The following is a 278964-nucleotide window of genomic DNA, read 5'->3' as shown; positions in this document are numbered from 1 at the left end:
GTATCGCTTGGGGAGATAATACCAAACAAACATAACAAATATTATTGCTTTAGAACAAATAGTAACGGCATGGTTTGTCAAGTGCAATGGAGCTCTGGTAGAGCTATGGATAGGGATATGTGCGGTTGAAATCTGCTTTCCCAAAATTGGGCGCGAATATTTATGCGTATTGCTGAAAAAAAATCACTCTCTCTGCGTAACTATATACAGGGTGATCACTTTTAAGTTTTGTAGGACTTTTAAACATAACCTGTCGCAGATAGCATAATTCCTTCATAACATTACTCCTTGAGCTGTATTATTCTGAAAGGCGGACATTATTTGCACGAGAAATCGAAACACATATTCAACTAAGTTATAAAAATCCACTAATTGTCTTTTCAAGTATTTAGTTTATGGCACATGTCGCAATTTAGGAACTGAAGCTGGGGAGTTTGCAAGGCGTATCCACTTGGAATGAATTTCCAGAATGGCGCCAGTTTGGAGATATGCGTCATCAAATTTGCCGTGAAAATCCACAGTTGTTCCACTTCGTTTTTAACAAACAGCTCTTTGAAGCATTCATGCACAAAAGTAGCTGGAACCTCCATGTAATTGCTCTCACTCATTGGGAAATAATAGCTGAAACTGGCGTCCTCTTGGAAATTAATTTCAAGTGAATAGGTCTTGCAAGCTCCTCGGCTACAATTCGAAAGCTTAAATATGTGCCGTAATGTAATACATTAAAAAGTAATAAGTACTTTTTGTTAATTAGTTGAATATGTGTTTTGATTGCTCTTGCTAGTAATGTCCGCATCTTGGAATAACCAGGCTCAAGAACAAGAGTCATAATATCTGCCACAGGTGATTTTTAAATTTCCGTAAAACTTAAAAATGATCACCCAGTATATGCGCTTCAAGCACTGTTTCCTGAAGAACCAATGACCAATGACGAAGGAAAACACACAGAAACACACTCCACAGCAGCTATGCCTTGGTTTGATTTTCGTCGAGGTTGCTTTGGGTCTTCGCGTTGTATTGCGACCTGAGAACGAAGCGCGAACTGTAGTCTGAGAACATGCATTTGTGTTGTAAAGTCTTAAGAAGAACTCTTCAGATATCTTGCCCTTCAGTATCCTGCTTTTTCAAGAATGTGCTACCGAGGTTTGTTCTTTTCAAACGTTAGGCTGGCACACGTCAATTCTGTAAGATGCCACATGTTCTGCCGATGATGATGATGAATAAACATTTATTGGACCCAAAATATATTGGTTGTGCCCACAGGCACCAGACGGGGTGGTTCCCTAGTTACGGGACCCATATGTTCCCAGAAGCTCCTGGCCCCTGTCCGTCAGTGCGAGCTGAATCGGTAGGGCGGGGCTGGATAACAAGGTCTCCCATCGCTCAAGGGGTTGTTCTGCCGAATAAATGCAATACTTCAGGACACTGACTTAACTAACAAGCTCTAACTGGTTTCAACAAGGCCATCACCATTATGTGCACTGTAAATACCGTGATCATATATTGCTTTTATTTTATTTTTTTTCCTTTTGCCGTCCTCCTTTCCTTATGGCATTTCTGTCTCCGATCCCCTTCCCTCTGTAGAGTACAATGTAGGCACATAGATTTGCTCCACAGAATTCTCGGTAGTTCACTGAACAGCTTTCTCTCTCTATCTGACTGGTCATGTCTCGGTCTTGCGATACAAATGAGGCCTATCCGAGCGTATTGTCGTGTCGTCCTTCGTCTTTCGCATGTTTCAGACATTACTGCCGTAATCTCAGACACCGATTTCTGTTAATGGCCGGTAGGCACAGCCAAGAGTGTCCACGCGCCTGACCATGCGCCTGGCCATTGTTGCGCATCTAATGGCGATGTAAACGCAGGAATGAACAGGATATCAGTCATAGATGACAGCAATTAAGTAAGAGAAACGTACGCTGCAACAGAGTCTCAAGGATTCCGAATGAACCACCTTATTTAGGTTTCATAAGCATACAATGGGCATGTTGTTTGGAAAGTAACATTACCTTTATTGCAGGCTGAGAAAATTTAGAGAGAAAATATCAAGAGTGCGATAGCAGACCTCACCCGCTGTATTCCCGTCGTAAACATTTTAATATCGGCCACTAACAAAAAAAATAAAGTGCTTTCATTTATATATAATAACATGCATGCATCACATGTTTTATGCCGCGGGGCAAAGAATCAACATCAATATAAATAAATAAGTGCATTTATCTGGAATGCAAAAAAAAAATCGCAACTGAAAAAGGAGTTGGAAAAGTTATAAGTCATAATGAGCGTCAGAAGACTCGACGCTAGGTAACACAATTACAAACATCCGTTTGCTGCTTTAACAAGGTAGCTGATCATTCTACTCGTTCCCGTTACGTTTCAAGGGCCGTGCTTCAGGTTAAACGCAATATCTCTTATTGATCGCACAAGGCTTCTCGCAAAAAGACCTTTTGCACAAATCTCGTAGGTGGCACTGCAGCATTTTGCTCGTTGGAAGAAGTATCATTAAAACATAATAAATGCGAAATTCCTTTTTCAACTTCTTGATTAAAATTATTACGTTATTTTTGCAGTCAAACGATCCCACCTCCCAAAGCACGAACCTTGCAACCACTGGCTTCTTGTCCATTCCTTCATAGGAGAAGAAACCAAAATTATTTGAGGGAAAAGCAGGCAAGCAAAAATAAGATGGTGGTCTTCATTGTGGGAGAATGCTACTGCTACTGGAAATTACTCCATAGCAGAAGGAATCGCTAAAAACAGCAGCTTTCTTTTTTTAACAGACCAGCACTTGTTTCTGATTGTGGCGAAACAGTATCGTGTAAAAAAAAAGAAAACCTATGTGAAATTTTTAATATGTAGACCGGCGGTACGTAAGTTGAAGCGATTAGCTCACGGTGACTTCGATGTGCTATAACTGTGATTAAACCAGAAAAAATTTGTAAAAGACGTCGACAGCCAAGTATCACTGGAATGTTTATGTGGAGTCAAGCAAAAGCCTCATTTTTTTCTTTAGTAAAATTTTGAACAAAAGCTGAGGTGTGGTTAATGCATGGTTAAAAGATCACGTTCTTGTCATAGAGATTACGCCGCGGCAGTTTAAATGCTTGCTTTCGTAACCAAAATCTGCCCGCGATGCTCGACTTGAAGAGATCATTTCACTGCACTTTACAAAAGGCATTATGAAGGTTCAAATAATTGACACCTGCACATAGAAAAAGATTGCTATTGCGAAGCTACTGCGAATCATTATGGCTGAACTGATAATTTGTTTCTTTTTGCGGAGGCAGATACTCAAACCTTTATATGTTTAGCGTATAGTTAAGAAGCAGAAATATAATGAGCAAATTAATCCATATTTCTTTGATCTTTCATTTCCTTAAAAACAGGAGACTAGGATCTAACAGGAAACTATACTGTAATATATTAAATGCGAAGCAATTCTTGAAGAACATTTGCTACTTAGACAGTATCTATCTATCTATCTAGTCGCCTACGTCTTTGTGCTCTCATGGTCGTTTCGTTAACTTGGTGTGTACCAAAATTGGCATACTATGACAAGAGTACATGACGAACATAAAATATGTCATGACATGAATATCATGACATGTGTGTCATATAGGTCATGAAACAGCCGCGTACGTCTGGGTGCTCCCATGGTAGTTTCGTTAACTGCGTAGGTACCAAAATTAACATATTATGACAGGAGTGTATGACGAACATAAGGGATAGGTTATGAAATAAATGTCATGACATGCGTGTCATGTAGGTCATGGCAATGACCCAGCGAAAAACATTACCACTAAAAAACCACTGAAATGGGTTCGGACGTGGGTACTAAGTGAAGGAAACACTAAAGGATGCTGGTAGAAGTCATACGCATGAGCATGACTCAGCAAAAATGACAATGGATCAGCGAAAAAGGTTAACACTCAAAAACCACTGGAATGGGTTCGGACGAGGGCACTAAGTGAAGGAAACACTTAAGGATGACGGTAGAAATCAGTCATGAGCATGACTCAGCAAAAATGACAATGACTCAGAGAAAAAAGATTAACACTCAAAAGCCAGTGAAATGGGCTCTGGCATGGGTACTAAGTGAATGAAACAGTAAAGGATGATGGTAGAAGTCATAGCCATGAGCATGGCTCAACAAAAATGACAATGAATAATCGAAAACAGTATACCACTCAAGAACCACTGAAATGAGTTCGGACGTTCGTACTAAGTGAAGAAAACACTAAAGGACGGTGGTAGAAGTCATAGTCATGAGCATGACTAAAGCTTTCACCTTAAGGCCTCTTAGGTGTAGATAAGGGACTCCGTAGGACTTAGGATGTGCACTGCTTCGCATAACATCGATTTCCACAGGGCGTGGGATCTGCCGGCTTTTTTTTTTCATACGAATTCGGATCATAACGATCAAAATTTGTTATTGTGATTTTTATTAAGAGAATATCCCATCAATGTAGAAGTATATTCTACAAAGGAGATCACTGCATCGAACACTTCGCGAAGCAAGAAGCACAAAATGCAGGTTATTCCTTTCAGTAAAGAAAGAAAATTTGGAAGAGAAAAGAGTGAATGGAGACACTGCTTCCGAGAGCAGGTAGTCACTGAGAAAAATATGCAATGAAACTCGATGTGCACCAATTTGAAATACGGACAACAGTTGAAGTTTGTAGCGTCGCTGACGTTATCCTCGATTAGAAACAGTCGGAGATCAATATGGTCGGAGCCTTAGCTAATATACACTTCTGCTAGAGAATGTAAGCGCAACAAGGTCATTCTCGTCAGTGAATACGATTTCCAGTATCTTCACTTCAGTAAGTACAATCCATAGCCAAGCTCTTGGTTCATATTTTCAAAGCGAAGCTCTGTCTGCTCTTCGACTCACTTTCGGAGTACTGCCTTCCTGCTGTTGGTTGTTGGCCTCTAACTGCTATCTTGCCAAGAATACAACTTGGGTCATTGAGCATGTGCCACTGGATAGAGGCCGCTGAGCCGAACAGTCAACCTGGGACTGCTGGGTATATGCCCTGGATATGTGCCTAGGCAATTTAGTACAATGTGGTATGCACCTCGAAGTGACAACTTGTGGCAACAGGCAATGTGCAGCCTGGTACGTGCCACTGAGCATGCGCCATTCGGTATGTGAACATGCTTGGCCAATCCACCAGTATGGGTATGTCCTACTGGATATGCGCCCAAATATACAAGAAGAACAAGATGCAAGAAATGAAGTCGGCAACAGGAAATTGAAGAAATTGGGTGCAGGGAAGCGAAGTGTGCCACACAAGCAGACGCTAATATGAAAAAATTTTTAAGGGAATGCAATGGGACCAGAGTCTGCACTGAGCGAGGAGGGCTAAGCTACATAGAAGTGAAGAAGGCCACGGAAGGAAGTGAATAGATTTAAGTTGACATCAAGCTCAGCTTCGCTAAATCACCGATTCCTACATATGAGTGGAATCCACATACTTTTTGTCATTCGCCAGGGTTGCCCCAAGGCTCAATTCTGGAATGAAATTAGATGTAAGCATGGAATGCCCCTTTAATGAGGATGTTTGAACACCCTTTTAATGAGGATGCTGCAGCAACGAAATGTACTTTCCCTGAACTATCCCTCATAATCGTGACATTAGTAAGATCAACCCCCGACCCCCAACTTCACATTCCGAAGTGCCTTTTATTGTGTAAGAGAGAATATTTGGTGCACTAAATAGCTCCGTCACGATTGCGTGGATCGGACCAGTTGCGCCAATCCAGCTGAGTCCTGGGTTGTGCCGCAGCGTTTCTGGCTGCCACTCTGTCACACAAATAAACTTATTACCACTTGATGGATATAGTTGTTATTCATAGTTCTTGTGTTGGATGCTTGTCACAAAGCTGTGCATTCTATAAATGCAATTTCTAATTGCAACTTACTACTGTATATTACTATCATGTTGCCAAAAATACCGGATTTAGAGATACATCAGTTATTACTTTCAGCTGTACAGGAACATTAACTTGCGCAACAGAAAAAAAGGCTATCTGGTGCAATGACTATAACATGTCTAACACAGGTTTCAGTTTCCAAAAAGCTGTTTTTAGCGAAAATTGTGTCTCAGATGAAGTAAAAAATTTAAACGCCGTTAAGCGAACAATGTGAATCTGTGTTGGTTCTTTGTTTGGTGTTTTCGTTTCTTGCACAAAAGAAAGACGATCTTTTCTATTTTCTAGCCCAATAGACAATTTGTGAAGGCTAACAGCTTCACAAAAAACTACTGAAAACAGTGCAATTAAGTTGGTCGGTTTAAGAGTTTGTGAAAGCCAGGAGCATCGTATTTTATAGGGTGGAAGACGTGTGTCTTCTTCCTCTATTCTCCTCAAACGTCAGAGATCACAGCCATTGCTCAACAAATTATCCCCAGGCTTGGTCACAGCTGACTACCCGACATCGTTAGACTAGAGAAACATAGTAGCGATATCTTGTCATCGTCGGGCATCATTACCCAGGTGCTCCTATAAGCAGCGACACAGTCCCAAACCATGAGGAAACTACACTTACTTTTTTGGCGAAGCACTCACGTCTTTCTGAAGACAAGTATCACCACTGTCATCTTTACTCTACACACAATCGTGAAAGGAATTTACCCAGCCAATTTGTGATTTTATGACCATGGTCCCGGTCCGATGGCGAGTCCTATAGCTTGTTTCTGTATGTTCCTTCTCTTTGAATGAAGCCAGGTTTCACATTCTTGAGTGGGCTGATTTTTCATAATGATGCTAACGTCCTTATTTAAAGGCTTGGACGCTCGCATAAGGCACTAGGCGCATTTCCAGACGTCTCAGAGCAGCGGCAGGTATTACGGTGGCGTACGGCCTGTCCGAGACAGAGAATACAGTCCGCTCCATAGTCACCCAGCTGAACTTCCTCAATAGGCGCGATGCCAAAATATTAGGCACGTTTTACCTCCTCGTGACTTTGGTTATTGCGGGAGGAAATCAAGGTGAGTATTGTCTGCGGGGAAATTCACCCTTACGTTTATATCATGGCAGTCAATCAGGAGTATAGAAAGTTCATCACCGCAACAGCGTCTTAGAATGGCGCTTTGATTCAATTACGGTACAGAGGAATCTACTCGCGAGTATGTTTTTTGATTAATGAGGGCGTTATGCATCTATATATATATATATATATATAAATCAGTGAAGTAAAGAATAACAGGAGCCGGCACAGAAGTAGTTCAAAAAATAGAAGCACGTAGGAAAAACATAACAGGACTTTACTGACGTTCCGGCCGGCGTCCGGCCTCATCAAGAGTGGTGATGAAGGCCGGACACCGGCCGAAACGTCAGTAAAGTCCTATATAGTACTCAGTAGTACTATATATATATATATATATATGTATATATATATATATATATTTATATATATATATATGTTTGGCGCATCCAACGTTGTTCACTTCTTATATGATGATTAAAGTCAGGCATATATATATAGGAGGGTGTTTCAGCACCCCCCATATATATATACATATATATATATAAACACCCTCCATATATATATATATATATGGGTGTTTCAGCCAACACTTTAAAAATTTATTTAAGGTTGCCTGTGGCAGATAGCCCAATTCTAGTTAATGAGCCAATCTACTCGGATAAGCGGACATTACTTGCGCGAAAATTGAAATCCATAATCGACTAATCAACAAAAATTCACTAATTGAGTTTTTAACTAATTACTTGATGGCCCATATTGCAATTTACAAATTGTAATCGTGGAGTTCGCAAGGCGGATCCACTTGGGATTAATTCTCATTTAATTCTCATTTAAGTTAATTTTGTGCTTCAATGCATAAAGCGACGTTTTTTAAAGAAACTAACTGGAACGCCAATGCATTTCTCCGCAAAGTTCGGGAATTAATATCTCGAAACTGGTGTCATCCCGAGAACTCGTTCCAAGTGGATCCCCCTTGCGAACTCCATGGCTACAATTTGTAAAGTGCAATATGGGCCATCAGGTAATTAGTTGAAAACTTAATTAGTGCATTTTTGTTAATTATTCGATTATGCATTTCAATTTCTTGTACAAGTATTGTCCGCCTCTTCGAGTAGACCAGTTCATGAACTATAATTGTGCTATCTGCCACAGGAAACCTTTAAGAATTTTTGAAAGTGTTCGCTTAAACACCCTGTATATATATATATATATATATATATATATGCAAAAACAGAGAGTGAGACAAATTGCGAGAGATTGTGCATGGATGTGCAACTTCTGTACGCAAATTTGGGTAAAGTAAGAAGGTGTTGCCACATATGAACTGTACAATGGCCACATGAGATTATAGAACACTCGGTCTGACAAAATACGAGCTGGATATCGTACCCTAAGAGCTTAAAGCTGTTTATGCATACCGCCTTAAGGGGCCCTGCAACAATTTTCTAACTAACTATATATCGGCCTCATTATTAAAGAATATCGTCTCTCGAATCTTGTGACACGCAAAAATGTTTCGAATTCTTCAGCTATTAGTGGAGTTGTCGCACCGATACCCCACTTTCTCTCTGTTCTCGTCACCGCTAGCGCGCTGCCAGCTACCCAGCGGAGAAACCAAGGGGGCAAATCCCAACCGAAAAGCTGAGTGTCGCGGCGGTGAAAGTGCTCGTCGCGCCACCTCGTGGTGACCGCTGTAAACAACGCTACGCGGCACGCCGTTGCCATCTCAGAAGCCACGCGCTGCTTGCGCACATACGGGGAGTGCGAAGACGAAATGATTTTTCTGTCTTTTAAATATATTTTTACATATACTTTGCATTTATTTAACTCACGATTAGCAATTGGGTAACACTGAAAATGTTTACGCGATCCCGAAATCGGCCAGTAGCGTTGGTGCGACATCTGCTTTAGATGAAACTGCATGTCGGCATTGCAAAAGCGATTGTTCGCTGCGTTTGACACCAAATTCTAAATTCCCTGCGGCATGCAGTGCAGTAATATTCGGCTCATATGCTCAGAGCAGCCTCTACTATAGATCAGCTACGTTTTATTACTATGTTCAAACCATGTTTCACGTCCCTTTAATGGTTCAAGTCTTCCCTGACGTGTCTTCCCTGACGTGTTCCCTGACGTGTTCAAGTCTTCCCTGATATGCTGCACAGGGTGAATGGTGCGCTTTGCGAATGGCTCTTAGCCGTAAAACCTTGTGAAATATATACGCTCCTCAATTGAATGTTTTATTGTCACTATATATATATATTGTCAAGTCATTAGAACAAAACATCGTTTGTAGGCTTCTCATGAATTGACTGATAAAATAGAGAGAATGACCAGCCTCGCGCCGCGAAATGTTTACAGAAAATCTGGTTGCAATGATGCAATCCAACAGAAGTCCGCGTAGCTTGAAGGGAAGATCCTGTAGGTCAGGACATTGTCTTATTGGCAAAACATGCAAGTGGCACAAGTTTGAAGAGAACTTTTTCTTTACTAACTTGTAGGACGTGGCATGGGCCGGGCAAAGCCTGTGCCACGGCCAAGACGCTAGTAAAGAAACATTACTTGCCAATGTCTGCCACCTCCATATCGTTATCTCTCTCTCTCTATCAATATATATATTATTTATTTATTTACAAATGCCTCACAGGACTACGGAGACGCATAGAGTGAGGGGGCGTGTGTTACAATAAATACAATCGGTTAAAAGATATCGATGCTACACGGAACACGAGAAATTTGCTAAAAGAAATATATATATATATATATATATATATATATATATTATTTGTGTGGGCGGGAAATATACTGTGACCAGTTGACAGTCGGAAGTTCAATGTTTCTGTCTTTTTCTGTCCTTTGCGGAGCAGATGATTTCCTCAAATCCCTGGAGACGATCGTTCGTGAACGTACTAACAACGAGGACCTTGTTCTGGAAATGAACGAGAGGGCCATAATATTTCGGAACTGCGAGCCGGCGCCCCCAAGCAGCGGCCCTACTCTAGCTGTCACGGTGAATGACTATGCTACTCACATCACTTTCACAAAATGCCAATTTCACACAAAAAAATTGCTTTTTCCGGCAGTTAACCGCGACGTTCGGTGCAGCGCGAACACACTTTTTAACAAGTATTTTGAGCGGATCTCACAAGATAGCGCTAGTAGTCCAATTTCTTCTAGACCAGACATCATGCGCTGTTGCAAGACTCAAATTTCACAAATTCATTGCGTTTACAAAAGGAAATAATTGGAAAGCTTCGAAAATAAAACGATGGACTTTCTCTCTGGGTAACGCGGTCTCTATGCGGTAATTTCAGCCTCACTAATAAATTCACCAGTATAGGCTAAAGAAGTATATCTTTCTTAAGCGAGTTGGAAGAAGTTGTCCGAAAAATAAACAAAAGAAAAAAAAACTAAATTAGTGAATATCGGTATAGATGGACCTTTTTGAAGCTTATAACTCGGGTAATTTAGGATCGGTTTACTCTACCTTTAATCATCCGGTTGCTCCTTTTATCACAACTAAGTGAAGTCTTTATGTCCTCTTTCAGACAATGCCAACAATCGTGGCCTTTGGCGCCGAATGCGCATCGCAGATATACGAAAGTTCCGACCCTGTAAAGAGAGATACCGGCGTAAGTTTCAAAATTTACTGCCCATCGAAATAAATAAACTCTGGTGTGTTACGAGCCAGAACGGCAATCTCATCACGATGCACGCCGTATAGTTAGAAATGCCGAATCAATTAAGGCTAGTTGTGGTTTTTTTATCGCGAAACTAACTATAGGTAAACGAGCATTTTCACATTGCACCTACATCATATTGTCCCAAAAAGCCAGAGAGGGATTGAACCCGCGTCCTGCAGCTCAGCAATAGAATGCAATAGCCGCTAAGCTACCGCAGCTGGTAGAAACAGGCCATCAAGAGTGTCCATTCTTTATGTGAGCAATTCTGTTACTTTGAATACCATTGCTGACTGCCACAGCCAGCCTATCTGAAGGAAGTTTCAAAATGGTTGCCAAGGGAACGTAAGCGCAGTCGAGGACGACAGAGAATTAGGCGGTGTGACGAAATTAGCAAATTTGCAGGGATAAGATGGAGTCAGCTGGCGTAATAGACGAGTAATCGGATATTACTGGCAGAGGCCTTCGTCCTGACACTTGACGTAAATAGGCTTATAATGACAATAAATATAGTGGGAAGGGTTGCCGGGAAGAAGGAGCCGAAGGGATTAACAGTGGCTGATGAAGAGAATCGTCAGCCTGGAGCCAACATCACAACATGTGTACATGTTTTGGCCCCCACAACTGAAACGTTCACCTAGCTAAGGCGAGAACCACTTTAAAAAATTACACTCCGGATGAGGATGTTCTTGCTCCTTCGGTGTTCATGAAAGGACAGATAGATTTAGCTAGGAGATCAAGTGTGGAGGTTCAAGTATGTGGTTCGTACTGCTGTACTAAACTAATAAGTTTGCTAGGGCGTTAAGAGCGATGAATTTTACGCTAAAAAGTGCTGGCTATGTTTATTTTTATTAATAATCTTGTAAGCGTTACAAACACCACACGAAAAAAGAGAAAGGGGAGATGGATATAAAAAAAGACAAAAGCTCAGTAGGATCATTACAGATAAAAGTCCCGTGGTTGACCAGAATTCAAACACAGCTTTGTGAGCCTCATATTAAGTTGAAGCACGACCGACCTTTCAGGAAAAATAAAAGTTATGAATAAGCGCATTTCTAGCAATATTAGGTTATAGAAACTTGATCAGTAGCCCACGCCGACAGCTCTGGAATGCTGAACATTCTAACAGCAAGTGCTTAAGCTTTTCCCTGTAGTGCCCACAGGCGAGGCACGTAAGGGCTCGGTGCAAATATTTATCGATGAACGCGACGTGTGGCATTAACACCCCCGATGCGTAACTCAATTGAGCAGTGGAGACCTACTGCAGCGATTTAAAGCACCGCCAGAGATTAGTGTAAGGCACAATCTCTTGGCGACACCTTCATCCGAGTGTAAGCGCTGGAGATGGTGGCATATAAGCAGTCTAGCATCGTCTAAATTCCATAAATTGTCTTCAGTGAAGTCAACGTTGCGGGCTGACGCCACAAAAGCATCAGTTGCCTCATTTCCTGAGGTACTAATGTGTGTTGGTATGCCTTGAAATGTCACACTGTTCTTCCACCTAATATGTTTTAATGGGCCATCTGAAATACTTCGCGGTCGTCAAACTGATTACCATGGGGGAAAAAACAAATTGTGCACGACGTTACGTCACACTTAGGCACGAGGTGGGAAAAAAATGAAAAGAAATGAAGTTAAACAGCGTCCAAACCAAATTGATAGCAAAATAGTAATTTTACGCGCAGATGCTTTCAGTTCTTTGAAGCCAATTTGTACGAAGAAAAAGGAGAAAACTCCGCACGAAAGAAAATGCGCCCACCTTTAAATATCAGGAAAAGGCCATGGTCTACGAATAGTCCTAAAGAGAGCGCTGGACTCCCATTGTTCTGCACATGGGGAAAAGTTCTCGTCTCAGCTAGTCGCAAAGTCGACAAGTTAATGGCACATGTTACATCTCAAACTGCATCACCGCAAGCACATGATGAGGATCACAAAGCAGAAGGGGCGTTAGCACTCCCCATTCTGCCTCTGACAAGCTAAGTCATTATTTCGAGCTCAGTTACATTTCACATGTCAACTTTGACGTTAATTTACATCGCCAATCCGGTTGTACTACGAGCAATGAGCAGTTCTGCTTAGACCTGCGACGAGCGAATTATTTCTACACTCTTATGATGCCCTGCCATGGCTATGTGGTAGGTCGTTCTGCTGGTAATCATGAGGTAATTCTGCTGCTAATCATACGGACCGCGGTGTCAGTATCGCCATGTGCGTTGAATGCAAGGATTCTCGTGTACCATGTATTAGCCAGTCGCGGAGGAAACCAAGATTGACAAATTTAATGATATAACCCACTGCTGCGGCGTATATCAAAGGGCCCTGCGTTCTCCCCTAATACTACACGTATAGACTAATAGAATAACAGTGCAGTCGATCAACCGTTCAAACTCTCGGTGTGAACGAATGATCAGTTTTGAAGTCAAGCAAGGTGTGTTAGCCCTGCAAAGTGTTCACGCTTCATGCATGTTCAGAGCGACAACAAAAATTTAATCGAAGGTGTATTCCTTTCTACTGCAAGACATTTTCGGCGGCTATCGCATGTGGAGTCTGCAGGAAAATAGAATTCTCAACAGCATTGCGCTGTGACTGAATAACCTTATTCGCTGTCCGACGTAGAGACGATGTCATGCATCGGCATTAGGAAATAACGCATTCATTCAAAAGCGCACCCTACCGCATTGATATGTTCCCTGAAGTATACTATAGCTCCATGCCTTCAACATAACTTGTAGCTTACAGGGGGGGAACATATTTCCTGGCGGGCTGCCGTTTTCTTCTTCATTACACCAACTCTCCATAACTGTATTATTCGATGACACGTCGATGATGCGTGTCAGGACTGCGCTGCTGTATTCAGTAATGTTTCAACTTACTAATCATGGTCCTTTTTTTCTATTATTCAGCTGACGCAGTGCTTGGCACAAGGAGCCCTACAGGCCCGGGTATGATACCCAACCCTCCACCCCATCCCTAAAAAAGAAAGGGTTTGGTAGTGTGTATTCTTCAGTTCTTACAAGGGTGGCTTACAAGAGCGGTTTAAGATGTCTTCACATTCCGTTTACAAAAATTGAGTCATTGTTACTCTGTTTTACTTCGGGAGCAACCATCAATTCCTGTGCAGATACCTGTGAAATTACAAATTATCTTTGTAGGTAGCCAATGGAACAATCTGAGTTAAATTCCCGGCGCTAAAGCGGTAATTCGGTGTTTATAGTTGCAGATAGAGGGTATATTTTATAAAGAAAGAGGGGAAAAATTATCCATATTGAATGATTCTTAAATAAGTTGGTTTCTGGATGTGCTTGTTGATAATTTGTAATTTATAATCACTAGTGGCCACTCTGTATTTGATCTTTTAATCCTTCACAGTGTTAGTATAGTGCATTTTGAACACATCAGCCATTAGGCATTCGCGTTTTCGCTAAATATGACATCCCTGCTTTTCACTGCTTTTGATGTCTTTTGCTATGACAATGCAGGAGAAATTGCCCGAGGATCAGTTGGACAGATTTGACGCCATGAGGGTGAGTACACTGGAACGTTTTACGCCACGCTAAGAAACAACTTTCAGTGCCAGAAATGTTTTACTATATATTTAATTTTGTGAGGGTTTCGTTTACTAAACTGGAGGTCGTCGTTTCGCGATGGTCACGCAATCCGTACAAGTGTATTTAGAATAATTTTTTTTGTAATTATGGACAGACGTCTAACATAGACAAAGGACATGAAGGTACCAAAGTCAAATGTGTATCGCGGTTCAAATGATAAAAAAATGTGCCTGCTCTTGAATTATGAAGTGGAAGGGGCATGCAAAAATTACGTTGTGTCTGCCTGAAAGATTGAGTACATCGCATCAGTTTGTTCGAAAAATATCTTAATCATCAATTCCATTATTTTCGTCGCTCTCAACATCCATCTAAGCGCCTTTTATTTAACATCACGAAAGTGTGGCCAAATTTACAGAATTACAACATTCATTACCAAAATAAATTATGTTATGAGACGTGAACTCATAAGCTATTATGACAATCCATGGCCACCTTTCACTTTTCATATTGAACGTACAGTTTTTATTGCGGCATATAAACTGCAGAACGGTAGCTCGACTTTCTCGGGACACCAGCAGGAGTGCGCAGTATGACCGTACAATATACCGCAATGGTAATTATAATGGTAACACTTACTTAGGCAATGGTAAAGAAAACTTCCCTCTGCGAATCTCATGAAGATATTGTAATCAACTGCCAGTTATCACCTGATAACCTAGAAATCCGCTCAGAGTGCAATGACCAGTTCTCGCATTATAGCTAAATAAACCCAATTTCCCCTCCATGAAGGCACAGAGACTTCGCTATTAACTGTAAAATATCAACAGTCTATCTTCAAAAGGTCTTCGTAGAATGAGATTACGCTGTTGTGTCCCCATGCAAGTTATGTCCTAAGCTTCATGTTTGTGTTAATTCAGGCATGCTACCACGAGAAGATGGCTGCAAGAAAAGGCTGAGGAAACACAGGAACAGAAGCTGGTGCTGCCATTTAATGTGCCCCATCAGTTCAATTTCAATTTTCTTTTTTTAGTTTTGCAATAAAGCTTGCTTCTTTCGCTAATTTCTCGGTTTATTCCTGTTCAAAATTTTCTTGCCCACTCTGGATTCAGAATTTATTGGGAACGCAAGTATGTTGCCTTGAAGAGTTGCAGGTCGAGTTGGGTATGAGACAAACGCAACAGACACAGTATGGTATCAACACCCTAATGATTTTTTGAAATGAACAAGTATACAGACATTTCTGGGGCTTAATCTACAAAATCGGATGTATTTAAAATACATTGTTGCTCTTAACATCCCAGAACAATACATGGGCTATTATAGCCAAAGAACGCAGTGACGGGCTCTGGATAAATGTAGACTACGAGGGATTATTTGCGTGTATATATACCGGGTGTTCAAACTGAAGCTTTACGGAATTTAAAAAAATCGCCTGTGGCAGGTAGCATAATTCTTATCGTTGAGCTGGGTTATTCGAAGAGGCAGACGTTAGTAGCACGAAAAATCGAAACAAATATTCAAGTAATTACCAAAAATTGACTATAGAACTTCTTAGGTAATTGCTTTACGACACATATTGCAATTTACAAATTGTAGCCGGTGAGTTTGCAAGACGCATCCACTTGAAATGAATTTCCAGGATGACACCAGTTTCGAGATATTTTTTCCCAAAGTGTGGGACGAAATACAAGGGCGTTCCAGTTACTTCTGTGCTTCATTGTATAAAACGGCATTTTGGTAAAAAAGTAAGTGGAACAACAGTGCATTCTTTACGGCGAGTTTGATGGCGCATATCTTCAAACTGGTGTCATTTTGGAAAATAATTCCGAGTAGATACACCTAACAAGCTCACCGGCTACAATTCGTAAATTGTAATATGTGTCGTAAAGTAATTACCTAAGAAGTTATTTAGTGATTTTTGTTAATTAGTTGATTGTGTGTTTCGATTTCTCGTGCTGCTAATGCGCGCCTCATCGAATAACCCAGCTAAATGATAATAATTATGCTACCTGCCACAGGTGATTTCTAAATGCATATATACTATATATATATATATATATATATATATATATATATATATATATATATATATATATATATATATATTGCTACGAGGCACTGCAGTAGCGAACGATGATCACAGGACTGACGTAGACGACGATCGCCGATAGTCACGCGCACGGGCTTCATCTCGTATGCCTTTCTTCGGCGCGTTGTATATATCTTCTAAATATATTGTCGAGTGTCTGTTCTCCCCGTAGCATTTTGGTGGAGAGTGCGGGGTTTTCAACTACCAAGATGGATTTACGCAGCGCATTGGCTGCATCTACAGTGCCAGCTCAAGGTGGGGACGAGAATGCTTCGGGCAGGTCGCCAACCGTCCCGTCGTCTTCACACAGCCGCGTGACCCGGGTACCTTTTCCGGCGCTGACAGCACCGACATCGAAGATTGGCTTCAACTGTACGAACGGGTGAGCACTAGTAACAACAGAGACCCTACTATGATGCTAGCGCACATCATCTTTTACCTGACGGACACGGCTCAAGTGTGGTTTCTTACCAACGAAGAGGAAACTACGACCTAGGAGGTATGTAAGCTAAAGCCCATCAATCTGTTCAGCAAGCCCATCGGACCACCGTCGTGTTGCTTCAGAAAGAACTTGCGTGCCGAGCTCGGGCTTGCAGCAAGTCCTATGTGACGTACATTCAGGACGTGCTCGTGCGTTGTCACAAAGTCGATGACCAGATACCAGAAGCGGAAAAGGTTGCGCATATCCTCAAAGGTATCGCTGATGACGAGTTTACACCCCTGGTTTTTTAAGAACTCCTCCACAGTGCAAGACGTCATCAATGAATGCCGACGCTTTGAAGAAGCAAAAAGTCGCCGCATTACTCCGAACTTCACCCGTCTTCCGAAGACGGCTGCGACGTCTAGCGGCGAGGACCTTCGTCCCCCACCCGTTCCACCCGTTCCTGCTGCATCCGAGAATATTTTGGGCACCATCCGCCGCGAGATTGAAGCTGCCTCCCCAATTCCCCTTCAGGTGGTAGTTCCCGAGTGCCGGCACACAATGAAGACGACAGCGCTCCGCCATCATGGCCAGCACGATCAAACTGTTCCCCTTCGCCACACACACACACACACACACACACACACACACACACACACACACACACACACACACACACACACACACACACACACACACACACACACACACACACACACACACACACACACACACACACACACACACACCACACACACACACACACACACACACACACACACACACACACACACACACACACACACACACACACACATATATATATATATATATATATATATATGCACGTGTGTGTGTTTTACGGGAGCTGCTTAAGCAGCAGAAAAATCCTGCAGTGCGTCACGCATTTTATTTACCTTTCTTCTATTTTTGAATGTTTCCCAAGTTGAATTCAGACACACGTTCTTCTTTTTGCAGAATCGCGTCATTCTACAGTTGTCTGCGGCATTGTCTTCAATAAAAATTCGTTCACAAAGCAGTCCGACGTTTGAAATGGATAAACGTGCACGTGTTTTTGGCCCCCGTGCCTTAGAATCTGATGGTACATTTGGTGTGTTTCTCTTCTTCGAAAATTACGCTTTATCTTTCTTTTTTAGGTAGCGCTAATAAAGAAGTCAACTTCTCTTTACTTTAGGTGTATGTGTCTGTGCCTGCTCTACGTTATATTACATAAGAAACAACTGCATTTAGGACAATGCTTGCAGCCATTTTAGGGACAACACTAAAACATTTACGTTTCAGCTAATTACTTATTTCCACTGTCATCTTAAAATAAAGTGTTCAGATAGAGGTTTGAAACAATCCTTCGAGACGAATGACATCTAGATGGAGCTAATAGAGGTTCATGCAATCGGAAGTTCATCAGATTTGCTAGGGACATCACTAAACGGACATCATTCTTTCGTACTATTCTAATACACCGGCTTCATGAGACAAGCAAACACGTGGTCATAAATAAGGTGCGATCCTGTCGTCATTGATTGCGAGGAAGTCAAATGAAGATTAGTCATACGGCATTAATTTGCGCAGGAACGCTGCTTCAGTTTTCCTCTTACCAACCAACCAATAACTAGGCTGGTTTGTCTGAAGAAACACAGAACATTTATATTACAGTGGAGTATGCGGCAGCAATTCATGTAGGAACTGATGCAGTCATGAGTCGCATTAAGGTATTGATGGTTAGAGGGTTCAGGACATTAAAAAGAACGATCGCACTGCACATCATTAGATATTGCAATCGCCGAATCAACCTGAAAGACCGTGTTGAATGCTGGTGGCTGGACATAGATCTTTCTGTTGCCTGCGAAGTCCGCAGTGAGACTGCACACGAAGCAAGATACAGCGTCGTAAGATGCTTATGCTATCTAAATGTAGCCTACGATTTTCTTGTTTCTGCGCCACTTTGACGGGACAAAAGCCTTCGGTGGAGAAATTAATAGGTTCAAAGGTAAGCACGGCAATTGCTCACAAAAATTAGGCAAACGCCACTTCGAATGACAGTGACGATGACAATTACCTCCAAATTTCGCACGAAATCCCCTGTAGCAAATAGGAGAAAATGCGGGTTATATTCTGAGAACAATATATATGTATATATAAGAAACTTATGGGCGTGTTTGAATTCTGCTTGTGAGTCGTAGCTGCTACTTCCTCTTTGCAAATTGCAACGTAGTTTTAAGACATCGTGCCGTGCTGAACTGAAGTACAGCAACGGAGTCGTATAGCCACTAGGATCGCATGCCTATGGTGTACTTAAGGTACATTTTAATCAACATTGTTGCCCCGTCATGAACAACATAGGGGTTGTTCTTGTTGGGGCATCAATCCTTATACAAATGTGGCTTGCAAACGTTCCAGACTTAATATTCAATAGGCTTTGCTTCCAAGGCACGCGCGAAGCAAGGTTTTCGTGAGGTGGTTATTTAAACGCTATACAACTAAATTGTGTCCGCGTACAATAGCTTTTCATTTTAGTTCTACGAAACGTGTAATCTCATGCAGCGTTTACGTTTATAAACCACACATGCCTTGCTTTGACGAAGCCAGCATACCCTTAGCAGATTTATCGCGATGTCCGTGCACGTTTTGGAAAATTAGCTAGACGTCAGCGAGCATCCAACGCTTGGTAAAAGTAAGTCGTCGGGCATGTTGGTACATGTTCAGGAATGCAAAAATGACTAGCGCGGGGTAGGGCGAAAACAAGGAAGTCAACAGGTCGAGTGCTGACGTAACTGTTTTAATCCGCTTGTACACACACATATGCAACCTTCACGACGTTAAGGCACTGAGTGCTTTTTACACCCCCCCCCCCCCCCTTTGTTTTTCTTTTAACGATATTGGAATACTCAGAAAATGCAGGCGCAGGATTGCTCGTGAATAGCTTGATGCTTATCGCATTCGACCAAGTGGCGCAGAATGCATTAGTGACACATCTGTTAATCTAAGAACAAAGTAAATATGATATGATTACGCGACACATTGAACTGCACGTGTTCTGAGGCTCCACCATAGTTCGGCGCTTACCTGAATGGCAAGGTTCTATATATCAGTAAGTCTTCCAGTATAAGAACTTGTTGCAAATGAGCACTCTTCCTGCCGCCTTCCTTGTTTCCGTCCCATTTTGTTCTCAGCTTTTCGCATTCATAAACCTCAGGACCGTCGTTTCGTGAGCGCTAAAGACAGGTATACCAGCTCAAAACGGCAGTTTCTTATCACTATCACCGAAGCTAAGTAGCAATGTGCTTGTTCCAGCAGAGTGCTTTGTCAGTACTTGCGCGAGACACTGAGTCTTAATGACGAGTCTACTGTAGTGAAACAGCTAAGGTATCAATCATGGACGGGGCAGCTAGAGCGGCCACGGAAGGTTTCAACCAACCGCAACCAATACTTACACTAGTCACTATTCTTTCCACAGTAGCTAGGTGCTAGACGACGTGCTCCATGGCGTAAATACTTGACATTGCTGTATTTATACGAGTGTCAACGCTTACTATGGCCATATTACCCGAATATGATGGCCTAACGACGAAAAGCAGACCTTGTGTTGGGATTCCGCGACACGGCGTACAACCATAACGTGATACCATTAATTTTGTCTAGGGAAACAGTTCTTGATCGAGAGGGCAAAGTACAGCTGAATGTTTAAATACGGATCGGTGAACTATCCTTGAAAAGCATGGCTAGGTAGGAGGGTGAAGTTTCATAAATATGGTCAAACCATCGAAAAACGTACTAAAAAAAACAGACCAACGGATGGTGTTGCGCTTGCCACGCAAAATGGCTGTAAGAAAGCCGCATACATAAACACATACATATATGCTCAATGTCTTTGTTCTCCATTGATTACGATAGCGTCCAGCACTTTCCAAATATTTTAGTCCATCCGCGAGTGCGCACATGTGTGTGTGTGTGTGTGTGTGTGTGTGTGTGTGTGTGTGTGTGTGTGTGTGTGTGTGTGTGTGTGTGTGTGAATGCACGTGTGTGTTTTCGTGTTACAATTAGTCGCAACTGTGGCTGGCCGGTAAGCCGGCTTGTATTTGTAACGCTATTCGTTCAATGGAATGAAGCAAATGCCTATATATATATATATATATATATATATATATATATATATATATATATATATAGACATGGCGGATCGTCTGTCTCGCTTCTTGCTTTGCAAAGGGCACGATGTTTCTTCCTCACGGTAAGTAAGCAGAACACTGGTGCCGTTGCACGCATAGTTTCTGATCAATTTACGAGAGCAAAACATCATGGTAATATTGGCCTGTGCTCTGTATCACCTATCCCGCCACATTCAGCGCCAAATTCAGCCTCAAGCTGTTATGTAGCTTTCAGCAATGCTAGCACGGGAATATGACGCTTGCACAAGAACACGTGACTTCGTTGAGGAAAATGCAAATCTCGCCGCTCTATACGCCGTCACGCTTCGCCACAGGGACGGTCGGGGCCGTGAGAAATGACGCGCAAGACCGTGACGGCGCTTTGGTGCTTTCGCGTGCTGTCCTTGTACACGCTGGACATGTGCACGAAACGTCAAGCCGCGGTGGCGCGACCCGCAAAGAACAAACGTGACTGGGCACAGCTTGGGCAATCTAAACATAATCCAGGACTGGTGCTTTGGCTCGAGACTAACCACAGCGCGGGCTTCGTCTTCCCGTGGCAATTTGTCACTACGACGCTTGGCTTTGAGAAATCTTGTTTGAGGGTGTGGTTCTTTTTTTTTGCTACATAAACAGCAGCGATGTTAATGGCAGAGCAGCTATTATTTTTGGCAGCCACTCTGCACTGAAGTGCACTGAGAAAGGAGACCGGGCAATAAAATATTTGAGCGTGTCTTACTCGACTAACTATGATATACGATACACCAGGAGCAGCCGGCGTTTATAAGAGAGACACATAGAGAATAATAGCTTTCACTATCACTATGATTTACTCCTGTTGTGAGTTCGTTACGATGCGTAGCGTTTTTTTTTTTCAATTTACGATCTAAATTCACTTTGTTAGGCCCGGTGCTCGATTTGTCAGTTTTCTTTTGTAGAATCGAATGTGTAATCTTTTTTAAGCAACGTCTAAATAATAAACTGCTGAAGCTCTGACTATTCTGACTTTCTCACACTTACCAAGTGTGAGAAAGCATTACTCTACGCCTTAAGGGCCACGTTTTCATTTTGTAGTGTTCTGTAAATATTCAGCCACTCGGCTACGCTTGCCAAGGCAAATTCATATTTAAACTGCTATATTTTCCATCTGCACATCTTTCTACCTAATAAAAATACGCAAAACATCACGCAGCTCCTTACCAAACTAAACATCTGACTTGATTTTTAAATTTCTTTTTCTTATCTGCTAACCTATCAAGAAAGAAAATCGCAGTCAATCTTTAGGGGGTATTTTTACGTCATTATACCTTGGATAATATTGCACACATTGTGAAATAGTGAATACCCACAAGACGAAAATGCAACTTGCTTTGGATCTCTTCTTCTTGTCTTCTACTCTATAAGGTTTCAACGCGAATGCCTGTAAGTACGGTAAGCTTCTTTCACTTTGAAAATTCCCGAATGTCCATATTCGCAAACTGAATACAGTATATTAAAGATAAAACTTCATTATATTATTCAACAGAACAAAGTCATGGGTAATAACAACGTTTAGGTTCTTGATAAAATCGACTTCTACGTCGAAGATTTTCTTTATACTAACCTTGGCGCTTTTTGGCCATCCCTGGCCCTTGCGCCAATAAAATCCACATATCATCACCATCACCATCATCATCATCATCAAGAGTTTCTAATAAGCAGCAATACGGCTCGTTTCTTCGCGTCCTGAATGTTAATTTGAGACTGTCCTATTACGGTTTTTTTGAACTGTTATTACTTTACTTGTTCGCAGTTTAGAAAGCGTAAGCTCATATTTGACACCCACTTCTAGATTCAGAAGCACGTGATCCGATAAAAATTTTTGTTATGTCCTCATCATACACTTTGCTCCTCTTTCCATTGGGTTTTCTGAAATCCAGCTTTGGAGTTTAGCACATTGTATTCCTAAAAATTCGAAAAGTTTGCTGTGACATACAAATCCTTGGTGAGACAAGGATAACTTGTGTTTGTAAACTTTGCGCTTCTTACCGGCTTCGTATCATATCGCTTCTCACTTCTCGCTTCTCACGAAGTGGTTAAGTGGCTATAAAGCGGACTTTGAGAACGCGCAACCGTAATGAGCTTCTGCAGAGAGCACTTGGAAGACGCAGCACCACCCTAGAGTGATTCGTTATGTTGGCAAAAGACGACCAGGCATTGATAGGAAGGTAAGGAAGTTCTTAATTAGCGGCACCACATCTCTGTGGTAATCAACGCGGGTTTGCTTGACGAGTTCGCAAAATACTATTGCCACTTGGTACTCGAAGTTTAACGAACCCATTTCGTTTCGTTAGCGAATAATATGCTGCGCAGTCGGATGGCTTGAAGCACTAGCAAGGAACAAGCCAGAGTGCTAATGTTAGCGGGGAAACATTATCTTTGAAATCTTTATTTTAGAAATTCCTAATTTCATTCATACATCAAGGATAGAAACAAGTTCAGGGTTTTGCGTGCTAATCACCACGATCTAATGGCTAGGCACGTGGTGCTGAAGAGCTCCCGATTAATATGGCCTTCTGGGCTTCTTTACCGTGCACCTATGTCTAAGTGCATGAACCTGTTTGCATTTCAAAATGGGGCCGCCGGGGCCTGGTTCGAACCCCCGACCTCGAGCTCAGCAGCTCAGCGCCATAACTACTGAGCAGGAAACCTAGAGCAACTTGCTCACTTTTAATTCTTGTTACGTGGAACCCTCTCATAAAAAATAAATGCTATTTCAGTTATCTATTTAGTATAGCCAAAATTTGTAATTGTCTATTTAACTATCCGCAACTGTAAACCTGCGCATAAGTATAAAGGGGCTACAATAAACTATGCGGTAACTTCGCCTTTATTAAACCATAATTTTCAGGTATAAATCTAAATGTAGCATACCGGTATATGACACGTTGGGCATTAAACGGGTACGCACATCTTACTCCTTAAAAGAAAAGTTTAGCGTTTAGGATGACGATGTGCCTCCAGTGTTTAAATTCACGAAATCCAAAGTAAATTAAACCAAGAAGGGAGCAAACTAAACGCTGGCATTTTAACTATACAGTGCCAAATTTCATTCGAACAGCACCACAAACATTTCGGGCTTTTCGAAGCCCAAAAATAAAGTCAATGGACCAAATCGTTCACGAGGGCCATGTCGTTGTCTGAAATCAACGTATCGTGGAGCACTTCACTTATTAAGACTGACAGTGGTATAAACTCCAACCGCATGCCATGTAACTCGAATTCTGGTATTGCATCACAACCAGGAGTAGCATGAATGTTACTGAACCTTAGAGCTAAACCATCTCCAGGACCATACAAAATACCGAACGCCTTTCTTCGCAGGCGTACTGAAGCTTTTGCCCCTTTTCTTGTTGTTAACTGTCGTTCCTCGTTATCTTCCACTGTTGTTCATACAAAAGGCTACACGACTCTGGTGATAAGTTATCCTCTGATATCGTTAACTTCATCCTGTTGCAAGGTAAACCAACATACTATAACTACTGAAATAACCAAATTTCTAAGTGATAAGAATGTACGTTCTCCTGACCAGCATGGTTCCCGCAAAGGTTTCTCTACTGTACCGCAATTAACGACAATTACTCACAACTTTGCTACTACTTTTGACAAGTAAAGCCAAATAAACGTATTATTTTTAGACTTTAAAAAGTGTTAGAACCTTGTTCCTCAAAGTAAACTTAGCAGAAAAAGTACAGTCCATTAACCTTCCAGCCTCTATTATAACATTGGGTGACGGCGTATCTTTCTCATCGCAAGCAGTTCTTTTCATTTGGTAATTATACTTATAACGAACTTTCAGTAACCTCTGGAGTGCTTAGAGCAGGGCGCTAGGACTTTATTATTTTTAATATATATATTAACGACGTCGTTAACGAAATTTCTCACCCTGTTCAAGTAAAACTATTTGCTGACGATTGTCGGTTGTTTAAAGAGACCACTTGCCACGACGATCAATCATTGCTTAACTCTGACCTTCTAAACATTCATTTCAGGGGAAGTCGGTGGAGCATAAAATTGAATGGTTAAAAAATTTGCATCTCCATGAGAAAAAAAAATCTATAAAATATGTTTGTCTATAACCGCGTCTCTGAACCGCTCACCAAAGTCAGCCCATATAAATGCTTTTTTTTTAGCGTTCGCATTTCATTACTGTTGCGCTCTATAGTGTGCTTAAAGTGCAGATGCATATTTAGTGCAATCTAGATTAATCATGTCATTTGGGGTACGAATGGATTCTACCCTTCTCTGGTTGTGCCAAAAAGTATTGAAGTGTGGGGTGCTTTGTGATGAGTCAGCTTATTTCCTCAAAACTCATGTCCTTTTCCGCAGGAAAAGCACTGCTCAGCGCTGGGAGCCGAGTCTCAAATGTGTTGTTCCTTAAACACATCTTTCTTCAATGCACGCAGATGTTGAGTTAACCAAAAGCTATGCAGCTTCAGTTTTTTGCACTGCCAAACGTAAAGGGCTAGAAACAATATCTTCCGGAATTTATTGATTATTCATCGATTATAAATGAGCTATTGATTGGCTATCGATGACTGACTAAGCTTAAGTAGTCCCAACCATGCTTGCTAGACTTAGCCAGGCTCAGCTTCGCTAGTTCACAGGGGCATGTGCCATTGTGATTCGATCCTTTATGCACAACCATCAGGATCGGCCCACAATTTGTGTTCGGATGTTACGACTCGGCTTAAACAGCTCAGCTTTTAAAAGTTACACACAAGCCAGGATGAAGGGTTTTCTGAATACCTGCTAATGCCGCATCAGGTTCGACGAACCAATTGGTTCATTAAAGAGTGAAGCCCACTAGATAGTTTTCTACTGGTCAGTGATTCATTATATAGAGAGTAACTTCCACAAACGACACTGAGACTATGACGACGTGGTAGTGGAGGTCCCCGGAGTATTTCGAAATTCTTTATCGCGCACCAACACCTACGCACAAGAACTTTTGTTTCTTCATCTTTTTTAAGCATTTTGCCTTCATTCAAATGCGCTCGCCTCGCTTAGGAATCAAACGCGTGACCACCAGAATGCCATAGCCACTGCATCACCATGGCGGATTACAATGGCCAGTATTGAATATTCTTTCATGTTGACAGGTAGAACACAACGGAGTGTTGTGCGAGAAAGCAGAAAAATATGGCAAAATATCTGCTGATAGGAAGGATTCCTTTTGTTATGCCACATGAAAAAAATCGAGCTGCGCTCCAAGCCTTTGCGAAGAGGTCGAACGGCTAAGCGAGCCGTGAGGACAGAAAATCAGGACAAAATTCGTTTACCCCTTCCCGGTGTTTGAAAGTGCTTCAGCGAAATTCATCGCAACCGTAAGGTCCAAAAGAATGTCCAAATTCGCTGTAGCTGCCGAATCCTTGCTCGCTCCGTGGCATCCACTACAACGCAGTTTTCAGCTGCGAAGAAAACGCATCGCGATGGCAGCGCCTTGCGGCGTCGCAACTCGTAGCTGCAACATTGAAAGCTTTCATTCCAGCGAGCAGGTGGCACCACAGGTGGCGAAAGCGGCACCGACTAATCTGTCTGCTCACCTCACCCGTTGCCTCCGAGATTAAGCCGGCTAAATCACCTAGGTCAAGAACACGCTCGACGCGAGTGCGACCAAAAGTAACATTCTATCACCTAGCGTACAAGCAGGCAGCGCGCGAATGGGCGCACCTCTAGGTCGTGGATGACATGTTCTGAGCATTGCTCTTAATGAAATCCCCGACGCTAGTCACGGAGGCCATGCTTTTACTAACTTCCGCGCTCGTGCCTGTACTCCCTTTCAGGAGGCAACACTGCGGTGATTTAAGTATCACTCCGCAGTGCGGTGATATTACCGTATATCCGCGCTTTTTCGGAGCGCATTTGTCCACCGGCGACGCTTTATTTGAAAATCGTATATCGTATGTGTTACAAATACAACTTCCGGACACAAGGATACGTCGAATTAGGTAGAATTTCTGCCTCTTTTCATTTTCAATATGCGTCGTAGTTTAGTTTGACCGCTGCTTGCAGTAGCTTGTCTCATCGCTCGTTTAGGGGCAAATAAGGATCAGATCTGCGATGCCTTTCGTACAAGAAACACGTGATATTTAAAAAATATATAGTATGAGACCTAATGTTACATCGAATTACTTGACTGGTACCTGTGTCTTTCATAGGTGATGCACAACTTTTTTTTCTATATATGTAACGAGTCATAAGTCCTTGTAATGTTGCCTGCTGGGGAGGAAGCGTAACTTAGTGTCACTACTTGACCAGCCCGCCCACATTGTTAATTATGGGCACTACGTGAATATATCCATGAACATTGTCCTTCTTGCTCCTTACGACGTTGATATATATTGAACACCTTGAAGCAAATTTCCCGTCAGACGTTTTTGTACGGCAACAATTATTCTCCTTTACATGTGTCTTTTACGATTGGATAGTTGCCCGAGCATTATAAACAAAAATTATTGCTTAGAATAAAACATACATACATATACGCATGACGAGTGCGATTACTAAACAACGCCTAGAAATACTGACAGGCGTGCTCGACATCATCCTCATGGATTATTTCTCTTGACATTGCATAACATATTTATATATTTGGGAATACAAAGCGCTGAAGTGATTAAAGAAGCGTCTTGATGTTATCAGGTCAAACAAACGAATAACAAAGAGCACTAAGGAAAAGTGCACACTTCTGTACCATTGAAACGATGGTCTTCGTAGAAAATGTACGTGCCACTTATCATCGCCTAGGGATGATAAGTGGATGATAAGGATTCCCTAAAGGATCGCAGCGTGATATTCTACTTTTGCGCGCGCGCGCGCGCGCGCGCGCGTGCGTGTGTGTGTTGTGTGTGTGTGTGCGTGTGCGTGTGCGTGTGCGTGTGCGTGTGTGTGTGTGTGTGCGCGCGTGCGTGCGTGCGCGCGCGCAGAATGCATAGAAATATGACATTGAAAATGCGTGACTTGAGTTACTGTGAACAACACAGCCCGAATCAACAGTGCGTGCTTTCTATACACGCGACTATGCCCTGGAGGATCATTGAAGCAGCGGATCAGTATGCCTCAAATGCACACCATGAGAGAGTAGTGAATAAAAATGAGTAAGACATGAAGAAAATTTAAAGACAATTTGCAAATAATTTCGTAAGGAAACCGAATGCCATATCTTAACAAAACTGCAGATTGCATCTGCGTAGGAGAGCATTCAAATGTCACGTGGTCTACTAAGCTTTCGTAGGTGCGCGATTCGACCCCAACCACCGGACACCCACCGGTACAGAAAATGGGTAGAATCAATTGCCTCCGCCAGGCATCCGTTTATTTAGAGTGGTATCGCACAAAGGGCTACACTTGTTGTGCAAGAAGTAAAACAACCATTCACGGAACGCTGAAAGAATACGTGCTGGTCCGCCGCCCACAGATGTTCTCGATCCCATGCCGGTAGGTCTGCTCGGAGTTCAGGGTAGGCCGACGCACATGCTTTTACCTTCGTCAAATATTACGCTGCATGGTATGTGGACATTTTAATTATCTGTTTAAATTCCACGTTTCTCATTATTCGTCATTGGCTCGAACATCGCCTTTGCTGCCGTCATCGCTGCCCCTCGCAGGGGCTCATCATAATAAAACGAGAGTCAGAAAAAAGTACAGTAACTATAGGGTGTGCGAATATTCGAAACTTTCGAAAAAGCAATCGAACACAACGCGATAATATCAGGTCTCCAAATGGTCTGTTTTGGTATAGTTTTCGAATAGTTTTCGAATAATTCAAATCGCCAAGGTTGTGACTAATTCCATCCCGGCAGCCAAAGTAGAATTCCGCTACAAACTATCTCGAGATAACTGTCGGCGTTAATGCAATTTTGAGAACGCCCGAAATTCAACGCGTATACATGTGCTTAGGCCGGGCTCATCTGTCACGCATCCTTTTTAACTGTTATACATATTAGCGCTGCTTGAATACCAGACCTGGGTAAGTGTCAAGATAAATTTAGGCAGTCTTTTTTTGGGAACCTGACCAACGCTGATGATACTTTTCCTTTGGTCTCATCTCGTGCATCATTGAGTTGTGACGCCTGCAACGCAGCTGGCATCCTCTTCATCAAGCAAGCTTTCCGAGACGCTCTCGGAGCAATGCTACACCCTTGCTGTCACTTTCAATGCTTCGCCTTCGGGTGAAACTGGCATTTTTGTTTTCTGAAGACGATCCCACTAAAATTAAAATTTGGCTCTGATTTGCCCCCCCCCCCCCCCAAAAAAAAAAAAAGAACAACCACCATGGTTCATAACAACTACTGAGGACTGGCCAAGAATCGGCTGCAGTGCTGGGCAGTACCGAAGATACATGTATCTCAGATACAATCTCAGACACTCTTTGGGTATCTTGTATCTGTATCATGATATACGTCTGGCAAGACGTGTATCAGTATCTCTATCTCCGATACATGAAAAATTGTATCGTGTATCCTAAGATACAAGATACTAATATCGCAACATCACCGGGCGAAACTGTAAACGTTGGCTGACTCAGTACGCTTCTCAGGCTGATACTGCTGCCACTAAGCCACCTGAATATAACTAAACGCAGCGACATTCTTTCACCTATCCGCCAGAGTAACACAGTTAGTGTTGGCCAGAGACCACCAGCGAGGGAAGGCCATACGGTCTGCGAGTCGCTATTGGTGCAGCAGAGTCACGTGGTGGCGCTCACGCCGTCTCGACAAAAACAAGCGCCGACCTTTTGTTTTGTTATTTTTTTTACGGACAAGGTAAAACTCTAGAACGGTATTTTCGCCATAAAGCAGAGGCTTCTTACTGACGTTCTTGTAATTAGATGGCGACCGCCTAGCTGCTTGGCAAGCAGAACAGCGATTCCCATAAATTACAAAAGCGACAAGCAAAAACCGCTGACCGCGCACCGTATAAAGGGATTTCATATTAAGCAGCTTAAACAACTCGAATAAATTGTTTCGCAATTAAATTATTATATTTCCAGCAGAAAAGACAAAAATTTTGAGATACTAACAGAAATTTCGTTCAAATGAACCAATGTTGGTCGGATTAAGACATTTCCAAGCAAACATTTTTGGGCATACGCGTTTGCTGCTACATTACATAGATCTGCAATAAGAAATTTGCGAATGTATCGAAGTATCTTAAGATACAAATGAAAAATATCGTAACGGACCGAGTAATTGCGGTAACATCTTGTATCTGTATTTCCAATACTTGTTGTCCGAGTATCTTGCATCCTATCATGATACAATTGCAAATTATATTTCTCCAGCCCTGGTCGGTTGGACCCTTTAAAGTGGGAACCAAAACACATGATGATGATGATGATGATGATGATGATGATGATGATGATGTACCTATGTCATGGCTCGTACCCACTAAGGTGGATAGGCCAAGAATCAGGCGGCAGGAGGCAGTTCAAGAAATTCCTTATTTGAAGACGAGAAACGCCAATACATCTACTCTACTAATTGAAGGAATCATTGTCTTTCTCAGTTTTACGATTCGTGTCCGTAGTGGATCTTTTGCGAGGTGATGCAAGTTCCACCACTTCAAAGACAAAGGAAAAGAAGCGGTGAATTCGTACGGCGCTCGTGCGGCCTGTCCTACTGCTGTCAAGGCTCACCGACAATATACCCGCATAATGGTAAGACGTGCTTGTTATCGAGCTCACATGATATCAAATGACGATCGCGGGATACGGAGGTCAAACGAAGCCCTCGCTTATTGAGCTATCCTGATCGAGAAATTAGGTGATAGGTTTGGCCTTGGACGTCTTGGTCTGTATACTCCACCTTTTTGTATTGCACTGACAAGTATATGTCACACTAGCCAACTAGACAAATTAAACCACTGAAAGCTTCTTGCATTGTCTGCGATTGACCGTCCTGCGAGTGACTCCGACTCAATAGTAACTTCACTGAAGTATTAGTGGAGCACAATACGGGAGTCCTTCCTCCTCGCTTCCATGGAATACAACCCCGGTTTCGCTACCGATTGGCTAGCAGGAGTCCTAACGTCCGCCCACTAGGCAAATTTGGTGAGACAGAATATAGCATGCTGCTACAGATGAAAGCAATGACCAATGAAATTCTGGCATGTCACCCGGCATGTACAAACGGTACCACTAACAAGCCTTCCTCCGGTGAGTCTTATCTATCTACCATCAATGTACCGCAAGAAATTTAATAATGACGGGGAAGCGTTCAGGCATCCTAAGAGGAACTGTAGAAAATGAGTAGCATTGTCTGAACCATGGTCTCATCGAAGGGCGGGGGTTCACTTTTTTGAAAGCTGCCGGGCTTACACATAGCAAGGCAGTTCAGGGACGAGCCTCATCCTTTACCACAAATTGGTCTCCCTGTTTTAGTGTAGAATTTGTACCTACGTCTTAGTAATAGTCGTGTCAGCTTCAAAAGCTAAAGCCCACTGCATCGGCGACCTAAACGTTCCGTTGGCCACCCTTCTTTTTCGCCGTAGCTCAAGAAGAAGGCAAGCTGCTTGGCCGCGGATATCAAGCGTCATGGCCGCAAAGCACAGGCCGAGATGATGCCGCTCACCGAAAATTCAACTTGCGGCTCAACGTGGAGCGAACAAGGAACGGAGGAGACGATCTCTTCGACCTACGCAGTCTTGTCTGGAACGAAGAGACCCAGCCGGCGGGAAACGGAGCTCGAGCCACAGAGACATCGATGGAGTCGACGTTCTCCGTCAGCGTCGTCGGCAGCGCCGGTGCTGGATGACTGTCCCCAGTCGGTTCCGAGCGTACGCGGAGCCTCGCCAAAGCCAAGGCGACAGCAGTGGTAAGGGTCTTACACTCGTATTCTAGAACGTTTCTATACAATCAACGCTCCACCTCCACTCAAGAAGGTAGGTATCATTCATGCAAGCGCTCGCGTGCAGGCTCTCCACAAGGAAATGAAGGGCAGTGCCACCTCTCGAAAGAAGTGGTCACTGCTCTTCACTGACACTCCACGATTTTCGAGAAGTGTAGTGTTTTAATCAGTTTTAGTCAGTGCTTTAATTGCTCAGATCGTTGGAGTACGAGAGATATACTCCTTGTGTTTCGGGCAGCTGAAAGTATGGCGGTTCAGCATGTACGATGTTGCACATTAATTGCTTTGAAGAATATATAGCGTTTTCAGTGATACACGATGCAGTATTCGTGCTTCTACGCAGAACCCTATTGCCTTCATGCGTTTACAAAGATAAAGGTGCTTAAAGGTTAAAAATAACGCATAGCAAATCAGGCTTTGAGAACATGTGAAATCACAAGCAGGAATACCAGAGAAAAAGCCGGCAGATACCACGCCCTGTGGGAATCGATGTTATGCGAAGCAATGTGAGGGGAGCCTACCAAGTGAACGAAACGACCATGAGAGTACCAAGACGTAGACGGCTCTTTCATGACCTACATGACACGCATGTCACGACATTCATGTCATGAGTCCTGAGGAGTCCCTTTAGCTGCACCTAAGAGACCTTAAGGCGCAAGCCTTAGTCATGCTCATGACTATGACTTGGACCATCAACCTTTAGCCTTTTCTTTCACTTGGTACCACATCCGAACCCATTCCATTAGTTTTTGAGTGTTATTTCGCTGAGTCATTGTCATTTTTGCAAAGTCATGCTCATGACCATGACTTCTACCACCATACTTTAGTGTTACCTTCACTTAGCAGTCACGTCCGAACCTATTTCGGTGGTTTTTGAGTGTTAATCTTTTTTCGCCGAGTTATTGTCATTTTTGCTCAGTCATGGCCATGACTAAGGTTTCTACGAACATCATTTAGTGCTTCCTTCACCAAGTGCCCACGGCCGAACCGATTCCAGGGATTTTTGAGTGTGAATCTTTTTCGCTGGGTCATTGTCATGATCTAGATGACACGCATGTCATGACATTTATGTCATGACCTATCACTTATGTTCGTCATACACTCCTCTCATACTATGCCAATTTTGGTACCTACCAAGTTAACGAACGACCATGAGAGCACCAAGACGTAGGCGGCTGCTTCATGACCACATGACACGCATGTCATGACATATCATTTATGTTCGTCATATACTCTTGTCATAGTATGCCTATTTTGGTACATACCAAGGTAACAATCTGACCATGAGAGCACAAAGGCGTAGGCGGCTAGATAGATAGATAGATAGATAGATAGATAGATAGATAGATAGATAGATAGATAGATAGATAGATAGATAGATAGATAGATAGATAGATAGATAGATAGATAGATAGACACTGTCAAAGTAGCAAATGTGCGCCAAGAACTGCGTCGCATTTAATATATTTACAACGCAACATTCCCACCGTAGGTCAACAATTTCGGCGCAAGGATTCTCACGAATAAAGTTTGTAGGAAGCACTATGTCAAGTGCGTGAATGTGTCACGTCTCACGACGCAACGCACGTTGAAGCGCTCTATAGTTACTGACGCATAGATTACAGGTTGGGAGAAAATATGCTGGACCGTGGGAGCACGTGTATAATGATGATGATTTATTAGGGGGCAGCGACAATATAGTCACCTAGCCTATGCAAAAGCAAGCGACATCTATCGGCAGGCGCCATAGCTCTCATAGTAGGCAGCGATCAAATCATCCAGCGGCCATCATTCAAACTTCGGATCGTTGCCTCAGATATTGCCGCGAAGTATGCTCCTCAAGCATCGGTGCGCTTCTCGAAAAACATTGAGAAACGAGATACAGATGCTTTGACTTATCGCGTTCCGGATCATTGCAGTCAGTGCCTCCTCTATTTTTTCGATGCAGAAATTTTGGCACACCATCTCTGGAACGCGTACCCTGTGAGAAGAGACAGCTTCTGTTTATAATTCGTGAGTTGCTTAAAAAACATGCCACTGGTGCTGCAGAGGTGAGCCTTGCGGTAATTGCTTGCAGAGGTTCGATAAATCCCAACACCACATGGGAGCGCCTACCACGGCACATCGCTGGCTGGCATTTTGCCAACTGCTAGCTCTTGCGCATGATCCACAATGTCCTTCTGGATCTGTATGCCGCTTTGGCGTAGTTGCTGGGTACGTCGCAACGTCGCAGTTGTAGACTGCGGTCGAAAGGGAGCGGTTAACTTTTGTCGCATATTTAGTCAGTGTGGTGTGTGGCCGTTTTGTCGATAGAGAGGCATCAGAGCCAAAGAACGCTGCTACAGCGTACTAGAATATTTACATATTCTGAACAACTCTAACGCGGCCACGCCGAGCAGCGTTGATGCAGTAGACACTGGCGGATACAATATATAGAAAGAAAATTCTTCGAGAAGAGCGCTTCATGCACAGTCAGTTGTCCCATACGGTACAGGGTAATGGCCGATAATGGTCTTTCACGAATGTAATAGTGGCTATACATTTAGTTTCGACTTTAGCTCATTATTCGTCGGGTATATCTACAATGTATAGCCTGCCTCATACTTAACCTGAACGTATCTTAAGCACGGTACTGTTCCTCATGCGGACGTTGTCGAAGGTTTCTGGATGCGGTGTGGTTTCTAGCTATGGTGTTTTTCAAGGTTGCAGAGAATGTTAGCTTAATGCGTCTTAGTTGAAATGCGTTCGATGTTTGCGCCGTTACAGCTTTGGTTTGTTAAAATTGTGCTGCGACGTACCTATCATGATGATTCGGATTCAGTCTGGCGGTGAAGTAAGGTCTTCCAAGAATGATGAAAGAAAAAAAAAGCTGGCAAATTTTCGTGACCAATTGATTTCCGTAACACTAGTTAGAAACGCCTCCCTCCCTTCTCATCAATACGCATAGGTACAACCGCATGATCTTCCAGAATCGAAAACCGTATGATCACTTCCCATGGTGTACTGGAATAACAAGTGAGCACAAACATCGAAATATTTTGCCGTTCTTTTTTTAAACTTCTACAAAGCACTTTTGCATATTGCTGTGTCCCTTAATAGGAAGCGATCGTATCGAACTTGCGGCCATGTGCTTCATGAGGGAACATGAGACAGCCACCGAGTCATGGCGGGGGTCTCTCTTTGGTCGCATACGTCGCAGGTCCGCCATGTGGTTCGTCCAGTTGTCGGTCGTGGTTGTGGGGCTGGCGGTGGCCGCTGCCATCGCCCTAGTGTTCACGCTGCGTGACAGCCGACGAACAGGATCAGAACGGCGGTCGACGCCTGGAGGACGACGGCAGTGACGTAGCTGGCGATGAAAAAATCACCTTCGAGCCTGGCGGCATCCAGCTCCACAACGCCGACGTCAAGGACCAAGGCCCTCGGGCCACTCGCGAAACCGATGACGCCAGCATAGAGGCCCGAGTCAGGCTGGCTTCCGGTTCTTCTTCCGCTGGAAATGTTGGAGGGCGTGGACCCTCGATGTCCGAACGTGGGCAAACTGCCTCCAGTTCACCAACTGCAGCCGGAGTTATATGGCTAGACGATGGAACCTTCGGGCAGGTACGGCCGCAGGGACTTCCTCTACCTCCACGGGATCAAGCTTCTGAGCTGGACGGCGGACGTCAACGGCATTCTGTGTCACCTGACCACAACAGAGCATCTGGAGTGGTGAAGAGCACAGACGACACTTCGTCGTCTCTTCTTGGTAAAAACGCAAACAAGTGGGCCTTCGCGAAGAACGGCAGAGACCTGAAGCGATTGAACCGAAAGGCTGTCGCAAGAAAACAAGGTGTCATGGGGCTCTTGAACAATTGAGACAACGTGGCGGTAGGCTGCAGCAAACAGCAGCCTGACTGTCCATTATTCCTCGCTCTTCCTCGAGAAATTTTTTGGCCACGGACACAACATTTTTCTTCGTAAACCTCAACTGTGGTCTTTTCTAATAAGAGTACACTCCAACAAGCTAAGATTGTGCTTACGCCGGCGCATTTTTTTTCCCTATAAGGGGGACTGGCACAAAATTTTGGAGTCGAGATGACTTGTGAAGTACATTTTCACGCATACACACACATCATCTACGAAATATCAACGGCGAATGTAGCCTAAAAGATGCTTAAAATCAAAGTACGTGCGCACCTAAAACCGCACATTGCAGCACCTGGCGACATTGGCATCAACAACGTGGCTTTGTAAACGTCCGAGAGTATAACAGCAACAGTGCTATACTCACAAGCTTTTGCTGGCTACCACGCTCCTTGTGTGTGCTCTAGCTCGTCCCACGACCTAGCCGTTCATTTCCACACTGTCTTCCTAGGTTGTTAGTTGTAGCGATATGCTCTCCGTGTCGCAGCAACAGTTTTTTTCGTGCCCATTGAGATTTCACGCACTTGTCTGCGTTGAGTGTGCTGCAAGCGCCACTCACAAAACGCGAGTACAGCACAATGTCGGGTTTATACCGAGTCGTTGAATCTGGCCAATACATTCAGAGCTCGTTATCGTGATGCATAGGTTTCCCCTCGATGGCCTATGCGGCAGAAGTGTACCGAGTTCGGGCGCACCAATGGCGCAAGGAGTGGGCCCTGCTGAAGAGCAGCCGCCATTTATAGCTTTGAAAAAAAAATTGTTTATCTCTGCTTTGCCTTGCTGATAATTTGCAGAAAGATCGCATTTTATTGTCCGTGTAGTTCATATAACGCAAGGCGCTCTCACTTGCCTGTTAAAATAACGAAAAAAAAAACCGCAGGAACTCCTCTGGGAGTTGTCTAAATAGGCGTAAACATTGTACCACTTGCTCATCTCCACACAGCCCGATGCCAATATCGATGTTATCAAACTTGATCTGACGAGTGCAAACGACAGGGCTGCGGTGGTGGCACGAACTGGTGCCGACGGCAGCGCAAGGTGAATTGATGACACAATCAAATTACTACAGGTGGCGGCACCAGGTGCGCTGATGACGTTCCGATCATTATAAGCCGTTATCGCTCTTCAGCGCATTATCCATCCGCGTCGAATCATAATGAACCGTGATCAACCGCACCCCGGCTGCGGCTGCGTCGTTCGCGGCTGCGAGGACTGTAACTTGAAAGTGATCTCCGACGGCGCCAGAGAGCGCCGACTGCTGACAGCCTCGTGTGCTCTGTGTTCTCGCTGCTCAGTTCGCGTTAAAGAGATACGTGCGTGTCTCAATCTTGAAAGTGATCTGCGATGGTGGCCCATTGCGGCGAGTGCTGACTGCTTCGTGTGCTTTGTGTTAAAGCCCCTCCATCAGCTCACGCTTTCGGTGGTAGTGCTATGGAGGGGCTTTACTCTGTGTCCTCGCCGCGTAGCTCGCGTACGTTGAAGCGACAGGCAGTACGACGGTGAATTCGCTCGCTACTGCGGGCGCTATCTTTAAAACGATCGTCTTATGGGACGGTCGGACGGACGGTCTATGCTTACCGTTGGGTAAGCATAGAAATCCTTACGCATTTAAAAATGGAATTTGGTTGATCTAAGGGGAGGCCAGTTGTTGCCAAGACGGTGCTTATACCAGCATGGCCCTGTGTCGCCGCCTATTGGCAGCTGCTGAAAGCAAAGCTGACGTTTGAACAGGGTTGCCAAGAGGGAAAGGTGGTTCGTTTGAAGATGCCTATAGGCCTTTTCACAAACCGACGTTTGAGCAGCGCCATTGGCCGACACGGGCGACGTCTAGCGTCAGAACATGTTATGCCGCCATTTTGGACTGTGCGCCTTGCGAGAGCAGGCCTGCCGCACTTCGGTTATGTGATCTTCGCCGCGCATTATTTCGATTGCTTTCTTCCGTTTCTCTCGTCTTGTGCCGCTTGACTTGTTACATGCTTCACGTGCTCGCGTGAGCGCTCAGCGTGGTGTGCCATGGCAACAACAAGCCCAGCCAGTGGATGTTGTGTTTCGTCGTCGGTAGCGGCGGCAGCCGCTACCGACGACAACACCAACGCTACCGACGACAACGACAACGCTACCGTCGAGACCTGGCCTGCTAATCAGCGGTATATTTCATTGTTATTGATGGACACACGTGACCATGTCATCGATTGAATCTGATCACCATTAAGTTTCGCGGTCGAGCGCTGCCTCATTTAGCGAAAGCAGGCGCGTACGTAGCTGTCGAGCAATGCTTAGAACCAGGCGCCGGCGGCCCGACGACGCATGTCAGTGGTTGGTAGATATGCGGTGGTTACTCCATACGCTTCCGACGCAACTGAACAGCTCAATCAAGCAAAATTTATTGGATCTGGTGCGGTGCAGGGTGCTTATAACCAAATGTCAAAGCATAAGTGTATCGATCGAGCCATGCGGTACCTCCAGCGAACCGACGCGCGACAGTGACCACAGATGCCAGCGCAACCGATACAGCCCAGGTGCTAGATTTGTATTTTTAATATTCAGTATTTCTTTATTTATACATACTGTTAATCCCAATAGGGAATATAACAGGACTTGTTATAAAGATATACTTGTTTACCTATTTTTTACGTTTGTTTACCTGGAATGGCTTTTCTTTCGAATGCCTGAATTTGGAACAAGCTTCGCTCACGGTGAACCTTAACGTAGATCGTGCGCGAAGTTTGTATTGAAGATATCGTGTACGGCGAGACTTGTTCGTGTTCGCTATCTCTGAAGCGAAATAAGTCAATAATATTGCAGCGTTAGGGCCATCTCTGCTCTTTCTCTTGTTCCCCTTACACCGTCTTACTGTGCTATGTTCATAATAAAGTAATGTGGAGTCTTAACAATTGCCGAATAAATACATATGTATATGACTGTAAACCACTAATGACCGTGAATGAAAAGCGCTTAGTGGTCAGCGAAGCGTTCACTGCACGCACGTAAGTATTTCACTTGATCGACTGTGCGAATAATTTATTTTTTCGTTACTGTTATTCTTCCAAGCATGATGCTATTGTCCGTGTACCCATGCGAATACCGTCTTTTACGTTCTTACTTGCGCGGGCTCATTTAGCGCGTTTCTACGCCACGCACAGTTAGCGCATTACGGTTCCCGAACTCTAGCACTGGCGCTATAGGCCGATCTGATGAGGTTGACACGTTAGTTTTTGCATTCTCTTGCTGACCAAGCACACAGACAACGCTCAAAGATAGAGTGAGCTCGATGCAGCACCACACTGTTGAAGTTAATTACCTTTATGGGCAAGGCCACGCAGGGTGCGTGTGAACGCAGAGACAATGTTTTGGTGGACACAGGGTCTGCATACATCTTTCATAGGACACAATTTTTCCACATCGTTGCGAAGTGTATTTACCGACTAGTTCTCTCGCAGAGTGTTCCAATTTGTCTTACACTGGTGTCACACAGCCACTTTTGATAGCGATCGAGACCGATCTGGATAGGAATGTTCGACCGCGATTGGCTCCCTTTCGCAGATTGAGCAAAGAAGCCAATCGTGACCAAGAAATTCGATCCAGATCGGGCTCGATCACGATTAAAAGTGCGCCGTGTGACCCCGTATTAGGCACTGGAATGAAGTCGTGTTTGAAAGAATAACAAATGTAGCCTCTGCCACTACATAAGAGAAAATATTGCATCGAAGAGCTCACAATTCTCGCAACCTATTGGGAAATATGCCGAAAAGGGTTTACCAAAATGCATTATTTTACTGATGTGTACATTGGTTCACATTAGAATGAAATTTCAAGTCCTCAGGTGATGCAGGAAACCGGTGAAGCGTGAACATACCACATCGGAAGTGGTCTCGCGGAGTGCTGTGTTGTGGACACACTTAGTCCACAAAATCGTTATTTTCCGCTGGTTGTTTGTGCACCCACAAACTGCACAGTGCTGACCTGTAGCCTTTTGATGAGTATATATGCCATTATTTACGAGCGTAAGTCATTCATGACAGAAATAAACGGAAACATCGAAGGAAAGCTACCAACCGCAATGCAAGCGCAAGGCAAGCTCACAGTCCAGACCGAACAGGCAACATTGACACATACTCTCCACGCCAGACCGTCGGAAGTGCCCTCGTGAAAACGTCTATACGCCTAAATGTGATCGGCCACATGTAGTATGGCGGTGGCTCTCGTCTGCATAAAATTGTCGCTGTTGGACGACGAAATAAAAACCACGACGAGGACATCGCGCGGTACGTGCGTACATAGATGAAGAAAATCAACTAGCAACAACGAATCTTGCACGCCGGCGTTTGCATCACAGTTTGTGCGATCACGTGACCCATCTGTGTTTGCAAACCTCCTATCTCTTCTTGTAGCTCTCTGAAAACGAAACATTGGCTATTCGCTACAAAGAAGGCTCTCAATAAGTAATCATCGCGTGCTGAAATAAACTAGGTTTCGTGCCGTAATAACTGGGTCATTGGCTACTTAATACCACAGAAAAGACGAGATCCAAACTATTGGTGTCAATGCGCCTTCAATAACACTGAATTACTTAAATCGTGTCCTCAAAAACATTGTTCGTGTTTACATTTTTACTGAAACTTTCACGGAATAGAAACCGTGATATCATGGTGGGATCAATGAAATAGTACGCCAAACTTGCATAAAATGAAAAAAAAAAAACGAAAACGGTGCACATTGCGCCCTTCTAAATAGTTCAATTCGGAGGAATTGCGTATCCACACACGTGTGTGCATGACGGAGCTGTTATCTGACAGCAGTATTTTGTGATATATGTAATATTCTGCTAGCGCACGTCCTTTTCTGGAACGAATAAAAAAAATAAGAGGTGTGCTTGCGTGTAGTGTAAAGTATACTCGTTTCTTTTTTTTTTTCTTTTTTTTATTGTGAGTCGTCTGAAAATCACGCCGAGAGGGTAGGCATTCAAGTGATGCGACGATAGAGAATCCTCTTAGTTGAGTTGTAGAATACAATTATCGGTTGAATTGGAGTTATTGCTGTGCAAAATTTGCCTATTTGCTTTCATAATCCAACGTTTCAGACTTTCTATATCTCTGTTTGCTTCTCTGTGCTAGCCGCGACTAGCAGTTTAGTGTCATTGCCACTGATCCAGCACGGTGGGTCGTTTTGCACATAATAAAATTGCGTTTGACAGTGTAGCGTAATATTGTGAAATAGATAAGATCTTACTATACCAGGATATTAACTCGTGATTCTTTTTGGACACGCTGCGCCGTCTTGCGGCAATGCCGATAAGCCCGCGCGTGGCCTCTGAGATCAGAAGCGTGGTGCGCCAGTGCCTGCGAACGCTCAGAAGCGTTGCCTCACTTGCCGCACACTCAGTGGCACACACTCGGTGACGCAAGTTGGCGCGAGGTTCGTTGGAGACCGGCACGTATACCCAGTGCATTCGTGGCGCCGCCTGGTAATGCGTCGGGTTGCTGCCCGTGAGGAATCCTTGTTAGGTGGGTTTGATTCCGTTCAGCATCGGAGAAACTTACGGAATGTTTTTTTTTTGTCATTGTAGAGGGCCACATTCCCCGTGGCACATACCTAGGTACTCAAGTTGGCGTCGAAGGCGTTCATTGAAGAGCGGCACGCACCTTCTGACGTCAGAGATTTTGAAACTTAATATCTCGCCACTGGTGCAGTGGTGATAATTCATTCCAAGTGGATACGCTTTGCGAACTCACCGGCTACAATTTGTAAATTGAAATGTTTGCCGCAAAGTGATTAACCAAAAAGTTAAAAAGTGTATTTATGTTAATTATTCAACTACGCATTTTGATTTCTCATACAAGTAATGACCGCCTCATCGAGTAATTTATCTGAAGCGTTCAAACTATGCTATCTCCCACAAGTAATTTTTAAAAAAATTGGTGCAGCTAAAAAAATAGAAAAATCGCCCTGCACAACAATATGAAATACACTACTGCAGTACCTTATGCTATACATAGGTCCCCATTCTTACACGCCACTTCTTTTTCCTTTTCAACGTTCGACGAATATACCATAGCGGAAATATTATTAAAAAAAAAAACGAGACGTTCAAAACAAACGAACCAACAAGCCTTGACCACGTTTGGTTTGAGGATCGCATAGATCAGCACTCTAGAGTGTGTCTTAAGAGCAACCGGTCGTTGAGACACCGCAGTGCGGTCTATCTCTGCCCAATCTAGCGAAGCCAATGCGAAAGTACATGTTAGGTACTTTTCTCACTGCTGCAGTTGCAAAAACCAGCCTGTCTGTCATTTCGTTGCGGGAAGCAAGGGATTTTGTGAAAGCTATACGCCAAACTAAGAGGCCTAGCAGCTGAGTGTATAGATTATGCCCAGAAAGATATTTTGAACAAAATTCCTCTTTTAAACCCGACTGATGTTAAATTCAAAAATAGTATGAATGTATCCCAGCGGAGTTCGTCGTAGCCATATGAGGCTTAAAAAATATTGCGATTGGCTAGTAATAGCAAAATCTGGCTGGCTTCATATCGGCCACTACAATGCATTATACGGCGGCGAAGCAAGGAGATCGCGATAGCAGTGCCCCGTGGCGTCGCTACTAATAGTTGCAATCATAGCCTCCAAGACTGCGCGCCCCAATATCTTGGAGGCTATGCTGCCACATTCAAACCTTCTCTTTCGGAGAGCAGGTGGCGCCACAAGACCAGGAGTATGTCCTGTTGACTCGCCCGGCGCGACTCGCTACTCATAGTTGCAATTAGAGTATACTAGACAATGGTCGAGTGGGCCGAACGGCGCTCTCCCGCTGAGGCTCCGAGTGTGGAAAAAAAATGTGGTTGATCCCTCTTATATAGGAATCGGTATAGAACACGAAAGTGAAACGTGTCTTCACAGAAGTAGTGTAATGTTTATTGCACATTGATATATAATGTCTATTGGTGTTTTGTGGCTAAAGCGCCCTTAGGCGTTGATGCACCCACGCTGACGCCTGGTGGCACGTCTCCTCCATCATGACTACCAACGTCGATGACCATGAGCAACCGTCGTGCATATGGAAGCTGCACTACGCTGCACACGCTAGCACAACGCGAAAGACGAAGCACGTAACTGACACACTAATACAACGCGCAAGACAAAGCACGTAACTGAATCGTCACCGAGTCAAATCAGCGCGTACAGCGCGTCGTAATTGCAGCCTCCGCGATCAACTTCAGAAACATTTTCAGAGCTAATTGCGGAGGCCACGCTCCGCTGTGCTGAGTACGGTGAACGCCACCTACTTGGTAGTGCTTCTTGATGCCAGCGTCCCTTCGAATGCTGGCATCGAGGCGTCGTAGTGCTGAGACCACCGAAGCGTTCACTGTCGGTGCGCGTTAGTGTCATAATGCAGTACTTCTCTTTTCTGCTCGTAGGCGGCGGCACCGCCCCGAGCAAGAGCGCGGGTACACGGAGGAGTGTTAGATATATAAGGCGCGTCTGTGTAGCTCTCTGCAAATGCGTTTGTGGCGCAATGGGTTAAACGCTCGGCGATCTATCGTCGCGGATCGAGAGGTCGTGGGTTCGATTTCCAAATTTTGCATGTTTGTGGAACTTTTTCTTCTGGTTTCTTTCTTTGTATTATGTTCTATGACGTATTTCCGTGACGGAAATACGTCAGTGAAGTCTTGGTGGACCCCGGCATAAAACACTTTTGTGTTAAAATAGTGCGAGGGCGCTGCGAGCGAACTGGATTGAGGCGGAGACGCGCTCCGCGGCATATTCAACGTACTTTCGCTGCGGGCGCCGAGGCCGTTTGCGCTAGTACGCTCTTAAAACAGTGCTTTATTTCAACTGCAAATTTATGTTTACACTATTTTGGCAAACATATATATTTGAGGCATGGATTATACAACGCGACGTCTTCAATTTTGCTGTTGTCAAGCGCGTCGTCTGCTAGTGAGCACGCGTTCGCTACGCGGACGCTGGCGGACGCCCAGTTTTTCTCGCAGAACCTCTGTGCGGTACATTTTGTTTTATGTTTTAGTTAGGGAGCCTCCATGCAACGCCGTTTTTTAGTTGCTTTGGTGCGCCCATTACTCTTGACGGACGGTACCAAATGTAGGTTTAGCCAGGTGAACTGCTGTTTTTACCACTGTCTTCTAAATGCAACTGGTATATCTACAACATGAAGCTACGTAAGAAAATTTTATTATTTATATCGTGTCATTGTACGCGCTCTTGTTGGCGGATATTTATCAGGGACAACGATCGAATAAAAGAATATTAGAGTGAAATAAACCAGGTTTACTAACTGCGTGGCGTGAAGAATGACCAGTATTTCTAGGTAATTAAATCAAAGGGTACATAGACATATATATTGACGATATATATGTAAGGGAAGAAATAAATATTCTAAATGCACTAATTGAGAAAGTGAGAACTCCCGACCGGAATAAGCGCACGTGCTGTCAATAACACACAGAATTATTACTAAATACTCCACAGAGAACTCTCATTCGCAGAAATAATTTGCATAGCAGGCAAAACCATATATATATATATATATATATATATATAGGGAAGTGTGATTGATATACTGTACCACGCCGAATAGTCGTTTCCGTTCGAGTGTAACGCATAACACTACTATTGAGTCTCAAAGGTGAGTGACCGATGCAAGTGAGGACTGTTATTCCGAATGATTGTGCTGCCGGAGAGTCGTGGCTGTTGCGCAGAGGCGCAGCTCCTGAGAGAATTAACGCACGGGTGTTAATAAGTCCTACTTAACAAGTTCCTAGCTGTCATTCAATATATTAAACACCTCGTTTGGGGGCAGCCTGTTAATCTGCTAACTTGATTCAGACAAGGAAAACTTTGTTTGACAGTCTCACCATGTTTGCAACCCATTAAATCTGTGTGCCCCATATGGTGAGAGTGAACTAACTTTATTCTAGGTCCGGTGAGGACGCGAACTCGTAGCGCACCCGGCTAGTCCCACGTCGGGACCAGCAGGGGCCCACCGGCCCGGTCGCGGGCATGCCGGAGAGCCAGTATTTGCTTGTCTAGTGCGGGGCTACGCACACTTATCTGCACATATCTCTACGTGTATGTGAGACATGAACGTTCCTTTAATTCTTTCATTGTGGTCGTTATTAGTGCACCGGAACTGAGAGCAGCCGTTTATAATATACAAGCTGCTGAGTTGAGCGGTCATACATTTGGGAACGGCATTACATTTACGTATGAAATATAGGATAAGCGTAACATGCTTTTCTCGGAAATCAGACTCGAGAATAATTTATTTTGTTTACACCCGTAGAAAAAGCCGAACAACGCAGCCGTCAGCTTTTTTTATTCTTATTTAAAGCAGTTTTCTTTTTTTGTTTTACGTGGCAAAACCACGATATGATTATGAGGCATCCGGTTTAGTTTTCACTACCTGGGGTTCTTAAGGTGCACCTAAATAGAAGTACACGATTCTTTTTCCATTTCATTCCCATTGAATTTTGTGACCTGGATTGAACCCGCGAGCAACGCCGTATCCACTATATAGCCACTAATAAGGCTACCGCGCAGACTTTTTTTTTCTTTTTTTTTCGCTTTTGAAGTATCGACTGGAAAAAATTTCCACGTACGGCTTACGGCCAAAGATTAGCATACAGAATGACAAACTAAAACCGTTTTCGGCGCTCGAAGTCCGACCGGAATGAATTACTCCGTACCAATTACTCCGCATTCTGTTACGCGAGGAAGGCGGAAACTTGAATGGAATGTTCCGCTACAGTTTACTCTTTTTTATGTATAACAATGCTTCCCGTAAATCTGAGTGCAAGGAGGCGGGTGGGGCAGATACACTTGTTTAAAGCGCCAAGCAGGAAGGGTACACATATTTCTTCGTCTGCTTTTCGCAAGACCTACTGATGAAAAACTACATGCGCAACAATACACACGAGGGATACATGCTGCTTGAAGAACGAGAAAAATATTTGTTCTCCCAAGCGAACCGTACAATAACATAGTAGAATGAAAGCTGACACTGCGGCCGCAATGCACGCGCAATCACTGAGTGGCATTAAAAAATAAAATAAAATAAAGAAGAGAAATGAATTTATTTTTAAGACATAAATACATGTCATATGCAATTACGAACCTCGTTTGAGTGGTCTGAACAGAATTATCAGCGCGCGAAGTAGTACGAATGACCCTGCCGAGCTGTATCGCCAGCAGTTTCCAACGGCGCGACCTTGATGCGGCCCGATCCACTTCGATCGCAGCGCCGCCACAGTATTTTTCCACATCGGGCGCCTCACTGCAAAGCATGTGCCGCCCCAGCCGCTCGTCCCACTCGACCGTATTCTAGTACACTCTAGTTGCAATCGTAGTCTCCAAGACTGCGCGCCCCGGAATCTCGCAGGCCATCCTGAAATGTTTAAACCTTCCCTTCCGACGAGCAGGTGGCGCTACAAGACCAGGAGTTTGTCCCGTTGACTCGGCTGGCGCGACTCGCGTTCACATTGATTTCTCTGAAAGCAATGTTTCGAACCTTCGCCTTCGAGATCACACCGGTGCAACTTTGCTGTGACTGCGCAGGTGCTAAAGGCGCCCCTTTCCAGTTACAATACAGGTGCGCCGATTTGAGTACCTACTGCACCAACCAGTGCAACTGGTGCAAAGCCAGAGGTGCATCCCTGCGGGCGCGCCAGTGCGTTCTCGGAGACCGCGGTAGAACATTACTTTTCAGAGTGGGTAGTGGAAGAACGTGAACCCCTCAATTATGGTGGTAATTTTCTAAGCACCGCTATTAGTGAATTTAATGTGACTGCATGCCATAAAGGTCATGCTTAGGACCAATATTGCTATTATACTGATGCCTAACTGTGCAGCTTATGCTTGCATGTGCTGCTGTGCTACCAATGGCTGTTGAGCCTGCGCTGTCAGCAGAATGATTATGGGAAGCACCAGGATAATTTTATCAGCCTAAAGATCATACTTCAAACTTCTGACGAGCTTGCGTATTCGTATATTAACCTTACTGGACACGAGTGTTTGTAAGAAATTGGTTGTAGGGAAATAATTGCTCTAACTGATGTGCCAGCACCCCCCCCCCCCCCTTTTTTCTTTTCTTTTTACGGTTCGCCGGCTTCCTGAAAATAAAAAAAAGTTTGTTAAATATAGACGTGGTGAGTGAAACTGCAGAACATTTTTTGGAAATATTTTCAGGCATGCTCAATATTATAGTTAATGATTCTTTCTCCAGAAACTAGGCAACACAATGTAATATTTCAGAATAGGTGATCCGAGGAAAGTTATAATACTGCGCAACGTAATTGAAGCGCGAAAAAACAATACACAAAACTGCGTTATTTCCGCTCTCCCTCATCGGTTCAGTGGTATTCTTCTAAAATCTGCACTCAACAAATCATTTCCACTGTCTGAGAAATGGTAGCGCGATGCTTGCCTTTCATTTTCTTAAGTACTGGACTCCATGAGTGGCAAAACTCGCCATTCGTAAGTGAATTACTGGGACTCTATATATACATTTTGAGAGCGTCTTTCTTATAGACTCAACAGCGACCATATCATTGGCAAAGGAACACTCCACCATAGAATACTTGTCGATTGCTAACGGCATGCTGATTAATTTAGTGAGCATACGTGAGTAGCTTTACCGCAATTCACGTACAAATTAATCTGGCGAGGGTGTTTTTTTTTGTGTGGAAGGTACCAGGTTCTTACAAACAAGCCCTGAATGATCACACAATGAGGCAAAATAACAAGAAATAACCGCATCAAAGCAATCGACTGTTCTTGTGTGCTACGCGCACTTGAATAAGGATCTACACGACCGTTAAAAGAGCTGTTCCATGTTCATCGCAAAAATGCCACTGAAACGCAAAAGCTGAACGAGACCTTTACGAATAGAAATTTAGCAGAGGCATCCAGGAACACCAGATTTGTAAAGGAAGCATAGAAGCTAAGTTGCTGAACATAACTGCCGGAGAAGACGGAATATGAGTTCTACAAGCTGTTTTTGTTGCTGGGGCTGGTTTTGAGGCGACAAGTCATGGCTCGTACTATCAAAACTGTTTGGTCGCATTGGAAATAAGGGAGAGGACACACAGCAAAAAATTATGACAGAATCGATCGGTACCCCTACGAGCGTAACCTTCCGCGCACTTCAATTAACATGTTCAGAGCTACTACCATACATAGCTGTCAGTTGCACATCCGTTAAAATTAACTCAGCTGAATCCTCATATAGTGAGAACAAATTTGTAAATAATTATTAAAGTAAGAAAATAAATTTTACGGGTTTACCTGCCATAACGACGACGTGATTAGGAGGCACGACATTGTGGCGAACTCCGGATTAATTTTGACTTTCTGCGATTCCTTAACGTGCACCCAATGCACTGTACACGGGACTTCTCGCATTTCACCCTCAACGAAATGCGACCGCCCTGGTCGCGATATGACCCTGCATGATCGGGCTTAGCATCGCTAAGTCCGATCGCCAAAACGACTATGCCACCGCGGCCGGTGATCAATAGCGTAGGTCTGCTTGTTCTCATACCTGTTCGTTTGTTGCTCAAACAACGCAACAACCTTACTGCGTGCTCGTCCCCCCCCCCCCCCCCCTTTTTTTTTAGACCACTTGCCTTGATGTTCCTCTAACGATTTAAATTTCCGTAGTAGGTGATGTCCAAACATTGCAATGATGTGTGTTGCAGAATGTACGCATGCCGATAATGAAAAACAAGAAAAACTGTATTTGCTAACACAATGACAAGCAGCGAGCATACTACAGGTAACAGAAAAAGAGAGCTCGTCACACAAAAATGTCACACAAATAAGACGGTGAAGTCCAGTACAATGTAATGATGTCCCGCGATCAAGAAGAAAACGCGGTGTTATTGGCCCATAGATATCGTTGAACGGTATGATAAAGTACGAAAGAAAATAACAAAATATGAAACGAAAGTGGACAGAGGACTCATGCCGGTGACACGCCCCTGGTTTATTTATATGTACCAGAGGTAACCTCTTCCTGAAGGCAAAATAATTGTTTCCCAGTTTGGAACTCCTGAATTGAGGAAAAGATAGGTAGGACAGGCGCATCTTCATCGTCATCAACCTATTTTTATGTCCACTGCAGGACGAAGGCCTCTCCCTGAGGCCTCCAGTTACCCCTATCTTGCGCTAGCTGACTCCAATTTCTACCTGCACATTTCCTAATTTCGTCATCCCACCTATTCTTGTGCCGTCGTCGACTGCGCTTCCCTTCTCTTGGCACCCATTCTGTAACTCAAATAGTTCATCGGTTATCTATCATACGCTATAAATGGCCTGCTCAGCTGTGTTTTTTTCTCTTAATGTCGGTTATCCCCATTAGTTATCTTTCCCACACAGCTCTCTTCCTGTCTCTTAACGTTAGGCCTAACATGTTTCGTTCTATTGCACTTTGTGCTGTCCTTAACTTGCTCTCGAGCTTCTTCGTTAAGTTCCAAGTTTCTGCACCACACGTTATCACTGGTAGAATTCAATGAATGTACACTTTTCTTTTCATCGACAGTGGTAATCTCCCTTTCAGGATTTGACAATGCCGGCCGTATGCACTCCAACCTAATTTTATTCTTGTGTAAATTTCTTTCTCATGATCACGGTCCCCTGAGTAATTTACCTAGATAAACGTACTCCTTTACAGACTCCAGAGGCCGACTGGCGATTCTGAATTCTTGTTCCCTTGCCAGACTATTGAACATTAACTTTGTTTTCTGCATATTAATCTCAAGCCCATTCATATACTTTCTCGTTTAAGGTCTTCAATCATTTGTTTTAGTTCGTCCCCACTTTTCTGAACAGGACAATGCCATCGGCAAACCGAATGTTGCTGAGATATTCGCCGTTGATCCTTACTCCTAAGCCTTCCCAGTCTAATAGCTTGAATACATCTTACTAATCTAGAAATCGGAAGTTCGTGTTCGACACTGACAAAGGCTTCTGTATTTGTTGATGGTGACACCTTTTAAACATGGCACATACCCACCCCGCCAGTAACAGTCATCTATTTTTCGGTTATACGAGCCGTGCCCGTAGTCAACCTTGCGTTTCAATTAGGCACAAGCCATGGGTCAATGATGACTGCAATCCACACGTTTATTGTAGCGAGAGCTACATTGGCCGTATTCTCGCCGTTTCGCTGTGGCCGGTGACCGCACCGCGAGCTGAGCCGTTGCCGAGCAACAGCCGCAGCTGGCAGCGCCGCTCACCGCGCCATCTGGCATGACGTCAGAGGAGCCGGTGAAACCGCGTTGCAACAACAGAGGAGGCGCCGGCGTTGCATCGTATATATAGAAGGGGCGGCTCGGTGGGATTCGTCGACAGATATGGAAAGTGATGATGATGATGAACCTCTGCCATGGCTCGCTCCCATTAAGGGGGATAGGCCAAGAATCGGGCGGCAGTGGGTATGCTAAAGAAAATTCGTATTTGAAAACAAGAAACACAAAGTAAATGACAAAAGTGAGTTGGATAGACTGAAAGAAGCCAGGCTTCGTCGTCGGAACGAAACCAAGAGTCGTAAGTACGAAGCGGCCAGGCGAGTGGATTCAGATGCGGATAGCACCCGAAACGTGTTCAAGTCACTGGACGACAACCCCTTGTCCTTCCACCTCACCGACCATCGGGCCGTCTTTGTGGCAATTGAGAAACAAGATGAATACTTTCAAAATAAATGCGTTACACTGTAAAAATGTCTAGTCTTCAATGTAATCATAACCTAACGAGAGGTGACAACCATACCTAAACACTCAGACGTACGAAGCTAAACGATAAAGATGTAACCGTATACAGATAACCAAGCTAAACAATAAGATTAACCGTACCTCTCGCTACGCACACCCAGGCATAACTGAGTTAAGCCACAGCCAATTTTTGAAGCGTTAGAAAGGCTTCACTGCTAGGGTGCCGGCGGTACGTGGGACACTTCAGTTTATTTTGTTGTTTCCTAAATTTATGAATAAGCCCTCTCAAAATTTCTGTTGGCATTGAGTTGACTATTGCTTCGTGTTAAACGTTTCCCTTCACCCCCCTTTGGTATTTTGTTAGACGCACATTTGAAACAACATATCTAATGTGGCCAATCCCCCCTGTGGGTACGAGCCATGTTTTGAGGCAACAACAACCTCGCACGAGGTAGCGCATGCACCACAAGCAAAAGGCAAAAGAAGAGGCGGGTTCATAGGATGCTCGAGCAACCAGTGGTCCTCCTGCGAAGCCTTGCTAGGAAGTAAGCTGCAAAATGGTAAGCGATCCTTGCAGTGGGTTGGAACGATATCTCGTGACAAACGGATGACACGTAACCGGAATGAAGGGCTGCTGTCGCAGTTATCTTGATCGATAAATGAGAATGAGGTCTGCTCAGGGGTGCTATACTGTCCATCCCGATTAAATCTCAGCAGAGCAGCGAAAAACTTATTTTTCACGTCCGCCTGCCAGACAAGCGAACCAGAAGGGCTCCTTCATTATGCGCTTCCGATTCGCCCGATTAGTAATGGAAGCTTCACAGTAGGATTAGTAGCACTCTATCGGCGACCACTGCCTTCTCCGGAGCACACAGCCGGCCCTCGTTATAATTGGCTAGGACAAGCTCTAGCATTTGCGGTTCTGCGTGGAGTTGGCGACCCGCAGCATACGGAGCACAATTCTTGTTTTTAACTCTCGCAGTAGTGTCTATAGAGGTGGCGCACTTATCTCGACCCGGGTACTCCCTGTGGGTGCGGTCCGCGCAAAGATTCTAGGATTGATTGCAGGATGAGTGGCGACTAACTGATGATGAGTGAAATTAATGATAAAATGAATTCTCTGAGCACATTCGTAGTGCTTCTTCCCACCCGTTCGCGCAGCCGCGGTAAAAATGGCTGCCATCTACAAGCGCTATAAATGGGTATGTAGCATATTACTCGCGAAGAAAGCAACGCGCAGATAAAAAAGAGAACACTGCGGCAGGCACGAAACAGTCTTCGGAAAAGGAGTATAGTCCTGACCGGAAGGCATGGCTGTGCATAATGTGCACAGGAGATCATGTCACCAGCGCTTATCATGTCAAGGAGAGTTGAAAGCTAACGTTTTTTGTGTGCTACGAGCTGGTTTAGTTGCGACAGATATCCTATAGCGCAAATTTGTCGTGACGTTTCTTTCTACAACATTTTGCAACGTTTTGACTGTGGTGCTACCAGTTTATGAAGCACAAACGTCCACAGGGCAACTTATTACACTTAAGGTCTGAAGCTCTCGTTGACCACACAGTATTACGGAGATAGCATAAAGGGCACCGTGATAAAAAATGACTGTGATTTAACTCAGTTATGCCTGGGTGTGCATAGCGAGAGGTATGGTTAATCTTATTGTTTAGTTTGGTTATCTCTACGGTTACAATTTTATCGTTTAGCTTCGTACGTCTTAGTGTTTAGGTTTGGGTGTTACCTCTCGTTAAGTTATGGTTACAATAAAGACCAGACATTTTTAAAGTGTAACGCATTTATTTTGAAAGTCTTCATCTTGTTGTTTCTCAATTGCCGCAAAGACGTCCCGATGGTCGGTGAGGTGGGAGTATAAGGCGTTGTCGTCCAGTGACTTGAACACGTTTCAGGTGCTATCCTCATCTGAATCCACTCGCCTGGCCGCTTCGTAGTTACGACGCTTCTCGAGGGGTCCGGCTCGTTCTTCCTCCGTCTCCATGGCTCGCTGCCTCCCCTTGGTTTCGTTCCGACGACGAAGCCTTGCTTCCTTCAGTCTCTCCGACTCGCTTTACGTATCTGCCGACGAATCCCACCAAGCCGCCCCTTCTATATATACGATGCAACGCCGGCTCCTCCTCTGTTGTTGCAACGCGGTTTCACCGGCTCCTCCTCTGACGTCATGCCAGATGCAAGCGGCGAACGCTTGCAACAACTGCGGCGGCGGCACGTCGCCGCGCCATTGTAACTCGAGCAGACGACGCCAGATGGCGCGGCGAGCGGCGCGGCCTACGGCGGTTCTTAGGCAATTGCTCAGCTCGCTGTGCGGCCACCGGCCACACTTAAACGGCGAGAATGCGGCCAATGTAGCTCTCGTTACAAAATCCGGTGTCGGTGTCAGCCTCAGCGCAGATGCCGGCATTGGCGTCCCGTGAGCAAAAATTACCGTATATATTTGGGTATACGTATATGCCACGCCTTCTTTTATGACATGCACTACATGTGGGTTAAGTTTCCACACCATTGTATCATCAAAGTTGCTCATATCTTGTCTTACATTCTTAAAAAAGTTATTCCTCAGAATTTGGAAAAGTACAGGCCCTAAACAAATGTCACGAAACAAAACACCAACAGCGCATGCCTTCGATGTTGAATCTTCTCAGACTGAAATATTAAAAGTACTCAACAACAAGAAGAACTTGAAAAAGATGTAATATTTTTGGCGCTGCTGTGCAAACCTCCGCGGATTGGCCCACGCAAGGGGCCGAGTTTCTACCAGAAAGCTCGCTTTCGTGCATAGCGTTCGCCGCCAGCGTTTCCCGGTAAACATTATGGCTTTATAAGCTGCAGTTGCCGGCAAGCGTGAGAAGCAGTAGTAAGTGGTTCGTGTGGAAAGGGAAAGGTTGACGCTATCTTCTGCAGCCATTGAGGGAGCACAAAGCAGTCAGGGATCTTTGAATGCTATCGCGTTCCGCTCTTAAAGGCGAAGCTTAAGCGTCCTCAAATGTTTGTACACCGCAGCTCAAGAAGAAGACCAGCTACTTGGTCTCGGATTCCTTCCGCCACGACCGCAATGCGGAGCCCGAGATGGTGGCACTCACCGACAGTTCGGTCTGCGGCTCCACCTGGAGCGAGCAAGGCATAGATCAGACGAGCTCTTCGACCGAGGCAGTGCTTCCCGGCGCGAAGAAGGACAACTTGAGGGAAACGAAGCTGGAGCAGCAGCGACAACAACGCGGTCGGCGTTCGCGGTCACCGTCACCTGTATCGGAGGAGGCGGAGGACCATCAGCACTCGGTCCTGAGCATAAACAGCCCGGCGCCAAAGGCAAGGCGACAGCAGTGGTGAGAACGTATCAATTTCGTTACCTTATTGATAGCGCGATTTTCGAGCATCTCGAGAAAGTCTGAAACACATTAGAAGGAGGACCGGAGGACACATTAGGAGGAGAACAGTGGTCTGTCATTGCTCCTTAATATATGAAAAATTCCTCGTGCAGGATAACGGGCACGGAAACAAAAAAAAAAAAGCTACCTTATAGACGCGTGCAAGGGCCGCACTTTTTTTTTTCACAGATACGACGAGGCTGCGACTATTACACGGGACCGAAGCTGTTCGTCTAATATTTTCCTGACTGCGAGTATGAAGCCCACCATAATCGTGCACGCCTGCCCACCACTACAGAAGCGAATGTTTTCCTTTTCATAGTAACTTTGTTATCCTTTCCATAATCACTAACCAAGAAAAAAATTGTCCCGGCATAGCCATCGACTTGTGCACGCCCCGAATGCCCGGATATACCATTACACCAGAGGGCAATGCGCAGCTTTCGTCATCTAGTAGCGGCACGCGGAAGTACACAGTGTGCGAAAATTCGCCGATGCACACGCGCAGCATCGGGGCATCGAATGCGATTGCTTCTCCGTTGGAAATTTTATTTCACCAAATTTTGTACCGCCATGTTAGGGCTGCGACCCTTACACGAGTACATACGTACAGTATTCACGTTTAGGGACCATGACAGCAGAGTGCGCGCGAGCAAGGCACAACACCCAGCAAGAACTGTCGCGCCACGCTGTCGAGCAAACCGGAACTCGGATGTAGGAAAAAGCGAAGAATCGCACCGCACATAATTGTACAGCACCGTGCACCCAACAAAAGCTACCGAACTGCGAAGTTCAACAAGCTACCCAAGCTTGCCACGCACATTGCCTTCTGTATGTCCTGTCATTCCAACATGACATCACCTCAGATATATCATATCATGGCTTCTCTTCCACTCATTTAATTGTACATCAATATATCACGTCGTGCTTTTGCATCGTACGTTCGAGGGCTGTTACTTGGCCCATTCAAAGAAGCTTCCATTTAGAAGAAATGGCATATTTCAAGTAAATCTGATTCGGCAAAAAGAAATGCATGGGGTAGGTATATGAGCCCCCTAACTCTTAAGTAGGTTTAGCAACAACCACGTCAGCTTTAGGAGGTTACATTGTTGGAAGTACGTCCCACGCTGTTCTGAAACCCCAAGCGATGACTCACATTTCACGTAGATTCGACTTCTGTCGAGCTCCAGCACCATGTTCTGCCTGGCCGTTTTCCTCAAGAGGAAGCTACTATTTCGAAATTACTTCGATTTCAATGTGGGAGCGAAAGAAATCATATCCCTACGCATTAACTATAGACCGGCTTTGACTGTCTGTTGCACCTAAACGCAGCAATAGAATAAGGGTTATCCAATGCAGCGAGCACATGCGATCTCAAGAGAGGTTGCTGCTGCGTGCGAAGCTTTAGATGATCGGGGAAGTGATGGCGCTGGGCGCTGTCGTCGCGCTTACCCGCCGCCTGGGTATGACGGTCACGTGGCGCGTTCGTAGTCGAACTGCTGCGAGTCTCTAGTGGAGATGCTGCGTCGTTTAGTCTTGCCGGCACACCACAGATTCGCTTATAGCGACTCGCACAGTGCTTGACATCTGCATGATTTTAAGAATTGTAGGAGCAGTGTCTGCTCTTCGAGGAGGAGTCCAGCGAGGAAGGTGACCCCGTGCGCAGGGTTGTCATGCCGCCTTCGTCAACGTGTAGCCGTCGTGTTTTCGCGTGCCACAGTCGTCGCGCCCTTAACTAAATTATGGGATTTACGTGCAATACACGATCTCATATATGAAGTATTGGGGGACCTTCGATTAATTTGTGCCACCTGTATTTATTTAACGTGCCCCAGAACCTAACTTTACGACTGATGTTTGCATGTCGCTCTCATCTAAATACGATGAGTGCTAGAAAATGACTGCTAAATTATGTCCTTGTGGTTGTTACATACAACATATTTGGTGTGGGTATGCTCTCATGCTTATGCAAACGTTGTGGATTGTGGAACGTTGTGGATGCAAACGTTGTGAAAATTGTAATGACCGAGCTTGGTGAAGAAAACTTTCTCCGAAGGTGAGATAAACACACCTGGCCCAGCGTTTAGTGGATAGAAGGCACAGATGATTGTTCCAAGCGGTGTACAGCTAAACGAGGAGTGTCAACGCCATCGGGTGCTCATTTCTTCTGCACTGTTCCGCCTTGTGTAGCAACGTATGAAACATTTGTAAACAACAATGCACTGCATACAAGTTTGTGCACAGTGTTCAGAAATTCAAGGCAAGACACAATAGAGCTAGGGTGTGAAATGTACATTAGCGATTCATAACAAGAGAACGGTTCACAGGCAAATGTAGGCTTGACGTGATTTTTTCATACTCCGGTCGATAGAAATCCAACGCACAAAAGCGGTTCACCGGCTTCCGCGACATTCCTTGTTTTGCCAGTATTCATCCCTGATAATGGCGATGACCATGGTAGTTATTCCTGTATTTAAACATGGGCAATGAGAGACGCCGTTGAGGTAGACCGGGCAAAGTTCGACCACCTAGGGATCTTTTCTTTTTCTTTTACGTGCAACATAAGTACAGCACATGCCTGTTTATGCATTGACCACAGATCGGTATGTGGTTTCCTCTGCCAGGTTGCGAACGCGCGCTTATTTCTTCAACCGCAGCCGCCACAGCCACTGAGTTACCGGTGCGGTATTCTTAGAACGGTAAACACCGAAATATAGATTCATTAAAACAAGCAGCAATTTTTATCGGCGAGCGCCAGGCAGGTGTTACATACCGTACTGCAAGAAGAGATTCGTGAAGTACGCGATTGTAACCTAAACAAAAGAAGACACACTAGACAGTGGTAGCGCAAAGTGCCATCTCCGTTTTGATTTGTCACCAAAATGACTCGCATTAGTCGTATATTCTGAGGAATCAAAGTTCATATTCTCACGTTCCCTCGAAGCATGGCTGGTGCTTGCATGATTTGCTGACTGACCAATTGATCTCAACATCCCTAGGAATACACAAGCCATGAGAGACGGGCTAGTGCAGTGTTTCAATTCTTTTGGCCACCTCGCGTTCTCTAAAGTGTGCGTGCCCATATTTAAACCAACGTTCTCGCAGTCCCCCCTCTAGAAATAAGGCTGCTCGAACCATGTCTCGCACCCAGGTTCTCGTGCTAAGCGGATAAATCATAGCCACACAGTCACCGCAGTAGGAGTTGGGTGCCTGCCTACGTCGCAGGTCCGCCATGTCGTTCGTCCAGATGTCGGTCGTGGTCGTGGCGCTCGCTGTGGCTGCTTCCATCGCCCTGGTGTTCACATTGCGAGACGCCGAAGTCCAGAATCAGGAAGGTGGTCGGCGCTTGGAGGACGACGGCAGCGACACCGTTGCCGATGGCAAAAACAGGTTTGAGCCCCCGTAACCGAAATACACAGCGTCCACGGACAGGGCCAAGGTGCTCGGGACGCTGGCAGAAATGACGTGCGCGTTGATGAACCAGTACAGCTAGGTACCGGTTCCCCTTCCACCGGACGCATTGGAAGCCGCGGGTCCTCGGTGTCCGGATTCGGTCACGCTGCCTCGAATTCACTCGCTTCTGCCGGGGTTATATGGTTAGACGATGGAACCTTCGGGCAAGTACGTCCGGAGGGCCTTGCGAGGCCTCCACCAGATCGCGCTTCTGAGGTGGATGGAGGACGTCGACACCCTTCTCTGTCGGCTGGCGAGAAGAGAGCATCTGTGGTGGCGAAAAACACAGACGACTCTTCATCGTCTTCTCCGGGTGAAGATGAAGACATGACTTACGCAAACATCGGCAGAAGTCTGAATCGATTGAACCGAAAGGATATATCAAAGAAACAAGGAATTCTGGGACTCTTGAACAATTGAAACGACCTGCCGGTAGAATTGTGCTGACAGTAACGCCGCTATGGTTCTACGCGCTTGCTCGCGAATGTTTTGGCCATGGATACAACTTATTAATTTGTAAACGTGGACTGTTGTATTTTCCGACAGGAATAAACCTCTTTTCTTTTTAGCAGGTTAATCCTGATGCTTATGTCGATCACAAACTTTTTTTCTTGGTAGCACTGAATACTGTGGTCTGTGACTGTGACTGTTTGCATATGAACTAAAGTTTTGGCAGAAAGCACACCACGATGACGTAGTGGGAAATGCTATGTACACCACAGCGAACGTTCAAGAACGAAGGGAGAGGCCATGCAATACGCCCTTGTGCAACTTCCCATTCTGAAAAATTACTCAACAGAGTTTTTACGCAGACGTCAGTGATTTCCTTGGCTTTGTTATCTGCTGGATTCTTATGGTTGATATTAAGAACAATCAGGCCCCTCGGTTGCCACTCTTGTTTATTTATTATTGAGTGATTCCTAGCTACCAAACTTTTGGTTATAACCTGGTTAGAGACATTATGCTTGTCCGAGCGACACTTCGTATATTTTAGCGCGCATTCTCTTCACTGTTTCGAAAATTAACCCTGATGCGCTCTCGTAAAATGTTCATCCCGAAAATAATGTCGGATGCAAGATGCGTCACTCTATGAGAGGGTTTGAATTATATTTGTGCTGACAGCGTTTGTCTAGACTGTTGTGCCATCACAGACGACGAGCACACCTGAAGCATGCACTCCTAAAAAAATCATAAGTCATTGTAGTTACTACCTAGTTGTTCCAGCATTCAGTATTTTGCATAACTGCGGTTGATAAGTGTAGAGTTAGTAACATTTCTGACCAAACAAGGCAGTCAGTCTCATTAATGGGCCTGAGCTATCAATTCCAAGTGCAGTTAACACCACCATATACAAACCTTCTAGTCTATAACGCATTTATCTAACTAGCTCCAGTATATGTCAGAATGGGTCCGATATATACGTTTTAGTATAGAAACTTAGGCTCCGGTTGGGCTAACTGCATTATCAGTGCTATAAATTACTGTCAGCTAATTACTCTGATCGATCAGAATAATTAGCTGACAGTAATTTGTGGCATTGACTACGTTCTTTATTCAGAGAGGTTACTTACCCTGCCTGTAATACCCGTACGTTTGTACGAACCGCAGTTACACAAATATAGTGAACGTTGGACCAAGCTTCGCTTACCCTCATTATCTCGACAGGGGAAAGGCTGGTGCTTGTTTCTCTTTGGGTCCTACGTGTGACAAAGGTAGTTCAAGGGCGCGTTACAGGTCCCCGAGCACACAAGGGTATGTGCCATTGAGCTTGAACCCTTTCTGCACTATCACCAGGATCGGCCCACTTTTCAGCGTAACACCACCGCCACCACCACTACTACCGCCGCCGACACATGTGAGGCAATACAAGCTGCGTTTGAAAAAGAGGTGATGCGGCAAGAACGAAATAACCGATGAAATTAACAATAAAGTCCCGATTGAATTTGCAAACGAAATCCTCTATGGCGATGCGTTTCCCTGTATGTATGCATCCATGAAAGACAGCCGCACAGTATAGTTCAATAGCAGGCCGAGCTGTCGTAGTTACACTACGCTAGACACAGGATCATTTTCCTCAGGAAGGAGGAATGCCGGCCGTCCAGTGCGTAGCGATGAGTTATTTCTTATTCGTTGCAACAGTGCCTCAAAGCCAGATCGCCAGGCCAGATCGGTGGATGTAAGAAATTTACAGTTGGGACTCGACATCGCAGTCTTGTCACCATTGCGTCACAAAGGTCTACGCTTTCGTCCTGCCTATATCGTATTGCATCAGCTCGGTGTCCCAAGCACCCACCAGTTGCCGCCAAAAGCGCCAGTAGCCATGCGGACCCATTATCGCGTTTGAACATCTAAGCACTGTACATCGGGTACTTACCGGGGTACTCGAGCGAAATGAGTTTTTCTCGTTTGTAACATATTAATCGTTCATAAAATCATCTCTAAAAGCGATTATATATCTGAGCTGTTTTGGAATCTGAGAAGGATACAGCACGCGTAGAGGGACCTCCTCCGCATTGAAAAGACGTCTGCGTTCCTTCATGGCCCAGTCCAGGTTTGTTTCAGAAACCAACCGCATTTTTTTGTCACCAATGCCACGTATTCTATAGCACACGTGTGCAGATTTTATTTCTCCGGGGCCCAAGTAACTTGTTTCTGCGCATCAAAAAAACCTGTAGGCATAACTGTGTTGCTATCTTTCCGTTTATTTATTTATTTATTTATTTATTTATTTATTTATTTATTTATTTATTTATTTATTTATTTATTTATTTATTTATTTATTTATTATTTATTTATTTATTTTGTATTCCGAAACTCGGCGGAGGCTCGAAGACATCCTTCTTCGTTTCAAAATTCTCTCGTGTTGAATATTTCAGGCGAGAGCGCAATGTCTTGTGTATCTTCCGCCAAAAGTGGAAGAAATGGTACGCAGTATAGCTGAGGTGCATCTACTTTTCAGGAGATGCCTATAACCAACTAGGGTTCCGAAACCGCTGTGAGTAGAAAAACAACCGCCCCTCAAGAATAAGAACAAGTAGTACAACGGCAATAATATAAGAGAGGAACCACAACGCAAAGAATGAACGAAGAAGGATGCAGTAAATGCCGAGAGAAAACAGGGAAACGACACTTTCTTTTCTTTTTTTTTTTTTTTGTTATTCTATTTCACCAGTCTTCGAGTGGGAGGCGCATTTCAAATGCAGGCGTCGCTACTTTCGAGAGCATCAGGTCCTTCATTCGAGAACGCCTCCTTTGTGTTTTCCCGGCCTCCGGTGAATGATGCGCGAACGCAGCTACGCGGCGTGAACAAAAGTAGGACGTTGAAGAATCTGTCGAGCAAAGTACCACCGTACTAGGCTATCCGTATCACAGCGTAGAGCGCGCGGCGAAACAAACAAGAAAAAGCGACATAGTTTGAAATTCTAGGTACCAGTACTAATGCTTGACGTTTTTTTTTTTCTAGTATCCCATCCAAAGAAATTACATTTCTCAATACGTCGTAGACGCGAAAGAGGCGTTTTGATCATTTTCTGGCGTATCGCTGGGAGGAATTGTTGATACTTCTCCGTGAAGTTCACGTTGGAAGATATTGTTGTATGAATGACGAAAGCACGCTAAAGAAATGTGTATTTGCTGGGAATGTGTCCCAGCACTGATAGGATGTGTTATTTATTTCCTCTGGTGCGAAGATCTCTAACACAACTATACGAGGATTCGTCATTCGTTTGAGCCTGATGTTTTTTTGCAAGCACCGGAGGTCATGCCTCGTTCTGATATCCGAGAGTCTTACAACCAGCGGGAAATTATTCTTCTGACAATCATGTAGAGGAATGTCATACTGTAGAGCATGATTGAACCTAAGGCTGGCATACAACATTTGCGAGCGTCACAATGTCACTAAGAATATTTTGCGCTGCTCCCAAGTTATTATCAATGTGCCAACGAGCTCAATTTTCAACCCTTCTACGATTCTCGAGTCCCTAACATTTGTAATCGTATGTTTTATAAGGTCTGTTTGCGCCTAGGCTATGAGATATACGCAATATTTTACTGTCTGTCTGAGCTGACAGCCTACGACGCAATTCTACAAAAAAAAAAAAAAATCCTCGTCAAGCACCGCAAGTCTAAATGCACGATGGAAATAAGCAGGGCAACGTTTGCGCAGACCGTAGGCAAGGGGGACAAAAACAAGCGCTGAACTCAAAACTAAATTTTATTGCAGACGTACCGCCATATATATGGCACAATTATCCCAGTACAAAAATGAAAAAAAAAAGAATGGAAACTCATGCTCAACAACAGAAGACTTTCCTTTTGCACGTGCAACACTGTTTCGCGTGCACATACAATCAACGCTTTTACAACTTGTCAAGATACTGTATTTCTTTTTCTGTTAATGCGATTGATGGGTGGCTGGTGAATCTGTCGTGTGTGTTCTGAATGTGGTAAGCTTCAATGATCAAGTGGTTACACTATCCTTATGTCTAGCAATGCCTTTTTTTTTTTTTGTCCTGTCTTTTTTTTTAATTTCGAGAGGTTTCCCTAAGGCATAATGCAAAGCAAGTCAAAAGTACACGAATAGACTTAATTCATGTAAAAAATATAGAAATGAACAATGAAATGGCCAATGAATCCAAAGTTCAAGGTAGGGTGGGAGGCCAGGCCGAAGGCCTGATATCCAGAAGTGGCGGAGACGGCTTAGGTGATGTCCTGGGCGCGTCCATTGTAAGTGAGTCACTGTAACATTCTGAATTGTGGCGTTAAAAAAAAGGCACGGCGTATCGTAGGTACCGTGGTACTGTTGTGTCCAGAAAGGCGTCACAGACGGGGTGGGCGCGACCCCGACACGCAGTCTCCGTAACGTAACCTCCTCTCGGTGAGTTAACCAAACCGCGATGACGTCAGTCTTGCAGAAGTCCGGCATACTCCCGCATGCACGGCCGTGCAGCTTTAGGTGAGTCGGTTCGTTATTATTTCTTCTAATTTAATGTTCCTTTAATCTGAAGTATATATACCTTTCTGATTGGCCTGTGTTGCACCATCCACACAATAAGGACAGCTTACGAGTATATACAGTGTCTGTTTTACTTTCTACTAAGTGTGACCTGTGCTTGACATTGCAGGCTCCTTTGATATGATTCGGCCTGGTCAACCTTGCCTCGAACACGTGGGCAGATGCTAGATAACTAGTGTGGTGCAAAAAAAAAAAAACAAAACGTCGTGTGGCCAAGCGATCACTAGTATTATTTTAGGACAAGCTTGATGATGTCTTTTAACATGAAGTATTAGCTGAACCATAACTTTTTTCTTTAACTCCCTCAGCAATTTGGCCATTATGGACGCCTTTCTTACTGTTTAGTTTTGAAAAAGTTCCACAAACATGCAAAATCTGGAAATCGAACTCACGCCCTCTCGGTCCGCGACGATAGATCGCCGAGCGTTTAACCCATTGCGCCACAAACGCATATGCAGAGAGCTACACAGACGCGCCTTATATATCTAACACTCCTCCGTGTACCCGCGCTCTTGCTCGGGGCGGTGCCGCCGCCTACGAGCAGAAAAGAGAAGTACTGCATTATGACACTAACGCGCACCGACAGTGAACGCTTCGGTGGTCTCAGCACTACGACGCCTCGATGCCAGCATTCGAAGGGACGCTGGCATCAAGAAGCACTACCAACGCCAGGTGGCGTTCACCGTACTCAGCACAGCGGAGCGTGGCCTCCGCAATTAGCTCTGAAAATGTTTCTGAAGTTGATCGCGGAGGCTGCAATTACGACGCGCTGTACGCGCTGATTTGACTCGGTGACGATTCAGTTACGTGCTTTGTCTTGCGCGTTGTATTAGTGTGTCAGTTACGTGCTTCGTCTTTCGCGTTGTGCTAGCGTAGTTATTACCGTTAGCACGAATTAAGTCGTAGGCTGGGTTTGAGCGGTCAAGTAAATTTTATGCGTAAGTGTCAAATGACCCATTGAGCGAAATGCAGCTCCAGTAACGTGAAACCTGGAGAAGTGCGAAGCATGCAGTGATGCACCGCTAATGGGCTCACACGGCCTTAAGCAGTGACTCATAACCCCGTAAACGCGGCCTTCCCATTACGACGACAGAAGAGAAGTGAAATTCTACGCTGGAATGATAAGCGGTGACGCAGCCAGCTGTTGAAGACGACGACGAACGCGGGAGCGCTCGGCACGAGCCGCTTGCTTACCGTGACGATGACGACAGGAGACGCTGAAAGCCCGGGCGCGTAAGGTGCTTCGCAGCTAACAACACCCACGTCATATCGGCCGCTGACATTCTTTAAACTGTACGACAGACGATTCAAATACGGTACGACGGACAGCCGCTGCGGCTTCCGGCGTTCTGTACTGGATCCTTTACCCCATTCCATAATCTGTTTTAAGACTTTCTCAGATGCTCTCGTCATAACATGCTCTGGGTATCCCACTGACCTTAACGTTCCCACTTGAGAAAACACAGTATCAATCAAAGTGTGACCACATGACCTTTCGACAGCAGAACGTAAACACGGTATGGCTATTCCATGATTTATCACCTGTGAGTGCGCCGATCCCTAACCTAACAAAGGTTTCCCAGACCTAGGGCTATACTTCCAACAAAGTTGACTAGATGGCCCCTTAAATTTAAATCCGATAACTGCTGTTCCTTATCTCTAGGTACTTGCGTGCTTGCTTTCTAGCGCTATACCATGGTGCATGTTCCCTATAGGGGATTGGCCAAGAAGCCGGCGGTTAAACAGTCTAGGTACTTCAACAGTGAAACGCAGACCCTTCCCTTCTTCATGGAAAGTCTTTGGCACACCTACTACGTGTTTGTATCTACGTTTTCAATAAGAACGACATTTGAATAATCATTTTCTTGAGAGTTCAGTGCTTGTGTGTCTTCCTTCCATGCCTACGGTCCGAGTGAGATACCTTTATTTGGAATCCGGCGAGTGGGAGGCCCGGGCCTGGGGCCGCCTACGGTGTGCGTAAAAAAATTTAATTATGGGGTTGGACGTGCCAAACCACTATCTATATGTCGCCTTGAAAAATACAAGTCCACTTGTCAAAACGTTGGCTCCTGCTTTCACCTTGTTCTCGTGTTGCTCATCGTCTTGAAGTTCCATCTCCCGCATTCCGCGTGTTTTCCCTGGATATCTGATTATGAGGCACGCCATAGTGGTGGACTCCGTAATAACTTGGACCACCTGGAGGTCTTGAACGTGCACCTAAATCTTAGTACACGGGTGTGTTCGGCATTTTGCCCCCGTTTAAACGAATTTCTGTGGAATACATCACATGGATTTTTGTTTAGTTCTTTCTTGATGAACGCAATGCATTCATGTATGATGAACCCTAACTGAGCCACATTTGGATTTCTAGGCGGTGTAGTACAGTATCGCGAATGTATTTCGCTAACAATTATATGGACACCTCAAGCGGATGTCTGCCGTCGCCGTGAAGTTCCGTATAAAGTCCAAGGGTGATAAAATCGTCTCCGCGCGCCGTATACTGTATGTGCGAGTGAAAGCGTGTTACGGACGCGCGCTTTCGGAGGGCAAACGCGACTTCTTCCGTCGAGCGAAAGGCCGTGGAGGGATGGGAGGGAAGGACCGAGGGAGGCAGGGGGGGGGGGGGAGGGGCGACGCTGTGCTGCGGCACCAAATGCGTATCTTGCGACCAGGCGCAAGGGTAACTGGAGACTCAATCCCGCACGCTATAGAAGGAAAGGAGGAAGGCAGCGTGGAAGGGAGGAGGTGCGGCTTCTACTCTGCCAGCAACAGCGTACTTGTACTTTCGCGCGGCTGCGAGTGGTCACGCGCACCGTATCTTCAAAGCGATCAGCACACGGCTTCTCCCTTTGTATGCGCTGTGCTTTCGGTGCTCAGATTGTGTTGAAGCGACAAACCGCACGAACCTTCGCTCGCTGCAGCAGCTGCGCTTGCTCACGCCAGCGTTTTGACAGCGGCTGTCTGCAGTCATCGAGCGTGATCTACTCATGTTTGTATGTGCGCGCTGACACCATGCTTGTTCAGTTAGTAAGCGAATGAGTCCAAGTTTATACAGCCGATAAAAGTACTATCCTTACTCCGTATAGCTCTCTACTAATTTGCTATCGCAATTGATGGCTCGCCTTTCGGGCAAAACTGCGACTTATTTCTTCGCAAACTTTTCAAGTGCAAACTGAATTTAAATTTCAGACAATGCATTGCACGCATTGCAAAAAGATGCAAAAACACAAAAGATGCAGAAAGACAAAAAAGATGCAAAAAGACAAAAAAAAAGAAAAACAAAATGAAAACGCGATGACCATTTCGATATGACTTTTTAGTAGAAATACTGTAGCTGGACGCACGTCTTCGAAAACATTTTATGTGTTTTTTTTTCCACATATATGTAGTTCGTGAAAAATGTGGGTAAATCTCCGTTTGTATAAGATATTGCTTAGAAATAAGCTATCTTTTGGTGAACGATTCTTCCACGTTATCTTCCAAAATGTGATTTCCGGTGGCTAAGTGTGCGAGGGTCGTGGCGAAAAAAAAATAGAATATCTACACCGCTCGAAAAGAACCCAACTTTCTTGCATAATATTTATTCGCGTGAGAAACCGTTCTACACTATACAAATTCACTATACTCGCATCTCGTTACAACAAAATGTTATATACGGAAATAATGCATATATTGAAGTAATGGCAATTCTCAATGAAAACGTTACAGAGAATAATGCATACGTAACCACGCTGTAACGAAACAAAATTAACCTGCCAAGAAATATAACAAACTATATTCGTGATCCAGACGAAAAAAAGTGCACCGAGTGTATCGTTTTACGCAGAATTTTACAGGCGCTCGGTAATGAATATAACGAAGTAATTTCGCCTTCCTTGAACTTCGTCATATCGAGTTTCACGTATATATGAAACCAGGAGCCTATATATAGGATCCTGGTTTCAGTGTCCAAAGCAGCAACGTATAGGAATGGATAAAAAATCGATGCTGGGCAATTACTATCTCTTCAGCGTTCGCTTAGCACCTAATGTAAGTATAAACTCAACATTACACCGAGAAATAGAAAGGAGGAAACATAGCCAAACAACTAAAACAAAAATTGGTAGTACATTTCATATTCAACGTCACTGTCATGATAGATACGTATCATGTCTTTACCTATATGTATCTGCAGGAAATGTACACATGCAGCGAAAAAAGATTAGCACAAGCGACCGATATCAGGAACAGGGAAATTGTGGTACGCGTCGCTCTTGCTCCCGTGCACACTGGTCTCTCTAATGTGTCAGATGATTCATGTGCCAAAAAGAGGGCACTCTCGTTTTAGACGTGCTAGGGTACAAAAGCATCGCGTGCCGCAATTTATCTGCGTGGGTGATCGGTCACTCGTGCTAATCTATTTTTGCTTTGTTTTGGCGCAAGAGTTTTCCCCTAGCTATGCTAATTGTAGGAATTGGAGCATAGCGAGACGCGTCCTTCGTATGAAGCAGATAAACGACGCTTTGCTATAGAGCGTGGTCTGCGAGATTGTACCGGTGCAAGTTGCAAATGTGTGCCGTTGCGACCTCGGAGGACACGCTTACTGTAACAGAAAAGATTCAAAGAGAAGAAAAATGCAGCTAAGCTTGGAAGAAAGCCAGCCATATTGATAAATTTTGATAATTCGCAGGTATAAGATGGAATATGTTGACGCAATAAAGGTGAAACGTAGTGCGACTTGAGTTCATTGAAGTACTTTTAGGTAGAGCATGCAAAAACATAGTGAAATCATGGTAATGCTGATCATGAAGTAGCCCTATGAGTAAAACCATATTCAAATGTACTTTTATCAGGACAAGTTGCCGACTGGATATCGCTGCTAGAAGAACAAATAGGATTTTTTTTTTCATTATATTCTGTTGAGCTCCCCAGAATCGAGTCATGCTTTTGGAAAAATAAACACGTACAATGCGACTAATAATTATGTGATAGAAAGTTTCCTTTAACTATCACACACCCTCTCTTACTGTCAATGCTAAGCGGTTTCGTTCCCTTGACTAAGAGAATCTTTTCAACCGAAAAGCAAGCTTGCAGTTAAAACATACACGCTTTCACTTTCTTTCCCTCCTCTCCCATAAATTGAGCAGGTAAGTTGTGTTCAACCATACATGCTGCACAACCTGGCATTATTATGCTTGGAACAAAACCTATACCGTTCGGGCGCGTAGTTTTCGCAAGGAATGCTCCGCATCGCGCCCTGGCACGAGCATAAGCCCCTCACTTACAAAGAAGAGAAAATTACAAAACGAATAGAAGAAGCTAGAGAAATATATACCACGGCGCTTGGCAATTTCCACGAAAGCGCGGTCACAGCTTACACGAGGCGTTCCGGAGAGAATAAACATCGGATGGGAACGGCCGCGTGGCGCCTTGAAATATTGAGAACGCCGAAAAATATTGGACGGCAACAGCGCCTCAGTGTATATGCGGCTGCATACGCCGGTCGTTTCAGCTTGCCATTTTAGAAGGCCTTTCATCCGCAAAGCGGTTCTTTTCTGGAGTGCGAAGATTGATGTGCGCTGCTTCCGTTGTGTCATTGTAGGCAGGTGTTATTTCTTTATCTATTCGGAATGAAGGCGAAGAAACACGGCGAGTACATGCTTGTGCTGTTTTTAGGCCAATCTTTTTTCTTTTTTGTTCAATCGTGGTATGCGAGATAGATCATTAGGAACACATAGAGTTCATATATTCCGATTACGCGATGATTTTCTCCTGAGTTCTTCTCTATGGTAATTTTGATGAGTAGCCATTGTAAAAAAAGAAAAGGCGACGTGATACTCCGGCGCTTCATATTTTTTTTTTTTTTGCAGTTGTGTGAAGCGGCATTCCTGAGGTACGTGTGGTCCGATACACTTCAGACCTCCTCGTGTCGACTGCGATAGTAGTTTTCATTCCCACAGTACCGGAACTTAACTTATACGACACAGAAACTACCAACCGGGGGGGTTGGGAGCCAGGGGAGGGTAGGTGAGAGGGGAGGTAGGTGGCAAGCAACGTACAAGGTAAATATATAGCTGGTAGCGAAGCTTCCATAGAAGCCCGTGCGTTCAAAACAAGGCGGTTCATCGGCGGCCCATGGGGCTGAGCGCCATCTGTCCAACGAGGAAACACCAATGCACGGAACATTGTTTCATTGTTGGCTGAAGAGAGGCTTTCGGTGCGCAGTACTCGTCGCATCGTTGGACGCCTAGCTCGTCGGCCAGAGCAGCCGCATTTAAGGGAGTTAAGTGAAAAAGTATATCGCGACCGTAACTCACTAGTTCGGACTGAACACGTTACGCATGACAAAAACACAACTTGCAAGGGCAACGGCACCAGAACTCAGACAAACGGTGACAAGCAAAAACAATGCAGCATGTGAAGGGGGAGATAGCAGCCGGTGAACTTGACGAGCGTGCCTGTCTTCACACTGCAGGAGCCGAATTTCATTGCAACTGATAGCGGTGTGAATACCGTTTTTTGTTAGCATGCGCAAAAAAAATGTGTTCGTTCTTAATTATCAAGCTAAAAAACTATTTTCATTTCTCGCCGCATCATGTAAAATTTATAATACATTTTGTTTTCGTTGAATAAATTGAAGTTGTGTTTCGTTTTTCCATAACACAGCAGTTTTTCTTTCTCAATGGTTGTTCCCTCCTCACCGAGTCGCGCTTCAATCGGTGCTCCCATAACCGCCCTTGCTGGTGTCGGTGACAATTGGTTCTGGACCTCTTTTCGCCTGAAGCTTCGCGACCCATTTGAATTGAACTTGCAACGTAGCCCGCATACTTTTGACAAACACTGTACTTTTTTATCAATGGGATACTTGCTCAGCTCTGCGTCAATGTTTTCCGGTTTTTTACAGGTACCAATAGGCTACTAATGCGTTTCAGATGAATGAACAACGAAGTTTACTCACCTTACTGTCGTTGCAAGGCGCATAAAAATTGGTTGTAAAGGCTTTGTTCGCATTCTGACAAATACATAAGATGCCCATTGGTTGTCTTATTTACATTAGTGAAAGTGATCATCATAGTGCATCATTATATTCATGCTGCGGTAGAACTTTAGTTTCTACTCTACGTTGCGATATAAATGAGTTACGTAGAAAACGTTATTTCGAATGATGATTAAACTACTAGTACATTCGAACTCAAATTTAACCCAGAAGGGGTGTTTCAGTGGGTATTCCGTTCAATATTACGTTTGGGCACATACCTCGCGTGTTTCATTGGATAGAAATGAAAATCAACGTCGCCTTAGGGAACAAGTGCGCGCGATAAGGTTTTCACCTCCCAGGATATTAGAACAAGTTGTTACATTTCTTACAACGTCTAGCACCCGCGGAGTTTTAAAAAGTGAACTAATCAAAACGCATAATAGTAAGAAAACTAGGTATATAATGTTCAACTGCGGAAAACGTCCGCGTCCGAAAACGACAGCATAAAATATTTTCAGACTCGGTACGCAAAACAGCGCTGATATTTTGGAATGAACGGCTAGAGGTTCGCAACAGCTACAACCGAGGCGCGAAGTCGTTTGAAATTACTTCGGAAAGATGCTTCTAATTTACCCCTCACCATCCCCCTGTCTACTCGATTTTCTTACCTCCCATTTCGATAGCTTCATTTTTTTTATTTTAAAGTCCGTTTCTTCAACTTTGCTTGACTCTGATGCTGCTCCCAGTGAAAACTTCGACAGCGCTCGGTGCTCCAGCGCCCTTTTCACGCCTCAGAAAATTTAATAAAAGAACGGGAATTGCGGGGCAGACGCTTTCCAGAAAAATAATAGAGGGAGGTATAGGTGTTCTTCAGTGATGGGGGATGAGACGGAGAAAAACGCGTGTGCAAGACGATAGTGGTAAGAAAACGCGTCGTAAGCATGTGGAAAAAAAATCCGGGGAGGAAAGCGGCGACAGTTTCGTAGCACCAGGAGGCTCGGCTCGGAGGTGCAGGAATGAATTTACGCGCAGGTGGAAAAATGCTCGTCGTCGCGTAAACGCGAACTGGCGACCTGGAAGACGAAATGCACTTTCATTTTGCAATATGGCGTGCTCTCGCAGAACAGTACGCCTGATGCGGTGCTTTTTCTTTTTTTTTGTGCCTCCGCTTCGGAGCACCCTCTGCCCATGCTGGCAAAAATGCTGTTTGCCAAACGTAGGGAACAAAGGTTGAGTGCGTTTGATAGAAAACTGAACTTCGAGAAGTGGAACCTGCCGGCGCTTTATTGAGTAGAGTGCGCAAAGCTCTTTGCCTTATACTCGCGAGGAAATGAGTTCTGGTCGGAGTGTCTGCTGTACCGCATGAGATTGGCAATGCAGTACCATTGCAGAATGGCGAGCGGTGTGCTCCTGCGCGAGATAAAGCAGTCCCATATTTGGAAGGGTTGAGTGTACGGGTGCAGAGAGAGAGAGAGAGAGAGAAGGGCGGGGAAGGGTACAGGGAAAGCCTACCGCTGTAAATAAAGACAAACCGGTACGTGAAGAATTTTGTCATAACTGCTGCCGAAGCGGAGGTTATCATATCTGCTGTCATTACATTGTCATAACTGCTGCCTTGAAAGATAGGACGCAAAGCACGAAAATGGAACAGTAGTCGCTATTTGACGTTGGAGGAATGCTATTGCAAGTTGCTGGCTCCCTTTGGCATTTCCGTGACGCGCTGCTCTCGCAGGCAGTGTCGACCAAGTGATGTGAAGCTCAATCATCAGTGAATACCTTTACAGAAAAGACTGATAAAATTGGCCAAACCTATACCTTGTATTTCACGTTCAATTGCAATGCAGGGGCTTTATTTTAAACGCGTAAGCATTTCAATGCCAACACAACGAAGAAACCCATCCGTCCGTCCATCCGTCCGTCCTTTAGTTCGTCCGTCACGTAAGAAGATCACTTTCAAGATAGGGCCACATCAGCGAGCGAATTAACCTTCGTACTGCTTCTTGCTTCAATGCGCACTAAGTAGTGGGAACACACAACACACGAAGCTATAAGCACTCGATGCCCTCTGTCCCAATCGCAGATCGCTTTCAAAATAGGGCTTGTGCGTCTCGTTTCAACGCGAACTAAGCGGTGAGAACACAGCGCACAGGAAGCTATCAGCACTCGGCGCACTCTGCCCCCATTCAAGATAGGGCCCGCGCGGCGGGGCCATACGCTGTACGGTTGATCACAGTTCATAATCGTTCGATGTGGACGGATGACGAGGCGCTAAAGAGTGATAACAGCTTATGATGATCGGAACACCATCAGCGCCCCTGGCGCCGCCACCTGCAGTAGTTTGCTTGCCTCATCAATTCACCGTGCGCCGCCATCCGCAGCAGTTCGTGTCGCCGCCGCGCTGTCGTTCATGCTGGTCGGGTCAAGTTTCACAACATTGATAATGACACCGGGCTGCGTGGAGATGAATAAGTGGCACAATGCTTACGCATAGTTAGACAACTCCCGGAGTAGTTTCTGCATGAATTTTTAAACGTCATTCACTACAACATACCGCTTATAAACGGGACATAACATCTAGTTAGAATGGCTCTGCAGCGTTTACTTTCAACGTATTGGAGCCAATCCTGCGCTGCGCCTACGTCGTTTTGCTCGCGTACGATAGCTATGCGTTCGATAGAAGTGACGGCTCGCATTTGCTTTAAGTATTCATCTTTAAGCATAGCTTAAGCGATTAGAACTCTTTGGCGCCCTTTTCAGATTTTTGGTTAACATGCCTGTGTCCTAAACAAAAATGCAAAGAAAAGGCAATAGAAGATATATCTTGGTGGCACAAGAACCTCAGCTACGAAAATTAATGTCAAACGAATTTGTTCCCCTTAAGCTCACCTTTCTTAATTTGGGTACCCTGACTCATTCTGAATGTCATTATTCATGGTAAAACTACTGCGCACACAAAGAACGAAGGACGAAGGTAGTTTACAAGCAAGCCGTGCAGTTTTAGCATGAATAATTACCAACCTGCTCAATTTTCAGTTCTACTGCTGTCATTTTCTTGGGAGGAAGCAAGCAACTACCATCGCAAAGTGTCCCAATTTGAAATACTTTTGCATGTGTAAGTAGCAACAAATGTAGCGCAAATATTTTTGACGAGCATTATGGACGTAGTAAAACCAGCTTATGCGCCACATCAGCTCTGTTACCACCAAAGTTGTTTAAAAAAACTGTGGTGGAGATGGAAGACCAGCGACGCTGTACTATGGTGAGAAGCTAGCCGATTTCTCGGCCAGCCAGAACTCAACACAGGTAAAAATTTAACGCTTTTAATTATATTCACACATTCGGTACTGGAAAACGACTGACCTCCACGCAGAGCGAAAGTGACAATCTACAGAAGCAATTTTCATTCACAACGGGTAATTGTAAATACTGAGTGAAAATAGATTCCAGAAGATTGAAACCAATGCGAAAATTATTGCCCAACATGGCTGCGTCTTTCTTTCTTTTCTTCTTTTTAAATGCGAAGCATTTCTTGGCAAACATTTGCTACATTGACAGTATCTTTCTATCCATCTAGCCGCCTACGACTTTGTACTCTCATGGTCGTTTTGTTAACTTGGTATATACCAAAATTGGCATACCATGACAAGAATATATGACGAAGATAAATGATATGTCATGACATGAATGTCGTGCCATGCGTGTCGAGTGGGTCATGAAACAGCCGCCTACGTCGTGGTGCTCTCATGGTCGTTTCGTTAACTTTCGTTAACGTTAAAATTGGTATAGTATGACAGGAGTGTATGACGAACATAAGTGATAGGCCATGACTTGCGTGTTATGTAGGTCATGACAATGACCAAGCAAAAAAGATTAACACTCAAATACCACTGAAATTGTTTCGGACGTGGGTACTAAGTGAAGGAAACACTACAGGATGCTGGTAGAAGTCATGGTCATGAGCATGACTCAGCAAAAATGACAATGACTCAGCGAAAAAAGATTAATGCTAAAAAACCACTGGAATTGGTTCGGACATGGGCACTAAGTGAAGGAAACACTAAAGGATAATGGTAGAGCTCATAGTTATGAGCATGCTTAGCAAAAATGACTGACTCTGGGAAAAAAGAATTAACACTCAAAAACCCCTGGAATGGGTTCGGATGGGGTACTAGGTAGAGGAAAAGGCTAAGGTTGTTGGTCGAAGTCATAGTCATGAACTTGACTGAGCAAAAATGACAATGACTCAGCGAAAAACGATTGACACTCAAAAACCACTGGAATGGGTTCAAATGGGGTACTAGGTAGAGGAAAAGGCTAAGGTTGTTGGTCGAAGTCATAGTCATGACCTTGACGGAGCAAAAATGAGAATGACTCAGCGAAAAACGATTGACATTCAAAAACCACTGAAATGGGTTCGGATGTCGGTACATAGTGAAGAAAACACTAAAGGATGGCGGTAGAAGTCATAGTCATGAGCATGACTCCGCAAAAATGACAATGATTAAGCGGAAAAACATTAACACTGAAAAACACTGAAATGGGTTCGGACGTGGATACTAAGTGAAGGAAACACTAAAGGATGCATGGTGGTAGAAGCCATAGTCAGGAGTATGACTAAGGCTATTGCCCTAAGGTCTCTTAGGTGTAGCTAAAGAGACTCCTGAGGACTCATGACATGAATGTCATGACATGCGTCTCATGTAGGTCATGAAAAAGCCGCCTACGTATTGGTGATCTCAAGGTCGTTTGGTTAACTTGGTAGGCTCCCCGCACACTGCTTCGCATAACATCGATTCCCACAGGGCGTGGGATCTTCCGGCTTTTTTAACCTTGGCTTTGCAGGTCGACAAAAAGTGAACAAAAAGTATAGCCCAAAAACACGCACTCAAGCCCTTCATTACAAGTATTTCACCGCCAACAGGTGGGCTGCCGTCATGACGAATGAGTCGAGCGACACTGCTCTTATATCTCAGTCCACTCAGGCTTGCACAGAGCTGGTTTACTCATGCAAAATAAATACCTGCTCGGAAAATGGAGTGAAATACTTGTGCTTACCCGTGGTCATTAGGAAACCATAAAAACTTCGCAGAACTGGAATTCCAGGAGTTCGAACACCACAGAGCCGCGCAGCCATCTTCGTCTAATGTTTTGTCGACCTGGGGCTTTTGGAACGCGTACAAGATCGCGCCCCTGTTTCCTGCGTCTTTCGTTCATTGCACGCCTCATGAAGCTTCTCTGTCTGATCTTTCCCATCTTCACACTTGGTACGACTAAAGCCCCTATATTTATAAAAGTAGCGCCATTCTTAGATCTTGCCGCCACCGCGCTCACCCCGGCGCTTCCTCCTCGCCCTCTCTTAGCCGCCTCCTGTCGCCCCAGCTTCCTCCGCTCCCCCATTGGCCAATCCGTGTCACGTGGAAGTTCGCGTCGCGCTTTTGTATATTTTTTTCTTTCCAGCACGCTCCGACTGCCATTCTCGGGCCTGTGCGACGAAAGTGCTGTACGCACAAACGGATCAAACGTGTTAGGGACAAGAACTTCGTTGTGATGGCATGCTGCTGCGCCTTAAGTTGCCGCAACCGACAAGGCGAGGGCAAAAGGCTTTTTTTGTTTACCATCCGGCGTGCGCAAACGCTTGCTGCACACTTGATATTTGCGCCGTCTCGCATCGTCGCGTTGCTACTTCCAAAACGGCATTATTAAGACCAGTTACTGACTGACGAAGCAAAATCGCGCCTCAAAAACGTCTCCGCAGGGCGCGATCGAAGTTTTCCTCGGATTTCCTCTGGTAGCGCGTTAGCTGTCGTCTGCCACGGCAGGCCCGACGCAGGCGGCGCCACTGTCGATATCGCGCCTCGATCGCGCTGGTCGCGCCGAGCGCGATAGTGGAACGGCGGAGGAGGGAAGTGGATGGCGCTACTTTTATAAATACAGGGGCTTTAGGTACGACAACCGATACAGACGACCAAGCGCGATCTGACTTGTGATATCGCTGAACGAGTGGCAAGGGTGAGCGGAGGCAAGCTCGATGGACGCACGATGGCGACCACTTCCCGCGCTTCGCTCAGTCTAAAATTCACAAAAAGAGAAGTAAGAAGAATAACTTAGGATGTGCGGCAACCGCTAGAAGCGCGCATGTTCCTTGAAACCTAAACTAGCTTTACTTTCCGGGGCCTGGTGTTACCTTGAAAATTGTTGTGTCTGACGGAACGACAGCGCAAGGGTGGAGCGAAAACAATACGGCTTTATTTAGCCACCAACTTAACAGCGGCGGGCGAAGTGCCCGGTTCTATGTTACAGTAATATACAGGAATGAAAGCGCGCGCCAGCTTGAATGCCGGCGCTTTTGAGCACAACCAAAGAGTGATAACGCTTGCGCCGCTACCATGGCACATGCCTAGCTGTGACGCCTTGTCGCCTAGGCACGCGACATATCAGAAATATTCCCGCTCACACTTCACGAAGGCGTCGCGATAGAGACAGGCACGGCAGGAGCTTATAACTCGTTATTCCGGATTACATCAGAGCAAACTACAAGAACGATAGGGGAACAACCCAAGAAGCACGGCATGCTATAATATCTTGTGTCCTGATGAAACAATCTCGCGCGGTCATCTACACTCTAAAAACAGTTGCACCCTTTGGGGCGTATTTTTGCCACAGAACAATAATGGCACGTACACACTAGCGGCAAAACGCGCGCGGCCCGCCGCCGGCGGCAAGACGCGCGCCGCGAAAGCAGCCGCGAAACGAGTTTTTCTTGCCGCGGCATGGATAGCTCCTGGACCGATTTTTTGCGGTTTGCCGCGTGCCGCGGATGAAGGAGACCAATGAGAGCGGCCCGCTTCCGTGACGTGCGCGCGGGAAACTGGTTCCATGCGGACCCGCCCGACCGCTTGTTTCTAGTTTCGCACTATCATCTGCACGCGTCAGCTCCCGGATAGTTCGAGAAGGGGAGAGGAGTCTAGTCTGTCACGTGATTGCCGCAGCGGCGCGCCGCCGGTTGGTGTGGCCGCCCTGCCGCTGCTGCGTTTTGCCGCCGGCGGAGCGCCGCGCGCGTTTTGCCTCTAGTGTGTACGTGGCATAAGACGTCATCTGACTTGCGTGGCTTTCCTTTCTTTAACGCTGTGCGCCCGGCACTTATCGGTCACGAACGACAAGAGCGTTATCAGCGTGACACAGCGTTCTCGACAGGAAAGTAGCAAGTACGGAGTTTTCAAGATAGTAAACGCAAGCAAGACAGATGACGATTATTGTTGTGTGGCAAAAATGCACCCCAAAGGGTGCAACTGTTCTTAGAGTGTATATATAGCACGGCCGAGTGACCTCGCCTGCGCTACCGTATTCGGCCGCTTAATCGGGTCAGCTTCATTGTTAGAGCAGCCGTCGTTACCTGGCATATCACCAATGGCTAAGCGTGACTGCTGCCGCTTACACGGCTTCGGGCGAGTAAAGGTACGTTCAGACTACATACGTAATGTGCAGATATTTCGCAAAAAACTGAAGCGCAAACGCAAAAAGCGCAACTAAATTGTTCAGACTGCAATCGTATGAAGCGTTAAGAGCGCAACAGTCGTCCCGCACGCGAGCGTAATTGTTGGAAGGCCCGCTACTTTTACGTTTCCAACAGATACGACAGTTACGGCGTGGCCAGCAAGCGCCACAGTTTCGGTTTAAATTTCCGGTGACGCGACTATCAGCATCCTAAGTTAGAGCAACGGCCCAACGGACATGGCTGCGTGTGTGCGTAGTAGCTTGTGTGCGTAGTTCGAGTAGTGTGCGTAGTTGTGTGCGTAGTCTGTTTACAGGCACCATGTTGAAATCCACTGAGACGCAACTGGCCAGCTCACGTTTTGATTGGCCGGTCTTAAGATGCGTAACGTATGCGACTGAAAATGGGAACAACTGGCATTGTTAACGATCTTAAAGCTTCTAACGCGCGATACGGTCTTTATGACAGATGCGCGCTTTGCTAACGTTACGGCCGCAGTCTGAACATACCTTAAAACTCGGCTCATTCTGACGCTGCTGCAGCTCGCGAGTATGAAAAGCAGATAACTATTGCAATGTGTGCGCTGTTTACTCATAACCAGTACTTCGTAGCCAAGAATTCTGACCCGAATTCTCACCCTACTAATGATATCGCAACACCTAGAAACAAAAATTCCGTTTTTCTCGTACCAACTGACTCTGCTGAGGTGTGTTCCGTTTATTTGAACCTTAAAAATTCACGTAGCTGTGACGTAGACGACCTGCAGATACGGCCTATTAAATATGTTATTTATGAAATCGCCCCTATTTTGGTGTACATTTACAACTTGTGTATTTCTTGTGGTACTTTTCCTGACAGAATGAAAACTGCCAGAGTAACCCCCATTTTTAAAAAAGGTGACAAACAAAATGTAAAAAACTATCGCCCAATACTGATCCTCCCAATTTTCTCAAAGGGCTTGGAGAAAATTATCCAAAATCGGTTGTCATCATTTTGTAGCAGATACCTACTTATAAGTGAATCTCAGTATGGATTTCAGAAGCACAAATCCACAGAACTGGCACTGTTAGATCAGAAAGAGTACATATTAAGAAACTTCGAAAACAGGTTAATAACAATCGGTTTATTTGTTGATTACACGCAAGCCTTTGACCACATCAATCATAATATTCTCCTCAGTAAGCTAGAATGGTATGGAGTAAGGGGCACGCCACTCGCATTATTATCCTCCTATCTCAATAACAGGCATCAATTTGTCTCAATAAATGAATTCAAATCGCAACCCAAACAAATAATTTCAGGTGTACCACAAGGAAGTATTCTGGGGCCGTTACTTTTCAACATTTATGTCAATGATCTAATATCTATTTACAAACAAGCAAAATTTGTAATGTATGCCGATGACACAAGTATTTTTATATCGTCTCATAACTACACAGAATTACTGAGAATGACAAATGAACTTCTTGATAGGCTTTCCACTTGGTCAAACAAGAATTATCTACAGGTTAATTGCAATAAGACCAAAGCAGTAATTTTTTGAACTCCAGGTAAAGAAATCCCACAGCATGACAATTTAACGTTTGAGTCTACGAATATTGAGGTTGTGAACACCATTAAAATTCTTGGTGTAACCTTCTCCAACACCTTACAATGGGACGACCACATAGACTCCGTCCTCAAGAAGCTCAGTATAGCACAGTTGGTATGCTAAGTCGCAATAGACACACTTTCCCCACTTCTGTTAAAATACTGCTATATAATGCTTTGTTTGCCTCGCATATCAATTACGGTCATTTAGTATGGGGTACTACCACACAAACAAATCTTAACAATATACTTGTCATGCAGAAAAGGGCGCTACGTATTATTGCCAATGTATCTTACACTGACCACACCGCACCACTCTTCGATAGGTACCACATAAGAAACATTCATGACCTGTACACTTATAGACTCCTATGGGAGTATTACTTCAGTATAAAGAAACATAACGTTACCCTTGTGAAAATTGCCAACCTGCACCACAATGTACCTGCCTACACCACCCGCCGCACTGAAATATGGAATGTTGCAAGACATAGGACAAATTATAGCAAACAGATGCTTGAAAATAATTTACCGAGGTTATTAAATTCTTTCAAAGAAATAGACATTGATATTGGAAAAATGAACCCTCCAGAATTTAAGGCTTTCCTACGCTCCTATACTTAGGTATTACAATATGAAATGTAACACATTCTTCCCTGAATAATTTTTCAATTAATCTTCGATATCACTTATCTCTTAAAACTGACTTAAAAACCTTACATTGCCTTGTTTACGAGTTTCTTTTGATCATATTGTGCCTTGTAACCACTGCTCTGCCAAGTGTATAGGATGCAGGGCCGATCAAGCCTCAAGAAGGCTTTTTACCTGTCATCCTCAACATTGCATTTGCCTTGTAATGTTGGAATAAATATTTTGATTTGATTTGAACTATAAATATACTGTGTGACTGGTGTAGTAAAGTTACATTACTTAACTGCTATAATTAGTGTGAACTGCGGACGAGTGGTCGGCACGACCATGAAACGGTCTAGCTCACAGGTAAAGTTCAGGGCTTTGAATGGCATATTGAATTTTTAAAAATTGTGGGGTTTTACGTGCCAAAACCACCATCTGATTAGGAGGCACGCTGTAATGGGAGAATCCGGATTAATTTGGACCACCTGGGGTTCTTCAACGTGCACCTAAATCTAAGTACACGGGTGTTTTCTGCATTTTGCCCCCATTGAAATGTGGCCGCCGTGGTCGAGATTCGATCCCGTGAACTCGTGCTTATCAGCCCAACACCATAACAACTAAACAACCATGGCGGGTCGTATTGAATTTTCTACACTTATGTACACCTTACGGCCACAACTGTACGCGTAGGCGCGTTGCAACTTGTGACGGCGGGATTACTAGCACATGGGACTTGGCGCTTTCGAGTGCTCTAGAGCGCTCTCGCGGTGCGGTGTGCATTCGTCTTCTCGAAATAGAGCGTTCGGAACACGTTCGACTGGTTCATTCGAGAGCACTGCGCTTTAGCTCAGAGCGCTCGGAGGCACTCCCGCCGTCAACCGTATCGCTGCAAAGTGAGTTGGAGTGTGGTACGAACCAGTCAAACGTACCCCGTAACACAGCCTGCTCGTCGATGTACGAAGAGTACTATGGTGGTAGACGCTGACATGTCCACTGCTAGTCACCCTAACACTCACGAAGTAGTAAGTATCCCCGAATGTTATCGTCTGAGTATTTAGCCCGGGAAAGGATACATTTTCGCTACACGTACTTTAACAACTGTTGTTGTAATGTCGTGTAGTCGTAGTCTCTGGAGGTGCCTATGAAAAGAAATGAAAGGAGGGGCAAACCACGTTCTTTTTTTGGGAGGGGGGGGGGGGGGAGAGCAGTGCTATCGGTGCCTGATCACAGCTAGAGTGCTTTAGCATAAAAGTGCTCTAGCACCTTTGCATTCAATTGCTTAGAATGCTTTAACACATTTTCTGCTACAGCACAAAATGTGCTAAAGCATTCATTTTATGCTAGAGCACAAAATGTACGACGAACAGCGAATACAAGATCGATGTTGAAAGCTATAAAGCAGTCGCTCTGGATCTCATGTGCCTCTGCTTTCCACAGCGAACATGTGCTGGTGTCAATACTTCCAGAAAATTAACGAATACAGGAGTTACCGTGATGACGGAGGCTCGAAGTCATCAACTGCATTTGATCAAAGGAATATCACTCTAAAATAACGCTTCCACAAGTTCCCTTGTCAAAACCTTGGCTTCAATGGCATTTCTTCGTTTTACCACTCTTGATCAACGCGGAAAGAGTGTGGAAAAATAGCGCATCTCGACCGTGGTTTGTATAGCCCAACCTCATCGGTGCCGCCGTGATAGCGTATCCTTCCAAAAAATTCCAGTGACGATCTAAGTGATAGCGTTCTTATTGTCAACTGGTTTCTTACAATTTTGGAAAAGTACTTACTATATCAGATTGCACGATCCCATGTTTGCATTAGCATTCCATATACGTAAACAGTTCTCAAGTCTCAGGACGTAATTATCAGGTCGTTAAGATAAAATAAATTTCCCCCTAAATACACGAACGAACGTACAACAGCACATGATTATTCCACCCATTCCACTTTACCCACCACTGCAGCGCCATGATGGGGCATTTAAAACGTGAAGAAGTTATTATTCCTCGTCGGTAACGATAGGGCCAGTGCCTCTCACGCAAGTTATTATTTGTTTTGAAAACCTGTAGCAATAAAATTATTACACCCTAGGCATGTGCTGTCGCCTACGTTTACAGGGTTATATAACAACGGATTATCTTAGCACATTATTCCTGGTTTGACTTTGAAAATGATGAAAGCTGTCGTGTACAGGAGTGCGCACAGTGTGTGAAGAAGGTAATAGCCATTACAACGATAACAATTCAGTGGCAATTTAGCGGTGAACACACAAAAAATGCATCAGCATTACGTAACACCTCTGCGTTCCTGAATTCATGATTTAAACCACGTTCACCACATTGCAAGGTGTTGTTCGGGAGCTCACTCGACACACGTCCTGTCTTTTGGAGGAGCGAAGTGTAACTGACATAGGTACGTACCAGGCCACCGTAAGTTGCTCACTTCCCACACACACACACACATACACTTTTTTTTTCCACTTTGGTAGTACAAGTGCTAACTCATTAATAAACATGAGACGGTGTCACGAAATGTTTTTATTTGCAATTAGTAGTTTGTCTTCCATCGATCATCAGATCATCGCAGTATACAGTAAGCGTCGTGCCTCCCTCCTTCGCATCCCTCAGGTAAATCGGGACGCGCCAACACAGAGGACGGAATTACGTCACCGCCCGTTTAAGGAAAAAAAAAATGGTAGAGAAGGAATGTCGCGTAATGGAGAAAGACACTGAGAATCATAGACGCACGACACATGAGACACACATACATGTCCACACACTCCGAATGGTCAAATCGCGGTCCATCTTGTACAGCTTCAGCTCCGCGCTGTTAACACAAAACAAGGAAACAGGAAACACTAGCCCAAAAGGTCGCTATTGCAAGCAACAACAGGTGCCGTAGTCTCGTGCTAGAAGGAAGCTTGAATTCAACAGGAAAAGAAAGAAAGAAAGAAAGAAAGAAAGAAAGAAAGAAAGAAAGAAAGAAAGAAAGCAGCTGTCATAAGCAGCTAGACTTAACCCGTTGTGGACGAATGGGACAGAAAAAAGTTTTCGCGATGATAATTACGATCATTACTGATCCTGATGGATCACCACGCCCAAACTGCCACATTTGTGAAGAACACCTCTCGGCTTCCTTTGAGATTGCGATCCATAATAAATGAGTACCGGGGAACCAAGCGGCTTTCATTCCGGAAACTAAGTGTCTGTGAAATAAGCATACCCAGGTCAGTCAGATTGTTTAATGCGGAAAGGAAAATGTGTTTTTTATCGTTACTTTTGTTTTTGCAGAACCCTGTTTAACGCTCCAAAATATCAACCGTGGTGGCTCAGTGATTATGGCGTTGTGCTGCTCAACACGAGGTCGCGGGTTTGATTGGCGGTCAAGGCAGCTGCATTTCGTCGTGAGCCAACATGCAAAAAAAAGGGAAAAAAAAAGGAACGCTACTGAGTGATTAAATTAATACGCGCAGCAAACAACCACAGGTGGTCACCGTTTATCCTGAGCCCACTCCTAAGGCGTACCTCCAAACTATCTGTGTAGGTTAAGGTATGAAATCACGCTATTTAACTTAGGTTGTTTTTAACTGGGTGTTTTTACTCGGGCGAGTTGATAATTAATTTTAACTTGATAAAGTGCGTTTCTGACGAGATTTCGTCGAAGAAATATGTAGGACAAAGAGAGCACTGTGTTTGTTTAACACGTTGCTTCGTCTAAGTGCCATCAGTTACGTGCTTTAACAATTGAAAAACACAATTTAACGCCTCGAAAGAGTAGCAGGGTTTATGTACACTATAGAGTCATTCAACCACCATGGCTATTGAAGCGATTGTACTCAATCCTTGTCTGTTTTTCTGTTTTCTTTTTGTGTTTGCGTTTTATTCCGGAATGGCATTACGCCCTTCTTATGCGCACTGACATTTGCACAAAAAAGCTTTTAAAAAGAGTATCAGCGATCACTTCTTGGCTGAGCAACACTAAGACAGCGCGCTGTAACTTTCGAGCGCAGAGGTTGTCTGCTCCTGGACAAGTTTCGCATGAAGAAAAGAAAAAGGAATGCTGAATGACTTCCCGTGAATTGATTTTATCCGACATCTTGAATGTCGAACTTTTTAAACGGCTTAGTGCATGCCTGTATCTGGGAACATAGTTGAGAGAAAGCGCGCTGACAACAGCCTCTTGTGGCGCGAGTTCGTCATAGAAAACGCTCTATGAACTTTTCGGTGTACTACGAGTTATGGCAGTTTTCAGAAGCCTTAGATATGACGTTTCGTAAAAAAATTGCGTGTAATCATCACAGTAAAGTGGTTTGGAGGGGGATTAGCAAAAAAAAAAAGAAACACTTCTCGGTGTTAACATTTCTAACTGTTAACGAATTGACATAAATAATGTAACAACTTTTTTCTTTGTCTGGTTGCCTGTGCAGTGATTTGGCAATGTATTTCTCAAACTGCGGCACGTAGCCTAACGTGCGGCACCTTGGCTAACGGGTATCCGATTCCCGTAAGATATTTTGTGACCTTTCGATAGACCGTGATTAAATGCTTTGTGAAAAAGCAAGTTTCGCTAAGACCAAAGCCATCTGAATACTGTGACAACACAATAGCTGAAATGGTCCGTGCAATCTCCCATGATATGTCCTTTAAAATATTTTGTCGGAAATTAAATTGACAGTTAGTATTAGAAAAAATGAAGAAAAATTATATTTAGGGCTCTTCCACTAGGCATGTGAAGAAGCAACCCACGGCTGGCGTTGGGACATTCCTCTACCGGCTCATAAAAACGCGGGAATGACTGTTGTAGCTAAATATTTTAGCATGTCATTCTCCTGGTGCTTAGTTTACCCCGTACTGTCTCAATAAATGTTATTACAACCTACGTAAGCGCGTTTCACCTTAAACCCTTATTATATCGTATATTTCATTGCTATCAAGATTTTTAGTTCATGGTGTCTCATGGCAAAAAAGGAAACTAAATGAAATATTTATCACTGTCGCATCAAAATTGGCACCGGGAAATCCAAGAAATTTCACTTCTCTGAAAATACTTGATCGGGAATATCAAGTCGCAAGATAAGCGGACAGGGGCGTCGTGTATCCGACTGCCTGAACAGCTTGCACGTAAAATTTAAAGTGCTTGTAGAAAGCAATATACATAGTGTTCGTTAAATCTATCTTTGAGTCTCGATAGCTTCCAGACATGTAACTTGCTTCAGCGCATCATCTTGAACTCGTCGACGCTAAGAAAAAAAATTATTATGCTACAGAACTGATTTGACTATTCCAAACAAGCTGCGACTAATAAGGCATTGCACGTTACTGACTGATTCAGGGTACAGTGCTTGGTTGACAGAATATAAACCGATGATGCGTACGGCGTAGCACCAATTGACGTGATACGTTGCAGTTCGATCTGCTTTTAATTAATAAAAACATCAGTTGACATAGCCTACGAACAATGTAGGCAGTATCTCAAAACGTTATTCTGTGTTTCAGCCTTTTTATGAACTCATTCGTACGTAAATGCATAAAAATGGCCCGACGAGAACACTTTTGAATTTTATTAGCACACACACTCGCACGCACACGTAGAAAAGAGCACGGTTGAAGACGCAAAAATACATTCGCCTGCACGATGATGTCTGCGTTGATATTAAGGAACTTTATAAATATACGTGCGTATGTGTTTTGATAGATTAGATGCAGCTTAGGAATTTGTACAAAGATGGACATAGCATGTAAACATGAATGTAAAAGCAGCACTCTTACCTCGAAGCCATACTCAAGAGGTCCCAAAGAGTGAGGAAGACCCACAAGAATGCCGACTCGCCTGACGCGCCGCCTTGAGGCTTGCTCTTTGGCGACAAACTTCGGGGTGGAATACACAGCAATTTAGAACTGATCAGCATCAGTGTATTACGATGCATGTGCTCTCCCTCAACGCTTGCAACACAATACTCATGAAATATTAACGTACGCGACTGATTGTATAGCCAATCTATTCTCATCGAGCGCGACCAGTCTGAACACCACGGAATCGCACAGCGAACAGCTGTTGTCTGCAATAATCTTCTGCGGTACGCGCATCGGAAGTGCTAGGTCACGTGACGCTCCGTCTGATAAGTGGGTCGGCAATTCCTTGTCATGGGAATCGAACTTGAAGCGAGGAAACGGGCTAGCCACTACTCTTATCTAAAGATAATGGTCAGGCACGTTTCAATGACATCTTCGGTAAATGTCTGCAAAATGCTCAAGCAGGGAAGGCGGAGGACAGATTAAGGAGCGTTTCAAGATTTTATAAAGCAGCGAAGAAGCTTTGTTATAAGGCAAAGTAAGCTCAGATATACGTAAAGGAGCCTAATTAGCATACTATAGGCCGCTTCATCTTCCCGATAATTGTGCTTCAATGTTGTCTTCGACAAATTCGAGCCTCTGCCAGGACCCTTGATGACAATATGAAAGTGGGGATGAACATTTTCAAATAAATATATCTTAATAGCAATAGTATTACATTTAAATCACCCTTCGGAGATGACATATATGATTTTTTGTATCATGCGAAATACATCACTTTTTGCGTTGCTTAGGTGTTTCGACGATCATACGTTTTGTCCAGACACGCACAAGGGCGCAGTTACAGATTGCTTGGCCGTCATTTTTACTTCCTTTGTTGTCTGCACGGCAGCACTCTATGTTAGCACTACCAGTCGGTGAAGAATAGCACTCGAGAAACGAGCGTTGTTAAGTCCTGACGAACACAGAATGTGAGAGGAATAGAGCATGGAATAAATTTATGGACTCGTTTTGGTGCTGAGCTCTTCATACGACGCGCAAATTGCATTTTAAAGCAGGCGAGACGGCACTCTTGAGCCTTCATTCGTGTCGCATAGTGAAACCAGCAAATGAATATGAATGAGCGGAGATGACGACGGCAAAATAGACCAACCGTACATTTTCACTGCCAGTTCATTTCATACACATTGATTTGTCGCACAAGTAGGACATTTGGAAACCTTTTTTTTTTCTTCAAAAACGATTAACAGGGACTCGTAAGTCAGCAACACACCACGGCACCAAAATGTAAAGAGCGCAAGGCAACGGCGCTTTTTCCTTCTTTTGGCCAAGGTTATGGCTGAATGTTCAAGGGCAAGACGTAACAACAAGAACAAACAACAAGTTGACACCCTCGAGTTTCTGGTCTCTCACTTTCATCGCGTTATGATCACTAATCTTCAGAGAAACAACACCACATTTGAAGGCCAACGATTCTAGTAGAGAACGCTGTTCCAAGTCCTTGTACTGTGCACAGTAGGCACGCCATCCTCCCCTCTTGATCAGGTTTCTGCTCCACCATTTTATTAGGGATTCAGCGGTAACTACACCGGGCACATTTTCGACACACTTGCGGCGCAACGGCACACGATGTCGCCCCGTTTTAGTCACACCACAAGATGACTTGACGTGTAATTCTGCTTACAAGTATTGCACCTTCTTATCGCTGAAAGCCGGTTGCGTCATGACACGAACTTCGGACTCGATAACAGGGCCCTATCGTGTGACGTGAAATGGACGCATTCGCGCCCAGCAACGCGTTGCCGACAATGTGCTGGCACGGGGCTCCAAGTTGTCGCCGCGTACCGACAGTAATTGCGCTCACGAACTGCAACGATGTCAACGGTTAGGCGTCTTCTTGATTCTCGGATGAGACGGAGCGCATCACCGAAAGTTGATGTTCGTGTTGACCAAAGGGCTCATGGCACAAGCCAACAATGAATGACTGGCAAGAAATCGGCTTGTTTTCGGAATGCTAAAACATCACTGACAGTTTATCACCGAGGAACTCAATTGGAAAAGGTGAACACAGTAGTCACTTGCAGCTATTTAGGTCCTCAGGACGCTATCGTAACGCTGCCTCCATTCGCTATTGAGAACGATGTCTCTTCAGTGGTCATCTTCAAGGAACTCCGAATAGACCCACGGTCCGAACCAACAGTTTGGGAAGATTCTGCCGCAACTGTCACCGCCTCCGGAGGGAGGTTCCAGAAAGGGGGCAGTTCGGGAACGTTCGGCGTGCTCGTTGGCACAGGCGATGGCCTCTGGAACGTGCTGAACGACTCCAGCTTGGGCTTGTCCATTGGTGATTGCACGATGCCGTTGATTCGAATGGGAGTGGTCTCGCCACCGGCGTAGGCGAACAAGATGTGGGCTTTTTGCTCGCTCCCCAAGCCCATGGTTGTGGTCATGTTGCGCGACTGATCGTTGAAATGGTTTAGAGGATCGGACGCCTTCACGCTGTTGGTCTTTATGATTTCCTGCTCTTGGCCTGAGTAGAGGTCTGGGACCACAGATGTGACTTGATGTTCAGAGGAGTAAAATTCCTTGTGATTCTCCTTGGAATCAGACTCGTCATTGACCACCTGGAGTGCAGAAACGAGAGTGTGGCAAACGAAGGTTATTTGTAGAGGGAAGAAAGTAAAAAAAAATATCTAAAACTTCTGAGAGCAACGTGCTCTGGTCCCGAAGCTGATGCAAAGATAAATTTAAACGCTTCCAGTTGTCTCAACCAATGCAAGTGGTGCTTTAAAGACTTTCTTGCATGAGCAAATGTCACTAAATTACAAATGTTAAAGCCAGCTTACATTCGAGTTAACAGTTGCTATATAGTACGGGATGCGAAATCAATATCAGGCTCGACGGACCGTATGTGTTTTGACACTTGTTCGCATAAGATGCCGATAGGTAAAATAGGTATTGAGGCAAGCTGGCGGTTCACTAATTAATCTCGAAACTTTCCTCACTTAAATCCGTTACCGTTACTTTAAGTTATATGTCATGTTTAGGTATAAAATGACCCTGCTGATCTTGTATGGCCGCCAATGCAAAAACTTCTTGGACGGAAAAATTGAGGGCACTTCATTGTTACACGAAAGAAAATGCTATTTTTAAGAAACTGAGTAGTGGCGCGGTGCGTATGCCACAATATTGCATCTCATTATGAGAGCAAACGCTTCATGTTAGACTGCTTCTTGAAATCCATAACCAAAACCCATAATCAATAGTTATACCAATAATAGAGAGTTGAACAAGGAATGGTATGTGAGACCTAAAGCACAAAACAGGCACGTTAGAGAACAGTGTATATGAACCTATGGGTGTGCAAGGTTGAGCGGGAAAGCTGGGGCAGGAAGTTAGACCTATTAGTATAGCACTATAAATTTTGCATCTGCGAGTACAATCTGGGTAGGGTCACCGCATAATTGATAACAGGAAAACTTAAGGTAATTTCTTGGGCAGTGATATTGATTATGTGAGTGACACATCTGCTGATGGCTGTATTGCACGCAATCGCAAGCATTAAGCTATCATAAAAGTTTAAGAATTCACCTTGTGCGAGGACTTGATCTTCTTAGGCAGTGTTCCTGCACCCTTGTCGTCCTTCTGTACGTTCGAGTTCTTGAGCAACCTTCGGACACCCGAGAAACGGGGCAGTATCGCGGGGTGGTCCCTGGCGCCTGCTGCTCCACCACCCTTGCTCCAGATGTTACTGTTGAATACCACGGTACTGGTGCTGTCCGTGCTGCTGGACGTAACCCGCACCATGGACGAATGGCTGTTTTGCTTGGGATTCGAGTTGGTGCACCAGGATCCCGCGGGCACCGCTCCACCGCGGTGCTTCTTGAACGTTCCCGTGGTGACGAGCTGCGCCCAGGACGCTCGTGCCTCCGGGTACTGCAGCACTCTCACCACGAAGATGAGGAAACCCTGCATCGAGTTGCACACGCAGAAGACGTACTGGAACACCGTCTTGGCCTCGCCCACGGCGAACACGCCGAATATCCACGTGACGCCCAGCAGGGTCATGACGGTGAAGGCGCCGCGAACTTGCGCCACGGTGATGGACGGGTTGGCAGCACCGGCGGGGCTGGAGCCGGAGCTCGAGTTGTGATTGGCGGCCTTCGCGTTGGCTTCGGCCATGCGCGGCTTGAACAGCACGCGAGTCACCATGATGAAGACGAGCAAGTTGACGAAGAGGATGAAGCAGGAGATGCCCAGGAATGCGATGTAGTAGATGAACGGGTTGATGGATGATATCACGCAGCTACAACAATAAAAAAAGAAACGAAGAAATAGATTGGAATCTTTTCATTGAACTACTTAGGTCTCTAGGTAATGTCACACATGCCATAATAGATAAGTCGTCGTAAAAAGCATGCAATTGTATGCTACATGGTGATTAGCACGAGGTAATCGGATCTTTTTGTTAGTGCACCAAAAACAAAGATATTCTTGCCGCGTCTGCATTGTAAGCAACGATTTCGCAATAAGGCAGTGAAATATGGCGAAATAAATATTCGGGCATTTGGGATAAATTTGTTGAGAAAACAAATATGTAACACTTTTCGATAAGGGATGAAAATGGCAGTATAGTTCATTTTTAAAGATAGCACCTGACTTGTAGCAAAACCAATTGAGCTTCAGCATTGCAAAAACTTCAGTGCCAAAAACTGGCTGATCGGGGTGTTAGGAGCCAGATCTGTGAGCGACGAAGGGTTTTCATGTCATACTTCAAGTTTATTGAATAGAGAGATGCTGAGTGCTTTGAAAAAAAGTTTCATGTATACAGCACGAAGACTCAGGCTGTTCAGACATCGTTACCCGATAGACCTGTCAGTCTATCGGATGTTTTGTTTTATGCAAGAGGTTAAACAACATAAGCGTAATAAGTGCTGGGAATTTAAGGTTGTAAATGCTCCATTTTAAACATAAAGATGATAGTACAAGAGGACTACACAATTCATAACATGGTGGATAAATGATTTGACGTTGAGAAGCTAATCCTTATTTAAATGACTGCCATTTCTTTTCGACAGGTCCACACCTTCGTGTTTTTGCGAGTACAGCCTTATGTCATTATGATCATAATCATCATCATCATTATCGTCATCAGCCTATATTTATGTCCACTGCAGGACAACGGCCTCTCCCTGCGATCTCCAATTACCCCCGTCTTGCGCTAGCTGATTTCTACTTGTATCGAGTTCACTAAAGGGATAAATCGCGCATGCACTTCTTCCAACATCATGCGTTACCAGCAACATTTTCTGAATGCAATGTGGATGGATAAGTGTTGTCACTTGATGTACTGGCATGAGACATTCGTGCTCTCCTGAATGCTGTCATCGGTTGTAAGCACACTTAGGATCGCTCGAATGACTCAAAGTCTTGGCATGTTCGCGCTTGAAAGTCAGTGCAGAACAAACAAACAAAAAGTGTGGATGCGTTGCGTGGCATTAGTAAGACTGAGGGGTGGCTTGTATAATAGCTCTAGTAGACTCCAGTAAAAACCATAGCCTACCAGCCCATTCATATGGAAGTAGCTGTTTGTTGCAAGTTTGAATACCTTTTAAAGAGTTTCCGGAACCCCCGGTGGAGTTAGTTTACTCTGGTGGGCCACAGGCAGAGTGATATTGCTCTCTCAGAAAGTACGAAAACTTTCTTTAATAGAAGTGAATTTAAAACAGATGGCTACTTCTGAAGAGTGGAGCTGCCGACATTTCACTGCATGCTTTTGGAGTGCACCGCTGAAGAATACTTTATTTTTCAAATAAACCATGTATACATAACTGAGGATCAGAATATTCTTGCGTGTACAACTTGCCTGAATGTTGTAATGGTGCATCTGTAGCCTCTCAAAATTTGGCTTTCCCAGCGGCTAATTATTAGCGCTTTCCAAAAATTTCATGTACACGTTTTTACCATTCGCACATTCACCTAGGCAAGTGCCAACTTACTAGTCATCTTGATCCCTATAAGGCTCCAAGTCTATGGCCAGACACGTTCCAACAATAACAGCCGGTATTCCTGGAATGAAAGATGACATTTATAAACAACGGTATATAAAAATATATATGTCTATGTGGACCTAAATATGCGACTATGTTTGCACATTGAGCTGTTATTTACTACACGATCAATGAAGACGGGACTTCTGTGATCGCCTGCAGAAGCGTACACATTTGGGGTCATTGGTTCATGACTTGGTCTTTATTTTGAGCTATTTGCGCTCAAGTCTCTTGATGGCTTCCGCATGAGGTAAGGAAAATATTTCATGCAAACGTATTCGATATATAATGCTTTTGGGAAGACTTTATGGCATAGTTTGCTATCATGAATATTTTGGCATATTTACCCAACTCTCTAAATAGATTGTTTGTATGTATGAACGCTTAACCACAATGACATCGTAAAAGAAATTGAGTAGGATAGCTTATACGGCAAGCGTAGCAAGCCTCATTGCTTTTCAATATAACGGCAAAGCCGAAATACGAGTATATATTAGCCAATCATGTGCCATGTCACTCACTAACTTGTGCCAAAATTTAAAAAAGATATATGCAAATACCGCGTTACTGGACAGAACCAAGGTAACGTGGTTTGCCGCAAAACAAGAATAAGTACCGCGCTTGTAACGGGGCACTTTGTCGTGTTTCGCGGGCTTTCTTTCTGACTTGGAAAAGAGAGAGAGAGCAAGCGAGAGAGGAAAGGCAGGGAGGTTAACCAGAAGTCAGTTTCCGGTTTGCTACCCTACACTGGGGTGGGGGATAAAGGGGTTGGAGAGAGTGCAAAGAGAGAGAGAGAGAGCGAAAAAAAACAGAAAAAAAAACACAGGCATTGGTAACAAAGGAGGCGTTCCAGTCACAGACGTTCACACAGGCCAGTGGACTTCAGGAACCGCAGGAGCGCTTGCACGGCCTTCTGATGCGATGTTGAGTCGCGTCGATGTTGCAGAATTGTTTCTTCCGATAACGGCTGGTCATCCAACTGGTTCAGCACGACGGAGAGCGATTGTCTCTGCACACTGTATTGTGGACACTCACAAAGAACATGACGAATCGTTTCCGCGTCTCCACAATTGTCACATGCTGCACTGTCGGCCATCCCTATGCGGAACGCGTAGGCATTGGTGAACGCGACGCCCAACCATAGCCTGCACAGAAGGGTCGCATCTCTTCGGGGAAGTCTTGTTGGAAGTCTAAGGCTTAAGGTTGGATCCAAGGTGTATAATCGGGCGTGCATAAAATGTGGTTTATTCCAGTCTGATGAAGTGCATTGGCGTGCAAGCAGGCGGAGCATCCTTGCAGCATCTGTCCTAGACAGCGGGATCGATAGGCGGTTGTCTTGTTCATGAGCTAAACGAGCAGCTTGATCGGCACGTTCATTGCCAATAATTCCACAGTGACTTGGCAGCCACTGAAAGATTATTTCGTGTCCTTTTTCAGTCAGGTGATGTATGGCCTCTGTGATTTCGAAAACCAGCTGTTCCTGTGGACCGCGCCGTAAGGCTGACAGTAAACTCTGCAGTGCCGTCTTCGAGTCGCAGAAAACGGACCATTTGTGTGCTGGTTCATCATTAATAAAATGTAGTGCGACTCGAAGCGCTGCCAGTTCTGCTGCCGTTGACGTTGTCAAGTGAGATGTTTTCATCTTGATAGTGGTGGCTTTTTCTGGGATAACGACAGCGGCGGTAGAGCTGTTCTGCAAGACGGAACCGTCGGTGTATATGTGGGTGTAATTCCGGTACTTTTCATATAATAGGAGTAAGGTAAGCTGTTTAAGAGCCGGCGATGACATATCTGCTTTTTTCCGGACGCCAGGTACTGTCAGGATGATCGTTGGCTGAATGAGGCACCAAGGAGGAGTGGAAGGTCTCGCGGCAGGTGTGAAGCAAGATGGTATTGCCTCACGATGTGCGGATATCATTCGGCAGAACGAGGCGTGTGGTCTCTCCGCAGGTAGAGAGGCTAGATGGTGGCAAGGAGTCCGTGCAAGGTGCCTTACGTGTATTCGTATTGCTTCAACTGCGATGTGGGTCTTTATGAGGTGGTCTCTGGCGATTGCAATAGTTGCCGCCGTTGACGCACTTCGAGGAAGACCTAGACAAATCCGCAGCACCTGGGCCTGCACACTTTGTATGGTACGTAGGCTTGTTGTACTTGCGTTAGTCAATGCTGGCAAGCTGTACCGCAAGAAGCCAAGAAAAAGTACTCTATATAATCGAAGCATAGCGCTTGTCGACATTCCCCAGGTCTTTCCAGCGAAGAATTTCAAAAGGTGACAGACGCCTGTCAACCGTTTTTTCATGTACAATACATGGGGGCTCCATGAAACGTCTCTGTCAATAATGACACCCAGGAATTTATATGACCGTACAAATGGTATCATCTGACCATTGATTAACACACTGTAATGCGTCATAGGCTTACGCGTAAATGCCACAAGTGCACATTTGTCAGATGAAATCTCCAGGCCTTGATTTCGGAGATAGTGTGCAGTCTGAGTGGCAGCTTTTTGGAGCCTGGCACGCAGCTGTAGGCGTGTCACTCCGGACGCCCAAACGCATATGTCGTCCGCGTACATTGATAATTTAACTGTGTTTGGAAGGTGATGAAGGAGACCAATCAGCGTAAGGTTAAACAACGTAGGGCTCAGTACGCCACCTTGGGGGACGCCACAGTAGGTGTAATGCAAAGAAGTGCGGCCGTCCTCGGTGCTCACAAAGAAAGATCGCATAGAGAGATAGCTATGAATCCATCGGAACATCCGACCACCGAGGCCTATCTCTTCGAGAGCGGCGAGGATGGATTCATGTGTAACGTTGTCGTACGCACCTCTGACGTCGAGGAACAAAGAAGCGCACAGACGTTTACACCCTTTTTGGTGCTGAACATAGGTAACCAGGTCGACGACATTATCAATCGACGAGCGGCCGCGTCGGAATCCTGCCATGGCATCTGGGTAGACGTTGTGGTATTCCAAGGACCACTCCAAGCGTCCGAGGATCATCCGCTCCATCACTTTTCCCACGCAGCTCGCCAATGCAATCGGGCGATACGAAGAAAGTTCCAACGGAGACTTTCCAGCCTTCAGTAGCGGAACTATGCGACTAGTCTTCCAGCTTGTGGGAAGTGTGCCAGCTCGCCAGGATTCATTATAGATTTCAAGAAGAATACTCCTCGCCCGCTCACCGAGATGACACAGAGCTCTGTAAGAAATTCCGTCAGGTCCGGGTGACGACGTGTGTCTGCACAAAGCTAGCACCGCCTTGAGTTCATGGATTGAAAATGGAAGATCCATGCGGGGGTCACGTGGAGCCGGGAAGCTGATGAAACGTGATAAGTTGTTGGAAGCTGTGTGCTGCCCGGATAATCTGGCACAGAAGTCTTCTGCGACCTCAATATCTGGTCGTTGTTGGAAGAGGGCCAGAGCCTTGAATGGAGACTGTTGTACGGGTGGCGTCCTGAGCCCTCGCACCGTCCTCCATAAGTGCGATAGGGGCTTGCGAGGGTCCAACGATTCACAGAAAGCAGTCCAGCGTTGTGACTCTAGCTTATCTAACCGGCGCTGGATCTTCTTTTGTAGGCGTCTAGCGGTCCGTAGATCGTCCATTGACTTCGTGCGTCGGTATCTACGTTCGGCACGTCGCCGTATAGCTCGAAGTCGCTCTAATTCTACGTCAAATTCAGTGAATTTCGAAGAGCGCATTAGAGTACGTGTACTGTCTTGCACTGTGGTTTTGATTATTTCTTCCAAATTATGTAATAAATTACCTTGACATTGGTCTTCAATAACAGCCTGGAATTTGGGCCAGTCCACTCTTCGGATGGTATCACTTGATTTCGACGACGACAGTCCTCTGATCTTGACATATGTGGGAATATGGTCACTCCCGTGCGTTTCAATGTCCGTAAACCATCCTGTACGCCTGACGAGACTTCGTGATACGAAGGCCAAGTCAAGACAGCTGCTGTATGTGCAGCCGCGTAAAAAAGTAGGACTGCCGTCATTTAAAACCCAGAGCTCGCTGTCGGAGGCGAATGATACCAAGGCTCTGCCTTTCGCGTTGATTTTCGTACTTCCCCAGATTGTATGATGTGCGTTGAAGTCCCCGATGATAATCCATGGATCAGGCGTTGCTGACAGGATATCTCGTAATCTTTTGGAGTCAAATCTACTTGATGGTGATAGGTACGCACCAACAACAGTGACGGTAAGTCTTTTCTTCTTTACTGTTAAGCATACGTATTGGTTATCGTCATGAGGTGGCACAGGTTGAAGAATGTAAGTGAGGTCACGGCGAATAAACACCATAACCCTCCATCCTACGTGAAGGTTGGCCACTTCCGCCACCCGGTTAGACCATTCATTCCAAAACCGCTGCAATGTTATAACTGCCAGAGGATCGGCCATGTGAAGGGCGTTTGCACGAATTCAGCCACATGTCCCCGATGCGCCGAGCCACACTCAGAACAAAACTGTAATGCGACTGTTTTGAAGTGCCCTAACTGTCAAGGCGCTCACAGTGCTTCATCCAAAGGCTGCCCGAAGATTAGGAAGGAATGTTCTGTGCTCAAACAAATGGTACGGGACAGTTCCACCCACAAGGAGGCCGCTGAAGCAGTGCGACGTAGACGCCGCCGCCGCCGACGGTCCTCACGTAGGACTGCGCCAGCTTCGAAAAATGCGTTACCTCTTCAAGTAACAAAGTCACCTGCAGTTCCCAGCGCAGCAAACGCTGACACAGGACGGCAGAAAACTACGAGACGTCTCTCTACAGATGAATGGCCACCGCTTCCAAGTACACGACCTATTGATACGCAGCAGCAAGTGCCACATCCAGTACAGCAAGCTGCTCCATCGGATGAGGTGCGACATACAGATCAGCAAGTGGTATCGCTACTGCGATCCTTAATGAATGCCATTCGCGTGTTGCTGAGCAACATGCACACAACGTCAGCCAAAAGTGCACTGCAAGTACTGGACACACTAAGTCCGGTGCTGGCAGCCCTTGAGTAAATCATGGCTCACCAGCAGCTGTCTTTTCGAGAGGAGGTCCGAAAAGCAGCAATCTTCCAGTGGAATGCCCGGGGACTACGATCGCGCATCGCCGATTTCCGACGGTTCGTGTACGCCAACAGGTTTCCCATCATCATCTTCTGTGAGCCGAATTTATCGAACTCAATCAGGCTATCCGGCTATGAATCATTTATGTCATCAACTAGTGGTGACTTGGAAAAAAAAGTTTATGTAGCACACGTTGAGAAACAGATAGCTGGTCCGAGAATTTCTGAGGAGATTCTAATCCAAACTTTTGCACTGGATAGAATATTTTAGAACTTTGTGCAATAATAGTAATGAATTATGTAATTGAAAGAAATACAAAAAAGTATGAGTTGCTTTAAGCGATGGCAGGCAACATTACCTTGGTTCTGTCCAGCTGCGTGACACTTGCATATTTTTTTAAATTTTGGCGCAACTTTCGTGGGACACATGGCATAAGCTATACCAAAAAACACTAGGGCTAACATATCCGCTGCCGAGTTTTATGCGTGTGGTGAGCATCCGTGCCTAGAACAAAATATACAATACAAACTTTGCTTTTGCTTCATGTTGAAATTTCATGGCGGAAAGAGAAAGTAGGCAGGCATGGAATGAAAGGCACACGACACAGCGCTAGTGATGTGTTGTATCGTTCCCGTTATTGTTTACTCTGCGAGGGGAAATTTCCACATGAAGTGCAAACAAGCTAGGCCACTTTACCCTTTTTGTAAATCATCAATATTGTGCATTGGAAAGTGAAACAAGATATAGGCTATGGCAGAGACAACTGACGCTGATCGCATGGGCTGCAATCTCATAATCCCGCAAGCGTAGATCACGTAGGATATAAACAAGAAATGGGGAACGAGGGACCCGCCTTTTGTTGGTCCCGACAATATGAAACGACAGAAAATGAAGCCAATGAAGGCAAATAGGAAATTAAACGTATATTTAATTTACATGTAGGAATAATTGGGAAAAGTAAATGTAGGTGTGTCCGATCTCGTACCTCCCGCATTACGCGGAATTTAATTCATAGTTAACCACAACTCACCCCCCTGAAGCCTTTCTGTGGCTTTACTGCCTGTAGTCTTCACGTGGGGATACGTAACGTGAGCTGCGTGATGGCTTACCCCAGGCGATGAGGATGCGCTTGAGCATGAAGCACGTCTCGGAAGAAGCGAACACGTGCACCAACATCTGGTACATGTTGGATGCCTCAACACCCATCCACGCGAGGCAGGCGAGCAGGAAGTAGTGAGTGGCCACGGCCGCGCCGAGACACAGTTCGAGCCTGGGGAAGCGCTCGTGTAATGAGCCCAGCAGGAAAGAGACATTCAGGAAGAGCATCGCCGAACACAGGTTGAGCAGGATCTTGCCCGACCGGTCCTTGTTCAAGCATCTGCCGGGAAAGGAAGGTTCGACATTAAGCCAAGTTCTGTATTCACGAATGTATCTGATGCCACGGGTGTTCGTAAATAAGGTATCAGCCAGTTCGTTTAGCGAACTCGGCCGGCCTGTCCCAAAGTAGAATTTACGCGAATTAAAGGCTTTGTGAATGCGGCCCTGGGGGACTGAGTAATTATCAAAAACGGGGCTGTAGAGATAAAGCAGTGACATTTACGGCAACGCGTTAATGATGCCGACAGACGTTACGCGGCTGGACACAATACTGATTCTTCACTTAACAATATTTAGCTCATTATATGTTTTATTGCCTACTTCAGGAATATGTCGCGATTGAGAAAGTGAAGTCAGTGAGTGGCTAACCTTCAAGGAAGTGTAAATTCTCAGGTATTTTTTTCCCTTAATACGGTAAAATACATTGGTGTTCCACATAATTTTGCTTGGTTTTCCATAGCGAATGATTACTAGCTGAATGGCATATAAAGGCTGAATTCATGACACGGGTGCTTTTCAATAGACGTCTCTGAACTAGGGCTAGTCTGAGGATAAGTGCAGAGGTGACATGCATAGAACATTGACTGGATTTCATTGGAATGTTGCAGCCAGCTTAACAGCGAAACGAACAACATCGTCAGTAGCAGCAGAACATGCAAAAGAGCATGCGGTCAAGTGTCCAGCGTTAGGAGCTCACCTGAAAAGAGCGTAGGTCAATATCGTGAAGAACAGACCGACGACAGACATGATGCACCCTACGTAGGATATGAGTGAAAGAATCCGGTAGTGGTGGCGTGCCGTGGCCTTTTCCGGAAGAGGGTCCTAGTGAAGCATGGGATTGCGCAGTATTACACGAGTTCAAAACAGCACATGTCTCACAAAATCTCCCAATACACGTGAAAGTCTAGTGGACCATTCTTTTTCAAGTCAAACTTGAGATATCGCGACACTTATGTATCAGACATGTTAGACCTGGTAATTTTATTTGTTAATGACATAATGACCATAGAAAGCACGCTCACGAAAGGTAAATGAAACACACACACGACGACACGGGTGGAGTGTCGTCGTGTAGGTATGATCGTTAGCTATGACATAGTATATTGTGCAGTATTGGTGCTGCCGTAATTAGGCGTACGAGGACTGCCAAATGCTGTGGTACTCTTTTAGGATTTTTCACACCATGATCAGCGATCGCATCAATTGCAAATTCTGCAGCAGCTTTGTGCTATTGGATAATTTTATTCTGTCCGCATTCGCATCCACTGCTATGAAATACAGGGCTGCTGGAGACGTAGACGGGGGCAGCCGCGTTTGTGACGCCGTCTGTCGCAGAGTTTGACAAAAGGTCACGTACTGCCTATATCAAGGATTTACTATACTCTCGGTGTAGAGCGTCGGTAGCAATTTAACATTCAACATGCAGTATCCTCTTACTTTTCCTAGATGGGAACACCACCGCAGCAATAGCACAAACATAAAAAAAACCGCTTAACCTTGCACTCGGCCGCGCAACGCTTGAAACAGCGAAGCTGGACGATCATAGCCCAGCATTTTCCGGAAGTGCGCGCGAACGTTTCATCTTATTACTCATGATAATAATAATTTCTCTTCGCGCGTCTCGGATTTACGGCCGTCACTGCATGTTGCATAACGCAGCTTGCAACACCGACACCGCGTTCCAATGCCGGCACCGCGTTCCTGGAGACCAGGTCCGTGAATGCGTCTCTCTCTCTCAAAGCGCGCAAAATCTCTTCACCTCGCAGAGCACAAGCGTACGAACGCGCCAGCTCTGGACGAAGACGACGACGCTCGAACGTGATCATATGATTCGCACAAATGCATGCTCTGCAGGCGTGGCTCTATAGCCTACTTGGTTCGAACAGAATACTGCAATATCGTCAGCGTATGCAAGAAGCCCCTACTTCAGTTACGTGAAGACGGAAACCTCGAACGTTGGTGCTATAGATAACGCTTAGACAAAATGGCTCAATGTACAAGCAAAACAGTAGACAGGAGAGGGGACATCCCTGGCGTACAGAACGGTGCACTTTTATGCGCTCTCCCACTACTTTATTAACAGTAATTCGTGTTGTGGAACCTCTGTACGCCATGGAAAACACCGTCTATTATAATAGAACCAACGTTTACATGCTGCAAAATACACAGGGGTACATCGTGAGGCACTCTATCAAAAGCTTTTTCTAAATCAAGTGGCATCATTGCGATTCCTTCGCCTGTAGTATCACAAATTTCGAGGACGCACCTGGCCTTGTGAATATTCGTTAATATTGTGCGACCTTTAATTCCACACGTTTGATCTCCAACCAATTTGTTTATGACCATTTGCAATCTTTTAGCCAATACCTTCATATAAATTTTGTAATCGACATTTGTAAGCACTATTGGTCTGTTTGAAGAAACCTGTCTCAGGAGCCTGGCGTCCTTTGTTTGGGAATCAAGACAGTATGGGAAGTTAGGAATGACGGCGGCAGGAGACCTAGGTCATAAGCGTTATTAAATAATGAAGTCAAGACAATAGCAACGCTATGTTTCATTGATTTATAAAACGCTTCTCTCAGCCCATCGGGACCAGGTGATTTGTTAGGGTTGAGCTCATCAATTGCCATTTTCACCTTTTCAATCGAGATAGACATTTCCAATAGCTCTTTAGCGTCATCATCGATGCTTGGCATCGAATGCAAAAATTCACTTTTAAACGCTTCAATATTGCCGTTGTTAACATTGCAAAACATTTTTGTAGAGTCAGTGGCAGCGCTATAAACTGGGGAAAGAGCTTGGGGTTCTGGCACGACCATTGGCTATCAACCCCAAGTATATTCGCAAACATGTCTTGGGTGACTAGGCCAGTTAAATACTTAGGTGTACCTTTTCAGCATTATAGAGACAGTGAACGCTATTGCCATGGAGAAGTTGCCACAATACGGGAAAACTCCGAGCGTTTTAAAGGCTTCAACCTATCTATATTTGCAAGCGCTAGAATTTGCAACTTGCTCCTAATTAGCAAGCTGTGGTACGTACGTGCTGCAAGTATTACTTTGCTCACGCGTTAACATTCAGAAATTACATCGCGTTTTTGCTGTTTTTGTCTGGGGATCCACGTGGGAAACAACTAAATGAACAAGTATTTTTAGACGTGTCCGCCTAGAAGGACTTGGCCTGTCACATCTGTATCTTAGACAACTGGTGAATCGTTTTATGTTTTTTCGCAATGCTACTGACCCCTTTTTACGAACTTTGTGCCAAGTGAGGTTAGGTAGACATCTGCCAACCTAATTGTGTGGTCATAATGTATGCCAGGTCGCATTTCTGGGTATATGAGAGAAGTGTACCTTTCGTGTCGTATTTTACAAAATCATTTCTCCCTCGAATACCTCTGTGGCGTGTCTCGGGAAAAAAACTGTACGAAGACTTATGTGATGTATTTCTTCCCACTTCCCTGTATAGAACCCAATACAATGATGGTCCAGGTCAAGACATCCATAAAAGGGTAAAAAACATGTCCGTTAGGGGAGGTGTCAAAAGCTTCTTCTTCAAACTGCATACTAATACGCTAGAAGTAAAGACTTATATGGAAGAAAAAGGAATGTTTGTACCTTGGGGCACTCACTGTTTTATATGTAGGAAACCTGAGACAATTGAACACGTTTTTCTAGATTGTTGCGCAGGTTACTTCTTTTGAGACATTCTTCAAAGAACTTTAAAAAAAGACTTGCCAATAGATAGCTACGGCATTAGGATTTTACCGGTCAATAACGACGAAGGCATTCCATTCGACATGATAATGCTCCTGGGCCTACATAGTATTTGGTTGTCAAGATTGGCCAATCGTCATGCAGATCTTGACGCGAGGCCAATAAGGAGTTACTTTCGCGAATCTGTAAGCAGAATGGTTCAAGTGTATAAACTTCATAAACCCGAACCAGACTGGCTTCCTAGGTTAGAAGGGCTGATGTACATGCCCGAGTTTTGATTATTCCCCTTTTCAGCCCTTGATTGGCTGGTATGATAGCACACCGTATTTCTGTGCGAATTCAATAGAGGCAATAAAGAAAGAAAAACAAAAAGGCTGTATAGCCTAGCGGTTACGACGCTCGCGTTGGGGACCGGGGGTACGCGGCTTCGAATACCGCATCGGCAAGAAAGTTCCTTTTCTTTCTTCATTGTTTCTTGCTACGCACCACAAATTACGGCTGGCTTAAACAGCTTCGCGGTTAATAAAAAGAAAAATTAAAGCCCCCTTCTTAAAGAAAGGTGGTTGAACGCGAAGCTTTTACCCATGCCAACTGAATCAAAGTCCAAATCCAACGACCACGCAACGAACCCTGGAAATGCTGAGCGACCCGATGCGATGCATATGTGATTTGATTGCTTGTTTAGGATTGTATTTTTTGAACGATGAAGTTGAAGGAAGACACATTTCATTAAGCTACATATCCTTTATTTTAGATCACGTAGCCGTTGATTACACGCACACACTCACATGTACTTTCACTGACGACTCTACACTAGCACGGTATTGCCTTGTGATCGCTGTGGTAGACGGTCAGAGGCTCTGCCTTTGCCGATAGACGGGATCGGCCTTACAGGCCCAATCGCGCTCGCGCTTACGTTCGCGTAGGGCAGCCTCTTCTGACGTACGTGCGCTGCACCCGCGGCCTACCCATGATGACGGCCGGGAATGGCATTGCGTGACGCGCGTGATGCAATGCAGATATATACACTTCTGTCTGGGCAGCGTGGCGTTAGAGTTCCCATTGTTCTTATCGGTACAAATGCGAATGTAAACTGTAGTGTTCTACGATACGCATGTAGTGCGTCGTTGTTCTATTGTGAGTGCAGATGCGCATATAGTTCCATTGTGTAAATTGGTTTCCTGCAGTGCGTTTTCAGCGCTCACTGACGAAACAGGGAGACATACAAAGCTTCGCTTTAACAAAAAACGTTTCTAGCTTGTTGTTGAGCAACGTGTCACGACAGGTAACTACCAGCGCTACTGCTGCTGTCGTCGTATTCCGCGTTGCGGTATTATTTAAAATGCGTTTTCGGAAAAACTGAAACTAATTGCAAGGATTACATCCTATGGAAAAAATGGCTACACAAAAGTTTAGGGACCGACAGTGATAAACCAGACTGCCCTTGTTCAAACCTGTATTATTGTTAACTAACCCTGTTATTAGCCAAAGTATGATTTAAAAAAAAAAACGGCTGGAGCATTGCACTCACGAGGGAGCGTCCCATGACACTGTCGCCGGGGCAATATCGATATGCTCTTTGAGTACAGAAGGGAAACTGCGCAACTGAATTGTTGTTAATTGTTCTCGTTTTCATCCTTTCGTCCTAAGTGCACAATGATTGATTGCAGCGTGGTATACCACTACTGAAGGTACACTCGACTAATACTTGGCAGTTTCCTCGATTGTAGTGTGCTTCTTGTGCCAATATATTACCCTAAAATATTGTCTACACCCCCCCCCCCCACCCCCGACGCCAATAAACTTTGGTTCCCTATCTTTATGCAACACATTGCTCCTAGATTGATCAACCGATAAACTTATGCTCAAACTCTCTAATGAACTTTTGTGCATCTACGGCATGCGGGCACAGCTACAGATAAAACCTGCTTAGCGCCGGAGAAGCGCCTAACGACTCTATTATTCAAAAGGAGCCCCTATCGCAAACAACCTCTCCCTGTCTCCTGCAAAGTGCGTGAAACTCTGGTTGCACCCAAGAGACAGGCCGGGTCCGCGTCAGCCGGCGCTAACACAACAACGCAAACTATACTAAACTACTACTATCGGTGCAGCATGCATTGCAAAACAAAGCGCCGGCTGATGCCATCGTAAAACACAGTAAAACATAATGAGCGCTATTGAATCAGACGTCTGTAGCACTCATTATGACCTTAAGGCTTCTTTTGTTGTGAAAAGTGTACGTTTGAACTTCTCTGATGACAAAACTTTGTTTAATTGACGGGCCCCCTCCTAGCCACGAGCATCCTTCAGATAACTTCGCGAGATGACCGTTCGCATGTCAACGCGCTCCTTGCACTTCCTAGAGCGCCGATCTACATTTACATTTTTCCTCGCTCAGTACCATGTGTGGCACGCGCGAAAAATGGGGCATAAATATCCCGGGAAAGCTGTGTAAGAGGCACCATGCCCTGCACGATGAGTATCAGAGTTCACAAATGCATCAATGACGCGAGCTGTGAGCGCAAGAGACTTGGACCTGGTGACACTTACCTATCGCTGCAGTAAGCAAACCAATATAGATCAACCAAGTGTTGTTATTACTCAGTTTCCCAGAGTATTGTTGTGCGTAAAAAGGAGAAATAAGGTCAGCGAGACTGCCAACAGTGGGTTTTGTTTCAGCATCGAAAGCTATATGCACGTTTGCATGTGTTACTTGAGCTGCTGTTTTCCTGAAACCATGTTCCCTGCCTTTGTATTTGTATCTTATTATTTTTACCAGCCGCTCATGCTACGGATGTTTAAACTCTTCAAGCCACCTGAACGGCAGCTTATTTCTCACTGTTTCACATACTTTGCGACCTGAATAAACATTGATTTATTGATGAAGAGCACACAAACCACGGGACTAAAGCAAGCGCTTTTTGCTTCAGTACATTTCGTGTCCATGATAGTGCGAGTTAAAAATGGTGCGCGCACGCGGGCTAGAGCTGATTTTGAGGGTTTGACGAAATCTCGTCTGGTCGGGAAGAATCATAGCGAAAAACAAAACAGACGCCCGACCAAGGTGAAAAAAAATTATTTAAGAACTTGAGATTTCGGCCCCTCCACAGGAGCCTTGTTCACAATCTGCACTTAACAAGCTCCCACACGGGAGGTTTGTTGACAACGGCGAATAAGGCTCCCATGTGTGGGCCAGAACGTCAAGATTTAAATAATTTGCTAACTGGTCAGCACAGGCCTCACCATTCATCGGCACACGAGCTTGGTGATATAGAATTGTCCGCAATCTGTGGAATTCTTTGTTTCCCACACCATATCATTGTTGGAACTTACGAAGCAGTAGCAGCTCCGTTCCCGAGTTTGCGCGAAGAACGCGCGAACCCCCATTCGGCTTCGGTTTTACCTGCAGATTAGGATGACTTACCGCGTTAAAGCCTACAATTTTCCCACTGGAAGCGTTTGTCATTTACAAGTGGGGCCGTAACCCGGAAACCATCGACCGACGACATCAATGACAACAGACGGCTGATAACTGCCTGGCTGCCATCCTGACCAACCGATCGTCAAGGCTGTCTTGTCTAAACCAGCTGTCATCTTAGACTAGGTTAAAGGCAAGCGCAAAGCCCAGCGCACCCTTGAAGCTAGTTAACAAAATCGAGGCGGCCGTAACTAATGACAGAACGAGCCTGCAAGATATTCAGGTACTCGCGAACGGACTGGAAAGCATGACCGCGAGCTGAAATTGACTGATCTAGAGATACAGCCATACCTTACGGGCACCGATCGCGAACAGTAATTCCTTCGAACCACTGAGTATATCGACGAGGTAGTTACTTACTCATCGAAACTTAGGCACCGAATGCAGAACCAACAGCCATACACAGTACATGTCACCGTCTTACCCAAACACTACGGCGGAGGAACCAACTCTTAGTCACGGAATCAGGCTTCCACGTTTGGAGCTTTTAAAGTTTTACGCAACTCCTCGCAACTGACTTTCCTTTTGGGAACAGTTTCACGCCGTCGTTCTCGAGAATCCCATGTTCACAGAAGTAGACAAGTTTGACTATTTACGATCAGTGCTTCCCTGACCTGCAGCTGCTGCTATCGCCAACTTGCCATGCCGAACTTGCCTTGCCGAAAAGAGCCATGCGTCACACGTTGCACGATTTGCTAGAGAAGACATTATACTGAAAGACCACGTCGATCGCCTTAACGATTTACAACAATTCGAAATACAATCGCTCCTTGAACTTGTGAATAAATGAATGTTTCACTCAGCTTATCCAGGTTTAGAAAATTCACATATGCACTTCACACTCGGCGATAACGGAAACATCTGTTTATTCAACGAACGAATTTCTTTTACATTCAGACAATGTTAACCTCTCCAGGTCATCGACCCATCACCAGATTAACCTGCCCATAGACGCACACGGCCCTGAAGGAGCTACTGCGGTTTTAATTGCTTTTCTTATGATCCAGGGGTTCCTGTGATCGAGCAGACCTCTTCACATATTCTTTGTTCACGCATGTGTTCAAAAACTTTCCTCTCTACAATTTTCCTCTTTATGCTCCCCCTCACCCTTTTTTGTATACTGTTGTAATAATCAAAAGAACATCTAATTATAGGAATATATGCCCACATTGATGCGGATAGTTATTTCATGAAACTTATATAGGTAGGTAAAGTTCTGGTCATCCAAACGCCATGCATAGCACGACAACAGCCGCACTTATATTAGTAGGAATCTGTAAGCTGCCACCGAAGACTCGATGCAAAACGTTCTCTTCTAAGGTACGTACCAAGAGCAGCGAAAACGCAGTCATATGCGTCGAGGTGCACACGGTCACGTTTGCCGAGTGGTTTGTCGTCATGCCGGTGGTAGACCACTCCTTACCTGAAATTAGAGTGCATATTGAGAAATACTTGGGCGATCGAATGAGCGGAATTCTATACTGGAGAATGATAGTTTGCTTGCTTGACCGCACCGCTAAGTAACTGCCCACATCTACAGTATATCACCCCTCACACAGCGATTGTATATGTATGTATGTATGTATGTATGTATGTATGTATGTATGTATGTATGTATGTATGTATGTATGTATGTATGTATGTATGTATGTATGTATGTATGTATGTATGTATGTATGTATGTATGTATGTATGTATGTATGTATGTATGTATGTATGTATGTATGTATGTATGTATGTATGTATGTATGTATGTATGCAACTATATTATGATAAACAAAAATGGAGCCCCTCGGTCTCCGTTCTTCTCTCGTTTATATATGATCATCCTCGTGATCATGCACCTATTTTTATGTCAACTGCAGGACGAAGGCCTCTCCCTGCGATCTACAATTATCCCTGTCGATCTTGCGCTAGCTGATTCCTACTTTATATATACAGGTGTCGCTAAGGTGTCGCTAGATACAGAAAATATGGGGAAAAGAGGCATTCACGCGAAAGTGACGATTATCTTTAATAAACTTACTTTCTGGCCGTGGACCCGGCCTTCGTCAGTGCCGCCGAAAGCCTAAGACGAAGGCCGATCTTTAGCGTTTCTGGTTTCGAGATAGGTACCGTGAAACTTGCGGCAAAAATACACCATTGTTTTAGTTATATTTTGAACAAATTGCCGTTATATAAATTGAAGCACAAAAGTAACTGCAACGCGTATATATTTTGTCGCACACTTTGGGAATGAATATCTCGAAACTCGTCTCATCCTAAAAATTTATTTGAAGTGAATAGGCCCAGTGAACTCATTGGCTACAATTCGTAAATTGCAATATGTGCCGCAACGTAATTGATAAAATTTATACAACAGCAACAAGGTTATTCTCGTGTCATCCGGAACTACTGACACCTCGCTCACTCAAACAAGCTTTTTTGTCGTTTAAATTCAGAATTTGCCCCGGATGACTGTTTATTTTGTTCTATGCAGAGCCATGCCCCATCACTGACGAACTTACGTCACACCCACAATTCGCGCGCTCACTCAACGCCTGCAGCACTAGATTAACCTATTGGTGTATTACCCTGGAACATCTCGAAATTCATAATAGACCAACTCTTCTACCATGTCCCGAAGCAAACATTGCTCACTGAAATGGGAATCGATACTCACGGCGCTCATCCCAGAAAGCACAGATGTACCGCTCAGCGTTGTATGTCGGGTACGAGTAGACCAAAGGATCGGTGAGATTTTCGATCTTGCTGTCGCCGATCTTCGCGGAAAGCACTACTTGGCCTGCGAGTGTACAAGGTCGGAAACGTTGGCATTATAAACTGCGCGCCGCCATTGACAAGCGCCAATGCAGAGAATAAAGAAAACCAGCAAACATAAGTGATTCTGTCTTTTTTGAAGTCATTCATACGGCGACAACAGCAGACACTCAATCTGTGCGGCTTAAGGGAATCCTAAAGAAAAACACCACATAAGTTCAGACTGGTTATGTATTATTGTAGAATTTCATTATCGGTAATTTGGCTATAAGACGTTATCAGAAATGAAAATGAAAGCCAAATTATAATTTTATTTTGAATTTTGTGCCGGAAACGGAGTGCCGTACGTTACTGTTTTGTCGCAGATCTCATTTTCTTTCCGTTTTTTTTTGTATAGACACACTTTTCGCCTTAGCAGGAGGCCTTGAAATTTTAAAAATTTTAGTCTTTCGTTTAGAGTGCATTGTACTCCATCTTTACAGAATAAACATTTACTAGGTAAGATGAGAAACCTGTCAGCGAGAACAAGACCGTGAGCTGAAATTCAGTGTAGATGAGAAGATATCACGAATTGGGGGAAACGTTGTTTCACCACTTTTGATTTGGCGTTGCATACACAAGACACTTTCCTTATAAAATTCATCGTGCAAGCCATGTTCGCGTGGATTAGTGGACGAGGACATGACCCAGGTACTGCTTGGCTGTTCATTATACGCCCGGCAAAAGAAACAGACGTGATTTAAACTTAGGGCTCTGCGAAATCATACATTGTTCTTTGGAAAAATAGTTGGACTATGGCCAGTTACCGGCCTCGAAAGAACAACTTTCAGTTCAGTAAAATGCTTTTTTATAAGTACGGACATGTGCGCGAAATACTATAGGATTCTTTCCAGAGACTTGCGTTCCTTGTTATGTTTCATTGGCGCTCTTTGGCCATATCTGGCCCTTGCGCTAATAAACCCTACAAGTCATTGTTATGTTTCATTTTGATTAGTTTTTTCTATCGCTCTTGTAGGTGTCTGTGTGACCAAAAGTGTTCGTTTTTATTTATTATTATTATTATGTTCTGAGAATTTTAAACCAGCAGTATTTTTTTTGCATATACATTAAGTGAAGTTGCCGAATACGTACTGCTTCCAACCTGTCCAAGTAAACCCCATTTACCGTACCTATAACTGCGATGTCAACATCGACCAATTCACGGCAAGCTGTGGCACCTACCAACAGCCTTCTGTTTCTAGCGTCTTTTCTCGCGATAACCGTGGCTTTCTCGGTATTATGAAAACGTGTATCCCTCGTACGTCCATCAATCAAGGTACTCAACTGGGCTAGTTGGTGTGAGTAGCCTGACAGATTTACAGTGCTGTTAAACGGTTACACAGCGTGAAGACAACCAGTGTACGGGCGCGTCTTCTTCTTCATGATGTGTGATGATTTTTTACAGCTCTACGTATATGGAGAGACTCGCAGCGAACATTAACACGCACTCAACAATTTTTTTTTCACCGCGGCGCAGACAAATGTATATTCTCGTTCACTAAATTATTGCGCGTCTCGGCCTCTGCAAATGAGGGGGCAGGAGCCATGAGACTTTCGTATTCCATGCGACGCTCAAGACACCGCAGAAATCGGCATCCACCAAAATGGCGCCCCTAGCAAAGTGGTTGGCCCGGCCAGTTCTATAGGTTAGAATGCGAGTTAGAATTAGGGCAGTGGGCAAAGTTTTATTTTCTTCGCCCAGCGGATAGGGTGAAGCTCAGGGTGAACACTGGGCTTCAAGGTCACCGTCGGAGTAACGGAAAGCACAGTCAAACACACACAGGACGTCCACTTGTGAACTCTTCATTGCAGCCACAGCAAGAAAAAAAAGTGAAAAGAATATTTAATTTTATCTCTGGAGGCATCAATGACGGCCAAATAATTTGTTTATTGTGGCAGTACTAGCAGATGGAACCGAAACGTGGGCGATAACAATACACTTTGAAACTATTTTGATGAGTGTTCAACGAGCAGAGCGATTGAAAGGTATATGATAATTCCGCGTATTGCGTTTGTTTCGTTGAGGTTGATCGCAATAGGATTATATGTAGTTTGTCAGTGCAGCTGCTTATTAAACCAAACTGCCTCCAAAGCTGTCATTTCTCTTTACCGCCAGACAGGGCTAACTTTCTTGTCCTGCTGCGGCAGCCAATACATAAATCATTTAAAGATCGTGAAGATTTATGAGCTGTTCATAACTTTTCCTGAAGTGTTTCTTTAATCTAATTTCTATTTACGCAGCTATATTTTCCATCTGGGCTTAGAGATTTCATGCGGTTACACATATAATAAAGAACGTACTTCCCGCACGCCATCTGGTGGGTGCGAAAAACAATATCTCGTAAGTAGTGACCATCTAGTGCCTTTACCTGCGCTGACCAATGACACCGGGCTGTGGCGATTAGGCCGGAAGAACTTGTCGTTGCGGTAAGAGATGAACGCAATGCGAGGTCCCTTCTCCACCTCGTGTATGGGACGGTAGGGTTCACCGGCAGCCAGAAGAGAGCTGTTGATGGCCATCGACAGCGCCTCGAACGGGATGGCGATCACGATGTTCTGCGCAGCGCCGCGTAATTAAGGAATGCCCAATGGATGATACAACGCCGTTACAGCAAACCAGCCGGCACAGATCGAAGTGTTCACTAAAGTGACAACTTACCTGAAACAACAGTGACATTAAATGTTTGCACAGGTATGTGATTAACTGTGGTCACGTAATGTCGCTAGAGTCAATGTTTCCAGAGAAGGAATTTTCCTCGTCAAGACAATGCAAGTCTCGTTGTCGGAAGATTGACACCAGCGACATTCGTTGTTCCCCTAGTGTTAATCGACTGAAGCCTCCATCCTACTGTGAACTTGTGCCTCGCTTGGATTTATGTAGCTAAGGAAATTGCTTTGAACGCTTAATAAACTGCTAACAAGTTTATCAACAAACACAATACCCAACGTTCCCGAAATTCAGCAGAACCCATATCACGACGACTGTCACCGATACTGCGTTTAGCGCTCCAGCAATATAGCGACAGTGTATTGCCGCCGTCGAAAGGAATCATGTATGGAGACGTGTACTGCAGCGGGACTGCTTTCACGGGATTCATTTAGAGCTGGACAGATCGAGTGGCACTCAAACAGGGCTCCAAGACCGCGCGAAAGAGATTAATTGAAGAGTGGTCCGTATGCATGTCATATACCCAGTGTCGCGTACCCAATGACAAATGTCGGCGTCAAAAAGGTTTCATCGAAAAGTGCCACATATATACAAAGGGCCACATGCACAGTCACCCAAGTTTGTCCAGCTGTTGGCTTCGAACCCCGTTCCCTCGGCACAGGAGCCAAACGCGCTACCCATTCGACCATGGACTACCCAGAGACTCACGTTTGCGGGAAAATGGTTAGGTGAGAAAGAAAGAAAGAAAGGAAGAAAGAAAAAGATAGATAGATAGATAGATAGATAGATAGATAGATAGATAACCACCAGAAAGTGCGTGATGTACTCAAAGAATGTTAATCGCTTGAAAATAGTTCAGCGCTTTGGATAAAAACAAAACTAATGCTGACTTGTGTGACCGCACAGATTAACAACGACGATGCCAGTGCAGTAGGGCTTGTAGAGGAACCAGGTCGCGGCGCACGCGCGTGGCACGTGCATTTTACGGCAAACAGGCGTTCGAGCGTAGAACATCGAGGAAGGACGCAAACTAGGAGGGAGCATCATGTGACGCAGCCGGCTTTCGCAAGCCAATGCTCCGCGAAGCCATTCCATTCGCATTTAATGCGATTAGCATTGTTCAAGAACTTCACCTTGTTTGAGGTTTGTCTGTATCTAACCTCTTTCACGTAAACTTTGGTCACTGGTTACGTGCCGCTCTGCAATAAACCCCAACTTAGGTTATTGGTTATGTGTCACTGCGTGGGTATGTGGCGCACTTCAATGACCCTCTCTCATGCCAAATTGGGTCATTGGGTACGTTCCACTGGGTATTCGTCGCTCTTCAAGGACAAAAAGAGAGTCTTTTAACATTTATTCGGTGCAGGGCGGAATCGAACCTGAATGACACGGGATCCTCCAGCGCAGCATACAGACGCTTGAGGGAGATGCACCACGAATGGTTTTTTTTTTCGAGGTAGTTATTACAAATATAAAAACGTATGTCCACAAAGTTTATACATAGTGGCCGAAATAGCTATAGTCACGTCTACAACACACAAAGCAAACACTTCACAAGACGATAAAGCAAACAGTCCGCTAAAGGAGAGGCAAACAGACGCACTTCAACAAAGTGCATAAAAGTTAAGTGAAGTTTATTCTTCTTTTCAAAGAAAAGAGGAGACCGGGACAAAAGGCGGTAAGGCCTGACGAGGCCCCGGTACCCATACAGTTGGCAGTAAAAAAAAAAGAAAAAAAGAAAATGTACATAGAAGGTGCCACAAATATGTCTGAAACAATGCTACAATGCGCACAGTGAAACTTAATTAGGGAAAAAGACAATCATGTGCAAGGTAATACTCAAGCATACAAAGCCATACACGTACAAACACAATGCATACATGACTGGTGAATTAAGACAAGCAATATGCGACTGCAGTACTTGTCCGCAATTGAGATAGATAGAGAAAAACGTACGTATAGGAAAACGCTGGGTGACATTTTTTTTACATTTGAATTTGGCCTTCAATCAAACGTCGTTTCGTGTTTTTCTTAAACACATTTTCAGATAAAAAGAAATCATCAGTAAAGGGAAACTTGTTGAGGGCTTGTTGTGAGCTGGGAAGTCTCTTTGATCATAAATGTCCTCGAGCTGCAAAATCGTATGCCAGAAATTCGAAAGTACAATTGGTTCTGGATTCCGATGAACATGCGAATTTTTCATAAACTGTGCACCACCGTATGTAGCCGCACGTCTAGAAGTACATAACCGCGTTTAGATGGCATAATATATCGTATGATATGCGGATTTACATGTAGATCGTTTTTTAAACTCATTTGGAGAACTTTCCCAAATAGGATGGCGTCCATGCAGTGTGTTATTCTTACGGGTACATCACGAAGATGACAATTATTCGCAGATACAAAGATGCACTGGGTATGGGCCGCACTCCAATGAACCTCTTTCAAACCAGTTCGGCTGACTCGCTGCACGCCACTGGGCATTCATGCTGGTTACGACAAAGAAAATAATTAATGTCGAGTTGTGATGTGACTTGCAAATAAATGACATGCTCCAAGAGCTTGCATGAGATGCAAGCGATTGAATTTGATCAATAATTTGATAGTTCTGACGGTCACGAAAGTTGAACACGGGTACAATCATGTTTTCCATTCCGTAGGAAGTAGACCGCCCGCAGTTGAGTGCGAGAAAATTATTTGCTTGAAGCTGCTCGTCATTAGCTTTGCGCTATTTATTATCACAGCGAGACGGGTGTGTGGTACAGGGGCACTCAAACGTTTAAGGTTAATATCGTGTTTTCCTGTGACCTCGGCAGGTATAACTATCGAGGGACATTGCGGAATAAATGAGGTTGGTGAAATGAGAATCATTAAGAGGGATATAATGAATGAAAACAGAAGAGGAGTGTGATTTCATAACATCGGAAAACAATGAGAAGGAACAGGAAAGGTGCCAGAATAACATCTAAATATGCTATACGAAGCATAAACTTTCGGCGTCAGCAGGTTCCGCCAGAAGTTACGGGAGTTGACGTAAAAAATTCACAGCAAATCCTGATGAAAGAACGTTTGCATTGAGGTTTTTAACCTGTTGTATTCACTAATGACTTTGAATTACCTGTCCCATTTGGAAGTGGAATTTATCTACGTGGCTGCTTGGAACAGGATCTTTTTTTTTTCTTCGACAGCTTCTTGACGGGATAGGTATGCCATGGCTTACTAACATCATTGGGAATCTAGATGAGGACCACGCGCTTAAAATTCCTTTAATATTTGCGTTCATAACGTACCTCTCGCTTAACCAATTTTTCCTTCCAAATGTGAAAAAAGAAACCTGTAATAGTGGTTTCAATACGTTTCAGCCAATATTCGGAATCTACGTACTAGAGCGGAGGTCCATAGCTGTTTCAATACATTTCAGCCAATATTCAGAGTATACGTACTAAATCGGAGGTACATACTCTCCGCCGCAGCTGGTCACAATCACAGCTTTCCTTTAAACTCTTTAAACTCTTCTTTTGCGGAAGCTTTGAAAACTTGGTACAAGCCCGCTAAGCTTATCGAGAGCGAAAATTTGTAATAGTGTTTCTCGGAATTTTTTTGTATCACTGAGCTGAACGTGACGGCAGGCTCTCCAGCTTGTCCGTGAAAGGAAATGACCACCACTCACATCTCCGTTATCCTGCTCGTCGCCGTCTCCAGAGAAGTCCTCGTGGAGATAGTGGTCTCCGTTGGAGCGCAACGAGAAGCTCAGAAAATCTTGACCCTGCGACAGCAGCTTAGGCGACCAGGCGACCGCCTTCACCACCAGGTTCTCGTTCTCGATGATTAGCGCGCCAGGCCCCAGCACCACCTCCGAGGTGAATCGCTCCACCAGAGAGACCAGCCTGCACGCAGGGCATCCCGCCCATAAGCTCATTTCGTCAACAAATCGTTGGGCTTTATATGGAGACACAAGCTGTGCAATCTTAGCTTAACCAACCACCTAGGCAACTTCTGCGGCACAAGAACTCTTGTGGCAACGAAAAGCCAGATGTATTTTAAGAAATGCTACATCAGGCTATCGTGGTGTCCCACGTAAAGGTATAATTTGTCGTACAGAGATGTATAGATGATTAATATTTAGGGTATATATATATATATATATATATATATATATATATATATACCGCAAGCAGGTTTCTTTCGGCCGTTTACGTACTTTGACTTCGGTGGTAGGTGGTCGAACGTAGTGTGCGACGGAAAGGGAACACACTTCCATGGCAACTTATGGGTAAATGGGACAGAAATGCGTGAGCATTATGTCAGACCTATTTGATGTCGCACATGCATGATTTAAGCCACGTTCATCACATTAATATTTATTGTGGTACAGTATCGAGTGAGCTCCTGAACAATTTGCATTGCAGTGAATGGTGGTGCGGAGCAGACACCCGTACACAGGGCGTTTCAGCGAACACTTTCAAAAATTTCTAAAGGTTGTTTGTGGCAGAAAGCACAATTATAGTCCATAAGCTGGCCTACCCGAAGAGGCGTACAATAATTGCCCAAAATTAAATGCGTAATCCACTAATTAACAAAAAACACTAATTAAGCTTTAACTAATTACCTTATGGCACACATTACAATTGACCAATTCTAGCGGGGGTGAGGCTGCAAGGCATATCCACCTGAAAAGAATCGTGTGGATGACACCGTTTACTAAATATGCGCTGTCAAACTTGCGGTAAACATGCACTGTCGTTCCACGTATTTAAAAAAAGTCATTTTATGCATTGAAGCACTAAAGTAACTGGAACGCCAGCGCCTTTCTCCGCATAGTTTGGGAATTAATATCGCGAAGCTGGTGTCATCCTGAGATTTCGTTCCAAGTGGACCAGCCATGCGAACTCCCCGGTTATAATTCGTAAGTTGCAATCTGTGGCATACCACAATTAGTTTAAACATTAATTAGTGATTATTGTTATTTAGTTCATTATGCATAATATATATATATATATATATATATATATATATATATATATTTACACACACTCTTCTAAGCTCTCTCTTTACTTCTCTACCTGTACCACGTGACAGGCTTCCCATACATCACACACACGTTTTGCACTTTGATGCACTCTTAATGCTAAAGCATGAAAAACGCACCGCGGGAATGGCGCGTACTCTCGGGCAACCAAGAGCACGCGCACAACATAGGTGATTGTGTTAATTATCCAATTAGGCATTTTGATTTCTCATAGAAATAATGACCGCCTCACTGAGTTATTCAGCTCGAGGGTTCGAATTGTGCTAGCGGCTGCAGGCAATTTTTTTTTAATTTGGTGCAGCTAAAAAAAATCCCCCTGTATATCAACAGTGGTGAGTATGTATCATAAGTCAGAACTGTTAGTTAAAGTTCTAAAGGTTCTGTACAACAATTATTTTCGTGTTCACTTATAAATCTACAAACTTGTTATACTAATAAACCAAAAGAGAACAACTGAAATATAAACACTTATGCCATTTATCTCTGCTTAGCATGCTCTTGTCGGTAATGCACATGTGAAGCTCTATCTGACCCTTGATTTGACAAAATATTACTTTTTTTCTGCGCACTACTTGTGCAGTTATGTTTCCCCACGTGATAATTTTCCCCAACAGGAACAAGAAAAAGAAATTTCCCCTTTGCACTGGTGAAGAGGTGGACAAGGATCTCAGTGTTATTAGGCAATTTGAAACTTTTCGTTGACGACTGCCTTATGCATTGCATAATTTCACCTAACAGTGGCTGCAGCTGGATGGTTCAAAAAGCACAGTAAAGAACAAAATTCTACACATAGTGATTGACAACACTCTAATATTACTGCACAACGTAGTATAAGTGCATTCTACAATTTTCTCCTTACCAAATATTGTTATGGTTTATGTTCAGTCTGTACTGTGAACTGTCTGCCGTTTAAGTACAAGCAAAACTTTCGTATTGTCCACACAAGTGCTAAACATTTTCGCTAAATACTGGCATACTATATGTTTCTCAATGCAGTTGTCTTTCACTGGCATACAAAATAGGGTGCCGGATCCCTTCATGTTCCTGAATTAGTACAGCTGCCAGTGCAATGTCTGATTGTGTCTGTACGAAAGCTACACTGCTTTGAAATGTCCGGTGCTTGGATATAAACGCTATAAATGGGTGGGAGTACTGAGTCTTCGCGTTTTCTTTGTAACGCAGCATGTGCACCTCATGACAACAGAGATACCGCTGCAACCGGTAGCTCCGAGGTTATGCTTCGCTGACCTTGTGGACTGGACTTTAATCGGGACCTCTATACTTACTTTTCGACAGCCATTCCTTTTGCGTCTCCTTCTTCGATGACGCTGTCATTGAGTGCGAGGAAGTTGCTGATCACGTGAATCATGGCCTGTGCAATCTGCATTTGAATGAATGCGCCGAGTTACTCACTACGAGAAGTTCGTTTCTTTCCGAAGAAAACATCGCCAACTACCTATTAACTGCCGAAACCAATTGCCTACCTTTCCAACCTTACGATAATAACACCTCACTCGGATTTTAACCAGCATAATTAATAAAAGGCATTCGTTAAATCTCACAGTGATTGTAACCAGTATTAGTAATAAAAATATACATTTAACAAACGACTGCCTTTGGCTTCGTGCACGCTACTGACTCGCTATGATGAAAATCTAATCATATTTGCATAAGCTTAAACGTTAAACGCCTAAAGAAGGACGTAAGCGCAAATGATGATGATGATGATGATGAAACGAGCGCCTCCTGGTGACCGCAATGTCGCATTTGCTCAAAGTTGGAGAAGATGTTAAGGGTGATAAAGGTCATACGGTGGACAAAGTTATAAGTGTGGATGAGAATTATGTGTGCTGCGAAAAATAGTCAAGTTCGCTGAATGCTTACACAGGCCTTTTCTCAAAGCGGCGTCGAATCATTGCTAGAGAATTACTGGGTATGTCGGGTAGAAACATTGCTCGAGTAAAGTGTGCAGTTTTTATAAGAGTCTGCGGAAATTTAAACAAGACACAAGTTCGCAGAAAGATGAAGGCTTGAAGTGGAAAGCAGAAGTCGAACAACAAAATTGTTTCGGAGTTTCTTTTCATTTATTATAATTATTCTGTGGACTGGTGTCTTCCCGCAAGACGTATGTACAAATAAAAGTGAAAAAGTAAAATAATTGCATGCACCTCTCTTTGATGCAGGAGCTGCATTTTATCTACGCGCTGACGAAATTTGAGACACGTGCAGGTAATGAGGAAACCACAAGATTACCACTGGATTCAGGGTGTGGTGAAAGACCAAAACTTTTTCCGTGGAACAAATAGTGACTTCATAAGGCTGACAATTTGCAGAGGTATATAATATTTGTACCTGGATAATCTTGCTGAAAAGCCCATCGCAATACTGGAGCGAAAATTTGAATCAGAATAAGTTGACAAATAGCGGCGGGAATCGCTAAAATTGTTTGCGGGAAAGAATATGCAGAATGTTTTTCTTTTTCTCTTTAAACATCCTTGCACATGCATTGTTCAGGCAATACACGCATTAAATTGTGCGTATATGATTTCTTTCCCAAGGTTGGAAAGATAATTTAGGAAAGTTTATAACAAAGGGTGCGTTTTGACGTCATCGCCACCGCGAAAGCCCTAGTAGTGCAGAGTGAGAATATTTCGTAACCGGCTATACCTACATCACTCCCAGCTAGAGGGGGGGGGGGGGGGGGGCAGTGCAGGGTCGTAAAATCTGTTCACAGGATGTCACAAAAACACGGCATGCGCAACTGACTGCTTAGCAAAGGCCTCTTGTATTCACATTCTTGAGTAATAAATAGATGGCAGCAAGTCACGAACGAACGTAAGAAGTTCCCGAATTCTTTGTGAATACTTCCAACATTCCCGTTTCGGAGCTTAGTTACCTTGATATCCTTGATGGCGTATTCGAGGACAGGCTCAATCTTATCGGCAAAGCTCTGCAGCTGCTCCGGGCTGATGTTGCTTGGATCGTGCGTCAGGAACTCTAATTCGGAGGTGATGTTCTCCGCTGTCTGAAAGCTCTGCGTCACAGTAAACAATAAGGGAAACTTAAGAAACACCGCCGTAAAACTTTAAATGCCAGGAAACCTAGCATTGCAAATAATGAGATCTGCCTCATACCGGAAGAAACAGTTCAGGATGACAAAGACGACTCTGCGACTTTACATGCCAGCTATAACACTATGTGCATAGCGTGATCTCCATCACTAATCAGAAGTCGTCATCATCGCTGTCGCCATTGCACAGCTAGTGTAGTGAGCTGTAGAGTAAGAACACCATTGGTCATACAGTACCACTGGTTCGTAGCGTCACAGCCTTCGCTTCCTTACGGTTCTCTAATTGCTGAGACGACGGTAAGCCTCACCGGGCCGTTGTCAAGTTGTAACGCGACAGCGTTAAGGGCCCCGCGTTGCAGGAAATTCGGCGTCGGCGTGGATGTCGGCGTCCGCGGTGGAGAAAATCATCCCGAACCACCCCGACCGCACAGGCCCTCCGCGTGTTCCAAGGTGTGAGTGAACAAAAATTGAATTTCTCACAGTGAAATCCGTCAGAAAAGTGGGAAAGTATGACTTAACCACAACCTACAGACAAGGTGGCGTCTAACTGTTATTTGAATATATGAGAAATATAATTCTGTTACGAGGAAACTCAAACCCAAACCCCTCTTGCCAGCATTTCTACCATATACCAACAGCGGCGCGCTCGGGTAGGCTACTTACGAAAATCTTAACCAGATGGGGCTCGCATCCTCGGCAGGTCAAATTGGGACTTGGCCTGCCTAATGCGTTTTTGACACGCGCGTGCATCGGGGCTATAGCAAACAACTAATAAAATAATAAAAAAGGCCTAGGGCCTTCACATTTTAATATAAGACAACTTATATTGCCCCTTGGGAAAACATCTTTTCAGCAGTGTATTTCTGTTTAAAAGTGAAGCCGACGTTAAGGGAATCTGTGTAAGCTTGGTGTTTATACGCTGGCTTTTCCACGTTCAGTTTTGCACAGAAGCCTACAAAAAATGCGATGCGAACAGGGCACGATAACGCTATCGCGTTCCACTCTTAAAGGTGAAGCTTAAGCGTCCTCAAATTTTTGTGCACTACCGTTTGTAGAAGGTAGCAAACTATGGTGTTATGAAAAGTTCAATTGTGAACTCTTGGCTTTTCGTTTGGTTGCCTCTAAAGAATTTCTAATCCTCTTTATTTGTGTTATTTCATTTAGTACGGCACTTGGCGTATTACTTTTGTTTCACCACTCTTATGCCGCTTCAGCCGAGGATGACGGTGAATCCTTTTCAACATAGCACATCATTACGGGAGATAATAACCACGCAAAATGAGAACTTCATTGAGTATCTATAAATAACAATATTGTCACAAAACAGGAAAATAAATCATTATTTTATGAGTAAGTGCAGCAATATTTAAAGGAAAGTATTTTTTAAATAAAAGCATCAGACGAGATCTCAGTAGGCAGATAGAACCCCTAGGAGTTTTTGGTGCGTCAACATTTACTCTCTTCCCCTCCATAATTCTCCCGACTCTTTCATCGCCTGAAATCAAGAGCCCCTGTGTGAATTCCCGCATGCCATAAAACTGAACTTTGGCGTCGTTAGTAGGGCACACCATATAATATTTAATTCTACACATTTTCAACACGTCATCCGATTCTATAAAAAAAACTTGATGGATTATTTTGTGCATAAAAAACAGGGATTAACAAAAGATCTGTGTGGACGCCATCTTCTCTTATTTGAGCAGTGTTAAGTGCTATAGTATTCCACTTAGCTCGTCTCTTTCACTGTGAACTTTACTCTGAAATGTCAGTTCACCCGCATCAGTTGTAAAACATCTGTCCCACTGACACTATGCTAAGTATAACAGCCCCATAATACCCACGAAACAGCCAAGTTGTTGGGCCTTGGTTTAGCGGACGTTCGTACGCATCTCTTGCTTTTTCTGAGCAATCGAGAATGGCGCAGAAGTCATAATCCGTTCTTCGCTCACACTTGCAGGACATATACAGGAGTTACTACAAAGAGCAATACCTTGTCCCCCAACTGGTCTCAACTGACACCATAGCCTACTATTGAGGAAGCTGCGCGATAAAGAATATCAAGCCTTCTATTGTAAACTTTAATTTCTTAAAGATTTCGTCAGCAAAGAATGTTTACTGCTTTCATATCCGCAATATGCGCTATGTTATGGAGACTGAAGTTGTGCACCGCACAAGGTATTCTCTGCACGGCTACCGAAAAAAAATGTAAGTACACTAAGCCTGTAACTTATGTTTTAAGACGAAAGTTGCATCTCGACAAATCTTCGCTCACTTAAGAATTGCACTGGGAATCTGAGTGGCGCTAAAATGAAAAGAATGGTCATAAGATGCAACACACCGCGCCGTGTGATCTTCTATCTTAGGTCCCTCAATTTTACACATCTGGTGAACGTGCGGTCATGTAAATTGCCACGTGACCACACTAAGCCAATTACGCACGGGCAATGGAGGGAGCGCGAAATAATGAGGAGGAGGGCGGCCAGATGAAAGAAAGGCGCTACCTTGAGACTTGTCCATCTAAAGACCTGAGTTGATGAAGTCGAGAAAGCGCTCTATCGTTTCGGAATACGGATATTAGGTTATCAGATAGGACAGGCCAACTAAACCAAATGAATGCCTTGCTTAAGAGTTACCAGCTACACGCAAGAGATCGTTGTTGGTCCGTGTACCTTACCTTGTATCGGCAGTGTTGCGCCGAGACCTTCATCCACCCTGTTTGTCCGGTGGGCAGCAGACGGCACTTTCGTCTCGCGTACTTGTACTCGCTGGCCGGGTTGTAGGCGCCGTACGGACACTCGACCTTGGCCACTGAGCCATGCGCTGTGGGCTGCCAGTGGAAGGTGCCTTTGTCCGTTTGCTGCAATTCTTCTGGGCATGTGTCTGTTGAGATAACAGAAGAACTGCGTTGTGATTTCTCGAAATAATATCTCAAGGCTGAAAGGTCGTCTAAATGTGGGGTTGACACCAATAAAGCGTATAGTTTCATTGGAGCCCTCGGGTACTGTGGCAAAAATAGCCTGTAAGAGTAAATGAGGGAGCAGACAACTGAATAACTAGCCATAGCGTACAGTGAGCGCACAGTGCACAATGAGCGCATAATGTAAATGAGCTCATAATGCACAATGAGCGCAGAGTGAGCACAGCGAACTCTACCGGAAGAGTTAAAGCGCTTCACCGCAAGTACATAAACTCTAAAAATGGAGTTAAAAGAGGTTGCAGTTTTCCTCGTACATAGTAACATCTTTTCTACTCTTAAAAGTGCTGATTCTCCCGTGTCGCTTACCCTTAAGGCTTTAGAAATGTGTTGTACGCAACAGCGAGATCCAACTGCGCCAGCGATGTGAGTAGCCGCACTGAAAAAAAGCTATTAATTCTCACCACCTAGTACGCACTAAATATCGGGCACCAGTGTTTGACAGGCATAGCTATAACATTTATTTCGTGCAGTTTTCATGACTTGTGTCGCAACTTCCATTTTTACATGCTCAAAAAATCACTAAAAATTATACCAAAAAATAATTTCTCCTCATCCGCAGACAGAGCCCGCAGAGTGCTTATTCCGAAACTGACCGGTCAGGCCTAGTTGACCTTCAATCGTCGACGACTGCTCGGTGAGCAGCGCGTTGGTTCGTCTCTGGATTTTGCGTCACTTGCCGATCGTTCCCGACCCGGTCAGCGTTTGTTTTAATCCTAAGAGAATTCGTGTCAGCCATAAGACAAGCCAAGCAGCTCAAGAGGTGCAAAAATTTTAGTGTGAAATGCAAAGCCGCAGTGCGACAGCTGACGAAACCTTACGCGCAGTAAGTACTTCCCTCTCTCGCGCAGTAATGGTTGCATGAAATATTTGCTGAGCACTTTGCTCAAGCGGATGCCATCTGCAGAAATTGTTTTTCCCAGTTCTTATATACGCTATGCTTGCAACCTTACCTGAATAAAGTTGTTTAAGTATTTGCTTCCTGTGATGCCTTCCGGCGATTTTTGAGAAACAATTTACAAACCCTGTGTCACTATCAACCATACAGGATGTACTTAGACTTAAGCAATCAAACAATAATCGAAATACCAACCTCTGAGCTCGCATAGGGGGCCACCGTAGCCCGGAGGGCAGCGGCAGGTGAAGCTGTTGATGCCGTCCTCGCATTCACCGCGGTTTTTGCACGGACTTGAGAGGCACTCGTTGATGTTCTGCTCGCAAACATTTCCTGCAGTGAAGTGTGCAACGTGACACAGTGGCCTAATTTTGCGCTGCAATCGTGGCTTGTTTCTGCGTGCGTGCTGCTCGCGTGAATGTTCGCGTGCCTGCGTACATATGTATGCTTGCGATGTATGTCTTTAAGGGTCGCAATCGCAATGGGACGTCACCGAAGACTATGTTCTCGCGAGAGGAGCCTACCAGTGTTAGTTAAGTTCTTTGAAAGTTTATTACTTATATAGGACTTAATTTTTCTTAGACACATCTCGTAGGCCACAACATTACAAAGATTGCTAACATGCAACGATTTAATCCATATTTCCTCAATTCGCCTGCTTGAGCGGACGTTTTGAAGGTCGTCCCTGCACAAACTCATGACTGGCCGGGTGGAAGGACGAAACGGTAAAGTTTGTATGAGACAATAAAACTCGATAAGTTGCCAAAGCTCAAGCGCTCCAAGAAAAGTTTAATAGTGGACCAAAATGTACAGCCTCCCGCATTTTTGACCATGTCGCGCGAGAGCACGATATTATGGTCATGCGTCGTCCTGAAGAGAACATCACATTAGACGACCCTTGCACAGGAGAATGCTTAGTGCACTTGAGAATTCTTCGGCTGGTCTCGCTGATTATCGCCGCTTAAAGGCAATAAAATGATGTGTGGTGGACGCTCGCGTGATATAGCTAAAATGCGGGAGGCTGTACTTCACTCGAAGTACAGACCCCACTATGAAACATTCAAGTCATATTTGAGATTCCCATTCCTAGACTGCGAAACACAAGCGCATCAGACCGAATTAATGTTGTAACGTACCACGCAGAGGCATCCGTGATGGCTTCGGGTAATAAACACACACGGAAGCACGCGCACATGGCCTGTGGCAGCTAGACGATATGATAACGCATTAGCCGGACTTCCCGCTACAAGGCCAACCCTGTCAGAGAGAGTCGAGAAGCAGTGCGGCATCCAGAAAGTGCACTTCGAGTGGCTGCAGTTAAGTGGCAGATTTTCGACATGTGTTCTAGCGCTACTCTAAACACTGAAATAGCTCTTTAAAGACAAGCAATCGTTGGGTTTGATATAGATTTGCTCAGATTGTTAGCTGAGCGATCAGGAGACTTTCTGTTTGTTATCTGAGGCAGGCTCTGTACGTTCAACCTTGTCATTTAAACTTGTGCGCGATTAGCAGTGCACCAACACGTCCTTAGTCTACTCCCCGTTCGTGCTTCCTTGCGTACCGTGCATGTTAATAGCACGACTCCTGTCGCATGCTGTTGTATACCGAGTGGCATTGTATTTTGTAGGCTGAAACTATCCTTGGTGGACAGTCTGCTGCATAGCATCCAGAGTGCGAATATTCTCGGGTATTACTAAATAAAATTCAGCCTTTAAGCGAAGCTTTATAGGCTCACAACTTTCGGCGGTGGTGTCACGCTGAAAATTGGGCCGATGCTTGCGATTGTGTAGAAAGGTTCCAAGCTTAATGGCACATACTCCTGTGGGCTCGGGGACCTGTATCGATCCCTTCAACTACTCTTGTCAAATGCGGAACCCAAAAGACAAAATCACCAGCCCTTCCCCGGTCGAGCCTAAGCGGGGTAAACGAAGCAATTGTTGTCCGATTCTAGCCTCAGGGCTTCCGAAGCCCAGGCGAAATGTCAACGAAGAGCCACTGACCCCGAGTTGCGGGAGCGCGAGTGGACTGAACTGTAAAAACTTTGTTGAGGCCAAACGTCAGCGAAGAGCCGCCGACCTTGAGTTTAGGGCAAACGAAGCGGAACGCCTGCGACAGTGTCGTTTTGCCACCAAGCTTCGCTTACCCCAATTTTCTCGGCAGGAGAAGGGCTCTGAATTTTTGTTTCTTTTTCTGTTCGAAATTACGAGAGCACAGTAGAGTGCCAACTATCGATTAGACGAAATCAGGATGGGCGGGAGTGGGGTTAGGGGAGGCACGAGAGCAGCTGTCAGTGACCGAACATGTCAGTTCCAGGTGCCGCCAGTGTGTAAGTGCTACAAAGAGTAATGTCTTTAGTCCTATCAGGATGCAATTTGCAATAAGAAATGTGCAGTACAGTTGCCTAGCTAACACGGGTACCGATAAGAGGGGCAGATATCCCGTGAATGGTTACGGCCTACAACAGAACTAGAACCACGGCAAACACAAACCGCCTTAATGATAATGCCATAGAACACACAAAAATAGAATGTACCAACGAGCGACCAGGCAATGCAAAAAGAAAGTTTTGTCTATTAATATTCAGTGGAAAAGAAAAGCAAAAGTTGGGAAATTTGGGCCATCCCGACTTGGTCCGTTGGACACACAGGACATTTACTCACAAGTCGCCACAGTCCCGCTAAATTCAGAACGGTCGGGCAGCCCTAAACCACACGTGCAGCGATCCACACTCACCCGCGTATCCCTGCAGGCACTGGCAGCTGAACTTCACATCCGACTCGTTCAGGCAGCGGGCGCCATGCAGGCAAGGAGACGAGAAGCACGGGTCGAACTGGTGACACGTCTTGCCGTAGTAGCCGTCCACGCATAGGCAGGTGAACATGTGCGACGCGTTGGACTGGCACACGCCGCCGTGGAGGCAAGCGGAAGGCTTGAGCAGACACGGGTTGAAGTCCGAGCAGTTGCGACCCGAGAAACCCGTGAAGCAGTCGCAGCGGTACTCGCCGTGACCCGTGTTGACGCACGTGCCGAAAGTCTTGCACGGATTCTCGGAGCACGGGTCGAAGTGCTCGCACGCCTCCCCGTAGAAGCCCGGGTCGCACACGCATCGGTAACCGGGGCGTGCATCCGTGGCCTCGCACGAGCCGTGTTTGCAGACGTTCATCAGGCAGTCTGAGGGTTTAAGAGAAGAGAGAGATTTGAGAACTTCATACAACGCCAAAGCACTCTTGAGGAAAACTTTCTACACAATGAAACGGTGACGTAATTTCATGTTGAATGGAAACGTTCGCAGTAAAGAACGTCAGTAAAAAGTGGGAGAACATTTCCAAACTGTTTTGTAGGATTAGTAAGATGGGAAGGATCGCTCAGACATTGTAAGAGCCAAGATAAATTGCGAACGAAACATGAAATTGCTTTGGCTGCACATTCCGTGCCCGGCTACCTAACACAGACGCTATTGCGGGAGACTCCCCATTGCGTTTGGTTATGTTGGGTTCTTCAACATTTCTCAACCTGCGTTTGAGATCGTGAGCGGTTTCAGATTTCGTCTGCATTTTATCGATTCCATTGCCTGCAGGGATACTATCTGGCTGCTTTACGGCTACATATTGGGGAGGACGATCAGGGATAATATCTGGCTGCCTAATATCTGGACCAAGATTGTAGCAAAAAAGAAAGACGGGAGGGGGTGGGGCAGAGAGAAATTATCATCATGTTATTAATTCAATGCAAATCTCCCGTGAAAAGGCCTCTGGAAAATGTACTGAAATGGAGACAAGGGCGGATTCGCAGCTATGCCTGAGCAGTGCGACGTACCCCTGACAAAAAGCAAAGACAGATTTGTAAAACGTGTTAATAAAAACAATGAACATGCGCTTAAATGTACTATCGACCCAAAACGTTTACGAACCACTGGATCTCAGAAAATGCTAAATATTCGAGCAGCCTTTAAAAGTAGCCAGTAAAACCGTACATCACAATGTTGCTCGCATATACCAGTAGAGTCTGGAAATGGGAATACCAGGCTGCGTTTTGAGGCTGCGGAGATATTAATCTTTTTGTCAGATCCCTTGGTCCGTGAACTTTCTTGGTCGATAGTACATAAATGACACCTCTGAAACTTAGCATTAAGTTATTCAGTGTTTTTGTTCTTTTTTCCTTTTGTTTATTTTTCGTCCTGTCTTCTTTACCGTGCTTTGTCATTGTTTTCCTACCGACTTGTTTTGTCAATCTACCTTTGTTATGTATCTTAATGCTTGTCTTCTGTTGATTCTAGCCATATACATCCATATAAACGTTCTCCTTTAAAAGCATTTTGGTTGTGAGTACAGCGCATGCCTCGATCATTTTGTTCGTCTTTTTTCTTAAAATTAAATTATGGGGTTTTACGTGCCAAAACCAGTTCTGATTATGAGGCACGCCGTAGTGGGGGACTCCGGAAATTTAGACCACCTGGGGTTCTTTAACGTGCACCTAAATCTAAGTACACGGGTGTTTTCGCATTTCGCCCCCATCGAAATGCGGCCGCCGTGGCCGGGATTCGATCCCGCGACCTCGTGCTCAGCAGCCCAACACCATAGCCACTGAGCAACCACGGCGGGTTCGTCTTTTTTCTTTGTCGTTGTTAAGTTGTGCTACCTAGGCATAGCTATCAAGTTGCGCGTAATCTGCAAGCTGCTCAGCTCTGTATAGTATGCTCACAGTCGATGCGCGTGGCGAATCGGTCGACGGGACTGCCGATGCCCTCTTCGCGGCCGTTCCAGGCGTACACGCGGTACTCATAGTCTGTCCAGGGCCGCAACTTGAGCACCGGAACGCACTTGTCGGCGGCGCCCGTAGTCACGTTGACGTATGAGGTGACGTTCTCCGATGTCGCCCGGTACTTGACCACGTAGCCGGACACGTTGCCGTAGAGGGGTCGCTGCCAGCAGATGCGCACGCTTGTCTCGTTCACTACAACGGCGCGCGTATTCTGGGGATCTGCGAGATGGGAGATAAAAGATATGTTTGGGGCATGCAATAGATTAGGAGGACATCAAAGAGCAGTCATTGTACCACGCTGGGTAGCAATCAATTCGTAGGATTCACAGGAAGAGGCGTTGAAGCGGGCAAGCGTTGACAGTACACATAGTATCGGTCACTGGGCTTCAGCAGCAACAACAGTCTTGCATGAACTCTCGTTAAAGCTATACGGTAATGAAATTGGTAATGCTGTTAAGGTGGTGTGTACAACAGCGTGGTAACGCATGCATGGATATAAAAGCATCACACTGAATAGTATTCTTATTTAGATACTATTTTTTGTGATACAATTGGCAATTTTTACAGGTCGCCAGGAGCGTCGCAACTATACCAACGAGCGTTATTCAGCCAGAATTAGTCGAGAAGTACGTTGCGTTGAAATGGACGTGAATCCGCGCAGAACAAGGTTGAGGAACTCTGTAGTGAAATTTTTCTAAGTATAGGCAGAAGGTTCAAAATTGTCTTTCCGAGGCTTGTGTGTTACTTTGGTTCTTTACTCAACGCACGGCATTTTAGATACATTGGTAGTGACCGCTAAAAGTCGAAAAAGGCCCGAGGGCCACCAGCGTAAGCTATCGCTAAGTGCGACGTGCTAGCGACTTGTGTGCCTCAATGGAACTGCTATTCCGCACTGCGCCGTTCACGCTTGTCCTAGCGGTGCGCTCTATGAGCGTTCGCGGTGTTAAGGGTCTAAATATTAAAATATTTAGAAGCTAATAAACTACGCTGCAAACAGGCTGCAATGTATTTCCGCCTCCTTGAATGCAAGCGGGTTCGCGGGCTGTGTCATGCACATATATTTATTCAACGAGCGCGATTTACAACGCTTGTGGAGAGTGACCTTAAAGAGGAGGTAGAGGCAGGAGTGAGGCCGCACTGAACCTCAACTCCGCGTCGTGTTTTTTTGCGACGGGTGTCCCTGTGCGTGATACATGCAATCACAGCATCAGTTGCTGCTACGATTCTGCACAATGCCAGCTGTCCGTGTCTTAAAGGACGCTTAATGTCAATGCGTGCGTTGTTTTGCGTCAAGGCCTCCCCTTTGCGGTAACTGGTCGCGACGACCATCTATAGTGAAAAGGCAATCTCCAAGGGTGGAAGTTGCAATTATGGATCGAGCAAGACACTATGGTGGATTGTGTCATCGCTTTATGTAAGTTGCCATGTCGCAAAGCAGCGACCCTGAATGCCCGCTATAAGCATTACAAGTGAAATATGTGTGCCAAGTGACGTAGCCCTATGCATGCATCACAATGCATGAGAAAGTCCATGACAAAGCACATTTTGTGACAAGCACCGGTACAAGACGGTGACTTCTTTGGAGCTTCGCGTGTGAAGTTTCTTTAGTGAGCCATGCTGAGCCTTATTTCCTAACCCGTTACGCGCTTGGGCCACGTGATAACAAGTACCCTTGAGCAATCATTTAAAAATCTTGTTGTGATCTGATTATTCCGAGTGCCCGTTCGCGGCGGCAGTGCTTTCAGCCATGTAATCATTTCCCCTGCTCGCCTGCGCTTTGATGTATTGTATCAGCTCAATCCCTAGCCCGCCTTTTCATGCTGCCTTGTATGACACAAGTTATCGCTGCCACTGCACGGCACTTCAGGCGAAATTGATATTTTTTTCTTCTCCAATCACAAATCAGAACGAAAGAGTGATGAACACAGGGCACGTTCAGGCAACGTACATTGGACCTACCGAACAACGAACACAAACGAACAGTGAAAGAAAACGAAACAATAAAATATACGTGCATAAGAATGGCAAACAGGGTGCATTGGAACGTATTGATTGAGCACAACTAAGGGAGCAAGTGGCACGAGAGCCAACGCAGCAAGGATGACGAAACGCGGGGTATAAAAGACCATGTTCGCTCGCGTATCCATCACCATGCCCTCCAGAGTGCAGCAGCTCTTTGATAGAGAGGCTGTGTAGGGTCAAGATGGATTACGCAGCAAGCCAAGGGAAAGCCTAAAGAATTAAAAAGAAAGTGGAAGCAAAAAAGAAAGCACCGCCTATTGCAAGTACGCGTGACGAAAGATGTAGGAGGTGGGCCTCTCTGAATTTCCTTTTTTTTTTGCTACATTGCTTTTCATCCGTTCCCGAGCAGTGCCTTATAGAATGGCGGGCTTGTGAAGACTATACTGTGTAGCACACACAACCTTAACGCGTAATATCAAGTAGTTGGCTGGTTGTGGTGTTTGATGCAGGACGCGCTAACTTAGTGATATTCCCCGGCAATTTCGCCGCTGGAGCGTTTCACCATATGCTGTTCTGAAACGTGTTGTACCCCTTGACAGCTTGCACGCTATTGCTTGCATACTTCACAGCTTGCACACGGGTGACCTTGCATGCTATTAATTATCAAAGCAATCTTGCTATGCTTGCTATGCCTCGTATTTCTTACAAATTTGCGATTTCAGGCAGGCTGTGACGCGCTCGCTCAACACACCGCGAGTTTTCTGTTCTGTACCTTCATAGCGAGTGATGTTGGCTTATAATGCGCTAAAGAAATGTTTGACCAATAATAGGTCACCTTGTTCACCTTGTTCTGTCAGCACAGCAATGCTCTAACCACTGGGCCACGATGGTACGCATGCTTCTCTAGTGCCAAACGTCTGGCGCGTGCGTCACGTGACAGCTTTTCGTACTGTTCCCACGTGACAGTTACTGGCTTGAGACGGTATGTTAGACTGCACCGCTTTCGGGATTCAGCCATAGTTTTCATTAGAGCGCCGTGATAACTCCAAAGTGTCCCCCAAAGTGTCACTATTGGATTAAAAAAACTGCGTTCCCCGCGTGAACTATATTTCTAATCATACATTATCACATCTGATCCTGTATGAAAACCCGTATGTTCCCGTATAAATCCATACGATTATATAGGAATATGGTAAGGGGGCACGTGGTTGCTTTTCAATAGGCCCGTGTTCCTCGGGCAACGATATTGTTGCACACTGGCTTTAGAAAAGTGTCTTCTTTTGAAGTTGCAAAAATTGAAGAATCAAATGAAATAGAAATATTCTACATCACCACTTCACTGGAATTTTCTGCATAACTCAGCGAAATCTAATGAATCTTAGTGAAATGTGAAGGTTCTCTGATAAGCACTTATTGTTCACCCGGGAGCACAAGAACAGTACGCTGAGGGACGTATAATTATTACAAAAATGTGCTCCGTAAAAGAAAAAAAAATTAATTGGACAATGACGTTTTCAGTACTATGTCATAATAGATGCCAGACAATTTAAAAATTGTTGCCTTATACAAACTGATGTGGGCAACCTATGACTGTGCTATGCTGTGGGTTGGCCAAATGCGCTAACGATTCAAGCAGCACAGAATCATCAGTTTTTAAATTCTAAATCTCAGCTAGATCAAGGTTTACTGTAATAAAAATATTCATGCTCACATGTAAAATTTGCTACAATTTAAAGCAGCGCTTTCTACACCAGTAAATTTTATTGCAAAAAAAATTCTTCCGGATTTTCTAACTTCAGAATATCAGGCATATACACACACGCAAAATGTTGCATATCCAACGCACATATTGAAATCCACATTTTTTCAACATGCGTTCTTTTGAATTGAAGCGAATTTTGAGGTTTTGCGCGCCAAAACCACAAACTGATTATGATGAACGGTGTAGTGGGAAACTCCGGATTAATTTTGACCACCAGGGGATTTTTAACCTGCCCCCAATGCGCGGGACACAGGCTTTCTTGCTTTCGTCCCCAACGAAATGCGGCTGCCGTGGCCGGGATTCAATCCCGCGACCTTGTGCTTAGCTAGCGCAAGACCATATCCGCTAAGCCAGCGCGGCGGGTGTTGTTCATTTGGGATATGTTGCAATCTAGATCCTGATAGTTAGTGAAATAACAAACAATTACCGCATGAAGCACATTGCTTATTTGTGATATGCTAATTTTTACCTGAAAAAAGGAATGTTGCTTTTGCGAATATAACAGTATTTCGGTTATATGAAAGAGGGAAACGACATGGGAAAAGATAACTTTGACGGCGGCATAGGAGCCCAAGCCGCCAGCTACGCATGACGCATAAAATTCTGTGCCACTTGTGCGGCAGCTGCGTGCATGTTTGCTTGCTCGCTTGATTGATTGATTGATTGATTGATTGATTGATTGATTGAACGTCTTGAAAGCCTTTGAGTTGATCCTGAGTCCCGTGATAAGAAGCTGCAATGGCCGGGCTGCTCTGGCTAGGTATAGGCGGTATTCACAGCCATCTGCTGCAGTAGACGAGCGAGAAAGTTGACTGGAGATAGCAAAAGTTCACACAAGAAAATAATAATAATGAAAACCAAAAATCCTAGCGGAGTTATATTGGTTTAGAGAACACTTCGATAGTTCAGGAGCACCGCTTATCGAAGGCTATGCGGGGAAAAGCCCGACGCGCCGGGGCCGAGAACGTGACGAAGGAAAATAATAAGAGTTTCAGCGGGTAAAACTAAGCAACGGGTAAACAACGATAACCGGGGAACGGCGGCGTGGAAGAGATATATTCGGCACCCGATAAGGAGTCTAAGTGCTTCGTCGAAGTTTCCGTGTGCCAAACGGGTTCTGCTGCTTATCGGAGCAAGCGTAAACGCGGAGGATGACGGGCCGATGCAAAGCAAGGAGAAAGATGAAAAACAATGAAACAACGATGAAACAAAAATGAAAGCAAAGAAGCGCAGTTTATTTCCGTTCGAGCGAGTTCCGCCGGAACGCATTTGGTTCGACAGATGACAGCGTTCTCGCACAATCTGGCTGGGATGCGTGCGAGAGTTTGTATATGTGTGTGCGTGCGTGTGTGTCAGCGTACGTGCGCGTGTTGCTTGATTCTTATCGACACTTCGCAATCTATGCAGAGCTTTAGACGACGTTGTGAGAAGGCGGCTGGCGTTGACGGGAGAACGTAGATAAAGCGGAACAAAGAAAAAAACAGAGGTAAACAATGCAAACGATATGTACATGTAATATAAGAAATGTTTCGAAGAACAATGCGTGCAGTGCCGTGGAAGAATGGCGAGCAGTGAGCGGAAGGCGTAAACATTGACAGGGCGTTTACGCGAATCGCTGAGTGCTCTACCCTCTATTTTTTTTTTTCCGTAAGATTGACATTCCTAAAGCATCCCAATGTTCTCGGATGAAAAGATCGAATGCCGCTTTCGATATCCTAAATCGCACGCGAGATTTTGCTGCCGTCGCCAAAGTGCTTTCCGTACACTTCGCATTGAAGTCAGGCTTGCACGCTTTACGGCGGAAGGCGAACGATCAGTATTCCGTAATATTTGGCTGTATTTTATTTTCGGCCCTCCTGATCGAGCATGCTGAAGGAAAGCTTTCCAAGAGAGAGTTCGCGCGATGTAAAACAAGAAATCAACTGAATTGAGAGTTGTCTTTTTTATTTATTCCTTTTAGTGTGAATGTGTGAATGCTTCCGTGAATGTGCGTTCGGAAAGCAGGCCGCATTCTCTTCTCTTTAGGAGAACTATGATACCGATAAAATATTCTTGCAGAGTGCGGTCAACTGTTAGCGAGGACGCAGTCTCACTTGCACAAGAGTAACGCTCCTGCTTTTATGGATGAATAAATATGGCTGAGACGAAGGCGTTAAGACAATATTTATGCATTAGAAAAATATTACGCATGTATTCAAATTATGTTTCAGCTGCATCGTCACCATAATTACGATCAGCCTAGTTTTATGCTCAGTACAGGAACAAGGCCTCTCCTAGCGGCCTCCAACTACCACAGTCTTTGACAAGCTGAACAGACCACTTCTTATTTTCATATCACACCCCCTAACTTTGAGAAAAAAATTAATTCTGGGATTTTACGTTCCAGAACCGCAATCTGATTATCAGGCACGCCGTGTAGGGGTACTCGAGATTAATTTTGATTGCTTGGAGCTGATTAACGTGCCCGTAAATACAAGTACGCGAGTGTATTTGCATTGTAGCCCGTTTGGGATGGAGCTGTGGCAGTCGCCAATCGAACACGTGACCTTGCGCTCAACGTCATGCCAAGTCACTGAGCCGCCGAGGTGGGTGAAGCGGCTTCACGAATTGAAAAGAAAAAAAAAACCTGTTATACTGTAGATTGGCTTACCTCATATGTAGTACGAAAAGAACTGCTCTCGAAGAGTGAGAGAAACGCCGAATGTGCTTGATAAAACAGCGAGCAAGCGAGATAGCGATCGCAAAGGAATGACTGCTGAGTGACTGGTGATTGGGTAGAAGTCGGCGGGGATCTCATTTCCGCGCTTCTGTTGATGCGATCGATCAAACGTCGCAGGTCGGAGCGTCGTCGATCAACATTGATTCTGTGAGTGTTGAGTGCGTAGTGGTAGAACAGCACCCCCACTGCACTCGCCAAATGACATAGTGGCGCATATTCCGAGTAATGCTGCGCATGGATTGGGCGATGCCCTTAGCCGGCTAAAGCAATCCAAAAACAACTGAAGATTACGAATAAAAAAACCCTGTTGTCAGAAAAAAAAAACAGTTGGGTACGTAGCCGAGGCATACATTGCTTAAAAGGTATGTGCCCCCGTTAACGCAATTTCACGGAGGAACTGTTATCTCGGGTAACCGTAAGACCTTTCTAAGAAATTTAGGTTAAGCTGGTATTACCTTCAGGAGAACAGACATTTCCTCTAGTTGGTTAGGCTTCATCTTGTTCTGTTTAACGTTTTTGGAGTGCATGTGACATGAACGTAATAAAATATGTGTTCACTTCAATAAACTTCCCTGGTTCGAGCAATGATACTCTTTATAGGTGGGGACACTTGTCGGCTTGCTTGCGAGACGCAATCGACCAGATGAAGTAGGAACAGCGGGCGTCTATCGGCCCGGTGACGGCAGCGGATACCTCTCGGCGGAATGACTCAACTTCAGTTGAACACAGGCGAGAGCTGCGCCGACAAGGAACGCGCGCATGCCCTCTCTCCCCTACGTTCTCCCTTCACCACGGTGATAGCGGTGACCTAGTTTCGCGCGTCACTCAATCATTTCGGATTTCCCGCGAAGCGCCGGTTGCCATAACAACGGGAGAATAAACCAATGAAAACCCTTTCTCTCCTGAAGTTGCGTCGTACCGCCGATAGGTATCCGCTGCCCTCACCGGGCCGATCGGCGCGCCCCCTTGCTACTTTATCGGGTCGATCGCGTCACGCGAGTGTCCTCACCTAAAGAGTATATATCTTACGCCGCGGTTGCGAGTCAGCGCCCATCCTGTCGTCTTCTTTTCTGCCCACGTGTTCCTTGCGCTGTTCTTAAAATGATGGCATTACGTTTTCTTGTGTTTTCTTTTTATCGCGATCGCATTTACACGGACGCTCGAGGCGGATTGACGCCGTCGCCGTGCTGTCCCAGTGTCGACGGCAGGCGCACGGCCCGTGTGTGATGGGTTCGAAGGTATCTAGAGACTCGCGTTGCGTTTGGCTGCAAAAATGACGAAGCCGAAGGGGCGAACCCTCATTCTCCGTTCATTCGGCTCCGCAACGGAGCCAGTGCTAGGTTTCTGCCTTTTCCCTGCCGGAATGCTCGCTTGTGCGCACAAACGCTTTAGCGTCCCTCTTACGCTGCTGTATGGGTACCGCCATCGGTGTGCATACACTTCAGTCTACAAAATCTTAGTTTTCCTTCCGTCTCAGCTCCCGCAAGATTGAAGTGCGACGCCTGCAACACTAGTTGCGGCGCTCCTTATCAATCCAGGAGAAGGATCACGCGCGGCTTATCATGCATGCCCTATCACGCCAAGAGAAACGAGATGTTGGCCTGGAGAGCGTGACTCTAGCCTGCTACTCCTCACTGGGGTAAAAGGACGTGCGAGAGAAAGGGAAAACGAGAAGTTAGGTGGCAGGTGACTTTGCTGTAGCACTATCAGCTACTGTACATACCCTGTCGAATGCGCAGAATGTGCACTGTAGTGGAACCTCGTTGATACGACCTTCACGGGACCCGGTAAATAAACCGTATCATCCGAAAATCGTCTCATCCAACGTATTATCCAACCAAATCGTATTATAGGAAAAGTGGGGGGAAAACGTATTATCCCGAAAAACGTATTAGCCAGAATCGTATCAACGACGTTCCAACGAAGTATACGTATAGATAGACGCACTACGCGCACGAGTGACCGTGTCCACGCAGAAACAATCTCTCGCAAAACACATTTCGCATGGTCTTCACATCGCAGGTGTTCTGGAGACGAGCGTCTGAGCCTTGTCTCACGTAGTTTGCGAGATGCCATGTAGCCGCCAGAGCGTTGTTTGTGCTTGTGTGCTATGTCGTCCCGAGAAGTCGCACCCCCGTATTCGTAGAGCATGGTTCTGAGGAGCTTCGGTGCAACGCTAAATCTTCCTATCACATTCACTCTTAGGGCGATCTCGCTAAATTTTCAAGCACCTAGTGGTGCGGCACATATTTCGGAGAAATATTGAAATTTTGTATGGTATCAGTAAATTAGGTGCATGGAAATTATCTGCACCAAATTTTATTTTCATGGAACAAGCCGTTTAACGTTTAAAAAGTGTGAAGTATATTTCCCACCTGACACTAAATGATTTTTTTTTTCAGACGGCGGGGCTGATTTGTCCCACTGATCCTCTGGGGGTTCAATGCAAAGTGATTACTGAACACTTCCTTCACGAAACAGACCGAATAACGATGTGACAAAGTGGCATAGCAGACGCCGTACATTAAGGGATTGTGCGCATTTGTCACCCAGGCGTCTAACACCATCGAAATCGGTGCATTTGTGCATGTGCAAGGTTTTGCACATGTATCGACAGGCGCGAGTTTTGCATACTACCTATACCCTACAGACACCTAAAACTGGCAATTGCTGTGAGCTAGAGTTGTAATTATAAATGCGCGAAAGAAGAGCGCGTCGTGTGTCGTGATTCAGCACGTTTAAATGCTGAATGAAACTTCAACTTGCTCTACAAAGTCCGTCATGGTGGCTCAGAGTGTTCGATGTGGGTTTATGATCGCACTCTGGCAGCTCTCGCGTTACAGCACTGTGATCTGTAAATAAAGAGACCAGCCGATTGTGCGTACCATCTGTTGTGTTTCTATGCACGGTTCTCACAAACTAAGAAAACTTCACTTACATTGTGTTTTCCACTGTCAACGATGAGCGTAAATCACTAGCTACCGGCGCACGCCAACATACGAGTATTGCACAGCAATGTCAATACAAGCGCTAACCGCGAAGGTACCGACGCAACTCCTTATATGATATGGCCCTTCCTGATGTCGCGCAAGCATCTCATCTGCCTCTTGCAGAAATATTTTTGTAAATCTGCAGGTAGCGATTATGCACGAAACATGTCACTGATCAATATCATTTTCGGCGCGCTATCTTTAATCAAAGTTTCGGCTCGTTACAGAAGCTTTTGACACAAAACTGTTTATTGGAATCTCCACAAGTGCGAGCATGCGAAAATTACTTTAGAGGGCTCCAGCGCACGACATCACGGCGGCAACATATTTTGCTATAAATGTACTTCAACTGAGAGACAGGGAGCGATATTGGTTAGCAGACGAGAGGAAAACCTGGTCAGCACACCGTAACTAAGCAGCTACGCATTGCAACAAATACACACCGTCAAATGCACCTTTCCTTTAATAAAGCGAATAGCTTTGTAGAATCGTTCGGCTCCATTCGCTTGCATTGTCAATAATCATTGATGCTTTCAGGACAAGTTTTCTTCCTCACTCTCTTCATTTGCTAGTCATTTTCTTTGTTATTTTCCTATCTCCGCTTACCGCCTCTCCATTTCAGGGTAACAGGATGTTTGTCTTCCAGCTAAACACTCAACATTTCCCATCTCGTATTTATGTCTCTCACTTTCTTTTGAATGCGAACAAGATGTTCTTCATCTGCCTGACGCGATGGCCCAGCGAGGTGCAAGGACTATGGTTATCCGCTCTTGCGCAAAAGGTCGTGGGTTCAAGTCCCTGCTCACGGCGGCCGCATTCAGAGAGGAGGAATTGCAAAAAAAAAAAAAAACGCTTAACCTTGCCACTCGGCCGCGCAACGCTTTAAACAGCGAAGCTGGGCGATCGTAGCCCAGCATTTTCCGGAAGTGCGCACGAACTTTTCATCTTATCACTCATGATGATGATAATTTTTTTCGCGCGTCTCGGACTTACGGCCGTCAGTGCGCGTTGCATAGTGCAGCTTGCAACACCGACACCGCGTTCTAATGCGGACACCGCGTTCCAGGAGACCCGCTTCGTGAATGCGTCTCTCTCTCGCTCTCATAGCGCGCAAAACATCTTCACCTCGCAGAGCACGAGCGTACGAACGCGCCAGCTGTGGACGAAGACGACGACGTTCGAACGCAATCATATGGTTGGCTTAAATGCATGCTCTGCACGCGTGGTTACGACGCTCGCTTCGGGACCGGGGGTACGCCGGTTCGAATCCCGCCTTGAGAAGAAAGTTTCTTTTCTTTCTTGGTAGTTTACTTGGCTACGCACCACAAATTATGGCTGGCTTAAACAGCTTCGCTGTTAAAAAAGGTCTCGTGCAGCCTGCTTTGAGTAACACAATAATGAATTCGAGGTGGCTGAAATTTATCCGGAAACCTAATGCTATGGCGTTTCTGAAGTTCCATAGATAGCTCATCTTACAGTTTAGCGTATAAACAGTTCCTGACTGTTGCACCCCGGAGCGCTTAGCTGAAGCGGTGTGGTAGTCATGACAACCATTTCTTCTGCTGCTTCAAAACTACTATTTCTATACTATTGCTGATACTATCGCTACTACGCACAGCACACTGCGTACTAGGTATTGCATTATCGATGGCACACGCATAATAGTTCTTTAGTTAGAGAGGCACAGCAAAAAGCCACGTTTCTAAAGAACGACAACGATGAATGGACGATGACATAGGAATCGCTTAAAGGGTAGTTAATGACATTGAGTCACTAAGTACTGACTCTGATATGGCCTTACTAAGTTACAAAGCGGGACTCTCCTCGTATTATAGTTTCCTTTGCCATTATAACAGCGCCTACTTTATCGCAGTCACCTCATCTCACGGCCTATATTGCGCGCTGTCATTTTAGTTAGTGCAGCGACAAAAAAAAAAAGGAGGGGGGGGGGGGGGCAACGAATGGCACTTCGTGACGGCCTTTACGAAATAACGATTTCCGAGCTTATATATACTTACCGGGACGCCGGCACCGCGCCGAAAACGTGGTACTCAGTCTGTCACGCGTGTCCTAATCGGGCCTCTCAATGGAGAGCGCATTATTGGGCCATTTAGTTAATCACGGCAGGAGAATATCGCGGACAACCCCGTGTGAATCGATCGGTAGTTCTGTACCTCTGCTGTGCACAGTGCTTACTGCAGTGCGGAAGCTCGACTGGCACTTTTGCGGATGGCCGTTAACTAAAGTCGATAAATGTCTGGCTAAGGGAGATAGGAATTTCGGTATTGAACGCGGTATACGGAAAGCCAGTAAGGTTTTACTTGTGCTGTCCATACCCGTACTGTGGTACCAGGGATTTTCAGGATCCCGGAAATGAGGATCTGTATGGCGCCTTCAGTCGCTGTTCTCTCTACCTTGAAGACGGTAATGTTCTATATGTGAACATTTTTTTAAACATTCATTAGGTAGCCAGATTTCTTTGTCATAATAGCCATCGTAAGCTGCCGCTGTAGATGTTTGAATATTACCTGCCAGGCCCAAAGTGTATGTCGAAGTGAAGTGAAATTTCCCGGGGCGAACCAACATTATAACGGCGCAGAGAGTTGTCCGGTTACTGCATATACTTATAACGCAAAGCATCGTATTCGAGCTAAGTGGGTATTTTACCCCTGCAAATTTTAGTAACTTTGCCGCTATATATCTTCAAACCTACTAATATGAACCAGTAATATTTTGATGTAAGAATAACCAATTACGTTTAAAGTGTGAAAATGTGTACCTCTTACAACTTATCGTGTTTGGACTGTATGGTCATTCCTATAACAGTCCTTTGATTATCAGACTACACTCTCGTCTGTAGTGCTGTAGGGTGTGTTGCTGGCACCGTATTTATTGCTCTTGCATCCTGTGTAATGTGGTGTGTATTCCACTTCTTTTTCTATTTTTACCTTTGCTCGCTTTCCTTTGTTTGTTTGTTTTTCACGCATTTTCAAGCTTGGTGTCGCTTGGTGTCGTATTCAGGACACAAGTGCTAGCCCAATTAGCATTCACTCTGTGTGGTGGTTATACATGTTCACATGATAATAAAAATAACTTAGTTTAGCAATGTATCGTTAATGTTATACTCAACAAAACATTTAACCCTTCACTAGCCGGCTTTTCTAGTGCTGCGCATTTTGCTGCTAACTGCGTGCTTACCATTTTGTTATGCCGGCGCTTTACCTTTGGTTTTGCAACTGACGTCACAGTTTGTCCCAGTGGTCCCTTGTTTGCGTTTATGATGCAGAATAAAGTATTGCTACATGGGTACCGATACTAACTCTAAAATTCAGGCAATCTTCGCGTATTTTAAACATTTAAATATGTATTGAATTACTCGACGGTTAATATTCAGAACGCTGGGCCACCGAGTAATAGCGTCTGTATAGGATCAACTGGAAGTAGAGTCAAGTGGAGACAGTGTAAAAATAGTCAAGCAACCATCTGCCTAACTCGAGCAATATAACTAGCAGATGCCTCCACCCGATCAAGTGCGGCTTTTATCGTCGCTACCTAATTTCGATTCCGAAGGTCGCGCGCGTCAACTAATAAAGAGGAGAAAATTTCGCGATTTCCTGTCGACGTCGAATAGAACAACGACAGGGCACCATTTTCGGGGCGGTATTCGTCAAATATTCACTTGCATGTTATTTAACACATTACATTTATCTTCGTATTGTTTGCATACGCTTGCCTCAGTATTAGGTTTTTGCACATGCTGTATTTATGTTGTAAAACTGAATATGTCTCTAAATAAATGTTAATTTTTCTGCGTTCTTTAAGTGTACATACATTGTGAATGTAAGGAAATATTCTTTCTCTCATCGGTTAATTTTTTTTTTGGTGCTGCTATCCAATGTGCAATTTCCTCGTCAAGTTTGATTCAGTTTTCTGCAACCCTCTCACTGTATCACATGGAAAACATAAACTCGACTTGATTCAGTTGAATATCTCATGTTTTCTGAGCTGGGCTTGCGTCAGTACATTAACACCTGAATCCTTACACGCAGCATCGTGCAATCAGTTGCGTAGGCGACGCCATAAAAGCAAGCCGGAGTATGCCAAAATTTGTTGCAGAGTTCAACTTTATGATTTGGTAGTGAGGCTGGAAGCTGGCCGAAAGTACATATGTTCGGCGGCGTGGAATATCCAGAATATTTCTTTTTTTACTCGTACGTCTAGACAGCCACGGAAATTGCAAACGTTCTCACTTTCGTATAATAATCTTCACTCTGACCCTCATCAGGAAGAATAGAGCTTTCGGGCTTTTCCGCCAAACCGTTATTCCACACTGGCTGGTATTACCCCTGGCAGCCAATGACAGACGAGTGCAGACGATGGCAGACCGAGGCACAAGAGGCATAGGCCTATAAGCATGAGAGATGCGCAGTTATGCCCCGTTCGTCCCTATTGTTGCACAACAAACGTATATTTACAAGTAAGGCGAGTAGCACAGGCGTAACAGCCGCCAAAATGGCGAGGATCAACCTCTACCTGTTTTTCATCGCTGCCGGCCTAATGCTGTAGTCTTCTCCTGCCTCGCGGCATTACCCGCCGGGTAATGCCGTGACAAGTGCATATATATCCTTGTCGTCTGCACTGTTCACCTGTGTTGAGAAACCCAACAATACTGTTTAAAATCAACTAGTTATAATTAACGGAACCCGATTATTGCAGTGAAAAAGGTAATTTCTTATTTGGCAGTCTTAGCGGCGTCCTAGTTGCTTGAACGTGGCGGGTATAAAAACAAAATTAATTTACAGATGAACAAGAGAAGAAACATCACAGGAGGAAACGCTCGAAAGTAGAAGTTGCGAAAAAAAAAAAACATGAACTTTTTCAAATGCACCTAAAATGTCGGTATTGACTATACTTCCCTTTTTTTCATACCAATTCCCATCTCACTTTCGATACGAAGAAGGGTTGGCAACACGGCGATGATGGAAAATTCAATAATTCTCGCCTTTCGGCGTGCACAGCTCTGCACATGAACGCTATATCCGGGTTTTTAGGGCTCCAATGGAGCCCGGAGTGCTCTGCACACATAGGCGACGCACTTAGCGCGCATTCAATGATTGGCCGCGGAGCCCTGAGCTGGGCTTTTGAACGCAGGAGCGGCGAAGGAAAGCAAACACACCCCGCGGCATTACGGCGGCGTCCAAATATCAGACTCGCTCTCGCTGAAGCGGTGCTGCGATTGAAAAAGAAAAAGGAATCAATACTCTTCAACTAAGAATAGAAACAAACAAAAAGTCTATCGCACGACGTCTGCTTGTAAAACTCCAGCTCGGGGCGCTCGTGTCGATAACGAGCGTCTCGTTTCTTTACTTATTTATTTGTGTGATAGTGCTGCTACTTGTGAGCCGAAAGAGCTTCGGCAATTGCACTGACTGTACGTTTCCTTCTATGCGAAATTCGAATTTGGTATGTAAAGTATTGCTGTTGATAAAATTTGGTAATGTTTGCAAACAAGGTATCCAGCACAAATGACGATTTGTGAGCCGGTTAACCCCACCAAGCACGCCTGTACTACTACTGTTGAGTTACGTAATTTACAAACTAATATCCCTTACGAAGACGTTGCGTCATCCAATTACTCGTTGCTACATATCGTCACAAACGCGCACCAGTACGTTATGCTACGTGCATTGACACACTATCCACTTTTCCTGCCAAAAAAAAAAATATTTTCTTCTGCTCTCTCTCTTAAGGCTCTGCAAGTTTGCGCGTCATTTTTATACAAAACGCATGAGATGGCAGAACTTTTACGCTGTTTTACTTTGTTGAATTTTGGCGATGTGCCTAGATGCATGTTGGGAACGAATTTTTTGCTATAATTTCAAAGATTTGATCACGTTTGATTTATTTTCAAAATTCTTGACGTCGATGTGCCGAGTGTAGCGTAAATAAGTACTCCATGTACAGATCAAGCTTCCGGCTAAACGGGTGGTTCGTTCGCACTCAAACTTCCCACATAGCTGGTATATTGAAGTGCATGTTATATGAAATCAGGCATGCATGTAATCCCTGCCCATTTTGTCTTCAATAAATTATAATTGCGCGTCGTCTGCGACGATGCCAGGAATATATATATATATATATATATATATATATAGGCAACTGGAACAAAGCGTTAGCGCCATCTATCATCGTTAGGCCAAAGCCTGGCTCACCGCGTATTCCCGTCACAGTCGGAGATGGTGCCGCGATTTTGTTCTCACGAAATACACGTTTTTTTTTTTTTTTGTCTGGTAACGCACCTGACGGCGGACAGTATTGATTTATTCTGGAGCAAAGCAAGCGAGCAATGCAAACAAACCTCGTATTAAATTTCGTGCGCAGCGATAGGGTGACATCTGCGCGAAGTGTAAACACGAACCAGCGAGCGGGTTAGTAGAACGTGTCGTGCATACCTGGCGTTCATATTTACACAAAAGTCAGTGTAATGCTCTGGTGTCTAGCTAATCTGTTACCCTGATTTCCAAACCCACCAAATCTACTAAACACAAGTATAGTCTTTCCTATCCAACTAGGACTCCTCGAGAATACCTATAGTGCCCTCTGGGCTCACAATCCTCACGAACACCTCTCAGATGCAGTATACGCCATTTCGTACAAAGCTGGTAACGTTGCGGAGGCAAGAAAGACGCCTTTCACTACCCTCACACGCAACCAAAAAGTAGTGCGTTACATATCAGAGAGAAGTATAGGTATGTGTCTTGAAATTTACCGTAACACTAGCTGTCATACATTTTTGTACACAAAATATGGCCTAACTATTACAAGAAGGGCGTCGCAGCTTTGAGCTTATTTATCACCCAATGAGCAGGGTGACACATTTGTTCAGCCAGTGGCCACAGGGCACCGCAGGCTCTCGTGACCAACACGTTACGTCGCATATTGGAATCACAAAGGTGCACAAATAATAGTTGGTTTGACGTAACCCGACGTCCACAGTTTGTAGTTGTAATGTACGAAGTAGTTTCGTATAAGGCATCGCGGATCAAAAACAACTACACTGCGAAACGCGCGGAGTGATACTTCTATGGCGGCCCTATTTGCGTATCTTCTATAGCGTTACCTGCTAATATGAGTATTTAGCAGGCAACACTAGTATACAGGTAGAGACAGCGGTAGCTCGTGCACTAATACCAGTGCACAATGATACAGGGAAAGTTTTTCTTCTGGCTCCCATGAAAAATCGATGCTTTCGCAGAGCAGAATGGCGAAATTTTTAGTATGTACAGCTGTAGCAGAAAAAGTTGGCACAAGAGACCGATCACCCGAGCAGATAAATTGCGGCACATGACGCTGTTATTCCCTAGCACGCCTAAAACAAGATTGCCAGGCACCCCCTTTTTGAAGCATGAATCATCTGACACTTTAGATACCAGTGTGCACGGGAACAAGAGCGCCGCGAACCGCAATTTTCCTGTTCCTGTCATCGGTCACTCGTGCAAATCGTTTTCAGTTGCAGCTGTACATAGCTGCATTTGAGTCTAGCTGCATATGCACTCACCAGATATGGTCTTCACGAGGATTTCGACGCGGGCCCGGTCTTGTTGCTTGGGGGAGCCACCGTCTTCGGCGATGACGGTGAATGCGATCGTGGAGTCGGCCACATCGACAAGACTTCTGTTCAGCATCACTTCGCCCGTGATGCCGTCCAGGGCGAGGTACCTGGCGAAGAAGGAAGGTATAAGCTAGAGAAATAGAAACTTCGCTCGCGTTTTCTTTACACGAATACAGGTGTGATAACTACCCATAATCGCTTCAAATACAAAATGATAATAAAAGAAAGATCTATAAATACCAATGAAACACAACAAAAGTCGTCGAGCGTAATATCAACTTGCTATCAGCCTCTACAAAAAAATCGAGCCGCGAATAAAAAATATAGGTGCGTCATACTAAACTTGAAATGAAAGTTATGTTCAGCCCACCTTTATCATGAAGATGAAATCAAGAAAAAAAAAAGGTTAAGCTCGACTAATGAGCAGAAGTAAATGGGCAAAAATACAACTTCAACTTCCACCTCCTTGCATATGATCTCAACTTACTTGAGAACAAAGGAAAAGGCTGATGTGATTGTAAGTCAAGATGCCTAGAAATTATTTGCTTTAGTTTTTAATTCCGTAAATCACGGTTCCTGACCCCTTTTCTTGGCAGGGGACGCGGATGGTGATACTCTGCAATCACACTCTCGCAACATTTCCCTTTCCTATCCACGTTCTGCCTTTCCTTTATTTTCTACCATTGCCCTTTTAATTCCACCCCACTACCATCTTTACATCGGTCAATTAGTTTCATGTTTATCCTCCTCTGTCTTTATTTATTACTTTCTCTCTTCCTTCCTTTCTTTCTTTTTTTCACTCCCGCGAAACATTAGCAAAAAACTGAGGCACAACCTTTAAACCGCCCTAACATAACCTCCGTAGTCGTTATGATAGATGAGGGTCACGACCTCTGGAGAGGAGCGCCTACATTTCCTTGCGATGCGACATCGGCTTCAGAAAGGTCGCGTCCAAAGTTGCCCTCTGTGTAAGCTCTCTCACTACTTTCAAATTAGACGAAACGGCAAATTCATACTATAACTACAGCATTTCACCTAACTAACCCAATCATCGATCTTAAAGCAGAAATTTAGAAAGAAAAATTCAGAGCCCTTCCACTACGGTAAGATGGAAGCCAGCGATTATGTGACTATGGTGGGTTTGCTGTAGTCAATATTGCCCCCACGATGAGAATGGGCGTATCGTCGTTAGGCATCACCCAACCGAACATGTCTATCATGAACGTTTCGGTGTCTTTCGTCGGAGTTGCAGGGGGAACGTACACAGTCGCGATCACCGTACCGTCAAAGCGCTTTATTAGAGACGGCTACGCCAATCGTGGTGCGCACACAAGCGCTAACGCGCTCACCTGGTCGCCAGGGTGACCTACGTCACGTATTGAAGAAGCAAGCGTAAGATCCGTCGAAAACCGCAGTATAAAGCACAATTTTTACAATCGTACGTTTGAAAACGCCGCCAACCCGGCGCTTTCATACGACTCCATGAGGTGGTGCCGAGGCGGAGGGACGCTTAGGGGCGCGACCCACCACCCCGTTTCAATGGGGACGCTCATAACATCCATCCATCCATCCAGCAAAGAAGGAGCGCCGCCGGCCTAGCCTCGCTAGCCTCCCAACAGGGCTCAACTCTAGTCGGGCGCAGCTTCCAGCAGGCTTGCCGCGCTTGCCTATAAGCCGGGCCCAACTTTTCTCAGGGGGGAACGCGGCATAAAAGAAGGTCGACTAGCGCAAGAGATGAGAGACTGCGGGTGCTCAGCCGCACGGCGACGCTCGGGCGGCCAATGCCGATGATGATAGTGTTTTTTTCTACACGCGGATACGACCCTGGGGAAGCTAGCCCTTAACAGCTTTGCCTTAAAAAGAAAGATGTTAAGCTTTTCAGCATACATTGCAACATACAGAGAGAGAGAGAGATGTTCTAGTGAAAGCAACGCTCGTGAGATCTTCCACATTTTAACGCGATAGCGTTAAGGGCCCCGTGTCGCAGAAAATCCGGTGTCGGCGTCGGCGTGCGGCATCCGCGGCTGAAAAAATCATCCCGAACTACGCCGACCACGCAGGTTCTCCGCGTGGCGCAGAAGCGCTGGTGAATTAATCGAATTTCTCTAAGTAAAATGCGCCAGAAGAATCGTAAAGTCCGACGTAACCACAACACACAGACGTGATGGCGTCGGAATTGTAATTTGAATGAACGAGAAAACATATGTCTAGTACGCGGAAACTCAAGCACAAGCCCCTTTACCAGCAGTTCTACCTCTCGTTGAGCGGCGCGCCGTAGTTTTCTCTTTGCAAAAATACCATCCAGATGGCGCTCGCCTCCTCGGCAGCCTAGGGAGCCTACATGCAACGCCGTTAAAACGGCGTTGCATGTAGGCTCCCTACGGCAGCCTACAACAGCGTTGCATGTAGGCTCCCTATGGCAGCCGCATGCGGAGGTGAAGTTGTAGATAAAGAAAGTTGCAGTTGGCCGGGAACCCTGATAAGCAGCCAGGAATCTTGGAATGCTGTCGCGTTCCACTCTTAAAGGCGAAGTTTAGGCGTCCTCCAATTTTTGTTTAGGCGTCCTCCAGTTTAGGCGTCCTTCAATAAAGTTGTGTTCTTTGCTGAAGGTCAGAGAGGAACTGCAGCGTAAGCCTCGCCCATTACCGTGACACGATGCACAATCCCGAAATAAAGTCGCAAAGATCATCATATAGACTCTTTTATCTGTACTTTTGCAGCAGTGAAAATGCCCCCCGCTCCCCAGAAATATTCCCGTCACCCTTGGCGTCAGCCAAGTTTGCCAAGGAGAAAAAAATATTTTATCCGTTAATCACAGTTACAAAGTCGAGAGTAAAATACAGAGGGAGAACTATCTTTTCATTTGCAGCTAGGCATGAAGGCTGATTTTATGCAGTAAAGTGATGGTACGTACAGAATACGTGTGCCGCTTCCACCAACGTCATGCACCGAGGCAATTTCACGTTAAACGGCAGTGCTGCTAGAAGTTTTTTTAATACGAAGCATTCTTTACCTCACTCTTGGCACATTGTGGCAGGCAGGTAGGTAGGTATGTTGGTAGCTAGGTTGCTGCTTCACCTTGCTTTAAAAAAAGAAAAAAAAAAAGCAGACTTAACTGTAGTACACATCTACGTAAACCGAAGCATTCTTGGTGTGAGTGGCACATGAACCATGTGTGTGTCTATATGAAATGCGGTTTTCGAGGTATATATATTATCATTAAAGAGCAGCTTGTTATACGAAGAAGTACTTTCATTCGCAGTGACTGATATAGACAGGCTGGCATATATATGCACATATTTACATGCAGTTGATCACATATATATTATTTGTTGAAATTTTTACTGGGGATCCATAGTGTGGTGTTACACTCGTGGCGTCTCTGGTGTGTCGGTTTCTTCTAGTCCAACTGCGGATCGACTCCCAAGCGTCCACTATGCCACTTGTCGACGCATGCGTCGGTGAAGTAATGGTTTCAATACCAGGTTTGTGTGTGCTGGGCGTCCTGCGTTCGAATACTGCCATTGGACAATTGCATCGGTGTTTATTTTAATTATTCAAATAATGCCGTCGATTGTTGAAAACGATGAGTTTGCAAAGTCACAAAGCCGGTTGAAGCCAAAAAGACGATAGGCAAAACCCATGTACTAACTATCATTTCCATACCGGCTGAATGCTTACAGCTTCTGTAGATAATAGCGCCACAGTTTCCTCTAGTAATTAGTATATGAAACTATGCTTGCAACGGTAAAAACTTGTAAACTACTTCTTTGCGGCACCGCTACTAGGTGGCGCCACCACACCGTTAAACGCGTTCAGCGTTAGAGGCCAGATACGCACGAAAGAGTACCTCGTACCCGGCAAGAAAGCTTCGCTTTTTAAAAAACATCAGTGCTGTACGGCTACCTATGCTTGTAACAGATCCGGTCGTATCAATCTCTGCCATGCTTTTTTTCCACCGATACTCTATAGGTCTCTTGCTTATCTCGGCTGCTGACCAGTTGATGCTTCCGTCCACTTTAAATCTAAGATATTCTGTAAGGTGTATGCTACGCACGGTAGATGCTACGCACTGGTTAAATCGATTCCCATTCCATGACGATGTCCTGAGTGGTCTCCGGATTGGTTCTGCGGCTTACACATGCCTCATGTGGTTGCGAATATTTGCTGCGGTAAGCTTTAGTCCTTAAACAATGAGATCTATAAAAAAATCACAGCATACCCACGGGGTGAATGATGATGAGTGGGCGAAGCTCCGGAGAGAATCATCGGATCTCCCGCTTAAGGGGACGCTAGCACAAACGCGTTAGAAACGTGCAGTACTCTCTAGTAAGGGGGAGCGGCCACAGCGTCTTACGCAGCCATTTACACATGCCGGAACGTGCACCGCGTTTGCCGACGCCATCACATGACTGCTGAGAGAGTACACCCCCCGTATTCATAAACGCTCCTCGACTTGAACTTGACTTGCCACCGCCTTGGGCAGCGCGTTCGAAACGCGTTGAAGGTAAGGCGGAGAGGCCACAGCGTCTTACACCAGCTTCTTACACGGGCCGTAACGCGCTAGCACAAACGCGTTATAAACGCGCTAGAAACGCGGCCTTTCGTTAATGTTGGGTATTTATTGCCATCGTGGTGCGTGTGTCTATGTGCGCTTCGTGGCGTAGTGGGCTAACGCCGCGCGCTCGGAAGCGAGGGGTCCCTGGTTCGATTCCGCGCTACGGACACAACTTCGGAATTTCTTTTCTCATTTTTCTCAGACTGGTTACACACTACTACTACGACGACGGGGACGGAACGGGTGCCGCTATAAGGAGCTTCGCTCCTAAAATGTTGCAGTTTCGCCCGAAAGGCGAAGCATCAATTGCGATAGCAAAATTATTAGAGAGCTATACGGAGTAAGGATAGTGGTTTTATCAGCTGTATAAACTTGGACATGCAGCAGCACCAGCAACGCGCAGAACTGTTGTCGACGCCGTCGGTGTTTTTCCCACGTTCGCACGGAACGCGCGCGGCGTTGGTAACTGTTGCCGGTGCCTCTGGGGGCGGCTCGGAGGTTTTCGACGAGATTAGGGAGCCTACATGCAAGCGCTGTTTTAAAACAGCGCTTGCATGTAGGCTCCCTAGACGAGATCAGAATGGGGCGCTCGTCGACCAGGGTCGGAAATCTTACCCACCATCTCGCCTCGCAATGTTTTTTTATAAATACGCATCTGGTGCCGCAGCTAAACGCCGCCTCCCCTCCCTCCCTCCCGTCCTCCCACGGCCTTTCGCGCGATAGAAGTCGCGTTTGCTCTCCATATATGGTGATTGTAAAGGAGGAAAGAGACGCTTAATTCTGCAGCCCTTCATGGAGCATAGCGCAGAACGCGCGTTTGCTCTCCGACGTGCGCTCGCTCCCCGTGAAAGCGCGCGTCCCTCGCGGCCTTTCACTCGCACATACATCGTCCGGAGCGTGGCGACGATTTCATCGCCGTTGACGTCATACGGAACCTCACGGCGACGGTGACGACGACGCCGATGGCAGAAATCCGCTTTGGAGTGTCCATATAATTGCTATCGCAAAAAAAAATTATATGCCTCAGCGACCATGGAGAACTCCCCGGCCGGCCAGGAGTGGTGGAGAACAGAGATCAACCGACATCATACAATGAAATTGAATGAATACAATGAATCATACAATGAAATTACGCAGCACTTTTATCTCAGCCGGAGAGACTTTCCCCTTCCTCACAAGAAGTTAAATAGAGCGCAGGCATTGACCCTCAGATTATTGCAAACAGGCTCGTATCCCAGCCCGGCTTTATTACACAAGCTTTATCCCGACACTTATGCCAGTAGTTCTTGCAGGCACTGCAATGATTTCGCTAGCCTAGACCCTATGCTCTGGCGTTGCCCCTCGTTACGAGGCACGGAAGAAATAAATGAGGACAAGTGGCTCTCCGCTATCAAGAGCCCCGATGCCGGGGCGCAACTATGCCTTGTCCAGAGGGCCCACGATGCGGCGGTTGGGCATGGCCTGACTGTCCCAACGTGGGAGCGTCCCGCTGCGCGCTGAGTCGCGCACCTCAGGACGTTCATTAAAGTTTTACATCCATCCATCCATAGCCTCAGATAGCAAGACACTGCCCTCTGTGTTATCATACAGATTTTCGCTTCTAATTTCTTCTTTTCCATTCTTGTAATGACCCTTCAATACAGCAGCGCCCTTGTGGGCAAAGGGATGAAGCCCTAATAGAGTTGTAGTCAGCTCGCTCTGCAGACAGAGTGCACCGTTCAGACGCATTATCTGTCCTTCCACCACGATCCAGAGTCAGGAAACAACTCTTTAAACGAGTATAAAAATGGGCCGGGTCAGCCCGGTTAGGGTGCCTACATGCAACGCCGTTTAAAACGGCGTTGCATGTAGGCACCATAAGCCCGGTCATAGCCTCCTATAATATAGGAGGCTATGGCCCGGTCCTAGTCTGATCGAGCTCTTATAGGTAATTTTTTACAGAAACCCAGCTAGCCAAACTTTTGTTTGCGTAATGAGCATGATTAGTCTATAAGCAATGATCTCGGAACGAAGTTCTTTATCTCCGTTCCATGAATAATTTATTCTTTAAACATTTACGGAAAATGTTCTTGAAATGTCACCTAAAACCACTGGGACACTTTAGAGGCCGTAGGAGTGTATCAACCACGTAATTATTCCCAATAAATTTGTCTCCAATGATCGTGTAGCGTATGCGCCCGCTTCTCAGGAACCGTTAACCTCGTTTCTGCCTGTTTCTTCCGTAATGCGGAAATTGTGTTTCTGGTAGTGCCATACTGAGGAATCTTACAAAAACAGCTTTTATTGCGATAGCAATTATATGGACACTCCAAAGCAGATTTCTGCCGTCGCCGTCGCCGTTGCCGTCGCCGTTGCCGTGAGGTTCCGTATGACGTCAATGGAGATGAAATCGTCGCCGCGCGCCACCGAACGCTGTATGTGCAAGTGAAAGGGCGCGAGGGACGCGCGCTTTCACGGGGAGTGAACGCTCGGCGGAGAACAAACGCGCGTTCTGCGCCGTGCTCCCTTAAGGGCTGCAGAAGTAGGCGTCTCTTTCCTCCTTTACAATCACCATATATGTAGAGCAAACGCGCTTTCTTCCGATGCGCGAAAGGCTGTGGGGGGAGGGGGAGGGAAGGGAGGCGACGTTTAGCTGCGGTACCAAGTGCCTATTTATATCAGAGGCTTCGGCAACAGTCACCAACGCCGCATGCATTTTGAGCGAACGCGGGCAAAACGCCGACGGCGTCGACAACAGTTCTGCGTGTTGCCGGTGCTGCTGCATGTCCAAGTTTATACAGCTGATAAAGTTACTATCATTACTCCGTACATCTCTCTACAAATTTGCTATCGCAATTGATGCTTCGCCTTTCAGGTGAAACTTTGACAACTTTTTACAGTGAAGATGTATATGGCTAGATCCTGGTGGATCGCGTCCGCGGTCAAAATGACGCTTAGTACAACAAAGTAGGCCAATCCTGGTGATAAATTTGGGGTTGGGCCCACTTGATATTCGGATGTAGGCCACCTGAAATTTGAGTGTGGGCGTTTAATATATTCGCGCCAGCGCTGTTGTAACCATTGTTTGGTCACTGAGCGCATTTGTACTTTGGTCACTCCAACGATTCAGTAGGATCCAATGAAACGCGAACAATTCCCCAGCCAGGTCTGGAAGAAACCTCCATTTTACTGAAGCTCTGGCGTTTAAAGGTGGCGAGAATGTTAACTGGTAGCTCTACAGATGAGCAAGTGAAGATCTGGAAAATAGCGGAATGAATGCCCTGTAACGGACATTTTGCTTTCATTCATAGTCACATGAATTACGGTATTGTTTCATGGGGCAACACGCACGCTTCTCACTTATCATCAATTCAACACATCCAAAATCAGTCAATACACATTATCACTTCTAGTACTATGCAATCCAATGCCTCTGTGTTACTTCGCTTGTACAGCATCTTGCCTGTTAATATTTTGTTCCAGTTTAACATAGTTGCCTTACTCGACAAGTTGCTTCATAATAACCTTGCGTTTCCGTTCATTGCAGTTGACCTTTTGCAGAAAAAAATGCAACCAGATTTGCGGCTAATAACAATTTCTTGTAACCCATGGTCCATACCAATTACGGCAAAAAACATCTGCATTCGCAGCAATTTCTCTTTGGAATGAATTACCATCAACTATTAAATCATGCTCTTCTCTTGAAATCTTTAAAAAGTTACTTAAGTGTCATTTCCTGCGATAACTGTACTACGATCCTGGCAGTGTATCTTAAACTTCTCTCTCACATGTCACTTCTTAAGTTTCATCCATGTTGTTTTCATCCGTGCTTGTTCTCGGGTTTCTTTCTTACCAAGCTCTTTCATGTCTGCATGACTCAGCTGAATTGTCTGATAATGTATTTATTCTGTCGATGTTGTTTGATAATAGCGTTCATTTGCTGTGTATTATAGATACCACCATCAACGTTGTATTATTTACCAAGGGTCCCACTACAGTTCTTTCATTTTGGGACCCTTGTCTGAATATTTTTGATGTAGCAACTTTTTTTGAACTAATAAGAACTGAATCTGAATCTGAATCTAGAGAAGAGAGCAGTACACTCCTAGGAAAAGGGAACGTAATAAGACGAGGCGGAGATTGCGAAAATGCTATATTATGATAAATTTAATAATGCATATTCAGCTTACGTATATTGGGTGAGTATTCCTCGTGACCCCGAATAATAAGGGACCCATTAGCGGTCATCATAATAAAAAAAATCCGGCACATCCCACACCATCTGGGAATCGATGTTATGCGAAGCAGTGTGCGGGGAGCCTACTAAGTTAACGAAACGACCATGAGAGCACCAAGACGTAGGCGGCTCTTTCATGACCTACATTTGAGTGTTAATCGTTTTTGGCTGAGTCATTCTCATTTTTTGCAGAGTCATGGTGATAACTATGACTTCTACTACAATCATATATTGTTTCCCTCACTCACGTCCGAACCCATTTCAGTGGTTTGAGTGTTAGTCTTTTCTTTTTGCTGAGTCTTGTCACAATTCCTCAGCTATGCTCCTGAAGATGACTTCTACCATCATCCTTTAGTGTTTCGTTCACTTAGCACCCACGTCAGAGCCCACTAAAGTGTTTTTTGAGTGTTAATTTTTTTCGCTGAGTCATGGTCATTTTTGATGAGCCATGCTCATGACTATGGCTTTTACTACCATCCAAGTCATTGTCATTTTTGATGAGTCATGCTCATGACTCATGAAAAATGACAATGACTCAGCAAAAAAGATTAACGCTCAAAAACCACTGAAATTGGTTCGGGCGTTAGTACTAAGGGAAGGAAGCACTATTTTCACGTAATGCTTATTGCGCTGACGAGATGCGGCCTTTTGTCAGTTTGATTGAAATATTTGGAAGTATTAGTGATTCCTTCAGTTAGTACCAACGTCCGATCCCATTTCAGTGGTTTTTGAGTGTTAATCTTTTTTTGCTGACTCATTGTCATTTTTGCTGTGTCATGCTCATGACTATGACTTCAACCCCCATCCTTTAGTGCTTCCTTCACTCAGTACACATGTCCGAATCCATTACAGTGGTTTTTGAGTGTTATTTTCATTTGTTAAGTCATCGTCATTTTGCTGAGTCATGCTCACGACTATGACTTCTACCATCATCCTTTAGTGTTTCCTTCACTTAGTACCCACGTCAGAGCCCATTCCATTAGTTTTTGAGTGTCAAAGTTTTTTTCGCCGAGTCATTGTCATATTTGATGAGTTATGCTCATGACTCGGACTTCTGGCATCATCCTTTAGTGTTTCCTTCACTTAGTACCCACGTCCGAACCAATCTTAGTGGTGTTTGAGTGTTAATATTTTTCGCTGGGTCATTGTGATTTTAGGCGGCTGTTTTATGACCTACATGATACGCATGTCACCACATTCATGTCATGATGTGCCATGAACGATAGGTCATGACATTCATGTCATGACCTATCATTTATGTTCATCATACACTGTTGTCATACTATGCCAGTTTTGGTACCTACTAAGTTAACGAAACGACAATGAGAGCACCAAGACGTAGGAAGCTGTTTCATGACCTCCATGGCACACATGTCATGATATTTATGTCATGACCTATAATTTATGTTCGTTATACACTCGTATCATAATATGCCAATTTTGGTAAATACCAAGTTAACGATACGACCATGAGAGCACCAAGACGTAGGCGGCTAGATAGATAGATAGATACTGTCAAAGTGGCAAATGTTCGCCAAGAATTTAGGTCTCAGTGTTCCAGAACATGAATCAGCGCTTGCGTGGTAACGCATAACCTGTGGCAGCTCTAAATGAATGACCACTTTCGTCGATTCACTTGCCTTCAGTTTAATTATAAAGTATTTGTTGCACTGTGGGCCTTTACAGGGAAGCTGGTATGGTTGAAAGCACTAATGATCGACAGCGGTGTACGCCCGAAATGTGAGCTAGAGGTAGCGTAGAAAGGGTCCAATCACAATGGCTCATACACCTATAAACTAGCGAAGCTGTTTAAGCTCGAGGACGATCCGTCGAGTGTACGCCACAAAACCTCCCCCTGGCGACGACGTCACCAACGTCACCTAGCATACTTCACCCCAGCTGTGCCGACCGTACCGAGCCTCCCCACAGCTGCGTGAGCCGTGACGACATCGCGCGCGCCGCATCGCTTTGCCTTAGCTTTGCCGAGCCATGACGTCACCGTGCCATGCGGAGTGGTTGCCACGGCTGCGCAGAGGCGGAGCTAAGGCGTGACGTCACTAAGCCGACCCACGGGATATATAACTCCAAGTCGCCGCCACGGCGACACAAAAGCCCCGCCGTCTCCGCGTCGAGCCCATCGCCGCGAGCCCATCGCCGAAGAAGAGCGTCACTGCCGAAGAAGATGAAGAGCGGTGCGAAAGCCGCCATGCTGCTACTCGAAAGTGAGTGAGATGATTACGGTTCGATCTCGAGTATCGCGCCGCCGAAGCCGCCGCGAACCGTCGGCGATTCGCAGAACATCCGGAGTTATGAGCCCGCGAAACCGACCAAAAGCTTTTGAGAGACCAGAAGCGTCCAGAGACCTTAATGACCGAGTGTTCCTTTTATTGCAAAAGCAATTATATGGACACTCTAGGCGGATTACTGCCGTCGGCGTCTTCGTTGCCATCACCGTCGCCGTGAGGTTCCGTGAAGTTCAACGGCGATGAAATCGGCGCCGCGCGCCGTATGCTGTATGTGCGAGTGAAAGCGCGTGAAGGACGCGCGCTCTCACGGGGAGCGAACGCACGGCGGAGAGCAAACGCGACTTCTCCCGTCGCGCGAAAGGTAAGGGGGCGGGGGGAGGGAGGCGACCTTTAGCTGCGGCACCAAATGCGTATGTATATCAAAAAGCTGTGCTTCACTTGAGAGGCGAAGCATCAGTGGCGATAGCAAATTAGTAGAGATCTAAACGGAGTAAGGATTGTAGTTTTATCAGCTGTACAAACTTGGACATGCAGCAGCAACGCGCAGAACTGTTGTCGACACCGTCGGCGTTTTGCCCGCGTTCTCACCATAGCGAAGGCGCGCGGCGTTGGTCACTTGCCGGTTAGGGAGCCAACATGCAAAGCTGTCGTTGCATGTAGGCTCCCTATTGCCGGTGCCTCTGGGGGCGGCTCGGAGGTTTTCGACGTGATCAGAACGGGACACTCGTTGAGCAGCGTCGGAAGTCTTTACCACTTTCTCGCCTCGCAACGTCTTTATATAAATACGCATTTGTTGCCGCAGCTAAACGTCGCCTCCCCCCTCTCCCTCCCGTCCCCCAACGGCCTTTCGCGCTACGGAAGAAATCGCATTTGTTGTCCGCCATGCGTTCGCTCCCCGTGAAAGCACGCGTCCCTCGCGCGAAATCCGTTTGGAGTGGCCATAGCATCACTATCGCAATAAAACGTCGCGAGGCGAGAAGTTGGTAAAGACTTCCGACGCTGCTCGACGTGTGCCCCGTTCTGATCTCGTCGAAAACCTCCAAGCCGCCACTAGAGGCAACGGCAACAGTCACCAACGCCGGGCGCATTCGGTGCGAACGCGGGCAAAACGCCGACGGCGTCGACAACAGTTCTGCCCGTTGCTGGCGCTGCTACATGTCCAAGTTTACACAGCTGATAAAGCTACTATCCTTACTCCATATAGCTCTGTACTAATTTGCTATCGCAATTGATGCTTCGCCTTTCGGGTGAAACTGCGACAATTTTTCACTCACTCCCTCACTCACTCACTGCAGAGCGTATTATCACATGTCGCTACTGCCACTCCGACAATAGAGCACACAAACCACTTCAAAGGCAGTGTGAACTGCTCATTTGTGACGAGCTTACCTGAGCGCCCTCGTAGACTCCGGTCCGGCCTCGAGGCGGTAGTACACCTCGGCGTTGTAGGGCACCGGGTCCGGGTCATGGGCGCGCACCTGAAGTACCCGGTACCCGGGACGGGTGCGGGTCTGGTGGACCTCGGCGTGATATACCGGGTGCTCGAACCGGGGCGGGTACTGGTTTGGCACGGTCACCTCGATCTGCATCGTCTTCACCTCGGTCACACCCTGGCTCACGGCAGCCACGATTACCTGTGCAACGAGGTACACAGAATGGGAATTGAGCTCAAGCCATGCGTCGTCCTCATTTCAGAATTAGAGAATATATTGTTATCGGCATCCCACTCTAGAGGACACCGAGTGTGACGTACTTATGGTTGATGTTGCAGCATTTTTATCAAGGGGGATTTTACAACGCTTATATTAGCGTTCTTTCTAGAGTTTAATCGTCAATCCCGATAACCGAAGTATATGGTTCAGTTAGGGTTTATCTTGACTCAGTGACTCGACGACAAATGGGGTGGTAGTAGTTGTAGGAGTACCTATTAGCTGTTGTTCTTGTTGTTGATGTATTAATCGTAATAGTAATGAAAGTATACCAAGAAGCATTATATCTACAGGAAGTCTGAGTGCAGCTAATCAATCCGGCAATGACGTTAGAAAGATGGCAGTGATCTATTTTTCTTGGCGAGAGTGATGCTATGAGAAAATTAGTTCATTGCTTGAGGGGCGCTAAACGCTGGAAACACACTAAGTCTTCTCCGACGTACTTAAGGCACGTAGTACGCAGACATTGAAGACGCGGAAGAAATTTATATCGTTGGAATGAAATGGTTTATTTAAGCTTCAATGCAGCCATAAATACTTGAATCACACATAAAGGTGACTTCAGGCAACCACCTTATGCGTTTCCAGCTTTATTCGCGGTTAAATTTAAGCCTAAAAGCTGCGTCAGTCAAGCTCCCTAAACTTCTTTCACTGTAAGTGGCATTGTCGATATACACAATAATAAATATATGAAATATAGCCATTTATTATAAGCAGCTTCTGCGCGAGAGGAATGGCATTGACGTTGTGATTTTGTGCACTTGTTGCAATCCAACTCAACTTGTGAATACACAGCATTTCTGCTTAGCCTTACAGGTTAGGGTAGTCCTCTCTTTGTAAGTCGAATTAGTAAACGTATTCCTGCGTCTCGGAAGCATGTGCTGAACTACGAACACTGTTTACGACAGAACTGCATGCGTGGCAAACGTAGTCATGCTCTCGTCAACGTATATAAACATGATATGTCCAGATTCATCTCAGTGTATTCTAGAACGTGTTTCTTTTTTTTAGCGTTGACTGCCTGCGCAAAATTAAGCGGGAGGTTTTGCATACCACGTGCCTGACGAGTGCGATTATATATGTCAGTATTCCAAATAAATGTGTAGGAATAAAATGTAGCTGTGTGTCTCATTGTAAGCCTACTATATGACTCTCTTTGTGATGTTCACGTTATTAAAAAAAGTTGCAGTGGCTTAGCTCTGCTATGCCAGGATATACGTAGCGTTAGCAAAGGTTCAGCTAATTATTCTTAGCTTTCCTGGTTGTCTCCTACGCTAAACCGCTAATTGCCAGGCAACTACTTCGGGATCCGATGAGTCAAGCTTCTCCGTTCTTCTGCGCTGTTGAGCAGCATTTGCGCTCTCCTTCTCCATGGCTATACCACACTGGCAAACGCCAGTCAGAAGCGCAGCGGCTCCAGCGCAGTGTCAGACGGCGACTGCACAGCGAGCGCGCGCCGGCGCCAGTGCGTCTACCACGGCTACGACGTCACTCCTCTGGAATGCGCAGACCGGCGGCGGTTGCGGCGGTGAGTCGCGCGCGGCGGCGGCGGAGTGCGCGAGAGGTGCCGGCTCCGGTGGCTCCGGTGCGCAAGCCGTGTGACATCACTGATCCTTGCGCATGCGCAGCACGGCTCTTGATGTGCCGCGCGAAACGGGCTTGGCTAGGCCAGTGTAGCTAACGCTACAAAATACTTGCATCGGGCTTACAGCGGCGAGCCCGGGTCTCAACGGGTCTCCGCCGGCCAGTCCTTCAGGACCTCAGTAAAAGTTCATTGTGTGTCTGTCTATATCGGGCTTCTCTGCACCTGTCACATGTTAAGTGCACCGGCCTTTTCCGTGATACCGATTATTTATTCTTCAAGAATAGTCAACGTTGGCCTACCTAGTTTATATACGGCACAAGGAAATTTGATGAGCACAAATTAAAAGACGAGGGCCTAAGCAGAAATGGGCACGCACAGTTTGCACTTTCAAATCGCCAAATCACCGTTTGCTTTGGCGCCGTACTGTTTAATGTTTTCATAAGTGGATCCATTGCTGACAACCTTCACAGAAAGATCGTGGCGTAGGTCTACTATAACAAGAAAAAAAAAACTTCGCAAGAAAGATAATATTTTTCAGCGTCGAGCTCACGCAGAAATATAGCGTGCACTGTCACAACACATTCTTAATTATCATAAGCCGGTTGCGCACGTCCATAGCACCATAAAACATCACTTAGCACCGCAACTAAGCAAAGGAAATAGCCGTTCGTGGGGCCATTCTTGCGCTGAATTTGACCTGTACCATGCATCCTGGAGCGGTGTCCCTCATAGCTGTAAATACAAGTGGCGGTATTGCGTGGTTGTGTCAAGGGGGCATTGAGTGTCAGCGCAGCGCTCTGATTTCGCGCCCTATAAGGTATGGAAAAGGCAGCCAAAGCAAACACAGTCAAGTCGCTTGCTACCCAACTTCAATGATGAATTTGGTGTTATGTGGCGCAAGTGACAAGTACGGCCAAGGAGCGCCAGTCCCACTTCAACACCTCGCAGCGGAAATACGTCATTGCATAGCATTGTTTTTAGGGCGCTGAGCCGACTGCCTCGTATATGCTTGAATAGCGTTGGACTGCAAACGCCTGCAGTGGTTGCTTAGTGCCTATGATGTTTGGCTTCTAAGCATGAGGTCGCGGGATCAAATCTCGCCGTATATTTCGATGGGGGCAAAATGCGAAAACACCCGTGTGCTTAGATTTAGGTGCCGGTCAAAGAATCCCAGATGCTCCAAGTTATTCCGGAGTCCCCCACAACAGCGTACATCATAATGAGATCATGGTGTTCGTGCGTCAAACCCCATTTCATTTCATTTTTTAATAGCTGCAGAGCCCTGTACATATTTGCATTACGTGTATATTAGTATATATATATAGTAGCATAACAGCTACCGGATCCGCCCGTACAACTCGCTCACGAGCAGCATGAAGACTGACGTAGTTTTGATGCCACCTTCGAAGTGTTTGCTTCGTCTACCACTGTACACGTCTTCGAATTCACGAAAGGTACAGGATACTTAGCAACATTCTACCTCAGTGACAATTTGCAGTGCACATCATTTAGCGTTTTAGCCCGATACGTCCTTTCAGCCTCACTTCTTCATATACACTTCATTCGCTATTGCTGGCTCATTACCTGCGTCATTACGAAAATGCCTTCACGGCAATTTTGTGCACCATGGGCTTGCTGATACGACATGCGAAAGACCGCGGGCACAGGCCCTGTACGAAAGGCCCTGGGCACCCCGTACATGACAAAAGTGCGACACAAATACTATACACGCACAGCGCTTTCTCTTTGTGTTTCAGCGCAGCCCTGTGTCGGATGTACTGCACCCAGGGTCTTTAGTACAGAGGTCAACGCACTTGTCTGGAACACACTCCTGAGGGTCAAAGCAGCTACCAAAGCTTGAGCCAACCACCAGGTCGAGAGGAGTCAACGGAAACTGTAAATGTAGTCACGAAACACCACATCTACTCGATTTTGTGCCACATGTCTTCCTCAGATATCGCCAGCGAAGTGCTGAGAACGTTGTTCGAACGTTGTAGACAAGTGTGTTGACCTCTGATGCAATCGCAGCTCGACACTCACCTCATACTTATCGCCGACCTTTCGGTTGATGGGTCGCGCTGTCGTCAAATTTCCCGTGATGTGGTTCAAGTGGAAGAAGCTGGAGTCCTTGACGTCCAGCAGGCTGTAGGCGACGGGCTTACCGGGTGCCGACTCGTCTAGCGCTCGCACGGTGGTCACGTGGACACCCGCCGGGGCGCTTTCGTGAACCCGAGGGTCGTGGAACGGTGACCAGAATACGAGCACGCCTGCGTTAACAACGTAAAACTGGCAATGAGTAACTGGTCACAGAGAGGCAAAAAAAAAGTGAAAGAAAGGAATTGTAGTTGTGTGCCAAACCCCTATATCTCTCGTTTAATGACATAAACGGCTTCGGCAGAACTGTGGTAATGGCGCATGTCTGGTTCCGTTGCGCCGCAATGCGCTCATTATGAGCACCATTGCCTGTCGAAAGTAGGGGAAAACTTTCAAGCCTCCCACACAACAACAAACGCTGGATCGATCGTGAGTGTTGAGTTAGCTTTACTGGACCATATTGAGCATTATGTAAGCTTCAATTCTGTGCTTTTACGTACCACAACAGCCACGTGATTATGAGACACGTCGTAGTGGGTGACTCCAGGTTCATTTTCACAGCTTGGGCTTCTTTAACGAGCACTCAATTCACTGTACACAGGTGTTGCATTTCAGCCCCATCTAAATGTGGCACCGTGGCAGGGATTTGATTCCACGGCCTCGGGATTATCAGCGCAATGCCAAAGTCACTACGCCACGTAGTATTGATCTTGACCAATATCTATTTATGCATAGGATGCAGCACCGGGCAGTATCGCACCCCAGGCAAGCTATCCAACTAAACATATTAATAATTTCATTCCACTGCGCCATTCACAGCGCTAAATGAACAGAGACGCTACAGAACAGGCGCGGACGAGACCAGCGCAGACTTTCTACTGCATGTAATTTTTCTGCGAGCTGTCTTTTACTGGTCTACAGCTTGACAAGTGCAAGCACCATAAACAAAGCTCTAAGCCTTTAGAAAAATATTCGCTTTACTAAAGGAATGATATACTTGAAAGCTATATTTGTTTCAATGAGAATATATAAAATGAAGAAGGGAGCCGTCTGATGGAGCAGCATTGGCATGGAGATATATAAACAAGGATGAAGTGGCTCAGGAATGCTGGCCAACATTTCGATAAGTGGACCTATCTTTGTCAAATAGGTATATAACTTTGATACCTCCGGGCGAGGATATATGAGCAGCGTTTGTTATTTCATTGCGCAATTCTGCTGATAACAGAGCCTATAACCGGCACATCTGTGGCCGTGTAGTATAGGCGGCTATACACACAAGCCCATTTGTCATATTTTTTTTTTTTCGGCAGCACGAGCGCCGGCGTGGAAGCCGACTGGCATCCTCCTCTCCCGTAGCCACCGCAGGGGGAGCATGTGTCGGGAGAAGAGAAGGGCTGTCTTTCCCGGGCACTCCGCTGCAGCACCTAAGCCTTCATGACGTCCCGGAACTCTCGTGCTACTGCAAGTGCGTCTCAGAGAACTATAATAGTTGGCATTTGGCGGCAAAAGCACCTCGAAACGCAGTTTCCCGTGAGCACGTGCTGTTTTCATCGGCTCTTGCATCGGCAGGGAAGGTCCAACCCCAACCGACCACCACTGACCACTATAGTTGAAACGGGCGACAGGGCCAAGGAAAACCATTCTATATAAAGCTTATCGATGCGGATTGTCTCCGGTACAACACATGGACGGCTGTTAAAGGAATAAACGGCAATAAACCTATCTCATGGGAGTGCCCAATCTCATGGGAATCAATAGCTGTAAAGTAACAGACGTTTATGGGAAACGTGACTTTAGCCTAACAGATACTCCATCTTGGTAAGTTGCATGTCCTTGACAACTTTTAGTGGAAAGCAAACTTTGAAACAAACTTCCTGAAAATTTGCATGAACTGCGTGTTTCATGGTTGCTCTGAATGTGCGCTGAAGCGTTTGTGACTGTGGATGTTACTAGTATGCAAATCTGGTAATTAGATCATTGTTTCACTGCGTATGTCGTTATGACCAGCTATAGTATAGTTTCTTGATCAGGTCATTTTCAGCTCAGTTCCTCGCTCTGGGACCTCCTGATGCTGTATATAATATGTAAGCCTGTTTTTTTTTGTATAAGCAATACGGACCAATAAACTTGAACTATCTCAATTTACGCACTGCTATAGCTATTGCGCTATAGCTATAGACTGGGAAGGCTTAGGCGTGAGGATCAACAGCGAATATATCAACAACCTTCGGTTTGCAGATGACGTTGTCCTATTCAGCAACAATGGGGACGAATTACAGCAAACGATTGAGGACCTTAACCGAGGAAGTGTAAGAGTGGGGTTGAAGATTAATATGCAGAAGACAAACGTAATGTTCAATAGCCTGGCAACGGAACACGAATTCAGGATCTCCAGTCAGCTTGCAGAGTCGGTAAAGGATTATGTTTATCTAGGTCAATTACTCACAGGGGACCGTGATCATGAGAATAAAATTTACAGAAGAATAAATTTGGGTTGGAGTGCATACGGCAGGCATTTCCAAATCCTCTCTGGGAGCTTACCACTGTTGTTGCAAAGAAAAGAGTGCAGTCATCGCATTCTACCGGTACTAACATATGGGGCAGAAACTTGGAGGATAACAAAGAAGCTCGAGAACAAGTTAAGGATCGCACAAAGAGCGAAGGAACGAAAAATGTTAGGCCTAACGTTAACAGACAGGCAGAGAGCGGTGTGGGTCAGAGAGGAAACGGGGATAGCTGATATTCTAATTGACATTAAGAGAGAAAAGTGGAGCTGGGCAGACCATGTAATGCGTAGGATTGATAACCGGTGGGCCATTAGGGTTACAGAATGGATACCAAGAGAAGGGAATCGCAGTCGAGGACGACAGAAAGCTAGGTGGGATGATGAAGTGATCGATTTTTGGTACGAGCGTCCTGCTCCAAACTGCACGTTGCCTGAGGGGCACATTTGTTCGATGCCCAGTGAGTGTCGTTCGTGATCTTTTTTTCATTTTTCTTCCTACTGTGATGAGGGTAAAAGTGGATGGGCTGGGCGATAACGAAGTGACAGAAGGGACGGACTGACAGACACAGCGCACCCAGCTTCATGTTCATTAGTGTTGTAACGGTTCAAGAAAAAAAGAAAGAAATGGTACAGGAGCGCAGTCGTGGTGAAAGTTACGCAACCAGTGAAAGGCAACGCTTACGACACAGACTCTCTAAAGTGAGTACATGGAAGAGAAGAACCATAGTACCTGAAAAGAAAACGCAAGTGAGATAAATAATGCACAGGAGTTGCGCTGCTCTGAGAGTTGCAAGATCCGCGATAGCCTCGAGTGGAGCTGAAAAGGGCCCTTTGAGGAGACACCAAGCACGAACGAGAAAAATGAGAACCTCAAAGACAGGTGCTCGAAGGAACCAAGCAACCTCTTGCCTGTGTGCGAATAAAATATACTAAAATCTGGGTGGCGTGAAAAAGTGAAGAAAAGCGTACGTGTTTGTCTAAATAAAGGCTCCAGGACGCATCGCGCGTACAAAGACAAAGCAGCTTACTTGTTTGTCTACGAGCAGCTTGCCCTGTGGCATAGACTTGCCTCACAGCTCAGCTAATTCAAGCATCGTGGCTCGAACAAGCGTAGCTTAATAATGCAGCTACATCTGTCTCTTTCTACTGGCGTACCAGAAGACCAAAAGAAAGAAAACTAGACGACGTAGACAAAGTGGAATAGATATAACAAAAGACTTAAGTAAATGAAGGCTAAAGAAAATAAACAAGAGCATGGCAAGATCGTATTTTAACTGGGACAGGACCATATATCTTACACCGTGGACAGCACTAACCATTTCTGGAATGACGATATAGCAGACGACCAGAAAGGTGGATAAGCAGACGACTCAATAACTGGAGCAACATCGCACTAAAGAAAACAAAAAATGATGCGATAGCGTTATTAAGCGGTCAAGATGAAAAAGTAGTGTAAAAGAAATGGATGGTGCAGTGGCACGTCTGGTCTTATAAAACGCGAGCATGTTAATATTCAAACAAACGTGTTCGTTTCTTGTTCTGAATAAAAACACGCGGCCGCGCACGATGCTACACACATTTATGTTTCTTTTATCGCTGTTTAGTTTTCTTAATTTGGGTCAATTTGCGAAAGTAGCTTGTAACGCAGCTTTAAAGGTCTTCGACCACCTGTTACAAAGGCAGCGTGTTGTAACGCGTGAAACACCGCTAATATAAAGTTGACGAGTTCAAGTAAAGAACAAAGTAATATCCGTCAAGATGACACTGCATTCCCAGTTGAAAGAGAAAATAGATCAGGAATGCTACTGATATTAAAGATACTGATGCTGTAGTGATACTGTTTTGATACTAAAGTCCGGACATACCAAGCGAAATAAGCCTCTATTTTTTCATGGCGCGCTATTCTAGAGACCATAACTCCACCATGTCTAATTGCGCGATGTGTGGTCTTCTGAGATAATCAGAGAAGGTAGAGCGGAGCTTTGAGTCAATAAAGGTTGAGAAGATGGCAAATTCGGTAATGTGGTCAAACTTGAAAATATCAATTATGCATTATTTAGGTATAGCTATGTATTTATGTATTTTATGCATTCAAAGAATGTATTCCACCTTAGCAACTCAACAAACCATTGTAATTTTGGTACCAGAATTGCGCCCATTTCATTTATTGTCCACGTCCAAAGTCAGAATCAGAGGGCCTTTACTACAAGTTTGTGCTACTTTGAATCTTTCAACACTAAAGAGGTGTCTTCCGTTTCTCTGGCATTGTGCGCATAGCAGTGTGCGCATACAATGTGCGCACACAGTGTGCGCATAGCTAGCGGGAATGACCAGACGTTGAAATAAAACCAGAGATTATCAAAAAAGATACGCTAGACGCTAGACGCAATCTCCGAACCCGGCGGCTATATAGAGGAACCTGGCTGACGTGTTGCCAGGGGCAACGGAGGCTTGATTTCTTTTGTCCGGAACGGTTTCGCGAGCGCAGGGAGTTTGCCGTGTCGAGAGAACGCTGTGCCTTGGGCCAAGATCAGCAAAAATAGACAAAAATTGCGTCGCCTGTTGCCCATGCGGTGAAAATGCCTTTGTGTGTCGCCATCACGCTTGAAAGACGAGAAGCTGCCTTACGAAATGCTGGCTTCACTGTGTGGCGAAGAAGCAGTGTCGTGTTCCCGGGTGACGTCACCGCGACAAGGAATTTAAGTATACCGTGGCGGATACCAGTAGGAGGCGTATCAGATGCCATGCGATGGTACTTGTTCTGGTCAGACACTATATATGGTATATAGAGGAGTATATATATCGTGACAGGAGTTTTCAATGGGCCAAGCGTAATTAGAAAGATGAGAAGCACAACTGAAAGATTAAGTTCACGAAGCTTATATGTGCGGAGCTTTTTTTTTTTTGTAACGTGAGCCATATACCGAAACCAACACTATGCCAAGATTGCTTGTATTGCAAAGCTCCCCCCCCCCCCCCCCCCCCCATGTGGATTATCTGGACAAACAAGTTCATCAAAATAAGTCCGTCTAAGCTGAAAAACGTGTTACAAGAACGTGATTGGCAATGGCATGTAGTGACATCACTGCGCAATTTTCTGGTTTTTTACAACTTCACTTCTGATGAATTTGGCTCACTTTGTTAAAAAAAAATGTGCGTTCTGTATACAAGCACCAGACAACGGGGTTATATCATCATTCCATGGTCGTCATTACTGCTTCAACATCCCACCTTCGTCGATAGGTCGTCTTCCCACAGTCACCGTTATGTCAGCGTGCTCGCTCTATCGTCGTTATTCTAGCTTCGTCATGCCGTCATGGTGGTCACACTATCGTCACTCAGACGTAGGAACAGGCTTGCACCTAAAGACAGAACAATTCAAAAGGGGGTGAAGTGCTTCGGTAGAAAGATGCGAGCACGAGTGCGCAATAAAGAAAACCAGCGAATAGTTAAGTGTCTGTTCTACAATGTCACAACCAATAGGAAATCAAGGCCGAGGACATTTCTCTCTCTCTCTCTCTCATCTCTTTCTCCATATGATCTCTCTCTCTCTCTCATCTCTTTCTCCATATATATATATATATATATATATATATATATATATATATATACAGGGTGTTTCGGCTAACACTTTTAAAATTTATTGAAGGTTGCCTGTGGCAGATAGCCCAATTCTAGTTAATGAGGTGGTCTACTCGAAGAGACGGACATTACTTGCACAAAAATTGAAATGCAGAATCAACTACTCACCAAAAATTCACTAATTAGTTTTCCACTTATTACCTGATGGCCCATATTGCAATTTACAAATTGTAGCCGTGGAGTTCGCAAGGCATATCCACTTGGAACGAATTCTCGGGATTACACTAGTTTCGAGATATTAATTCCCGAACTTCGCAGAGAAATGCATTGGCGTTCCAGTTAATTTTGTGCTTCAATGAATAAAGCGACGTTTTCTTAAGAACCTAACTGGAACGCCAATGCATTTCTCCGCAAAGTTCGGGAATTAATATCTCGAAACTGGTGTCATCCCGAGAATTCGTTCCAAGTGGATACGCCTTGCGAACTACACGGCTACAATTTGTAAATTGCAATATGGGCCATCAGGTAATAAGTTAAAAACTTAATTAGTGAATTTCTGTTAATTATTCGATTATGCATTTCAATTTCTTGTGCAAGTAATGTCCGCCTCTTCGAGTAGACCAGCTCACGAACTAGAATTGTGCTATCTGCCACACGCAACCTTTAGGAATTTTGGAAAGTTTTCGCTGAAACACCCTGTATATATATTGTACCGAAGAAGTGCTGGTTAGCCCGGCGCACCTCCAGCGTATGAGATACAACGAAGAAACGCCGGTTAAGCCCGTTTCACATGGTGCGATTTTGTCTGCGAATTCACACGTGCGAATTCGCAGCTGCGGAAAATAGGCCGCCGGACCCTTCGTGCGTGCGTTTTTTCGATGTTCGGCGTGCTGAACTTCTCTGCGAAAAACGCAGATGCGGTGGTAGCCACTGTAGCGGTGGAAACAGACGACCAATAGGAGGCGGCTCGCTCATTACGTCATCGCCAGTCAGAATGCTTAACGAGTATGCGAAAAACGCAGCTGCCGTAGATCCATGTGAAACGGGATTGCGACTTTCGCATCCGCGGAAATCGCAGCTGCGAAAAACGCACTGCAAAATCGCACCATATGAAACGAGCTTTAGTCAGGCGCATCACCAGCGTTTTACGCATGGGGCAGGTTCTCACTGCTTGCAGGGCTCTGACTGCCGCATTGAGTTAGACTTCTCACTCCTTGCGTACCCTGTCAGTAAACACCTAGACATTTGGTGAAAAGTGCTGGGTACGACTCCATCAACTCTGGAACTTCGAAGCCGAATCCGTCAGTCATTTCGGCCCATGCCAGACGATCCCGCCCAGCCTTCTCGAACCATGCCTGATTGACCGGCACTCCTTCTTCGTTCCAACATATATAATCGAAAGACATTTGTGGCAACTGATACGAAGCATACATTTCAGACTGGAAGATGTAGGAGTAGTCGTAAACAACGGGGCTACAGCTTGCTTCCTTGGCCATTCTTCCATTAGTTGTCTTTTTTTATTAATTTTTGTATCAGAAAACATGGCAAGGTAGGCTATATATAAGTTTGCTATCCCAAAATCCTAAATTTCGTATAGAAGCAGTAATAAAATTAGTTGGACGCATATCTGCTTGCTTCGCTGCAAATGACGTCGAAAGACGATAGTCTTCTGCCGCCCCTGATACGTAACACCCTCTCTTCTCTCCCTTCCCACCGCTCACGCTCTTCCCCTCCCCTCTCACTCCTCCCATGATGGATACAATGGAGGTTTTGCTGAATTCAATTCAAACTTACCGCGTTCGCCCTTCTCTCGCGCCATCTGTTGGGACTTTTTATTGCTGTTCGCTTAAAGCCGGCTACAGAGCCGCGGCTTCAGTCGGCTTGTTTTTAACGCGTAGCGTCTCTTCGACACCATTTCTAACGCGTTTATGTTTCACTTACTAACCTAAAAAATTAAGCTAGTTCGACGCTTGTGAAATCTGATGAAACAGCGGAGCTCTGCAAGCGTGGGTGTATAGCGTAGCGGGTATGACGCTCGCCTTCGGACCGTGGGTAGCAGGGTTCAAATCCCACCTCTCTTTCTGTCTCTCGATCTCTGTTTCTCTTGCTTGCTCCTTCTTTAAATGTATCTCTCTCTCTCGCTCGCTCTCATTTTCTCTTTCTCTCGCCCATAGCAAGTTCTGTTACAATCGTTGGCACAACGCAATCATATGGTTCCTATAAATGCATATTCTACAAGCGTGGGCGTATAGCCTAGTGGTTATGACGCTCACATTCGGAACGTGGGTACCCGCGCTCCTATCCCGCCTCATCATGTGAGATTATTTTAGTTATTTATTAATTACTCTAGCTCTCTTTGTGTCTCTGTTTCTTTCTCTCTCTGCACCTCCTCTCCTCATGTTTGGTTTTGGCAGGGCGGTTGGATCGAGTGAAGACAGACAGTCAGACAGCCAAGTTATTCGCGTTTACGCAGCCCAAGAATGACCATCGTTTTTATAAAATTGTTTCAAAATAATGGGTGCCGTCATTCGCTATACTAGGTGAACTTCTGCTGGCAAAGAAATCTCACGACGCAGAAGAGCTAATCTCATGTGAGCGAGAAGGATTGAAATACAAGCGAGTCGTGTCCCCTGACCTACCTGACTTTGAATAACAAAAGAAAACAGACTCGACACGAATGAAAGCAAAGTGAAAGCAAACACAGCATAGATAGTGAAGTTTCGTCTGTTGTTTTTTTTTGTTATCGTCTGCTTGCCTTCTTCTGCTCTTTTTCTTGACCCCCCCTTCCTGTCTTTCTCTATTCGTTTGTTCCGTCTCCTGATTTCTGAAGTACTCGGTTATGCAAACAAATTTCTGCGAAACTCACGGGCACTCACAGGCCCAGGGCTCCCTGTTTCCCTATCCTCCCGTCTCCTTCTTTTTTTTCGGGATCACGAAGGCGCGATATACGCCTCGGTGATTTCAGGCCCGTTCTTGAGCCTCGCACAAAAAAAAAGGTTAAGCAAGGGCACCTGGCGGTCGTTTCTGAGTACGGCATTCTGGTCACCGACTATGGTTTTCGTCTTTTTGGAAGTTTCGCGAAACCAGGAACCCGACTGCCTGAGCGAAGGGGTGCTGCCTGTTATGCGAAGCTTCTTTTCGCGTGCAAATACTTTCACTTTTCGCGAGACTTCTCTGTCTTTCTTCTTTTTTTCTTTACGAGGGACTCCTGCACGAAAGCCTGGTTGCCTTCAGGTAGGCACTGTCTTCCTTTTCTACCTAGTTAGTAGCAGGAGACTTGGCAGCATACGACGCAAATTGCATAGAAGGAGATGTTATAGCGCGTCGTAGAGGACGTCTGACGTTTATGCTTTGACAACGATGCTTTCCGCCAACATAGCCGCTAACGGAAGCGAGAACGCCTACTTAAAGCGAGCGTTTTTGATTCTCTGCAAGCGAAACTTCGCGAGAATTAGATAAGGCATTTGCTGTAAACTCCACGTTTCGAGCTCTTGTAGCTGTTTCGAACGTTTCTTTGTTTTAGCGTTGTGACGAAAAAAAGGGGGAATGGTTTTAGCGGTGTTATCTGGTTACGGTCGCTTCAAGCAAACTTCCGGCTTACTCACCATGTAAAATGAAACGTAGGTAATGATCCCCAACGCATCCTAGCAATGTGTGTGTGGAACTATATTTGTTGAGTTGGCACGAGATTGGGGCAATTTCACTTTGATGGTAGTTTAACACGAATGGTTGACTGCTTCTCCACCCTGCTTTGAGGCCCCGTAAAGCGCTCCCCTAATTTTACGAGTCACACTCCCTCACTGACTATCCATGCCACCTAACTATACCGCTATATAAAACTTTAGAGGAACACGAAAGACCCTTCGGATAAGGAACAAAAGAAAGATCCGAGGACACGTAAGCACTTCTTAGGAGTTGTGAATGCGAAAGCATTTATGTCCAATTGAACGCCGCTGTATGAACTCGTCGCGGGCAAGCGAGCGCGTCGAGACGCTTGGCCCGTTTTGATTTGTCCTTACCTAGGCGCAGTTAGGCAACACCCGAGAGCAAGAGCGAGGGTTATTCAGAAAGGGTACCGGTTTGTTGCTCTGCAGGAAAATTGCTTTCCCTGTAGGAAACAGACTGTCTATGCCCGCAAACGAATGGAAACATTCAACAGAATGTTCCATCTGGTCCTTACACCTATTACAGTTTATGGACTTCCGAAACAACACAGACGTAGGCGGTGGTAGCGGAAACGATGATGGCGACACTTCCTGTAGTTTATTCAACAACCCGGAGAGATAGAGTGACTGTAGTGAGCTGAGGTCTGCACCCAACCACATGCAGTGACACCGCGCTTTTAACAACAAGGCGTCCGAGGATAATTATAATTTTAAAGCAAAGCTTTCTTTCTTAACCATCCCTGACTTTCGCGACACCGTGCTCTGGCTGGCGAGATGCTGCTGCTGCTTCTGCTGCTGTCTCGCTGAATGGCTCTCACTTAAGAAATAATTGAATTACGTGACCGGTGCTGGGATACAACCTCTGCTACCCAGCCCTGTAGCCCGATGTTCTAACCATTAGGACACAATCCTTTTGTCTTCTTTTTTTTTTCTTTCGTGGTATTTATTTCATGCACGCATGACTCCTGTGAAAGAAAAAAAAAACAGGTAAGCGAGCTCAGAAGTCTCCCCCAGCTGCATGGCGACGAAGATACACACACAGAGCACTTTGATTTAAAACCTCATTCCGTGAGATATCTGGAGCGAAATATAGTTTGTGATGACGTACCCTTTGATATGTTTCTACTCACTGGAATGCATAGCCTGTGCAAAACACACGTGGTGGATCAAAATGCAGCTTAATTCGTTCAAATGATCGTCCGGCTGAAATATCTATACGAACAATTTGAACTTCGCCAGGACTCGTATACTGTATTGGCACGATGCTTATTCCTAAAACCATCTTAGCGTTTCGTGTGAAGATCTACCGTGACCTGAGCAGCACGTTTCAAGAATGAAGAGGAACTCCGTTAGGTCACAATCGCACATATACGTCCATCGTGCTAACGCGAGCTAAAACTTTGAGACGATCGCCGTGTACTGATAACGATTACGATATCCATGGTGTGGCGCATACCCACAACGACGGATTGGCCAAGAAGTGAGATGGTAAATATAAAATAAATAAGAAGAAATTAAGAAATACAAACCAACATAATCGTTCTCAGATGTTCGCGCATGGGTGAGGAAGAGCGCATGCGCCGAAGACACAGGAATGAAATGGGCAATGTTATAGCGTTTCATTCAACGCTTCACGAAAGCTCGCTTAACACCGATAAAAAATGGTCGTTGGAACTGCATATTTTTTGTTTTATGTGAATCCCTTCCGAGGGAACTCACCATAAATCCACTATATGCACAACTTATTATGCTGCTGCCAACGTTTTTACAGCACCAACTGAGCAGCACATAGCCGATCATTTCAACAATAGCTTTGTTGCGGTTTAGTTTGAACTCAGCGTCACGAGATGGCGGTGACTGCACAACGGCTAACTACCACCTATACGGTATTTTGGTATTCCGTAAACGACGACACAAATACATACCTATTAAAGCTCTGATATTCAAAGGCTCTCCATCGAGAGATCCCGGCTCATACACTACCGCGATTGTTTCTCCATCCACGTCTCCCATCCAAGTGAGTCAGCAGAACCATTTTCCCCGGCCTTTGATTTAGTGCTTTCCGCGTTCTTTGTCTTTTACTTTGAAAGCAACACATCACCTCTTATTCTTTTTATTCTTTGCTTTTTCTATCTGGCAACTGGGGTCCATCCATCTACTTCTTTGATCGAAAGCCGCCGCTTTGGACGCAGAAGAGGAGAGATGTGATGCCTCCGTGGAGCAGGTCTTACGGGATTGATTTCGCAGCCGCGTTTCCTTGAAAAGCTCTGTCGCTGCCCCTAAGCGTTGTTCGCAAACGCTCTTCCGCCATCTTTGATTACATCTGCGGGCTTACCCGAACGCTCCACCCGTGTGTGTTCACAAGCTTCAAAGGAGAACCTTTGATCAGCGACTGCCCGTTTGAACTGTACCGAATTAATTTTAGGAGTTTGGACTAAACAGGGAATTCACTGGGTTAATTTGATGTAGGTTCTACAGGTCTACGTGGCATTCCGCTCTTCTCTGCAGCAGCCTCCGATAAGGATTGCTGCTGGGGGCTCGCGGTACAAATTGCTTCCCCGGATTCACCCTCCTCCTCGTCAGTCCTCGGGCTGCCTGCTGGGTCAATACACGTGGCGGGGTGGGCCGCATGGTCGGTGCTTACGTCTTCTTTCTTGCGCTGTTCAATTGCTCCGTTTAGTATACCACACCATTCCTCTTCAGTCTTCCCACCGGTGTTCCCTAAGATTTTCTTCGTGGCTTGATGGATGGTTGGTATACGAGCATCTCCTTTGAGACTTAGTGGCGTCAAGTGCCACCGTGGTTGCTCTTATTGCTTTTTCCGCTCCGCCTACTTTTAACGTATCAGATCCTCGGTTGGCAACATATAATCAAATTGTTAGCAATTTATATTAGCAGATGACTGTTAAGAGACACTAGTAATTCAAAATAGTGCTCGCGTACTCTTTCTCACATTAAATAAGCATGCGAGTGATGCAGAGAACAAATAAATGTATATAATACTCGTAATAGGCAGAAAATAAGGAAATAAGAAGTTCAGTGAAACACACATTCAGATTGATCACAGCGCGGAATATAGAGAAGGTAAAAATTTAAAAAAATGAACGCTTAAATAAAATTATTTAAATTCAGTGGTTTTACGTGCCAAGACCACGATGTGATTATGAGGGAGGCAGTAGTGGGGGAATTCGGATTAATTTTGACCACTTGGGGGTTCTTTAGCGTGCACCCAGTGCAAGGCCTACAAGGGTGTGTTTTTGTATTTCACCCCCATCGATATGAGGCCACCACGGCAGGGATTTCATCCCGTGCCAAAAGAAAAGGACCGAATTCACAAAACCTTCTTACGCTTTAATTGTTCGTAAGAGAAATTGTCAGCCAATCTTGAAGCTGGACATATCATTAGTGAAGGCAGCCGGCCAGTGGCAGGAAGCACTTACGACAGAAAAGCTTTGTGAATTCGGCCCCAGTTTAGTTGTATGCACAACAGATAAACATATATTAACTTGCGTATGCGTCGCTGATGGCGTCAAAACTTAGCTCCTTGAGACCAAAAATTTGATATTTCCTTATGCTCAGGCCAATTATAACTAAATAACTATGCACCTAATACTAAACATCAAATAACTGACAAATTTCTTACGCAAATGCAAGTTACAAGACAATCAAGTCGGCAAGACAACACAGCTAGTGGAAGATAACCTTATTTATTGGTCCCGCCCGATGTGGGTTCCGTTCCAACGAACGTAAGACTAACCGATTTTCTCTTCTAGCCCGTGATTATTCTGTAGCGATGGTCTTTCTTTTCCATCAGCCGTCGGAAGAATTGAACACGGCCGCCAGCAAAGTAGAGACTCCCTGCCCTCATCTGTCCGTTTTCGTTCCTATTTTCCCCGATGGCATTTCTCTTACTTCCCGCGTTTCCTTTGACTTTTATTTTCCTTCATCATCCATCCCTTTTTGGAACCCAGCGAACGCAAGCCACCGGGATTCGGCGTTCGCCAATTTTCGCTCTATCTCTCCGCGAGGTCGCCGGGCAATGCCGCTCTCTCTCTTTCGTGAGCCTTAGGGTTACTTCTTCTTCCCTCATGTATTTACATGCAGCGATGCTTTTCCCTTCAGTTCTTTAGTTCTTCACTTACTCCTCGTTTCCCCATTCACATCCCCAGATTCGTTTTTCCTCTCCAGTTTGCGCAGGCTCTGCGTCAATCCTTTTCACCGGTCAACATCGCGCCAAGCGTCGTGCTTGCCAGTACACGCGTATACAGAAGGTAAAAAAAAAGCGAGACAAGGAAAAAATAATATTTCCTACCAGAAGTTTACCCGCGTAACCACAGTAGGAAAGAGGGAATGCGCAAAAGAATTTCCCTCAATAAGACCATACCCACACCCCTCATCCTCAAAGACTCCATTTTGTTCCCTACAGCTGCTGCGCAGACACCTGTGACACTTATGCTACCGCTTCCTTTCTATGTCTTTCCTTTGTCCGTCTGCTTCTTCCCTTGCTTCCCCTCCCACGTGTGCGTGACTCGTATTGAGCGTTAGCCCAACGCAGCCGTCGTCGCCTTTGTTCCCGTTTCACTCCCGCCTCTCCCTCGGAACGAAACAAGGCTTGCAAGATGGCGGGCTCTACTTGCACGGCCAGAAACAACGACGGCCTGTTGACGACCTAGAAACAGGAAAGGGAGGGGAGGGTTGAGGCTGGTTGGGAAGGAGGGAGCGCCCGGTAGATTGCCTGCAGAGGCGGTTCAGCAAGCGAGGTAACCGAGTTATTCGTTTCGGGAGCAGGTTCCCTTCGCGCGGAAGCTTGCTTGCCAGAAAAAAAAGGGGGAAATGGGGAAGCGGGTCGGTCGTGGCGAGGACAAATGTTTTATGAACCTCCCTCTGAGAGCACTGGAGCGCAGGAGAGTGGCGTGTCTGCTTTGTTTGTGTCTGTTCATCTCTCGTTCGTTTGTTTGTTTTAACTTACGTATCAGTTACGTGTCCTCATTTTTCTCCGGTTCAGTAAAAAAAAAAGGAACATGAAACATGAGCGCTTGTAATCGCGACCTGACTGCACAGCAAAGAATAAAAGTTATCTGTGCTTTTATTTTTTTACTCTGCGGTAGGCAGCCTTCGTCATATTAAAAAAAATCGCTGTGGACACGGTCTCTTCTCTTTAGTGCAAGATTGATTCATTCGAACCAGCCACCATCTGGTTTAGGCTTCAGTGAAAGAAGATCGGGATAGCTGCACGTGGGTTTAAAGCATTTACATACTTCTAAATTCATACGGCTTACCGTAGATCAGCAAAACATTCGGAACTTTCGAAGACTGACCCAGAAAATGTATTTTTGGTTAGAGGCCACTCGGACTCAGACACACCAAAATTCTACTCGTTCTTGGTCACTGAGACTCATGTTCTTCAGAATTCTATTCAGCCAGGCCCTGCTCACCCGGAGTCAGACTCAAGAAAATTTCGTCGAGTCGGGTTAACTCGGATTTGCTCACCACAATCAGACTCAGGCCACTAGGTCCAATTAGATTACAGACTCTCACACATTCAGGCTTATGCGTACACAGGCATAAGTACGAACACACTCATGCTGACCGAATTATCGGATGAGACTCCACTCAATCTCATAAAATTGCCTACTCACTCGTTTGATTCCAACTCACAGGTTGTGAAAAAACCAGCTCGCTAAAAGGAGTACTGATCCGTTGAAGCAAGATCAGAGCTTGCTTCAAAGTCACATCTACTCACATGCACTGCCACACACTCACTCGCACACTTTTCTGCTCACACGTACTCGTTCGCGCTTATTATGACATCCGTTCACACTCACCGGCGTTAACTGATAATCAAACCTGGGTGAAAACTGGAAAAATATAATGCCGATTTGGTTTATTTCTTCTGATTTCGTTCTGATTAATTTCACTGATTTCGTTCCGTTTCAACTTCAGTTGTTATGAATAAAAGAAATATAACTGTTCGCGAACCGGTTCGGTGTAGTCCACTTTATCTAGTCTTATGGCGACACGGTGCCCTGCGCTGCCTTCTTCTCCGCATGGCGCATCCGCAAGTTCTGTCAGGAGAAGGCAGAGATGTATTCCATGGCACATTGAAGAAAGCTACTGAATGTTCTGCTGGGAATGACAGTAAAGAAGTTCAATTTTAAACAAGCAGGCATATGTACTCTCACCTAAAGACGTTTACCACCGCGGGATCTCAGAAAATGTCCAATTTCCGAGAAGCCTGACAACGCAGCCTTGTATTCGCTTTTCCAGCTTCTACCAGTACATGTGAACAACGTTGTGACGTTCGGTTTTACTGACTACTCGTACTCTTGCAGGCTGCTCGGAAATTGGACGTTTTCTGAAATCCCGTGGTTGGTAAAGGTTCTTTGTTAACGGTACATATATAGAGAAAGCCATCTTATGCATTGATGTCGGGAGAGTGTGCGGCACACGATAAGGCACTTCGACGCATCCATCTCTGCGTCCGTTTTAACGGTATAGTTGCTTTTATTATCATCCGTATGTTGTACGTGCGAAACCATAGAAAACGACCATCCCAGACGTATAAGCGCCCAGAATACCGTATTTGTGGGCCTGAAATTGCGTGGTCGGAACCGAATATACGGTTTTCAATGCGGAGCATCGTTCTCCAAGTGCAGCCACGTTTGAGCCAGCTGATGTACGTGCGGGTGAGCGGTGTATCTCGCTTTTTTAAGTGCTGTCCCTCAGCCACCATGGCGCACCTTGCAAAGCAAGCGAAAGCTTTATTTAGCATTGGAACGCGTTGAATCGCAGTAAACGACACTCTCGACCTTGCAGAAATGCGCCACACTGTTGTTATTATTATAATCATCAATTATTATAATTATATTATATTATTATTACTTGATTTGAAAACATACATACACTTGACAGGAAAGGAAAAGCATCACCATGGAGCGATGAGAGACAGGCAGCGAATTTCGTGGGCAAACGTATTGCGTAACATCTATCTTCATCTTCAGATAGAAGTGACGTGCCTGCGCTTTTTCAAGCGATACTTGTACTGCCTCACAAGTGTCGGCGGTGGTGGTGTAGCGCTAAAATCCTACCTGTCGAAACCTCGCGTCTCGTTCACTTGGTATATAAGCCAAAATTGACATGCAAGGGTACGTATGTATCACTAACATGACTGATAGGTCGTGACATCAACAACGTCACATGCTCGTCATTACGTCAGGATTGTCAAAAACGAAAGCGCGTCTGGCGCATACCTGCATCGGATATGCGTGTATGAGCCAGGAACAAGAAAGAAAGATAGATGGAAAGAAAGGAAGAAAGAAAGAAAGAGCAGGTGCGGAGAAAGCTGCGCCGGTGCCGGATCACGTGAGGCGCGCGACCAACCAGGGCCGTTTGGTGTGTCGCGGGGAAGGAAAGGGGGTTGGCGCGCGCTCCGCCGGGCTTCCCTCACCTCATATCAGTTTCGCCGACCGCATGAGAGGGCTGGCGCCGTGCGCGTTCCGCCGAGGAGCAGGCCGCATTTGAGCAACGGCGCCACGAACTCGCTCGGGAAAGGGCTCGTCGTCGACGTGCCGATTCTAGCGTGAGGGCTTCCGAAGCCCAGGTGAAACGTCAGCGAAGAGCCGCGAACCCCGAGTTGCGGGAGCATGGTGTTGAGGCCAAATATCAGCGAAGAAGAAGAACCCTGAGTTTAGGGCAAACAAAGCGGAATGCCTGCGACAGCGTCGTCTTGCCAGAAGCTTCGCTTACCCCCATTATTTCGACAGGGGAAGGGCTCTGAATTTTTGTAGGTGAATTGTTGGCTATGCGACGCGGCTAACGCGCCAAACGTCCTGAAGCGATGGCAAGGTTGCACGAGCGGAAATTCATAATCACAATTTGTACTTTCCATGCGTTGTGGAAGGCGAAGTGGTGACATCAGTTTGCAACTACGCAGTTGATAGGGGGACGAGGTCTCGATCGGGTGGTCCTGCTAGTGGTTACACTGTAAAAGATATTGTAGTTAATGGCAGGAAATATCTTGGCAGCTATTTCCTAGCATTGGACCGTCTAAATGACGGCAGACGTCAATTTGTAAGGCCTACATCACGACTTGCTGCACAGGTTATCACGTTATCATCACATTTACGTGGTATGACAAATATTTTCTTCAACCAGAAATGAGTTTTTGCGTTGTTTACGGTCATTGAACCATACGGAGCGCGTCAATATTCGATAGTCTTGCTTTACTATGCGATATGCTCGTATAGACATATAACTTTTACTTAAGGTAGAAAATCTCTACTTCGCTGTCACGTAAAATGTTTTTTTTGTTTTGTTGCTTTGGTGTTTTTGGGAAGCAGTTCAGTCATCACACCGCCCACGTGTGCGATTGAGAAAATACGCCAACATCGACCAGCAGCGCACAATTGGGCAAAGCGATCGTTACTACTCGACAAGCCGAAATGTGGTTCAGAGGCAAGAAAAGCAAACTCACAAAAGGCGTCGCGCCGCTATGGCGACTTACAAGCGCGCAACCACCCCGCTCTACAAATACCAGACGAAACCGAAAAGAACAGCCAGCAACTTGTTTCCTCACCTCCGAGAAAAACTGCCTCGGGCAGTTTTCCCAAGATAAATTGAGCGGCAGCTTGCAAAGTTCTTTTGTTTCCCGTTTTGCCAAATAGAACGAGCGTACGCGGGAAAAGAAGAAGCAAGAAAACAGCAACAACAAGCGAACAAACAAGACATTATCCTGCAAAGCGGGCATACAGCTGGCTGGAATGGCACATCGGTTAAATAACCGCGCGCCTTACCCCCGATGGAGTGTTTTAGCAGAGCGGAAACTATCTGCGTCGCAACCACTACGCGGCGCCTCTACTGCAGCACATTGTCAACGGCAATATTAGCACAGTGATGCGTGTCACAAAATGCAAGAGCAGACTGAAAGATTAGTACAACAATGCGGTTGAATAACCCTGCATTTTGCCGCCAGTGAGAGTTTTAGCAGAGCGGAATGGTTCTCCACCTTGCAAACTCTAGGCGTCTCCTTTACTAACAGATTATCAACGACAGTTTCAGCACGCCTAACGCTCCTTAAAAGAGAAGACCAGGTAGACAGAAGAGCAGAACTGGTCGGTTAAACAAGCCTGTGATTTGCCACCATTAGGAAGCTTTAGTAGAGCGGAAAGGTTCTCTACGTTCCAAACTTTACGCGACCCCTCTGCTCGCACGCTATCGACGACAGTTTTAGTACGCCCAAGGCGTCTCAAAATGCAAGAGCAGGAGGAAAGAAGAGCGCAACACGTCGGTTAAAGAACCCTTTGTCTTCAGCTAGAAGCGAGTTTTAGTTGAGCGGTAAGGTTCTCTACGTTGCAAACTTTATGCGGGCCCTCTACTACATATTATCACGACGACACTTTTAGTACGCCCAAGGCGTCTCAAAATGCAAGAGCAGCTGGAAAGAAGAGCGCGACACGTCGACTAAACAACTTCACGTCTTCCTGGCAGTAATAAAATGTACAACTGTGGAAAAGTTGTTTCCATCGTGAAGTCTAGCGGCACGCGCATTTTTTTTTTACGCTCGATGATATTTTCAAAGCGAAGCTTTATATGTCTCACTGATTCGTCCGTGAGCGCCGAAAACGCACTGCAGGAAAGCCAACTTATACAGTGGAACTATATGCGCATCTGCGCACACAATAGACCAACGGCTGTGCATCTGAGCACACAATAAAACAACGGCGCACTACCCGCCGTGGTTGCTCAGTGGCTATGGTGTTGGGCTGCTGAGCACGAGGTCGCGGGATCGAATCCCGGCCACGGCGGCCGCATTTCGATGGGGGCGAAATGCGAAAACACCCGTGTACTTAGATTTAGGTGCACGTTAAAGAACCCCAGGTGGTCCAAATTTCCGGAGTCCCCCACTACGGCGTGCCTCATAATCAGAACTGGTTTTGGCACGTAAAACCCCCATAATTATTATTAAACAACGGCGCACGACATACGTATCGCAGAACACTACAAATTACGTTCGCAGTTGTACCGATAAGAACAATGGGAACTGCAACGCCACGCTACCCAGACGAACTGTGTATATCTGCATTGCATTACGCGCGTCACGGAATGCATTCCCGGCCGTCACCATGGGTAAGCCGCGGGTGCAGCGCATGGCAGAAGAAGCTGCCGGACGCGAACGTAAGCGCGAGCGTGATCGCGCCCTTAAGGCCGATACCGTGTATTGACAACGGCAGAGTCTCTGACCGTCTACCACAGCGGTCACAAGGCAATACAGTGCAAGTGTAAAGTCGTCCGTGAAAGTGTGAGTGTGTGCGTGTAACCAATGGTTCCATGATCTGAGATAAAGGCTATGCAACTTAACGAAATGTGTCTTCATTCAACTTAAACGTTAAAAAAATATAATCTTAAACAAGCAATGAAATCACATACTTATCGCATCGGGTCGCTCAGCTTTCTCGGGTTCGTTGCGTGTCCGTTGGCTTTGGACTTAGATTCAGTTTGCAGGGGGGAAACCTTCGCGTTCAACATACTATCTTTAAAAAAGAGACTGATTTTTTTTTTAGCAACACGCTACGTGCATTCTTGAAAACATATGGCAACACTAGTGGTTATTCCTGTAAGACGCCTACAATAGGTTTGATTATGAACAGCAGTAGTATGCTGCGCAGAGCTATTATTTACAATTGCTTGTCGTAAAATTTTCGTTGCCTGCTACGTAGTATCAAGACCGAAGGCGGAAATTTAGCTTTAGAAAATATTTAAATTGAAAACGAAAGTAAGCATCAGACAGCTGGAAATGGAAGGGGAAGTGATAGTGTAACTCTAAACCACGCCTCATCTATTTTTTAAATGCCAACCAGATGCGGCCGATCTAATCGTTCACCACCCTCTCTGATCACCCTTTCCTACTCTCCCCCATCGGCCAGCGTTCGCGCCTGCTCTACGGTCGTGGGGTGGTGCCTCACGACGGAAGTCAGAGGAACTAATCCTTACAGACGCGTGAAGCGTCTGCCGCATCTGCTTCGGAACGGCAGCGACGCACGCGGGACGCAAGCAGTGGTATCTAGGGAGCCTACATGTAGGGATCCTACATATAATGTAGGCTCCCTAGTCGTACCCTCTGAGTAGCATCACATCGCGTCAACTCCCTGAACAAAGGCGAACCAATGACTCCTATTGCGGAGCGAGCGATTGCACTTACATTGAAAAAAAAAAATAGAGGAGGCGCTGCTCCAAAACACGAGAAGACAAGAACATAAGATCGAACGCAAGCACGCGTAGGTGACATCCACGTGGGGAAAAAATAAGAAAAGAAAAAGTAAGAACACGTGAAGTAGGTGACGCTGCGCATTCGCCCCGCTCGACACCAAGCATCCTACGGCAATACAAAGCAGAAATAGGCTGAACTTAGAATATTGGTATAGGTGTTACGCGCACCAAACACGCTTATCGGTGCTTATCAACCTTGATTTCCAGCGAAGCTGCTGCAAAACCACCGCCACATTTGCTGAGGGGGGCATGCAATGCTTTATTAATGCTTCGGATCCTTATTTTGAGCTTGTTCAGAGCTTGTTCTTTATAGTCACGTATGCTATTCTGCGTGTTGTATGCGTGATTTGAATGAACGTTTGCACTTTTCGCTTCACTTTGCTGAGCGCTAGTCGCGTTTTTGGGAGCATGGGCTATTGTTTAGGGGGTATGAGCCGTTGCATTCGTCTTACGTGACGGACAGAATTCTCGTTGGTTAGGCATAGAAATGCTTACGCATTTAAAGGAATAGCCGATTCTGAGGCATAAAAGCCAATCCGTTTAGCCCCTCACCAGACCTCGCACAGCGATCATCTTACCGGAATAAATTTTCAAATTGGTTCATTCTATCAGCTAGGAAATAGGTGAAAGTAAAATATCACATTGCCCTGCTTCTAGGGGGCAAGCTTCACCTGCCGTCGTTGCTTAGTGGCTATAGTGTTGGGCTGCTAAGCACGAGGTCGCGGGATCAAATCCCGGCAACGGCGGCCGCATTTCGATCAGGGCGAAATGCGAGAACACCCGTGTGCTTAGATTTAGGTGAACGCTACAGAACCTCAGTGAGCACAAATTGTTCCGGAGTTTTCCACTGCGGCGTGCCTCATAAGGACATAATGGTTTTGGCACGTAAAACCACATAATTTAGGTTAGGGGGCAAGCTTCGTGACTAGCAAAGAGACACGTACCTGCCCCATTTTCCTCGACCGCAGCCTTCGAGATGGCAACTGCTCAATTTTCGCCTAAAGTTGCTTCTGTGTGGTCTCGGAAGCGACGCCTCGATTTGCTTCCGCAAGTGCCATTCCTCCTTTTGTTTTCTTTATTGCCGAAACAAAGGAATGGCGTCACGTTTAAGTCACGAGCTCGCCTGCCTTTTCTTTCTCTTCTCTTCGTTTTCTTTTTTCTGCGCGGCACAGTTAGTGGCAGTATTGCGCGTCTTGTATTGGATGATTTAGCGAAGTCACGTGCCATAACTGGTGAAGTTGCTTGCAGTACGTTTTGCCTAGGGGAGGCCTTTGTGCATGAGACTCTTACTCTGGCAGCATGTGTTAAACCCTCGAGAGGGTGGGCGCTCGAGTTCCTACTTGAAAGTTCAGGTCTTTTCGCTCCTTACAGCAGTTCGATAATTCTCCGACACTATTGTCATAACGTGACCTTCGTGCCGCGCTAGTCGAAACCTGGTGAGCTTCCCTTTAGAAGATGCTAAATGGCTAGCATTTGCACATCCGCACAATTGGCAATGCAAAAAAAAAAATGCTCGCGTACTTGGACGTCGGCACATATTCATGAAGCAAAGGTGGTCAAAATGATTCCGGAATCCCAAATTACGGCGTGTCTCGTAATAATTTTCGGGTTTTCGCACCCCAGATTATATATATTTTTAAAATTTCTTTAACAGCATGTCGCGTAGCAGGAAAGACCGAGGGGGAAAGCACCATTCTCGGACATTCCAAGCGTGCGCACGGCACTATTGCAAAAATAATGTTGTTTCTGGCCAGTTTTGCCGTTCATTGAGTGAGAGTAATGAGCGCGACCAAAATAACACATCGGAACTGGTATGGCACGTCTACAGTTATATATAGTAGTTGGACAAACAGTTATTCACTATATGTAGTCCGAACTTTTGGCTCAATAGCGTTCTTAAAAAATAGCGTCCCCAGGCACCTTAGCATACCGAAAAAGCCAAGGCATCATTTGCCTTCTTTTGTATACCTTTCGCGTTCTTTTGTGCGCCAGAGTCTCCTATTTATAAACCTCCCTAATATTCAGGTATCACTCCTTAAAACCCCCTAATAATCAGTTACCTGCACCGCATTTACGGGGATATGTATGATGTTTCACATTAAAAGAGCACATTGAAGGACACGGAGGCATCGTCACTAAGTAGGTGTTAGGTAGTGCGGAACAACGGGTTGATATACAACTTTCGAAAGACCGTTACCCAGCGGTTTAGCGTGCCCAATAAGCGAAGCCATCTTGCTTTGTCAGCTTGAGTTCAATCCTGTGTTTCCACGTAAATTGTTAAAAATTTCCCAAAGCTTTGGTGAAACTAAAAGGAAGAACGTATTGGTTGAAACATCCGCAACTGAACGTGATTTCTTAAGGTTTACCTCTCCGATTGTCACAATACTGACACGCGACAATACCCTCAGACGCGCACCTTCCACCAAATCAAGGCTGCGCAAAAATGGGCACAGAATCAAAGGGCGCGCAGCACGGTACAAATCGTCGTTTCACTCAAGTGGAGATTTCCGCTTTCTTGCTTGGCCACAAGGGACAAGGAAGTGATTCGCATCTAGCAAAGCTTTCAGTCTACGAGAGTTAAACCGAGAGGAAATGGAATAAAAACACCCGGAAGCTGTAAAATGAGCCGCTCGTTCACCGAAGTGCTGATGACCGTAACGTCGACGACGGTAGCCATAATAAAAAGAAAGGAGTAAAACAATAGGAGACGGCTGCCGTCATCACCATTATAAGCTCGTTCGCGAGATGGGAACGGCTCTCAAGGCATTTGCCGGTTGGGGGAGCCACGTTATGCCCTTGGGAGAGAGGGAGAGAAAGTCTGCGAAAAACGCAGAAACAAATAGCGTATAAGGGAGGGGTTTGTGAGGAACGTGAAGGGGACGGGCGTGGTTGTCCACCGCAAAGAACTGGTGAGCACATCGTGAAGCGATGCGGCAGTGGACGTCGACATCTTATGAGAGTCGGTTGCAGCAGCCTACGTGGGCCCCGGCGACGACCAACTAAAGACAGCAATGCAATCGAAAGACATAAAAAGAGACGCAAAACTATCAATATCTCTGAGCAAACAGGAACGAGAGAGACAGAGATAGCGAAAACGAGAGACAGCAGCGTCACAGTGTGGCAGGAAAAAAAGAACAAAAATGTTTCCACTTGGCCGCCGTTCTTCTACAGTTCCCTCCTCTGGATACGGGGCTCGTAATCGAGCAGGTGGGGCAATCGACGCGGACATCACCACTCCTCCTTTCCGCGTCGGTCATTTCTCCACGTGGCTTGGAAACCACCCTCGGCATCGTCATCAGTGACGGCGGCGAGAACAGCGGCGGCCGCCGGTGGCACAGATTGGCGCGAACGCGCGTTTCGCAGCACTTGAGGGGGATTATTTACCCCGCGGAAGGAGGTCTGCCTGTAAGCACTCTCAGTCGCCGAGTGGTCAGTGCACGCAGAGGCCAGCGAACAACGCAAGCCTGGAAGGAAAGTGAGCTGCTAGCCGGATGCGTGGCGACGGGGTCTATACGCCGACAGGGGGCACTGAAGCCGTCTTTGTGTCCACAAAGTGCGGCTCTCGAGCAACGAGGACGAAGAAAGCAGTAATGCGAGCGGTTGTTATAAGGCGCTCGGTGGCAGCTGCACTGACGACACGGGCTGGACGTGCTCCGGGAATGACGATGAACGGCGGCATCATTTCCTCTTCTGGCCGAGTGGACACACGATGTCGCGGAGTGAGAAGCGTTGGCGTGTGGCCGAGACGATCTGTAAATGCCACGTGGTACTCGCTTTTACAAAGGCAGTGCGTGTGTGGGTGCAAGAGAGAGGGAGAGAGAGGTGGTGATTATGATAGTGATTAAAATAGCACTGTTAGATTGAGACCAGAGTTCTGTAACCTTCATATGGTTTTTATTCTGCTTGGATGCATTCTTCGCGAATGCTTCAGAAGGATAAGGCTGAACAATTCCTATTGAAGTCATTGCGTTAAATATATGAGCGAGGTTTTCGCCAGCCTTATAGTGTTCTTTCTGAAAGGTACATTTACACCGAGAAATAGAAAACAATGTCTTAACTAGAACTAAGGGATTGCACATGCAGTGTATTCGCTTACGTGTATAGCTACGCATTGCAGCGAAAAGCGATGTTGTGATTTTCCTCTTCAATAATAAACTCCATGTTTTCAACATGAATACTAGGACGTCTTCAGCGGGCAGGCGTTTTGGCTGCATTTTCATGAGGAGGAAATGCAAAAATAATCTTGCATTTAGATAACGGTGCTCGTTAAAGAGCCCTAAGTGGTCAAAATTATTCCGGAATCCCCCACTATAGCGTGCGTCAAAGTTATATCGTGGTTTGGGCTCGTAAAACGGCAGACTATAACTTTCCGCTTCTGTCAAAGCGCTATCCTGGCTTAACCACCGAGCCGATTTAGCACTCCCAAACACAATCCGCGTCTCTGAAGTCTCTGAAGCCCCGGCGCGTGAGGCGCGCATGCACCATTGATAGCTGTACAGCACGACGGCGGCACCGACGGAGAAGGTGCAGCTTCTTCTTCTTTCTGAGGTTTTACGTGCCAAAACCAGTTCTGATTATGAGGCATGCCGTAGTGGAGGGCTCCGGATTAATTTGGACCACCTGGGGTTCTTTAACGTGCATTACAACTCAAGTACACGGGCATTTTTGCATTTCGCCTTGAGCATCGGTATAATTGTTATTGCACTAACAAGACGTCACCAACAAAGCAAGTCCGTGGTTCATCAATAAAGCAAGTCCGTGGTTCATTTTGGTTCACAAAGCAAGTCCGGCCAGCGAGCGCTAGGGAAGAGAAGACGAGCAGGAAGAATAGAACTGCTAGCCAAGGAACTGGTGCTCTCTCTGTCTCTCCTTGATTCCTTGTGGCACCTTTGGTCCAGATGGTGAACATTCGGTCCTGACCGCATCCATACTGCTAGGTGCTTTAAGAGGAGGGAGAGCTTACAGTCACCGACTCGAGAGCCAGGAATACTTCGAGCATGTCCTTCATCGAGCTCGCCGGAATCTTCTCTATGTGTGATCGCAAGGCCTTGAAGAGAGCACGTCGTACCTTTTGACAGTCCACCTGTGATGTTCTTTCATCGCCACGCGATTGGGGTCACTGCAGTGCAGACACATAACTTCGCTATTCCGGTTGTTCGGCAGTCTTCCCTGCCCAGCTCGGACCCAGAACAGCAACAAGCCCTGGTCTACCGAGCCCGGACGGCGGCAAAAGCCAATGGTCTTCCGGACTAGGAGGTCCGACCACAAAACGGCTATTAATTTTCAATAATAAATGTCTTATTCTCTCTCTCTCGTCTACGGGTCCTCTGTTCATTGATTTGACTGCTTTAGTCGGTCCGCTGCGCGATGGCACCATTGTGTCCTGGGTTCTTGAAGAAGGCTTCAGGCTTGGGAAATGAGTTTCACTCTTTGGTCTCCATTTGATGTCGTCTGACTCTCTGCGACTCTCCGTCTTTTTCTTCGTCTTATTTTTCTAATCCCTTGCTGTTGGCCCCAAGATAAACCTTTTCTTTCGCTTTATTGCCGCTGCCCGCGTAGGAAACTTGCTATAACTAGCTGGATGACCACCACTACAGTGTGCACAAAGAAAGTTCTCGCTGCACCCACATGTTTTGAAATCATGCGGTCCTCCACATCTCTTACACCGCTGCTCACCTCGGTAGTACTCGGTCACATGTCCATAGCGCTGACACTTGAAGCACCACGGTGGTGTCTCAAAATAGTCAATGGTCTCGTGTCTTGTGAAGCCCAAGTTGATCTTCTCTGGACGGTCTGAGTTTGGAGCGAGCGTTACAACCACAGTGCGGGTTCGTCTGGACTCCCATTCAGATTCGGAAGTTTGGACGCGTCGCGTGACTCTCCCTGCATGATAAACGCCTTGTGGTTTTAGGTAGTCCAACAGTTCCTCGTCAGTGTACCACTACCACTGTACAGAGCTGTGGGCAAGATTGTTTTACAGCATCGATGGCATTAGTGAACGCAGCATTTGTCCTTTATTTATTATATTTGTTACCTGGAAGACTCGTAAATTTCGTGCCTCACCGTGTATCTCGAAAGCATTAACAAGTGTACCCATGGTATATGCTAGCAGAAGCCATTCCTTCTAGCTTCCACCAGTGATGCAAAACGCCACGAAAGAAGTTCTTCCAAAATAAAAGGGCGAAAGGTAAGATACCTTATTGGTTTTATACTGCCCCTTAACGTGCGTAAGAGAACTATTAGCCAGTTGCGGTATCAGGCGAAGCATATAACTATTTTAATCTGAAGTAGAAGTCTATCGACTGCCAACTGCGTTTTCTAGGCAAGTAGGTAGCTTGATTCTGTGGTGCAGCCTGAAGGCATTAAAAGGAGGTACATACGTGGTCTTATTGTTCTTGTTCTAATGTTTGTTTAAACCTCATTTTGTTCAGCGAGAAGCTTCGGGAGCCATAACAAACGTTAGGGTGGCATGTTTTATTTTTTGCAATGAATGACGCTTCAAATAACTTTGAGCTGTATACAGGGTGTATAGGTAGCAAATCGGGTGACTGCACTTTCATGCATTTTGCTCTGCGACTGCATCCTTCGACAAAGGCAACAACATAAATGCGCTTCAAGCATCCGTATAACTTCTATATCAACAAAGAAAAAATAATAGTATCGCATTTTCCTAAACTCCAACCCTATTTTATTTCTTCGTTGTACATTCTTATGCAACTACAACCCACTCTCTTTCGGAACTGATAACAGAATTCCACTACCTCAGTATGATTTGTGGTATAAAAAGTGTCAAGATCTAGGCAAGTAATAAAAAAAGTCCTGGGTACTTTCGTGTGGCTCGGAAAGCAATAAGCGCAATCCATATGAAGCAATGGTGAATGTACCAAGGAAACGACTTATGCGTCTCAAAAAAGATAAACTACGATATAAGAGAAGAAGCATTCTCGTATCGATATTTCGAACCGTCATTACTGGGTATCATTTTGCGTCGTCGTGAAGAGTTTGGCCCAAGATTGGAATCTGTGTCAGGAAGCATAGAAGAGAAGAATAGAAGAATAAGAGAACAAAGAGAATAAGTGTCTCTGCTCTTTCTGGTTTATCAGGAACACCCTTACGAACTTCTTCGCGATGTTAAAGCGAGAAAATAAAACATGTATGGTGGAAAAAACGGATGTACAAAAGCCCGTTCCTGCCATGTTTTGTTCACTTGTTTCTTACGAAACGAGTGTCTGAAAGTGTCGTACGAGCAGGACCAATCCTTCACCCATTTGCCGTAAGAGAGTTAGAGAGAGCATGCTGGAAGAACAATGATACTAGAGAATCTACTGCGGGCGTGTACTTCGAGTCCTACACTGCCGCACATTTTCCCTTGACATGGGTCCTTCTTCGACCCGTCCTAACCTGTAACTCGGGACATGGATTGTGTGACACTGGAGTCCCCAACACGTCACACCCACTCCCTCGCAACTCTCTCTCTTCTCTCAGCACAGAGACATAGAACAAAAGGTGAACCCAAGGGGGCGATAAAAACTAGAAAAAGATACAAAGCAGGACGTGGCTTTTAACGTTCTTTCCCTGCCGCCACCTTTTCTTTGGTTGTCAGCGCCACGTTACGTCCACCACCGATCGGTGAAGAAGGCCCGTTGAAAGGATCTGGCCTGAGGCAGAGTCTTTAGCGCGCTTTTGAGTGAAACCTTGCCCTCGACACTTTATATAGACAGCAGTAATGAGAGCGATAATCTATTGTTGCGCACAAGAATCAGTGGATATTGATGTTGTTTGTGAGAGCGAGGGTGGAAAGTGGGAGAACGGGAGCGGTTGATTCGAAATCGATGCTACCGTCTGCTTCTTTGTCCACGGCTCTCCTGAAATGATAGAATGGCTTGTCACTGAAGTTTCTCGCTTGCAGCGAGTCCATGCTGTGCCGGAGATGTATCTAAGTAGTTTCAACGATATAGCGGCGGTATGGTAGCATGCTACGGATACATTTGATGCGAAATATAGAAGAGTGGCTTCGAGAACCCGAAGACGGACGCTGCTTCCCTCTCACCTGTCGTCGTTTTCGTACATGGACTCGCAAGGGGCTCATGGAAGTTGCTGTTCCTATTTTGGTCATTAATGCAGTGTGACAGAACGTTAGGGCGCATGGCGTGTTGGAAGGGTACACCCGGCCAGAAAATATTACGGAGAAATCTGGGAAAACCCTGACTATCTCCGCAGCCTCACAACGGAGCCTGGTATTTGCATTTCGAGCCTCGAATAGAATGTGCTAACAGCATTGTCGTATACAGCTTTACTGGCTACTTCTACTGGCTGCTCGGGAATTCAACGTTTTCTGAGATCCCATGCTCCGTAAACTTTTGTGGCCGGGTGTACGTGAAACGATTCGGCCAGCTGCCGGCACAACGTGCTCACTCGCCACCAATATGGCGTTTTTGGACGTCTCACCGTCTGTTCGCATCTCCCAAGCCGTCGAAACGTTGTAGCTGACAACAAGTTCTCCCAGAATGGCTATATTATACGATTTGCAAGCAGGCGATCTCGAGGAAACAATCAGCACACTTTAACGACATATCGCATGAATAGGTGTAGGTACAATTGATACGAGGTTGCATTTGCGCAATGGGAAAAGCCGTTGGGTGGAGCAACGCTGTTATCTATCACTCGAAATGGTCACAGTATCCGCGCTTTCGGCGTCCCACCATCCAGTATTTATGAAATACTTGTGCGAGAAGTGGAACAAGCGAGCAGAAGGAAATTAGTATACTGAAATCTAAGGTATACTGGGTTAGCGGTATTTAGAGCTACCATTAGAGGTACTGAAGACGAGGCTGAGATGTGCCGGTTCTTTCTGTTGTCTGTAGTCTGTGCACGCTTTCACTTCATCGGCATAATTGCTGACGGACGTTGCGAGAATGTTGCTGGAGCATTTGCGCTGCTTTCGCTCCTTTAGTTGGCGTTTCTGACCACCGTTTCGCCTGCCGCCCTATGCATCGCTGTCGTCGATATTGCGTATCGTTGAGGTAACACCATCGTTATTCTCGGTGTCAGTATTGAAAAACCAAACAAACAAAGAACGGGTTGATAGTTTATTCTTTTTTTTTCTTGTCTGTACTCTGATGCCAAAGTTAGAAAAAGGAGAATATTCTCCTATGAGGAAATGCTTAACCCTTTTGCCTAATGTAATGCAGAAAAGAAGTATTCTCTTAAGCCAAATATGCGGTACAAAATTCAGTAATCAATCTACCAGTGCAGCGCCAACGCTTCAAATATGCGACTTGCCTCAATGATGTTGCGTCAGTGTTGCAGTGATGACGCAAGCTCCTTGCGACACGCTTAGCTACGGGGTTTACTGCAGCAGGCGACTATTTCGTGCCAGTAAAGTTTGTCGATACTCTCCCAGACGCATAATTTAGCAGAAGAATTAGCGATGCACCTAAGCGTCCTTGCGGAGCGCGTTGCGCAAAGTTATAGGATGCTACGCTAAGAGGGTCGTTCATCAATATTTGGTATGTGTACACTGTGCTGCAGGTCTTCTATCTACCTTATTGTCTTTCGAGTTTCTTTGCTTTTTGTCAACGTGTTCGCAAGTTAATCAATAAGCTAGGTCACAATACAGCTGCCTTACGTAACTGCATCAGCAGCTCCGTGTAGTTGAGTGGAGGTCGTCTGAATGTTTCCTCAGCGCTCCTAATGTTATAACGGCTTCACAGTATCATATTTATTTTCTAATATAACGTCAGGAATAAAACGACTCTGGCAATATTGATGAGGAATCATAGTGCTTCTGGAATTCTTATTGATTTACTGGTACGGAATATCGCCGTGATTACAAGGACGGGTGCTGATAGCACCTAACGGGGTTAACCGCTCCTTTAAAATCATTTTATAAGCAAAAAAAGTCAGAGTTTCGCCCGAAAGGCGAAGCATCAATTGCGATAGGAAATTAGTAGCGAGCTATACGGAGTAGCGATAGTAGCTTTAAAGGCTGTATAAAGTTGGACACATTCGCTTACTAAGTGAATTAACAAGCATGCTATCAGTGCGCACAAGCAAACATGAATAGATTACACTCAACCCACACACAATCGCTGTCTTTAAAACGCTGGCGTAAGCAAGCGCGCCAGCAACAGCGAGCGAAGGTTTGTGCTGTGTATCGCTTGAACGGAAACTGAGCGGCGAAATCACAGCGCATACAAAGGTGGAGCCGTGTTGCAGATCGCTTGCAAGATAAGGTGCGCATGACCGCCCGCAAATTACAAGTAAGCAGTTGCTCGCTGAGCAGCAGCCGCAACCCCTCCTTGCCGCGCTGCCTTCCCGCTTTCCTCGTTTCGCGTGGGTGTTTGAGTCGCCAGTTCCCCTTTAAACGTCGCCTCCCCTCCATCCCTCCCGTCCCCCCAGAGCATTTGGCGCGACGGAAGAAGTCGTGTTTGCTCTCCGCCGTGCGTTCGCTCCCCGAGAATGCGCGCCTTCGTCACGCGCTTTCACTCCCAGATACAGCATGCGGCGCGCGGTGACGATTTTATCGCCATTGGGCTTTAAACGGAACCTCACGGCGACGGCGATGGTGATAGCGATGACGACGCCGACGGCAGACATTCGCTTGCAGAGTCCATATAATTGGTGTCGCAATAAAAGAATAGATAAATACGCTGTTTCACACGGAAAAGAGTAATCAAAGTTAGGCTGGCCATTGTGCTTCTACGAGCTTATTAAGCCGTATGACCTCTGCGCTTTCCGCTGTGAGAGCCTCTTGCAACAACACACCCTTTTAATTAACCGTTCACGGATTACGCGGAGGGCATTTATTGTGGCTCGCCGGCGCGTTGTTCGCACTTAGGTCCACCTGGCGCCTGGCCACGTACACCTGGCGAACAGCAACTTACCTAGCCGTAATGAAAGCGTGAGCCTTAATGATGCGTCATACTCGCAATTTCTCCCGCTGGCTGTTAATGAGGCTTAATAGCAAATACTGTGCATTATACACGCACGGCCAGGACGATTATCGACGCATAACCGCATTGCTACGATGGGGGCGCCAAAAGAAAAAAAAACATGTGGCCCCTCTGGTACGTTCGTGGATTAAATTGCCTCGAAGTAATTGCTGCGGACAAACCGCACCTGTGTGCTATACTGGGGTTATGAGGAAAAAAAAGTGTGCGACTATTTAGTGTAAGTGATGAGAGATAGATAGAGAAACAGAGACGGTGTTTGCACTCCGCTTTCTACATGACAGGTAACACTATAAAGGCCAAGATGCCCCTCACTGCTAGCATTTACCCCCAAAAAGAAGAAAAGAAAACAATGTGTCATACATGACAGAGGTATCATAGCCTCCTATATACTTTCTGTGCCCGCGCAATCACTCCGGGAGCGCCGTTCAACCTCCTCTCCTGACCTCCTCGCAGGTCGCCCGCTAGGGGCGCTGCTACCCCAGAATAGTTCGCTAGCCGCCGTGCATGGTTAAAGGAAGGAAAAATTGCGTGTGCGCGTCTCCATTAGTGTCAAATCGAGACAATACCCATTTGCCTCGCTTGCCGATAGTTCGCTGGCTTGCTGAGCGATCACCACCTTCCTGCAGCAGTCCACGGCTGGGGAAAAAAATGCATTCTGCCTTCGATTGACGCGATGAGCTGCGGCAGGGTATTAAAGGACTGTGGCTGTGAGACTGTCGGTGCCACATTGAGGGCGTCTAGCAGCAGCGCAAATGAGAGCCTTCTGGCCGAAAAGAAGACATTGTGGTCACGAGTGAGTTGTGCTACTTTAAGTGGTTTGATAGGGCGCTTTGCGAGTTCATACCCAGTAGTATGGCGTATCGTTGTGGACCTATATAGATGCAACTCGTACAGTAAGAGAAACGTCCCGGGCATCTCATTTCATGAAATTCCGAGCGATGAAGAACTTCCAGAGAAGTGGCTCCAAGTTTGAATGTGTCAAACGTGGAATGCGTCAGATACTTGCTGAGAGAGATGCACTTTGATTTGTCGTGACTAGAAAGCTCTCGTCTGACGCCGATTAATATTTGTTTGGGTGGTTGAGGAGGTCAGCTGGAAGCAGTAGCGCACCGAGGATCTCGGCCAGGGGAGGGGGGGTGACAGTTTGCCAATACCATCGAAACAGCACTAATTTTGATTTCTTCACGGGAAATTGTCAAAAAATGCGCTTTTTGCGAGTGTGCAGACGATTGCGCGTCTTACATCTTAGTTGCAGTACTCGAATGCGCAAGGAAAGAAAAGGGGTTAAACAAAAGGGGGGGGGGGGGGTTTGGTCGGCCTCAGGGGGGGGGGGGTTACAACCCCCGAATCCCCCCCGTCGGTGCGCCACTGGCTGGAAACAACGATTGGACACACTCACGGGAAGTTTTGTGCGGAACAGAAAAGTCTCTGAAGACAGGCATTGCGTCAACATCGACAAACAGCAACGTGATGGACACGGAAGATAGCACATGCTCGTCGCTACGCCGGCAACTGAGCGTAAGTACTACGCCAGAACCATCCAAAAAATTTCCCAAAGAGGCGACAGCAGCGCTGTTCAACTACATTACAAGGCGCAAAGAAACGTTTCGTTCGCCAGAATGTGCAGCACTAGCAATGGTTGGCGGATACCTATCGAGAGCCGTTAAGATGTTAATGAGCGGGTGTCTTGCAACGAATGCCTCAGTTTGTTGACAAAGCCAAGCCCTCGGCGCCATCAGATTCTCTGATTAGGCTTGAAGACAGAAGCCGTCTGCTGTATCGGTCAGACGAACTCGTAGTTCTGCTGAACTCTTTGCACAAATAGGTTGAAGTAGTGCTCGCTAAGCTAAGAAATTTTACGCTGCCGCTGAGGGAGACTGCCGTGAATACTGCTTAAGTTCTGCGAGAGCGTGAACTACGTAATTGTTCAGTGCCTGAGCATCACGAAAAGCTGTTTGAGATCATGGTGACAAAGTTCTTCTGCCGTCTATTCACTAATTTCGCGCTGAAGATAACGAACAAGAACGACATCGCAAAAGTTTTTTTCACAGAAGCCCCTGTCACGAAAGCTCCACAAACTTTAAATCCAAATGATGGCAATAAAAGTTTTTGTTGTGCAGTTATTAGAGCCGACATTTTTTTTTTCACACTGACATACAAAACATATGTAATATTAAGCAGAAGGAAAATAGCTTCATACTAGTACTAATAAGAGCTGTGGTTTGCCTTTTGTCGTTCTATTCTTTTGGAAGAAGCAATGCGCGACGGCCTGTACGCTTCTGTGTCGGTGTTAAACGCCCGCAGGTGTAAAACAATAGAATCGGCACCGGTAATAAAGATAGCGTGATATATGGTTATGCTACAGCGCGCGCCGCCGTAGAGCGTCCTGTATTTCTATTCTGGGGTAGGACCGCCAACTAGTGGTGAGTGACGGCACTAAGCGCGACGACCGGTTTCCTGCGTTCTCGGCGCCGATGGGCAGGCATGAAGTATATAGGAGGCTATGGAGGTATATACAGGCATGCGTCATCTGTTATTATGTAACGATAAATTGTCTGCATCCATGCCACAGGAAATGGCGTATTCATTATATTGAAGACATCGCAGGTCTGAATATATTTACCACCGAACGTTACTTCGTATCTATTTACCACAAAGCGTAAATTCCAGTTACTTTCTCAACAAAACGTCGTTTTATGCATTGAAGCGCAAAAGTATCGTTCACGCCAATGCATTTCTCCGCAAAGTTCGGGAATTATTATCGCGAAACTGGTGTCACCATGAGAATTCGTTCCAAGTGAATCCGCCTTGCGAACTTCATGGCTAGAACTTGTTAATTGGATGGGCCATACAGTAGTGAGTTAAAAACCTAATTAGTGAATTCTGGGTAAATAGTCAATTATGCATTTCAATTTTATGTGCAAGTTATGTCCACCGCTTGGAGTACACCAGCTCTTGAACTAGAATTGTGCCATCTGCCACAGGCAACCATTACAAATTTTTTCAAAAGTGTTCGCTGAAACATCGGTACACCCATAAGACCCCATCTTCACACCGTACGCATAACCACGAACACTGACCTACCGGACCACCAACGCTACGTCCGGTCAACATCACGTGTTCGTGGGCCCCGCGAAATGTCCCTTGTTCGCCTATCTCTACTGAACAAAAAGTTTGAAAAGGACACGACAGACATTCTTGATCACAAAAGAACGAGTGGTATGTAGCCGTGATGAGGTGAACAAAAAAAAAATGCAAAAGGACGTGCCCGAAGAAGAATCAATCTACGTGACCTCGAGTTGTCCGCTCGCAAAGTAGTGGTTCATGGAAGCGGGCTATGGGTGCGTGTGAGAGCAGGTGCTGCGGAGAAGCCGGGCTTGGAACGGAGGAGTCGAGGTCAGGGCGCAAATTAATATCGACGTTTCGCGACCGAGTGCCACCACGCCCAGTTGACGGCTGGGATCTCGGGATTGGCACGAGCGGTGTTCTCTGGGTTCGCTGTCACGGGTGAGACTTTGTGGGTGATGTACGGGTATTCTCGCTATTGTACCCTTGAAAACATGAAAAAAAGAAAAACAAAGCAAAAACACGAGAAGAGCTGTGTAGGTGGGTTTCGTTTTTCTTTAATCGTCTCCTACATTGTAGTGCTTAATTATGTATAAAATGAAGCTTCGCATACGCTGAGTGAGTCTTTCATCTGATCTCAGTAAATCTCTGAGAAAGAAGTGCATTAGCAGTAATGGACGGCGTTTGTTTGCTGTCGGGGTTTGTAATCTTCGCAATGGTTCTCGAACCTCATTTTTCTATTTACGAAAAATTGAGCAGTATCCTATTATTCAATATTTTGAGGAAATGCACTTGTACTGGAATTAAAAAGGAGACAATTCAAGTGTTTAAGCGTAAGCTAATATAATCCTCATGCACAGAGCAAAGGCTGTGTTCCAAATGACTTCGCTAACTGTGTGTGTTTGGCCATTGAAGATTTTGTTGTTGTTTTTGTATTTGCTAACATTTTGATATTGACCTTTAATAATTGATTCCTATAATACTTGTTTTTCTTATTTTTTTCACTGTATTCATTTAGGAGGTCCCACAAGGGACTTGATGCCTTGCGGCCTCCTTCCACATTTCTTTTATGTGTATGGAATACTGCAGTTGTAATTAAATATTTTCGATTAATTAGCGGGCATGCTATATATATAGCGTATTTGCACAAACATAATGCGAGTTTTTTTTCCGAAATGTCCCGCTTCCAAACGCCTCTGACATGTTATATTCGAGTTCGTGAAACGTATAATTGTAATATTCTCTTTCTTTTAATGGTAAGGCACGTTTCGTGGCAATCAAAGCCAGGTAACACGTCTCCGTCATCTGCCCTCGTGGTTGACCTTAGCCTCCACCACCAAGTCAAAGCGTCTGTCGAGTTTGCGATTCCCTTCCGGTGTGCTGGTGGCTGTGGGAGCATCGCTTCTGAAGAAGTTCGAGATCCCGCCTAGCGTGTAGCTTCAGCAGACATCAAATAGATACGTCGTGATGCCTTACGCTTACACCATCATGCAGAATCTACAAAGAATTGTTCGCAAATACGCATTAGACCTCGTCTTTACAGCCCCTTACACACTTTAACAGCCTGCATGGCCTTCCGAGTGGGCAAAAGAAGAAATCGACGCGAAAGAATAGAAGCAAAGCCGTCCGTCTCTTGCACCGCCGAGGTTGTGTACGCGATTCCGCTCAATTTTAGAAAAGTCTATATCGGACAGACGAGCCGCTGTCACAATGAAATATTAGTTAAGCACTCAACTTCGAAGACTATGAGCAACAGCGCGCGCCTGCCGCCATATTTCAGTGATTTGTGGCTGCTCATTCATTTATGAGGGTACCCAAGTTACAAGTAGAACAAAGGTCAAACCGGAAATTGAAATCCTGGAGGCTGGCCAGATAATAGCTCATATGTATATCGCTGTAACCGTGTACGTTCTGTGCATATGATGGACAAGGAATTACAGCTGCTGAACGGAGGCTGATAGTTTTAGTTTGCCCTCTCCCCATTCCTCCTTTCTTTAAGTTTTCTCGCTCGCACCGACTATGCTGCCAGTGACGTCATCCAGCTACGAAGAAAAACGTTATTTCGTCTGCCTCGATACGTGCTCGATACCTTTATACCGCCACCCCCCCCCCCTCCCCCGCCACTTTTTTTTTTTTTTTGATCATTTCGATGTTGTCAGAACGAAAGGGATTTCAGCGCGTCCTCAGCAATACTCGTGCGCAAATGTTTCTTCAAGAAACCTCAATTGCATATGAGCGTCCTCCCTGTACAACTTTAGTGCTCCCCTTCGCGGAAAAGTCAGTAAATTGTATAACGACCTTTGTAAGGGAATACCAATAGTTTTCATCTCGAAAAGAAAACGGCAATGAATTCTGCGAATTAGGTCCGTTCATATCTTCTCCCAAGAAATCTATATGCCAGCTTGCCCATATACGAGTTCCTTTACGATGTCAGTATAGCGGAGACGATTTATAGTGCCAACTTCACCCATACCGTCAGTGTGGCGGACGATGAAGTGCATAAATTCTTGCTCACCGTTCCCAAATGTTGTATGATTATGAATTATGAGCTTCTTTATAAGGGCAAGGAGAAAGTTGCGAAACGTTCACTGTTGCCAACGAACATTTTTGAATGGTGCCGCAACAATCTGTTGGGTCATAGAGAGTCTGCGTGCGTCTTTAGTCAAGGCTCTCATGAATAAAAAAGACCGGAGCAAAACAAATGTCTCAAGTTTTATGCGCGAGCACGCAGTTTGGAAACGTTAGCTAAGTAACTACAGAGCGACGTAAAGGTTTACCGCGAGATTTTTGCAGACGGTGCGTTTCAACAAAGGAACTTTCAAGAGAAAAAAACCCCGGCTTGTCACACAGTCTCGAGAAATGCCGAAAATTTCTCAACGCAGAGTTGCAACATTTCTGTTGAAGACCCTTCTTTACAGCATGCACTCGGGAGGTTTCGCAAAGTGAAAGAAAGAGTACGTGGCGGTTTCTGTGGGATGCCTGTAACGTATACAACATTTCTTAGAAGGCGTATGAAGCGCGTTTCATGCAAAGCGTGCGCATTCATGCATTTTGTTTCATATTGTCCATGCAGTTTGAAACTGTATCAGTAAGATGTACAAAAACGCTTGCCTTTAAAAGCAACGCCTATATATACCCGGTCATCGCTGAAATATACTGTAATCGATTGATTGGTTGATTGACTAATTGACTGATAACTAGAATGTTTTATTCTTTCATCAATAAGACGTGACCTCTACGTAATCAAATATACAGAGATTCAGATAGAAAATTTTGATTATTGGCCAATGGGCGATTTCTGAGAGATAATGTCTCAGCGATCTCTCAGCAAGCAAATTTGAAGACTTGCGAAAATACACTTCATGATACACTAATATTGCGAAAATACACTTCATGAGTTCTACCTGTTAAGCCTAAAATAACTTTTGTTGCACACTTTGAACAATTTGTCTATTTTCTTGCATCTATATATCTGTTATATATGACCCCGCCCAACTTTCGTTCTTATCTACTTATTTTATTTCTTACTGTCAATGTTCTGTACAACTCATCATACATCTATTTACCGTGCAACTGATTCTATTGTACCTGTGTTAAAACAGTGACCCCACCTGCCTACTAGCCGCTGGGTATTACGTCACTCTGCGTGTATTTGTACTTTCGGCAGTGATGAAATATACGTATCGAGAGGAATAGCAATATACTTGGTTCTTCTATACACAAGCTGGCAGTAAAATCCGGGCGCTTGAGCCAAACAGACGTGCAGTATACGCTCCACACAGTTCTCCATCGGCTAGGAGCTCGTAGTCAGTGTGTTTCGAGAATGTGGAGGTTTACAAGAGCAGACATATCCGCTTACCGCGCGGTCTTGGGAAATGTCGAGCCTTCCGAAACTAGGCTACGTGTACAATGCTTCTCTCATTGGGGGGGGGGAGTCACTTTTCCGAGAAAGCACTCGCACTCGGTAGTGCCAGGAGCCGCGAGCGCGAGAGAGAACAGTCGTTATGGTGATACGCTTAAAACATGCCGCGTACCACCTTTCTCGTAAAGCTTGATAGTTTCAGACGATTACCTAACAAAAGTCAAGGGAAAAAAAGTAGTGAAGGAAAAATGACGACAAAAAAAGAGTGACAGAAATAATGAACAAAAGACGAAGTATGAAAGAAAGTGAATGAAAAAACGAAGAAACGGTAGAATAGCACCGAGGAAGGAAGGAAGGAAGGAAGGAATAGACGTAAACTAACAACTTAGCAATTGAAAGAAAGCGTGAATAAATGAAATGCAAGCAATGAAACAGAAAGAATGAATAAATTAAGAAAAGAAAGAAAGAACGCGCAAGCAAACAAAAGGTGGGAGCTTCATATAAATGTGGAGCAGTAAAAATTCGGGAATTCGTAGGAGACAGCTCGGAGTCTACAGTGAAGTAAAAAGTTATTCGAAGGTAGACCTTGTGTGGTGTGTACGCTGCGCTTCAAGATGGAGGCTTATACGAGTGACGAACATGAGCATATCCCATCCAGCGAGACTTCCAGAAAATAAAAATAAAATAAAAATAAAAGGCCGGGTAGGGTGCTTGCGTTCTCTATTTTTCGTGCAACTGTGGACAGCAACTTTTACTATACGTGTTAGAAGCAACAAAACAAAACAAAACAAAAAGAAACAAGAAGTAAAGCCTAATAAAGCTGAGAAATAACAAGAAAAGTCTAGTAAGAACCGTGGAGAGGACTGGCAAGATGGACTGACAAACGTGCGAAGAATGCGCCATGTGTTTGTCAGCTCTATCTTGGTCGATGAAGAATTTGTATTTTTGAAATTCTCGCTTTCGCTGACGTGGACTAGCCAAAACGAAAAAAGAAAACACGACAGGAGGAGAGGGTGTCCATGTAGGCGGAGTGAGAGGGTAAATCGATAGCCTTGTTCTGGGTTAGGGTAAAATACTGACCTCGTGTGTGCCTTTCCCACAAAATGTTTCATTTGTTTTTTAATATATATTTTTTTTACTTTCGTCAGTTCCATTTCGTCAGAAGTGGTGAAAAAGCCTCGAGGGGACAGAAACCAGCAGGACGAGTATTGACCGAACCGGCAGTTCGAAAATGTCGAGCACGCGCTCGGAATTCCTTCCAGCGGCAAAGGATAAAATGTATAGAAATAGGGTCTCCGGGTCATAGTAGCGAGGCTGCACGCTTAGCTCGAGCCACAGAGAGCTGTGTCTTGAAACGACGGACGTCGGCTGGACTTGACAGTCGGAAAACAAAATATGGAATTCGTCGACGTCGTCGTCCAAAGCTGCGAGTATTCCGCGCACCGTGTTATTTTGGGATTCTAGCTCGCCCGAGTAGTCAATATTTGCGCATGTTATTAAATGTGAGCATTTCTTATCAATATTTGCCACTTTGACAGCATATCTATCTATCTATCTATCTATCTATCTATCTATCTATCTATCTATCTATCTATCTATCTATCTATCTATCTATCTATCTATCTATCTATCTATCTATCTATCTATCTATCTATCTATCTATCTATCTATCTATCTATCTATCTATCTATCTATCTATATCTATCTATCTATCTATCTATCTGTCTGTCTGTCTATCTATCTATCTATCTAGTCGTCTACGACTTGGTTCTCTCATGGTCGTATCATTAACTTGGTATGTACCAAAACTGGCACAGTATGGGAAGAGGGTGTGAGGAACATAACTGATAAGTCATGACATGAATGTCATGAAATGCGTGTCATGAAGGTCATGACACAGCGGCCTACGTCTAGATGCTCTCATGGTCGTTTCGTTAACTTGGTAGGTACCGAAATTGCCACAAGAGTGTACGACTAACATAAACGATAGGTGATGACATGAATTTCATAACATGCGTGTCATGTGGGTCATGAAACAGCCACCTAAAATGATATTGAACCACCGAAAAAATATTAACACTCAAAAACCACAGAAATGGGTTCGGATGTGGGTACTAAGTGAAGGAAACACTAAAGGATGATGGTAGAAGTCATAGTCATGAGCATGACTGAGAAAAAAATGACAATGACTGAGCGAAAAAATATTGAAACTCGAAAAAGCACTGGAATGCATGGGCACTAATTGAAGGAAACACTAAAGGATCATGGTAGAAGTCATAGTCAATGAGCATGACACAACAAAATTGGCATGACTCAGCAAAAAAAGATTAACATTCAAAAATCGCTGAAATGGGTTCAGACGTGGGTACTACTGGACGATACACTAAAGGATGGTGGTAAAAGTCAGTCAGGAGCCTGACTGAGCAAAAATGACAATGACTCAGCGAAAAAAACATTAACATTCAAAAACTACTCAAATGGCTTCGGACGTTGGTACTGAGTGAAGGAAACACTAAATGATGGTGGTAGAAGTCATAGCCACGAGCATGACACAGCAAAAATGACAACGACTCGGCGAAAAACATACTAATACTGAAGAACCCAGTGGAATGGGTTCGGATGTGGTACGAAGCGGAGGAAAGGGCTAAAAGTTGATGGTCGAAGTCACAGTCACGAGCATGGCTAAGACTTTCGCCTTAAGGCCTGTTAGGCGTAGCTAAAGGGACGCCTCATTATATGAATTTCGTGGTATGCGTGTCATGTAGGTCATTAAACAACCGCCTATGTGTTGGTGCTCTCATGGTCGTTTCGTTAACTTGCTAGGCTACCCGCACACTGCTTCGCATAGCATCGATTCCCACAAGGCGTGGGATCTGCCGGAATTTTTAAAAAATTTATGGTTCTGTCCATGCCTTATTTCGTTTTGATAACCGCCGTGGTGGCCTAAATGTTTTATGTTGCGCTGCTAAGCACGAGCTCGCGGGATCAAATCTCTGCCACGGCGGCTGCATCTAGATGAAGGTAGAAAAAAAGTAAGAAAAAAAACACACGTGTACCATACATTGGGTGCACGTTAAAGAACCCTAGCTGGGCAAAGTTAAACCGGAGTCCCCCAATACAGGGAACCTCATAATAATTCGTGGTTTCGGTGCGTAAAAGCCCAAAATTCATTTTTCCTTTCGCTTTGATGGAGCACCAGCTGCAGAGTATATGCAGACATTTGGTTAGGCTTACACATGCATGGGTCCACTGCAAGAACAAGAGGCTGTCCTACAAACCTTTATTTATACTCGTGCTGCTAGCCCGTCCGATACCTGCAGAGTTATCACCCTCATCGGGCCTTTTAGTGCGTTACCACCCACAGCTGGGGTGTGTAGCTGAAACTGATCCAAAGGAAACTAAGAATACAATTTTCGCGCGACCCGGAACTCAACTGCAACGTTACGGCTATTTTGTCAGTCCGGAACGAAGAAAAAAAAAACATGCCGAATAATGATTTTTCGTTGAAATTGTCAACCTTCTCCAGTGCTTGTCGTCCAGGCATTGCCTACCTTTAAGGCTTAACCGCGCATGTTGAACCATTTATAAATGCACATCAGCTTGCTCTCATTTTAGAAGCGGCATCAACGTTAGTGCGGTACATATTCGCTGGTGAGTCTCAAATTCACAAACTTCTGGTAATCATTTCTAGGTACCAAAATTCGGTGTTTCCTGTCATATCGCTCACTGATGGTTTTTTTTAGCAACGTGTAGGCGCACTTACAGGTAGTTCTCTCAGCACATATTGCCGACTTTCAAGGACAATGGGAAGTGCCGGTGTGTGTTCAACTCCTTGGGTCCGCATTCTCAAAAAGCGCATATGCTAGTATTGTTCAGAAGAAAAAAATTCTGGCTAATCCTGACGCTGGACATATTTTTAGCGAGGACGACCGGCAAGTGGGAAGCAGCACTTATACGAACGAAAAAGGTTTGCGAGTATTACGCCGAGATTCTCCTGCATCTCGTTAACTGCAGGACAGCGTATGTGAGTCTTTAGGGCGGCATCATTCTTCATTCGAGGCTCTTGCGTCAAAGAATCGCGTCACGGAAGCTTACAGGATACCGTCCATCTTGCAAGCCATCTGACCTGCGTGCGTGATCTGCACCATGAGGTGGTGGCACCATCAAAACGAAGCGTGCCCGCTACCTCCGCCGCAACATTTCATATGCCACCATTATGAACGTGGCTCCAGCATAGCATCACGAGAACGCGGCTACTGCCTCCAGTTCGCACACTGCGCGCACGTAGCATTATTAAAGGCCAGCTCTGGTAAGCTCTCGCGTTCCTGGGGGCGCGGTCAATTCTGTAGAAGGAGCGCCATCCACAACACTCTTGTGAAACACATCACATGAGCATTGAAATGCTGTCGGCGCGTTTAGTTTCGAGCGAAGGCTAGCATAGAAAGGCTTCACTAATAGATTAACTGAGTTACAGACTTCGTATGAGCTGCTTTTTTTACCACCGAAGCGGCGTTTCTCGATGTCTCCCGCCGGCTTTCGTTTGCTGGAAACTTCGTCATCGGCAAGCAAGGCTTGCCTATAGCTCTTAACTGCCCGTATCGCGAGGACAAAGGCGATCTGCGATGCTTGTCAGCAGAATAAATGCAAATGAGAGGTGTCTGCAGAGACAAGTATACGACACATATATCTAGCTAATTTAAAATCTTCTATACGCCTTGTGTCGCAGTGGCACACAGCCATTCCTGGGGATTAGCCAAGACATGGAACAGAACTAGGTGGCACGCATGCAATGCGCTGTTGCAGACACCCAGTTACCCAAGTTGCTCTTTCAGCGAGAAATTTCGCTTACTCGCTTCAGTGCGCGCTAAACACCGAAGGGAAGACAAAGAAATATCTGCTGCATAAAATTCTCACTGAATTGACCAAGTTGCATGTTATATTTCGTGTGGCGAGGCAAAGTAGCTTAGTTTTTTTAATATAATTAGTTATAAACTGCACGTAACTAAAAACGAGACACATCTTGTTGGTGGAGCTGGTACCGTAAACTTCACAATGGAGGCGCCACCAATCCAGGATCAGTAAGTACTTCGTGACTGTATTTTGTGCACTGACGAAGGCCCTGTCTTTTTTTATAAGTGATGTTTTAAACGCACTGGAAACACGGATATCTCACTTTAGTGTACCCGCGTGTATTGCTTCAGTATTGCTTCATATTTCTCAGTGCCTGCATAATATGTGCCATGCTAATGCGTTATAATCGCCAGCATGTGGGAGCCTGTAAGAATTTCATAGCCGCTGCCGCGATCTTTGGCGTTTCTGTTTTACTAGCGAGGAAGGAAGTGCAGCTGCCGCCAGCACGCTACTTATGTGTGAGCAGAAAACGCAAATAATGAAACAACACCATCAGGTCACCCTTACCCTCATTAAACTAATTACCCCTAGTGCTTCTACGCGATATCTTCTGTTTTCTGCATACCAGTTACATTCCTTACTGTAAGTTTTTTCTTTACATGCAAAGCACAAATACTTAAAGAAAAATGCGAAGGAGGATAATTAGGAAAAAAAACTAAAATTATTATAGTAAAATTTAGCACGCAGGCAGCCACCAAAGCGGGCTTCCAAGAGCTCTACCACAAGCACCTTTTCAAAGTTATCATAATTGGTTTTCGAAGGTGCAAATCTCAAGACATAAACGACGTTTCGCTCAAACGCGCAGGCTAGCCAAGAAACGCATAGAGCCAGCGTGTGTAGCGCACAGAAGCAACGCATGCGTATAGCATGCCTGATGATTGAAGAGAACACGCTGACGGTAAGACCGCCCTGCGAGAGGTTTTTTATGGTGGGGCGCAACAGCGTGTTGAATACAAAACAAAAAAGGTTTTCTTTTGTGCCGTGACGAAACGTTCCTTTATTGCCTAAAGGCTAGGGCAACGCCGAGGAAGCAATATGTGAGCTTTCTTGCGCAACCAAGCTTCGTAACACTTTTTTGGGGGGCACTCTGGCTCTTTTTTCCGATGTCTTCTCGCACTACCGTCGGATGCAGTTAAGCACCTCTTGGAATTTTCTTTTGCTGTGTTTTATTTTCTATTTTGCATTTCCTCATATTTTTTTCGCTGCGCTACAGGCCGTTACAGTCTGTGCACGTTAGCTCTCGCGTACAAGCAAAGAAAAAATTGCGAAAGACACTGTTTCGAAACTTTATACGAGGCAGGTCTTTTGTACAACTGGTATGTCATTATTATTATTATTATTATTATTATTATTATTATTATTATTATTATTATTATTATTATTATTATTATTATTATTATTATTATTATTATTATTATCCTTAATATTGCTGAGCGCCCTGAATGCACTAGACTAACACCTATTGTCGCTTCGCGCAATACTAGCATTTATGGACTGTTGCAAGCCTTCAAAGCGCAACCTTCGTTTCCTCGGAAGAATTCCTTATTATGTCCGAGTAGTAAAGACGTTTCTGTACGCAATGAGTCAATCGTGCTTGCTAAAGTTGTTTCTTCTTTTTCTTCAATCATTGGGTTATGGCTGAGTTTCTTTCTTTCTTACTTTTCTTTTTTGTTTGCTTGTTTTTCGCATGCTAACGTTTATTTTTCCTGAAGATATACAACCTAGTTCAATTCTTTTTTTCAACAAAGGTTCTCTTTGTTGAAAACAAATATGTTGAACGACAGTGCGTTCAACATATTTACGTGAACCCCTGTTTATGTTACGTGTTCTTTTGTTTAGAAGTCATCAGATGCTCATAGTTCTTTCTTCAACATAGTTGACTATTGCGGCAGTGAATGACGTAGCCTTGATAAAATATTGTAGCCCAGTGTCCCGTAGTATAGGTTAGACCCATAGTATAGATAGAGCGTGTAGACACTCAAACGTCGAATGAAAGTCAGTCTTATCCAATCAGCTCTCCGGAGCGTTTCAGACAAATTGTGTTATTCAAAATTTGCTCAAGCGACGGTGCGCAGAAATCAATGTATGCGCAGGGCATGGAAATCGCCTCTGCTTTAAAGCATTCCAAACATTAAAGGCTGGAATACCATGTTTATTATATAAACATTAAGAGTACCGCTCCAGCCCATCGTCGTAAAAAAATGTAGCGAAAAAAGAACGCAATTAAATTATCGTTAAGCCGAAATCCGAAGCCAAAGTCAGGCCGAGGAGCCTGACCCTCAGCCCCCGACTGCAGCAATAAACTTGTTTGCTGATCTTCCAAGGGCATACCTAATGGAGATCGTATGAGGACCACGAAATCGTAAAGCGTAAGCCTACAGACACATAGACCGAAAACCAAAAGAGAAATGGCGAGAGCGATAGAAGGCAAATGCAAAAGAGTTTTGATAGAAAGAACGCGCAGAACGCTATGTCCTACAAAAAATAAAAGGGAAGAGGGAGGGGAAGTTTCGTATTCGGCTTGCGTTCGGGAAAACAGCTCCCCAGGGCAACCGCAAACATAACCGTTTGCAGTACTTGCGGAGATCGGTCGGCCAGCACGCACACTTCTCTCCGAGGCGCTGTCGGGGATGAGCAGCAATTATGCAAAACGTGCCCCTAGCTGCCTGCCAAATGCATGTAGAGGAAAAAAAAGAGCAAAGGAACACGACGGCGGGTCTGCAGCCGAGTTGGTATTCCGTTTATTTTTGGTTCGCGTTTCTATGCGGCTTTCGTTCGTCTGTTTTTATTTGTGAAGCCTACAATCTCTGTTTTGTTTAGCCGCTTTTCCATGACGGGCGTTTGTGCGCTTACAAATGCGACTGTTGATGAGGGCCCGCCGGATGAGTGAAAGGAAATTTTTGAACGAGTCATGAAACAAGAGATTTAGATGCGGTATTCGTCGTGATTGCGCTGTGGCGGGAGGACGAAAAACAGCGAAGCTTTGTAAAAATGAATTTAGTCGTAGTTAGTGCGCGTACAGTGGGTGCAGTGTGTAAGACGTGATGCCAGCTTTTGTCAATGTCACCAACAGCGTTTTCCAGACAGTTAAGAGGGAAAATAAGCGGGAGTCGAATTAGGCGTGCCTGGCACGTAACCTAACGAAGATATAACCTGCAATGCAGTTTACTAACCGACCGTAGGGGGTTGTTATTCTTGTGATTCGTGTTCTTCGGGCTTCTCATCATACAGTGAGCTTATCGCTGTCCTTGAAGTCCGTCCAATCGTTGCATTGTGCCCGTACTAAAACATGAGCTGCAGACACGGTGGTTGACCGTGAGTTTTGAGAAGAAGTTTAAGACTGCGAAATGAGCGATGGCCAAAGCGCAATTGAAAAGACCGGAAGACAGCGGTAGGGATGAGAGACCAAACAGCAGTAACCAATATTCTGTCGAGATTACGAGGCAGCAAAGGAATTAGGTGGCACCTTTATTGCGTATGCCATGTAGACTGGGAGTTTTCGTGGCGCTGCTATTTGTGCTACACCCCGCATAAGGTGGTCACTGTGGTTTAGAACAAACTTATTGATACTCCTATTACTGTCTAGCATGTACTAAATTTCGAGAAGTCTTGAAATTTATGGCGTTCGAAAAGCGCTCAGAAGTGCGGTCCGGAGACCAATGCAGCTTATATGAACGTCGTTCGGCTCGCTAGAATGGCGCTTTGCTCACGCGCGGCCCAGGGGGTTCAATGTAGTGCATGGCCAAACATTCAAGCCCGGGAGCCTCGACCACACGTCGCAGAAAAACAAAAAAATGAGAAAAAAAAACGCCCATCGAAGCAGCTTATACTAAAGTGCCTCAAGTGCGCACTCTACGAAGGCCAAGCTTCAGCCATTAGGAGCAAAAGAAATTGCTCAAAAAGAGAAAAGAGTGGTAGGGGGAGGATTCTCAGATGACCTCCGTCTTAAAGCACGGGGTTTCTTCGAGAACCTCAGAACATAGAGCCGTGGAATCGACGGCCCAGATCTGAAGCACGGAAGCGAGGGAGAGATGCATAACGGCGCTCGAAAATAAAGCACCCCCGCATTTATTGCGCGCGATAGGACGTATGCGAAAACCATCCTCCCAACACCAACAAGGCCGCAGATACGAGTGCGAAAATGAGAACAAGAAAAACTCGCGCGTACAAAAAGAAGCGAAAAAAGAAAATAAGCAAAGGAAAAAAGAAGAAGAGGAAGGGCCGTATCTTGCATAGAGAAGTGAGACGTAGAGCTCGACCCAGGGTGGCGTAAGGAAGGGAGGGGTGAGATGGAAGGTCAGTGAAGGCGGCTGAGTTCGGGGTTGAGTCTTCGGGGCGTGACGATAAAGGGCTGTGGCTCCGAACTGCATTTGCGTGCAAAGAGCAGCGGCTATGAGAAGCGCTAGCAGCCCGAGGGAGAACTTCTTATGGGAAGGAAAGAATCGGTAAAGGGAAAGGGGGGATAGATGGGAAAGAGACACTGGCAAGGATAGGGCCAAAGATGGAGGGGGGGGGGGGGGGGGGGGGGCGTTAAGGAAAAGCCATGAGGCAGAAGCAGCAGCTGCAGCGGCTTCACATCTGGGGGCCTCGTCGCAGTCCAGCGGCCATTTGTGTGTGGGGTGCGATCAGCTCCACACTCCCCGCGTTTCCTTGGAGAGCATTAGCCTGTGCTTTAGTTTTTGTTGTTGTTGTTGCTGCTGGTTGTTGTTAAACTCGTTGAATTGCGTGGTTTTCGCTGAGACCTCGAAAGCGAGAGAAGGAAAAAAAAAAGGATGGCGAGAGAAAGGAAGTATCGCGAGTTTGCTGTCGCCTTGCTTCCTAGAGGACATTTTCACCTGCCTCTGTCGGCGGCGTTCACTCGTTTTTCGGTTGGCCTGCGTTAAAAGGGTTTTTCGGTTCGAGGAGTTGGTAAAGACGTAAAAAGAAGTGCGTGGTATATAGGTGTTGCGTAGTCTCGGAATCGACGAGCCTTGCCTCGTGTATTTCGTGGAAAAAAATAAAAAATAAAAAGGAGGTGAGCAATGTGGGTATTTGATGCTTGTCGCTGATGTCGTATTTTTATTAATACTCCTCGGCGGTTTTTGCAGAGAACCTCTGTACGCCGCGAATTCTACTGGAAAGGGAAGCCAATAGGTGTACGAAACCGCAGCATTAACAGTAAGAAAACAACTTGAGATTTTTTTTAGACTTACGAAACGCCTGATGGCAGTGTGTAAACCGGAATGTAAATGCCGAGTCCGTGCCTCACTGATATGTTGTCGAGTTTTTAATTGTATACCGTGCAGCGTGGAAATAATAATCATTAATTTTCTTTTGCATTCGTGGCAAATGTCACGCTATTTAGACATGTCACGCAATTCTCTTCTGGAATTGTCATTTTGCGTGTGTGTCGCGAAGGCAACGAAGTGATTGCTCGTCAACGCGGCCTCGTTTATTATCGGCATGAGCCGCAGTTCCACTATACCAGCCGTATCCACTATACCGATCCACTATACCAGCCGGATCAGTTTGAAATGCGGCGCAGAGCAGGCGTGCCAAATTAGAATGACGAAGTGGCACGCGGCAATGCTTCTTGTGAAGCCAATTACATATTTATATATATTTTTTTCTACACATACACACATGTAGCCCCAAAGCCCTATTCAAAACTCTTGCGCCTAATTCCCATTTCCGATGCGATATCTCTGAAGACCCCGTAATATGCAAATGTTCCCGGACGAAATTATTCGGCAGGTCTCAGACTGACAGAAGGCGTGACGGATCAGTCTGAAAGGAGCTTAGAAGCACCAACTGCTGAAGTGCCACGCATGTACGTTTGCCTGCATCTTTTTCGTTTCCGTCAGTATACAGCGCATCAGTCCACCGGGTAGCAAACAGATGCAAACGCGCAGGACCGCGAGTGTGCGCGCGTTTGTGGGCGTCACACGAATCGATTGCGTCCCTTGGGCTCCGCCCCCCACCCACTCCACTCCTTCCTATCCATGAGAGCCGGCTTTTCCCGAACCGGGTGCATATTTCCATTCAAATGCACGCCTCGTCCGTTCGCCTGCAATGAAGGCGTAGTCGGTGGGTATGGGGTTTCGTGTAGAGGACATCCTTCAATCCATCAGCAGGGCGATGTGCGGCGAAAAGAGAACAGTAACTATCGGGGAAATAAACTGGAAAGGAAAATAAGTGCGGACGTGGCATGAAAGTACCTCGTGGGTTATTTTGGACTATTCGCCGGAATATTAGGAGAGCGCAGTACCAGAAAGGGGGCTACGAAAGGTTCATAGAAACCACAAAAGACGAGCTGCAACTTTGTGACTCGTTAAGTGTTTTCCGATATACGTCACAAGCGCCCGCATTGACAAAAACGTCTTGCGCTAGATCTGCTCGTAAGAGCAGACGCCAGTCAAACGTTGAATATGAGAAATTATTGGTGAGGACAGCCGTAAAATTATAAACTGTACTTACCGACACACACACACACACACACACACACACACACACACACACACACACACACACACACATATATATATATATACATATATATATATATAAGAAAATCAGAAGCACAACTTCGCGGTTATCTTAGGTTTATTATTTTCCCAACAGTTTCGGTCGGTGGACCGACCTTTATCAAGGGATAAAATTACAATGCTTGGGCAAAATTACAATGCTTATATATATATATAAGCATTGTAATTTTGCCCAAGGACCCCTGCCCATGAACATTTTTTGCAGTAAAGCTTCGTAATATGCGGTGCCGACCAGTGGTGATGTAGGCCGTCCCCTCAACGCGTTTGTCAGATAATCATTCGAGCCAGTAAAGAGCGGAAGCTACTAACCAAAACTTTGTCAATTCGCCTCTTAGTCCAGTATACACAAAAGAAAAGGTTCTCATGCTAGAAGTATATTCAAGAGCACGTGTCAACCAATGGTGAGGCCGGGCATACTGCTAGAGAAGGGGGCAGGCATCAGGCAAACTTCTCTTAGGAACTAAAAGCTAAGTTAATTCGAGTCCTGCAAGTTAGCCGTCGCATATCTGGTTCCCGAGTGTCTTTCCTTTGCCGTCAATTTGTACCAGGCTATTTTAATATCAAAGGTCTGATCATATGATGGTGATAATTTGTATTGATAACCCCATTTAAACGGCCTTCCGACGAATAGTCACTTAGCCCGCTTGAACAGGCGTTACTACACCTACTACGCCTACTGCAGTGTTGCATTTGCCTATTTCTTCTTGATCTCTCTGTCTCTCTCTCTCTTCATGAAAATCTCTATTTACACGTTGTGCAGTTACTTAATTATGTAGGGTTTTACGACGCAAGAGCAACTGAGGCTGTGATGCGACAACCATAAGTTACCGAATGCTTGTAACGGCGCCGGCTCCATCAGTCCTGTCCCTGATTTTTTTCTCACCTAACACCCTAAATGTATCTTGCCGATCTCGACCGCTGAGAGTTATGTTCTCATTCACTTTCAATTCAATCGCGACTAAAGTAGGAACGTTCCGTATGTTCCAGACCGGCTTCAAACAGCATCATGTAGATGTCACAGAACGACTAGCAACGCGAGCATACATTTGGGCCATAATGGACTGAGACTTCTACTGCAACATAATTGCTGCTGGAGTTGCCTTTAAACTTGTTGCTACAGAAATAAATAAATAAATGTGGAGTGTGGGGGCAAGGTTGAGGGTCACAAGCACTGTCGAATGCAGAGTCGTGTTTTTATGACGTTCTAGTCAGCGTTACCCAGAGAACTAGTACCACGGAGTGATTGAGGAGAGTAGAATGCTTGCCTTCTTGTTATTTTATACTGCATGCGCACATATCTAAAAAGCGCAAGAACATCAGAACAAATTACGCATGTAGAAATGAACACTTGAAGAGATAAGGTAGGTTTAGCTTACAATAAAGGAAACAAATTCGTCCATGAGCACATAGGCACGAGGATGCCGTAGCATGTGACGGAAATAGAAGAAACAGGAAACCTTCAACAACGCAAGGACCAATGTTTGAGCGGTAAGTTTTCAAATAAAACGAACTTTTTCGAGCAAACGGTACCTGATGAGGCGAATCGCATATTCAAGCGCCCTTTCAGCGGAGTATTGGCAATAGCTGCTGAAGTAGTAATTATAGTCCCCCTCTCATCAGCCTAGCCAGATAAAAAATATGGAATCGAAAGGACAGCAAATACTCGGTCATTAAGGGCACGAAACGCTTCGGGAAAGGGCTGCCATTTGGAGAGAATATGAAATTCTTCGATTATAGATGTATACACCGCAAAAAGAAGTTCGAAGTGAGTACGATCATTCGGCTGCGTATATTGGTCTTCTCTGCACGCCTCTGAAAAGCGTGCAATATGCAGAGAAAGATGCATTATGGGACAAAATGCAATACCATACATAAGAAAAAAGCGGTAGTAACTCTCTCTTCGTAGATATGGAGCAATGCGTGGGTCTAAATTGCCGCGAAGTGTTCCTAGCACTTCGCCCCTTTCCTCCCCCAGGCAATCCTTTTCCAGAACGTCCTTCATTTCGAATTTCTCGAAACCGCTGCCATCTTTAAAGTCTGACTCGCTCTCCTCCCACTTATATTCCACAAAACGTGAGGTCGGGCATTCCGCTCACCTACGCCGTACCTCCCGAAAAAGCGTCAACTTTACTGCAAAACATTTCCCTCCAAGTTCACCCATCCCCTCTCATGACCCTTCCCGTCGTTCCACCCCTGATACTATCCCTGTGTCCTTTGTAAGGAATTGCTTATCACTTCGCTTCGCCAGTTTATGATCTGTGGGGAGTTCGTCCCCGCTATACTCTAATCCACATTTACTCCTTCTCCCCCCGAATTCCGGCGGCTTTCTAACAACTGCTCCCATCTCGCAGACTCATTTCCCATTCTCCCAGAAAAAAAAAGCACCGCGATCCATAGACACCCCGCTCTGAATACCGCGGCCGGACCGCTTGGAGACAAGCGACGCGGACTCAATCATCGTGCATGTGTGTGTGTGTCACCTTTCTCCACAAAAGACTCTCTTTAGCCGCTTCATTTCGTCGCATCAACTCGTTAAGCTGGAAGCCTGCGCCCAGTACAGCTAGCCTTCGAATCGTCAAATCCTGAATTTCCCTACTCCCTATATTATTTCTTTAGAGCCTACATTTTCATAGAGTACATGATTCAGATCGCTATAGCTTCAGCATAGTTATGCTTTACTTAGCTCTTTTGGGGTAGCTTTATGCTTCTTTTACGGGCTGTAATTTTCCACGAGACGCTCGTTCCCAACTTCCCCAAACGCAGTGGTGATACGGGATGCGGGGGAACACAGGATGGGAATCATGTGGGAAAGGAAAAACAAGTAAAAAGGGAGAATCGTTCTCAGGGTACCCGGGTGAAGCTATGGCCCAGGAGCATCTCGCCCATCGGAAGCAGCGCGGCAAAGAACTAAGTGGGGAGTTGGGGAGATTGATCAGCTTGCATTGATCCGCTCAACCGGCGTAAATAGAACTCTCTCTTTCTCTCTCATTGTGATTCGTGGCACAGCCGTAAAGGAACTGTATCTCCCCTTTCTTCGACCGGCGAAAGATAAAAGAAGACCGCTTTCCGGCGTCCATGGCGACAATTTCGAGATGAAACGGTAAGCGCATTCACTGCGGGGTTTGCTGGCATGGCTTCGAAAAGCGGAGGCTGGAAGGTTAGCACGTTGCGGAAATAGAATGTCCAGGAAGCACTTTAGACTGTGAGAAATATTTTTTAACTGCCCAATTGGTGAGATTTGGGAGATCAGTAACCAAACATTAAAATAAATTTTGAGGATTTACGTGCAAAAACACAATGCCATTATAAACCACGCCGTAGTGTGTGGCTCCGGATTAATTTTGACCACTAGACGTTCTTTAACGTGCACTCTATGCACGGCACTAGAGCGTTCTTGCAGACGGCCCCCATCAGAATGTCCCCGCCGTGGCATTGATTGAACCAGCGACTTTGAGGTCTGCAGCACGATGCCACAGCCGCTGGGGAACCGCGGTGGATAAACGAAATGTCAAGTTATCGTGTCTTCTAACTAGTTTGCTAAAACAATAACATATTAATTAGGCAATGAAACCAATGAAAACATAGGGTAAATTTCTTGTTTTATTGAAATATAGACATTTATTATTTTTATATTTAAACGTTACAAGTCTCTTATGCTTTTCTTAGTTTCGTTTTCTGTTGGCTTCATATTTGTGGCATGCTAAAATGGGGTCCCACGGTGCCCCCATTTTCTAGTTCATGTACAGTAAGACAGATACATAAAATAATAAGTATTACGTCGCGGATGCATTTATTCGCTTTGTTTGCATGCAATTAGATACCTTTAAATGCGAGTCAGGATTATTATAGCTTAGCATTCTGCACTATGACCTGATTCTACGGTGTCGTAGCTTTGTCTCCGTACCTGTGACCATAGAAGGAAGTCTAAAAGGCTATGAAGTCAAGTCACGTGAGATACTATTTACTTATACTACGAAAAATGGGTCTGTTCTCGTAAACATTAATCAGCGGCGAATTCGGGCAGCATTGGTAGTTAAATAAGAAGTCCTGTGAAATTATTATTCTCTCTTGAACCGACACTACCACATCTTATCTATCCGCTCAAACTCACATGCACTATGCTTGTTAAATCGCTTGGATAAAAATGAGCACTTCAGTCTTATCGCGTGGCGGAAGAATATAATGGCTTATGAAGAGCCTTTCAGCCATTACTGTTTAGCCAGATTACTGTTTAGCCTCCGATCTTACTAAACACCTCCTGCTCGGCCTGGCTGGCTGGGGAACTGGAGTGGAGCGCCTATCGACCACTGGGAATTATCCTATAATACGAAAATGTCAAAGCTGGTACCTGCGCAGTGATCGTCGCGCAGACAACAACAAGTACTTCCGGTTTCCGAGTTCACCGAAAGGGAATGTGAGCGACGGAAAGTCACGTGGCTGCTGTTTGGTGAAGAGCTAAACTGTGCTGCTTTGAAAAGCAAAACAACCGCAAAAATGGAGTCATAGCGCCCGCGGATCGGAAGCAACCCGTTGCGGTAGAAGAAGCACGTCGCTTCCATCGCCGTCGCCGGCACACTGCGACGAGTTCATGAATCGATCGCAAAGCCCGGGCGACAGGCGCTGTGCTGAGCGTGTGGACGCAGCAAGCAGACAAGCAAGCTTCGGTGCAGGGAACGGAGTAGGGACTTCAGCGAGCGAGTATTGGGGAAAGCGAGCTGTTTTCGCAAAGCATCAAAACGGCTGATGCCGCCGAGAATGGGGTAATTGGGACTGTCTGGCAGCGAACGACTATGAGACAGAAAGGGAAGCTTAGACGGTAAAAGACGGGGGAATAGGAGTTTTTTTAGGGAGTAGAAAGAGGAGACGGTGAAGGAGTCGGCTGTAAGTAAAAGGCTGGTTGAAGGGGATGTTCGGAGAGTGGTGGTGAGGAAGAAAGGGGGAGTAATGCTGGGGAAAGGTGAGCGTTGTTTGGGGAGTGGAAAGGGGAGACAGGGAAGAAGACAGTCGGAGGGAAATGACTTGTTGAGGAGGAAAGACAGAAAGTGGCTTCTAGGGAAAGGGGGAGTGAGACTCCTTTCCGGTGGAGGTAGCGCGTGAGGGAAAAATTTGCGATCAAACTGTTACGGCCACGTATCTGGAGACGGAGAGTGTCCGGCCATGTGCTTGCGTTCTAGAACGTTTCGGGGAGCTGATGCAGATTTCCGGCCCCAGCTTTCGTCAAGCACTTAAGAGTGAATGCTACTGTGTTGCCGCTCGGAAAAAAAGTTATGATTTCGAGTAGAAATGTTAGCTGATATATGGTTTCTGGTGATGACGTCCCGGGGTGCCACCTGCGATGGTGTCCTCAATTCTGTACAGACATGTGGAAAGGCTCGGCTCGAGATTTGACAAACAAGTGTGGTTAGGCACTGGTTTTGAATGTTGATATCCTAAGTGCTTATTTACTTAAGTGCCCTAGGGGACAAATGGGATTCAAAGGTACAGGAGATTTACAAATGTTATTATGTTCCAAGAAATTCACTAAACTATAACTTACAACAATATTGTTGACAAAACAACACCGAAGAGCACAGTGAATATGTCATACCACAGTCAAAAGATAGTGAGATACTATCTGAAAAGCCGTTTTCATAGATGCAAGCACACAGGAGAGATCAAAGTCACTGAATGTCAATTTGATCGAGATACTTCCGCAATCTTCGTTTAAAAGAAGATAAATCAGAAAGAGCAACTATTCGTTTCAATAAACCACTCCAATCCAATCCTGTCGTGACAATGGAGCGGGCGAGTTTACTCTGTTCAATACTCGTTAAGGCGTTTCACGCATGCGTACACACGTGTGCGTATGCATTTACTTCCCGTCACACTCTCTCGTTAATCCCTAATCACACACTACACCTGGAATAACGTGGCAACCCGGCAGCTGTAGACTAAACTAACCGGTTCTCATTAAAGTTTCTCCCTGGGCGACATATGCCTCGACGTTAATTTAGTAAATGTAGTGCGGCCGATGCCGCCACTCAAACTGACGACCGGCGTTCGCACTGCGACACAGACCTTCGTTAGTCCAAACTTGGCCTAACTATATCGACTCTTTCGGCTTCACTAGATTCATCGCAATTCAGGCACATAGCAGCGGGGTAAAGTAAAATAGTGCTCAGAGGCTCGGAAGGCAGGGGCAGAACATACCGTGGCCCTGAGCTCCCGGCGCAATATGGGTCTAATAAAAAATTATCCGCATGATCGATGTTTTCGCGAGCAGCAACGCTCACAGGAGCGAAAATAGCGTCCGCACTAAAAGAGAACGAGAGAGAAAGAAACGAAAGATAGAGTATTAGCACCAGAACAAAGCTAAAGGTGACAAAGATACGACAGAAAAAAATGTCTCAGTTTCGCCCGAAAGGCCAAGCATCAGTTGCGATAGCCAATTAGTAGAGAGCTATACGAAGTAAGGATAGTAGTTTTATAAGCTGTATAAACTTTGACACAATTGCTTACTAACTGAATGAACACGGATGATGTCAGCGCGCACAAGGAAACATGAATAGATCACACTCGATGACCGCACACAACCGCTGTGGAAACGCTGGCGTGAGCGAGCGCGCCAGCAGCAGCGAGCGAAGGTTCGTGCGGTCTATCGCTTCAACGGAAACTGAGCCTCGAAAGCACTGCGCATACAAAGGTAGGAGCCGTGTTGCAGATCGCTTTCAAGATACGATGCGCGCGACCACCCGCCGCCGCGCAAAGTACAAGTTGCTCGCAGAGCAGAAGCCGAACCCCCTCCCTCCCACGCTGCCTTCCCGCTTTCCTCCTTTCACCTGCGAGATTCCAGTTCCCCTTGCGCCCGGTACCAAGATAGGAATTTGATGCCGCAAATAAACATCGCCTCCCCTCCCTCCCTCCCATCCCCCCACGGCTTTTCGCTCCACGGAAGACATCGCGTTTGCTCTCCGCCGTGCGTTTGCTCCCCGTGAAAGCGCGCATCCCTCGCGTATTTGCACGCGCACATACAGCAGACACGCGCGGCGACGATTTAATCGCCCTTGGACTTTATAGGGAACATCACGGCGACGGCTACGACGACTCCGAGAGCAGAAATCCGCTTGGAGTGTCCACATAATTGCTATCGCAATAAAAGAAAAAAAAGTGACAGCCCATTGCGTGATTGGGGGCGCAATGCGGAGCGTCCTACTGTGGAGCTGTATGCAATGTATATACAGCGCAGGAAATCAGGACGACGACGGTGCGGCCAGCAACAGCGCGTGACTCTGCCAGTCCCGTGTACCCGACACTGTCTGGCGTAACAGCGCACAACCGGCGGCTGCGGTGTTCAAATTGCTCGACCGTGCAGGCAGAAGCATCACGGCGGCGGTTAGTAGTTTCTCCTTTATCGTGTTGTTTCTTTCACTGCAGTCGATCGCCATAGCATTGGTTCCTTTTTTCTTTTCTCTCTCGCTCTCGTAATTCTTGCTTCCGTTTCCTTCCGTACGTGTTCCTGTATCTGTCACGCTTCTTCCTTTGTCTTTCCGGTTTATTTCCTCCTTTCTAAGCTTGTTTTACTTTTCATTTCTGTTTGCTCGCATATTTCACAGCTGTTTCGCATCTACACGCATCTACAGCTGCGGGTCCGAATCCTAGAATACTGATTACTACCCACAGGCCAAAAGCATGACTAAAATTATAATGCAGCGTGGTGTGTACATATTCGAGTGCCTCGTTGGCCGTGTAAAGCAACAAAATAATTTCTGAGTCAACTTTTTTTAAAGTTTGTAGCCTTCGTCTGTACTGTGTGACATATATGAAGGTTTTAAGAATGGTAGAATAATGTTTCCAGAAACCCTATTCTCGTTTGTTTGACGGGTAAAAAAAGCACAGTAGTGTAGTACGAAAAATGGAAGTAAAAAATGTTCAATATAAACTGAATTTCGCTTCGACTTATCTCAGCGGTCGTTTATACGTAATTGCGACGTCGGGAATTTCAAATAATTTCCTCGTGTTTTAACCATTTTTGTTCCGGGGGGATAATGTCCTGCAAATTTGAGAGTCTTGCCTTTTTCTCTTCTTTAGAATGCAACTGAGCCCTCTATTTGCAAACGCAGAACTACCCTCAAGCAGACACTATAAAAATTCATGGCGTAAACGCGAGCTGCCCAATTGCGGGAACTCCAGCATGGAGTCACTACCAGTCTCTCGTTTTTGGACACATTTTTTTCCAGCTTACGTAGCCTCGTCTCAAGGTAGCAGTGCCAGATTTGCTTTTGCATAAGCGTAACTCCCTAACAAATACTCTACTTGGGATTCACGCCTAAGTGTGCCTTTAATACCTATCACTACATGTCACCCACTGCGATGGCTGTGGCATTCCGTCGCTAAGCACGATGTCACTGGTTCGTTTCAAGGCCACAACGAGCGTAATTTCGATGGAGGCCCTTTGCGTAAACGCTGGTATACGTATCGTGTTTAATGACCTTATACGATTCTGAGGTGGTAAACATCAATCCAGAAAACTCCGCAACGGTGGCCCAGATAGTCCAGCCTGCTAAATCAAAAGATAAATCCCACAGCTTGATACAACTGTTTGATTTCATTTATTGCTCTTTCGTTTATTTCCGTAGTGACGAATTTAGCATTTCCCTTTCTCTCTGTCTTTAAATACACAAGGATGTGTTAATGTTATGCGTTAGGCAAGTGGTGGTGCAGTGGTGGCCAATGGTGCTCTGCTGCTGAAGACGAGGTAGCCGGTTCGATTCAAGGCATCAGCGGCCGCATTTCGATAGATCCGCAATGCTAAAACGGTAGTTTGCTTACGTTTAGGTGAATTCCGAAGCGGAATCCCTCGTGGTCGAAATTAATCCGGAGTCCTCCACTACAGCGTGCCTCATATCCGCATTGTTCTTGGGGAGGTTAAATAAATAAATCAGTCAATCAATCATCAATTAATTAATTAATTAATCAATTATTGTTATGAGCATTCTTTTTTTTGTAAGGTCGAAAGATGTGCCAGTTCGAATTTATGAATTCTTTGAATCAGCGCCGATAACGACGGCAACCGAAAAATGAAGGACAGAGAACATGCGGTCGTCCTGCGTCCTTGCTTTTTTGTATTGCCGTCATTATCCGCGCTGATTCAAACAATTATCTTTTTGCTTGTCCGTCATTTCATGTTTCACACAACTTGTTCTTGATTTACGACTAAACATTTCTCTCTTTCTATTCAATTATATGGATATATATCTTCTTTCAAAACGAAGACCTCCTTTCATTTTTTTTTTTGCTCATTTGTGGTTCTTTGTCGCTTCTGTTTACTTTTGCCACTTGTTTCATTTTTCCTCCATCCCCGCCCGCGGCACGGCGTGTTCACCATCAAATTGGAATCTCGGCAGCACTCGCCCCGTCCCGCTTTCTGGCCGTCACCACCACGTGGTCACGCTTGGAATGACTCGTTTCCAACCCTTTTTTTTCCGCCGTGTCCGCGCGTGCATGTGTTAGGGTCGTTAATGATTCAACGCGGCGCAGAGTTTGCCGCCAAACTGGCCGTGTTCCTGGTTCGCTCGGACACGGGGCCGTTAGCGGGCTCCGAATGACTCCCGGAGACAGGTAGTAACACGTTTACGCGTTAGTGCGCTTCGCTTACGCCGTGCTGCGCGAGTTGCTCTTCGTTGATTAGAAAAGCTCCTCGTATGTACTGCCGGGAAGCAAAACGTGCAGTTTGGCAGCCGTTGTTAAAAGGAAAAAGGAATAACAAAATGCAGATGGTAATAAAGAGAGAGAGAGAAAGGGAAAAGAAGTACAGTATACACTCGTGCAAGGGCGCACTTTCGCCGCCGACGCGGGTTTTCTCGACGTCTCCCGCAGACTTCGGTTTCATGGAAACTGTACGTCATCACCCCAAAATGACTCAGCGCAGGACATCACAGCAGATAAATCGAGTCGGCGTATGTACGTATAGCCATCTGCACAGCTCCTGCAGGATGTGCCATTTGCCGGCTCCGTTCGCTGCGGATTTATGCATCAAAACAACGTGCGCTACCTGAATATCCGCATTCTAACAAATATAGATCTTTAAGCGCCTCATTCTTTAGTAAGCTGCATTCATTTCGATTTCGCTTTCGTGCATGCATCTTAAAGCGAATACCTTTCTTAGGTTTTTCATATTTATGTTTCTCTCTCTCTCTCTCTCTCTCTATATATATATATATATATATATATATATATATATAGAGAGAGAGAGAGAGAGAGAGAGAGACAGACAGACAGAGAGAGTGAAGAGCTTAGGTTCACCAAGGTGCTGGCCTGATATCCGGTGAACCTGGGGCTGCAGTCCCTTGCTGGCCCTCAGAGCGTCATTATATAAACACTCACTGTGACGTAACGATAGAAGCTCAACGTCAAAGAAAGCTTCGCTTTAAAGGTAACTGGCAAGCCGAAGTTGATATATATGTCTCCCTGTGCGCCTTAACGCGACTGCTACGTGGACGTCGTCGTCTCGAGTGTTGCACTGCCGTGCGCTATAGTATCGAATCCTCGGACGTTTTGCTCAGTGACACTATAAATCTAAAATGTAAGTAGTGTTGCAAATGTAAATGTGAGCGGACAAATGTAAGTGGAATAGTCTAAAGGGGAGAACTAGTGCACCTGCGCTAGTGCTCGTTCCACAACCCGTGTGTTCCTTCTAACGTTAGCCAAACTATTCAAAGCAAAAAAGAAAGATTAAAAAAAAAAACACGATGCAAGATACAATTTTAAGATCTGCGATGTTCTGTCGTCACATCTTAAAATTGTATCATGTAACGCATTATTTATTTATTTATTTATTTATTTATTTATTTATTTATTTATTTATTTATTTATTTATTTATTTATTTATTTATTTATTTATTTATTTATTCATTTATTTTAACAGCTTAGCTGACACCCTATATATCAGCTGTTGAGAATGTGCCGTCGCGAGAGGATCAGAAGTAACTTTGTTATTTGGGCTGAGGGATGATTCAGTATGTGGCCGTTGCGTGCATTGTGTCTTCTTGTTTATCGGCCACTGAACTGTGAGGTTCCACAATCCAAGAGTGACATAAATCCTGCTATAAGACAGAGTGCGCTACTGTCGACAGACGCCGTACTCAAAGCCACTGGCTCAATTGTTGTACTCTGAAGGCATAAGAAACCACTTGACGCTACGGAACGGAAGAACAATGCATTGCATTTTAGGCTCAGGGCGCTCCAGACTATGTTGTTGACCATATTCCTAATACAAAAAGTGGGCTTACCCGCTTTCTTAGCTCTCACTCCTAATGAATGCGCCAGTCGTCGTTGAAATGATGAAGCGGGAATGAGCGGCGCGTGACGCTCTGTCGGATGTGGGTTCAAAAAGAGAGTCTCCGCGGCTATATTTTCTGTCCCATAAAACTCGTAATACCAACTTAGGCACGCGCATCGTCACACTTACTACACGCCGCATTTATCTAGGCCGACTCCCTTGCTGCAAAGCAAGTTCTACATTTAATAGCAGCAGCCCGAAAGGAGCCAGCTTTGGACACAGCTTACGCTCTGCCGTGTAATCGTACTCATTGCAAACTGTACATGACAAAGCACAGTAGTTGGAAGTATCTCTTTCTCTGCTTCTTTTTTATTCGGTTTTAGCATCCACCTCAACTTTGAATGTGATGTTTCTTTTTTTTTTTTTTTACTTAGTCGCCACCGACATTCTCCCTAATGCGTTTCCGTATTGCATTTCAAATAGACGATCTTTTGTTCCTTAATGCAAAGTGCTTTCATCATCACCTCCCCCCCCCCCCCTCTTATTTTTTTTTCTGCATTACCGCCTGTATAGACCTATTCAAAAGAAGTTTAGAGCATCCTTTATTTGGCACATTCATTGGGAGCTCTATTCTTACTGCGCACCCTTCTTTGTGCGAACTTCTACGGCTCGTTTCGACGCACTTTCTGTGGCGTCTCGTGTAAAGCCTATATAATATGGCTTCCGGGAGTATAGCGGCGTCGGAGAAGGGCTTCTCTGAATTCCAGCAATCAGGGAAGGCTGCATTCAAAATCAGACGGCGGCGCGCCCGTTAGGCTCCCTTTCTTCGCTTCCGTATTTCCGGCGGTCGGTGAGGCGCGGATTCCGCAGCATTTGGTCTCCAGGCTTTGTCAAAAAAATAAGAAAAAAAAATAGAGAAATGCGTAGAATTCGCGAAGGTTTGTCAAAGCCTAGAAAGTGCGAATGAAACGGTAGACACGTGACGAGTGCTAAAAATAAATTGCGCTTTTTAAAAATCCAAGTTTCAGGGCCGTTATGTACAGGAATAACATGCCATTTAGGCATGATCTACTGACGAGAAAGGTGTAGAAGATGAGGAGATGAGGACAATCATAATATCAAAAATTATCATATCCTCTTCGAACGCTGCTGCTTTATACTCTAAATGAAAGCATCCAGTAGTTTAGAGTAGGTAGATTATTATAACAGTATTTATTTACTCATTTATATAGTTTATTTCATAGCCCAGAGGAATTACACGAATTGAGTAGTTCACATGAACAAATAACAGATACGTACAGCGATAAAGTTTAACATAGTGTGTTGTGCACGGCTGCTCTGATGCCTGCATTGTCCGTAATGGCAGTGATAGAAGCGGGCAGGCGGGTATACGATCCAAAATTGTTCTTGAAGTAAAATAATTCTTGCATAACTTTCTTGGACAATATGACACATGAACCTTTAGGTTTTGATCAAAACAGGACATGTACGGGAGACGTGTTAAATACTCCCCTTAAAAAAATTGCCCGCCAATCCACCCTGTGAAGGTGGTTTGAAAGTGAAGCTTTTTACGCCACCATGACGGTGACTGCGGCGCACTTGATATTTCACACACTACAACGTAACTTTAACCACGGCCTTTATTATTATTTACTTCACAACAATGTTCACTACTGCTTTATGATCGGCGTGATATACACTACTAGACTACCCCATAGTGGGGTAGTCTAGAAAATGAACCGAAGCAGTTACTAGGCTGGAAGGGTTTCGAATGACGTCAACCCTCTTTCAAGCAGCTGCATAAGCTTTGGAACAGCTGCAATCTAATCTTACGGACCGCGCCGAGCTTGTTTCCGTTATTTGCCCGCAGCCCTTATCATCCATCATGTTGGCTCATCACTTTGAAGCTTGTTTTTGTGGTTTTTCTTGCGAAAACGAGTGCTTAGTTGTACGCTGAATGCCTGAATTCAAGTAAGCTATACTGCTATACCTGCAATTGTTAGCGGTTCGTCGGGATCGTTTTTTGATTACAACGACGGACACGACAGAACCCTTGGCTGGTAGAGGTACAAAGCTTCGATTTAAAAGAATATTGTACTCACATATTCTAGTTCTAGTTCTATTGACTATAACCTACTTACTCTCAACTAGCGGTATATTTATTTGCAATTTGTATAGTATAATATTTTCTTATTTTGCATTACGTGATCCTTGACCAATCCCTACTGCCATGTAAAGCGCCACGTGTTCATCAAAAGTGCGTGCTTGCGGTGCCATTTTTACTTGTTCGTCATCGGAAATGCTACTATTTACTTTGGACAAAAGCATACCAGTTAGATCAAATGTCTACGTTACTATAAAAAAACGCAAAGCAGGTACAAAAAAAAAATCACATGGACAACTTCGCATATTGATGTTTCGTATTAAAAAGATGTTGAAGTTGATGGTATTGATCGCAAGGACAAGATATAAAAAAAGTTGTTGGCAACCGCTTTGTCTAAGAAATGCGTTTCAAAGGCGGTGGACTCATTTTCTATCAATTGATCACGTTCGAAGATATCCAAACGAAGCAGGCCATAATAAAAAGGAATGTATGCTTTCTGACACCGACGCTTCTTCAGTTATAGTGATACGTTTGTTGTTGCAAGTGTACTATCTGCCTCGCAAGTTCCAAGTCATGATGCGGTTGCCCTGAGAGCATGTACCATGTGGAACGCAGAAGCGACTGCGTGATCGCTGCTCGTTTACTTGGTATGAATCTCCTACAAGCTTGGAGACATTCCTACATTAAGACCTGGCTGGTATCGGCCACTGCAGGGTAGCCAGGGGGCATCGTTGGCGCTTACCAATGCACAAAAGGCGCATGAAGGCTTATACTTTTCGTACTGAAGTTACCGATAAACCGACGTGCGAATCTTGTTGGATGCCAGGAAAATGCTGAGCAACTTTCGTGCTCCTCTCCTCAATATGACTCTCCAGTGTTTCTCTCTCTCCCAACAGCTTTAGACCAGCTTTCATCCCAGAGTGCTATTAGAGAATTTACTGCAGATGTTAAAGGTGCACTAAAGGGAAGCACCTACATCTGTTGATGCTGATAAAAGTATTCTTCAAAACCTCAATTTTTGGAATTGTGACTTTCGCGATAAGCTTATTATTAGAAGATAAAATGAACGATAGAGTTTCACGTTTTATTATTTTTTTTAATATCGTGGTATATCTAGCTGCGGTACGTCACTGCAACGTCACGAATTTCAAAGTATTTGTTCCCTGCTATGGCCGTGTCGGTTTGATAAAATGTTCCCGACTCTTTCCACGTTCAATCCTTGGTTCCTAGAGAACACAGTAGTGCGCATTTTTACCTGTAAACAATTAACTAGGTTTCAGCATACACCGTAGAAATCTGTGACGTCATCGCGAGCTGGTGCGAGAACTTCACTGCGGCGTCGCTACTGGTCGTTCCTTCTCGCGCCTTTTCTGGCTCACCAGGCCTGGTGTCGGGGTCACAGTGACGTTTTTTTTTTGGGGGGGGGGTATTGAAGAACGGTGACATACTGATACAGGTGAAAATCATGTTTCTCATTGTTCTCCTTTGGGAGTACACCGGCATGAGTGAAAGTCTGCAGTAGTCATGTGCACCATTTCGGGCTTGTGCTACTCCACTTCTCTCTCTCTTTCTCTTTACTTGCCCTCTCCCACGTGTGGGGTCGAAACCCAGTTGCCCTTCCGGCTGACGTCATCCCCACTCCTCTTGTGGCCTACTTCCTCTCTGACCACAAAAGAGTGCTCGGGTCTTGGGAATTTCACTGCTGATACTACCTACTCCGTGAGCGCGCGTTTTTCAATCTCCATGGTAAATCTTTATTCGCGTGGTTAGTCAACCCTAGGAGCATATTTCGTTGCCCGTTCATGACTGTGTAGCATACTTAAAAACGTTTTGCAGGCATAGAGTGAGTACATTTGCTCCTTCAAGAATAACTTTTTTGTTGATTTACTGGCGTTCAGAAGAAGTATATGTGTAGTATAGGGGTCAGGGAAGTCTGTGTTCTGCACAGCAGTAAACCATTGAAGCTGCGGTGCCTATGAAACAGTTAATCAAAGTAAATTGCTTACTACGAGAAGCATCATGAAATAACCGCGTGATCTGCTTTGATGGAAACTGGCTCACAAAGGATTCTCGTGCTAGATACCGCATTTCTGTGACATCATGTTGGATTCCCTGAAGAGGTGGCTACTACTTGCAAAAGAATCCTAGTGACGGTGGCTAATTACCAAAAATTCACAAATAACCTTACAAAACTCTCTTAAGAGCACATTTCAAAGGGCGGAAACCATGGAAGCAGTAATGAAGCAATATTCATTTAGCAGAAAAATTATGCAGACCCAGGCCACAAGATGTAGTCTACTATGTGAAACGAAGCTCTCGTGAAACGCTCTAAACACTATAAATTTGCCACATTTTATTCCTGTATCTTCGGCGAAAGAAAGCTGGCGCGTGCTCACCCTACGCAATGTGATGCACGCGGCAATCTTGAAAATCTAGTTGGCGTTTACACGATAGAAATATACGTGCGATTTGGGGCCTAATGGTCAGAGCAACGGGCTGCTGCTGTGCGGAGGTACCGTCGTTCGATCTCGCCATCCGGCAAATCATCCAACACTTTTAAGCGTGAGCCATTTGGAAATGCAGCAGCAGATTGAGCAGAACCCTGCTGCTGTAGTTGGGAATGTCCATGAGGGTTCGTAAAAACAAGCCTTGCTTTAAAACGTTTGTATAACACCACTTATTAAAGGGAAACTGAGACATCCACCCAAATGTAGCAATTTGCTACAATGGAAACCCAACCGGGTTCCTCGAAAGAAAGCCTCGCAGTTGAAGAAAAATTTGTCCTGGTTCGGGACTCGAACCCGGGACCACCGCCTTTCCGGGGCAGCCGCTCTACCATCTAAGCTAACCAGGCGGCTAGCAGATGGCAGGGCGAAGTTTCAGATGGCAGGGCTAACATTTCTTGAACTAAACGACGTTGATCGCAATCCTGTTCCCGGGGATTTCGCTTCCGTATACAGTGGAGACGCTCCTCTCGAGAGGCGCTTCTTTGTAGATTCTAGAAAATGTTTGAGATCAGTCAAGCGAGGTCCCTTTTACACTTTCAGGCCGAGCTTGGGTTTTGAATTTGACCATTTTCAGTAGCGTTGCGTATTGAGAAACCGCGCACTGCTTTCAGTACCGAATGATGCAAATATTTTACCGAGTTTGTAAGGGTGCAGGTATTACTAATATTTGATACATGAATTTTATATTCTATAACTTGACAACTATAAAAATAAGGAGCATTGACTGTAGCCAGCGGGGCCGCATTCGCCAAAGGGAAGAATAATATGTCATGACGTGATCTGATACATATCCTTCGATACTTACCCACAGGCCCTCCCTAAGTACCTATTAGGAGACGACATAAGTTGGGGTAGAAGTGCCGGTGTAACTGAACACATATAAATAACTTGGACTCTATAAAAAATTACCTGCGATAGCTCGTTTTCCTTAAAAAAATAATGAAACTTAGCTCTCTTGTGGTCCTCGCATCTTCAGTTTTCAATGCACTCGACAACGATGCAGTAGCCTACTGTTCAACAGAAAATCGAAACCAGAAAAGCGCTATCTTCGCAATACCACTGCGTAGCCCCACTTACCCCGTCTGGCTAAGGTGTACCGGCCCAGCAGAAGTATCCACAGAATCCGGAGCGTAAATCCGAAAGTTGTTGCTCGTAACGATGATTCAACCATGGCGCACATGGTACAGATGTCGCTGTAGGGCAGCTCTGGATTTTCCCGTCTAGACAAGTCAAAGATGTTTCACAAAGGAACCTCCTCGTGATACATCTTGCATCACCTCACTTCAGGCAAGAAAACTCCTCCACAGTAATGTTAAATGTCGTAGAAGAAAAAACACTGTTCCCTTTAAGTAGGATGAACCCAACAGCGACGTCGTCTAGTCAGTAGAGGACGCCGCGCAAACAGGATTTTCCCGCAAGTTGTAACGCCGTCATAAAGTTGTGATTCAAAACGGCGTACAAAATTTTCCTCTTCTAGACTGGGATTCAGATCAAAAACACAACTTGAAAAGGCACGTGGCGTACAGAAAACACACATAAACACTGTATTGTGTGACGGAGCAGAAGTGGGATCACAGCACTGGGAAGACGAATAAGGAAAAACCGTTTCTTCTCTCTGCAGGCTCGTCCACTCCCCCTCGACAAACAGGAATTCACTGTCAACGAAAGGTGCAATCATTGATGACAATTTCACATGTAATTTCAGCCTCGTCCAGTCCAAAGGACGGTTGGCTTCGGTGGGTCCTCGAAGTGACTGGGCAAGAAGCAGACGGTGCGATCTCGTCTGCTCGAAGCCGCAGACCACCTGCGTGCCCCGGACGCGTTCTCGATGAACACTGCACAATAACGCAGTTGTCAGGCAAGTGGAATCACTACAGCCAGTTTGTCTCTTCAGCAGCGCCGTGGAGTTCTTCGCCAGCGTGAGCAAGCGGCTTCTTTAACGACTTCGAGAGCGCGAACGCGAGCAACAGGAAGCGACAGGCGAGGGGCAGGTTTCTCTGGCCGTAGCCAAAGACGGAGACGATGCCCCGCGACCCAGAAACGCGACTGCACCGCTCGAGAGCCGAAAGCTCTCTCCGAGGCCGCCGTAGTGCAGCGGCGATTCTTTTCCGGCGTTGATGGCAGAGCGTGCGAGGGAACAGCCGAAGGGAGGAAAGGAAACTAGGGAGAGTAGGGGAGCAAGAATGTAGGGAGTGGGGATAGATGGAAGAACGCGAGCGCGCCGGCTTCTTCAGAGCGCATGCGCAGATCGACCTCGTGCGAGCGCGGGACAGATGAGCCAAGTAGCGAGCGAGCGATGCCGGCTTCAAGCGGCACAGGAGCGGAGTGTTTCGCACAAAGGACTCAGATGGGGTGGGGAAGCAAAAGGATTTAGGGGAACGAGGTAGTTGGAAGGAAAAAAAAAGGTAAGTGATGATCGAGGCAGTGTTTGTGCGTAAGGAAGGTTCTTGCAAGAGGCAACGCAAGCATTGCGGCAGACGCATGAGTTGCACGCAGACGCTAAGAGATATGGTGCAAAACGAGCAATAGGGGCCGAAGACGGGACGAAATAAAGAATTGAAACATCAAGAAATGGAGAGATAAAATGGGGGAAGAACAGGTGCATCGAAGTGGCTGACTTAAACGCCGTCCCCGCAGTTGGCGCTTCGAATCACTAGTGGGTATCGGGGCCCGAAGAATCGAAGTGAGTGGCCGATGAGTAACGCTTGCGCAGCGCCGGAAGCTTTGCTTTAAGGAAAGCGATAGTGGCCTATTTCAAAAGGAGCTCCTTTCGTTGAGAGTCTCGCATTTAAGTTTCGTACCTTTTATTGCCTTTGATCTCTTCTTGTTCATGTGTCTTCTTTTCGTTGTTCTTTAAGACTATCGTTTCCTTTATTTCTTGGCTGCGTTTCTTTTCAGCTAAGAAGCGCTTTAAAGGATGCGTTAAGTTCGCCGATGGTTCAGGCTGCTGAGAGAGGGGCAATCAACCATAGTAGGTCTGTCACAAAAACGGGCAGTTTTACGTTTTGTTGTATATTATTTTTTTTCTCGAACGCCTTGGTGGCTAGGCGCAAAAATCATAACTTGTCTTTGTTACAAATACTTGCGAACAAGTTTGTAGATGAGCTCGTAACAATCTCGCAAACGAGTTTAAAACTTTAGAGTGCTTCCCCTACGCTCATTCGGTTGCTTTGTTTTATGTTTTGTTTCCATGCTACATTGATTCGTTTGTTTATTCATGCATCCCGCCTTTTATTCCTGTTTATTCTACCCACTTTCGCTGAATAATGATCGTGACGAGCACAAAGGAACGTAATTTATTTCAAGAGAAAAAAATAAAAGGCGAGCACCTTTTTTTTCTGCTAAGTCTCGGAACAAGAAATTTGAAAGCCGACCACATTTATTTTTTCTTTTTTTAAAATAGGGTAAAGAAGGCAGTCCTACGGTTCTTAAGAGCAACCGACTCGCAAGACTGTATAAACGAATTGATGTTAAATCGGATCATCTACTCGGGTGATGGTGTCAATGTGCTTGGTGTCTGTCTGTTTCAATTACACCTTTCTACCTACACATTTTCTCCGTGCAGGGAGGCAAACTGCTCATCTGTTCAAGTTGACGTCAGGTTTTTCTCCCATTTTCCTTATCTGTAACTGCTCGTCGGATAAAGAACAAGTAACGAAACAACTCACACCTCTGTAATTATGCAGCAAAGGAGCAGCGACCGCTCTACAGTGTGCCCCATTCCAACCTCATGGTACTTTACGTACTTTGTAGTCAACCTGTGATAAGCTTATGAGTAATATGTATGAAACTTCAGACCCCAATGAATCTGCTCACCTACGGAAGCGTCAACTCTGTGCGTTAAAAAATTGCTGCACCATTTTCACCCACTCGTGCCTAACCTCTGAATCTTATATATTTTTATCGACTTATTGTTCTACATTCTCACGTTGCAGTGATGGGGAAGAACACAGTAGCAAAACTGTGAATCACAAAAACTAACATTTTATTGGGCGAACCTGTGCCCACAAAAGCAAGATACACTCGAAGCACAGTTATAGCGACATGTACAGTCGGCGATCGTCGCAAATCTGGTTTTCGGGTCAAGTGTGTCATCTCTTACGTATAACTCGTCGAAGGACCCAGCGTAATTTTTGGTGCCCGCATGCCTTACAGAAAGTATTGCACAAATTTTCACTTCCTCCAACGCCCCAATGTGTACAAGCGAAAGCTACATCGGCGACTTTATATCGAACCAACAATAAATGAAAGCCGTGTCGTCCACCTCCGCACTGGACAACAACGCCCACAACGGTCGCGTATTCCCATTGCCTGATTAAAATTTTAATGCGATAGCGTTAAGGACCCCATGTCGCAGAAAATCCGGCGTCGGCGCCGGCGTCAGCATGGATGTTGGCATCCGTGGCGGAGAAAATCATCCCCAACCACCCCGACCCCCGACCGCGCAGGCCTTCCGCGGGGGGCAAGGTGTTAGTGAACAAAAATTGAATTTCTCACAGTGAAATTCATCTGAAAAATTGTAAAGTACGACTTAACCACAACCTACAGACATCGTGGCATCAGACTGTAGTTTGAATGTACGAGAAAACATAATTCTGTTACGAGGAAACTCAAACACAACCCCCTTTGGAGCATTTCTACCATACCAACAGCGGCGCGCTCGGATAGGTTAGTTGCGAAATTCATATCCAGATGGCGCTCGCATCCTCGGCAGGTCAAATTGGGACTTCGCCGGCCTAATGCGTTTTGGACACGCGCGCGCATCGGGGCAATAGCAAACAATTAATAAAATAATGAAAAGGGCCTTCACATTTTATTATAAGACGACCAATATTGCTCCCAGAAAAACGTCTTCCCAGCAATGCATTTCTGTTTAAAAGTGAAGCCGACTTTAGGGGATTAGTGTAAGCTTGGTCTTTGGAAGCTTGCTTTCCTACGTGACGTGTGGCAGTGAAGCCTACTCAAAGAAAAACGCGATGCGAATGGGGCTCGATAACGCTATTGCGTTCCACTCAAAGCCGAAGCTTAAGCGTTCTCCAATTTTTTTATATTTGAAGACAAGGTTTTTTTTGCTGACTTCCCATGGGTTTGGCGTATCGGCGATCTGGGTGTCTTGTAACCACTTGCCGCAAAAAAAAAAGCACACAAAAGAAGCAACCGTTTTGCGTCTCCAGAGCGCTATAGCAACTTGCAAGCAAGAGACATATACATGTAGATCTCAATGAGGCGAAAAGTGACCATTAGTCGGAGGATGGTTAAAATTAACCATACGGGCCTAATAAGCGCCAATATGATAAATAATTACCCACATCAAGCTATGTCTCTGTAAAGGGTGCTCCTCCGTTGATATAGAGATGCTGAGGCAAAGCCATCATATGGCAAGCTTTTGGTAAACGGAATGAGTTTGCGTCGACCAAACAGAGGTCGCACCAAGAAATGGTAACTGGAAGGCGGGTTTCCGCTGTGCTCACAAGAATCAAGAGTTAGTCGCCGAGTATGTAATATTAAAGCAGCGATACAAGGGTAATACAGTCGAAAAGTAACCACATTGTGCCAGTGACGGCACTATTTTCAGGATCAGCGCACCTGGCCAAAAAGAGATAGAAAGAGATTGTGAAAAGTAAGGAGGCGTTATTTTCTGCAACAGTTTGGGGTGCATGACTCAGCGCCTAAAGAAGAAGGTATAAAATATGAGATTGTCAACCAACTGAAGACGCTAAAGAAGGCAGGTTCGATGCAATTGCGCATCAAATACGAGACAAATAAATACGAAATAAGTCAATGACAAAGAAGAAAAATAAAGGACAGTAGAATGAAGAAATATTATCAACATTTATTCATTGAGTCACTTAAACCACTGCGTATGTCGACCTTGCCTTCCTTAGCGTCCATACTTCGCTGAACCTTCCTTTATTTATTTGTTTCATTCTTTCTTTATCACTGCTGCCATGTACGCTGTGCGCCGCATAGCCTTGCCATCGTTACCGTGTCTTCAGCGATGCCTTTATTGTTTGTTTTATGTCTGCACAATAAACCGAACTCACTAAGACTCACTCATGAAATACATTTTCGCTCAGAGCTCACTCGGACTCCCACGCATCAAAATTCTACTTAGACTCGCTCACTCGGACTAAGACTCACATAACTTCTACTCAGCTGGTGGTAGCGTCGTGGCTTTGGCTTTGGCTGCTAAGCCCGAAGGTGCGGGAATCAATCCGATACGCGGCGGCCGAATTTCGATGAATGCGAAATGCAAAAAACGTCCGTGTACCTGGCATTGGGTGTACTAACGTTAAACAACCCCAGTTGGTCAAAATTTATCCGGAGTCAACCCTTACGTCGTGCCTCGTAATCATCGTGGTTTTGGCACATAAAACCCCAAAAATTGATTACTCAACCGGACTCACTCACAAACTCGTTCGTCGATCTTAGTGTGTGCGAGTCTGAGATAGCCGACTCAAGATTTAGTTTGCCGACCTATGTAAATAAGTATCAAGCGTCAGTGTAGAGGAGAATTTACATGTCAGCTTCTGCGACTGTAATATTTCTCTGTTATTTTTATTTAACAGGAGTTCTCCCACGGTATATATATAGAGACGTGTTGTACATGTTGTGGTTCCGATCACACAAAACACAAGGTATTCTGCAGACTGAAGCGGTCGCCCTTATAGTAAGCCAAATGGTTGTGGCACTATCGCGAATAAAACTATTGCACTACTTAGGCTATGGATAAATGACAAATATGTCCAGTGTCAGTCTCTTACAGCAGCTGGAGCTTAATCGGGTAAACAGTGATCAGCAATCACGAGTTATTGGCGCACGCATTAACGGGGAGAGCCTCTGACACGAAGTCTTTAAGGGCGTCCTGAAAAATAGGTCGCATCGTTCACGGTTGTTCGTCGTCGCTGATAGGTCATGTGACCCGGCAGCAGCCGGCGACCCACTACCGCCAAGCTATGTGTGTATCTCTGAGCATGTGACCCGATTGACAGCAGTCATCGACTAAGGGTAATAGACAGCTACACGCAGCACCCTTTTATGACACCTGGCGTGTTACGATGTAGGTGTCATATGTAGACGCCATAACCACCGTCTGCACACGCGCGCACAAACCGAGCCTTTGTGCGTAGGTCTACACACACTGCCCCGGCTTGGCTACACTGGCCAACCTCTATTTCCTTCTTTCTCTGATCGCACCGAATTAGTTTACGGCCTAGCCGTGCAGATGGCGCTCACAGCGGGCCGGCCACAGGCGCTGTAGCGACTGTGTGGTTATGGACAGGGCCTTGTTTGTTCTTTAATATCTGGAGCTGGATAAATGGCATGTGCCGTGTACCGCGGCTAACAGGCTAGTAAACAAACAGCTCGGAGAGGAGCCTGCTTAGCGCGCACGTGTGTGTGTGTTCTTGTGTGTCTAGTGTGCCCCGAAAGTACCACAGCTCGCTTGTTTCGGCGTCTGCACAACGGGCCATGAGCGGAACCCATAAATCTCGTGCGTGGACCAACGTGTACGTTGTGCAAGTGTAGCATAAGTGTGAGAAACGTTAACAGATGAAAAGCTTCGAAACGCCATTTCTTTCTTTCTCTTTTATTGAGAGCAGGGTTGGAAAGGGGAGGAGGGGCGTGTGTGTCTGCTAGCGTAACTTACGTGTACGGCATTGCAAGCCACAAGATTAACAAGGTGCTAGAATTCGGCTTCGGACTTCGTTGGTTCGTAGTACATTCGATGACGTCCGAATACTTTCTGTATTATAGATAGATAGATAGATAGATAGATAGATAGATAGATAGATAGATAGATAGATAGATAGATAGATAGATAGATAGATAGATAGATAGATAGATAGATAGATAGATAGATAGATAGATAGATAGATAGATAGATAGATAGATAGATAGATAGATAGATAGATGCCAGCGCCAAATGAAGTTGGGAGATTCCTCATTCCAATGGAATACAAGAGTTATGAGAGCAAACGTATTTGGAGGCTCCGGATTAATTGAAATGTTCTGGGTTATCTAAGGGACATCTAAGCTTAGCGCAGGAAAATATTCACATGCTGTCCATATGAAAATGTGGCCGTCGCGGCAGGAAGTCAAAGCGGCGACCCCGCACTCAGCAGCAGTAGGCCTGCCACTAGGCTACCATGGCGGGCGATAGGTAAAGCTACGATTAAGTTACGTCACGTTGTTTTAGTGTATGGTAGGTACTGGGTAAGCACGAGCTAGAATGCGGGCAAGAAAATCCATTCTACTCGCATGGGCACGCACTCAGCAGTGCAGTGTCTTCGAGGTACAAAATTTATTAACATTCAGAACCGATGAATATCGAGGAACTTTATGCATAAACAAATGATTTGTAAGCAAAATATTGCGTCAAGGGGCTGTTTAGGAGCCGCTATACATATTTAACCAGTGGCATATTATATTTTCTGTACAGTTACCAAGAAAAACGAAAAGCAGTAGAAGAAAGCAGAGTATGCAGGGTATTGTCGTATCACAATTCACAGTGAATATTTAAGGTGAGACCCCAATTCAGGTACACCGAGGTAAGAAATGCCTACACCTCATTTATTTCTCGCAGGCAAGAGTTAGTAAACTAATTGTAGAGGAAAATTTGGGCGAAAAATATGGCAGCCACATCGGCGCCTCCGTGTTGCTATCTCTGTATGTTTTCACACTAAATATATTCAAAATATCATGTAAAAACGTCGCAGTTTCGCCCAAAAGGCGAAGCATCGATCGCGATAGCAAATTAGTCGACAGCTATACGAAGTAAAGATAGTAGTTTTATTGGCTGCATAAACTTGTAAACGAAGGAATATCAGTTAAATTTACAAGCATGGCGTCACGCGCGCGCAGGAAAACATGATCCCATCTCACTCAATCACCGCGGAAACTCGCTGTCAAAACACTGTAGTGAGAAAGCTCTGCAGCAGCAGCGAGAAAATTCACGTTCTTGCCGTTGCTCGCATCAACGCGAACTAAGCCCCGATAACACAGTCAGGGCGGACTCTGCCCCCGCCGCAGACGGCTTTCAAGATACAGCCGCGCGGGCGGCTTTGCGCGGCGCACAGCGCGCATTGAGGCAAGCCGCTCTAGCCTTCGTGGTGTTGCCTGCTATGTATGAAGCGGAGGAGTCTAGTCATCAGCCTCGCATAGAATTTTAGGTGTCCGAGCGGTGCTACCTTGATGTGCAGGTACGAGCCCACGTCTATGGGTCACTGGTGTAAGTGCAGTAATAGCTCCTGTAAATGTCTACGGGAGCCATATACAGAGACCCTATGCATTAGGTATGTTAGGGCTGAGCCCCACAATCCCACAGAACGTGGGATTTATACGGCAAGCAACCCAACGGCACGCATTACGTTGTATGTGGAATGATACGAGATTTGGAAATGCAGAGACAGAGGATATGAAGCGTTTTGAGGTCAACAATTAATCTGATAGTCCTTTCTGTGTAGAAAAGCTATTAGGTGTCATGATATGCTCTAAAGGCTGGAATAACTCCTTTAATTAGAATGATAGTTCATCTATATATTCACACTTAACACGACCTTGTGTGTGCGTGCGTGCGTGCGTGTGTGTGTGTGTGTGTGTGTGTGTGTGTGTGTGTGTGTGTGTGTGTGTGTGTGTGTGTGTGTGTGTGTGTGTGTGTGTGCGTGCGCGCGTGTGCGTGTGCGTGCATGCTTGATATATGTCACTCCATTTGGTCGATCTGCTTGGTTGACTTTGACTTATTTGGAGAAACCACAGGAAGTCCTATGTTTTGTCTGTTCTTTTGCTTACTTTTCTGTTGTGACTGCATAAGCAGGTTTAATAAATGTGCTTTATGGCCAGAAGTTTTTGGTCTGACGTCGTATTATCATTTCATGACGGAATTATTTATTGCGTGTGAAGAAGCGGTCGCAATATTTGGCCAGATTTCCAATTTCATCCAAATAAATTGCAAATATAAAATCGGCTGAATGAAAACTGGGTAAAATAGGTGAGGTCGAAATCCACGACCAAGCGATGGCTTTCCTTGCAACAAAATCTGATTTCGGACGCCATGCTTTTGCTATTTGTATGCACCGGAAACGTGTCTTAGACACCATGTTATGGCCACAAGCTTATTGGAGAATGCATCAAAACAACTTCGCCCTACAATTGACATAGCATAGGCTACCGCTAAGAAGGTATTTGTATTTTTCCAGAGACGGCTTTCGAAGCATACCTAATAAACAAGTCTACGGAAGCTTAAGCTTAAAACTGGCTTAAACCTGGCAAGCAACACCATTCCACGAATTGTCCGAGTAGTTAACATGTCGCTTCAAGGTTCAGTTCAGTGATAACATGAACGGACACTTTCTCCACGAATTCGAGTATAAGCCTGTTATATTTAGCCACGTAGGTGATTAGTGTTCCCCCGTCTGTCTAACAAATTACTATGTATCACTTCTTGCGTCATGATGGAAATTCGGAACTTAGAAATTTGAAGAATTCAACAATGAACATTCTAGTTCATCGATTACTCCAGTAAACACAAACTGTCATCACTATATCATATCTTTCTACACTTTTCGTACATTATCAGCCTATTGTGACCAATCTTGCTCAGTGATGGCTTAACACCTTCACTTCCTTTATTTCTGCTCTACCTTTTCCAATAAATTACGACAGTGGTGTGCAGAATAAAGGAATCAACAACTACAGGTGGAATGAGGGACCTAAATTGATATTCATAAAGATAGTAGTAGAAAAGCAGAATCAAAACGTGCGGCATATGACAAAGTAAGGACAAACAAAACAAACAAACAGACAGAATTCAACGATAGCAGATTTCAGAAAGAAACGAAAAGCAAAGATGAAAAGCTAAGCAGACGACAGAGTGATGGAAACAGACCAAAACCGGGACAGCCAGGCAGACAGGTCCGAGTAGTTCGCCGATGAAAGACGATGTGCGAAGAGGCCGAAACCGTCCCTTTCTTTTAGAGCTGCCGTCATTCTCTCTTGCCTTGCTCATCTTCTTATTTTGTAGCACTTGTTGTTGCTTTTTGTTTCTTTTTATTCGCCTCCTTCTTTATAACCAGCAAAAAAAAAAAAAAAAATGAGACGACGCCACGACGCTGGACAGATGGCTCGCTGAAAACAGAAGTTCCAGAAGCCGTTCCCAGACTTCAACTTCTGTGCCTCCTGCTTATGAACTTTCTCTGTGCATTTCAACAAAAAGTAAAGGCAGAAAAAACCAAATCTTCTCTCTATAAATCCCCAGAGCATTTTGGGACAGCTGCACGACTAGATCCTCGGTCCGTTTGTTTTCAGCTCTGTGTGGCCTCCGGCTTCGGACTTGCTTTTTCTGACACGTTTCATGCTCGGTGCAATAGCGCGCGGTTTGTACTGAAAGAAACGGAGAGGAACGCCATGGAATGATAAGTGGTAGAAGGTGCAACGCTCGAAGAATATGTGGGTTGTGAAGACAAAAAAAGAGAGACGTTAAAAAGTAGAAAAAGAAAAGCGTTTTGCCCGAGAATCAGCCACTTCCTTTTGTATTCCGTTCCACCCTTCGGCTTTGGACACGGCATCAATTTCTTCTGGCTGGCTACGTACCGTTACGTTATGGTACGACGGGGTGGTCGTGCGTGTATAACCGCGTAGGACAACAGTGCGAAGAAACGTAAAAGGGAGAAATAGGTTTGCAAAAGCAATTTGGCTGCCTGGCAGAAACAAGCCCTGCCACGTCGGTATATCGGCTACTACATCGTCTTTGTTTCACGGAATGTACGCACCTACAGAACGTGGCGCAACCGACAGAGGCGCGCAATCAGGCGAAGAAGCAGTTGCGTGGCTAAGGCTGCACTAAAGATACGTGAGATATTGCCACGTGTCATGCCTTGCGACATGTTAGGCTTTCAATGTGAGCGAATTTGACGCGCAAGTCTGGCGCAAGGCGCAAGGCATGCAGACGTGTTTCTCTGAACAAACTTCTATTCTATGGTTGCGCAATAGCTGACTAAGCAATGCTGTGTTTTTGCTGCGGTTGCAGTGAATATTTAAAACTAAGTTTACTGTGCCAGTCCTTTTTGTCATGGCGTCATAGTCATCGATAAGTTCTTATTGTCGTCAGACAACCTTCTCATCTTAACCCTTTTCATATGCCACAAAATAAAATAAAAAAATAAAAACACTTTGCCCATCACCGCACCACGGCATCTATAGCTCACACCCCTGTGGTATGTTGTGCTGTTGATTACCCAAGTTTACCTTGCGGGCACTGCCAAATTCCAACATATTTTTAGCTCTGATTGTTCAACAAGGCAGCTACCGCTTCTCTCATTAACTCATAACGAAATCCTCAATGGCGGTCGTGGTTCTTCGAAGATGATGAAGAGTTTGTTAGGCCTACATAAACGCTGCTGAGAAATCAGTTGCTGTCATTTCTAAAAACGTTTGGTTTCGGCACCATTCCTTTGTTCGACCATTGAACATCCCATCAAAGCATCCACCTACCTGCGAAGCTCTGTCTTGTTCGGAACACTGTGCAAATTGTCACATTAACTTTATTGTGAGGAGGCCGCAGGATATTCAATGACAACGAATCAACAGTGCTAGGTTGGGAACCGAGAACGCGAATTGGGATAGTACGGGACAACTGCGCCCTCTTTTTTCTTCTGTTCTTGTGGCCCTCTAGCGCGTGCAATGTTTCAAAAGATCGATGGCGAATGGCCGCTTCCTGACTGGAGTGTTGCCGGAGGATGACGACACTTCCATTATACATGAAAAAAAGGAGAAGAAAATGCCAAGCAACATTTGGGTACGCATACAGGGACAACATGGGGCAGCAACTTGGAGGCTAACAAAGACGCTCGAGAACGAATTTAGGACCGCGCAAAGAGTGATGGAACGCAAAACGTTAGGCGTAACGTTAAGAGGCAGGAAGACAGCAGCGTGTATCAAATGGCAAACAGGTGTAGACAATATTCTAGTTGACATTAAGAGAAAAAAATGGCGCTGGGTAAGCCATGTAATTCGTAGGGCAGATAACAGGTCGACTATTAGAATTACATAATGGGTGCCAAGGAACGGTAAGCGCAGTCGAGAATGGCCGAAAATTAGGTGGGATGATGAACTTCGGAAATTTGCAAGCGCAAGTTGGAATCAGCTAGCGCAAGGCATTGGTAATTGGAAATCGCTGGGAGAGGCCTTCATCCTGCAATGACATCAAAATAGGCTAATGGTGATGATAATGGTGATGACTATGATGACAGGGACAATTCCACAGCAACTGACTACGGAGCTCATGTACGAGTGGTGTCACGCGATATCGCATGAATCCCTCATCAAAATACGGCGCATGGCAGACAAATGCGAGGCGATCACCAAGCTAGCATTCCGCCGCGACAGCTGGCATTCGGGGCGTTAATGCACTTCGTCGCCGAGCTGCCTGGACTCCCTGCGGAAAGAATGCGTGCACCGCTAATACAGGTCTAGTGTGCCCGGAGTGCCCGCCATTTTTCCCCACACAAGTCAGTCTGTGGCCCTAATTTAGGGAAGCGACCATTAGCGTGTATCGCTAAATCGTGTCGCCCGACAGCCCATTTCCGTTTTAATGTGCTTTCGCGCGAGAGTGGTAGTTTTCAAAATATTCCAGATGCGGCTCTTATGACCAGTATGCCTTGTGAAAAGCAGTACGAGAAACTGCGATCATCGTTTCGAACCGAGCTTGGTACACCGTCTGTATATCAGTGTTGCTGGAACAATGTTTGGCACAAGAAACGTTTATAGGAAGCCTTCACCAAAAACCAGAAGTGTGCGTCATCATCATCGTCCTCATCACCGTCATGACCATCGCTAACGTCACCGTCTTTTTGCACTGATCGATCCGAAGTTAGCGATAACGTAAGTGCGGAGCAATCATCATGATAAAATTTACCATGGAGATAAGTAGTTCATGTGTGAAAAAAAAAACATTATTGAAAGCGATCAGAACAGCTGCACCCGAAACAATGAGTGCGCTTCTTTCAGTATACAGACGTCAAAGACGTAGCCTGCAAAGCTACTGGCACTAACCTCGTACTATCGGTAATGATACCACTCATGTCAACGCCATTAACGCTCCAGGTAATGTTGAAGTTATTAACCCTTTCAATCTGACGCCACTGATTTGATAAATTAAAATAAATCGTAAGAAATACCACTGACACAGGGATACTGATTCGCGTTACATACGTTATTCGAGTCCACAGGAATATCTTCGTTTTCGGAGAAGTTCGTGGGAAATTTAAAAGCGAATATTTCGCAATCCACCGCAAAGCGGCAGAACGACGAATACTTTCAAAATAGCCGAGCACAGCAACACTGAGCAGCAGAGCAACGTCTAGCTTTGACTGGAGGGCTTCACTGCAGTGCACACATCTCGCGGAAAAACGCGTGACGACAGCTGCAATTACTTACTTCTCTGCGAGCAGCCACCGCATTAGAGCTTACAGATATCACGGAGACATTTATGTGACTGCGTAGTCCCCCTGCTGCCGGCCACGGCGTGTTGCTGTGGCGAATATCTCTGTCTCTATACTCTCAGGCTTACGCAGGCATCTGGCTGAAGTCCGTAAAGCGCTCGGCAGCTCAGGCTACTACTGCGAAGCAACGCGAGTTCTGAACTGCTGAAAGGCTTACTTCGCTGATGGAAGCGGTGAAACGTGGTGTGGCGTCTGTCTAGCGAAGCGCTAATGGCAGCCGCGTAGCGAAGGACATGAGTGATACGCCTTGGTTTGCTTTCGCGCGGCTCGTCAGTTCAGCGTGTGAAGTTGGCAGGCGTTGCTTTCCCGTGCGTCCTGAATTAATGAGCGCAGTGAATATGGGTTGATTTTTTCCCCTTCATTCCCGTATTAAGCACACGTGCGTTAGACTCCGTGTCTGCAGCCTGAACATTTTGCACGCGCCTATCGACAGAGGGCGGAGCGGGACGCTGGGATTAGCGTTGCCTGTTGGCCAGCGCCGGAGTTTCTCTCAAGGCCCTTTGTCAATTCAGAGTTCGTGTGTCATTGTCGATTCATATAGAGATCAGTTGTACATTCAGAGGTACGATACGACCGGATCTGTTACAGGCATATGTAGCAGTGCAAGGTAGATAGAGAATTTCATCATCATCATCACCATTATCAGCCTATATTTATGTCCACTGCAGGACGAAGGCCTCTCCCTGCGATCTCCAATTACCCCTGTCTTGCGCAAGCTGATTCCAACATGCACCTGCTAATTTCCTAACTTCATCACCCCACCTAGCTTCCTGCCGTCCTCGACTGCGCTTCCCTTCATTTAGTATGCATTTTGTAACTCTAAGGGTCCACCGGTTATCCATCCTACGCATTACATGGCTTGCCCAGCTTCATTTTTTATCCTAATGTCAATTAGAATAACTGCTATTCCCGTTTGCTCTCTGATCCACACCACTTTCCCCATACCCTGAGAAGTTATGAGGGGGAAAAAATTAACGAGATGTATACAAAAATGCTAGAATAAAGGACATCTCTAGCTTTCCTGATTAAATCAAGCAGGCTAGGTGACTATTTGTCACCGCCCTGTCACCGCCCTGTTTAAGGGGATGCAAATAAACCATCATCAGCATCACAGTGGGATTAGCGTTGCCTGTCGGCCAGCACGCGCTCTCGACCCAGTGCGGGAGTGTCTCTCAATGCACTTTGTCCATTCAGAGTTCGCGTGAGTGAGTGTACGCGTATGTGTGAAAAAGAGATATAGAGGGTGAGTAAGTTAACGCACTTTTGAGACAGCTTTATTTTCTGTGAAGTTAACTTACTACGTATTTTTGAGACAAGTCTACAATCTCTTTAATGGGAGCTGGAGATGACTGCCTCGCTTAGGGTTTGCGAGGCAGCAGCAGTAACGGACGACAAATGCACAGCCTTGACGCCTGTAGTTGGCTGCGTCACGAAGCCGAAGGCGATGTTTGATGCTTGGCGAGCGGAGAGTGTCGATGATAGGTGTATGCGCGGTAAAGTGACACATACCTGAATACATTTAAGGTTTCGTACCCCTGCGTCATAGTGGGCAGGGCCGTTCAGGGTATTAGCCAGGAAAGGGCACGTAACTTAGTGGCACATATGCATTTGCACGCACGCAGTACCTAAATTGTCTCTTCGGGCACATACAGAGTGGCGCTTACCCAGTGACCCAATTTGTCCACTCGGTCAGAAAGCAGCCAGCGGCAAGTTTCCTATTTGGGAACGCACCCAATCACGCAAGTCGTCTACTTTGCACGACAGCTCCTAGGAACATACTAAGTGGCCCATGCTCTCCATATACAGGGTGACCCAGCTATTATGCAGCACGATTTAAAAAAGTAAGAATGGTGTTACGCGAAGCCAACCTAGCGCGTATTGTTTCCTGTGCAGTGGAGTAGCCGCCAGTAATTTTTTCGTTACTGAGATTTAATTAGATAGTTGTGAGTGACTAATTGTGAGCATTGTAACTCGAGAAGTAATGTCCTAATTATCAAAGTGTCAATGAGAAAGTTGTAGAGCAACATGAAAAACTACCGATACAGCTTTCTGTTGCTCAATACGTGCTACATAAATGTGTTTTTCCGAGTGTGAAAGAAGCCCGCGAATACACGCAGAATTGCCGCACGACAGGCCACTCGAGGCACTTTGCGTGTATTCGCGGGCTTCTTTCATAATCGGAAAAACACTTTTATGTAGCACGTATTGAGCAACGGAAAGCTGTATCGGTAGTTTCTCATGTTGCTCTACAACTTTCTCATTGACACTTTGATAATTAGGACAGTACTTCTCGAGTTAGATATTTAATTACAATTACCTAATTAAATCTCAGTAACGAAAAAAAAATACAGGCAGCTACTCCACGGAACTGAAAACAATACGCACTAAGTTTGCTTCGCGTAACACCGCTCCTCTTTTTTTAAATCGTGCTGCGTGATAGCTGGGACACCCTGTATATCGACAAGTGTAATCGGTGAGGAATCGACGATGGAATCCAAACCCCGTTGAAGATGCCAAAACAAGAAGTTTTGCACTGATTGGAATTGGTCTGATCTGACGTATTGATTTTTAGCACACTCGCCGTATGAGGCGGGGTACGTAGCCCGACCGAGGACGCTGACCCCTAGCAGTTTGACATAGATATACATCAGACATCATACATATCCGAAATCGGCATACAGTGGTCGGTATACTGCTTCCACCAATGCATATCTTAAAAGAAAGCAAAGTTTAAGCCAATTCTCCTTAGAACATAGGCTGCTGGAATGTTTTGATAAATACGGGACGTTTTACTTTATCGTTAACATAATTTTTTTAAATATTACTCGTGACACGCAGCACAATCCTACTTCTTGATTTAGATTAGTCTTCGAGGCAGATATTATTTGGAAAAAAAAACGGAGTGATTGTTTGACCAATTAACAAAATATTGCTATAATTACCTTTCAAATTTTGCTACTTACCTTTTTTTGCTAAATACTTTTGAACTAATTACATTACGCTACTTACTGCAATTTACGAATTGTATCCGGTGACCTTTAAAGTCATATCCAATTGGAACGAATTCTGAGGATGACGCAAGTTTTGAGATTTGCGTTCCCAATGCTTGCGACGGAATGCACTGGTGTCCCAGTAACTTTTGAGCTTATGTGCAGAAACGGCGTTCTCTTAACAAAGTAAGTGGGAAAACAGTGAATTATTACTGCAAGTTTGACTGCGATTACCTCAAAACTGGTGCTAGTATCAAAATTCTTTCCAAGTCGATGTCCCTTGTGAAATAACTGGATCCAACTAGTGTATTGCATTATGAGCGCTAAAGTAATTAGAATAAAAGGTAATTAGTGAACTTTGAGAATTTGTAAAGGACGCGCATTGATTTCCAGTGTAAGTATAATCTACACCTCTTCGAGTTACCAGCTCTATAACTAGATTTCTGGAAAATTCCACAGGCCTTTTTTAAAAATTCTGTTAACGTTAAAGTAATACTCTCGGTGTATGTTCCAACAAGTGTATGTATAGTGGCATAGGCTTAAAAAATATTTGCCGCTTCTAGTTTTAACAAAGCCCGCTTAACCCGTAATATTGCGTTGAAGGCGTGAGGCAAATTTGCCGGGATGAACCTCCCTCGATTTGTTCAATACACAAGGCAACCGAAAACCCCGTGTCATACAAGGCGCGCAGGCTTAATTTTTAACTTTACGTAGGATGAAAATAACTGTACCTTTGATAACCTGACAGCATATTTACTCTAGCCCCTGCCATGCGTGTCAATGAGGCTATATTGTTCATCATTATCGAAAATCGGAAGTGAAGTTTCGTGCTATTACTCATCGCGCAAAGAGAACAAAATTAAATTTGCGGGTGGTTACGGGCGCATAATTGGCATACGGGTTTGGTAGCGGGAACGCATTGAACGTGTTCTTTTTTTCTTTTTTTTTTTTTTTTTTTTTGGGGGGGGGGGGGCTTTTCTCTCTAAATGAACTTTCTGAATGGTCACCCCCAGCGAGAGAGAGCCCTCTAACATTAGTGATTAATGTACTATGCGGGCGCGCCATAATGAATGATTGCGCATGACGAACGCACGAGCCCAGCCAGCCAGGCCGGACGCCGACATAGATTTACCGCACGTTCGCATAACGCTCGCGCCTGCGTAAAGTACGAGATTGCGAATGAGAAACTGGCTCAAAGATGGATGCCGAAAAGAAAGCCGTATTTCTTGCGGCAAGCATCCATCTAGGAAACTATTAAACAAACAGCGCGAAGGGACGAAACTTGGGCACTGCAGAAGGACATCAGGTCGAAAACCTAATTACACTGACTACCCGAATGTATTGTTTTCTTAGGAACAGATATTTCAACGCAATTCAAAAGAAAAACGGAGAAAGAAAAATGGCAAATGAGTAACGCCGAAACCCACAATAGAGGAAAGTTAAATGTAAGTGCAAAAATGTTTTTGCATCCGACCCAAATAACTGCTGTGCGCTGGGCGTGTTAGTATATTCGAAATTGGCGAACATCTCAGTGCCAGTAGACAAGGACGAAAGGGAGAGGTAGGTACCACAATAAGATGTACAAGAACGCCCACATGAAAATGCGGCCATCACTGCTGGCAATTATAACCCTTGACTTGGGTTTTTAAAGTATAGTGTTTTGTTCAGAGTGAGAACCGCTTACTGCTGCTTCCACTCTATTGCTAAGCATAAGAATAGATTCCTAGAATTTCTCAAAGCTCCCCAGTTTCATGCAAAAACTTGAGCACTTTCTTTTATCTTCCTCCGACTCTCAATTTTCTGTGTAGTATGTCTTCATTTTTAACTTTAACTGTGATAATCTGTCTATCCCGCACTTTTATCATTTTTTAAATGTCTCTTTGTACTTTTCCCTATTATTGACTAATCCGCAGCATTTTTATTTTTTAATGCATTCAACTGCTACTTTTCTGTACTAATGCCATGTCACCTAAAAAGCCATTATTATCGTAAATTATCATGTTTCCTTTGTTGTTTGTACTAAAAATAATTGTCATCATGCACAGGAGGCCCCATTTCAGTTTCTAACTACGAGACCTCTTTCTATATATACTTTTTTAAATGTATTTATTTAGAAATACTGCAGAGTCGCTTGGCTCCAAGCAGGAGTGGGCACAAGAAAAAAGAACACCAGAGAACACAGCAACAACGGCAATAAGAACCAAACAGAGAAAATGAAGACATGAAACACTGCAATTGAAACAGTACAAGAACACCTTCACCCACGCATTTTCTTCAAGTTTGTAATAAATACGTCAACACTGGGGCTATCGACAATACCTTTCGGCAATTTAATCCAAGCGCTTATGGTTCTAGGAAAAAAATGAATATTTAAAAATGTCGTTTTGAGCGCTGTATTCGTTGATCATTTTCCCATTATCAAAACCAGAGCTTGTGCGCAGAGTGTGACGGGTAATAAAATTGTGATTGTTAATTTGTATTAGGTTGTTATATATTAAGTACAAATATTTTAATCTGCATTCGGCACGTCTCGCTTTAAGTGTATCAAGACCAAGATAATCAATCATTTCTGTCACACTATCAGTGCGTTTATATTTGTTGCAAATGAATCGAGCCACTGATCTTTGAACTTTTTCTAACTTGACAACTTACAATTACTTATGTAATTAACCCCGTTTTTGTCTTAGATACAGCTCATTCTGATATTCCTTGTCGCAGCCGCTCGTAGACCCTTCAACGAAACAAACTCTATCTCAACGTTAAACTCCGGAAAACAAGGAACCAAGCCACATTTACATAGCACACATTATGCTGCCTTCGTTCTTTTCTGGCTTCCAACTCGAGAATGCAATTTTAGGCACCAAAGCGTTACACAGACAGGATACGTGAGGAGAATTGCTACCGCAAGGTGACATTCCGATATCGGTGGAATACAACAAGTCTTCCGTTCATCATTTCGGCGCTCGAGACCTTAACCTAACCGCCGCTGCTTGGGCTGCTGCTGTTGATGGCAAAAAAAAAGAAAAGAAGAAAAAAAAACTAGAAAAGCAGGAAAGACACTGATACGACCGGATCCGTTACACGCATATGTGGCGATACAAGGTATAGGTGGAAGAGTTTTGAGGAAGAAAAAAATTGGTTACGGCGATGTAGGCAAAAATACTACGATGAAAAACATGTACAGCATACTTCATTAAATCAAGCAGGGTAGGATGCCAATAAATCATCATCATCGTGATCACCAACCCACTACATAGGAGATGTCAATACTAATCATAATCATGTCACCGGGGATTACAAAAGAGACAAATTCACACCTAACGTCCATGTCCCTAAGTTAATATGCAGAACTAATTACCTTTAAGAATAGCTAACCTTGGTCAACTTAGCCTATTGTTTGAAAGGCTTAAGGTTTACTTAAAAGCAGTGGTTGTGTTGAAGAAGCGGCACGTGGTTCTTGTGCATCCACCAAACTTTATTTTCATCCACTAAAGACAGCTAGATGGCTCTCGTTCTGCCGCCTAGATTCACCCATAGGTAGCGTACCCGTAAGTGCTGATGACGTCAGAGAAAGAGAACAGCAGTGGGAAAGGAACAATCCAGTGAATGGCACGCAAGGAAAAATTGAATCGCCGAACGGAGCGCTGCGCAAATCAGATTGGCACGCGTACAAAAGATGCGCGAACACCAAAAGCGTTTCTGCCGCTTGGGTTACTGACACGAAGCAACGCAATTAAACGCTTCCGTGCACAACGTCGGATTGCTCTAGCCTCTGATCTCACCTCTGTGCCGTGAAAGCGAAAGCGAAGCAAAGAATAATCAGAAAAAAACGATGCCGTCCCTTCTACTGTTTATTTCTGTGTGTTTTTCACTGCCTCTCGATAGCAGACGACGCGCCAGAGACAACAGACGACAAATCAAGATAGTGGTAAACAAATTGTATGAGTACGACAAACATATTGCACGAAATTGAGGAAGTCTGCCGAAAGCGAAACATAAAAGAGGGCACTGTATAAAAGGCAGATGGGGAGCGACAACTCAGGTCATACATAATGCGCATTAGTTTAGCTGGGAAACCTAGACAGGGAAAAACAAACACACACGAAGAAAAGGAAGAAGCCACGTCAAGGTAGGTAGTGCAATGCTGCGGTAAGCTCCGCAAAAAAATAGGGAGGGAGGGAGGGGGGGGGGGCATAGTGGTAATGGAACGTGAGCTGCACTTCGAAGCTACTGTCGAATGCTAAGCAACTCGTTGCCTAGACCAGACGGACAAACAAACAAACACACACACATACAAACAAACAAAGATATATTGCAGCCAGCACTTATTTTGATGCATCCACCAAGACGGAGCCAAGCACATCCGGACATTTCTATCCGGGTTTTCCCTCTGTCAGCTAATGGGAAAAGGCTCTGGGTTCCTATCACCTAACCCGTCTTTCGTTTCCATATTGGCCTATAGCGCGCCATTCTTCTGTTTTTCTTTTTTTCTCGGTATGCTCTGCTAGAGCAGTTGGGCAGCTGCCCTTTTAGCCAGCATATTTTCCTTCACCGTCACGTTCTACCCAACCGCGGTCTCGGCGGGAACCGCTCTTTCTTTTTCTATGCTTCGTAATTCTTTTCCCTCGCTTCGTCGTTCACTCGTATGCTATACGAAATGGCCGAGTCATCTTTCGGCCTGTTCTTCTTTCCTTCTTCACTTTCACCTTGTACAGATTTGTCTCCAGTCAATTTTCGTTTACCTCTTTTTTGTTTCTGTTTTTTTACCAGCACCCAGCCTACAGCGAGATTGTGCTTTCCTCTTCTAGGTTTTCATTCATTTTTTGTTTTAACTTCTGGAACAGTTCGTCTGTCGCATACCTTGCCGTCGTCTGCGCTGACAGAATTAATGTGGTCACCCGTCGCCAGGCAGACGATGTCCGCAAAAGGGATCGGTTGTCAAGAACAAAAGAACGAAAAAAAAAGAAATACAACAGACAACCAAAGTCGAAGCCAAAGCGCGAAGTGAGCAGCGATCTATCAAAATGGCGCACTGCTTTGACAGCCACTCCTGCTCCTTGTCGCCCATTAGCTTTAAACACAGCCCCAGACCAATGTCTTTTTTATTGTTACTTTTTTTTTCTTTTTCTGAGCGTTATGTGCCTTTGACGCGACGTGTGTCGGGAGCTTGATCATGTGTTCAGTGCGTTTAACGAGGAAGGATTTTGATTAGAGTTGCTTCAAAGTAAAAAAGACGCTGGCTCACGTGGTCATTTTTTTTCTTTTTTTCGCTTGTTTTCGTATCAATTATTCGTGAAGGCTTCGCACGGCGGTAATTATTGACATTGATGTACAAACTTGGCCCTAGTATAGTTTGTCTTTTGCGCATTTGTATCTTTAGGAAGGCGATTCTACTACATCTATAGATGAGACACGCTTGTTTGGTCAAGGGCATGTGACACGGATGTCTTCGGATCAACTTCCTCCAAGTGGGGCGATTTGAACTAGGTCTTCTTTCGGGCGTTTTACGTGCCAAAAGTAGTCCTGATTATGAGGCACGCCGTAGTGGAGGGCTCCGGATTAATTTTAACCACCGCGCAAACTTTAACGTGCACTACAACGTGCACTACAACGCAAGCACACGGGCGTCTTACAGCGAAGCTGTTAAGGGCTCACTCTTCGATGGTCGTGTCCGGCAATAGAAAAAAACTCTCATTGGCCGTATGCTGTATGTGCGAGTGAAAGCGCGCTAGGGCGAAGGACGCGATATTTCACGGTGAGCTAACGCACGGCGGAGAGCAAACGCGACTTCCCAGTGTAAGGGGAGCGGTGGGCGATGAGGGCATCGAGGCTGTGCGCGTGCGTGGCCGCTCCCCAACTGCGGCGCATGCGCACAGCATAGCCGGCCTCTGCCGCCTGTGCCGCCGATTCTCTCTGGTGTCTCGCCCACCTCTCACTTAACAGTGTCGACAACGGCGTTTAGCCGTTCCGTCACGTAGCCAGCGTTTTGACAGCGGTTGTGTACGGTCACACGTACAACGCCCACAACTGCTGTTGACGGCGGCAGCGTTTTGCCCGCGTTCGCACAGAACGCGCGCGGCGTTGGTGACGTGTTTGTAAAGAACGTGCAAACCTTTGCCGTACACCCTATGGCGGTGCACAATGGCGACCTTAAGGCCACGGTCCCTGTGGTGACTAAATATATGAAAACCACCGGATCATATAAAGTTCACATTCTTTAATAGTTCAAATAACCAATTACACCATCACGTCTTAATAGTCATAATTGGGAATACATAACTCCCACCATAGTACAGCTTCGCTGGTCTTCCATCTCCACCCCAGTGGAGGGGCTGACAGCCTTTTTTGCTTTTCGCCTCCATCGAAATGCGGCCACCACGGCCGGAATTCGATCCCGCGACTTCGTGCTCAGCATCGCAACGCCTTAGCTACCTGAGCCACCGCGGCGGTTATGAACAAGGTCCACAGAAGGAATAAGATGCGTCCGCTATTGTTTCGCAAGAGATGGAACAACATTGCATTATAATACCAGTTATGTGTGTCAACAAAACAAAATGTGCACAAGTCTGCGCGTGAGACAAAAATAGGAATCACATTTGGCCGAGCAGGAACAGTTTTTGATATAAAATTTTTTTTACTAATACTAAAGTGTACTAGAATGGGGGAGTGGGTCCAGCGGACGCCTTTGCAAGCGCTGAGGGTGAAGCAAAAAACGCGGAAAATGTGGCGGTGCTGCCATCGCCTTATTCTGAATCTCCGGCCAATAAACGTTGGCTCCGGCTGTTTCGGCAGCGCTCATTGGCTGAGGCGAGCTCGCGGGCTGAGTATATCTGTCGTCTGCTCGACGCACCGTGGTTGTTGCGTCGTTTGCGTTCTTTCCGCCGCTCTTTTTCCATTTTATTTACAATAGATCGGTGGGGAATAATCTCAGTGTTACCGCCACCGAGTATCCGCGTGTCAAAGTTCCATGCAGCTGTGGTAGGGTCTCAGACGCGACAAGCGTCCGGCCGGCGCACGGGGCCGCTGATTCCGGAGAAAGCGACGGTGGCGCCACAAACTTTTCAATAAAAAAAGCCTCAGCAGGGAGCCTGCGTTGGACCCACTCCCCCAATCTTGTACACTCTACTAACAGAGTTGGGCTGGGGTTTTTTCAAGAATTAAGCACGTCACTAAACGGCGATGGATTAGCTCGTTGAGTCTGGTGAGTTAGCAGTCTCGGTAGCAAGAGCTGTTGATGTTAGGGCCCTCAAAAATAGTTTTCTTCCCTCCATTTGCATCGTATGAAACTTTAAATGTCCCAATGTCTTGCAGATAATACAGTGAAAGGTTGGAAATTATAAGCTTACATAACGTCTTCGGACACATTTTTGCGATTTGTCTACACATTCGGCTTCACGTGAAAGCGCTTTTGCTGGATAAACAAAAAGGGTGAAATGGGTACGAGATGTAAAGTTTTCAACATGCACCACCGAATGTTGTTTTCTAACACCAAGCGTACAGATAGAATCACACTTGTCTGAGCAGTCGAGCAGCCGGCTGCGGGCTGCAACAGCGCCGCGTACCGGCAGTCGCTGGGTTCGAGATATGTTGGATGCAAGCGCCAAAAGCCAGCACGCGGCATGTGCACTTGCGGCCTATCTGCGATGTCAGCCTGTATATTTGATCATAAGAGATAGTCAGTTATCTTACTTTTTTTTTCTTCTCCTTTTTTTGTTTTTTGCTTGCTGTCGCTTGTGGAACGACCACTGTCCGTGATAAGCGTGGATGTGGAACGGAATGCATTCACTGGCTCTGAGAACTACACATGATTCAAGGCCGCGATTTTGTAGCGATGCCTTTAAAGTAATAATGCCTTTTCGCGCTTATCGCGCTTTGTGAGTGGTCAGAGTGACGGTCCGCTCGCGTTATCAACGTTTATATCGTGAGCGGACCGCCGCTCTGACCACTGAAAAAGCGCGATAAGCGCGAAAAGGCATTATTACTTTAAAGGCATCGCTACAAAATAGCGGCCCAAGATAAAAAATGGCAATGATTCATCGGCGTCTCGGTGAATGGTGACGTCAACGCCAATTGGCACATGAAGTGATAGACGCAAACGATGACTGACACGAAGTAAAACGCATTTTTTGCTATGTTATCAGCTGCGGCGCCGGCTGCACGCGACGAAGCAGGCAGCGAATAAGCGCAGATCTCGCCCACCCACGTTCGTGACAAAATCTACAGGCCGATAACAGAAATGGCCGCGAGAAGCCATGCCGCATGCAGGCTTTTGGCGCTTGAATCCAACATATCTCGAACCCAGCGACTGCCGGTAAGCGGCGCTTCTGCAGTCCGCAGCCGGCCGCTCGACTGCTCTAGACAAGTGTGATTCTATCTGTACAAATACGACGATTAATAAGCAGGTCTTACGAGCGTCTGTGCTGAACACGTTGAATGTATTTCACAACGCCCCCCACAAATACCAATACCGACATCATCTCTCTAGTACCTGCCTACCGCGAACACATATTGCGGACACTTCTACATGGCAGGTATCGCTGGGCATGTTCTCAATGATATTGCCCGCAATACTATCGGCCGAGGGCACCCAAAAACGTTTGGCGCCCATTCTTTTCTAAAATACAATTTTCACTTCTTAGTAAAAAGACTGACACGAGACATATTTTAAACGAATTTAATATCAATACTTTTTCCAAAGCAAACGGTGAGAAGGCTACAGAAAAATACGCCACTACAGTTCACTGTCGAATCTCATGTTAGTCAATCAAATATTCGTGCCTTCGTTGCACTACGACCACTCCACATAGCAGCCATTCCTATCGTTAATCTCTCGAGAAAAAAAAAACAGCACCGCGCGAAATAAATCGCTAGATAGTTTGTTATTGCGTCGATTCCGAGCACGGCATTAAATTACCTGCGCAAACACGCGCATTAAGCAACGCATCGAAGCGTGTTCATGAAATTATGAGTCGTTACGCCAAAGGAATGCGTATATTTTCGATGGGCTAATTTCGTAGAATGTATGGGACGAAAAACAGCCCGCTCTCAGTTTCTCTGAAATTCTTGAGGAGAATCGGCTGAATAATTGCGCGGGTCCGTGAGCCAGTGACGAGGAGAGATTGCAAGAGGATCGGTGGAACTATACAAAGGAATACCAGTGAGAGTTACGACTGCGAGCAAGTAAAGAAAAAAAAAGAAAACGCATAAAATGTCGAAGAAACGGCATGAATAACGCCGATTCATAAGTAGGGGCTTGGGCCCGCTTGAATGTATTTGATTAGCGGGCTGGAGCTGAATTTTGAACGCGCCCTCAGAGAACGGAGATTGAACAACGAATTTCAGAGCAAACTCTTTCCTCATTTTTTTTTATTTCTTATTTCTATTGAGAGCCAGCGAACAAATCTCTCGTCTTGCACTGTTCAAGGTGCACCCGCACCGTAATCGAGCCGGCGCTTATTGTTTTAGAAGTTTGAAAGTGTTAGCTTTTCTCTTCCGGAGAACGAGTGTGGAAAGAGGGCTAAGAAAAGTACGCGACGTATGAATATCTCGTATTTGATTTGAGCAGAGTAATATGAGTACGTATGTGTGCGCGCACACACACACACACACGCACACACAACAACGCCAACTTCTTCCTCTTCGTGCATCGTGAGTATATATAGAATTGGCCGGCACTGTAAAGAGGTGGTCGCGGTACTTGAAAATTATTGCTCTGTCGCCGACGGTGTTGCGCGCCCCAGCGCGCTAGTTCTGGCTCATGTCAGCCTTCCGATGGACGAGGGATAGCCTGAGGCCACATTGAATGCGTTAAATTAGTCGAGGTTCGCGTAATTCCGGCTCTTGATCTTTCTCTCTCTCTCTATATATATATATATGTAGATATACCGGCACATTTCCTAACTTCCTATATATATATATATATATATATATATATATATATATAGGAAGTTAGGAAATATGCCGGTGCAAGTTGGAAGCAGCTATCGCAAGACAGGGGTAAGTGGAAATCGCATATATGATCGTATATATCGGCTGATGCTCATATATATATATATATATATATATATATATATATATATATATATATTGTAGCATCCGCGGTGACAGCACCACTTCTGCGCCCACGTTTTCCCCTGGCACGCACGTCTGGCTCTCAGTCCCTACCACCGCAACTGGACTCTCTTCGCAACTACTGCCCAAATACGAAGGCCCCTACCGTGTCGTCGAACGCACGTCTCCAGTCAATTACCTTATCGAACCCGTTGAACCGTCTTCGGACATGCGCCGTCGAGGGCGCGACATCGTCAATGTGGAGCGCCTACCAAGATATACCATGACCCACTCATGGTCACAACCTGCTAAAGTCGCCGGGCGGCTCCCTTTTCACGCCCGGGATAATTGTAGCGAAGCGTTGGAACTCTGAAGTGGGTCGTCCGCTCCAGCGCCTTCTAGTGGGTCGTCTTCTTCGGCTCTCGAGCGCCGGTCGTGCTGAGAGTCCGTGCTGCGCTTTTTGGACTGTCGCTCTTGCGCTGCTTTAATTACCGCCTAATAAACACCCTTATAATATATATATATATATATATATATATATATATATATATATGATCATCAGCCTATATTTATGTCGACTGCAGGATGAAGGCCACACTCTGCGATTTCCACTTACCCCTGTCATGCGATAGCTGCTTCCAACTTGCACCGGCACTTTTCCTAACTTCCTATATATATATATATAGCAGCGTGTGTGATTGCGGAAATGCGCAAATATGGCTGAATCCGGTCTTCGTTTGTGTCTCTCTGAGCCGTTCCGATTAACTACAGGGTGATCATTTTTAAGTTTTGGGGAATTTTTAGAAATGCCTGTGGGAGCTAGCATAATTCTTGTCCTTGAGCTGGATTATGCGAATAGGCGGGCATTACTACTCCTATCATGAGACATCTTAAACACGTATTTCAATAATTAAGAAAATTCAATAATTAAGTGCCTATTTAATTACTACTTTACGACATATATTGCAATTTACGAATGGTAGTCTGTGAGCTTGCCAGGCGTATCCACTCGAAATGAATTTCCAGGATGGCTCCACTTTCGAGATATTTCTACCAAAATGTGGAACGAAATACATGGGCCTTCGAGTTGCATTTTTGCTTCAATGCTGAAAAGAGGGATTTCTTAAAAAAGTAATTGGCACAACAGTGCATTTTTACGGCAAGTTTAATGACGCAGCTGCTGCTGCTGCTGCTGCTGCTGCTGCTGCTGCTGCTGCTGCTGCTGCTGCTGCTGCTGCTGCTGCTGCTGCTGCTGCTGCTGCTGCTGCTGCTGCTGCTGCTGCTGCTGCTGCTGCTGCTGCTGCTGCTGCTGCTGCTGCTGCTGCTGCTGCTGCTGCTGCTGCTGCTGCTGCTGCTGCTGCTGCTGCTGCTGCTGCTGCTGCTGCTGCTGCTGCTGCTGCTGCTGCTGCTGCTGCTGCTGCTGCTGCTGCTGCTGCTGCTGCTGCTGCTGCTGCTTGCTGCTGCTGCTGCTTGCTGCTGCTGTGCTGCTGCTGCTTGCTGCTGCTGCTGCTGCTGCTGCTGCTGCTGCTGCTGCTGCTGCTGCTGCTGCTGCTGCTGCTGCTGCTTGCTGCTGCTGCTGCTGCTGCTGCGCTGCTGCTGCTGCTGCTGCTGCTGCTGCTGCTGCTGCTGCTGCTGCTGCCTGCTGCTGCTGCTGCTGCTGCTGCTGCTGCTGCTGCTGCTGCTGCTGCTGCGCTGCTGCTGCTGCTGCTGCGGCTGCTGCTGCTGCTGCTGCTGCTGCTGCTGCTGCTGCTGCTGCTGCTGCTGCTGCTGCTGCTGCTGCTGCTGCTGCTGCTGCTGCTGCGGCTGCTGCTGCTGCTGCTGCTGCTGCTGCTGCTGCGCGGCTGCTGCTGCTGCTGCTGCTGCTGCTGCTGCTGCTGCTGCTCTGCTCTGCTGCTGCTGCTGCTGCTCTGCTGCTGCTGCTGCTGCTGCTGCTGCTGCTGCTGCTGCTGCTGCTGCCTGCTGCCTGCTGCTGCTGCTGCTGCTGCTGCTGCTGCTGCTGCTGCTGCTGCTGCTGCTGCTGCTGCTGCTGCTGCTGCTGCTGCTGCTGCTGCTGCTGCTGCTGCTGCTGCTGCTGCTGCTGCTGCTGCTGCTGCTGCTGCTGCTGCTGCTGATGATGATGATGATGATGATGATGATGATGATGATGATGATGATGATGATGATGATGATGATGATGATGATCTACAAGCTGGCGTCATTCTTGAGATTATTTCCAAGAGGGTACGCCCGGCAAACTATCCAGTTACAATTCGTAAATTCCAATATGTACCATAAAGAAATTAATTCGAAAGATAATAAGTGGATTTTTTCGAATTACGTAGTTTAATATGTGTTTTGATTGCTAGGGCAAGTATTGTCCGCCTCTCTGAATAATGCAGATGAAGGACTAGAATTATGTTATATGCGACACGGTTATTTCAAAATTCTATGAAACATAAAAATTATCCCCCTGTATACTGTATGACTGGCACAATATGCAGAATAATCTGGATATTTAACATTGTTTCTGCACTCTTACTTCCGAAGCCGAGTGCTCTCTTTGGACCTTATTCTGCTGGTCTTAAGATATTACTTCTTTAGGCGAAATACACTCAATGTTATCTCCTTCCTTTGATCAACGAAGTCGATGTGACAACGTTACCGCTGATGAGACTTTTGTTTTCTTACTTGAATATCCGCGCGCGTTCATTCGAGGTCAAATTGGGCGGAGACGACTTGTACTCGAAAATTAGGTTTATAGATGAAGATAATTGCTTAGAACGTACAGCAATAATCACCTGCAATTAGCATTACTGCCCCCTAATTATGTAGGTACACACTCAAAACTGTTGAGACTTATTCATCCAATGTATGTTAAGTAAAAATGTCACAGTTTCGCCCTAAGGGCGAAGCAATGAATGCGATAGCAACACAGCAATGTCATACGAAGTAAGGTGAGCGGCTTTGGTAGCAACAACACGCAGAACTGTTGTCGACGCCATCGGCGTTTTGCCCGCGTTAGCTCAAAATGCGTGCGGCGTTGGTGACTGTTGCTGGAGCCTCTGATATAAATAGGCACTTGGTGCCGCAGCTAAACGTCGCCTCCCTTCCCTCCCCCTCCCCCACGGCCTGTCGCACGTCCGAAGAAGGCGCGTTTGCTCTACATATATGGTGATTGTAAAGGAGAAAAGAGACGCCTACTTCTGCAGCCCTTAAGCGAGCACGGCGCAGAACGCGCGTTTGTTCTCCGCCGTGCGTTCACTCCCCGTGAAAGACGCGCCCCTCGCGCCCTTTCACTCGCACATACAGCGTTCGGCGCGCGGCGACGATTTCATCTCCAAATGACGTCATACGGAACCTCACGGCGACGGCGACGGCGACGCCGACGGCAGAAATCTGCTTTTGAGTGTCCATATAATTGCTATCGCAATAATATAACGAGTTACTTGCTAACGTAAAGCACTCAACCATTCTAAATAATCATCGTGCGGCGAGCATAAAACATTTTGGCTACAAACAGCATGTTGAAAGAAAAATAAAAAATATGGTTGATCCCACTTTCATAGGAATAGGTAGGACACGAAAGCGAAATGTATCTTCACAGAAGCTGTTGCACGTATGCTTCGTCGACTCACGGTCCGTTGCAGCGAAAGGCGCACGATTTGCGGGTCGGCGACCATGTTACAGTGTACTAGAATTCTAGTACACTGTAACCATGTTGCAGGTTTGTTGGCGCGCGCCGTCCTGCTGGCGAGTGGCTTCGGCCAAGGTGCGAGCATTTTGGTCCGGCTCCGTGGTGGCTACGGCAGCCAGTCGAGCTGCGACGCGCACAGCTGCAAGAATGCCAGTGGAAAATTTTGCACCGTGCGCCGCGACCGCACGAAGGCGTTCTGCTTCACGCTGGCGTCTCTCTCGCAGGAGCAAAGCGAGAGTCGCCCGGCAACGTCGTTGCCTTTCTGCGCCTTTTTAGCGCAGCCGTTGCCTTATTAGGCGGTGCCATCGCAAGTGAAACAGCAGGCGATACACTGCTGGTGCACGTTGAAGCCGCAATCCGTCGGCGACGAGGCGCCACTGGATAATCTGACGCTAACTTCCCACACGAGGCCACAGATGTACAGTCTGTTTCACACTTCGGGGAAAACTCGGAGTGCCTTGCAAGGCGCTCCGAGTTTTCCCCGAAGTGTGAAACAGACTGCACATGGATTTGACTGATCTTCGCGCATGTGGATTTAAACGGTCTTGTGGCTTTGTTTGTGGCGCTTTATATGCCTTCATTGCCATAAATTGCAGAGAAATCTATATTCTTCGAAGTGCAGACGACGCTGCGAACACGCGTAATCGCTACTAGTTACGATGGTTCAGCTTGCCGAGGTGGCCAAATAAAAACGCGCCATCACTGGCTTGGCCGTGATGAATTCATAAGCGCGTTTTCTGTCGCGTGTCGAGGAGTTCGTCCGTGGCGTAATGGTTTCAACATCGGGCTTGTCTTCCAGAGTTTCTTCATTGGAATCCTGCCGTCGGACAATATTAATAAGGTTTTTTATTGTATGGTTATTTATTTTATAATATTGTATTAAACTATGCACGGAGACGATACTTGGTTGTTTATTCATATGGCTACACCGCGTTGGACCCTCCGCTGTGCTGTGACTACCGAAGCGCTCCCTGTCGGGGCTCGTTAGTGTCACAATGCAGTTCTTCGCTTCACCGCTCCTAGATGGCGACTACCAAATCCGTTACATTCGTTGCCGGCAATCACTCGTGAAACACGGGATAAAACACTTTCGTGATAAGAAAAAAAAAAGCAGGCAGTGCGCTTGCTCAAAGATGTAACGCCAAATCAGTGAGTTTCCTGTACTAAGTCACATTCTCGCGGCTAAAAACATAAAAAAGGTATTCTGAACTTTACGTAACGTCGATAGGATCCAAATCGCTGTGATGAAGAGCTATAGCAAATTGCTTTAGAAGATTCGGGCACTTTGCGTGCTATATTTTTGAGAATAGTAACTGGATTAGAGTGAAATGAAACAATTCAATAACTATAATGAAAGGAGGCCTTCAGCAGGTACAATGAAAGACAGTTAGAGACAGTCAAAGAAACTGCCTCCTTGAGGCGAACTTCTACGCACTTGAAAGGACGAGCTCAAGAAAATTGAGGCTTGACATAATCAAATTCTAATTCTTGTCCATCGCACACCTGCGGAGATTTCGTTATCTCGGCATGGTGAAGTCAAAGCTAAACACTAAAGGAAGCATGAAAGTGCCACTTATATTTAAGGAAAGGTTCTTGCTAGATCTAGCGCGGAGTTACGATTTCGACAAAAAGTCACGCATATGAAACTATTAGTACACACGTTTTTTTTTTTTTTTTATATGAAGCCCATCGGTAACATTGAATGAAATAAAAGTTTGACCTCCATGAATCTCCTCAAAGTTCACTATCTTCTCTGTACTTGGATAAGGGGGAATTGTTTTGCCAATCTTTGAAGAAGTAGTTTGGACAGCGGAGCTGTTTAACCCGGGCGTAATGTGTCTACTGAATGCAAATATGTGGGCCGATCCTGGAGGTCGTGCAGATAGGGTCAAAGCGCAATGGCGCATACCCCTGTGAACTAGCGAAGCTGAGCCTGGCTAACTCTAGCTAAGCATGGTTGGAACTAGTTAAGCTTAGTCAGTCATCAATAGCCAATCGATAGCCAATCAATAGCTAATCAATGATTGATCAATAATCACTCAATTCCGGAAATGTTGGTGATGACTTGGTAGTGGTAGCATAGCCGAAATACGTGGCTAATACCTTGCGATAGACAATCGATAGCCAATCAATAGCTAATCGATAATCGATCAATAATCGAGAAATTACGGAAAATGCTGGGGATGACTTGGTAGTGCTTAGCCTACCCCAAAAGCCAGGACTAGTTACGTGCCCATGAACAACGCTGTCTCTTGGGCATTGCGCCTCCAGTGCAAGCTACGCAGTTTTTTTTTTTAAGTGTGTACAATAACCTAACACGGGGATCGAGTTGGCTCAAAGACGCAGAATAACTTTATATGGCGAAGAAAGGAACACTTTACGACAAGAAAATACGCTCCATTTTACGGTTCCCTCGCAGAACTTCCTGTCCTATCCAATCTCGTATACAGTCTCCCATAACTAATGTGATTTGGAAAGAAATTATCCGTGATGCTAGCATACAGAGATGTTTGAGCTGAGCTAGTAAAAAACAGAAAAAAAAATAAAAGAAAGAAAACGTATACGGGTACGGAGGTTGCCAAAAAAGGCGCAGTGAGAACATTTCCTTTTCCTTCTCGGCAGAATGAAAGCCGGATATGATAGCTCGCATAAAATCGAGCCGCATAGCGCAAGGCTTGCTGGAGTCTCAATTCTTGTGAGTGTATTAGGGGTTATTTGAATATGCGAGTGAGTGAGGGTGCATTTGTGCGCCCCGTAGACGCTAAACACCCTAGTGTACCTCTATCTGCGGCAATTGAAAAGGGGACATAGAAAATTGTGTTCTACACCACTACGCAACAGATTACCTGTTTCAAATCGCTAGTCGCCCAGTACGTTAGGTGGTATGTCGGTGACTGCAGCTGGTGAAGTCACCTCTGTCCTTGCGCAATATGTGCAAACGAGTCGCTAATAATAGACCCTTGGCATTCTATCAACAGTGTATTGCAATATTGGAAGCGACAAAGTGGACTTTCTTGCGTTCCACGTCGACATGGGGCCGAACTTTCCCTATACGCCCAGCAAAAGTGGCAACCATGCTACAAGTTTTCTGCGCTGGGCAACAATCCCTTATCACTTATTTTATTACACCCAATGATTTCTTTATTATGTAAGTGCAGACACGTGCTCAAAACGTTAGGTGCAATTTTACGCGCGGTTACTCGCTTTTATGGTTGCCTCGCCTTTTCTCCCTTCACTTTTACGTGTTTAGTATTTGCGGAAGATGTGGTGTCTCTCTTATTTCTTAAGGCGAAGCATTCCTTGCATCTGCCCATCATTCTGCGAGAGCTGGTTGTCGCTGTCTGGCTGATTACACAACTTTGTCCACTGCGTACGTGCCACTGAATATGTTCCCGAATAGTCATTTTGGGTCGCTATAATGTGAACCGGACATTCGGGAATGCAGAGGCAGCGGGCACTGGTTGTGTGTCTCAGTAGAACTGCCTCGGAAACTCTGCATATACCACTGGATACGTTCTCGAATGTACAACTTGGGGCGACTAGGTATGTGAAAATTTATGAAGAAAAAAAAAAGCTCGGGCATCCTTGCACCCCTGAGAATATTCGCCGTGCTTCTATTGTTCCATGCGTCCTGTATGCATAATTACTGTCGGACAACTTGGTTTTGCTTCAAATTTTCAAGGTTATAAGTCTACTACAGTTATAGTAAATAAAGACGAACATGCGGAAAGCAAAGTAAAGAAACCGAAAACCGCCCTTCATCAGAGACATCTCTCAGTAAAGGCAACGTTGCACCGAGACGTCGCTTCAACGAACGCTTCCGACGTGAAGCTGACGAAGCAAAGTAAAGAGCTGGCCAGTTAAACGTAAGGCAGATAATAAAAATAAATGCAAGTGGTTAAAAAAATTGAATAAAATACAATAAAAGGAAACGCGATAGGAAGGCCTAGTTCTGGCTACTCACGTACGTTCATCTACCAAGACGGTGGTTGGTCAGAAGGAGCCGAGTGTTTGAGTTTAGTGGAGAATAAATACAGAACCGCAAAGGCCTGAAGAAGGCCCTCGAGGTATGTGGTCGAAAAAGGCCGTGTGCAAACATCACATGATGCACGCATGGTGGTGGCAGGCACACCACGTCCGCGGTCTGGGTGTCGTTGACAGCTCCTTCACATTTTGTTTTTATGTCATAAATCTTGATTGTCTTTCGACTATATCGCACTGCGCCAGTCAGCCGTCGTGGAGTTCGCGATGAATGTTTTGTTGGCGCAGGGATGCTTAGGCGTTTTACCTTTTTTTTTTTTGTTATAGTGGAAACAAACTTGTTACAAATACCATGTTAAAGCATTTCTGCCATATCAGCTCGACAACTTGAAAAGATGGTGGTTACTGAGACGACTAATTGGAGCGTGATACTAATTAATTATTACAAGTTGACTAATAACCCCTGCATTCAACAAATTTACAGATGATGTCCCGATAGCGCAATTGAAACTGAGAAGCAACGAAGCCACATCAATTTAGCGGAAATGCTGTGCTTGGTAACAACGGTTGTGTCTGATTTAAATGGGTGACGATTACTCCCAGCATATGGCTTAAAATTTGCACACAGGACAAAGAGGTGATACGTAACTTGGCTGTCATGTTTCATCAGTCATGTGTCTCGGCAAAACACCAGCCATGTGTCGAGTTGCCTCTTTTTACTCTTGTCTCTAAATTATGACAGTACGCTAACAGTAACCCGTGCTTGGCACCAGTGTCGCGTGTCGACAAAACCATCAGCAAATATTGAAGCGAGTTGCGCTGATGTTCTCTTTAACACATATTTATACTTCATTTTTCATCATGTTGAGAAGTGCTTACTGACATGAGAGCCCATAAACAAATGTCATGAAACAAAACACCGGCAGCGCATGGCTTTTATGTTAAATCTTCGCAGACTGTGATTTATTCGCCAGTTCCTCTTGCGCCCGGTCGCAAGATACGCATTTGGTGCCGCAGCTAAACATCGCCTCCCCTCCCTCCCTCCCTCTCATCTCCCAACGGCCTTTCGCGCGATTGGACAATTCGCGTATTCGCTCCGCCGTGCGTTCGCTCCCCGTGAAAGCACACGTCCCTCGCGCGCTTTCACTCGCACATGCAGCATACGGCCAATGAGAGTTTTTTTTCTACACGCGGACGCGACCATCGGAGACTGAGCCCTTAACAGCTTCATTGTAATAACTTTGGGTTTCAATTTCGCCTTTATGCAGGCAAGTCAGGGTGTTCCACAGGGAAAATGATGGAGGGAGTTCCAGAGCATAGACCTCTAAGTCGATCTACTGTTTGCAAAATAATTGAGTGATATGTTAAACATATTTATTAGAATAACTATTATGTAATAATTTATTCACCCGCCTCGGTGGCTTAGCGGCTATGGTGTTCCGCTGCTCGGATTTCAATCCCGTAGTACAATCATAGCTGCGAAAGAGTGCCACCCATACAGGAAAGCATGCCGCACGAGCGTGGTTTATATTGTGACTGGTTTAGTGAACTCTTGTTCGTCTCTACATCGTGGTTTATACCATATAGACCATCCAATTTCATATAGATTGGTGCTTTCGCTTACTATTGGCGGCGTATTATAATGTCAGGAGTGAGTAAAATTTGGCGCTACTGCATCAGATAAGCATTGGTCTCCCGACTCTCTGTTCGGTGACTGCTAACGTACTGCCGCCGAAATTTCAGCGCAATCTTTTGGCTAGTTATCGGCAGCTATAAGCTCAAAGCGCATCTGCAATTTCGGCAGCGCACACCGCAAGAAAGGAAAAAGACACACACACACACACAAACACACACAAAAGAAAAGGCGCGATGTTCTCTCAACGGATGCGTGACGGAGAGTTACTCATCATCCCAGCGGCGTCATACAGACAGCTGCCGTTCGATTTTAAAAAGCTATGCAAGAACGAAATGGACGGAAAGTGCTGTAGAGCCATTCCAGATGAAGGTTTTACAGGCGCTCCAGTCGTAAGCAGCTTAGAGAAGCACAAATCATGATTTCCCCGAGTTTCAGAAAACAAAAACGTACAAAAATCGGGCTTTTCTTCATTCCTTTCCTACTAGCCGTTTCTTTTCAGACACTGCGCTAGGCGTCACTCGAACACTTTCTTCAGACGTCGGATTTGTTTGGTTGTTTGTTTATCGATTGAAGTTTGTTTTAATGTTTTCCAGAGCGTCCGCATTGTGCTAAAAGCAAGAGTAATGTTCTGGGCTGCGCTGGATTATGATGTCGGTTGCCGTACGACATGGGCGTCACGTTGCGGCGTTAGATTACCCCAAAGCAAGGCCTGAATTATTGTAGGCGCACGCAGATTAGAGGCATTTCGCATTACACTTGGAGGGTAAGACAGAGTGACGTTGTGACTCAAGGGGGGGGGGGGGGGGGAAGCGAGAGAGGAAGTAACCCAGAAGGAAAGGGAAGAAAGCGTTGCTTCTGAACACTCGGAAAACAGACGTGAACTGTATTTGGCGCCGTTATGGGGAACCAGCACTGGCCAGCAGGCACTACGGCAGTTTGGGTGTGCAGCTGAAATATGCTGACACCATCCGATAGGGAGGCCCCGAAAATGGTACGACATTTTGGATGATAGTAGACGCGCGCCTCTATCAACGTTCGCTTTCGTTCTATGCATCGAGCCAAGCTCTGGCCATACGGCCCTACCTGACGCGCCTTGGACAAAGCGCATGCGCTCATACGTTCTATCACGCCGGTTCCCAGTCAGGCCAAAACCTGGACACAAGTACCTCAAGATGAGCGCTGGAATTGATAACGCGAAATCGCAGCATGTGCAGCTGAAAACTTTTTCTACCGCTCGCTAGGCAGTGTGTTATGGCGCTGCTGCAGGCACGCGAAGTTCCAGCACTGGTTGCCCATGGACGCAGAAAAATCGCATGCTGTCACTACAAAGGTAGAATGCACGTTCTGCTTGAGTACCACCAACTTGATAGGCTTAACCTTTGGCCAGCAGTGCGGCGTGCAATTTGTGCTTGTGCTATGAGACTATAGAGCACCGTCTGAGTCACTGCCCATCCTTTGACACTCAAAGATGCACTCTACTAGCTCAACTGAACCTGTTAGATAGCAGAACACTCTCGGAAGAAAAGATCCTTGGACCATGGCGTATGCATTCTTGCATGCAAAAGGTCACAAAAGCCCTTGTGTACTTCGTGAAGGATACTGGATGGCACGAATGCTTGTGACAGTGGAGTTGCCTCTGCGACTGACTCTGCGAATGACTCACTCTATTATTTTTCTTTTCTGTGATTATCTACCCTTCCCCCTTTCGCCCACCCCCAGTGCAGGGTAGCCAGCTGGGCACGTCCTTGGTTAACCTCCCCACATTTCCCTCTTCGTTTCTCTCTCTCTCTCTAGGGGCAGGAAGACAGCGCTGTCAATTATAGAGCAGACGGGGCTAGACAATGTTCCAGCTGAAATGACGAAGAAATGAAGTATGGGCAGGCAGTTGCATGTAGTTGCAGGCAGTTGCAGACTAAGTGCAAACAGAAGATAAGCGAAGTCGAGGATGGCAGAGAACCAAGTGTGGTAAGTAAATTAAGAAATTTTCGGGCAGCTGGTGGTGTCAGCAGGGGCAAGACTGGGGTAAATGGAAATCTATGGGAGAGGCATTCGTCATGTAGGGGGCGGAAATGACGGTGATGATGACGACAACCTATTTTCGACCAGTTTCCGTATGCTGTCGCTGGAAAACTTATACTAACATTTCTTCGCAGGACGCAGGAAAATCATAAGTCCACTATGTTGTAAAGCATGCATTACGTTGGCGTTTGAAAAAGAAAAATACAAAAAAGTCAGCTTCTATTTTGGTTGCCCTACCCTGGTAACAGCTACGTGTTTATTTCTGCACAAAGGTGCCATAAAATGGGCCCATTACTAAATTTTTGGCTATAACTTTAACACACGTTATCAAAGACATGATATGACGATCACCAAATGACTGAAAGGTCAATATCTAATTTTCAAACGCTGTGGCACCGAGATTCCGTAGGCTTCAAACATCTCGCGACTCGCCGTATCCTGCTGCAAACAATGCATTCCAGTAGTTGTCAATTACATAGAGCTTCATTTCTTTAGCAATCGTGCATCCCAAAAAGTAGTTCGCTGGAAAAGAAACAACGACATAAAATACTGCCTGCGTGACTGCCTCCGCGTGACAGCAACGATGGCGTGATACAGAAACACGCCGGAGGCATGGGCGCAAACTCATCTGCCAACGCTGTCACCTCTTCCATTATGTTTCGCACTTCTCGTCGGGACACCATACAGCCACACCCTAACCGATCAGAAAGAAAGAAGCCTTGATGTTGTAGCAAATATTTTACGCACACACGCTCCTGTTTCCCCGTAAGTGTTAAATAGTGCTGTGAGAACGGTTATATATATATATATATATATTTGCTAGAGGTGCTTCAGCTACGTGTTTGTCATATAGATGTCCCGAAAGGGAAAATATGGGAAAGTGATGGTGTGTTCCGACAGCATTGTAAGTGTGGCCTAAGGCCACGTTTGTCATTATACGCTTGTGCATAGAAACGGTCTGTTTGCTGGACAACATGTTTGAGTTTGCATACGAAATTAGTTGTTTACAGGTTATGTAATTCACGATCGTTGCTTCTTAAAACTGCTGGGCATAAGAAATATAATAAAGGACAAAAATAACCAGAGGGCACCACGACCGTTCAGCTACCAGGGGAGCAATGGTTAATGCATAGGTGTGTGTAATCATTATACTCCTGGCTTCAGAAATTCTCCGGGCATTGCTTACTACATTTTACATGCCTTTATGGGCTTAAATTCTGAGACGCTCCTAATTGATTTTTTTCTAAAGGCATAAGGCAACACGTTTCTGTCCACTTGTATAATTAGTACGATTTGGTGCATTTATAATTTGCACTACAATACGCAACATTGTATTGAACATGAACAATCTGCATTGTCACAAAGCCGTTCGAAGCCAGAATGACAAAGCATAGGCAAATTAACGTATACTAACTATCATTTCTATTGTGGGTTGAACCGCCATAAATACGGCTTCCATAGCAAGCAACGCCGCGGTTTCTTCTCGTAATTTGTTTTGGAAACTCTACGCTAAAAAGGTACACCATAAAACGGTACGTAGGCAACAATGGTTCAGAGCCCAAAGTGCCGCAATAGGCCAAAACCTGCGCTTGAAAATGCGCAAACGCTGTTGGTATTTAACCCTTTCAGGCACCACTGAATTCTGCTGACTGAAAACTTGCTTTCACCGCAGTTTTTGCATATTCAGAACCATTAAAAACACACAGCTGCAGGTTTGAATAAGAATTTTCTATTCTTTAGCGAGTTTTGTCCAGTTTACAGAACGTGGACTCCATGCGAAAGCTCAGTAGAGTAACATTACTTATGAGAACATCAACTATTTCATGTATAGGAGGCCGCAAAAGAACCCATCCAGGAACTTGACAATTATGCCTGATGCAACACACTCGGAAAGCAATGAAAGGAGTACACCCACTACATACAACGATATACTCGCATCGAGCAAGTACACACAACCACCCACATTCCCACTCGTTTTACTAAACCATCTTGAACCCCTTATTCAAACTTGCAACACGATTCGAATCAGAACAGTGTCTAGAAGCATATGACACAATTTAAGTACCTTTACTTTCATCAATGCTATAGCTGTTGGCGCACTTTCTTGGCGTATACACAATTGATTGATTGAAAGTCCTTTATTAGAGAAGGGGTAAGCGCAGGTCCTCTGTGGAGATGAACTGGGCGTTGCCAGACTACCAAGTCGTTCGCATGGTTGGGGTTTCCACTCGTTAGAGTGATAGTCACTTGTGCTGATGCTGTGTGCGGTCAGGACCGGGGTTTATCAGTCCCCATAAACCACTCCGATCAGGCCGCTCTGACTACCATATGTGGCAAATAATAGGTGCGTGTTAGGATCTGTGAGCAGCGCTTCACGGTATGTTGGTGCATTGTAAAGCCTGTACGGCCATTCTACCTGTATCGAACGGAGAACATTGTCATAATAAATGATGAAGGTCTGCGCACTGTAGTAATGTCGGGTTGTCGCCAATTTGCTATAGAGTATACAGTGAGTAGGCTGAATTTGCGAAAACCTTTTTGACGAAGACCTCTTGGGAACGTGAAAGGGGAGACTTTTCGCAGTTGTGTACATAACGTTTTAAAGGATTAGGACGGAAAATGACAGATGAGAAATTCACACCTTTTAATGCTAATGTTCGAAAATAAACTAGCACATACTATGACATTATCGTTGCACAGAAGCGTTCAGTTCCGTTTGTATCCTGTAGTATCCCTTCCTTAGCAGCGATCGCTTGTTTTTATTGCGATAGCAATTATACGGACACTCTAGGCGAAATTTCCCTGTCGTCGTCGTCGTCGCCGTGAGGTTCCGTATAAAGTCCACAGGCGATAAGATCGTCGCCGCGCGCCGTGCGCTGTATGTGCGAGTGAAAGCATACGACGGTGAGCCAGCAATCGCGGCTCACGCTTGTAAGTTCGGGAACCGGGAAGTAAGGGCGCAGTCTTCCAGTCACGCACAACGCTCCGGAGGTAGGGGAGAGAGGTGTAGGGCCGCGCGGTCCTACCGGGATAAAAGGCTCCGGGGGAGGGGGAGGGGGTAGCGCGTTCTGCGCCGCGAGCGGCCACTCGCGTGGCTGTATCATGAAGGGCATCTGAGGCAGGGGCGGAGTCCGCCCTCCCTGTGCTTTCGGGGCTAAGATCGCGTTGATGCGAGTGACGGCACGAAGCTCAATTCTCTCCCTGCTGCTGCTGCTTTGACTCACTCCATCGTTTTCCCAGCAAGTTTCCGCGGCCATCCAGTTAGATGCGTTCATGTTTGCTTGTGCGCGCGTGACACCATGCTTGTTAATTTAGTTAGTGTGCCCATGTTTACAGCTTTATACGGCCGATAAAGAATACTATCCTTACTTTGTATAACTATCCACTAATTTGCGATCGCAATCGACGCTTCGCCTTTCGGCCGAAACTGCGACTCTATGGGAGATTGGTCGTTTCGCATAACTGGCAAGCACTAGTAGCCGCAGCAACGCGCTTGTTCGGCCTTAATCGATTATTATAACCAACTAAATATCTATCTTAACGTGATCAACTACAATTCTAAACAGACGAATTTGATTACTATTAAAAAAATTGAATACCCGCAGGATCCCAATGGTAACTGCTCATAGCTGACAGCTAAAGTCAACCTCAAACAACTCACCGTGGCAAGTTCGACAAGGGGGCCGACAGATGAAGTAGCGCAATGTGATGTAAAAGTTTCATAAACATGGATAAGGGGCCTCAGAAAGGCTGGTCTACATTTCGGTAGGTGTATTTATTTTTATTTTTTTTGTCAAAGGCAAAGATAGGTCTCCCCGCCAAAGATAGGTTCACCTATTGAAATGTAGGCCAGTATTTCTGAGGCATTTTACATCTCTGTTTATGTAACTTTTATACCCCACTGTACGAAGCGACAATCGATAATTTTTCCTTCAGAGCTACAACAACTGAACCAGGGGCTTAGAAATCATCATCAGCCTATATTTTACGTCCACTGCAGGACGAAGGCCTCTCCCTGCGATCTCCAATTACCCCTGTCTTGCGCTAGCGTATTCCAACTTGCGCCTGCGAATTTCCTAACCTCATCATCCCACCTGACTTTCTGCCGTCCTCGACTGCGCTTCCCTTCTCTTGGTATCCATTCTGTAACCCTTCTGTAAACCATTCTGTAAATAAGGCTCAGATATTAGAGGCTGCGAACCTAGGCTATACGCGGAATCACAACAAACTGCCACCGTATACATTCTCTTCATTACCACGAGAGAAGCACGTACCTTCCAAGCTGTGTCGTGCGTTCGCGTCCGGACACCACTGTTATTTCATTGCTTGCTTTATTTTCTTCTCCACAACGCCGTAAAAGACAATTTTGTCGTTATGGCAGCTCATTATGTTTTTCGCGCGGTTGTAGCAAAGGAAACAATGCCAGCGTGTCCTATACTAATGATAACACGTCCCCGTGGGGCAAGAACTCATAAGGCTCCCCCGTTTGTTACGGTAACCTTCACCGACTGCTGGGGTGGAGCTTCGGGTGTTACATTCCCCCAGCCAAGAATGAAAAAAAAGAGGAAAAAAAGAAGAAGAAAATAGGAAAGGAGGGTACATTGACCAAAACCAACCAATCATACACGCTCATACAGGCACAAAAAAAAATAAAAATAAAATCGCAGACAGAGAAAGAAGGGTCGGCGGCGACCTATTATCAGGCAAACTGGTCTAACTTCTCGAAGCCACCGGAAGGGTGAAGGGGATGGAGGAGCAAAGGCGGTCGAGGAGGCTATTTAATCACTCGGGGTCCATTTGCATATATTAGTATGCCCCTCACTGGCGGTCCAAAGAATGGAGGGCAAAGAGTGAGGATGGGTAAGTACGGCGCAGCGCACGCTCCCTCTCGTCAATTCCGTGCAGCGTAGTAAAGGCTAGGTCACGTGTCAGCCAGTCGGCAACGAGAGCTGGCCGAACGTTCCGTAGAAGTGAGGATGATCGGCTCTCCCATATCGCGCTCTACTGATACTTCCGTGAAGCTTCCTCTCTGAAAGAAAGCTTCCGTTCAGTTGATGTCGTTCCGCGGAGTCCCATCAGAGGCGGACAATAAAGGAACCCCGCTCTTTCCATCCGCTTATGTGGCTGGCTGACGCGACTCGTACCTTTCGCCGCCCTGCGTGGAATTAACGAGTCGCTGGATAAAGGTGACTGGCGAAGGAAAATGAGGAGATGCTCTCGAGGAAGACAGCAGGGGAAAGGAGGTTAAAAAGGGAAAGGGGTGAAAGAAAAATAGCGCCCTCGTTAGGTAGACGCGCTAATGCATTGCCGCGCACGCGCGCACTCGCTATAGGGCGTGCTTGCTGTCTTGCGCCTCCTGTCACGACGACGAGACAAAAACCTTCGCTGCGCTCTAGCGCCCTCCTCCACTCCCCCCCCCCCCACCCACCCCCTTTCTCGTACACCTTCCGCTCATACGTACCTGTGCGACGTCGACTTTATACGAGGGACCAAGAGTGGAAGTAGGGGGTTTCGCGCGCTAAGGGGAACATATGTTTTGTGTAGTCCCACGGGTGGTTGCGGGTCGGCGCAGCGGCGCAAAGGGCTGGATCACGTCTGGCTTTTTCTCTCCTTCTCGTCTCATCTTTCAGCGCTACGTTGGACGCGCGAGTTGTGAATTTTTGGGACGTTGATACTGTAGGGTCACCTATACAGCTTTGCGCTGTAATACGCGGAACTGTGTGCGTGCGCATCTGCGTGCGTTTGTGCGTTTTCCCCTACTCGCTATTTTCGTATTATGTTACCTTCAGAAAGGAGGACTCCTGTGCACTGTTCACCGAGATGTTTTGGTGTTAGCAAAAAAAAAAATGTTTTCTCCGGAAGTAAGTGAAACAACACCCCATATTTTATGTGACACCACCATCAATTGTCCCACTTCTTCGCTTGCACACACTTGCACTTGAAAGAAGTGCTGGTCTTATAATTCTTGCATAACGGACAGCTTCCATAGCAGTGACTGGATTCGGTGCATCAGTCCTAACATACGCGTACACTCTGAACTAGATATGTGAGGCTAATTATCTAATTAGTTTTTTTTTTCGTTATTCATCGCACTTCAACTAATGTCGGCTTCTAAGTACAGCCCTGACACTAGCGATTACCAGGGCCGCTGTAAACGTACCTTGTTCGAATTTGCGTCATCATCATTATTATTATTATAAGAAGCGTCATTGCAGCCCACACACTCGGGGTGACTTGCAGCCAGCGTTAATGGTATTTGCTGTACGCACACTCAAAGCGCTCACAAACTGCATGTTATATAAGACGTAATTTTGTCTATTTTACATAAGTGTTCCAATTTCAACGCGAGTTCTTTTTGAATATATTTCATCCATGTTTTCCTTTCTTCCCTCTCTCTCTCTCTCTCTGTTTTTTTTTGAGGTGCCATAGTTCTATGTGTATTGATTGTCGCGTGACATACGCGGATCACTGCAAAATTATGCGTGCAAGGGTATTAACTGAAACATTTGAGTTCTGATCAGGAGCGCCTAGAAGTACCCGGCGTAATATCAGCTTAATAACACTGCCTTTGAACTTGTGGCCAAATAAAAGAGGCACGGAAAGAAATAAAAAGGGAAACGTCGCCCCAAAGCACGTCGGCGCCCTCGCGGTGAGAGCGGAGCAACGCAGTCTGGAAGTTTTCAGCCATGCCCGCTAGGTTGAGCCACCATCCCGTATAAAGTCGTGGTTTGGTGAGAGTGCTTCAGCACTTTTTCTTGCCTAAGTTTGTCGTGATCTTCTCTATGCTAACTGAAGGAATTTTCTCAAGAATTCCGACGCTACTTTTTGTCTTCATCATACTAGAGCGCTTGTGGAAGCTTCCGCGCAGTTAGTGCAGAACGAGATTTCTTGTTGATGTGTATTATCTTATACGCTCCATCTATATAGAGAGCGCTGAGATAGGGGAGACCTATCTAGTTCTGTTCTACAAGAACAAGATGTGAGCAGCGAACGTCATTATGACGTTCCAGATAGCTCAATACTGCTGATGTACATTTATTACTAAGAACTTGTTTATTTAAAGCTTGAATTGTATTTTGAATTCTAAATAATGAATTCACTTGAGCGTTTGCGCACCCCGCGTTTTGTAGGCCGTGTTTCCTTTGTCACTACCAAAGCTTGTTTCCACCTTGAGAAAATGTAAAGAAGAAAGAAAGAAAGAAAGAAAAGATGTAAACAATGTAGATCAGTTGTGGCTGCATTAACGAGAACCAATTAATCTTCTCGTTCAATGTAAGATCCCAATTTCAAATTAATTTGAAAGCGCAGAGCAAAAAATCCTAATCATCAGCTGATAAGTTCTCGGGGAGCAGGCTTTTTACCGGGCTCGGTCGATCCGTTTTCTTTGTTCTTCAGATTGTCTCTTCAAATACAAGTTGTTCAGATTCCTGCGTTTAGTGTTTAAGGCTTGTCTTAGTGAACGTAGTCATCTTCTCGCGGTGCGTTTTTCAATCCGTCCCTGTACTGTAATGTTACAGTACAGTAATTAAATGTTAAATAAGCTTCGTGTCTTCTCTACTTCATATCACGTCAGCGGCAATGCAACGATATGTTCCAGTACATAGATTGCGATTTGGACAAAATTTATGCATACTTAGTCCATGTTCCCGGCGTTTTAATATAATAAAACAATCGCTCCAACTTTCCAGGTAAAATCTGCGTGTTTGTGGTAACGCGATTTTATTGTGACTCGACATTTTTGTGGGCATCTAAGGCGACAGGCTGTCATTGAACATAACCTCTTTAGTCGCTAACTATGATGGAGTGCCCATAAATGAGTCATATTTGCATAACTGGATTCGTGGTCGCTGCAAACATCATGGAAGGAAAGTCAAGGTGGGTCGGATGATGCTTTCCACGTTTTCTATAGTTAGCATTCATAATAATAGAGCATTTAGGCATTTATTCGGTTTACAGTTGGTATGTCATTGATTTTTTTATAACGAAATGAGTCACCGGTGTAAACAGGTGGAAAAGGTAATTATTGACCGAAGCTCTGCGAGAAAATGCATTTTCTTTAGCCGTCGCTAACAGAACGCTGCACATCGATCATCCCGTAAACGCAATAGTGCTTTCAGCAAAGTTGTTTTGTGCAGCAGTGCTTTACGTCAACAAAAGTGAAATCCAACTACACTAAGTAGTCGAAATCGCTCACTTTACCCTTCAGCCGCTTTGGTTTATTGATCGCCGCTACAGCACACAAATTGGATATATACTGGGCCATCCAAGAAAGCGTTGTTCAATTTGCATAAAAGGCGCATAAAGAACACCTTCTGCGATCTGAAATCACTCCTTCATATGCAAAACATATTTTATCCCCTTTTCTTTTGCTTCCACGTTTTTTTTCTTTTACGTTCTTCGTGTTAAAAACTGTGCTCACCTGATTTTTTTCTGTTTAGATAGGTAATTTTGTCTAGTTTTATCGTGTACTAGTGCACAGTGGGTTTTGTTGTTGTATAGCATTAGTTTTTTTTTATTATTTCCTTTAGCCCATACCATCACTTTGCTGCTTTTCTCGCACTACATGTTATATGTATAGTATGTATTTTCTAAATAGTAATGTGCTCTGAAACATCCTTCTGTATATTCACGTATACGCAAGTATGTTTATTGTCATTATTATTGAACAAATAAACTGCAAACACAATTGCGTACGCATATGTGTGCACCGCGAGCTGAAGATCATAAGCAGCAGGCATTGGATTTCGAACGCAAAGTCTCTCACTAGATAATGCGTGTCTCCCCATCATGCACACCTCACTCACTCACCATAGATGACGCGGCAGAAGGTGAGTGATTAGTATTGTCCACGTGCTCTGAAGATATGCAGTGAAGTGTAATGTTACATACCTGCGAAGAGAAAAGAACAAGAGAGAACACTGGTTATTCCGAGAGGAAGCCACAACGATGCACTGGTAACGAATATTAAGTTAGATAGTATAGTGGTCAATTGCTGTTAAGATGTGTACAATCCCTTAAACCTTTATTTATAACAGAGCCTTCCTAAAAGGAATATTCAATTAACATTATCCTGGGTACATAAGCCTTTAATGTGCGATTCATACATTAAGTTTATCTAAAATATTTTGACGACTTTTTAGATTAGTGACCATAGCTGGTGTGACGATGACCGAAAATTTCCGACTCTTCATTTTTTGTTAGGCTTAATGGCTAACTGCAGGGAAATTTCACGTTGGCTAAATTAGTTAGTTATGAGTAGTATATACCAATTACGCAATCTTGGCAAAGTAGCAGCGCTGGAAATTTCATAGCTTTCTCGTTAGCAGCCTTTAAACGGGATCTAAGCAGACGACGCGTGCACCTAGTGGATGTCGCTCTGACGTAAGTTCCTGCGAGCCGCCTCCGAGATCTTTCATTGCGCCTGGGGCGCCACCTTATCTCGGAGGTCACGCAGAGGAACCACGTGCTCTAAGTCATGCGTCACTTCTGGCGAGTGGTAATGGCGGTATTCTTTTTTGCAGTTTCGTCTACAAAAACGGCTATATTTGCGAGCATTCCGTAACGCTTCCGCTCGTATTTCAAAAGCTAAATATTGCACGAAGGCCCCGCTTTAAAGCTAATCTATCTTAACTAGTTAAGCTAGACCTTTTACGTAGTACAAAACTTTGATACCGTTAGCCTTTAAGCAAATGCTCTGAACATCGAAAGCCTAGAAAAAGTAATGCTGCCAAGATTTGGAGCGCCGTAAGAAATCGACTACACATTAAAATTTCTGGGAATCATGTGGCTTCGGTTTCATTTCATGTGCCTCGTGTTTCAAGTGCCACGACGCCATTATGCAAAAAGTGTTGACGCCGACACTGAACACTGGTGTTCTGGCAATTGTTCTGGCCCACTAGGTCATCTGTAATGCTACATCTTACTGCACGGTCCGGTGTAGCAGCATAACAGACAGCCAAGCGAGCCGCAGCGTGTGGCAAAACGTCACACTGTTCTGCTGTCCCGTCACCTCTTTCTGCGTCATGACGTCATGATGCAAACACTACCTGGGAAATAAAGCCAAAACTGGTTTGTATAAAAGATAGTTTACCGTTATTTATTTATAGCGCTATAAGGCACTATTTCGTCTAGGTTTTCGATATCCGGAACGTGCATTAAACACAGAACAAGGGACAGTCGGAAATATTTGAGTGGTCCCGTAAGAAGTTAGGCATAGTCGGGTTTAGACATTATTCGCGTAGCACGTGGACGACATATGGGCTGAACGTGACGCCATCTATGGTCGGCGATCTAAAACAAGCCTATGGTTTTCCTTCGTTGCCGCTAAAATTGCAAGGCCGTTTAGGCACAAAAAAAGAGTGTTTTCCATATCCTGCAGTTGTAAGCTGTAAAAGTTACATAGTAACAAGAGTTCACTCCTACAGATAAAGAGTATAGGGTCCATGAAAGTTCCATCAGAAAACATTATCAAAAAAAAATGGCAGCTTCCCCCGAAGTGCGTTTAGGTATGCGGGACATCCTCTCGGATACTTAAACATACTTACAGGCAGAGGAATTTGAAACAACCATCCAGCGAATTGATCCGGGGATGTTGAACTTTGCTTCGGACAGAAAAGGTTATCTACTAGGAACACATTTCCACACATTCAGTATTATGGCCATTTAAAAGAATAAAAATATTGAAATATAAGGAACGCCCTCTTGGAGATATTTTGCCATAATACGTACGTAGAACAGTGATTCATAAGGTAAGTTGAAATTATCTGGAATTATTGTGCTACTTATAGCTTGAATCTAAGCAGAACCAGATTAGTAGTGAGCGGGTGAGCGTCACTGTCCCCGGCAGCGGTCGATACATATTTAGCTTATTAGGATATATATGTGAATAAAAACTGTGTTATTCCGGCGACTCGACCGGGGCCCAGCCTTCAATCTGATGAAGACCGGACGCCAGTCGAAACTCTAACTACCTTTATCTAAACTACTAAGCACTCGAATGATCTCTGCGAATGCGCCGTTATCAACTAAGGACTGCATTTAAAAACGCTTGCAGGCCTTAGGATTCCGCTCTCAGCCAACACTGCTCTCGACCTAATGATGTGAAGTATATGTAGCATGCTACAAAGAACGCAAATATCTGCTACTTTTGATATTGTTTTGACGCATACTTAGTTCAAATACATACTTGGCTTGCACTGATATTGATTTCAATTCGCGTGCGATACACCAGTCTTGCGTCACATTACAGTTTCTATTTGTCCTTCTTACTTGCTTATCTTGACAACCCCTAAGTTTCTTTTGATTTCCACGTCCTCATCTCGCGAGGCTACCGTTCTTCCACGCCGATGAACTATGACTCGCATTCAGATGCGCTTCGCGTTTGCCGCTGGGCCCGACGCATACGTTGACTTGCGACACATCGCTACACCCAATTCTTGATTAATAGACTATTTTCCTTTTTCGTAAACGAAAGCTGCCGGCGCATCGGCTTTTTTTTTTTCTTTTTTTTTTTTGCGGCAACGTCGACGCCACAACGAAGATTATACGTGCGCGCGATAGAGCGGTGCTTTTAAACTGCACGTTATATATCCGAAATTTTCATTTTTTTTAATTGAGTTGTGAGTCCGCGTACGCAAATTTTATCGGCAGGCTCACGAGCATGATGACGCTGTACCCGCGGGACGCGGTGCGTCGAGGCCCGATTTTTTGGGCGACGCGTGGGAGCGCAATCGACCGCGGTGCTTGAGCGCAGCGGTGAGCTGGCGGAGATCATATTTCCATTACGGTGCAGATCGCGAGTGTTAGCTCCGGGGCAAAGTCCACCTTTTAGTCGTCTCCTATTTTATAGCGAAGCTACATACCTCTACCAACCAACGGTTCTTTCGTCTGCCCTGCAAAAAACTTCCGCCAAAAAGTTATGGCAAAAACAGCGTATCTAAATCGAAATCAGACACACGGCAACAACTCCGTAGCGCTTTTCAAAAGAAAAAAGTACAAAACAAGCATCAAAATCACATGACGGACGATAAGGTCCCAGTTGTCAGCAATTGAAGGCACGAAACAGCGCATCTTCGTTGTCATATCTTCGCCACGCAGAAACCGGTCTAGCCGCACAATCGAGTGCTTGTTTTCCAAGAAAAAAAGAACACAGCGCAAGCGCCACTGTGTGTGATCACCTGTGGTTCCGTGACGACTAGACGCGCATATCCGCCCTACAGAACGCCGCAAAGAGAAGCAGTGCCCTCAACGATCTCGCTCGTGCATTCCCCAGGACAAGCCGTGTCTGCTTTCGTGGTGTGCGGACCTTGGCCAAGAACGTTTCCAGCATCAAAACAGAAAACATAAGCGTATGGGCACCTTGCACTGTTCAGAGGGCGCTACGACTTTTTCATTTTTCACACCAGCGTCGCCGACACCGGCCGCTATATATAGATAGTGGATGAATATGATACGCCATTCCAAACGATAGCTATCACTTTTCGTCGCTCGTCTGAGGGTTATGCCCTGCGCATGCGCACTTTCGACGTTTTCACAACTCGGTCACTTTTTCCCCGTGATAAGCGATCGAAAGTGTAACAGCGAATATATAAAGTCCCTATATAAGAAATGTACCGCCATCTACTCTTTCCTCCGCCGCCTCCTCTCCTAAAGCGCTTGCTTTTTTCTTTACGTTTTGCTTGCGAAAGCCAAGTCGACGGTGGCGCACCTAGAAAGTCCACGTTGAAGCTTTCAGACCGGGCGCGCGCCGCCGCCGCCGCCGGCGACTGCGGCTGCGCAGAAGACTTTCAACATGTCTCTGAGGCGGAAAAAACGAAAATATAAAGAAGTGAAAAGCGCGCACTATCATCGTCCAATCGGAGATATAGGAGATACAGAAGCGGCGTTTATCAAAGGATGGCGGTACTTTTCTTATGTAGGGACTTTACTGCTCTCTACTCTGCAAAGCTCCAGCGCAGGGTGCCTATACCACAGTGACCACAAAGCAGTGGTGAATATCGTTGTGCAATAAAATAAATTTCATACACTGCACTTTACCGCATATTTCTTTCTTTAATAATTCCTTTGGTGAATCTCAACAGCTTCGCTAAAATCCACCTTCACAGCGTGGATTGAAACTACATTTGTTTATTACGCTTAAAGTCGTGTTCTTTCTTTTGCGACCCAAGGCGTATTTTTATTCACGAAGCTACAAAAGAAGCAGAATCGAACTTTCGACCGAGAGACTGCATTTCCTTTTTCGTATGTCGTTCGCGTGCTCCCAGCTGCCTTGATGTTTTTTTTTTTTTTTTTTTTCACGGGTACATTAGTGTGTATATACTTGACCACACTTCCAGGCCTTTCTGCTTCAGGCGGCAGTCAGTAACCACGGGGCATGTAACACAACATTTTCCCACTAGGGTGTGTGTGTTGTTTTGCAAACTCTAGCTCGCAGTCGTGTGGAGCTTATGTTGCAGGGTGCGTCCTCAAAGATTGCCAATTCGATAACCGCACTTATGGTGGGTCGCGGGATGGCTGTGATTCAATAGTGACGCGCCAGATGAAGTCGAGGCATAGATCGTACGCAGATGCTTGCCTCCATGTCAGTCTCTTGGTTTAATGCACTGGCATGGCATTTCTCATTTGTAGCTCTTTTTTTTTTTGCGGTCAATGAATGTTCAGAACACTCTTAACGATAGAAAATTAAGGGCAGTGCCTTATATAATTTATTTTATTATAGTTGACACTCTTTAATTTGACCCTTAAATGACCGCAAATGACCGAATTAAAATCTTTTGTATAGCTTGATGTAGTTTGTAATGCTATTTACTGAGATAGAAATTATATGAACACTCCAGGCAAATATTCCCCGTTAGCGGTGC

The 278964-nt window shown here is 45.3% G+C and overlaps 2 protein-coding genes and 1 pseudogene across 2 annotated transcripts; all 3 read right to left on the bottom strand.

Moving 5' to 3' along the window:
* Positions 1 to 53480: 53480 nt before the first annotated feature.
* Positions 53481 to 120837, bottom strand: LOC119431162 (adhesion G-protein coupled receptor G6-like). Its single transcript, XM_037698630.2, has 13 exons — positions 120643 to 120837; positions 117795 to 117932; positions 116185 to 116279; positions 113540 to 113756; positions 109571 to 109757; positions 107065 to 107187; positions 105731 to 105825; positions 97906 to 98030; positions 96941 to 97209; positions 90722 to 90791; positions 88314 to 89028; positions 84699 to 87346; positions 53481 to 53662 (listed from the first exon to the last, which is right to left on the bottom strand). Exons 1-12 carry the CDS (start codon positions 120673 to 120675, stop codon positions 86819 to 86821), a joined length of 2595 nt encoding a protein of 864 aa, XP_037554558.2. The 5' UTR covers positions 120676 to 120837; the 3' UTR covers positions 53481 to 53662; positions 84699 to 86818.
* Positions 120838 to 120950: 113 nt separating this feature from the next.
* On the bottom strand, positions 120951 to 187169 carry LOC125941015 (uncharacterized). Its single transcript, XM_049657892.1, has 9 exons — positions 187136 to 187169; positions 186749 to 186865; positions 159998 to 160224; positions 156053 to 156297; positions 143590 to 143750; positions 126539 to 126817; positions 124571 to 125008; positions 122036 to 122170; positions 120951 to 120985 (listed from the first exon to the last, which is right to left on the bottom strand). Exons 1-9 carry the CDS (start codon positions 187167 to 187169, stop codon positions 120951 to 120953), a joined length of 1671 nt encoding a protein of 556 aa, XP_049513849.1.
* Positions 187170 to 254982: 67813 nt separating this feature from the next.
* Positions 254983 to 255671, bottom strand: LOC125940995 (UPF0746 protein DDB_G0281095-like; annotated as a pseudogene).
* Positions 255672 to 278964: the final 23293 nt, after the last annotated feature.

The sequence above is a fragment of the Dermacentor silvarum genome, chromosome 10 (assembly GCF_013339745.2).
Source record: "Dermacentor silvarum isolate Dsil-2018 chromosome 10, BIME_Dsil_1.4, whole genome shotgun sequence".
Taxonomy (NCBI): Eukaryota; Metazoa; Arthropoda; class Arachnida; order Ixodida; family Ixodidae; genus Dermacentor; species Dermacentor silvarum.
This window is presented reverse-complemented; position numbering and strand designations above follow the sequence as displayed.

Excerpts from the sequence above, each read along its gene's own strand:
- LOC125941015 (XM_049657892.1), bottom strand. The coding sequence starts at position 187,169 with ATGGGTACACTTGTTAATGCTTTCGAGATACACG. Across the intron at positions 156,298-159,997 it reads AGGTCGGCGATAAGTATGAG|GTAATCGTGGCTGCCGTGAG; the intron begins GTGAGTGTCGAG and ends CTCGTTGCACAG. Across the intron at positions 122,171-124,570 it reads GTGCCTGCAGGGATACGCGG|GAAATGTTTGCGAGCAGAAC; the intron begins GTGAGTGTGGAT and ends ACTTCACTGCAG.
- LOC119431162 (XM_037698630.2), bottom strand. The coding sequence starts at position 120,675 with ATGAAGGTCTCGGCGCAACACTGCCGATACAAG. Across the intron at positions 109,758-113,539 it reads ACGAGCAGGATAACGGAGAT|AACATCGTGATCGCCATCCC; the intron begins GTGAGTGGTGGT and ends GGCGCTGCGCAG. Across the intron at positions 90,792-96,940 it reads GCGCATCCTCATCGCCTGGG|GAATACCGGCTGTTATTGTT; the intron begins GTAAGCCATCAC and ends CTTTCATTCCAG.